Source organism: Scyliorhinus torazame, chromosome 1 (assembly GCF_047496885.1).
Source record: "Scyliorhinus torazame isolate Kashiwa2021f chromosome 1, sScyTor2.1, whole genome shotgun sequence".
Lineage (NCBI taxonomy): Eukaryota > Metazoa > Chordata > Chondrichthyes > Carcharhiniformes > Scyliorhinidae > Scyliorhinus > Scyliorhinus torazame.
The window spans coordinates 120,676,461-120,964,818 of record NC_092707.1 but is presented as its reverse complement, the minus strand read 5'-3'; the positions used below and the strand labels follow the sequence as shown (position 1 = coordinate 120,964,818).

General features: G+C 47.3%; 2 protein-coding genes across 4 annotated transcripts; one reads left to right on the top strand and one right to left on the bottom strand.

Annotated features, from left to right (window-relative positions):
• The first annotated feature begins 31,376 nt into the window (after positions 1-31,376).
• On the top strand, positions 31,377-33,337 carry LOC140411547 (G-protein coupled receptor 12-like). Its single transcript, XM_072500631.1, has 2 exons — positions 31,377-31,593; positions 31,948-33,337. The coding sequence occupies exon 2, from the start codon at positions 31,962-31,964 to the stop codon at positions 32,943-32,945; it is 984 nt and encodes a 327-aa protein (XP_072356732.1). The 5' UTR covers positions 31,377-31,593; positions 31,948-31,961; the 3' UTR covers positions 32,946-33,337.
• Positions 33,338-134,743: 101,406 nt separating this feature from the next.
• On the bottom strand, positions 134,744-271,996 carry wasf2 (WASP family member 2). Of its 3 annotated transcripts, none has more exons than XM_072500593.1 (9): positions 271,907-271,996; positions 158,220-158,385; positions 156,855-156,989; positions 155,470-155,623; positions 153,124-153,241; positions 147,487-147,617; positions 140,769-140,924; positions 138,924-139,423; positions 134,744-136,209 (listed from the first exon to the last, which is right to left on the bottom strand). In XM_072500593.1, the coding sequence occupies exons 2-9, from the start codon at positions 158,350-158,352 to the stop codon at positions 136,055-136,057; spliced, it is 1,482 nt and encodes a 493-aa protein (XP_072356694.1). In that variant the 5' UTR covers positions 158,353-158,385; positions 271,907-271,996; the 3' UTR covers positions 134,744-136,054. The 3 variants fall into 3 exon arrangements, with proteins under 3 accessions (XP_072356694.1, XP_072356687.1, XP_072356702.1); XM_072500586.1 differs by lacking the exon at positions 271,907-271,996 and adding an exon at positions 187,886-188,033; XM_072500601.1 differs by lacking the exon at positions 271,907-271,996 and adding an exon at positions 179,731-179,846.
• Between the last annotated feature and the right edge of the window lie 16,362 nt (positions 271,997-288,358).

Sequence of the window (288,358 nt, the reverse complement as noted above, 5' to 3'; positions counted from 1 at the left end):
CTAACCTAAATTTTTTTGACTATTTGGGAACTAATTAAACATAATAACTTAATTATAATTTAGAGGATATCTAAGCCAGAGATCGGAGGATATTATAGTTAGCTATCGCATTTCTATTAGAAATCTAGTGCTAGGAAACAGATAGTTGACAGTAACTTTGTAATTTAAAAAAAAAAAAGTATTTATAAAAAAAAAAGACAAATTTTAATTTTAATTAATTGACGCAATGTCAGTTAGAGGGGTGCTGTGCTCTGACTGTGAGATGTGGCAGGTCCGGGAGGCTTCCAGCGTCCTGGATGGCTTCATCTGCAGAAAGTGCACCCAACTGCAGCTCCTCACAGACCGCATGGTTCGGTTGGAGCAGCAATTGGATGCACTTAGGAGCATGCAGGTGGCGGAAAGCGTCATAGATCGCAGTTATGTAAGTGTGGTCACACCCAAGGTGCAGGCAGAGAAATGGGTGACCACCAGAAAGGGCAGGCAGTCAGTGCAGGAATCCCCTGTGGTTGTCCCCCTCTCGAACAGATATACCCCTTTGGATACTGTCGGGGGGGATAGCCTATCAGGGGAAAACAGCAGCAGCCAGAGCAGTGGCACCACGGCTGGCTCTGATGTTCAGAAGGGAGGGTCAAAGCGCAGAAGAGTAATAGTTATAGGGGACTCTATAGTCAGGGGAACAGATAGGCGCTTCTGTGGACGTGAAAGAGACTCCAGGATGGTATGTTGCCTCCCTGGTGCCAGGGTCCAGGATGTCTCCGAACGGGTAGAGGGAATCCTGAAGGGGGAGGGCAAACAGGTAGAGGTCGTTGTACATATTGGTACTAACGACATAGGCAGGAAGAGGCATGAGGTCCTGCAGCAGGAGTTCAGGGAGCTAGGCAGAAAGTTAAAAGACAGGACCTCGAGGGTTGTAATCTCGGGATTACTCCCTGTGCCACGTGCCAGTGAGGCTAGAAATAGGAAGATAGAGCAGACAAACACGTGGCTAAACAGCTGGTGTAGGAGGGAGGGTTTCGGTTATCTGGACCACTGGGAGCTCTTCCGGGGCAGGTGTGACCTGTATAAGATGGACGGGTTGCATCTAAACCGGAGAGGCATAAATATCCTGGCCGCGAGATTTGCTAGTGTCACACGGGAGGGTTTAAACTAGTATGGCAGGGGGGTGGGCACGGGAGCAATAGGTCAGAAGGTGAGAGCGTTGAGGGAGAACTAGGGAATATGGACAGTGTGGCTCTGAGGCAGAGCAGACGGGGAGAAGTTGCTGAACACAGCGGGTCTGGTGGCCTGAAGTGCATATGTTTTAATGCAAGGAGCATTACGGGTAAGGCAGATGAACTTAGAGCTTGGATTAGTACTTGGAACTATGATGTTGTTGCCATTACAGAGACCTGGTTGAGGGAAGGGCAGGATTGGCAGCTAAACGTTCCAGGATTTAGATGTTTCAGGCGGGATAGAGGGGGATGTAAAAGGGGAGGCGGAGTTGCGCTACTTGTTCAGGAGAGTATCACAGCTATACAGCGAGAGGACACCTCAGAGGGCAGTGAGGCTATATGGGTAGAGATCAGGAATAAGAAGGGTGCAGTCACAATGTTGGGGGTATACTACAGGCCTCCCAACAGCCAGCGGGAGATAGAGGAGCAGATAGGTAGACAGATTTTGGAAAAGAGTAAAAACAACAGGGTTGTGGTGATGGGAGACTTCAACTTCCCCAATATTGACTGGGACTCACTTAGTGCCAGGGGCTTAGACGGGGCAGAGTTTGTAAGGAGCATCCAGGAGGGCTTCTTAAAACAATATGTAAACAGTCCAACTAGGGAAGAGGCGGTACTGGACCTGGTATTGGGGAATGAGCCCGGCCAGGTGGTAGATGTTTCAGTAGGGGAGCATTTCGGTAACAGTGACCACAATTCAGTAAGTTTTAAAGTACTGGTGGACAAGGATAAGAGTGGTCCGAGGATGAATGTGCTAAATTGGGGGAAGGCTAATTATAACAATATTAGGCGGGAACTGAAGAACATAGATTGGGGGCGGATGTTTGAGGGCAAATCAACATCTGACATGTGGGAGGCTTTCAAGTGTCAGTTGATAGGAATACAGGACAGGCATGTTCCTGTGAGGAAGAAAGATAAATACGGCAATTTTCGGGAACCTTGGATGACGAATGATATTGTAGGCCTCGTCAAAAAGAAAAAGGAGGCATTTGTCAGGGCTAAAAGGCTGGGAACAGACGAAGCCTGTGTGGCATATAAGGAAAGTAGGAAGGAACTTAAGCAGGGAGTCAGGAGGGCTAGAAGGGGTCATGAAAAGTCATTGGCAAATAGGGTTAAGGAAAATCCCAAGGCTTTTTACACTTACATAAAAAGCAAGAGGGTAGCCAGGGAAAGGGTTGGCCCACTGAAGGATAGGCAAGGGAATCTATGTGTGGAGCCAGAGGAAATGGGCGAGGTACTAAATGAATACTTTGCATCAGTATTCACCAAAGAGAAGGAATTGGTAGATGTTGAGTCTGGAGAAGGGGGTGTAGATAGCCTGGGTCACATTGTGATCCAAAAAGACGAGGTGTTGGGTGTCTTAAAAAATATTAAGGTAGATAAGTCCCCAGGGCCGGATGGGATCTACCCCAGAATACTGAAGGAGGCTGGAGAGGAAATTGCTGAGGCCTTGACAGAAATCTTTGGATCCTCGCTGTCTTCAGGGGATGTCCCGGAGGACTGGAGAATAGCCAATGTTGTTCCTCTGTTTAAGAAGGGTGGCAGGGATAATCCCGGGAACTACAGGCCGGTGAGCCTTACTTCAGTGGTAGGGAAATTACTGGAGAGAATTCTTCGAGACAGGATCTACTCCCATTTGGAAGCAAATGGACGTATTAGTGAGAGGCAGCACGGTTTTGTGAAGGGGAGGTCGTGTCTCACTAACTTGATAGAGTTTTTCGAGGAGGTCACTAAGATGATTGATGCAGGTAGGGCAGTAGATGTTGTCTATATGGACTTCAGTAAGGCCTTTGACAAGGTCCCTCATGGTAGACTAGTACAAAAGGTGAAGTCACACGGGATCAGGGGTGAACTGGCAAGGTGGATACAGAACTGGCTAGGCCATAGAAGGCAGAGGGTAGCAATGGAGGGATGCTTTTCTAATTGGAGGGCTGTGACCAGTGGTGTTCCACAGGGATCAGTGCTGGGACCTTTGCTCTTTGTAGTATATATAAATGATTTGGAGGAAAATGTAACTGGTCTGATTAGTAAGTTTGCAGACGACACAAAGGTTGGTGGAATTGCGGATAGCGATGAGGACTGTCTGAGGATACAGCAGGATTTAGATTGTCTGGAGACTTGGGCGGAGAGATGGCAGATGGAGTTTAACCTGGACAAATGTGAGGTAATGCATTTTGGAAGGGCTAATGCAGGTAGGGAATATACAGTGAATGGTAGAACCCTCAAGAGTATTGAAAGTCAAAGAGATCTAGGAGTACAGGTCCACAGATCACTGAAAGGGGCTACACAGGTGGAGAAGGTAGTCAAGAAGGCATACGGCATGCTTGCCTTCATTGGCCGGGGCATTGAGTATAAGAATTGGCAAGTCATGTTGCAGCTGTATAGAACCTTAGTTAGGCCACACTTGGAGTATAGTGTTCAATTCTGGTCGCCACACTACCAGAAGGATGTGGAGGCTTTAGAGAGGGTGCAGAAGAGATTTACCAGAATGTTGCCTGGTATGGAGGGCATAAGCTATGAGGAGCGATTGAATAAACTCGGTTTGTTCTCACTGGAACGAAGGAGGTTGAGGGGCGACCTGATAGAGGTATACAAAATTATGAGGGGCATAGACAGAGTGGATAGTCAGAGGCTTTTCCCCAGGGTAGAGGGGTCAATTACTAGGGGGCATAGGTTTAAGGTGAGAGGGGCAAAGTTTAGAGTAGATGTACGAGGCAAGTTTTTTACGCAGAGGGTAGTGGGTGCCTGGAACTCACTACCGGAGGAGGTAGTGGAGGCAGGGACGATAGGGACATTTAAGGGGCATCTTGACAAATATATGAATAGGATGGGAATAGAAGGATACGGACCCAGGAAGTGTAGAAGATTGTAGTTTAGTCGGGCAGTATGGTCGGCACGGGCTTGGAGGGCCGAAGGGCCTGTTCCTGTGCTGTACATTTCTTTGTTCTTTGTTCTTTGTTGATGCCAATATTTGTATGGTTAAACATACAATTAAATGCTATAACACATTATTTTCCACTTAACAATAACACACATTACATACTTTACAGGATATTAAATATTATTTGTGACTGCAACTTTACAGCAAGAATTTTAATAACAAATATTAGATGGACCACCAATTAAAATGCTTTTCTGAGTCATTTCTCTTCTAGGTTGGCGAACTACAATGAGAGGGCAGTTCAATCTTCAGCTAGTAACCAGTAAGTACTAAGAGACTGAAAACAAAGCACTTGTTCTGTTCTGTTTAAACAGGAATGTAATATAAAATAATTGCATCAGAATCTTCAGGCTTTAAATGCTGGTTACAAAGTGCAAGGAGAAAATAAAGCAAATCTAGCTTGTGATATGATAGATTAAGCATAGAGAGCATAATATGGAACTTTGCAAGCAAGACAAAGGTAAGGGACGGTATTCTCCATTTTCTGGTGCGCTGCGTCTCCGCTGCCAGCAGGACCCTCCATCCCGCTAGCCTTTGGAGGTATTGTGGGATTATGAGGATTTTGGAGGAATTCGGCCAGTTCTCGGGGTATAAATTAAATATGGGGGAAGAGTGAGGTCTTTCTGATCCAGGCGAGGGGGCAGGAGAAGAGGCTGGGGGAGTTGCCATTTCAGGTGGTGGGGGGGGATTTTCGGTACTTGGGCATTCAGGTGGCGTGGGGGTGGGAGCAACTGCTCAAGCTGAATTTGGCCTGATTGGAGGAACAAACAGATCAAGGGGGATTTTGGGCGATGGGATGTGCTCTCGCTGTCACTGGCGAGATGGGTGCAGTTGGTGAAACTGGCGGTGTTGTGTTATGTACTCAGGGATAACACAGGCAGCAACTGGATGCAGCTTTAACCAAAAGATACTCCAGACCTTGAAGTTAGTTCAATCTGATTTGTTGAACCAGTAGCACAGTTAGCACAGTTCTCTGTGAGTTCGACTCTCTGCTAACCTAATTGTGGTTACTCTGTCTGACTGAACCAGACTAGCTCTTAGCCACGTGCTGGAGGTGTGATACTGTACATACACCCTGACTCACTCTGTAGATGTTCATTAGTGGAAAGAGGCAGAGTGTGAGTGCCTCGTACCTTTTATAGTGAGATACCACCCCTAAGTATTCTGCCTGCTCATTGGTCATGTCCTGTTCTCTGTGTTCATTAGCTGCCTGTCTGTGCCTGTCTGGATATCATTATCTGCATGTCTGCATATCATGACATCTCCCCTTTTTTTTAATGTTATGTTGGCGCATGGAAACGTACTTACATGTGGTGGCATATATTAACATATTTACAAGCGGTGGCATTTGTGAACGTATTTACATGTGAAGATAGCTGTCTAATGTGAGAAAACAGAACATAGCAAACAAAACAAATGTTCATAAGTCCAGTCTCTGGGGCTTGCATCTGATCCTTGTCGACCGCCGGAGAGGTGGTGGTGGGGACGACGGCGCCTTGACAGGCGGGATGGAAGCCTGACTGGTGGCCTCGTAGTTCAAGGTATCAGGAGGTGGCAAAACAATGGATGGAAACGGAGAAGAAAGCGGTTGCAGGCAGGCAACATTGCGCAGTGCCCGTCTGTTTCGTCGCACAACAGAACCATCAGCCATACGTACAACATACGAGCGGGGCGCAGCCTGTCGAACAACGACAGCGGGAGCAGACCAGCCACCATTCGGTATCTTGATCCTGACAGTGTCTGTCGGGTATAACACGGGCAAATCGGTGGCATGAGCATCATAGCCCTGCTTTTGCTGGTTTCGGAGCTGCTGCACCTTCTGCAGCACTGGGAGGTGATCCAGGTTGGGCAAGTGTGTGGTAAACCACTGTGTTCTGATATTAGAGGTTGTACGGTAGAACCTGCACTACAGGTTCACCTGTGGTCCCTGCATGCTAGCTCCGCCCAGGAGGCGGGTTATAAATATGCGCAGCCATTTTGCCAGCTGCTGTGGGAGGCCACACATCAGATACTAATAAAGTCTCAGTTTGGATTCAACTTTGTCTCCAGTCAAATTGACCGTGCCTCAATTTATTAGTATCAGATTCAGAAGATGGACCTCCGGATTAAACCAGATCGCCTGCAGCTGGATCCACATGCAAGCGACGCCAGAAAGGACTTCCAGCACTGGCTAGCTTGCTTTGAAGCATATATCAACGCGGTGCCGACCCCTGTTCCAGAAGCTCAGAAGATTCAAATATTATACTCCAGACTCAGCTCCAAAGTCTTCCCGCTGATCCAGGATGTGCCCAATTACGCTGATGCCATGACTCGACTCAGGGACAATTATGAACAGAAGACAAACACGCTCTTCGCCAGACACGTGCTCGCCATGCGTACTCAACTACCTGGTGAGTCAATCGAGGTCTTCTGGAGAGCCCTGATCCCACTGGTACGGGACTGTGGCTGCCAGGACATTACAGCTAAGGAGCACTCAGATCTCCTCATGAGGGACGCTTTTGTAACTGGGATTGGGTCTGATGTTATCAGGCAGCAGCTCCTAGATGGGCTTAGACCTCGCAGAGACTAAAACACTAGCGCTCTCCATGACGGTCGCCCTGCACAATGTCCAGTCCTATGCCCTCAACCGCACGGCCCACTCCTCCTACGCTTCATGGGCCCCACACGCAGCCGCCCCAGCGGGGGTGCTGCCTACCCAATACGCCTACACTACGCGCCAGCCAGTGATCTCCGGGGGGCTCCGATGCTATTTTTGCGGCCAGCAAAAACACCCCCGCCAACACTGCCTGGCCCGCGCTGCCCTCTGTAAGGCCTGTGGGAAGAAGGGCCACTTCGCTGTGGTGTGCCCCTGGCCCGCTCAGTGCCAGCGGTCGCCCCCCCCCCCAACCCGGTCACGGACAATGGGCGTCGCCATCCTCCTCTCCTCCCCAGGCCATGTGCGACCAATGGGCGCCGCCATCTTCTCCCCCGCACAACACGTGCGTTTCATGGGCACCACCATCTTGCTCCACCCCCGCAACGTACGTTCCATGGGCGCCGCTATTTTGTAATCCCCAGGACCTTTGGGCGCCGCCATCTTGTTCACCCCGCAGCACATGGACACCAACGGCGTTACCGGGACCTCAACTCAACGGCCACCTCACTACCCAATGATCAACGACGGCTCACCTACATGGCAATCGACCAGTCCCGACCACATAATCTGACCAACGCATCCACCAGCGTGAAAGTCAACGGCCATGTGACCTCCTGCCTACTGGACTCCGGGAGCACCGAGAGCTTTGTACACCCAAATATGGTAAGGCACTGCTCCCTTAAGGTACACCCTACCAATCAAAGTATCTCCCTGGCCTCCGGATCCCATCGCGTAGCGATCCGTGGGTACTGCACGGTCACGCTCACAGTCCAAGGCATAGAGTTCCTCGGCTTTCACCTCTACGTCCTCCCTAACCTCTGTGCTGCACTTACCCTCGGCATGGACTTCTAGTGCAACCTCCAGAGCCTGACCCTTAAATTCAGCGGACCCTTACCACCTCTCACTGTGTGCGGCCTCGCGACCCTAAAGGTCGATCCTCCTTCCCTCTTCACCAATCTAACTCCAGATTGCAAACCCGTTGCCACCAGGAGCAGACAGTACAGCACCCAGGATAAGGCCTTCATCAGGTCCGAGGTCCAGCGGTTGCTTCAGGAAGGCGTCATCGAGGCCAGCAACAGCCCCTGGAGCGCTCAAGTGGTAGTGGTTAAGTCTGGGGAGAAAAACCGAATGGTCGTGGACTAGAGCCAGACCATCAACAGGTACACGCAGCTCGACGCGTACCCCCTCCCACGCATATCTGACACGGTTAACCAGATTGCACAGTACCGGGTCTTCTCAACGGTGGACCTGGAGTCCACTTACCACCAGCTCCCCATCCGTAAATCGGACCGTCCATACACTACCTTCGAGGCAGACGGCCATTTACATCACCTCCTTCGGGTCCCCTTCGGCGTCACCTAAGGGGTTTCGGTCTTCCACAGGGAAATGGACCGAATGGTCGACCGGTATGGTTTGCGGGCCACGTTTCCGTACCTAGACAATGTGACCATCTGCGGCCATGACCAGCAGGACCACGACGCTAACCTCGCTAAATTTCTCCGCACCGCCACACTCCTCAACCTCACGTATAACAAGGAGATGTGTGTGTTCCGCACAAACCACTTAGCCATCCTCGGCTATGTTGTCCAGAACGGAGTTCTGGGGCCCGATCCCGACCACATGCGCCCCCTCATGGAGCTCCCACTGCCCCAAGGCCCTCAAACGTTGCCTGGGGTTCTTCTCATATTACGCGCAGTGGGTCCCAAACTATGTGGACAAGGCACGCCCACTCATACAGTCTACTCATTTCCCCCTGGTTGCCAAGGCCCAACAGGCTTTCGCCCGGATCAGAGCTGATATTGCCAAAGCTGGGATGCACGCTGTAGACGAAACACTTCCTTTCCAAGTAGAAAGTGACGCATTGGACGTCGTCCTTGCTACCACCCTCAACCAGGCAGGCAGGCCCGTGGCATTCTTTTCCCGCACCCACCAGGCCTCTGAAATTCGGCACTCATCCATCGAAAATGAGGCCCAGGCTATCGTTGAGGCTGTGCGACATTGGAGTCATTACCTGGCCGGCAGGAGATTCACTCTCTTCACTGACCAACGGTGGGTAGCCTTCATGTTCAACAACACACAGCGGGGCAAGATCAAAAATGATAAAATCTTGCGGTGGAGAAACGAGCTCTCCACCTATAATTACGGGATTAAGTATCGCCCTGGCAAACTGAACGAGCCCCCAGACGCCCTATCCCGAGGTACATGTGCCAGCGCACAAGTAGACCGACTCCGGACCCTGCACGACAGCCTTGGGCACCCAGAGGTCACTCGGTTGTACCATTTCATTAAGGCACAAAATTTGCCCTACTCCGTCGAGGAAGTAAGGACAATCACCAAGGACTGCCAGGTCTGTGCGGAGTACAAGCCGCAATTCTACCGGCCAGACCGCGCGCACCTGATGAAGGCCTCCTGCCCCTTTGAACGCCTCAGCATGGATTTCAAAGGCCCCCTCCCCTCCTCCGACCGACACACGTATTTCCTCAGTGTGATCGATGTCCAGCTGGCCATGCGATCCAGAAATCTCCCGGCCTCCCGCTGGCAAGAGGTCCTCCCTGATGCACGACATTCCATTTGCTCATTACTCTGCACTGCCACCAACAGTACACCACATGAACGTCTTTTTGCCTTCCCCAGGAAGTCCACATCTGGGGTATCGCTCCCAACTTGGCTTACAGCTCCGGGAACCGTGCTTCTCCATAAACATGTGCAGCTCCACAAGGCAGATCCGTTGGTGGAGAGGGTGCACTTGCTCCACGCAAATCCCCAGTACGCCGACGTGGCGTTCCCCGATGGCCGCCAGGATACCGTCTCCCTCAGGGACCTGGCACCAGCAGGTTCCACCCCCACATCTCCCCGGCACCACTCTCCCTTCCCCCGCCGCCCCCATCACCATCCGTCCTCCCCCTGCCCACCCCCGTTGATGAAGAGGATTTTGGCACGCTCCCGGAGTCAACTTCGACCACGACAGCGCCAACATCGCCGTCACCACTTCGTCCATCTCAAAGAACCATCAAGGCACCGGACCAGCTGAACCTCTGACCGGCACGCTGGATGACCAGAGACATATTTTTACTGCTCTGTAAATATTAAAATTTCTAATTGTATATAGTTATTCACCACCCCCGCCGGACTCAATTTTAACAGGGGATGAATGTGGTAAGCCACTGTGTTCTGATATTAGAGGTTGTACGGTAGAACCTGCACTACAGGTTCACCTGTGGCCCCTGCATGCTAGCTCCGCCCAGGAGGCGGGTCATAAATATGTGTGGCCTCCAGCTCGCAGCCATTTCGCCAGCTGCTGTGGGAGCATGAAATCGAGACCTGATACTAATAAAGCCTCAGTTTGGATTCAACTTCGCCTCCAGTCAAATTGATCGTGCCTCAAAGTGTATGTCTGGAAGTGTCGGCCGCAGGTCCCTGTTCATCAGGAGTTGAGCCGGCGACATGCCAGTGGTCAGTGGGGTCGCCGTGTACGCAAGCAGTGCGAGGTAGATGTCAGAAGCAGAATCGGCGACCTTGCAGATGAGCTGTTTCACAATGTGCACCCCTTTTTCAACCTTCCCATTGGACTGCGGATAGTGTGGGCTGGAAGTGACATGTTTGAAATGGTATGACTTGGCAAACATAGACCACTCGTGGCTGTTGAAGCACGGACCATTGTCACTCATGACAGTGAGTGGGATACCATGCGTGGAGAACGTCTCCTTACAGGCTTTGATGCCGGTCCGAGATGTGAGGTCTGAGAGCTTCACGACTTCAGGGTAATTGGAGAAATAGTCAATAATCAACACGTAGTCACGACCATTCACACGAAAGAGATCGATGCCAACCTTGGACCACGGGGAGGTCTCGATTTCATGCTGCTGGAGCGTCTCCTTGTTCTGCGCTGGCTGGAAGCTTTGACAGGTCGCACAGTTGAGGACCACGTTCGAGATGTCCTGGCTAATACTGGGCCAGTAGACAGCCTGCCTGGCTCTGCGTCTGCACTTCCCGACGCCCAGGTGTCCCTCATGGATTTGGCGGAGCACCAAGCTCTGGAGAATTGAGTGGAAAGAGGCAGAGTGTGAGTGCCTCGTGCCTTTTATAGTGAGATACCACCCCTGAGTGTCCTGCCTGCTCATTGGTCATGTCTTGTTCTCTGTGTTCATTAGCTGCCTGTCTGTGCCTGCCTGTATATCATTATCTGCATGTCTGCATGTCATGACAGACGGTCCTCCCCTTGTTTGTGTTCCAGAATCTCCCAATTATTATTCTTAAGGCTTTTTTAAGAGGGTGAATGTGATTATTTCAGGATTTGTTTGGGCGGATAAAGTCACGGGGGTGAAGAAGATGCTGCTGGAGCGGGGTCGGAGATTGGGCGTAGTTAGTTCATAATTATTATAAGTAGAGCCAACAATAATTAGGAATTATTATTGGGCAGCGAACATAGCTATTGTTCGATAGTGAATAGTGGGGGAGGGGTCGGTGTGGCAGCGGATGGAGGCAGCCTCTTGCAAGGATACGAGTTTGGGGGCATTGTTGATGGCATCTCTGCCATTCCCACCAGCCAGGCACCCCACAAGCCCAGTGGTGGCTGCGGCCCTTACAGTTTGGGGACAGTGCCAGCAGCATCTGGAGCTGGAGGGGACCTCGGTTTGGGCACCGATTTGTGGAAATCAGCGGTTTGTTCCGGGGTGGATGGGTGGGGGGTTTCAGGGGCGGCATCGGGCGGGGATTGAGTGGTTTGGGGATCTGTTCATTGATGGCAGCTTTCCAAGCTTGGAGGAGTTGGAGGAGGAATTTGAGCTGCCCGTCGGGAATGGGTTCCGATATTTACAGGTGAGGGACTTTGTTCGGAGGCAGGTACCGTACAGCCCTCACCTACCGCCCCAGGGACTACAGGGCAAGGTAGTGTCAAGATCAGGGGTAGAGGAGGGTAAAGTGTCAGAAATTTATAAGGAGTTGATGGATTGGGAGGGGGCACGATAGGAGTCGTGAAGTGGAAGTGGGAGGAAGAGTTGGGTAGGGAGTTGGATGCTGGGCTGTGGGAGGAGGCCCTGAGGAGGGTGAATGCATCCTCGTTGTGCGCTAGGCTTAGCCTTATCCAGTTTAAAGTGGTGCACAGGGCACATATAACTGTGGCCAGGATGAGCAGGTTTTATGAAGGAGTGGAAGACAGGTGTGGGCGGTGTGCTGGTGGGCCCGCAAATCACGTCCACATGTTTTGGGCCTGTCCGAAGCTTGGGGGATTCTGTCAGGGCTTTGTCGACATTATGTTGGAGTTCTTGAGGGTGAAGTTGGTCCCGAGTCCAGAAATGGCGATCTTCGGAGTGTCAGTAGACCCTAGAGTCCAGGGGGTGAGGGAGGCCGGTGTCTTGGCCTTTGCCTCCTTGGTAGCCTGGAGACGGGTATTGTTCGACTGGAGGGACTCAGGGCCTTCAAAACCGGGGGTGTGGGTAAGCGACCTGGCAGAGTTTCTCCAGTTAGAAAAAATAAAGTTCACCTTGAAGGATTCTGTGGGGGGGTTTCCCGGAGGTGGCAGCCGTTTATCGACTTCTTCGAGAAAAGTTACAACGTCAGCAGTGGGGAGCTAAATTGAGGAGGCGGGGTAGGGAAGTGGGGGCGGGATGGTGGGGTATTTTGCTGAGTTTGTTAATTGCAGCCCTGTTGGTATGTTTTGATTTGTGTTTATGTTTGTTGTGTGAAAATATAAATGCCTCAATAAACTATTTTTCAAAAAAAAGAATACAGGATGTATTACTGGAACAAAGCATCCAGGAACTCCCAAATGTTTATTATCTATTTACAACTACGTACAAGGATTAGATAAGCACGAGGCTCCTTCCAGAACCATCTCTCTCTGAATTCTAGCGACACATGATCTGACATCATTGATGATGTATATTAGCTATTAACATAATAGCTATTAATCCTTTATACTACACTAACAACAACTTTAATTTATATATCATCCTTATCTTAATAAAACATTCCAAGTTGTTTCACAAGGTCTATACTGGAATAACGAAAGCATAGAAGAATGTCATTCAGCTTTTGAAGATTATGCAGGTACATAATTTTATAGGGAATGACTGCTTCCTGCAGTTAGGGAGCCAGCAAAAAGGTACTATTACTTTGAAGACAGTGGGGCGACAGGAGAGAAAGTCCTCTATGCAGAGAGTTAAAAGAAGTAAAGCACAGAGGGTATTTGAAGCAGAAATTATGAGAAGAGTACAAACATTTGGATGTTCTGATTGTGGGAGATGCAAACCTAACTATTTGGCAGGTAAATGTAGAACACCTGAGCATCAAGTGAAGTTAGAAGCTTGTGTTGGTATACTTAGATACCCAATTATCTCTTGGGTATGAAGCCATTCCTGAAACATAAGCCAGTGATTTATTTCTTGCTAACTGACTGATCAATAAGCAGATATTTGGCTCAAATTCTGATTGGTTTGATGAGATCTTGCATATTATTTAGATTATGGAGGTTAGTCCAGGCCCAACACTATGGAGAAAATTAGTAAAGTGTTATTCATTAACTTGTATTGAGAATGAATGGACAAGTGTTCAGAACATTACTGTGGATGTGGCACGGTGGTGCAGTGGCTAGCACTGCTGCCTGACACGCCGAGGTCCCAGGTTCGATCCCGGCACTGGGTGGAGTTTTCACATTCACTCCATGTCTGTGTGGGTTTCACCCCCACAACCCAAAGATGTGCTGGTTAGGTGGATTGGCTACACTAAATTGCCCCTCAATTGGAAAAAAATAATTGGGTACCCTAAACTTAACAAAAAGAACATTACTGTGGAGAACGGTATAGTCTGTTTCTACCTTTAATAAAAGCAAATTACTGCGGATGCTGGCATCTGAATCCAAAGAGAAAATGCTGGAAAATCTCAGCAGGTCTGGCAGCATCTGTAGGGAGAGAAAAGGGCTAACATTTTGAGTCCAGGTGACCTTTAACAAAGGGTCATCTGGACTTGAATATTTAGCTCTTTTCTCTCCCTACAGATGCTGCCAGACCTGCTGAGGTTTTCCAGCATTTTCTCTTTGGTTCTACCTTTAATAATATTGTTCCATAGTTCACAGCAAAAAGTACAGTGTAAATGAGTATTTCTTTTTTCACATTCCAAAGCCTATAGATCGCATGAGGGCTCATGACATATCCAGTACTGAGATACAGAACTAGGCTTTTTGTTCAACACCCTGGACAGGGGCTAGTTTAGCACAGTGGGCTAAACAGCTGGCTTGTAATGCAGAACATGTAATGTTCTGCAGAACATGCAGAATGCAGAAAAATACTTTTCACTGTACCTCGGTACACGTGACAATAAACAAATCCAATCCAACAAGGCCAGCAGCATGGGTTCAATTCCCGTACCGGCCTCCCCAAACAGGCGCCGGAGTGTGGCGACTAGGGACTTTTCACAGTAACTTCATTGAAGCCTACTTGTGACAGTAAGCGATTATAGTATGACTATATTATTGGATCAATATATTGGCAGGCACTGTAAGTAAAATGTTTCACAATAGTTCAAAAGGGGAATCAGCTCACATACAAGAGAGTGGACTCTGACACTGAATTACAAAAGAAATGCCAGAGTAAAGCCCAAAAACAGCACCTTGTGCTTGTTTTGTATTTATTTTGCACCCAATTCTGTGCTGTTGAGTGGGCTAGTGTCAGCACATAGAACTGTTAAATCACCATAACGATGGTAGTGCGATTGAAAGCCAAGATTCAGAAACCTTTGGAACCTGTCAGATCTTACTTTAATTCTCACCTAATTTAACCATTTTCAAAAGTATTGCAAGGACTTAATTGGGCAAAGGAAAAATGATCATTGGTCCCATGTAACTGTGGATGCTGAAAACTACAACAAAAATAAGAAAAAAGAAGCAGAAAATACTGGAAATACTCCGCGGGTCAAGCAGCATCTGTGAAGAGAGAAACAAAGTTCACGGGCTGTATTTTTCCACCCCGCCTGCCTCAAGATCGCCACGAGGCGCAGACAATGGAGACGTCCATTGACTTCGGGCGGGATTCTCCTGTCGCCGGGCGAACGCGGCCGGAGAATCCCGTCCTATGTTTCAGATAGCCTTTCGTTTGTTCAAGAAAAGATTAAAAGACGTAAAATGTTTAAAACAAGTAGCCAGCACATGCTTGAATCTGTTCAAGCTGAGACATACTCTGGAGAGAATTTGTGCATTTATCCAATCTGAATGCTTAGCCCTAAGTATGGCCTCTTCTCGAAACACATTCTTCAATCTTGATTGGCTTCAGAAAAAAAAAACACTAAATGGTCAGTAAGGTTTAGGAGACAGCAAACGGTTAAAAATGAGAAGAAACGACAGGGTCTCTATTGATGCTATTGAATCATGGAAAATGCAGAATTAATTTGCTCCCATCAGATTTTTCTAACCTGGACATAAAATAGTCAATTTACAAAGCTTTGTACTGAAGCCTCTTTAATCATTCAGTGCTTAGCAAATCCCATATTTTATGCAAAACTGATTTAGATTCCAAAATGGCCTGCTGTCTCTGGGTTAAATTTGGCAGGATTTGATTTGGTGTGCTAAGTATTACAAAAACAATGTAATTAGAAACATTGCACGGTTGTAGCAGAGTTCTGAATAATGTGAACAAGTGCAATTCAGAGAAAATTTAAATTCTGCATTTGGATCAGCTTTTTTGGCTTGTATTGACTGTACAATCTGTATCTTTTTAATGCAGAATCAATGGAATGGAAAATACTTATTCCGAGAGGATTTCTTTTTGGAATGGAGACATTTTTGTTTTCTAAGTAATCGTATTTACATAATTCTTATTTACAGCCAATACGTCATTAAAATATTGGAGAAAATAAACTTGGTGGGGAAGCCAAAGGTTTGCAGTACGTTTAGTCCTTATTTATTTGTACCAGTGATATTAGTTAGTTTTCAGAGTAACAATGTGAACCTTTTTTTTAGGCCTCTGTTGCTTACTCTCACATTTTGGGAGACAAATGATCGGTTTTCAGCCCAATTACACAGAACTCTGGTGATCACAGACTGACATGCTCACTAAGGGTTCATCTGTGTGATCACAGAATACTATGCTGCTGAAATAGAAGACATTTAAGTTTCTATGGAGGAACCCTGTAAAATAGATATTAAGACATTCACATGAACAATCTATAGTTACTCCCAAATTCTCAGTGGTGAATACTGATCCTTCCATTAATTCATTCCTTTATGTAACAAACCATGTCATAAATTCAGTGAGATTTGGAAGAGTAATTCCCAAAGTGATCCAAAGTATAAAAAATACAAGTCCCACAGCATATTCCAAATGAAATTCGTATTCACTTTTGTAAGTAAATTCCATTGTAATTTGTGATTCCAATCTCCTGTAGCAACTGAAAATAGTACACTTAATACTGAGTGAAAGAAGTCACCACATAATTCTCAAATCTTATGATCTTAGCTTTTATCTCGCATGGAGATGGTAAACAAATTAGTCTAAATAAAAAATACTTCAGTCATACTCCATATGTAGTATATATAATGCTTTGTCTCGTGTTAGCTGTGGTTCAGTCACTAGCATTCTTACCTTTAAGTCAGAAGATTGTGGGTTTAAGTCCTGCTCCATCAACACTGCTGCCTTTTAGATGAAACATTAAGTTGAGGCTCCGTCTGCCCTCTTAGATGCACGCAAAAGATGCCATGGCACTAATTTGAAGAACAGGGGAGTTATCCCTGGTAGCCTAGAACAGTATTTATCCCTCAGTCAACATCACAAAAACAGATTGTCTGGGTCACTATTGCTGTGTGTGGGAGCTTGCTGTGTGCAAAATAGCTGACACATTTCAGAAATTGCAACAGTGACTCCACTTCAAAAGTACTTCATTAGCTGCAAAACACTTTGGAACATACTGTGGTTGTGAAAGGTGCAAAAGAATTGCAAGTCTTTCTTTTTATACAATTGGCCTCAAAATGTTTTGAGCAAAGGTCAATATTTTCCCGTGAGGAAAGGTACTGTTAAATAATTGCAGTCTGATGCACGATCAATTACAATTAAAGACGAGGTAGTAACATAACTGAAGGCTTTAATAGACTAGAACTGTTCCCCAGCAGCTTCGGTACAGAATGAGGGCTGCCGGGACGGCACCGGTTCGTATACCCCACCTGTCAGGGCGGAGCTACATACCAAACAGCCAATGGTAAACTCCTAGCTTTAACCAATGGTCTTCAGCCTCTCGGGTACTGCAATAGCTGATAATACCACATTCACCCCCTGTTAAAAAAGAGTCCGGCGGGGGTGGTAGCCAGTGGTTACAATTGCATCTAACATGGAATGATCAGATATGGAGGTACCGTGATACCTCCTTACAGGGTTGTCGAGAATATTTACAAGCGTGGAAGATATATACATTCAGTGTTCATTTACAGTTACAGTTACAGTTACACTGAAGCAATCAGTCGGTCGGGTGGCCTGGTCGTCCTCCTGGATCGTCTGAGCTTTGGTGGTGATTGGTGGCGGGAGGACTGACCCTCCTGTGAGGTGCTGTGGAGGGGGGGGGGTAATGGTTCGGGTGCGCGTGGGGTTCCGGCGGGCGCCAGGTCCCGAAGGGAGACTGTATCTTGCCGGCCATCAGGGAACGCCACGTAGGCGTACTGGGGGTTAGCATGCAGCAGGTGGACCCTCTCGACCAACGGGTCCGACTTGTGCGCCCGCACGTGATTCCGGAGCAGGATGGGTCCGGGTGTTGCTAGCCAGGTTGGGAGCGAGGTCACGGAGGAGGACTTCCTGGGGGAGACAAGGAGACGTTCATGAGGTGTCTGGGTGGTAGTTGTACAGAGCAGTGACCGGATGGCGTGGAGGGTCTCCGGGAGGACTTCTTGCCAGCGGGAGACTGGGAGATTCCTGGATCTTAGGGCCAGTAGAACGGTCTTCCAGACCGTTCCATTCTCCCTCTCTACCTGCCCATTTCCCCGGGGGTTGTAACTGGTCGTCCTGCTTGAGGCAATGCTCCTGTTGAGCAGGAATTGACGCAGTTCGTCGCTCATAATGGAGGACCCCCTATCACTGTGTATGTACGGGAGGAAACCGAACAGTGTAAAGATACCCTGGAGGGCCTTGATGACGGTGGTTGAGGTCATGTCGGGGCAGGGGATGGCGAAGGGGAACTGGGAGTACTCGTCAATCACATTCAGGAAGTACATGTTGCGGTCGGTGGAGGGGAGGGGGCCTTTGAAGTCCATGCTGAGGCGTTCAAAGGGATGGGAAGCCTTTATCAGGTGCGCCCTCTCTGGCCGGTAGAAGTGCGGTTTGCACTCCGCGCAGATTTGGCAGTCCCTGGTGGCTGTCCTGACCTCCTCGATGGAGTAGGGCAGGTTGCGGGTCTTAATGAAGTGGAAAATACGAGTGAGCCCCGGGTGGCAGAGGTCCTCGTGGAGGGCTCGGAGGCGGTCCACTTGTGTGGTGGCATATATGCCGCGGGACAGGGCATCAGGAGGATCATTTAGCTTCCTGGGACGATACAACATCTCGTAGTTGTAGGTGGAGAGTTCCATCTTCCACCGCAAGATCTTGTCGTTTTGTATCTTGCCCCGCTGTGCATTATCGAACATGAACGCCACCGAACGTTGGTCAGTGAGGAGAGTTAATCTCCTGCCGGCCAGGTAATGCCTCCAATGTCGCACAGCTTTTACTATGGCTTGTGCCTCTTTTTCGACCGAGGAATGGTGAATTTCGGAAGCATGGAGGGTACGGGAGAAGAAGGCCACGGGTCTGCCCACTTGGTTGAGGGTGGCGGCCAGAGCTACGTCGGACGCATTGCTCTCGACCTGGAAGGGGAGGGACTCGTCGATGGCGCACATCGTGGCCTTTGCAATGTCTGCTTTGATGCAGCTGAAGGCCTGGCGGGCCTCCGTCATGGGGAAGGTTGTGGACTGGATTAGGGGTCGGGCTTTGTCTGCGTAGTTAGGGACCCACTGGCTGTAATAGCTGAAAAACCCGAGGCAGCGCTTCAGGGCCTTGAGGCAGTGAGGGAGGGGGAACTCCATAAGGGGGCGCATGCGTTCAGGGTCGGGGCCTATAACTCCATTTCGCACTATGTAGCCTAGAATGGTTAGACGGTCGGTGCTAAATATGCATTTATCCTTATTATACGTTAAGTTAAGGATTTTCACAGTCTGGAGAAATTTTCGGACGTTGTTGTCGTGGTCCTGCTGGTCATGGCCGCAGATGGTGACGTTATCAAGATACGGGAACGTTGCGCGTAAGCCGTACCAGTCAACCATTCGGTCCATCTCGCGTTGGAAGACCGAGACCCCGTTAGTGACACCAAAGGGAACCCTTAAAAAATGATAGAGCCGCCCATCTGCTTCGAAAGCAGTGTATTTGCAGTCACTAGTACGGAGGGGTAGCTGATGGTAGGCGGACTTGAGATCGACCGCGGAGAAGACCTTATATTGCGCGATCCTGTTTACCAGGTCGGATATGCGGGGGAGAGGGTACGCATCCAGCTGCGTAAACCTGTTGATGGTCTGACTGTAGTCAATGACCATCCTATGTTTCTCCCCAGTCTTTACCACCACTACTTGAGCTCTCCAGGGACTGTTGCTAGCTTCAATGACCCCTTCCCTCAGTAGCCTTTGGACCTCTGACCTGATGAACGTCCGGTCCTGGGCACTGTACGTCTACTCCTGGTGGCGATGGGTTTGCAATCCAGGGTGAGGTTCGCAAACAGGGAAGGCGGGTCGACCTTAAGGGTCGCGAGACCACAGGCAGCAAGGGGGGTATAGGGCCGCCGAATTTGAAGGTCAGGCTTTGCAAGTTATATTGGAAGTCCAACCCCAGGAGTGTAGCCACGCAGAGGTGCGGCAGGACATAAAGGCGGAACTTGTTGAATTTTTTGCCTTGGACAGTGAGGTTTGCTAGGCAAAACCCCTTTATCTCCACCGAGCGTGACCCGGAGGCCAGGGAGATTCTTTGGTTTACAGGGTGGGTAACAAGTGAACAGCGCCTTACCGTGTCGGGGTGTATAAAGCTTTCCGTGCTCCCAGAGTCGATCAGGCAGGATGTCTCATGGCCGTTGATGAAGACCGTTGTCGTTGCTGTTGCGAGTGTCCGAGGTCGATTTTGGTCCAGAGTCACCGAGGCCAGATGAAGTAGTTGCGGGTTTTGATCGGGCAGCGTATAGTCGGCCGTGCTGGGGACCTGGGGCCCTATCCAAGATGGCGTCTCCCATGGGTCGTACATGGTGGTCGGGGATGGACAAAATGGCGGCGGGGATGGACAAAATGGCGGCGCCCATCCGTCCAGCGTGGTGTCCGAGGGGCAAGGTGGCCACGCCCGTGGGTCGCACGTGGTCCTAGGATAGGGGGGGTGGCGGTGAGTGCTGGCCGCCTGGGGCCCGATGGGAAGGTTGCCGCGGCGGTCCAGAGTCGCTGGAGACAGCAGCCACGGCTCGTGCCTGGCAGACCCCCACAAAATGGCCCTTCTTGCCGCACCCTTTGCAGGTGGAGGTGCGGGCCGGGCAGCGCTGGTGGGGGTGCTTCGCCTGCCCGCAGAAGAAACAGCGGGGCCCGACGGAGTTAGCGGGCCGTCTTACAGCGCAGGCCTGCGGGGACACAGGGAAGGTCTGTGGGGCTGCCGCTGCGCGATGCCACTCAGCCCAGGGGGCCGCCACGCGGTCGGGCGCATAGGACTGCGCGTTTCTGGAGACAACGTCCATGGACCCTGCCAGGGTCTGTGCCTCTCTAAGTCCCAGGGTGTCCTTTTCTAAGAGTCTTTGGTGAATCTCTGAGGAGCTCACACCTGCTATGAAGGCATCCCGGATTAGGAGTTCCGTGTGCTCGCTCCCCGAAACTTGCAGGCAGTCACAGTTTCTGCCCAGCACCAGTTGTGCACGGTAGAACTCCTCCAACGATTCCCTGAGGCTTTGCCGTCTAGTTGCAAGCAGGTGACGTGCGTAGACCTGATTTACAGGGCGGATATAATGTCCTTTTAACAGTTTGATTGCAGCATCAAAGTCCTCCGTCACCTCGATGAGGGTGAAGATTCCAGGGCTTACCCTTGAGTGCAGGAGATGCAGTTTCTGTTCTCCTGAGGGGGTGCCTCCGGCCGTCTCGAGGTAGCCTTTAAAGCACGCCAGCCAGTGTTTAAATATCGCCGCCGAGTTCTCCGCGTGGGGGCTGAGTTGTAGACACTCCGGCTTGATTCGGAGGTCCATCCTTTCAGCTTAAGTGTAGTCTATTAAATTGATGCACGATCAATTACAATTAAAGACCAGGTAGTAACATAACTGTAATGATCCACAGGAGGCAGGGGTTCCGTCACCACACCAGTATTTATTTGCAATAATTTATCTACAAGAGGAGCTCCAAACAGTGCTGCTAGCATTCCAATCAACTTAAGACTGCCTCACAAAGCCTACACAGGTGCTTATATGGGCCCCCTCAATGAGCTATCATTGAGGGAGCTCATACTCCAATTGGCCAATCAATAATGCCAATGGGAGGTCATTACACCCCCCCCCCCCCCCCCCCTCCCCAAGGTCCGAGGAATTCCTGCCAGCTGGCATTCCTCTGAGCTTCTTCCTGCTCCTCCTGTCCGGGTCTGCCACCTCTGTGTCGTCCGCCGGGTCGTTCTCTGACGTTGGGGGGGGGGGGGGGGGGGGGGGGGGGGGTGCCTTATAGGTGCCCGTCTTTTCCTTGACGACCTCCTTGGAAGTTGTACTTCCTCCTCCTCGGGAAGAGGTTTCGCGGCGGCCTCGTCGAACGTGTCCATCTCCGACTCTGACGACTGGATGACGAGGTCTGGCAAAATTGCTGGGGTGTGGGTATCTTTCCCGTCTGAGCTATCCCAGCTTGAGGCGGTCCTGCTTCGACTGCCTCCAGGTGTGTTTCTGCTGCCCTTATTTGGTCTAGGTGTTTCTTCGGCACCTTACCTCCTATCAAAACTTTATATGATATGGACCCTGTTTGGGACTCTACCGTGCCTTTGACCCACGTTGGTCCATTCCCATAATCCTTGACCCAAACCGGTGCCCCCACCTGGAAATGTCTCTGCTGCCGACTATTATCATGCCCCCTGCGTTGGACCTCCTGTTGTTTCTCCACTTTCCCCGTTAAATTTGGGAAAAGGAGACTCAGCCTCGTTCGCAGCTGCCTTCCCATTAAGAGTTCAGCTGGCGGTATGTCCGTTGTGAAATGCGGTGTGTCCTGTAATCAAACAGCCAGCGGGAGAGCGGTGTGTCCATTGACGCTGCCGGCTGCTTCTTGAGTCCGGCTTTTAGTGTCTGGACCGCTCCCTCTGCCAGGCCGTTGGACGCTGGATGGTAAGGGGCCGTTTTGATGTGGCGGACTCCGTTTCCCTTTAGGAATTTTCCAAATTACCCACTTGTGAATGCCGTTCCGTTGTCCAACACCAATACCTCCGGAAGTCCATGTGTTGCAAACGAGGCCCTGAGCTTTTCAATTGTCGATGCTGTGCTTGCCGCGTTTACCCAGTGGACGTCCAACCATTTGGAGTGGGCGTCCACTATCACCAAAAACATTGAGCCCATGAAAGGGCCGGCGTGGTCAATATGCAGGTGGGTCCACGGTCTGCCTGGCCATTCCCACGGGTGCAATGGCACAGCTGGTGGCACTCTTTGCCCCTGTTGGCACTCCTGGCACCGACGTACCAAGGCTGCTATGTCTGTGTCCAATCCTGGCCACCAAACGTAGCTTCGAGCTAGCATCTTCATTTTAGACACCCCTGGGTGTCCGTGATGTAACCCGGTTAAGATTGCCCAATGGCCCTGAGCTGGGACTATTACCCGGGCTCCCCATAATAGGATACCATCTTCTATGGTTATTTGGTCCTTTCTGCTCCAGTATGGGTGCATCTGGGGCTCCACTGGTCTCTCCAGTTCCCCTGTTAGCAGTAAATGCTTCATCTTGGCTAAAACTGGGTCTTTTTGCGTCCACAACCGAATATGTTGTGCGTCCACTGGTAGGGTGTCCAAAAAATTTAGAGTCATTACTGTCTCCTCTACTTTCGGTATTAGTGGCGGGGTGTCTGGGAGGGGAAGTCTGCTCAAAGCATCTGCATTTGCTACTCGCGTTCCCGGTCTGTGCTCCAGAACATATCTATACACCGCCAGTAGCAACGCCCAGCGTTGGATTCTAGCTGATGCAATCGGGGGTATTGACTGGTCTTCTTTTAATAACCCTAATAACAGCTTATGGTCCTTCACTATGGTGAATTTCCACCCGTACAGATACTGGTGAATTTTTTTTACTGCAAATATCACCGCCAGTCCTTCCTTCTCGATTTGGGCGTACTTTCTCTCAGCCATCGCCAAGGTCCTCGAAGCATAGGCTATTGGCCGTTCTTCCCCATTCCTTCCTCTATGGGCTAAGACGGCTCTTACCCCATAAGGTGATGCGTCACACGTGACCACCAACGCCTTCCTTGGGTCATAATGCTCTGGGACATTTTCGGATGACAGCTGTTCCTTAATGTCCCTAAATGCTCGGTTTTGGCGGGCAGACCATTTCCATTCTTGTCCCTTTTTTAGTAGCTGGTGGAGGGGTTCTAGGATGGACGCCCTATTTTCAATAAATTTGCCATAATATGTTACCAATCCTAGAAATGATCGTAGCTCCTGGACCGTGGTGGGAGCTGGGGCTTCTTTTATTGCCATTACTCGGTCTTCCAATGGGTGTAAGCCCGACTCGTCTACTTTATATCCCAGGTCACTTGTGGGGCCAGAAAAACACATTTTTCTCTTTTCAGCCGGATGCCTGCCTTTGCGAAACGCCTGAGCACTTTCTCCAGGTTCCTTAAGTGTTCCCTGTTTGTCCTACCCGTGATTAAGACATCGTCCAAATAAATCGCCACCTGCGATAGTCCCTGCAGAATATTTTCCATCGTACGCTGGAATATAGCGCAGGCTGATGACACTCCAAAGGGTAGCCTAATATAACAAAAAAGTCCCTTCGGGGTGTTGATCGTAGCGAACTTCTGGGAGTCCTTGTCCAGTTTTAACTGCAGGTAGGCGTGGCTCATGTCCAGTTGGGTGAACAAAAGCCCACCTGCCAATTTGGCATATAGGTCGTCTATTTTCGGGATTGGGTTTGTCCAGCAGTTCGTATTTGTTTACCGTCTGTTTGAAATCTCCACAGAGACGTATCGAGCCGTCTGGCTTCAAAATTGGTACCACCGGCGCTGCCCATTCCGAGAACTGTACTGGTCTGATAATGCCGTCACGCCGTAACCTTTCTATTTCAACATCTACTTTCTTCCTTAATGCAAAAGGTACCGGCCTGGCCTTACAAAATTTCGGAGGGCTTCTGGGTCCATGTGCAAAGTTGTTTTGGCGCCTATAATTTCCCCCAAACCTTCTTGGAAGACCTCCGGGTATTTTTGGAGTACTCCACTCAACTGCCCGCTTCCACTCTGGAAAATTTTCATCCAATCTAAGTTTAGGTCTTTCAGCCAGTTCCATCCGATTAAGTTCGGTCCGGAGCCCTCTACTATCGTCAATGGTAATCTGAGCAATTGTTTGTCATATTCCACGGGTACATGAGTCGTGCCTAGAACTTCCAGGGGTTCCCCCGTGTAGGTTTTAAGTTTTGTCGATGTTTTTGTTAGGGTTAGTGGCTGGAGTCCATCTTTGATTTTTTTAAATGCTGCCACTCCCATTACTGATACGGCCGCACCCATGTCTATTTCCATTATTGTCGGCCGACCGTTCACCCGTGGGGTAATCTTAATAGGTTCTGCTTTCTTCGTCGCAATATTATATAACTGTTCCCCTTCGGAGGAGGATGGGGCATCTAGGTTGTGTACTTCCCTGCGACCCCACCTGCTATTCCTCTTTTGCCACCTCCTTCTAGGGTTTCTGTCGCTGTTACCCCACTCTGTCTGGTGCCAGAAACGGTTCTTCTCTGTTGGGGGAGCCTCAGCCGGTAGATCCCTCTGTCTCCAGTTAGTCCTAGCAGTCTTGGGGGCAGTTCTGGGGTTTTCCTTTGGCCCTCTGTTCCTCAGGCTTTTCCTGAGGGTGACTATCTGGTAGCTGGACCCATTGTGGTAGTCCCTCTCCCAGGTATCTACCTCCATTGGCGTGCCCTGTAGTTCCTGCGCCCCACTTGCTGCCTTTTCTAGGGACAGTGCGAGCTGTAACGCCCGCCTGCAGTCTATTTGCGTTTCCGCCAACAGGCGCTTCTGTATTTGGAGGTCATTTATGCCACACACTAACCGGTCCCGAAGCATTTCATTTAGCGTCGGGCCGAACTCACATTTTTCCGCCAGCCTTCTGTCGGGTCAAGAAATTTGTGACTGACTCTCTGTCTTCCCGCTTCGTTGTGTAGAATCTGTACCTACGCAAAATGAGGGGTGGTTTTGGGTCATCGTGCTCTTCCACCAATTTCGTTAATTCTTGGAAAGGTATCGTGTCCGGTGTATCGGGATAAGTTAGACTACGTATAATGGCGAAGGCTGAGGGTCCGCACGGCGACAGCAGTATAACCCGTTTCCTTCCATCCTCCGTTATCTCATTGGCCTGGAAAAAATAACACATTCTCTCCACATACTGGGACCAGTCCTCAATAGTCGGGTCGAATGCATCCAACTTCCCACAAAGAGCTATTTTTGAAAGAGCAAGGCAGCTGGTCTCCGCAAGGTTCTTGGTTTACCTCGTCGCCACTGTAATGATCCACAGGAGGCAGGGGTTCCATCACCACACCAGTATTTATTTGCAATAACTTATATACAAGAGCAGCTCCAAACAGTGCTGCTAGCATTCCAGTCAACTTAAGACTGCCTCACAAAGCCTACACATGTGCTTATATGGGCCCCCTCAATGAGCTATCATTGAGGGAGCTCATACTCCATTGGCCAACCAATAATGCCAATTGGAGGTCATTACAATAACTGAAGGCTTTAATAGACTAGAACTGTTCCCCAGCAGCTTCGGTACAGAATGAGGGCTGCTGGGACGGCACCGGTTCGTATACCCCGCCTGACAGGGCGGAGCTACATACCAAACAGCAAATGGTAAACTCTTAGGTTTAACCAATGGTCTTCAGCCTCTTGGGTACTGCAATACCTGATAATACCACAGTCTTTGACGGGTCGTAAGTTAACTCATTAAGACGTAGCATTCACCATTACATTCTTTTGTTTAGAAAGGTTGCATAACAGTAATAGATACAGATGTAATGCACATACACACATACCACATTCACTTCAGAACAGAGATAAATTAAGTTATTCACAATTTCAGCTAGCAACAGAGATTGTACGGAATAGATTTATCGCAACCTCAAATATACTTTTGTTTATTGTTCCGTATATTAATTTTGTATTTCTTCCTTGTGGCTTTCAAACTATCCCTCACTCCTAACCATGCCTCCAGCCGAGCAGCTCCATTCTTTCAGCCCACAACCATGGTTAACCCTCGAGGTCCCATTCTGCCTTCCCACCATCCACTTCAGTCACACTGCTGAAACTCCCACACACAGAACCACTACTCATTATTTCAGGCTAGCAGCATTGCTATGAATCACCTGGCCTAAATGACTCTCTCTTTCAGCCCACTTCTGGAACCCACAGTGCTGGTCTTGCCAACTCTCTTTGGGTAAGGAAGCCCATTTTCAGTGTAAAGTACATGGAGATTCTGGTGGTGATGTAATTGATTGATAATTTATAATCTTTATTGTCACAAGTAGGCTTACATTAACACTGCAATGAAGTTACTGTGAAAAGTCCCTAGTCGCCACATTCCGACACCTCTTCGGGTACACAGAGGGAGAATTCAGAATGTCCAAATTACCTAAAGCACGTCTTTCGGACCTTGTGGGAGGAAACCAGAGAACCCGGAGGAAACCCACGCAAACGCGAGGAATACGTGCAGACTCCGCACAGACATTGACCCAAGCCGGGAATCGAACGTGGGAACCTGGCGCTGTGAAGCCATTGTGCTAACCACTATGCTACCATGGATGTGGGGGATGGGAGGAATTTTCAGTGTAAAGTCAATGGGGTTTCTGGAAAGGAACTGTACAATACTTTACTGTGGGACTGAGGGAAGGTGGGAGGGTGGTTGAAGAAGATTTGTTTAAAAGAGTAATTGGAGATTTCTGGTGGGAAAATTTGCATTAAAGATTTCCTGAAGAATGCAGTTACAACTGTGAGTATTTTTCTGGGTGGGGTTTTACAGAAATACTTGGAGTTTCTGATAGGGAGGAGTACTCACAGTAGAATTTACCTGCAGATGCAGGAGGATTTACCACAGGGATTATTTGTGTTGGAGTGGAGGGGATTCAATTGACAATAGAAAATAGCTGCAGGTTTCTTGCATGCACTTTTGCAATAGAGTGCACCTGGCAGTTTCTTTCAGGGGGATATTTACAACAGAGTATACTTGTAGTTCTGGCTCCGCTGGCACAGTGGTTAGCACTACAATCTCACAGCACCATGCATCGATTCAGACCTGGGATGACTGTCTTTGCGGAGTTTGCATGTTCTCCCCGTGTCTGCATGGATTTCCTCCGGGTGCTCCGGTTTCCTCCCACAATCCAAAGATGTGCAGTTTAGGTGGATTGGTCATGCTAAATTGCCTCACAGTGTCCAAAGATGTACAACTTTTATAATAATCTTTATTGTCACAAGTAGGCTTACATTAACACCAGAAATGAAGTTACTGTGAAAAGCCCCCAGTTGCCACATTCTGGCACCTGCTCGGGTTCACAGAGGGGGAATTCAGAATGCCCAAATTACCCAATAGCATGTGTTTCGGGACTTGTGGGAGGAAACCAGAGCACCCGGAGGAAACCCAAGCAGACACGGAGAGAACATGCAGACTCCGCACAGAGAGTGACCCAAGCCGGGAATCAAACCTGCACCATGTCACTGTGACACAACAGTGCTAACCACTGTGCTTAACTAGGGTTACGGGTATAGAATAGGGCAGTGGGCCTAGGTAGGCTGTTTTTTGGGAGGGTCGGTGGAGACTTAATGGGCTGAATGACCTCCTTTTGCACTGTAGGGATTCTATGCATTGGGGACAAGATTTAGAGCAGACATGAGGTGTACGTGGAAGACAAGGTTTCACTGTACAAAGTACAGAGAAGGAGAATTTTCAGGAAAGAATGCAGTGGAATGGTGGATGTACACTACAGAATGTGGAGTTATTTACAGTGGCTCAGTTAGTAGCACACACATCAGGATCAGCTGGTTGTGAGTTCAAATCCCTTTGGAGTGCAAAAAGTTTGTGGAGTACTGATGGAACTCCAAAATGTCAAAAACGAGGATTGGGTGAGATATTAAACTGGAGCCTCATCTGCCATCTCGGGTCGACATAATAGATTTTGCGGCATGAAGATGAGCAGGGGAGATATCCTGGCCAATATTTATTCCTCAATTCAATATCACACACAAAAAATATTGTCTGGTTGTCAAGGTATATTCCCTTAAAATGGAAAGATAGGGCAAATAAAACCAGAACTCACTGGATGCAAAAGGAGATATAAATTAAGATAAGGAAGAAAAAGAGTGTTTGTGACAGGTAGAAAATACAGTTGAGAACCAAGAGAAATACAGAAGCTTCAGAGGGGAGGTGAAAAGCACACTAGAGAAATGAAGAGGGATTCTGAGAAAAGAATGGGAGCCAACTTAAAGGGGAATTCCAAAGTCTTCTAATGGCAAATAAATAGTAAAAGGAGTAGTGCCGATTAGGGATCTAAAAGGGGATTTACACATGGAGACAAGGGGCATGACTGAGATATTAAATGAATGCTTTGCATCCATCTCTACCAATGAAGTAGACACTACCCAAGTCATGGTGAGGAAATTCTGTCTCTAGAAGGGTTCAAAATTAATACAGAGAAAGTGTTGATTAGTCTGTCGGGACAAAAAGTTGACAAGAACTGGATGGGATGTATCCAAGGGTATTGAAGGAAGTGAGAATGGAAATTGCAGGGGGGCTGGTCATAATCTTCCAGTCTTCTTTAAACTCAGGGGACTGGAGAATTGCAAATGTCACGCCCTTGTTCAAAAACAGTTGTAAGGATAGCCCCAGCAATTACAGACCAGTCAGTTTAACATCAATGAGGACCAGTTTCTAGAAACAATTATTCAGGATAGAATTAGTAGTCACATCGAAAATGTGAATTTATTAGGAAGAGCCAGTATGGTTTTCTAAACCTTATCTAATTTACTGGAGTTTTTTGAGGATGTAACAAAAAGGGTCAATGAGGGTAATGCTGTTGATGCGGTATACTTGGACATTCAGAAAGCATTCGATACAATGCCACAGAACAGACTTGCAAGAAAAGTTATAGCTCATGGAATAAAAAGGACGGCAGCAACATGGATAAAGATTGACTGAATAATAGGAAGCAGAGAGTAATGGTCAATGGATATTTTTTAAGGCTGGAGGAAGGTTTGTAGTGATGTTCCTCAGGGCTAGGTATTGGGACCTTTGCTCTTCATGATTTATATTAATGACCTAGTTCTTGGTCTGCAGGGAATAGTTTCCAAGTTCACAGATGATACAAAACTTGTATTGTTAACTGTAAAGTGGATTATGTAGTACTGCAAAGCACACAGACATGTTGATGAAGTGGGCAGATAAAGTTAATGTGGAGAAGTGTGATGTCATCCATTTTTGTAGGATGAACATGGAGAGACAATCGAAAATAAGGGCTAAAATTAAAGGAGTGCAGGAGCAGTGGGACCTGGGAGTAAACATGCATAGATTATCGAAGATGGTAGGACAGATGGAGAGAGCAGTTAATAAGACAGATGGTATTCTGGGCTTTATTAATAGGGGCATAGAGTACAAGAACAAGCAGGTTATACTGAACTTATACAAGACACGAGTTAGACCTTAGCTGGGATATTTTGTACAGTTTGGCCGCCATACTATAGGAATGATGTGAATGCTTTGGAGAGAATGGTTCCGGGGTGAGAAACCTTGTTTATGAGGATAGATTGGAGAGGTTGGGACTGTTCTAATAGATTCATAGAATCCCTATGGGAGGCCATTCTGCCCATCGAGTCTGCACCGACCCTTTGAAAGAACACCCTACTCAAGCCTCCGCAATCCCATAACCTCACTTAACCTGCACATCTTTAGACACTAAGGGGCAATTTAGCTTGGCCAGTCCACCTAACCTGTACATCTTTGGGCTGTGGAAGGAAACCGGAGTACCCGGAGGAAACCCACGCAGTCATGGGGAGAACGTGTACACTCCACAGTCACCCAAGGCTGGGATTGAACCTGGGTCCCTGGTGCTGTGAGGCAGCAGTGCTAACCACTGTGCCACCATGCCGCCCCGCGCCCCACTCCTTGGAGAGAAGAGAGTAGATTTGATAGAGATGATCAAAATCTTGAGTAGATCGGGAGATATGGTTCCCCCTCGTAAAAGGATCAAGAACAAGGGGGCACAGATTTAAAGTGATTTGCAAAAGAAGCAAATGTGATATAAGAAAACACTTTTTCGCACAAGGGGTGGTTGGGATCTGGAATGCATTGCCTGTGGGCATTAGATGAGTACCCGAATAAAGCCGATATGCAGGGTTACAGAGAAAAGGCTGGGGAATGGCACTCAGTCATGATGTTGGTTTGGAGAGCTGGTGCAGACAAGATGGACCAAATTGCATCCCTCTGTGCCGTAACAATCCCGTGATTCTGTGATTATCACATTGCTGTTTGTGGAGGTTGATGAGTGCAGATAACTGTCACAGTTCCTCCATTACAAAACGGCTACACTTCAAACTCTCACTGGCTGTAAAGCACTCTGGGAGAACCAATGGCCGTGAAAGGCGCCTTCTCACTGCATATTTATTTTAAAAGAACTCCTGAGGCTCCATGGCATGGGGGAATTTTTACAATATCCCAGGCTCTGCTTTTTTTTATAAAGTAATGACCGCGAAGGAAAAGCCACTTCCTTTCCGCCTCACGTGGCATGCCCTCACCTCTCCTATCCCACTCATCACCCTGCCTCCTGTGAACCACAGCGCGGGAGGTCCCCCGGAGTTCTGAACGTTTAGCTTACTACTGATGGGTATAATAATAAATCAGTCACAAAATTATAACCTCAGTTTCCGGTTCAATTACTTGAATGCCCAACTCTGATGTAAATTGCCAAAAAATAAATAAATCTCGAAATGCAAGTTTTTTTTTAAATTAGAGGAAAATGTCCTGTACTAGTCCTGTCCTCCAGCGGCAGTTTCAGGTGACGTGCCATGACTCTGCGTCTTTATAGGAAATAAAATGCTCCATGCGTGTTTTATGACACTAAGAGTTTGGTGAGGAAATCCTCCACTCATGTTATAAATCATCATCCTGTTCAGGTGGATGCATCTTACGTAAATTAAAGAAATATTCAGTGAAGATATTTAATTATTGTCCTTTCTGCAATACAGCCATTGTGAATGTGCCCTTGCTCTCGGGTGTGTGTGTGTGTTACTGGGGGCGGGAGCTGGTCACTCAACTTTTATGAATGGAGCTCATTTGCATTCGGCGCGCGTCCCCGCCAGGCTCATGACTGCGCTTCGCCTTGACGTCAGTGAGGTGTCTGCTCTGTGCATCAATCAGTGAGCAGAAGTGAGTCAGTGACTGACTCCTCCGGCGAAACGCTTCAACTCCAGCACCCTGGCACTCTGCAATCTCACTGATGCAGCAGATACCACAGCGACAGGAACCTGCAAGCAGTAGGAGCCGCTCCTCTACTCACAGCCTCGGCTCGCAGTTGTATATCAAGATATATATAATATAAATAATATACTTCTGCTTTGTCTGACAAAAACAAGAACTTGAATGTGCAGCATCTAGGCAAACAGGTAATGCTCAGATTTGCAATGACTGAAATGGGAGCAGAGAGAACAGAAGGGTTTGCAGGAGTGGGTTGATGGCGCTCGGAGAGTTTTTTTGGGTTAAAATGTTGTATCTGCTGTCGCATTTTCTAATGTAAGAGAAGTGAATGCAATTGACATGCATCTTATGTGCGGAGCGGTCATGTTAAGTAGTGATGGAAATGACAAGGTGGGCATGTTTGCATTAAATAAATGGTAAACGATTGTCGAGAAATGTTTTCAGTGTTTACATCGTATCGACTATAACTTTTAATTAGTACACTTATAGTGTCCAGAATTGTTTTTTTTTTAAACTTGTACAAACACGCTTACATGTTACAGGTAACACCAAGAACATGAATGAGAATATCTCTAAAAACTCCACTGACGATCAGTCAGGCTGGTTCGAATCCAATGAGGACAGTTCATCTCTGGATTTAGCCTTTGCAGTTCAGCAGCCCTCACTCAATCCCTGGGACATTGTGCTCTGTGTCTCCGGGACCGTCATCGCCTGTGAAAATGCCATTGTTGTCGCTATCATTTTCTACACGCCAGCTTTGAGAACGCCCATGTTTTTGCTGATAGGGAGTCTGGCCACGGCTGACCTGTTGGCGGGGTTGGGACTCATTGTCCACTTCGTGTTCCTCTATTGCATTCGATCTGAAGTAGTGGGTCTCGTCACAGTCGGACTCTTGGTTGCATCGTTTACCGCCTCGGTGAGCAGCCTGTTAGCCATCACAATCGACCGTTACCTCTCACTGTACAACGCGCTAACTTACTATTCCGAAAGGACTGTCACCCGGACCTACATCATGCTGATCCTAACCTGGACTGTTTCCATCTCCTTGGGTCTGCTTCCCGTCCTGGGTTGGAATTGTCTCAAAGACATCTCCATGTGCAGCATCGTGAAGCCGCTCACCAAGAACAACCTGATCATTCTGTCCATATCATTCTTCATGGTCTTCGGAATGATGCTGCAGCTGTACATGCAGATCTGCAAAATAGTCTGTCGCCATGCTCACCAGATCGCACTACAGCGCCACTTCCTCGCAACTTCTCACTATGTGACAACCAGGAAAGGCATCTCCACACTTGCAGTCATTCTCGGAGCCTTTGCAATCTGTTGGCTACCGTTTGCAATCTATTGTCTGATGGGAGACTACAACTACCCATCTTTATACACCTACATCACCTTCTTACCAGCCATCTACAACTCGATGATAAACCCGGTCATCTATGCTTATCGGAACCAAGATATCCAGAAAGTTCTTTGGACGGTGTGTTGCAGCTGCTTTCCCAACAGACTTTCCTTTCGGTCCAGATCTCCTAGTGATGTCTAGTTCCTTAGAATCCATTCGCTCTAGAAATCAATCGAGTCTTAACAGTGCCTGCCAGTCTCTCAGGAGCTGAAGACTTGTGAAGCGACCAAAGCTCTCCACTCAAACCATTGCACTGAAGCCAAATGGAAATCGGGAAACAAGTGATATTGAGGCTGCAAAAAGAGCCTCTTCGTGGCAAGGACCAAGAAATGAAATGCAACTTAAACACTTTGTGTACTGTACTTGGATTTGCACAATCGTTAAGAAAAAATAAAACAACTGTATAAAACGTACAAGGCACTTTGAATTTCAATCTTTACTGTAACATTGCACAGAGTTTATTTAAATAAAAATAGTCGTTTGTGAGTTTTTGTTTGAGATTTGAGATGTATTCTTGTTTACAATCACCAATAAAAAGGTCATAATTTGTGATAGAAATATTTTCCTCTTTTATTTCAACATTCTCGACAGTTTTTAAGTGTATTCCAACATTTAAACATTTACACAAATTAGCGAGCATCTCCTCAGCTCACTCTTCAAATGTTAAACGTACATTAAACATGATTTAACTGAAGCAACTTCAATAAATTGTTAATTAGAAATCATTTTTTCTTATGCAAAATATGCGGAGGTCCACACTATCTGATGAGTAGTTGCATTTTCAGCAATACTGTTGTAACGTAACGTGCATTCTTAATGAACAATTGCATAATTTGTTCAGGTAAAGGTGACGTTTGAACATCAGCAGATTTTTGACCGTGTTACAACGGGCAGGACCAGCAGAGGGAGTAACCTTCCCATCTTGTACAGATTTCATTACGCATGGATTCTGTGCACGTATTGGTGATGCAGGTTTTGGGTGAGGTTTGCATTGCAGTACACCCCCGGTCCTGATAAAACCCATCTTCTCGAAAATATACTTCTTAAATTTCACGCCTGATTCTTAAGCAGCCATCTCGTCTTGTAAATGGCACCAGTCTAAAACAAACACATTTTATAATATATGTTAGCAGCAGTCAACGTTCTCTTCTTGCTTTCTAATGAGAACATAATATTAACCTTTATTGTCACAAGTAGACTTACATTAACACTGCATTGAAGTTACTGTGAAAAGCCCTTTGTCGCCACATTCCGCGCCTGCTCGGGTGCACAGAGGGAGAATTCACAATGTCTAATTAACCCAACAGCACGTCTTTCGGGACTTGTGGGAGGAAACCCACGGAGACATGGGGAGAACGTGCAGACTCCGCACCAAGCCGGGAATTGAACCTAGGACCCTGGTGCAGTGAAGCAACAGTGCTAACCACTATGCTACCGTGCTGCCCAACAGCACGTGTACAACAGTTTTAATCAAGAACATCTGTATTCAGGTGATGGTTAAATGAGATATGTGCCAGTCCACTCCCCACATGTTGATTTATTTACAGGAAAGGAGATGGTCAGAATTAGCTGAAGTATGAGTCATTTGGAGGTCAATCTTAAGAGTGCCCTCCGGCCAAGCGACTCCTCCACTCCTCCTCCGCAGTCACTACTTCACTCTTTTCTCCACATTCACTCTTTTCTCTATTCTCTCCTTCACTTTTTCCACTCTGGCAGTCTCTCCTTCTCCACTCTCTCCTTCTCAACTCTCTCCATCTCCACTATCTCTCCCTCGGCAGTCTCTCATTCTCGACTGTCTCTCTGCAGTCTCTCCTCCACATTCTCCACAGTCAATCCTTCTCTACTCTCCTCTACTGTCTCTCAACAGTCTCTCCTTCTCCACTCTCTCCATCTCCACTATCTCTCCGTAGTTTCACATTCTTGACTCTTGTCTCTCTGCAGTGTATCCTTCTCCACGCTTGCTTTCTCCACTCCTCCACTCTGTCTGTCCGCAATCTCCCTTCTCCACTCTCGCATTCTCCACTCTCCTTCTCCACTGTCTGTCCCGTCTATCCTTCTGTACTCTCTCCTCCACTTTATATCTCCGCAGTCTCTCCTTCTCCACTCTGTATCTCCGCAGTCTCTCCTTCTCCACTCTCTCCTCCCTTTAGTTCTCCACTTTCTCCTCCAATGTGTCCCAGGATGCTGTGGGAAGCACGGGAGGATATTGCAAGGGCTCTGACCCCAAATTTTAATTCCTCTCTGACCACAGGGATGTGCCAAAGGACTGGAGAAAAGCTAATGTGGTCCCACGATTGAAGAAAGGTTGTAGAGGTAAGCCAGGGAGCTACAGACCTGTGAGTTCCATGCCAGTGGTAGGGAAACTATTGGAGAAGATTCTGAAGGAGAGAATCTATCTCCAAATGGAGAGGCAAGGTTTGATCAGGAATAGGCAACATAGCTTTGTCAAAGGGAGGTCAAGCCTAACAAATGTAATTGAATTTGTTGAGCTTTTAACCAGGTGTATAGATGAGGGTTGTGTCATTGATGTTTCAACAAAGCCTTAGACAAGGTCCAACATGGGAGACTTAGAAAGAAGGCAAATGCACCTGGGATACAAGGGAACTTGATAAGGTGGATTCAAAATTGGCTTAGCTGTAGGAGACAGAGGGTGATGACAGACGGCTGCTTTAGTGTCTGTGACGAATGTGATATAAAATAGTTACTTTAGAGATATTAGTTACTGTAATGTAAACATAGGCCGGTCTGATTCTGTTAGTTCACAGACAAAGGATTTCAGAACGCATGCAAAGCAAGGGGCAGGGGTGTCCAGATAAGGAGGAGAAAAGGATGCTGGGTAATAGGAGGCCAGAGGAAGGGATGAGAAGTGAGCCAATCAGGATGTATGGCCAGGTCAGGAGGGGTATAGGATGACCTATGGGAATCGTGTATGTGAAACTTGATGCCATTTGAATGTATTTGCAGAAATCCCTTTGTCTCCTTCTTCATTTGTTTCCCGGGGTCTAGGAGACTAGCTGTGTCCTGTGCCTGTGTGAAATGAATCAGACTTGCAAGTCAAATAAAAGAACTAATGCTATACCTGCAAATCCATCTCGACTTTTATTGAGGCCAGACTGACGGGTAAAGAAATTTATGGTTTGTCATTTGGTGCCCGAAAACTGGGATTTCTCAAGACGGTTCTGACCAACCGCGAAATCAGAATTAGACTGATTATGAACAGGGAGAGTGGGAAAACGGGCCCACAATGTACAGCTGGAAAATGACCGCGCATTGCTTTTTCCCCTCTTCTTATCGTCTGATTAGTCTGGTCACTCGCGGTTGGTATGGAAAGATCGTCTCGACGAAATCAAAGGTCAGTCTGGGGATTAGAAATGTAATTGATGGGATTTCATATTGTTGATTCGGCTTTGGGATAGGTTTTGGGTTGATGGAACATCTAAACAGAGATGATTCAATTCCATGTGTGAGTTCTGATTCGGCTTGGGTTAGGTTTTGGGTTGATGTAACATCTAAACAGAGATGATTCAATTCCATGTGTGAGTTCTGATTCGGCTTGGGTTAGGTTTTGGGTTGATGTAACATCTAAACAGAGATGATTCAATTCCATGTGTGAGTTCTGATTCGGCTTGGGTTAGGTTTTGGGTTGATGTAACATCTAAACAAAGATGATTCAATTCCATATGTGAGTGTTTTGAATAACTGATGTGACCTCAGGATGAGGGTTCAGTTCAATGAGTGTTTTTAAATCTAAAGATGGTTTAATTCCATATGTTAGTGTTTTGAATAACTGATGTGACCTCAGGATGAGGGTTCAGTTCAATGAGTGTTTTAAATCTATAGTTGATTAAGCTAAAATTGTATCCTTGGACTGAAATGGCGAGAAACGATAAATTTTAAAACAAACTGGATGCTGCATGTTAGTTAAAGCAGAAGTCTCTCAAAGGGTTAACAGCAGCCAAAGTTAAAGACTACAGACAGTGCTTCTCACACGGGCCTTGAGATAACAGCAGCAGCCTGTGGTGTAATCGGATACCTTTCTTTCGAGTCAGTGAACTCCAGCAAAGTTACGTTTTGAATTAATAAAAGGAAACCAGTGGGTTTCTCCACCTCTTTAATAAAAGTTTATTATTTTCGAAAGCAATTGATTGAAATTGCCAGAATCTTAAGTTTTACTTACTTGAAATAATGTCAATCTCATTTTATTTGTGAATTAATGGAAACTTAAAGAAACTCACTGACACCATTTTAAAAAGTGTAAATCTGGAAATGACAGCTGACTTTGCTCCGGTATAAATCACCGCAGCTAACTGTTCCCTCATTGATAGCAGTCAACATTTTGTGAATGTAAGAAAAACTTGTTGAAAGAAAATTGTTAAGATAAAGAATTAATTAAGTTGTAAAAGTTATACAAGTTTGTGTTAAGCAAATCGTAAATTTAGTTCTGAGTTGAGATCAGAGCTAAGCTTGCAGGTTGCAGTAATTCAATTTGAATTTTCAAACATTTTAAGTTTTAAAAGAACACTGTTAGAACCTTTTCAATAATTTTGCCAAGGAGCAAAAATTGCCATTGGTTATAAATAAGCAAATAAAAAATAAAAATATATTATAATAAAAAAGAAAGAGCCAAAGTATGAAAGCTAAAGAGTTAATCAGATTATGGAGACAATGGGCGAAATTCTCCCCCAACGGCGCGATGTCCGCCGACTGGCGCCAAAAACGGCGCCAATCAGATGGGCATCGCGCCGGCCCAAAGGTGCGGAATGCTCCGCATCTTTGGGGGCCGAGCCCCAACATTGAGGGGCTAGGCCGGCGCCGGAGGGATTCCGCCCTGCCAGCTGGTGGAAATGGCGTTTGTTGCCCCGCCAGCTGGCGGAAATGGCGTTTGGTGCCCCGTCAGCTGGTGCGGAAATGCGGCGCATGCGCGGGAGTGTCAGTGGCCGCCGACAGTTTCCCGCGCATGCGCAGTGAGGAGAGTCTCTTCCGCCTCCGCCATGGTGGAGGCCGTGGCGGAGGCGGAAGGGAAAGAGTGCCCCCACGGCACAGGCCCGCCCGCGGATCGGTGGGCCCCAATCGCAGGCCAGGCCACCGTGGGGGCACCCCCCGGGGACAGATCACCCCGCGCCCCCCCCAGGACCCCGGAGCCCGCCCATACCGCCTGGTCCCGCCGGTAAATACCAACTTTAATTTACGCCGACAGGACAGACAATTTCTGGGCGGGACTTCGGCCCATCCGGGCCGGAGAATTGAGCGGGGGGGGGTCCCGCCAACCGGCGTGGCCCGATTCCCGCCCCCGCCCAATCTCCGGTACCGGAGACTTCGGCGGGGGCGGGGATGGGATTCACGGCGGCCAACGGCCATTCTCCGACCCGGCGGGGGGTCGGAGAATGTCGCCCAATATTGTCAACATGAGAGGGATAAGATCATGTTATCAAGTTGGCAGAACAATGCCCTTAAAATGGGAATTCCAATTAGTGAAGCATGTAACCAAAAAACATTACAGGTCTTGAAAAAGGAGTGTGCATTCAAAAAACGCGCAAGTAAAGACAGGGAAGGCTCGGGTCAAACAAAAGATGGGCTACGTAGTTCAATGGCTGGCCTTGAATTGACAGAATATGACGAATTGGACAATTTGACCACATCGGCTAGGATTCCGACTGCACCTGTAGCACAGTCTGCACTAATTCCAGAACCACCAGAGTATAATAATTTATATCCAGTCACTGCTCCCCAGATTCATAGAACATAGAACATAGAACGATACAGCGCAGTACAGGCCCTTCGGCCCACGATGCACCGACATGGGAAGTCAAAAAACAAAAGCCATCTAACCTACACTATGCCATTATCATCCAAATGCTTATCCAATAAACTTTTAAATGCCCTCAATGTTGACGAGTTCACTACTGTTGCAGGTAGGGCATTCCACGGCCTCACCACTCTTTGCGTAAAGAACCTACCTCTGACCTCTGTCCTATATCTATTACCCCCCAGTTTAAAGCTATGCCCCCTCGTGCTAACCATTTCCATCCACAGGAGAAGACTCTCACTGTCCACCCTATCTAACCCCCTGATCATTTTGTATGCCTCTATTAAGTCTCCTCTTAACCTTCTTCTCTCTAACAAAAACAACCTCAAGTCCATCAGCCTTTCCTCATAAGATTTTCCCTCCATACCAGGTAACATCCTGGTAAATCTCCTCTGCACCCGCTCCAAACCTTCCACGTCCTTCCTATAATGCGGTGACCAGAACTGTACGCAATACTCCAAATGCGGCCGTACCATAGTTTTGTACAGCTGCAACATGACCTCATGACTCCGGAACTCAATCCCTCTACCAATAAAGGCCAACACTCCATAGGCCTTCTTCACAACCCTATCAACCTGGGTGGCAACTTTCAGGGATCTATGTACATGGACACCTAGATCCCTCTGCTCATCCACACTTCCAAGAACTTTACCATTAGCCAAATATTCCGCATTCCTGTTATTCCTTCCAAAGTGAATCACCTCACACTTCTCTACATTAAACTCCATTTGCCACCTCTCAGCCCAGCTCTGCAGTTTATCTATGTCCCTCTGTAACCTGCTACATCCTTCCGCACTGTCGTCAACACCACCGACTTTAGTGTCGTCTGCAAATTTACTCACCCCCCCTTCTGCGCCCTCCTCTAGGTCATTGATAAAAATGACAAACAGCAACGGCCCCGAACAGATCCTTGTGGTACGCCACTTGTAACTGAACTCCATTCTGAACATTTCCCATCAACCACCACCCTCTGTCTTCTTTCAGCTAGCCAATTTCTGATCCACATCTCTAAATCACCCTCAATTCCCAGCCTCCGTATTTTCTGCAATAGCCTACCGTGGGGAACCTTATCAAACGCTTTACTGAAATCCATATACACCACATCAACTGCTCTACCCTCGTCTACCTGTTAAGTCACCCTCTCAAAGAACTCGATAAGGTTTGTGAGGCATGACCTACCCTTCACAAAGCCATGCTGACTATCCCTAATCATATTATTCCTATCTAGATGATTATAAATCTTGTCTCTTATAATCCCCTCCAAGACTTTACCCACAACAGACGTGAGGCTCACCGGTCTATAGTTGCCGGGGTTGTCTCTACCCCCCTTCTTGAACAAAGGGACCACATTTGCTATCCTCCAGTCCTCTGGCACTAATCCTGTAGCCAATGATGACATAAAAATCAAAGCCAAAGGCCCAGCAATCTCTTCCCTGGCTTCCCAGAGAATCCTAGGATAAATCCCATCAGGCCCCGGGGACTTATCTATTTTCAGCCTGTCCAGAATTGCCAACACCTCTTCCCTACGTACCTCAATGCCATCTATTCTAATAGCCTGGGTCTCAGCATTCTCCTCCACAACATTCTCGTTTTCCTGAGTGAATACTGACGAAAAATATTCATTTAGTATTTCGCCTATCTCTTCAGACTCACACACAACTTCCCATCCCTGTCCTTGACTGGCCCTACTCTTACCCTAGTCATTCTTTTATTCCTGACATACCTGTAGAAAGCTTTTGGGTTTTCCTTGATCCTACCTGCCAAATACTTCTCATGTCCCCTCCTTGCTCGTCTTAGCACCCTCTTTAGATCCTTCCTCGCTATCTTGTAACTATCAAGCGCCCCAACTGAAACTTCGCACCTCATCTTCACATAGGCCTCCTTCTTCCTCTTAACAAGCGATTCCACTTCTTTGGTAAACCACGGTTCCCTCGCTCGACGCCTTCCTCCCTGCCGGACCGGTACATGCTTATCAAGAACACGCAGTAGCTGTTCCTTGAACAAGCTCCACATATCCAGTGTGCCCAACACTTGCAGCCTACTTCTCCAACCTATCCCCCCCAAGTCATGTCTAATGGCATCATAATTGCCCTTCCCCCAGCTATAACTCTTGCCCTGCGGGGTATACTTATCCCTTTCCATCACTAACGTAAACGTCACCGAATTGTGGTCACTGTCCCCAAAGTGCTCACCTACCTCCAAATCTAACACCTGGCCTGGTTCATTACACAAAACAAAATCCAATGTGGCCTCTCCTCTTGTTGGCCTGTCAACATATTGTGTCAGGAAACCCTCCTGCACACATTGTACAAAAAACGACCCATCTAATGTACTTGAACTATATCTTTTCCAGTCAATCTTTGGAAAGTTAAAGTCTCCCATAATAGCTACATGTTACTTTCGCTCTTATCCAGAACCATCTTCGCCATCCTTTCCTCTACATCCCTAGAACTATTTGGAGGCCTATAGAAAACTCCCAACAGGGTGACCTCTCCTTTCCTGTTTCTAACCTCAGCCCATACTACCTCGGAAGAAGAGGCCCCATCTAGCATCCTCTCCGCCACCGTAATACTGTTTTTGACTAGCAGCGCCACACGTCTCCCTCTTTTGCCTCCTTCTCTGAGCTTACTAAAACACCGAAACCCCGGAACCTGCAACAACCATTCCTGTCCCTGCTCTATCCATGTCTCTGAAATGGCCACAACATCCCAGGTATCAACCCATGCTGCCAGTTCCCCTACCTTATTTCGTATACTCCTGGCATTGAAGTAGACACACTTCAAACCACCTACCTGAACACTGGCCCCCTCCTGCGAAGTCAAATCTGTGCTCCTGACCTCTATACTCTCAATCTCTCATACCCTAAAACTACAAGCCAGGTTCCCATGCCCCTGCTGCATTAGTTTAAACCCCCCCAAAGAGCACTAACAAATCTCCCCCCCAGGATATTTGTGCCCCTCAGGTTCAGATGTAGACCATCTTGTCTGTAGAGGTCCCACCTTCCCCAGAAAGAGCCCCAGTTATCCAGAAATCTGAATCCCTCCCGCCTGCACCATCCCTGTAGCCAGGTGTTTAATTGCTCTCTCTCCCTATTCCTCATCTCATTATCACGTGGCACGGGCAACAACCCAGAGATAACAACTCTGTTTGTTCTCATTCTGAGCTTCCATCCTAGCTCCCTGAAAGCCTGCCTGACATCCTTGTTACCTTTCCTACCTATGTCGTTCGTGCCAATGTGGACCACGACTTGGGGCTGCTCCCCCTCCCCCTTAAGGACCCGGAAAACACGATCCGAGACATCACGTACCCTTGCACCTGGGAGGCAACATACCAAACGTGAGTCTCTCTCGCTCCCACAAAATCTCCTATCTGTGCCCCTGACTATCGAGTCCCCAATTACTAATGCTCTGCTCCTCACCCCCTTCCCTTCTGAGCAACAGGGACAGACTCCGTGCCAGAGGCCCGTACCCCATGGCTTACCCCTGGTAAGTCCCCCCCCCACAAGTATCCAAAGCGGTATACTTGTTACTCAGGGGAACGACCGCAGGGGATCCCTGCACTGATTGCTTCTTCCCAGTCCCTCTTACAGTTACCCATCTATCTCCAATCTTTGGTGTAACTAATTCCCTGAAGCTGCTATCTATGACCCCCTCTGCCTCCCGAATGATCCGAAGTTCATCCAACTCCAGCTCCAGTTCCCTAACTCGGTCTTGGAGGAGCTGGAGATGGCAGCACTTCCTGCAGGTAAAATCAGCAGGGACACTAACAGCATCCCTCACCTCAAACATCCTGCAGGAGGAACATTGCACTCCCTTCCCTGCCATCCTTCTAACATCTAACCAAGATCTGGTTAATAAATAAATAAAAAATAAATGTAAAAAAAATTATAATAATATAATATGGCACTTACCTCACACCAATGGGTCTTATTATTAGGTTAGAGGAGGAGGGTGGGTGGGAGACAGTACACGTGTAGTGTCTTGGGTTTCCTCTCCACCAGAATTTATTGGTTGGGGGGGGGGGGGGGGGCGGGGGGGCCTTCCCAGAAGTCCGCGGATTGAACTACCAGTTCCCGCCTTATATTTAAAAAAAAACAGAAACGGGACCAGGTAAGTGATTTTAAAGTAAATACTCACCTCCCAGAAGGCCCTTGCGCACCGCTCCCGCCGAAATCCAAAGGGCTGCTCCTGCAAAGGTAAGTGTTTTTAAAGTAAATACTCACCTCCCAGAAGGCCCTTGCGCACCGCTCCCGCCAAAATCCAAAATCATGCCAGCCCCTCCAGCCCCTTTGGTACCATCTTCACTTTCTGAGGGAGAAGGGGGGCTCTGTTCCACAAGCCCAATTAGCTCTAGGACCCGATCTCGGACAGCGAGAGAAGGGCCTGATCCTCTCCAGAAACAATCAAGCATACCACCTAAATCCCTTCAGACCGATAAGGGGGAACAGAAAACTCCGAGAACAAAGGTAGAAGAAAGTGATGGTTCTGAGGAGAAGGAGCTCCCTCTAGTGACAGGGAGGGACGTCGAAGTCTTAGAAGAGCCAGAGGGAATAGCTAGAGTGCCCCTGGTGAGACTCGGAGACAGTTGCCGATTCAGAAAATACCAAACCCTGACGCTGTGACGGCCGGGGCCCAGCCCACGATAGACGTTTATTTCCCATGGAGACCCAGTGAGATGATGGCTATTATGGCTACAATTCCAGACAGAAAAAAAATCTCCTGCTGCTTTTGTGGATTACCTGAGAACTACCATCTTAATTTATCAAGCTGATTCTAGGGACCTCTGGGCCCTAGTCCAGCAGGTTTTAACCCCAGCAGAGTACCGCAATCATCTTAATCACTTGAATTATGCTAGCCATGCCACACTTCAGCAAGCCCATGCGTTGGACGATGATAGACGGATACAAATCCTGAATGCGTTGAATAGCACATTTCAAAAGCCCATAAATATTTCTGCTATCTTAGACCTCAAACCTAAAAAGATTGAAGAGCCAGAGGAATTTCTGGAACGTTTTAATGAAATCTACCGTGGGTAGTCAGGCGACTTGCCATATCAAAATGGTCAGAATTCCCCTCAATATTGTGCTATGTTAATGCATTGCCTACCACCTTCCATGGCTACTGCCGTGAAATGTAATAACATGAATTGGACAGAGAACACCCCTTCCCAAATGGCCAGGGCAGTCAGATTTTATTGGAAGGAGGGTGTAGGCCAGGAAGGAGGCTCAGTTACAAAGGTTAAGACTGAGTATGTAATGAAAAAGGATGATCTGAGACCCCAACCAGCGGCAGAAACGGTAGCTTACCAGCTGGAACCCCAATATTGTGACTTTGGGTGGGTGGATCAGCGAGGGGGAGGATATCAAATCCACCCAAATGGACCCTCAGCTCCTCTTTATGGCCCACCGTATGCACCACCAACAGCTTTACAACCGCCGCCCCCTCTGAGGGGCCATTAGTCTACTGAGAGAAGAGGACAGGGCAGATATAGAGGGAACAATTCATGTTTTAATTGCGGCCGTGCAGATCACTGGCATCAGGAATGCCCCATTAAAAGACAGGCAGCAGAAGGAGACTACTCGACCCAAAGGAGGGGGTACCCACCAAGGGGAGGACAGACGAGATACACTGACTTCTCCCAGGCAAACCCTTTCCCAACACAGGATTGACTAGCTAATTTAGTCATAAGGACTCTCCAATCGGACAGGGAACCTATTATTTCTCTGCAGATCGAAGATCAATATCACTCATTTGTAATTGACACTGGAGCAGCCATGTCTTCTGTGCAATCAGAACTTCGCCTACCACTATCCGACCACACGCAGCATTTGTCGGGGTCCCAAGGACAGGTGTGTGAGTATCCTATCTCTGAACCTGTGACAGTCACTTACGAGAATAAGTCTGCAGATCATCAGTTTGTAGTGACTACTGGATTGGACTGTAACTTGTTGACCCGAAATTTACTGTGTATCTTCCAGCTACAGCTAGAGTGAAATGATTAACACTCGACTGCAGCATCACCGGGGAGATGATGTTTTGGAATATGTCAATCCACAGGTCTGGGCGGAATACCCATCACAAGTGGGAAAGACAAATGTTACACCTATTAAGGTAACAATTAAGGACCATGTAAAGCTGCCTTCCATTCGGCAATACCAGAAGCTGCCCCGTCTATAGACAAATTAATCCGAGAGCTGTTGCAACAGGGTATTTTGGTCCCTTGCCAATCAGAATGTAACACCCATACTTGCTGTGCCTAAACCAGCTAAGCCAGACCAGTACCGATTAGTACAGGATTTACATTCAATCAATGCCATCGCACAGCTGTTACATGCTCTCACTCTCCAACAGGATATTACGGTATAGCTCCCACTCGGTCATCGCACTACTGAGGCAACTGCAGACTCAGCATCTTACTGCAGCTCGTCAGAATAGGCATGAGATATACCTTTTGAACAATCCACGTCTGACATTTAAACACTGTACCACTATCAATCCAGCCTGTTTTCTTAGTGGTCCCCCTGTCCATGAAGACGCACCTGGCCACGACTGTTTAGCCTTGATTCAGGAAAGTACCACAATAAGGGACGATTTGAGTGATATTTCGTCAGAACAACCTGACATGATTATGTGTGGTCAAATATCCCACCAGGGTTTAGTTAATGACCTACTACAGGCCCTCCTTATGCCCGTGCAGATTTCCGTCATTAAATGCGCTGCCCATACAAACGGTAAGACCCCAGTTGATGTTGGTAATGAACAAGCAGATTGTGCAGCCGCACAAATTCAGCAACTGATGGTGCCTAAAATGTTAAGTCCGACTAAACGATCTACTATAAATATGTCTGCTTCTGACAAGCCAATGCCAACCATCCAAGACGTTAATAAGGTTACAGGAGGACGCTCCTGAGAGTGATAAACAAATGTGGAAACGGTTAGGTTGTACATATGATTCTGTTTCCTCTTTATGGACCACGGCAGCACATCAGACTTGTATGTCTGATGTGCTGGCTTTATGGGTCACTGAATGTGTACACTTTGCAACTCATTGTGGGGCTCGGGGGACTAGTGATTTGTTGCTGGACACTTGGTGGCACCCTAAAATGCAGGGGTTGGCTCAGAGTATCAGCACTTGGTGTTTGATTTGTCAGCAATATAACACCGGAAAAGGTATCCCTTGTGGTATGAGGCAAACCCCGTTGCCCAGTGGTCCCTTTGAGACGCTCCAAATGGATTACATTGAGTTCGAAAGATGTCAATGTTATAAATATGTTTTGGTCATTGTGGATGTGTTCAGCAGATGGGTTGAGGCGTATCCGACTATCGATAATAAAGCTGCTACTGTGGTTAAAGTTCTGATGTGGGAAATCATTCCCCGGTACAGAATACCAGCTCAGTTGAGTTCTGATAACGGGCCTCATTTTCTTGGACAGATTAACCTGCCTCCCTTCCCCAGTGCTATTTTACAGGTGTGGAGCATGATGGGGTGGCTACGCACCGTCTGTGTGATCTTCGGCCTCACCTCGCTTGGAGTGTCATCGGCGACGGACATGGAAAAGGGAAATATTATCTACATTTGTAACCAAACTACAAGGACATTTCGGCTATGCAGAGGTGATGTTCTTCGCTGCCCCCATATACGAGGACGTGGTATCGACACATGGAAGGTCATCAGGTTAACGGACAATGCAGGGCTCATGAAGCAATTGCACTGGTCCCGGCGATGGGAAGGGAACATTACATGGACATTGCCTTGTTTTTGGAGTACATGTAAATTTGATTTTGGATGTGTTAAGATTGGTGCGATAAAGGTAAAATCAGACCGTCAAGCGAGGGTAGGAAGAGGTTGTGAGAGAGAGAGGGGGACTAGAGAGAGGACGGGGCGTGTAAGGAGGGGAGTACAACTAGAACGTAGGTTATCAGGAGATACACTTAATTTAGTTAAAGGCCAAACTGAGGAAAACCCGGGTAGTATGAATCTCTTCTACCAGATTTACCACCGCTTGTATGGCCACGGACAGGTTGTCTGCTACCCGAACCCCGCAGCGGTGTCTAGGTTATTTTCTGTTTCACCGCTTTGGGGCACTCCCCAAACGGTGGTTCATTGTCAGCGTTCCGAGCCACCGCCCGAGCAAGTCACTCTTCCTTACGATCCAGGTTCAGCACCACCGGCTATTTGCCTTCCCCTTCCTCGGGATAATTCCCACTCACAGTATGATAGGCTGCAACGGTGGAGGGCGTACATACCTAGCCACTTCACTCCCAATAGGGATTCCCGGTCATACGAGAATTGTTTCAGCAGTGAAGGATGCGGCTGTTTGCTGGTAGAGGTGGAAACGAATATAACATGTCTGTTCCCCACCTGTACGGACAGGAGATGTCATATCACCCAGGCGTCTGGCCAATGCGTTTGTTAAAACACCACCTGCATTCCATTGAACGCCGGCCTCCAGCTCCTTTGTGGCTGGGCGAATGTCTCTCATATCACTGTTGGGACTAGGGCTTTCCGCATTGCTAGGTGGCCCGAATGGGCGTTTCAAAGCTGGATAAACTGGGCTACTGGGGGATCCCTGCGCAACCAATATACTGATTGTGATGCTAGCCTGCACACGGAGCAAGGATACTACTTTTTATTTAATGGCACAGCGACCAATGTTTTGTCACCCCCATTTCCCCGCCAAATTGCTATTGGGACTCTAGTCCCTACCACAGTCCCCTGCCCCTCGGCGTGGATGCTGCATACTCAGTTAACCCGCCGGGCAGTCTCAGCTGAATTCTGCGAGAACTGGAAACAACCTCAGGTTCTCGCACCCAACCGGGGCCACTTAGCCGGGTGGGGAATTCTGAGCGTCTTGTAGCTGCGGTTGTTTGCAATGCAGAACCGGTATGCTCTTGACTATCTTCTGGCCTATGAGTGTGGGGCATGCGCCATAGTACAGGGCAAGTGTATCATGGCAGTTCAAGACTTAACCGCCAACATCACTAAATTTATGGATCGCATACGGGATCACCTGGACGGAATGCAGGATCCTGGCTCTTAGGGTAACTGGGGATTTGGAGGTTGGAAGGACTGGTTGATAAATATGGCCATGTATTTAGTGGTGGCTATTGGCTGCATCTTTGTGGGCCTGGCCATCCTTAAATGTGTGATGGGTAGAATGCGGAGTGCACTGGAACAGATCAACGCCCCTAGAATCTTGGCTGGTAAAATCCACGAGAGTGCAGTGGATGAAGGGGGCTACTACAGGAATTGGAAATGCAGTGACAAATCTTTTTAGATGAGGGACCGTAGCTATGGGTTGAATAGTTCGGTTATCATGAAATGATAAAAGGAGGGAATGACGAATGTGATATAAAATAGTTACTTTAGAGATATTAGTTACTGTAATGTAAACATAGGCCGGTCTGATTCTGTTAGTTCACAGACAAAGGATTTCAGAACGCATGGCAAAGCAAGGGGCAGAGGTGTCCAGATAAGGAGGAGAAAAGGATGCTGGGTAATAGGAGGCCAGAGGAAGGGATGAGAAGTGAGCCAATCAGGATGTATGGCCAGGTCAGGAGGGGTATTGGATGACCTATGGGAATCGTGTATGTGAAACTTGATGCCATTTGAATGTATTTGCAGAAATCCCTTTGTCTCCTTCTTCATTCGTTTCCCGGGGTCTAGGAGACTAGTTGTGTCCTGTGCCTGTGTGAAATGAATCAGACTTGCAAGTCAAATAAAAGAACTAATGCTATACCTGCAAATCCATCTCGACTTTTATTGAGGCCAGACTGGCGGGTAAAGAAATTTATGGTTTGTCATCTGGAAACCAGTGTCCAGTGGCGTAACACAGGGATCTGTGCTGGGTCCCCTATTATTCGTAATTTATATAAATGACTTAGATGACTATATGGAGGCAGGGGGGATGGGTAGGATCAGTAAGTTTGCGAATGACACACAGATTGGCTGGCTGCTTAACAGTGAGGTCGAGTGTCTTAGGTTACAGGAATGTTTAGACAGATGGACAAATGGGCAGCAAAGTGGCAGATGGAATTTAACCCTGAAAAGTGTGAGGTGATACACTTTGGAAAGAGTAATGTGACAAGTAAGTATTCAATGAATGGCATGACTCTGGGGAGTCCCAAAGAACAAAGGGACCTTGGAGTGTTTGTCCATAGATCTCTGAGGCAGAAGCGGAGGTTAATATGCTGGTTAAAAAAATGGCTTATGGGACACTTGCCTTTATCAATCAAGGCATAGATTACACAATCGGCGAGGTCATTTTGGAGTTGTATAGAACTTTGGTGAGACCACAGCTGGTGTACTGTGTGCAATTCTGGTCACCACATTATAGGAAGGATATGATTGCACTGGAGGAGGTGCAGAGGAGATTCAACAGGATGTTGCCTGGGATGGAACATTTAAGTTATGAAGGGAGGTTGGATAGGCTTGGGTTGTTTTCACTGGAGCAGAGGAGACTGAGGGGCGACCTGATCAAGGTTTACAAGATTATGAGGGGCATGGACAGGGTGTTTAGAGAGCAGCTGTTCCCTTAGTTGAAAGGTCAGTTATGAGGGGACACAGGTTCAAGGTGAGAGGTTTAAAGGGGATTTGAGGAAAAACATTTTTTCCTAGTGGATGGGGACAGTCTGGAATTCACTGCCTGGAGGGTGGTAGAGGCAGGTTGCTTCACATCCTTTAAACAATACCTGGATAATCTCTAAAGTGGTGCACGTGAAACTGGACCCGGGTCCTCGGGTGGCCATATTCAGGGTGTCGGACCAGCCGGGGTTGGAAACGGGTGCAGAGGCAGATGTTGTAGCCTTCGCCTTGTTGATCGCTCGAAGGCGGATCCTAATGGGATGGAGAGCAACCCCTCCACCCTGTGCCCTGGGGTGGCAGGGGGACCTGTTGGAATTCTTAACTCTTGAGAAAGTTAAGTTTGAACTGAGGGGAAGGATGGAGGGATTCTACACTTCATGGGCATTATTCATTATGCACTTTCAAGAACTGGATAACATCAAACATTAGTTGCGGAGGGGGGGGGGCGGTGGGAGGGTTGGGGGGGGAGGGGGACTGTATGTGTTAATGGTGACTTTGGGTGATTCCTGATTCCTTTTTGTCATTTGTTTATGTTAACATGCGGGCTAATGTTTGGGGATTTGGTGGGAGGATGGGATCGTTGTTATTGATATGGGGATTGACATTATATTTGTTACTGGAGCTGGTTTAGCACAGTGGGCTAAACAGCAGGCTTACAATGCAGAACAATGCCAGCAGCGTGGGTTCAATTCCCGTACCGGCCTTCCCGAACAGGCGCCGGAATGTGGCGACTTGGGGCTTTTCACAGTAACATCATCAAAGCCTACTTTTGACAATAAGCTATTATTATTACTGCTTATTGTTTATTGTTGGTGGGTGCAAATGTGGGAGAAAATATGAAAAAGGAGGAGAATATAAATATTTTTTTTAAAAACCAATACCTGGATGACCACTTGGTGCGTCATAACATTCAAGGCTATGGGCCAAGTGCTGGCAAATGGGATGGGGTAGACAGGTTAGGTGTTTTTCATGTGTTAGTGCAGACGGGATGGGCCAAAGGGCTCCTTCTGCATTGTATTATACTATGATTGTGTCCCTCCTCAGTCAATCCTTCTGTACTCTCTCCTTCTCCACTCTATCTCTCCGCACCGTCCCCTTCTCCACTCTCTCCTCTCCATTCTCTTCTTCTCCACTCCCTCCTTCTCCACTCTGTTTCTCCGAAGTCTCTCCTTCTCCACTCTCTCCATCTCCACTCTCTTTCTCTCCACAGTCTCTCTTTCTCCACTCACGCTCAGCCAGTCACTCCCTCTCTCTCCGCAGCCTCTCCTTCTCCACGCACTCCTTTTCCACCTTCTCCTTCTCCACTCTGTTTCTCCGCAGTCTCTCCTTCTCCACTCTGTCTCTCAATTTCTCTCCTTCTGCACTCTCTCCTTCTCCACTCTCTCCTTCCCCACTCTCCCCTTCTCCACTCTGTCTCTCCATAGTCTATCCTTCTCTACTCTCAACTTCACCACTTTCTCCCTCTGCAGTCTATCCCTAAGTTAACCAGGGAGAACCAGTGGATGTTGTTTATTTAGATGGGAGAAGACTTTTGACAAGGTCTCACATAGCAGATTACTTTGTAAAGTTAAAGCACATGGGATTTGTATGTAGTTTCCTGAGATGGATAGAAAGCTGGTTAGCAGACAGGAAGGAAAGTGCTGGGCAGCACGGTGGCGCAGTGGGCTAGCCCTGCTGCCTCACGGCGCCGAGGTCCCAGGTTCGATCCCGGCTCTGGGTCACTGTCTGTGTGAAGTTTGCACATTCTCCCTGTGTTTGCGTGGGTTTCGCCCCCACAACCCAAAGATGTGCAAGGTAGGTGGATTGAATACGCTAAATTGCCCCTTAATTGGAGAAAAATGAATTGGGTATACTAAATTTATTTTTAAATAAGAAAGGAAAGTGCTGGAATAAATGGGTCTTTTTCCAATTGGTAGTCAGTAACTAGTGCAGTACCACAGGGATCTGTGCTAGGACACCAACTGTTCACATTATATGTTAATGATTTGGACAGGGAACAAAATGCGTTATCTCTAAATTTACAGATGGTACAAGGTTGGGAGGAAGGGTGAGCTGTGAGGAGGATGCAGAGATGCTTCAGTGTGATTTGGACAAGCTGGGTGAATAGGCATATGCATGGCAGATGCAATATAATGTGGATAAACGTGAGGTTGTCCACTTAGGTAGCAAAAATAGGAAGTTAGATTATTATTTGCAAAGGTGTAAATTGAGATAAGGGGATACTCAACGAGACCTTGGTGTCTTTGAGCATCAGTCGCTGAAAGTAATCACGCATGTACAGAAGGCAGTAAAGAAGGCAAATTGCTTGTTGACCTTCATAGTAAGAGAATTTGAGTATCGGAATAGGGATGTTTTACTGCAATTATATAGGGTGTTGGTGAGGCCACACCTGGAGTATTGTGTGGCATTTTGGTGTCCATATCTGAAGAAGGATGTTATGCTATATAGGGAGTTCAGCAAAGGTTTACCAAGCTGATTCCTGGGATGGCAGGATTGTCATATGAGGAGAGACTAAATTGGCCCCCCAACTGCCAGCGAGAGATAGAGTAGCAGATCGGTAGAGAGATTTTGAATAGGCGCAAAAGTAACAGGGTTGTTGTGGTAGGGGATTTTAACTTCCCCTATATTGACTGGTACTCACTTAGTGCTAGGGGCTTGGATGGGGCAGAGTTTGTAAGGTGTATCAAGGAAGGCTTCTTGATGCAATATGGAGATAGTCCAACTAGGGAAGGGGCAGTACTGGACCTGGTATTGAGGAATGAGCCTGGACAGGTGGTTGAGATTCAGTAGGGGAACATTTTGTGAGTAGTGATCACAATTCCATAAGTTTTAGGGTACTTTTGGATAGGGATGAGGGTAACCCTCGCATTAAGGTGTTAAACTGGGGAAACGCAAATTATGGTAACATTAGAAAGGAACAGGAGAATTTGGATTGGGTGGAGGGTAAATCAACATTGGACATGTGGGAGTCTTTCAAGCGACAGTTGATTAGGATTCAGGAAAGTCACGTTCCTGAGAGAACGAAGGATATGGGAAGTTTAGGGAGCCTTGAATAACGAGGAATATTGCGAACCTCGTCAAAAAGAAAAAAGAGGCTTTTGTGCGGTCCAGAAGGGTGGGAACAGCACTTAAGGAGTATAAAGAAAGTAGGAAGGTACCTAGCCGGGAAATGAGGAGGGCTAGGAGGGTCATGAAAAGTAGGATTAATGTGAATCCCAAAGCTTTTTATTCATATGTTAAAAAAAAAGAGGGTGGCCAGGGAAAGGATTGGACCACTTAAGAACAGTGGGAGGAATCTATGTGTTGAGCCAGAGGAAATGGACGAGGTACTAAATGAGTAATTTGCATCAATGTTCACCAAAGAAAAGGTCTTGGTGGAAGATAATTCTTGGGTAGGCTTTGTGGACAGTCTGGATCATGTTGACATCGCAAAGGAGGAGATATTGAGTGTTTTAAAAGGCATTAAGGTAGATACGTCTTCTGGGCCAGATGGGATTTACCCCAGAATACTGAGGGAAGCAAGGGAAGAAATTGCTGGGGTCTTAACTGACATCTTTGTATCCTCATTGGCTACAGGTGAGATCCCAGAGGACTGGAGAATAGCTAATGTGGTATCGCTGTTTAAGAAAGGTAGCAGGGATAATCCAGGAAACTATAGGCCGGTGAGCCTCACGCCGGTAGTAGGTAAATTGTTGGAGAGAATTCTCAGTTTCAGGATTTATACCCATTTGGAAACAAATAGACTCATTAGCGATAGACAGCATGTTTTCTTGAAGGGGAGGTTGTGCGCCACTAACTTGATCGAGTTTTTTGAGGAGGTGACAAAGATGATTGATGGGGGAGGGCAGTGGATGTTGTTTACATGGACTTCAATAAAGCCTTTGACAAGGTGCCTCATGGCAAACTGGTACAGCACGGTAGCAGCATGGTAGCATTGTGGATAGCACAATTGCTTCACAGCTCCAGGGTCCCAGGTTTGATTCCAGCTTGGGTCACTGTCTGTGCGCAGTCTGCACATCCTCCCCGTCTGTGCGTGGGTTTCCTCTGGGTGCTCCGGTTTCCTCCCACAGTCCAAAGGTGTGCAGGTTAGGTGGATTGGCCATGATAAATTGCCCATAGTGTCCAAAATTTCCCTTAGTGTTGGGTGGGGTTACTGGGTTATGGGGATAGGGTGGAGGTGTTGACCTTGGGTAGGGTGCTCTTTCCAAGAGCCGGTGCAGACTTGATGGGCCGAATGGCCTTCTTCTGCACTGTAAATTCTATGATAATCTATGATAATCTATGAAAAGGTGAAGTCACACGGGATCAGGTGGCAAGATGGATACAGAACTGGCTCTGTCACAGAAGGCAAAGAGTAGCAGTAGAAGCAGTAGATGTTTTTCTGAATGGAAGGTTGTGACTAGTGGTGTTCCACAGGGATCTGTGCTGATGCCTCTGTTGTTTGTAGTACACATAAATGATTTGGAAAAAAATGTAACTGGTTTGATTAGTAAGTTCGCGGATGACACCAATGTTGGTGGAGTGCCAGAATGTGCTGAGAATTGTCAGAGAATACAGCAGGACATAGACTTGGGCAGAGAAATGGCAAATGGAGTTTAATCCAGACAAATGTGAGGTAATGCATTTTTGTAGGTCTAACATAGAGGCGAAATAGATCGTAAATAGCAAAACTCTTAGGAATATAGAAAGCCAGAGAGATTTGGGCGTGCAGATCCACAGATCTTTGAAAGTGGCAACACAGGTGGACAAGGTAATCAAGAAAGCATACAGAATGTATGGCTTCATTGGACGGGGCATTGAGTATAAAAACTGGCAAATCATGCTACAGCTGTATAGAACCTTGGTAAGGCTGCACTTGGAATATTGCGCACATTTCTGGTCGCCATACTACCAGAAGGATGTGGAGGCTTTGGAGAGGGTACAGAGGAGGTTTACCAGGAAGTTGCCTAGTCTGGAAGGTGTTAGCTATGCGGAGAGGCTGAACAGACTCAGACTGTTTTTATTAGAATGACGGAGATTGACGGGTGACTTGATAGAGGTCTATAAGATTATGAGGGGCATGGAGCATAGAATCAACAATGCAGAAGGAGGCCATTCGGCCCATCGGGTCTGCACCGGCCCTTGGAAAGAGCACCATACTTAAGACCACACCTCCACCCCGTAACCCAGTAACCCCACCCAACCTTTTTTGGACACTAAGGGCAATTTATCATGACCAATCCACCTAACCTGCACATCTTTGTACTGTGGGAGGAAACCCACGCAGAATGGGGAGAAGGTGCAGACTCCACACAGACAGTGACCCAAGCCGGGAATCGAATCTGGGACCCTGGAACTGTGAAGCAACCATGCTAACCACTGTGCTACCGTGCCGAGTGGATGGGCAGGCACTCTTTTCCAGGGTGGAGGGGTCAGTCACCAGGGGGCATAGGTTTAAGGTCCGTGGGGCAAAGTTTAGAGGAAATGTGTGAGGCAGGTTTTTTACACAGAGGGTGGTGAGTGCCTGGAAGCAGATACATTAACGGTGTTCAAAAGGCATCTCAACAAATACATGGATAGGATGAGTATGAAGGCATACAGCACTAGGAAGTGCTCAGGGGTTTGGCCAAGGGTGGTTTCATGACCGGTACAGGTTTGGAGGGCCGAAGGGCCTCTTCCTGTGCTGTATTGTTCTTTGTTCTTATATTCATTGGAGTTTAGAAGAGTGGGAGGGTGTCTAATAGAAACTTACAAAATTCGAACAAGTTTAGACAGGGTCAATTCAGAAATAATCTTTAGAAGTCCAGAACTAGGGGTCATAGTTTGAGGATAAAGGGTAAACCTTTGAGGACTGAGGTGAGGAGAAATTTCTTCACACAAAGAGTGGTGAATCTATGAAATTCATTACCACAGAAAGTAGTTGAGGCCAAACCCTGTGTGATTTAAAGAAGGAATTAGATATAGCTCTTGGGGCTAAAGGGATCAAGGGATATGGGGGGGAAGGTGGGATCAGTGTATTGAACTTGATGATCAGCCATGATCATAATGAATGGCGGAGCAGACTCGAAGGGCCGAATGGCCTCCTCCTGCTTCTATTTTCTATGTATATTTCTATGTAAAAGCCTTACATCTTCTTTGATCACATTGCTTTCATTCCAGGGTTACTCTGCCTACTAGTGTAGATTGCTGAGGACTTTGCCTTTGCTGCTATTTATTCCAGAAGATTGAATGGTGAAAACTATAACACAGCATTGCAGAAAGAGGAAAATCCAACTCCTAGAAATCTTTCACAATCTTGGTAGAAATTAAATGGGATTGGGTTAATGTCATTTTTGACTCATTGCAGGCATTTAAAATTGATCCAGTAACCTTGGACTGGTTTTACCGATCGCCGCCACCGAAATCGCGTTCGGCAATGGCCGGAGAATCCTCGTTTATGCTGGAAACGGGGGCAGCGCCGTTGTTGCGATGCCCTGCCCCCTTAAAAACAGTGTACTTGGAGAGTACAACGCACACCATATTAATGGCCTCAGGACGTCACCTGAGGCTCACCCCGATGCTCCGCCCCCGATGGGCCGAGTCCCCGACGGCTTCGCTCGTGTGTGCTCACACTGTTCAGGGACCTCGCGTGGCGGCTTTGGACTGAGTCCAGCGCCGCCACAGTCGGGGGGGGGGGGGGCGTCCACTGGCAGGCGGGGCTTCGGCGGGGGCTGGGGGGGCTGGTGGGTGGTGGTCTAGGGGTGGCGAGGCTGGTTGCAGGGGAGCAGTTTTTGGCAGGCCTGATCCATGCACAGCCGGCACCATGTTGCACTGCGCAACCACCGCAGGCTGCCGCCGTATGCATGCGCGGCCACGGACCCAGCCATTCTCTGGCCGTATTCGCAGGTAAAGCGGATGGAGGGTCGATGCATAGCCACAGGATCGGAAATCCAGCCCTATGTATTTTGCACTCACCAAATCGCCATGGTTTGGGCAATTTAAATTAAAGCACTAAACACACTGTGGAATTGACACCTTTAAATTTCTTCATGTCATATATTTGACATGAGAAGCTAAGAAATAGGGCAGCCTTAGGCTATTCGGCCTGTGGAGTCTGACTCACCATTTAAGAAGATCACGGCTGATCTGTCCTCAACTCAACCTCCCTGCACTATCACCATTCTTTGATTCCCCTTTGTATCCAAAAATCTATCTATCTCTGTCTTGAACATAGCCAGTGTCTGAGCTTCCACAGTCCTCTGGAGTAGAGAATTCCAAAGATTCACAATTCTTAAGTTTCAGTAAATAAATTTTATCATCTGGCTGATCCCTTAGTTTGAAATTGTACTTCCTGGTCTAGCTCTCCAGCCAGGGGGGAAACATTCTACCCAGCATTAACCCTGTTGGACCCTTTAGAATTTTGCATGTTTCAAGAAATGGGGATGAGGGTGTAATGATATGTATATAGGTACGCCAGTGAAGGGTTAATCATTACATCTCAGTGGGCAGCACGGTAGCACAGTGGGTAGCACAGTTGCTTCACAGCTCCAGGATCCCAGGTTCGATTCCCGGCTTGAGTCACTGTCTGTGCGGAGTCTGCACATCCTCCCCGTGAGTGCGTGGGTTTCCTCCGGGTGTTCCGGTTTAATCCCACAGTCCAAAGATGTGCAGGTTAGACGGATTGGCCATGATAAATTACCCTTAGCATCCAAAAAGATTAGATGGGGTTACTGGGTTACAGCGATAGGGCGGAGGCATGGGTTTAAGTAGGGTGCTCATTCCAAGAGCCGGTGCAGACTCGATAGGCTGAATGGCCTCTTTCTGCACTGTAAATTCTAAGTTCTATGTTCTATATGTAATTCAAACACTCGGGGGCACCACCAGTTCCCAGTATAAATATCAGATCTCAGGAAATCTTGGGTAGCAGGTTAGTGGAAGTGTTGGCAGATGAGAAGTATTGATCACAGCTCAGGGAGTAGTTTAGATTAGACAGAAGTAGCATGAGTACATCATTAGTAGTCAATATTAGATTATAAGTTACTGTTTAACAGACTCAATCTTTCTTTATTAATAGTTATAGCTCTGTAGTGTGTGTGCACTCTATTTAATTTAATCGTTATTCAATAAATTAGTTTTGCTTCAACCTAAAGATTGGTGGTTTCTTTATCATCAACTCATCCAACCATTCTGGATCACAAGGCAAAGAATGACGACATATTACCACAAAGTGTAATATAACATGGTACCAGGATTGTCTACTGTAGCTAAATAGCATAGTTTAATAAGAATCTAGTACAGAAAACTAAGAAGCTATTCGAATCTCTGTGACTTCAGAACTTCGACGAATCCAGGACTGATGGACAAAACTCAAGCTCCACCTCAACTCCGGATCACTGGTAAACTTGATCTTAACTGGCGGGTGATCAAGCAGCAGTTTCAAATTTATTTAGAGGCTTCTGATTTGAATAATGCTACCGATGCTCATAAAATTGCTCATCTACTATCTATTGGCTGGTCCACATGCCATCGAAAACTGTAACTCTTGCAATATACGGAAGATCAAGATAAAACTAAGTTTGAAGTAATAATTGCAAAGTTTGATCGTCATTGCAAAATTCAAACAAATGAAACATTTGAGCATTTTATTTTGAAAAAGAGAATGCAAAACAAGGGTGTATCAATTGATTGCTTTGTTGCTAATCTTAGACTGTTAGCTCAATCTTGTAACTTCTCAGTATTGAATGATTCAATAATCAGAGACTAAATAGTCTTCAATATAATTGATGAAAAGCTCAGAGAACGGTTGCTGAGACAAAAAGATCTCACGCTTGAAAATGCGACTGAAATGTGTCATTTCCATCAGTTATTGAAATGTCAGTTCCATTAATTTTTTCTCTGTGGAAAGGACGCGAAAACTAACCATGAGGTAGAGAGTGTTAAGGCAGTGTCGCAAATGAAGAAGTTGCACATTTCGGACGGCAGCCATCTTGCACGCGCAACTCCATGAAGGTATTTTCCATGATACTGTGACAAACTCTCAAGTTTGTGAAGATTCACAGAGGACTGTAAATACTTCTACGTCACCTCCTCATGTTTTAAGAAGATCTACCAGGAGAAGAAGAAAGCCAAACAGACTAAACATGTGAATCATTATTTTTGAACTCTGTTTTCATTGTTGATTTTTTTACTACGTTACAAAGGTATATACATATCATGTATTGTAATAATATTATGCATTTTTTCCTTTGTTGTACATAGAAAAGAAATGTTAAAAAAGGTGGATGTAATGATATGTATATAGCCAATGAAGGGTTAATTATTACATCTCAGTGTAATCCAAACACGAGAGGGCACCACGAGCTCCCAGTATAAATATCAGGGGCGTCATTCTCCGACTCCCCGCCGGGTCGGAGAATGGCCGTTGGCCGCCGTGAATCCCGCCCCTGCCCGCGCCGAAGTCCCCGGTACCGTAGATTGGGCGGGGGCGGGAATCGGGCCGCGCCGGTTGGCGGGACCCCCCGTTCAATTCTCCGGCCCGGATGGGCCAAAGTCCCGCCCAGAAATTGCCTGTCCTGCCGGCTTAAATCAAACCTGGTATTTACCGGCGGGACCAGGTGGCGTGGGCGGGCTCCGGAGTCCTGGGGGGGACGTGGGGCGATCTGACCCCGGGGGGTGCCCCCACGGTGGCCTGGCCCGCGATCGGGGCCCACCGATCCGCGGGCGGGCCTGTGCTGTGGGGGCACTCTTTCCCTTCCGCCTCCGCTACGGCCTCCACCATGGCGGAGGCGAAAGAGAATCTCCCCACTGCGCATGCACGGGAAACTTTCAGCGGCCGCTGACGCTCCCGCGCATGCGCCGTGAAACTGTCAGCGGCCGCTGACGCTCCCACGCATGCGCCGCATTTCCGCGCCAGCTGGCGGGGCAACAAATGCCATTTCCGCCAGCTGGCGGGGTGGAAATCCCCCCGGCGTCGGCCTAGCCCCTCAATGTTGGGGCTAGGCCACCAAAGATGCGGAGCATTCCGCACCTTTGGGCCGGTGCGATGCCTGTCTGATTGGCGCCGTTTTTGGCGCCAGTCGGCGGACATCGTGCCGTTGGGGTAGAATCTCGCCCCAGATCTCAGGGAATCTTGGGTAGAAGTTTAGTGTAAGTGTTGGCAGATGAGAAGTATTGATCACAGCTCAGGGAGTAGTTTAGAGAGAAGTAGCACAAATACATCATTAGTTAATATTAGATTATAGGTTACTGTTTAACAGACTCAGTCTTTATTAATAGTTATAGCTCTGTAGTGTGTTCGAACTCTATTTAATTTAATCATTATTCAATCAATTAGTTTTGCTTCAATCTAAAGATTGGTGGTATCTTTATCATCAACTTATCCGACCATTCTGGATCACAAGACAAAGAATAACGACATATTATCACAAAGTGTAATATAACAGCGGGGGGGAATAAAACTAAAAAAAACTAAAGAGCAGAGGCAAGACAAAAGAGATAGGTATTATTACGGAAATGAAAAATAAACCATGACCGGAGGGGATAGAGAGTAAAAAATATAACAGTAAAGCAACAAATGAGACTAGAGATTATAGAAAGAATAAAAGGACAAAACTGAAAGCTCTGCATCTAAATGCGCGTAGCATTTGAACCAAAATAGATGAACTGTGATCGCACATAGAAATACGTAAGTACGATTTGATAGCCAATACAGACACATGGCTGTAGGATGACATGGATTGGGATTCTGAATATTGAAGAGCTCAGGATATTTAAGAAGGACAGGAAGTGAGGAAATGGTGGAATGGTGGTTCTGTTCATTAGTGCTGGTATTAGCACAATAGAGAGGGAGGACCTAAGTTCAGGAAAGCGGGATGTGAAAATGGTTTGGTTAGAGGTGAGAATTGATAAAGGCAAGAAGTAACTTGTGGGAGTCATGTATGGGCCCCGTAACAGTAACCACATGGTAGGAGGGAGCATAATGGAAGAACGAATTGGAGCTGGTCAGAAAGGCACAGTGATAATCTTGGGAGATTTTAATTTACAATTAGACTGGAAAAGCCAGATGAGCAAAGGTAGCATCGATGAGGAGTTCACAGAATGTTTTCAGGATAGTTTCTGAGAACATCACATTCCGGAACCAACCTGAGAGCAGGCTATACTACACCTGGTATTGTGTAATGAGATGGGAGTAATTAATGATCTCATAGTGAAGGTTCAGCTAAGTAGCAGCAACCATAATATGATTGAATTTTACAATCAATTTGAAGTAGAGAGAAGTGGGTTTGAGACTTTGAGGGTAATTATGAGGGCGTGTAAGTCGAGCTGGCTAAAGTGAATTGGCAAATTAGATTAAGGGATGTTGAAATATAATGGCAAACATTTAAGGGGTTGTTTTAGAATGTACAGAATAGATCCATTCCAAGGGTGAGAAAAAGTCCAAGGGATGGACCCACCATCTGTGGTTAATTGGAAAGGTTAAAGATGGATGTCAAGGTGGCACAGTGGTTAGCACTGCTGCCTCACACTGCCAAGGACCCATGTTCAATTCCAACCTTGGGTGATTGTCTGCGTAGAGTTTGTATGTTTTCACTGTGTCTGTGTGGGTTTCCTCCAGGTGCTCCGATTTCCTCCCACAGTCCAAAGATGTGCAGTTTAGGTGGATTGATTGTGCTAAATTGCCCTTAGTGTCCAAAGGTTAGGTGAGGTATGGGGATAGAGTGGGGGAGTGGGCTTGGGTGGGTTGCTCTTTCAGAGGGTCGGTGTAGACCCAACGGGCTGAATGGCCTCCTTCTGCAATGTAGGGATTCTATGATTCTATGGCGTCAAACCCAAAACATAAAGCATATAATTGTGCAAAGACGGATGGCAGGGTCTGGTGACTATGAGGGAGTAGGTCGCACATTTGGTGGCTCCCGCTCTGGTTAGACATTCGGACCTTCCCCCCCGACTTTCTTTTGCATTTTTAAGCGCTGGACTTGAAGAAACAGTGAACAAGTGTCTGGTGTATATATTGGTTTATGGAACAGAGAGCCCGAAGGGGTCGAAAAGGAAGAAACAAAAAGACAGGCTCGAGCTGGGTGTTGGCTGCAGCAGCGGACAAGATGGCCGGTGTCCAGACCCTTGGGGCTTCGGCCCAACCATCAACGGAGGAGCTGATGGAGGTCACCTGGGAAGGCTTCGCCAGACAAACGGGAATGTCTGGAGCCGATTAAGGAAACGGTGGAGGGGATGGAGCGGAGGCTAGATGCCCAGGACCGGACGCACCAGAAACTGGAGAAGGTGCTGGCTGAACAGGAGGAACACCAGACGGCGGTGGAGATGGAGGTGGGGATGCTGAGGGGCCGGCAAGAAAGGCTGCTGGAACAGGTAGAAGATTTGGAGAACAGGTCCCGTAGGCAGAACCTAAGGATTGTTGGCCTCCCGGAGGGGGCGGAGGGGACTGACCCGGGGAGTTTGTGGCGAACATGTTCCAGAAGCTGCTGGCAGATGGGGCTTTCCCCCGACCGTTGGAGGTGGATCGGGCGTACAGAGCGCTGGCGAGGAAGCCGCGGCAGGGAGACACCCCACCGGGTAATGGTGGTCAGGTTTCACAGGTACCTGGATAAGGAGCGTGTTCTCCAGTGGGCCAAGCGCACGCAGAGCTGTACGTGGGACAACAGCATTCTGCGGGTGTACCAAGATTTAAGCGTGGAGGAGGGCAGGCTTTAATCAAGTCAAGTCGATCCTGTTCAAGAAGCAGGTTAAGTGCGGACTGTTGTGTACCCGGCGCGACTTTGGGTTACGCATGAGGACCAACATCATTACTTTGAGTCACCCGAGGACGCTACGGAGTTCGCCAGGAGGAAAGGACTGGTGCCAACTTGAGAACACTCTGCTCTAAGTTTGAGAAACTGTTTTTCCTGTTCGTTTTAAATGCTGTTTGCACTGATTTACTTGTTTGTTCGTTTTCGTTCTTGGCTTTTCTCTTCGATAATTGAGTTCTGTTTAAGAAGGGAAAGTAGTTTTCAAAAATGATTTGATTTCGGTGAGTTTTCTGTATTGTGACGGGGATGGTGGTGGAGACTTTTGACTTTGTATTATTTTGAGTAGTATTACTTTGATCTGTATGACGGCGAGAGTTTGGCTTTGTTTTTCTTTATACTGACCTTGGTTGGAGTCTGTTTCTTAAAGTGAAATGAGTGGGAGGTTGTCGGGGCTGGGTTGATGAGGGCGATGGTTTCGATGGGCGGGGGGAGGGCAGGTAGGCAACAATAGGTGGGAGACATGCTGGCACCGGAGCCATGGGGCACCAGGCTAACTGGGTGAGCTAGTCTGCAGGAGCACAGTGGGAGGTTTGTATACAATCAGATTAGGGATGGGGTTAGGTTACAGAGTGTTGTTGCTAGGGGGGGAGGGGAGGGTTGTTCGGCTGACGAGGGAGGAATTTGATTTTAGAAGTGGCGAAGAGGTCGGGGATAGGCGCTGCCAGGAGGCGGGGCTACAGAGGCGCGGGGCAGGGGCTGGTGGCAGGCCCAGGAAAGGGGATGGTTGACCGGCAGGAGGGGGGGGTGCGCGGTGCCCCCCCCAACTAGGCTGGTCACGTGGAATGTTAGAGGGTTAAATGGGCCGGTGAAGAGGGCAAAAGTGTTCGCGCATCTTAGGGCTCTAAAGGCGTCGTGATAATGTTGCAGGAGACGCACTTGAAGGTAGCAGACCAGATTAGGTTGAGGTAGAGCTGGGTTAGTCAGGTATTCCACTCAGGGCGAGATACTAAGACCAGGGGGGGTCGCGATTCTGGTGAACAAGCGGGTGCAGTTTGAGGTGGGGAGTATTGTTTCGGATGGGGGAGGTCGCTACGTTATGGTTAGCGGTAAGCTGGAAGGGAGGAAGGTGGTCCTGGTCAACATATATGCGCCAAACTGGGATGATGCGGATTTCATAAAGAGTGTGCTGGGGAAGATACCCGACCTGGATTCCCACAAGCTGGTTATGGGAGGGGACTTCAATACAGTTATTGATCCAGACCTGGACCAGTCGTGTTCAAAAACGGGCAGAGTGTCAGCAATGGGAAAAGAGCTGAGGGAGTTCATGGAGCAGATGGGGGAGTCGACCCCTGGAGGTTTAGAAGGCCGACAGGGAAGGAGTTCTCCTTTTTCTCGCACGTCCATAGGGTCTACTCCCGGATCGATTTTTTTATACTGAGTAGGGATCTACTGACAGGGGTGGATGCGCAGTATTCGCCAATCGCCATTTCTGACAATGCCCCGCATTGGGTCGAGCTACAGGTGAGTGAAGAGAGCTTCCAGCGCCCGCAGTGGAGGCTGGATATGGGACTGCTGGCAGACGAAGGGGTGTGCGAGAGGGTGAGGAAGTGTATACAAAACTACCTGCAGGTCAACGATACGGGGGAAGTCTCAGCAGCGGTGGTGTGGGAGGCGCTCAAGGCAGTGGTGAGAGGGGAGCTGATTTCAATCCGGGCTCACAGGGACAAGACGGACAGGGCAGAGACGGACCGACTGTTAGCAGAGATCCTGAAGATTGACAGGAGGTATGCGGGGGCCCCGAGTGCGGAGCTCTTGAGGGAATGGAGGAGGCTGCAGGTGGAGTTTGGGTTGAGGTCCATGGATAAGGCAGTGGAGCAGCTCAGAAAGGCGAGGGCTGCGGTATATGAACACGGAGAGAAAGCCAGCAGGATGCTGGCTCAGCAGCTCAGAAAGTGGGAGGCGGCTAGGGCAATAGGTAAAGTGGTGGGTGGAGGCGGTAAATTGGTAGGGGAAGCGGCGGGTGTGAACAGGGCTTTCAGGGACTTTTATAGCAAACTCTATAGCTCGGAGCCCCCCGTGGGGCCGGAGGGGATGAGACGCTTCTTAAACGGTCTGACATTCCCCAAAGTGGGCAGGGAGCTAGTAGAAGGGCTGGGCACCCCAATCAGAGCTGAGGAGTTATTTGAGGGTTTAAAGGCCATGCAGTCAGGTAAAGACCTGGGGCCGGATGGGTACCCGGTAGAATTTTATAAAAAGTTCTCCGGGATATTGGGGCCGCTGCTGGTCAAGGTTTTTAATGAGGCAAGGGACAGAGGGGTGCTGCCCCAGACGATATCGCAGTCTACCATCTCCTTGATTTTAAAACGCGACAAGAACCCCGACTCGTGTGGGTCTTATAGGCCGATCTCCCTTCTTAAAGTGGATGTGAAACCGCTGGCAAAGCTTTTGGCCACTAGGACTGAGGATTGTGTGCCGAGTGTTATTAGGGAGGACCAAACAGGGTTCGTTAAAGGTAGGCAACTGGTGGCGAATTTAAGAAGATTGCTCAATGTGATCATGATGCCCCCAGAGGGAAAGGAGGTGGAGGTAGTGGTGGCAATGGACGCGGAGAAGGCGTTTGACCGGGTAGAGTGGGATGATGCACTATCAATTACGACGAGAGGAGAGTAGAAGTAATCGAGACTTTATTACACAGAGATGTGTGGCCTCCTACTGCAGCTTACAAAAAGGCTGCTGTTCGGAGAGCACACACATTTATACTCCGCCTCCTGGGCGGAGACAGCAGGCAGGGATCTACGCCTGTACCTGAAGTACCGGGGCCTTACCGTAATACCCATATATACAATATAATACAACAGTGGTGACTACCACATTCACCCCCTGTTAAAAATGAGTCCAGCGGGAGTGGTGGAAAACTATATACATACAGATTGGTTTTAAAATTACAGAGAAGGTTACAAATTTAGACGATTGGGCACCTTGATCGGTCATTGAGAGCGCCGCAGTGCTGGTGGCAACTCAGGCGTCGGCTTGGTCTTTGGTGACTCCGGGAGCGTGTCAAAATCCTCTTCATCCCCAGGTGGGAGCAAGGGGACGACGGATTGTCCTGGAGCGGGGGCTGCGGTGGGGTGGGCTGGGGGAGGGGAGGGTGCCGCTGGGGCAGTGGGGGGGGGGGAGGTGTGTAGGTACCCAGCTGGTGCCGTCGGGGTACGCTACGTAGGCGTACTGCGGCTTCACATGGAATAGCTGTACTCTCTCAACCAACGGGTCCGCCTTGTGGAGCCGCACGTGCTTGTGGAGGAGAATGGGTCCTGGAGCTGCCAGCCACGTTGGGAGCGAAACCCCGGAGGTGGACTTCCTGGGGAAGGCAAAGAGACGTTCATGGGGGGTTTAGTTGGTTACGGTGCACAGGAGCGACCGAATGGAGTGAAGTGCGTCGGGGAGGACCTCCTGCCAGTGGGAGGCCAGGAGATATCTGGACCATAGGGCCAGCTGGACAGCCCTCCAGACCGTCCCATTCTCCCGCTCCACCTGCCCATTTGCCCTGGGGTTATAGCTGGTCGTCCTGCTCGAGGCAATGCCTCTGTTGAGCAGGTACTGGCGCAGCTCCTCGCTCATAAATGAGGATCCCCGGTCGCTGTGGATGTAGGCGGGGAAACCGAACAGAGCGAAGATGGTGTTGAGGGCTTTGATGACGGTGGCAACGTCATATCGGGGCATGGGACGGCGAAGGGGAATCGGGAATACTCGTCAACCACATTAAGAAAGTACGTGTTGCGGTCGGTGGAGGGGAGGGGCACTTTGAAGACAACACAGAGGCGTTCAAAGGGGCGGGAGTCCTTCACCAGGCGCGCACGGTCTGGCAGGTAGAAGTGCGGTTTACACTCCGCACAGACCTGGCAGTCTCTGGTGATAGCTCTGACTTCCTCGATGGAGTAGGGCAGATTGCGGGCCTTAATGAAGTGGTAAAAGCGGATGACTCGCGGGTGACAGAGGTCGTCGTGCAATGTCTGGAGTCGGTCCACTTGTGCGCTGGCACCTGTACCTCGGGACACGGCATCGGGGGGCTCGTTGAGTTTACCGGGGCGATGCAAAATCTCGTAATTGTAGGTGGAGAGCTCGATCCTCCACCTCAAGATTTTATCGTTTTTTTATCTTACCCCGTGATGCACGATCAATGACCACTAAAACGTGGTTGTAGTCCAACTGAAGGCTTTAATTAGCTATATGTTTCCCCCAGCAGCTCAGGTACAGAATGAGGGCTGCTGGGATGGCACGGGTTCTTGTACCCGGGCGATCAGGGCGGAGGTATTATACACTCTAGCCAATAGCAAGCATACAGGTTCTACCAATGGTACTTCAGCCTCTCAGATATCGTAATACCTATAATACCACATTCACCCCCTGTTAAAAAAAAGTCCGGCGGAGGTGGTGGCCAGCAACTACAAAACATAACAACATGGTATAATTAGTTATGGAGATACCGTAATACCTCCGTACAGTGTTTAGTAACTATTTACAAGTCTGGTAGCTGCGTACATTTGGTGTTTCATATTTACAGATCACAGTTAAAATGAAGCAATCAGTCGATCGGGGGACCTGGTCGTCCTCTGTGATCGTCGGAGCCTCGGTGGTGACTCCGGTGGAGGCTCAGGCATCTGTGACTCTGGGAGCGTGGCTTCGATTTCCATGGCAGCTTCGTCACCCCTAGACGGCGCTGGTGGAGAAAACGGCTGACCTGGGGAGGGAGCAACTGGGAGGGGGGGCGTCGGTGGATGGGGGGGGCCTAGGCCAGGGTGGCGGAAGGACTGATCCTCCTGTAAGGTGCTGCGGTGGAGGGGAGGGTGGGACTGGTGGCTGGAATGTGCGTGGAGTACCGGCGGGCGCCAGGTCCTGTAGGGAGACCGTATCTTGTCGGCCGTCGGGGTACGCCACATAGGCATACTGAGCGTTAGCATGGAGCAACGGGTCCGACTTGTGCGCCCGCACGTGTTTTCTGAGCAGGATGGGTCCGGGTGCTGCCAGCCAGGTCGGGAGCGAGGTCCCAGAGGAGGATTTCCTAGAGAAGACAAGGAGACGTTCGTGAGGTGTCTGATTGGTGGTTATACAAAGTAGTGACCGGATGGAGTGGAGGGCATCCGGGAGGACTTCTTGCCAGCGGGAGACTGGGAGGCTTCTGGACCGTAGGGCCAGTAGGACGACCTTCCAGACCGTTCCGTTCTCCCTCTCTACCTGTCCGTTGCCCCGGGGGTTGTAACTGGTCGTCCTGCTCGCGGCGATGCCCCTGCTGAGCAGGAATTGATGCAATTCGACGCTCATAAAGGAGGACCCCCTATCGCTGTGTATGTAGGCGGGGAACCCGAACAGTGCAAAGATGCTATGGAGGGCCTTGATGACGGTGGAGGCGGTCATGTCAGGGCAGGGGATGGCGAATGGGAACCGGGAGTACTCGTCAATCACGTTGAGGAAGTACGTGTTGCGGTCGGTGGAGGAGAGGGGGCCTTTGAAGTCCATGCTGAGGCATTCAAAGGGACGGGAAGCCTTTATCAGGTGCGCTCTCTCTGGCCGGTAGAAGTGCGGTTTGCACTCCACGCAGATTTGGCAGTCCCTGATGGCTATCCTGACCTCCTCAATGGATTGGGCAGGTTGCGGGGTCTTGACGAAATGGAAAAAGCGAGTGACCCCCGGGTGGCAGAGGTCCTCGTGGAGGGCTCGGAGGCAGTCCACTTGTGCGGTGGCACATGTGCCGTGGGACAGGGCGTCAGGCGGCTCATTTAGCTTCCCGGGACGATACAAGATCTCATAGTTGTAGGTGGAGAGTTCGATCCTCCACAGCAAGATCTTGTCGTTTTTTATCTTGCCCCACTGTGCATTATCGAACATGAAAGCCACCGACCATTGGTCCATGAGGAGAGTGAATCGCCTGCCGGCCAGGTAATGCCTCCCATGTCGCATAGCTTCTACTATGGCCTGGGCCTCTTTTCGACTGAGGAGTGGTGGATTTCGGAAGCATGGAGGGTACGGGAGAAGAAGGCCACGGGTCTGCCCGCTTGGTTGAGGGTGGCCGCCAGAGCTACGTCGGACGCATCGCTCTCGACCTGGAAGGGGAGGGACTCGTCGATGGCATGCATTGTGACCTTTGCAATGTCTGCTTTGATGCGGCTGAAGGCCTGGCGGGCCTCTATCGACAGGGGAAAAGCTGTGGATTGGATCAGGGGACAGGCCTTGTCCGCGTAGTTTGGGACCCACTGGGCGTAGTAGCTAAAAAACCCTAGGCAGCATTTTAGGGCCTGCGAGCAGTGCGGGAGGGGGAACTCCATAAGGGGGCGCATGCGTTTAGGGTCAGGGCCTATAACTCCATTTCGCACTATGTAGCCGAGAATGGCTAGACGGTCGGTGCAAAACACGCATTTATCCTTATTGTATGTTAGGTTAAGGATTTTAGCGGTCTGGAGAAGTTTTCGGAGGTTGGTGTCGTGGTCCTGCTGGTCGTGGACACAGATGGTGACATTATCGAGATACGGGAATGTTGCCCGTAAACCGTACCGGTCAACCATTCGGTCCATTTTGCGCTGGAAGACCGAGACCCCATTAGTGACACCGAAGGGAACCCTTAAGAAGTGATAGAGCTGCCCGTCTGCCTCGAAGGCAGTGTATTTACGGTCACTAGTGCAGATGGGGAGCTGGTGGTAGGCGGACTTGAGATCCACCATGGAGAAGACCTTATAATGCGCGATCCTGTTTACCAGGTCGGATATGCGGGGGAGAGGGTACCCGTCCAGCTGCATAAACCTGTTAATGGTCTGACTGTAGTCGATGACCATCCTATGCTTCTCCCCGGTCTTTACCACCACTACTTGAGCTCTCCAGGGCTGTTACTGGCTTCAATGACCCCTTCCCTCAGTAGCCTTTGGATTCTGACCTAATAAAGATCCGGTCCTGGGCACTGTAGCATCTGTTCCTGGTGGTGACGGGTTTGCAATCCGGGTGAGGTTCGCAAACAGGGAAGGCGGGTCGACCTTAAGGGTCGCGAGGCCGCAGACAGTAAGGGGGCGTATAGGTCCGCCGAATTGGAAGGTCAGACTTTGAAGGTTGCACTGGAAGTCTAAACCCAGGAGTGTAGCCGCGCAGAGGTGGGGAAGGACGTAGAGCCGGAAATTTTTGAACTCCCTTCCCTGGACTGTGAGGTTTGCTAAACAAAACCCCTTTATCTCCACTGAGTGGGAACCGGAGGCCAGTGAGATTCTTTGATTAACAGGGCGGATGAGGAGGGAACAGCGCCTTACTGTATCGGGGTGTATGAAGCTCTCCGTGCTCCCAGAGTCAATTAAGCAGGACGTTTCGTGCCCGTTGATGAAAACGGTCGTCGTAGCGGTTGAGAGTGTTCGAGGTCGAGACTGATCCAGAGTCACCGAGGCCAATCGCAGTAGTTGGGAATTCTGTTCAGGCAGTGTGTGGTCGGCCGAGCTGGGGTCCTGGGGCTTCATCCAAGATGGCGTCTCCCATTGGTCGCACATGGCAAGGGGTGCACAAAATGGAGGCGCCAATCCCTCAAGCGTGGCATCCGTGGAACAAGATGGCGGCGCCCAGGGTCCGCATGTGGCCCTGGGATATGGGGGTGACGGCGACCGCTGGCCACACGGGGCCCGTGGAGATGTTTGTGGTGGCGGTCCGGATTCGCTGCTGGAGACCGCGGCCACCGCTCGGGCCTGACATACCCCCACGAAATGGCCCATTTTGCCGCATCCCCTGCAGGTGGATGCGTCCTTTAACCTGATGTGATTTTGTTAACAGGTGTTAAGTCTCTTGGATGTTTGAAGGAACATTTTAAGGAATTATTTACTGTTACAATATTTTCTGAGTTATCTTTGAAGATTTCGGCGGGAGAACATCTGGTGAGTCAGTTTCAGCGGGAGCAGTGCGGAAGTGGCTGCTGGGAGGTAAGTCTGTCCTTTAAAAGCACTTGTCTTTGCAGGGGCAGGCCAGTCGATTTCGGCGGGAGTGGAGCTGGTGAGTCAGTTTCAGCGGGAGCAGTGCGGAAGTGGCAGCTGGGAGGTAAGTCTGTCCTTTAAAATCACTTGTCTTTGCAGGGGCAGGCCAGTCGATTTCGGCGGGAGAACAGCTGGTGAGTCAGTTTCAGCGGGAGCAGTGCGGAAGTGGCTGCTGTGAGGTAAGTCTGTCCTTTAAAAGCACTTGTCTTTGCAGGGGCAGGCCAGTCGATTTCGGCGGGAGAACAGTTGGTGAGTCAGTTTCAGCGGGAGCAGTGCGGAAGTGGCTGCTGGGAGGTAAGTCTGTCCTTTAAAATCACTTGTCTTTGCAGGGGCAGGCCAGTCGATTTCGGCGGGAGAACAGCTGGTGAGTCAGTTTCAGCGGGAGCAGTGCGGAAGTGGCTGCTGGGAGGTAAGTCTGTCCTTTAAAAGCACTTGTCTTTGCAGGGGCAGGCCAGTCGATTTCGGCGGGAGAACAACTGGTGAGTCAGTTTCAGCGGGAGCAGTGCGGAACTGGCTGCTGGGAGGTAGGTCTGTCCTTTAAAAGCACTTGCATTTGCAGGGGCAGGCCAGTCGATTTTGGCGGGAGTGGAGCTGGCTGGTTAGTCAATTTCAGCAGGAGCTGAGAATTTTTTTTTTTTTAAATTAGTGTTTTAGGCGGGTGTCATGATATTCAAACACACACATCATGATGGACACACTAACAGGCAAATCAGAGTACACAACACCACAACCAATCACAGACAAGAACACCAACCACATAAAAAGCACGAGCACGACACCTGGAGGTCAGTAGGTCTGGGGAGAAGGAAACAAGAAAGAGCTGTTGAAACACCACAAGCAGGGAGCCCCCCACGTGCAGAGTGCAAAGACCAAGTTGTAAATAGTGAGTTTAAATAAAGAAGCGTTGTACCATATGCAACTGTGTTGGCTCTTCTGTGTGTCAGAACACCCAACACCACATGGTACAGGAGTGGATCGATACCTGCCTACCAACCTGCCATTCTGGACATGGACCACACCGGCAAACCGCAGCCGATGCAAGTCACGGGGAACCTAGGCACCAACTGGAAGCTCTACAGGCAGCGATTTGACCTGTACATCCGTGCCACCAAAAAACAGAATGTCTCGGATGATTCGAAGATTGCAATGCTCCTCTTCTACGCAGGCCCCCACCCAAACGATGTCTTTAATTCACTGGTGTTCGAGGAAGGCGAAAACCAGGCCAAATATGACACGGTCATCCTCAAAATGGACCAGCACTTTCAAACTGAAGTAAACGAAACTTTCGAAAGATACATCTTTCAGCAACGCCTGCAAGGTAAGGAGGAGCTTTTTCAACCCTTTTTGACGCACCTCCGGATTCTAGCGCAGTCCTGCGGTTACGGCACCACCACAGAGTCCATGATCAGGGACCAGATTGTTTTTGGCGTTGCCTCTAGTGGCCTACGCCAGCAGCTTCTTAAAATAAAGAGCCTCACCTTAGCGTCTGCTGTGGAAGCCTGTGTCCTCCATGAAAATGCTGCCTGCCGTTTTGCCCGATTTCAGGCGTCCGAGTTGGCACGGAGGGGGTCCCCAGCCGTCGAATCGGCAAGCCAGGCCGCCCACGACGTTGAACGCATCCAGGCCGTCGATTTCTTCCCGCCCCACGGCCCGGACGACAGCGGCCGCTTCCCGCGCTTTTCGCGGTCTCCCGCGCAGGTGCGCGCCAAGAATAACGGCCACAACGAGGGACGCACTGCGCAGGCGCGCCCACCGCAAGATCGCACTGCGCATGCGCAGTGGCGCAATGAACGTCGTGACGTCATGACGTGCAGCAAGTGTGGAGGTCTACACTTAAAAGGGCAATGTCCTGCAAAATACCGACAGTGCAACAGATGTGCCATGATAGGCCACTACGCAGCCCGCTGTCGTGCGGCTCAACCCATGGATCCGGCGCATCCTCGACAACTTCGCGCACGAGTCAGGACCGTCCAGCCCACGCATCACGACTTCCAGTTAAGTGATGCAGATGACCAGGATGACTTCCGAGTTGCCGTCATTGATGTCAACAAGGTCAATGCCATCAATCCAGACGATGAGTGGTGTGCCACCCTGACGGTCAACCGATCGCGCGTCGCCTTCCGTCTGGACACCGGCGCATCCGCCAACCTGATTGCTTACTCTGCAGTCCAGGCCATGAAGGTCAAACCACCCATCACACCATCCCGGCTTAAGATGGTTGACTATAACGGGAACGTTATCCCGTCCGTAGGATCTTGCCAGCTACAGGTGACTCACAAGAGGTACACGGCCACACTCCCCTTCGAAGTTGTGGGCTCATCAAAGGACTCGTTACTGGGCGCACAAGCGTGTAAGGTCCTTCACCTGGTACAGCGCATCATGTCTCTCTCTCCAGATGAGATATCCGACTTCCCGGATGCTGAGTTCCACGCGAATCTCCATTCCCTCCTCGCTCACAACCAGGAGGTTTTTGAAGGCATGGGGACATTGCCACACACGTACAAGATTCGACTCAGACCGGACGCCATCCCTGTCGTTCACGCACCTCGCAGGGTTCCTGCGCCTCTCAAAGACCGCCTCAAGGCACAACTGCAGATTCTTCAGGACCAAGGGGTCCTATCCAAGGTCACGGAGCCCACGCCATGGGTCAGCTCCATGGTCTGTGTAAAGAAGCCCTCTGGCGAGCTCCGTATATGTATAGATCCAAAAGATCTGAACAACAACATCATGCGGGAACACTATCCCATCCCGAAACGAGAAGACCTCACCAGCGAGATGGCGCGAGCCAACATATTCACTAAATTGGATGCGTCCAAAGGATTCTGGCAGATCAAACTGGACCCGGCCAGCCGAAGACTATGCACATTCAACACCCCTTTTGGCAGATTCTGCTACAACCGGATGCCATTCGGCATCATTTCGGCATCTGAAGTATTCCACCGCATTATGGAGCAGATGATGGAAGGCATCGAAGGGGTACGTGTATATGTGGACGATATCATCATTTGGTCCACCACTCCGCAGGAACACATGCATCGTCTTCGACGTGTCTTCACCCGCATACGGCAAAATGGCCTGCGTCTCAACCGTGCGAAGTGTGCTTTCGGCCAGACGGAGCTGAAATTCCTCGGGGACCACATCTCAAGGTCCGGGGTCCGTCCCGATGCAGACAAGGTTAGCGCCATCACAGCCATGCCACGACCGGCTGACAAGAAGGCTGTCTTAAGATTCCTGGGCATGGTCAACTTCCTTGGGAAGTTCATTCCCAACCTGGCTTCTCATACAACAAACATGCGCCATCTCGTAAAAAAATCGACGGAATTCAACTGGCACCAGTCGCATCAGCGGGAATGGGAGGAGCTCAAGCACAAACTGGTCACGGCACCAGTGCTGGCCTTCTTTGACACGACTCGCCCTACAAAGATCTCAACAGACGCCAGCCAATCTGGTATTGGAGCGGTACTCCTGCAAAAAGACAGCACGTCATCATGGGCCCCGGTTGCGTATGCCTCACGAGCCATGACCCCTACCGAACAGCGCTACGCGCAAATCGAAAAAGAATGCCTGGGCTTGTTAACTGGACTGGACAAGTTCCACGACTATGTGTATGGCCTGCCACGATTCACGGTCGAAACTGACCACCGCCCCCTGGTCAACATCATTAACAAAGACCTGAACGACATGACTCCTCGCCTCCAGCGCATCTTACTCAAACTCAGGAGGTACGATTTTGAACTGATCTACACTCCGGGGAAGGAACTCATAGTGGCGGACACTCTTTCCCGAGCAGTGAGCACACCACCAGATGCGGAGGGGTTCGTGCGTCAAATTGAGGCACACGTGACTCTGACAGCAGCAAATATGCCAGCTGATGATCCTTGTCTGGCCCACATACGCGCAGAGACGGCGACTGACCCTCTGCTGCAGCGAGTGATGCGCCACATGACGGAAGAGTGGCTAAAAGGGCAGTGCCCCCAGTTTTATAATGTGCGAGATGATCTCACCAATATAGACGGGGTCCTTATGAAATCGCATAGGATCGTCATTCCACACAGTGTGCGCCAGATGATTCTTCGTCAACTACACGAAGGCCACTTGGGCGTCGAAAAATGCAGACGAAGGGCCCGGGAGGCGGTATATTGGCCGGGTATTAATGAAGACATAGCCAACATGGTGCTCAACTGCACAACCTGTCAGAGGTTTCAGCCGGCGCAACCTCCGGAAACACTTCTACCACACGAGATGGTGACGTCCCCCTGGGCGAAGGTGGGTGTGGACCTATTTCACGCGCTCGGCAGAGATCACATTGTTATTATAGACTACTTCTCAAACTACCCGGAAGTCATGCCTCTCCATGATCTGACGTCGTCCGCAGTCATTGGGGCCTGCAAGGAAACGTTTGCTCGCCATGGCATTCCAAGGACTGTCATGTCAGACAATGGACCTTGTTTCGCCAGCCGTGAATGGTCGTCCTTTGCCGCAGCATATGGTTTCACTCATGTGACATCCAGCCCTCTGCATCCACAATCGAACGGGAAGGCTGAAAAGGGTGTCCACATCGCAAAGCGGCTCCTGTGCAAGGCGGCTGATGCCGGATCGGACTTTAACCTTGCCTTGCTGGCCTATCGATCGGCCCCGTTATCCACGGGCCTCTCGCCAGCGCAGCTACTAATGGGTCGCTCCCTCAGGACGACGGTACCTTCCGTCCTGGCACCGACAACAGACCATGAGGCGGTTCTTCGGAACATGCAACTGCAGCGTGATCGCCAGAAAGGTCGGTACGACACACGAGCGACGGACCTGCCCCCCCTGTCCTCCGGAGACAAAGTACGCGTCCATCAACCGTATGGTGGCTGGTCAGCACCGGCCGAAGTCCTCCGACAAGTGGCTCCCCGCTCGTTCCTGGTTCGCATGCCGGATGGTTCCGTGCGTCGCCGCAATCGGCGCGCCCTTCGCCGACTTCCACGCTCACAGCCACACAACACGCCAGATCCTCAACAGGCTTCCGAGGATGACTTTGTGGAGCTGCCGCACATCACGCCCTTTCCATCGCCACCCATGGCCATGCCTGCACAGCAGCCGGTGGTTCTTGATCCACCCTTAAGGCGGTCAACCCGAATTCGTCGCAAACCCATTAGAATGGACTTATAATACAGTTCATATGTTTAATAAGTTGGACAATTTTACATGATAACCTGTTGTTGTTTATCGTTCCAGATGTCGTCTGACTGGACAACTGTTCAAATTTTTTTTCTTCTTCTCTCGTTCGCATTTCTGTTATGTTATGGTACAACTGGATTCATGTGACGCACTCGACATCGCCCCATGTACATAGTTCCGTCATAGACACATGCTGCACACGACACACACACACTCTTAGATGCACTCACGTCACGATCATATTTATTACCACGTAGGCACATATCTTTGTAAAAAGGGGGGATGTCATGATATTCAAACACACACATCATGATGGACACACTAACAGGCAAATCAGAGTACACAACACCACAACCAATCACAGACAAGAACACCAACCACATAAAAAGCACGAGCACGACACCTGGAGGTCAGTAGGTCTGGGGAGAAGGAAACAAGAAAGAGCTGTTGAAACACCACAAGCAGGGAGCCCCCCACGTGCAGAGTGCAAAGACCAAGTTGTAAATAGTGAGTTTAAATAAAGAAGCGTTGTACCATATGCAACTGTGTTGGCTCTTCTGTGTGTCAGAACACCCAACACCACAGCGGGAACAGGAAGTCGACCCGCGGACGTCTGGGAAGACCCTCACCAATAAATTCTGGTGGAGAGGAAACCCGAGACACTACACGTGTAGTGTCTCCCACCTGCCCTCCTCCTCTAACCTAATAATAAAACCCATTGGTCTGAGGTAAGTACCATATTTTATTATATTATTATTATTTTTTATAAAAAATTTAATTTAGTTGTTAGCCAGATCTTGGTAGAAAGTTAGAGGAATGGCAGGGAAGGGAGTGCAATGTTCCTCCTGCAGGATGTTTGAGGTGAGGGATGCAGTTAGTGTCCCTGCTGATTTTACCTGCAGGAAGTGCTGCCATCTCCAGCTCCTCCAAGACCGAGTTAGGGGACTGGGGCTGGAGTTGGAAGAACTTTCGGATCATTCGGGAGGCAGAAGGGGTCATAGATAGCAGCTTCAGGGAATTAGTTACACCAAAGATTGGAGATAGGTGGGTAACTGTAAGAGGGACTGGGAAAAAGCAGTCAGTGCAGGGATCCCCTGCGGTCGTTCCCCTGAGAAACAAGTATACCGCTTTGGATACTTGTGGGGGGGACGGCTTACCAGGGGTAAGCCATGGGGTACGGGCCTCTGGCACGGAGTCTGTCCCTGTTGCTCAGAAGGGAAGGGGGGAGAGGAGCAGAGCATTAGTAATTGGGGACTCTATAGTCAGGGGCACAGATAGGAGAATTTGTGGGAGCGTGAGAGACTCACGTTTGGTATGTTGCCTCCCAGGTGCAAGGGTACGTGATGTCTCGGATCGTGTTTTCCGGGTCCTTAGGGGGGAGGGGGAGCAGCCCCAAGTCGTGGTCCACATTGGCACTAACGACATAGGTAGGAAAGGGGACAAGGATGTCAGGCAGGCTTTCAGGGAGCTAGGATGGAAGCTCAGAACTAGAACAAACAGAGTTGTTATCTCTGGGTTGTTGCCCGTGCCACGTGATAGTGAGATGAGGAATAGGGATGATGCAGGCGGGAGGGATTCAGATTTCTGGATAACTGGGGCTCTTTCTGGGGAAGGTGGGACCTCTACAGACAGGATGGTCTACATCTGAACATGAGGGGCACAAATATCCTGGGGGGGAGATTTGTTAGTGCTCTTTGGGGGGTTTTAAACTAATGCAGCAGGGGCATGGGAACCTGGATTGTAGTTTTAGGGTAAGGGAGAATGAGAGTATAGAGGTCAGGAGCACAGATTTGACGTCGCAGGAGGGGGCCAGTGCTCAGGTAGGTGGTTTGAAGTGTGTCTACTTCAATGCCAGGAGTATACGAAACAAGGTAGGGGAACTGGCAGCATGGGTTGGTACCTGGGACTTCGATGTTGTGGCCATTTCAGAGACATGGATAGAGCAGGGACAGGAATGGATGTTGCAGGTTCCGGGGTTTAGGTGTTTTAGTAAGCTCAGAGAAGGAGGCAAAAGAGGGGGAGGTGTGGCGCTGCTAGTCAAGAGCAGTATTACGGTGGCGGAGAGAATGCTAGATGGGGACTCTTCTTCCGAGGTAGTATGGGCTGAAGTTAGAAACAGGAAAGGAGAGGTCACCCTGTTGGGAGTTTTTTATAGGCCTCCTAATAGTTCTAGGGATGTAGAGGAAAGGATGGCGAAGATGATTCTGGATAAGAGCGAAAGTAACAGGGTAGTTATTATGGGAGACCTTAACTTTCCAAATATTGACTGGAAAAGATATAGTTCGAGTACAATAGATGGGTCGTTTTTTGTACAGTGTGTGCAGGAGGGTTTCCTGAAACAATATGTTGACAGGCCAACAAGAGGCGAGGCCACGTTGGATTTGGTTTTGGGTAATGAACCAGGCCAGGTGTTGGATTTGGAGGTAGGAGAGCACTTTGGGGACAGTGACCACAATTCGGTGACGTTTACGTTAATGATGGAAAGGGATAAGTATACACCGCAGGGCAAGAGTTATAGCTGGGGGAAGGGCAATTATGATGCCATTAGACGTGACTTGGGGGGGATAAGGTGGAGAAGTAGGCTGCAAGTGTTGGGCACACTGGATAAGTGGGGCTTGTTCAAGGATCAGCTACTGCGTGTTCTTGATAAGTATGTACCGGTCAGGCAGGGAGGAAGGCGTCGAGCGAGAGAACCGTGGTTTACCAAGGAAGTGGAATCTCTTGTTAAGAGGAAGAAGGAGGCCTATGTGAAGATGAGGTGTGAAGTTTCAGTTGGGGCGATGGATAGTTACAAGGTAGCGAGGAAGGATCTAAAGAGAGAGCTAAGACGAGCAAGGAGGGGACATGAGAAGTATTTGGCAGGAAGGATAAAGGAAAACCCAAAAGCTTTCTATAGATATGTCAGGAATAAGCGAATGACTAGGGAAAGAGTAGGACCAGTCAAGGACAGGGATGGGAAATTGTGTGTGGAGTCTGAAGAGATAGGCGAGATACTAAATGAATATTTTTCGTCAGTATTCACTCAGGAAAAAGATAATGTTGTGGAGGAGAATGCTGAGCCCCAGGCTAATAGAATAGATGGCATTGAGGTATGTAGGGAAGAGGTGTTGGCAATTCTGGACAGGCTGAAAATAGATAAGTCCCCGGGACCTGATGGGATTTATCCTAGGATTCTCTGGGAGGCCAGGGAAGAGATTGCTGGACCTTTGGCTTTGATTTTTCTGTCATCATTGGCTACAGGAATAGTGCCAGAGGACTGGAGGACAGCAAATGTGGTCCCTTTGTTCAAAAAGGGGAGCAGAGACAACCCCGGCAACTATAGACCGGTGAGCCTCACGTCTGTAGTGGGTAAAGTCTTGGAGGGGATTATAAGAGACAAGATTTATAATCATCCAGATAGGAATAATATGATCAGGGATAGTCAGCATGGCTTTGTGAAGGGTAGGTCATGCCTCACAAACCTTATTGAGTTCTTTGAGAAGGTGACTGAACAGGTAGATGAGGGTAGAGCAGTTGATGTGGTGTATATGGATTTCAGCAAAGCGTTTGATAAGGTTCCCCACGGTAGGCTATTGCAGAAAATACGGAGGCTGGGGATTGAGGGTGATTTAGAGATGTGGATCAGAAATTGGCTAGCTGAAAGAAGACAGAGGGTGGTGGTTGATGGGAAATGTTCAGAATGGAGTACAGTCACAAGTGGAGTACCACAAGGATCTGTTCTGGGGCCGTTGCTGTTTGTCATTTTTATCAATGACCTAGAGGAAGGCGCAGAAGGGTGGGTGAGTAAATTTGCAGACGATACTAAAGTCGGTGGTGTTGTCGATAGGGTGGAAGGATGTAGCAGGTTACAGAGGGATATAGATAAGCTGCAGAGCTGGGCTGAGAGGTGGCAAATGGAGTTTAATGTAGAGAAGTGTGAGGTGATTCACTTTGGAAGGAATAACAGGAATGCGGAATATTTGGCTAATGGTAAAGTTCTTGGAAGTGTGGATGAGCAGAGGGATCTAGGTGTCCATGTACATAGATCCCTGAAAGTTGCCACCCAGGTTGATAGGGTTGTGAAGAAGGCCTATGGAGTGTTGGCCTTTATTGGTAGAGGGATTGAGTTCCGGAGTCGGGAGGTCATGTTGCAGCTGTACAGAACTCTGGTACGGCCGCATTTGGAGTATTGCGTACAGTTCTGGTCACCGCATTATAGGAAGGACGTGGAGGCTTTGGAGCGGGTGCAGAGGAGATTTACCAGGATGTTGCCTGGTATGGAGGGAAAATCTTATGAGGAAAGGCTGATGGACTTGAGGTTGTTTTCGTTGGAGAGAAGAAGGTTAAGAGGAGACTTAATAGAGGCATACAAAATGATCAGGGGGTTGGATAGGGTGGACAGTGAGAGCCTTCTCCCGTGGATGGAAATGGCTGGCACGAGGGGACATAGCTTTAAACTGAGGGGTAATAGATATAGGACAGAGGTCAGAGGTAGGTTCTTTACGCAAAGAGTAGTGAGGCCGTGGAATGCCCTACCTGCTACAGTAGTGAACTCGCCAACATTGAGGGCATTTAAAAGTTTATTGGATAAACATATGGATGATAATGGCATAGTGTAGGTTAGATGGCTTTTGTTTCGGTGCAACATCGTGGGCCGAAGGGCCTGTACTGCGCTGTATTGTTCTATGTTCTATGTTCTATGAAAGGGGTGTTAAGAGATCCAATGATTATTTAAGATGTTAAGTTGAGTTCATGGAATAAACAGTGTTTTGTGCATAAAAACCCATGTGTCCATAATTGTAATCCCACACCTAGGGAAAAGGCCGTGTGCTAGGAAAAGCAACAAATCCATTATCATAGAATTTATCATAGAATTTACAGTGCAGAAGGAGGCCATTCGGCCCATTGAGTCTGCACCGGCTCGTGGAAAGAGCACCCTACCCAAGCTCAACACCTCCACCCTATCCCCATAACCCAGTAACCCCACCCAACACTAAGGGCAATTTTGGGCACTAAGGGCAATTTATCATGGCCAATCCACCTAACCTGCACATCTTTGGACTGTGGGAAGAAACCGGAGCACCCGGAGGAAACCCACGCACACACAGGGAGAAAGTGCAGACTCCGCACAGACAGTGACCCAAGCCGGAATTGAACCTGGGACCCTGGAGCTGTGAAGCAATTGTGCTATCCACAATGCTACCGTGCTGCTCCTAAAGGGAGAGGTTGGTTGAACTCCATGATATATTTTGGGGTTCTGAAAATGCCTCGCCCATAACAATTGGGGGCTCGAGGGGGATAAAAGTCTATCTATTAGATTGGCTTTTGTGAACTTAAAGACAGTGAAGGATTGTTGCTTTTCCGGTGTGGTATTTTAGTTTAAGTGGGGAGAGTGTTGTGAACAGTGGCTCTTTCAGAGGCTCAGAAGTTTTTGGGGATGGAGAATGCTACACGTAGTACCTTACGGACAGAAACGAAAAGCAGACTGTTGGATTTGGCAAGAACATTGCAGTTAACATTACCTGACAAAATGCTAAAAGATGAGGTAATTATGGCGGTGGTTAAGAATTTTAAGTTGCCTGAGATAGAGTTTGACTCATTGGAAATAGCAAAAATTCAGTTGCAAATTAAACAAATGAAACATGAGAAAGAATTAAAGCGGCTGGCATACGAGAGTGAGAGAGAGGAAAAAGAAAGAGAAAGAGAGAGAGAGGAAAAAGAAAGAGAAAAAGAGAGAGAGGAAAAAGAAAAGGAGAGAGAAGAAAGAAGAAAAGAAAGAATAGCCCTTGCAGAACAAAAAGAAAAAGAAAGGGAGATACAGATCAGGGAAAAAGATAAAGAGAGGGAGTTTGAACTTCAGAAAATGGCCATGAAACATGACAATCAGTTAAAATTAGCAGAAGTAAAGGGAAATGTACAGTTGGATGATAGTGATGAGGATAGTGAGAAAGAGCGTCATAGTTGAAGGCTTGGTGGGGATCTATATAAATATGTCCAAGCATTGCCAAGGTTTGACAAGAAGGAAGTGGAAGCCTTTTTCATTTCATTTGTGATGGTAGCTAAACAAATGAAATGGCCACAGGACATGTGGGTATTACTGATTCAAACAAAGCTGGTAGGTAGAGCTAGTGAAGTTTGCGTCACTACCGGAGGAGGTATGTGGAACGTATGAGGAGGTGAAGAAATCCATCTTAAGTGCATATGAGCTAGTGCCTGAAGCTTACAGACAAAGGTTTAGAAATTGAAGGAAAGAATTTGGTCAAACATACATGGAGTTTGAAAGGCTCTAACAGAGTAATTTTGATAGGTGGATAAGGGCTTTGAAAATAGACCAAACGTATGAAGCTCTCTGGGAAATTATACTTTTGGATGAGTTTAACAATTCAATTCCTGATGTAGTGAGAACTCGTGTGGAAGAACAAAGGGTTAAAACTGCGAGATTAGCAGCGAAAATGGCAGATGATTATGAATTAGTTCATAAATCAAAGATTGGTTTCCGACATCAGTTTCAGCCGGTGAGGGATAGAAACTGGGGACATGAGAAATACTCAAGTGGTAAAGGTAAAGGTGATCTGATGGGAGACAATAAAGAGAGTGTACCTTAGATTAAAAAAGAAATCCAGGAGGGTGGAAAAGAAATGAAAAATTTCAAATGTTTTCACTGTAATAAACTAGGCCATGTAAAGTCACAGTGTTGGTGGTTGAAGAAAAGCACTGGGAAGGCTGATGTGGTAAAACAGGATAAGACAGTGGGGTTTGTTAGAATGGTAAAGGAAAGCCCAAGGGAAGCGAAGGAGGTGCAAACGAATGTACAGCCTGTTCAAGAAGTAATTGTTAAGAAGGTGCCAGATGTCTTTAAAGAATTTACTTGTGTGGGTAAAGTTTACTCATGTGTATCAGGAGGAGCAGGTAAAGAAGTCACAATTTTAAGAGATACAGGGGCTAGTCAATCTTTAATGGTAAGAGATGAGGAATTATGTAGTTTCGGAAGAATGTTGCCAGAAAAGGTGGTGATATGTGGAATTCAGGGTGAGAGGAGTAGCGTTCCATTATATAAAGTAAGGTTGGAAAGTCCAGTGAAGAGTGGTGAAGTGGTAGTAGGAGTAATAGATAAACTATCTTGGCCAGGAATACAGTTTATCTTGGGTAATGATATAGCTGGATCACAGGTGGGAGTGATGCCTACTATGGTTGATAAGCCAGTGGAAAATCAGTCAACTGAAGTGTTGAAGGACGAATATCCTGGGATTTTTCCGGATTGTGTAGTAACAAGGTCGCAAAGTCACAGGTTAAGACAAAAGGAGAAATCAAAGAGTGAAGATGAAGTTGAAGTGCAATTATCAGAAACAATTTTTGATCAGATGGTTGAAAAAGAACAAGAACAGGTGGAGGATGAGGCAGATATTTATAGTTCAGGAAAATTGACGGAGTTACAACAGAAAGATGTAGAAATAAAACGGATATATCAGAAAGCATATACAGAAGAGGATTCTGAGAGTATACCAGAGTGTTATTACCGTAAAAATGATGTCTTGATGAGAAAATGGAGACCTGTACATATGCAGGCGGATGAAAAGTGGGCAGAAGTTCATCAAGTAGTATTGCCGGTAGGGTATAGAAAGGAGGTGTTGCGAGTTGCACATGAGGTACCAGTGGGAGGTCATTTGGGAATAAGGAAAACTCAAGTTAAAATCCAGAAACATTTTTATTGGCCTGGACTACATAAAGATGTGGTTAACTTTTGTCAATCATGTCACACATTTCAAGTGATAGGGAAACCTCAAGCAGTGATAAAACCAGCGCCCTTAATACCCATTTCAGCATTTGAGGAACCTTTTACAAGGGTCCTAATCGATTGTGTAGGACCGCTTCCTAAAACAAAAATTGGGAATCAATATCTTTTGACTGTAATGGATGTGTCTACTATGTTTCCAGAGGCCATTCCAGTACGTAATATTACAGCTAAAAGGATTGTGGAGGAGTTACTTAAATTCTTTATTAGATATGGACTACCCACAGAAACTCAATCGGATCAAGGATCAAATTTTACTTCAAAGTTATTCAAAGAAGTTATGGATAGCTTAGGAATAAAACAATTTAAATCAACTGCGTACCATCCAGAATCGCAGGGAGCGTTAGAAAGGTGGCATCAGACATTAAAGACAATGTTGAGGGCGTATTGTCAAGATTATCCAGAGGATTGGGATAAAGGAATTCCATTCGTATTGTTTGCAATTCGGGATGCACCTAATGAGTCTACCAAATTTAGTCCTTTTGAACTAATTTTTGGTCATGAGGTAAGAGGACCACTTAAATTGATTAAGGAAAAATTGGTGGGTGAGAAATCGGAAATTACACTCTTGGATTACGTGTCAAATTTTAGGGAACGATTAAATAGAGCAGGTGAATTGGCTAGACAACATTTGAAAGTTGCACAAAATGTGATGAAACGGGTATCGGACAAGAAATCCAAAGTTCGTAGTTTTGCCAGTGGGGATAAAGTTTTAGTGTTGTTACCAGTGGTAGGGGAGCGTTTAAAAAATAGGTTTTGTGGACCGTATCAGACTGAAAGGAAATTAAGTGAGGTGAATTATGTGGTAAAAACACCAGATAGAAGGAAGACTCACCGAGTGTGTCAAGTGAATATGCTTAAAAGGTACTTTGAAAGGGAAGGAGAGAAAAAGGAGGTTTTAATGATTCTAACTCAAAGTGACGAACCAAATCCAGATGACTGTGAATTTGATATACCTCAAATTAAATTGGAAAATGAGGATGTTCTTAAAAATTGGGATGAATTGTTAAGTTACCTTCCAGAGGAAAAACAAACTGACCTGAAAGAGTCATTGATATCACATGGGCAAGTTTGTAGAGATAAATTGTGAAGTACTAAAATGGTTATACATGGTGTAGATGTGGGAAATGCGGTTCCTATCAAACAACATCCATATCGACTTAATCCTTTAAAATTGGCACAGGTTAACAGAGAGATTGAGAGTATGCTTAAAAATGGCATAATTGAAGTGGGTTGCAGCCAATGGAGCTCACCCATAGTGATGGTACCTAGACCAGATGGTACCCAACGGTTGTGTGTGGACTATAGAAAGGTGAATGCAGTTACAAGAACGGACTCTTATCCTGTCCCACCATGGAAGGATTGCATGGAGAAAGTGGGACAATCTGCTTTTATTTCCAACTTCCAGACATGGAAAGAACATTTAAAACATCGTATGGAGTTCTTCGATCAACTTCAGGTGGCGGCTTTGGTGATGAACCTAGCCGAAAGTGAATTTGGAGAAGCCCGAATCACTTTCCTTGAGGAGTTTCCAATACCCTAAAGACAAAGGGAAATAATGTGATTTCTTAGCATGAGTGGATTTGATCGAACAGTTGTGCAAAGGTTTTGTGGCGTGATTACTCCACTGATGGAATTGCTGAAGAAACAGAAAACATTTCAATGGACAGCGGACTTCCAACAGGCATTTGACTGCCTGAAAGCTGTGATCACCAATGCTCCTGTATTGGAGAATTGCAAGGGACTCTGTGGTCAGATTGAACTAAAGTATCTGATTCTAAAGAGAATTGCCGAGGAGTAGAGGAATGGATGGATCGTGCAGAGACTTTGTTCAAAGAGACTGTCAATCGAGAAGGATTTCGGTTGGAGGAAGAAGAACGAAGAAAAATGGACTATATTATTATACCTGCTTGCATGTGTTGTTTTTTTTTTAAAACAAAAAGGTATATTTACTGTGTACATTTCTTAGTGGATGGTGCAAAAGTGAAAAATGAAACCATCTTGAAGTTGATGGTTTATTTTTTTTTCTTGAGGAGAGGTGTCATGTGAGGGTACCTTTAAGACATGGATGTTTAAGCAATGTACCTTTAAGGAAACAGTGATGTCAGAGAGTGGGTGGAGTTGAGGTCAGGTCAGCCATTTTGTAGTTTAGTTTTGCAGTTGGAAAAAGCAGTTTGTGTGTGTCTGTGTGTTTCCAGAGAGCTGCAGGAAGAAAGCAAGGTGCTGGAGCTGAAGTCAACCAAGCTAATATATCTCTGCCATTCTACAGAAAATATATATATCCTTTAACCTGATGTGATTTTGTTTAAAGGTGTTAAGTCTCTTGGATGTTTGAAGGAACATTTTAAGGAATTATTTACTGTTGCAATATTTTCTGAGTTATCTTTGAAGTAAAGGGTGTTAAGAGATCCAATGTTTATTAAAGATGTTAAGTTGAGTTCATGGAATAAACAGTGTTTTGTGCTTAAAAACCCACGTGTCCATAATTGTAATCCCACACCTAGGGAAAAAGCCGTGTGCTAGGAAAAGCAACAAATCTAATAAAGGGAGAGGTTGGTTAAACTCCATGATACATTTTGGGGTTCTGAAAACACCTCGCCCATAACAGTAGGCAGGAGTGTGGAAGTGAGTGTCGTGTTGGGTGTTCTGATGTACAAACGATCCAACACGGCTGGAGATGGTGTAACTCAATTTTATTAACTACTCAATTGTAACAACACACTGCTAACTTGGGTACGTGCATTACCAGCTAATCTGTGGACCCTGTCCTATCACTATCTGGGTGAGGTACTCAGCACATGGTGAATGTCGGAGTGGCAGGCTCTGAGCTCAGTGCTCTGAGCTGGCTGCTGTTGGAATGAGCGGGAACTGTAGTGTCCCCTGTTTTTATAGTGCATGTGCTCTCACTGGTGATTGGCTGCGATGTTGTGTGTGTGCTGGTTGGTCCTACTGCATGTCCATCAGTGTGTGTGTGATTGCACCATGATATGCTGATCTAAATATCATGACAGTGAGGTTACAATCAGATCAGCCTGATCTTATTGGATGGTGGAGCAGGCTCGAGGGACCAAGTGGCCTACTCCTGCTCCTAATTCATATGTTTTTATGTCCTAAAGAAAGCAAGTCTGGAGAATCAATAATGGAAAACAGGTAAATGCCAAATGAATTGAACTGGTATTTTTTTTATCTATCTTCACTATAGAGGATACAAATAAAACCCCAGGAGCAGCTATAAACCAGGAAATAGAAGGGAGGGAGGAACCCGGGGAAATTACAGTCACCAGAGAAGTGTTGCTGAATAAAGTGTTGGAGTGGGCTGACAAGAGACAGGGTCCTGATGGGCTTCATCCTATTGTTTTAAAGAAGTGTCTAGTGAGGTAGTTGGTGCATTGGTTTTCATTTTCCAAAACTTCCTAGATTTGGGGATGATGCCATTAGATTGGAAGTTAGCAAATATAACTTTATTCAAAAAGAGAGGGAGACAGAAAGCAAGAAACTACAAGGCAGTTAGCTTAACATCTGTTGTAGGGAAAGCATTAGAAGCTATCATTAAATAAGTTATAGCAGGGCACTTAGATAGCCTCAAGGTAATCGGGCAGAGTCATCATTGCTTTATGAAGGGAAATTATATTTCGACAACTTATTGGAATTCTTTGAGGAAGTAGCTTGGCTGTGGATAAAGGGGAACCATTGGAAGTAAGGCCAGCAACGAGGGTTCAATTCCCGTACTGGCCTCCCCGAACATGCGCCGGAATGTGGCGACTAGGGGCTTTTCACAGTACCTTCATTGAAGCCTACTTGTGACAATAAGCAATTATTATTATATTATTATTTGAATTTCCAGAAGGCAGTTGTTAAAGTGCCACATAAGGTTATTGTAGAAAATGAAAGCTCCTGTTATAGTGGCTAACATATTGGCATGGGTATAAGATTGACAGCACGGCAGCATAGTGGATAGCACAGTTGCTTCACAGCTCCAGGATCCCAGGTTCGATTCCCGGCTTGGGTCACTGTCTGCACGTTCTCCCCGTGTGTGCGTGGGTTTCCTCCGGGTGCTCCGGTTTCCTCCCACAGTCCAAATATGTGCAGGTTAGGTGGATTGGCCATGCTAAATTGGCCTTAGTGTCCAAAATTGCCCTTAGTGTTGGGTGGGGTTACTCGGTTATGAGGATAGGGAGGAGGTGTGGGCTTGGGTAGGGTGCTCTTTCCAAGAGCCGGTGCAGACTCGATGGGCTGCATGGCCTCTTCCTGCACTGTAAATTCTATGATTCTCTGATTCTATGACTGGCTAAGAGGAAACAGAGAGTAGGCATAAATGGGTCTTTTTCAGGTTGGCAAGATGTGACGAGAGGTGTGCACAGGGATCAGTGCGAGGACCTCAACAGTTTACAATTTATATAAATGACTTGGATGAAGAGATGGTTGTCAAATTTGCTGGTGACACAAAGGTAAGCAGGATAGTAAGTTCTGAAGAGGACATAAGAAGGATACAAAAACATTTGGATAGGTTAGGTGACTGGACAAAGATCTGGCAAATGGACCATAATGTTGGAAAATGTGAAATTGTCCATTTTGGCAGGAAGAATAAAAAAGAAGCTAAATAATGAGAGATTGCCACGCTCTGAGGGGTAGAGGGATCTGGGTGTCCTCGTACATGACTCATAAAAGGCTGGTATACAGGTACAGCAAATAATTTGGAAAACTAATAGAATGTTATAGTTTATTGTGCAGAGAATTAATTTCAAAAAGTAGAGAGGTTATGCTTCCATTGTACTAGGCACTAGTGAGACCACAGGTGGGTTTCTCCGTTAGCCGACGCCAAAATTGGGAAAGGCGATTGGGCGGACAATCGGTCTTGACTCCAAAATCATGCCTGGCACCGGGTTCATGTCAAATCGCAATTCTCCAGTGCCTTGACAGTGGCATCAATGCATTTCATTCCAAATATACAGTAAACGCTGTTCGCATATCATTAGCGGGCCCGACCCAGTATTCTCCGGGACCTCCACGATCCTCTCCGGAGGGAAATCCCAACGGCAAGGTTCGCTTGTCCTTTTAAAATTGGGAAACGAACGCCGTGGCTGATGAAGGAGAGAGAGTGGGTTCGAGAAGCATCCAACATTGCTATAGTGTGCTAACATTTGTGCCGCTGGCCAGGGCCTGGGGGACGGCCAGGTCGATGGACCATGGGGTCAGGGTGAATGGGCATGGAACACCATTGCCACAGCCTGCGAGGCAGCCATGTGGCTGTGCACACTGTTGACTGCCCACTGTGAACTTAGTGCCATGTGTTGTCTGGGTATCCCCCAGACCACCCCCCTAGATATCCTCCAGCACCAGCCGACCCATCAACAGGATGGGCATGCTCTAGCGCAACCAGTGCCATCCTGTTGGCTGGGATGAGTGTATGTGGGGAGTGGAGTGTTACTGTGCGGCTGGATCTTGTCAGTGTGTCAATCCCGACCCCGGCGAATCGGACACCGTTTTTCATTGGAATTGATTGTATTCCAAGTGGCACCGGTGGGGAGTTGGCTCCTGGGTGACAGGGGTTATCTGCTGTGGTTGGAGCTGATTACACCTATCTGGAGACCACAGACTGAAGCAGAGACATGCAACAATGACACCCATGCAGTGACCAGGTCCCTGATCGAGCACTGCTTCAGCCTTCTGAAGATGTGGTTCAGGTGCCTGGACCTCTCTGGAGAGGCCCTCCAGTATGATGCTGAGACGGTCGCCCACATTGTGGCAGCCTGCTGCGTCCTCCACAACATCATGCAGCAGAGGGGTGACATGCTGGAGGAGGAAGAACACCACGCCTCATCCGACAAGGAGGATGCGGGAGGTGGGGAGAATGGGCAGGACATGTGACCCAGGCAGCCACGGGAGGCTGCATGACGTGCGCGCAAGGGCCAACGGGCACGTGATGCTCTGATCGCCTCCAGGTTCACCAACTGGGGGGTGGGACTGGCCAGGGGCAAGGACACCATATCCCAACCAACCAGCCCCCCCCTCCCTTCACTCCCCCCCCATCCCGGCTGACCCCCCCCCGCCCCCCCCCCCCCCCCCCCCCCCCCCCACCTGCAACTCCCTTCATGTTATATACCCGCCTCCCTACAGGCATGCCGGCCCTGGATTGACAGTCTGGTCAGTGGGATGGAGGATGATGACAACTCACACTGCAATGAACTCTAGTGCACTGCATCATGCGACAACGTATGACTCCTGCCCATGGTAGCACTTTCCACCGTCCACCTGGATGATCCCTGCATGCGAGCTAGCCATTCCATCACATGGGCCCATCGGATCCCTGGGGTGATGGTGGTGGACACGGTCTGGGGGAGCCCATACCATCCACAACATCCGCCCCTTCCTCCACCCCCCCCAGCACCCTCTCTCTGGCCATCCCAGACCAGCCTACCCCTCACACCCATCTGACAGAGCACCGAGGCAGGTTGTTACAGTGGTAACAGTTGTTTAATGTGACAATGTATATACAGATTTGTGCACTAGCCCCTTTAACTAAACTGTGCCCTGCACCTGTGCCAACTTCACTGGTGTCTAACTTTCTGGCCTTACGGGCCCGAATGCCATGTCTAGCAGGGTCCCCAGTGGTACAGCAAGAGTGGAGGTGGCCTGCTGTGATTCCTGCCTGCGACCTGGGTACGCTTTGGCAGCCGTCTCCTGGGGCGATCGGGCATGGATGGGCCTGGCTGCAGCTGGGGTGTCCCAGGTGGTGTGGTGTGACCCTGTTCTGCCCGCTGTCCATTTGATGCGCCAGGGATTGGAGGGTGGGGTGGGGGAGTCCGAGGTGCTGCAGTGTTCCGTCACCTCCCCTGTGGGAGTCACCGGCACAGGCCCCATCACCTCCTCCTCCCGAGGGGTGCCAAAGGCCCCCAGGCAGCTCCATGGGTTGGGGGTGTGAGCAGAGCTAACCCGGAGGCTCCCGCCACCTGGCGCTGCCAGTCCTGGAGGCCCGCTCTGGTCTCGACCAGGGTCTGCACGATTGTGGCCATGGAACACAGGGAGTGGACTGTCTGTGCCTGGGACTGCGCCACATCACATTGCGACTGTGCCATCACCCTGTGTGTCTGTGCCACATCAGCCAGTGATTGTGCCATCTCCTTCTAGGACTGGGCCACGTCGGCCAGTGCCTGGGCAATGCCGCTGGCATTCCCTGCCATGGTCTTCTGTGACTGGGCCACGCAGAGGAGCACTGTTGCAATGTCCAGGTGGCTCTGGCACATGGTCGTCTGTGAGGCGGCAACCTGCACAGAATGCCCCAGGCTTGGTCATGCTGATCCACAGATAAAACCATCGCCCCCAATGCCTCCACTGCCAACGTCACCCGTGCGGTGTTGGCCTTGGTGGTATGCATTTTCGGCACCACCTCCTGCTGCTGCACACATTTGGACTCCTCCAACTGCACCTGCAGGTGCTGGATGCTCGCCGACATCCCCTCGTGTAGTTCCTGGCTCTGAGACTGCATCTCCATGATTGATGGGACTGTCCGTTCCAGAAGGCCGAAGCCCATCTGGACGGCAGCTAGTTCCTGGAGTCGGCCTACCCTCCAACCGTCCGCCCCCTTAGATGTTCCTACTGTACCAGATCAGCTGTGTGATGTGCTCCAGAGAATGTCCCAGGAGCCTCTTCACTGAAGTGCCCAACCGAGGTGAGTGTCGCTGGGATGGTGGAGGATGTTGTGATGGAAAGTCAGTGTCATCTTCCAACTCGAGTTCCGGGATCTCCTGAACCTCGGTTGGAGGCCTGGGATCCGAGCTGCTCTCCTCGTCACTGTTCGGCTCATAGAACATAGAACATAGAACATTACAGCGCAGTACAGGCCCTTCGGCCCTCGATGCTGCGTCGACCTGTGAAACCACTCTAAAGCCCATCTACACTATTCCCTTACTGTTGACCATTTGAATGCCCTTAGTGTTGGCGAGTCCACTACTGTTGCAGGCAGGGCATTCCACGCCCTTACTACTCTCTGGGTAAAGAACCTACCTCTGACATCTGTCCTATATCTATCTCCCCTCAATTTAAAGCTATGTCCCCTCGTGCTAGACATCACCATCCGAGGAAGAAGGCTCTCACTGTCCACCCTATCTAATCCTCTGATCATCTTGTATGCCTCAATTAAGTCACCTCTTAACCTTCTTCTCTCTAACGAAAACAGCCTCAAGTCCCTCAGCCTTTCCTCATAAGATCTTCCCTCCATACCAGGCAACATTCTGGTAAATCTCCTCTGCACCCTTTCCAATGCTTCCACATCCTTCCTATAATGCGGCGACCAGAATTGCATGCAATACTCCAAATGCGGCCGCACCAGAGGTTTGTACAGCTGCAACATGACCTCATGGCTCCGAAACTCAATCCCTCTACCAATAAAAGCTAACACACTGTACGCCTTCTTAACAACCTGGGTGGCAACTTTCAGGGATCTATGTACATGGACACCGAGATCTCTCTGCTCATCCATACTGCCAAGAATCTTACCATTAGCCCAGTACTTCCTGTTATTCCTTCCAAAATGAATCACCTCACACTTTTCTGCATTAAACTCCATTTGCCACCTCTCAGCCCAGTGCTGCAGCTTATCTATGTCCCTCTGTAACTTGTAACATCCTTCTGCACTGTCCACAACTCCACCGACTTGAGTGTCATCTGCAAATTTACTCACCCATCCTTCTACACCCTCCTCCAGGTCATTTATAAAAATGACAAACAGCGGTGGCCCCAAAACAGACCCTTGTGGTACACCACTAGTAACTGGACTCCAGTCTGAACATTTCCCATCAACCACCACCCTTTGGCTTCTTCTAGCTAGCCAATTTCTGATCCAAACTGCTAAATGACCCTGAATCCCATGCCTCCGTATTTTCTGCAGTAGCCTACCGTGGGGAACCTTATCAAACGCTTTACAGAAATCCATATACACCACATCAACTGTATATTGCTTTACCCTCATCCACCTGTTTGGTCACCTTCTCAAAGAACTCAATAAGGTTTGTGAGGCACGACCTACCCTTCACAAAACCGTGTTGACTATCTCTAATCAAATTATTCCTTTCCAGATGATTATACATCCTATCTCTTATAAACCTTTCCAAGATTTTGCCCACAACAGAAGTAAGGCTCACTGGTCTATAGTTACCGGGGTTGTCTCTACTCCCCTTCTTGAACAAGGGGACAACTTTTGCTATCCTCCAGTCTTCTGGCACTATTCCTGTAGACAAAGATGACTTAAAGATCAAAGCCAGAGGCTCAGCAATTTCCTCCCTAGCTTCGCAGAGAATCCTAAGATAAATCCCATCTGACCCAGGGGACTTATCTATTTTAACACTTTCCAGAATTGCTAACAACTCCTCCTTATGAACCTCAAGCCCTTCTAGTCTAGTAGCCTGAATCTCAGTATTCACCTCAACATCATTGTCTTTTTCCTGTGTGAAAACTGACGGAAAATATTCATTTAGCACCTCTCCTATCTCCTCGGACTCCAAGCACAACTTCCTGCAACTGTCCTTGACTGGCCCTACTCTTACCCTAGTCATTCGTTTATTCCTGACATAGCTATAGAAAGCTTTAGGGTTATCCTTGATCCTACCTGCCAAAGACTTCTCATGTCCCCTCCTGGCTCTTCTTAGCTCTCTCTTTAGGTCCTTCCTAGCTAACTTGTAATTCTCGAGCGCCCTAACTGAACCTTCATGTCTCATCTTTACATAAGCTTCCTTCTTCCTCTTGACAAGTGTTTCGACTGCTTTAGTAAACCAGGGTTCCCTTGCTTGGCCACTTCCTCCCTGCCAGACAGGTACATACGTATCAAGGACATGCAGTAGCTGTTCCTTGAACAAGCTCCACATTTCCATTGTGCCCATCCCCTGCAGTTTTCCTCTCCATCCGATGCATCCTAAGTCTTGCCTCATCACATCATAATTGCCTTTCCCCCAGATATAACTCTTGCCCTGCGGTATATACCTATCCCTTTCCATCACTAAAGTAAACGCAATGGAATTGTGGTCACTATCACCAAAGTGCTCACCTACCTCCAAATCTAACACCTGTCCTGGTTCATTACCCAGTACCAAATCCAATATGGCCTCGCTCCTCGTTGGCCTATCTACATACTGTGTCAGGAAACCCTCCTGCACACATTGGACATAAACAGACCCATCTAAAGTACTCGAACTATAGCGTTTCCAGTCAATATTTGGAAAGTTAAAGTCCCCCGTAACAACTACCCTGTTGCTTTCACTCCTATCCAGAATCATCTTTGCAATCCTTTCCTCTACATCTCTGGAACTTTTCGGAGGCCTATAGAAAACCCCTAACACGGTGACCTCTCCTTTCCTGTTTCTAACCTCAGCCCATACTATCTCAGTAGACGAGTCCTCATCAAACGTCCTTTCTGCCACCGTAATACTGTCCTTGACTAACAATGCCACCCTTCCCCCTCTTTTGCCACCTTCCCTGAGCTTACTGAAAGATCTAAACCCCGGCACCTGCAACAACCATTCCTGTCCCTGCTCTATCCATGTCTCCGAAATGTCCACAACATCGAAGTCCCAGGTACCAACCCATGCTGCAAGTTCACCCACCTTATTCCGGATGCTCCTGGCATTGAAGAAGACACACTTTAAACCACCTTCCTGCCTGCCGGTACACTCCTGCAACTTTGAAACCTTACTCATGACCTCACTACTCTCAACCTCCTGTATACTGGAGCTACAATTCCGGTTCCCAAGCCCCTGCTGAACTAGTTTAAACCCTCCCGAAGAGCATTAGCAAATTTCCCCCCCAGGATATTGGTACCCCTCTGGTCCAGGTGTAGACCATCCCGTTTGTAGAGGTCCCACCGACCCCAGAATGAGCCACAATTATCCAGAAATCTGAAACCCTCCCTCCTGCACCATCCCTGTAGCTACGTGTTCAACTCCTCTCTCTCCCTATTCCTCATCTCGCTATCACGTGGCGCGGGTAACAACCCAGAGATAATAACTCTGTTTGTCCTAGATCTAGGTTTCCACCCAAACTCCCTGAATTCCTGCCTTACATCCCCTTTTCCTACCTATGTCGTTAGTACCAATGTGGACCACGACTTGGGGCTGCTCCCCCTCCCCCTTAAGGATCCCGAAAACATGATCCGAGACATCACGCACCCTGGCACCTGGGAGGCAACACACCAATCGCGAGTCTCTCACGTTCCCACAGAATGTCCTATCTATCCCCCTAACTATGGAGTCTCCATTGACTAATGCTCTACTCCTCGCCCCCCCCCCCTTCCCTTCTGAGCAACAGGGACAGACTCCGTGCCAGAGACTTGTACCCCATGGCTTACCCCTGGTAAGTCGCCCCCCCCAACAGTATCCAAAGCGATATACTTGTTACTAAGGGGAACGACCACAGGGGATCCCTGTACTGACTGCTTCCTCCCAGCCCCTCTCACCGTCACCCATCTATCTTTATTCTTCGGAGTAACTACATCCCTCAAGCTTCTATCTATGACCACCTCTGCCTCCTGAATGATCCGAAGTTCATCCAGCTCCAGCTCCAGTTCCCTAACGCGGTTTCTGAGGAGCTGGAGATGGGTACACTTCCCACAGATGAAATCAATAGGGACACTGACGGCGTCCCTCACCTCAAACATTCTGCAGGAGGAACATTGCACTACCTTCCCTGCCATCCCCTCTAGATAAAAAAAGAAAAAGAAAGAAAGAGCTTACCTGTTATTCACTCCCCTTCTCAGCAAGCACTCACTCAGCAACATCTCTGCCCTGCACGATAACACCAGCCAATGAACTTATTGTTTTGCTGTGATGTCACCCCTGATGCACAATCAATACTCTTGAGACCACAAGGAGTCATATCGATTCAGCTTTAATCAGATGGAACTGTACCCAGCAGCGATGTTACAGAAGTGGAGGCTGCTGTATACCCCGCCTCTCAGGGCAGGGCTATGTACATTACCCAATAGTAGACCCCGCGGTCTAGCCAATGGTCATTCCTCTCTCAGGTACTGCAATACCTGGTATTACCACATTCACGCCCTGTTAAAAAAAGAGCCAGCGGGGTGATGGTCAGTGTTACTGTCGCCTTTTCATGGTAGGACCAGGTATTGCAGGTACCATGCTGTCGAGGGTTGCGGAGAAAGTTCTTGTGTTGTTTATTTTCTTCATGGTGCTGCAATCAGAAGATCGGGCGGCCTGGTCGTCCTACTGGAGCGCCTAAGTTTCGGCAGCAATCCTGGTGAGGGCCCCGGCGGTAGTGACTCCGGGAACGTGGTGTCTTCCTCCCAGGCAGTTTCGTCACCCCTAGGCGGCGCTGTAGGGTCAAAAAATGGGCAGGAGGAAGGGGTGCCTGTAGGGGGCGTCGGTGCCTGCTCGGCTCTGGGTCGGGGTTCTGGCGGCAGTACTGACCCTCCGGTCAGGTGCGGTGGGGGGAGGGGGGGGCAGTGGCTCGGGCGCGCGTGGGGCTCCGACGGGCAGCAGGTCCCGAAGGGAGACCGTATCTTGCCGTCCGTCGGGGAACGCTACGTAGGCGTACTGGGGGTTGGCATGCAGCAGGTGGACCCTTTCGACCAGCAGGTCCAACTTGTGCGCCCTCGCATGTTTCCGCAGCAGGACGGGTCCGGGTGTCGCTAGCCAGGTTGGGAGCGAGGTCCCCGAGGAGGACTTCCTGGGGAAAACAAGAAGACGTTCATGAGGTGTCTGGTTCGTGGTAGTATACAGCAGTGACCGAATGGAGTGAAGGGCCACTGGGAGGACTTCTTGCCAGCGGGAGACTGGGAGATTCCTGGACCAAAGGGTCAGCAGGACGGTCTTCCAGACCGTTCCGTTCTCCCTTTCTACCTGCCCATTTCCCTGGGGGTTGTAGCTGCTCGAGGCGATGCCTTTGCTAAGCAGGAACTGGCGCAGCTCGTCGCTCATAAAGGAGGACCCCCTATCACTGTGGATGTATGCGGGGAAACCGAACAGTGTAAAAATACTTTGGAGGGCCTTGATGACGGTGGTTGTGGTCATGTCTGAGCAGGGGATGGCGAATGGGAACCGGGAGTACTCATCAATCACGTTCAGAAAATACGTGTTGCGGTCGGTGGAGGGGAGGGGGCCTTTGAAGTCCATGCTGAGGCGTTCAAAGGGACAGGAAGCCTTTATCAGATGCGCCCTCTCTGGTCGGTAGAAGTGCGGTTTGCACTCCGCGCAAATTCGGCAGTCCCTGGTGACTGTCCTGACCTCCTCGATGGAGTACGGCAGGTTTCGGAACTTAACGAAATGGAAGAACCGGGTGACTCCCGGGTGGCAGAGGTTCTCGTGGAGGGCTCGGAGGCGGTCTACATGTGCGGTGGCACAAGTGCCGCAAGATAGGGCATCGGGAGGCTCGTTCAGCTTCCCGGGACGATACAAGATCTCGTAATTGAAGGTGGCGAGTTCGATCCTCCACCGCAAGATCTTGTTGTTTTTTATCTTGCCCCGCTGTGCATTATCGAACATGAAGACCACCGACCGTTGGTCCGTGAGAGAGTGAATCTCCTGCCGGCCAGGTAATGCCTCCAGTGCCACACAGCTTCCACTATGGCCTGTGCCTCCTTTTCGACCAAGGAGTGGCGAATGTCGGAGGCATGGAGAGTGCGGGAGAAGAAAGCCACGGGCCTGCCCGCTTGGTTGAGGGTGGCGGCCAGAGCTACGTCAGACGCACCGTTCTCGACCTGGAAGGGGAGGGACTCGTCAATGGCGCGCATCGTGGCTTTTGCGATTTCTGCTTTGATGCGGCAGAAGGTCTGGCGGGCCTCCGTCGACAGGGGGAAGGTTGTGGATTGGATCAGGGGTCGAGCCTTGTCGGCGTAATTAGGGACCCATTGTGCATAGTAGCTAAAGAAGCCGAGGCAGCGCTTTAGGGCCTTGGGGCAGTGAGGAAGTGGGAACTCCATGAGGGGGCGCATGCGTTCAGGGTCGGGGCCTATGACTCCATTTCGCACTACGTAGCCTAGGATGGCTAGACGGTTGGTGCTAAACACGCACTTCTCCTTATTATAGGTCAGATTTAGGAGGTGCGCGGTCTGGAGAAATTTACGGAGGTTGATGTCGTGGTCCTGCTGGTCATGGCCGCAGATGGTGAGGTTGTCAAGATACGGGAACGTTGCGTGTAAGCCGTACCGGTCAACCATTCGGTCCATCTCACGCTGGAAGACCGAGACCCCGTTTCTGACACCGAAGGGAACTCTTAAAAAGTGATAGAGCCGCCCATCTGCCTCGAAGGCAGTGTACTGGCGGTCACTATTATGGAGGGGTAGCTGGTGGTAGGCAGACTTGAGATCCACCGTGGAGAAAGCCTTGTATTGCGTAATCCTGTTTACCAGGTCAGCAAAAGGGGGGAGAGGGTACGCATCCAGCTGCGTAAACCTGTTGATGGTCTGGCTATAGTCGATGACCATCCTATGTTTCTCCCCGGTCTTTACCACCACTACTTGAGCCCTCCAGCGGCTGTTGCTCGCTTCGATGACCCCTTCCTTCAGCAGCCTTTGGACCTCGGACCTGATGAAGGTCCGGTCCTGGGCGCTGTACCGTCTGCTCCTGGTGGCGACGGGTTTGCAATCCGGGGTGAGGTTTGCAAACAGGGAAGGCTGGTCGACCTTAAGGGTCACGAGGCCGCAAACAGTAAGGGGGGGTATAGGGCCGCCAAATTTAAAAGTAAGGCTTTGTAGGTGGCACTGGAAATCCAGTCCCAGAAGGGTGGCTGCGCAGAGCTGCGGCAGCACGTATAGGCGGAAATTGCGGAATTCCCTGCCTTGGACGGTGAGGTTCGCGAGGCAGAACCCCTTTATCTCCACTGCGTGTGACCCGGAGGCCAGGGAGATCCTTTGTTTGGTGGGATAGGTGACCAGGGAACAGCGCCTTACCGTGTCACGTGGACGAAGCTCTCCGTGCTCCCGGAGTCGATGAGGCATGACGTCACGTGGCCGTTGATGGCGATCGTCGTGGTGGCCTTTGCTAACATTCGGGGCCGACTCTGGTCCAAGGTAATGGAGGTCAGCTGCAGCAAGGAGTTTAGATCGTGCAGCGCATCGTCAGCCGTGTTGGGGGCTTGAGGCCCCATCCAAGATGGCGCCGGCCATGGATTGCACATGGAGTCTGGGGACTCCGAAGATGGCGGCGGGGAGGAACAAAATGGCGGCAGGGAGGGATCAAATGGCGGCGCACTCTGCTCCAGGGTGGCGGAGGGCAGCTGCAACAAGGGGTTTTGGTCGGGTAGTGCGTAGCCAGCCGTGCTGGGGGCTTGAGGCCCCATCCAAGATGGCGCCGGCCATGGATCGCACATGGAGTTCGGGGACGGAGACCCCGACGATTGGACCGGCGAGGGACAAAATGGCTGCGCACACTCATAGAATCATAGAATTTACAGTGCAGAAGGAGGCCATTTGGCCCATCGAGTCAGCACCGGCTCTTGGAAAGAGCACCCCACCCAAGCCCATACCCCCACCCTATCCCCATAACCCAGTAACCCCACCCAACACTAAGGGCAATTTTGGACACTAAGGGCAATTTAGAATGGCCAATCCACCTAACCCGCACATCTTTGGACTGTGGGAGGAAACCGGAGCACCCGGAGGAAATCCACGCACACACGGGGAGGACGTGCAGACTCCGCACAGACAGCGACCCAAGCCGGGAATCGAACCTGGGACCCTGGAGCTGTGAAGCAATTGTGCTAACCACTATGCTACCGTGCTGCCCACTCCTCCAGCATGGTTGCCGGGGGCAGAATGGCTGTCGCGGCGGGGTGCCACGCAGCCCAGGGGACGCGGTGCGCGCGGGGGCGTACGCAAGGGCGTTCTTGTACGCCACGTCCATGGACCCAGCCAGGGCCCGGTCCTCAGTGAGGCCCAGCGTGTCCATTTCGAGTAGCCTTCGGCGATTGTCGGGGGAGACCATACCTGCCACGAAAGCGTCTCGAATTAAAAGTTTGTGTGCTCGTTCCCCGTCACTGCTGGGCAGCCACAGTCTTGGCCCAGCACTATCAGTGCCCGGTAGAAATCTTCGAGTGTCTTATCTGGGCTCTGCCGTCTCGTTGCCAGCAGGTGACGGGCGTAGACCTGGTTCAGTGGACGAATGTAATGTCCTTCCAGCAGTTTCATGGCTTTATCATAGTTCGCCGCCCCTTCGATCAGGGGGTAGATCGCCGGGCTGACCCGCGAGCGTAGGAGGTGTATCTCCTGCCTTTACGTGGGGGTGTCGGCAGCAGCATCGAGGAAGCTCCGGAAGCATGCCAGCCGATGCTTAAAAATCGCGGCAGAGTTTTCTGCGTGAAGGCTGAGCTGAAGGCACGCCGGCCTGATGCGGAGGTTCATCCTTCAAAGTACTTATCTGATTAAATTGATGCACAATCAATACTCTTGAGACCACGAGGAGTCATATCGATTCAGCTTTAATCAGATAGAACTGTACCCAGCAGCGATGTTACAGAAGTGGAGGCTGCTGGGACGGCATCGGTTCTTATACCCCGCCTCTCAGGGCGGGGCTATGTTCATTACCCAATGGTAGACCCCGCGGTCTAGCCAATGGTCATTCCTCTCTCAGGTACTGCAATACCTGGTATTACCACAACTCCTAAATTGATTTTTAATTTCAGCCTGCTGTCCAGAGGTGTCCCTCTCAGCTCCGGCTCTTTTTAAATCTCCACGACTCGCAGCTCCCGCGCTTTTTCAATCTCCGCTCCTACTCTCAGCTCCTGCTCTTTTTAAATCTCTGCGACTCGCAGCTCCCGCGCTTTTTAAATCTCTGCTCCGACTCGCAGCTCCTGCTCTTTTTAAATCTCCGCGACTCGCAGCTCCCGCGCTTTTTAAATCTCCGCTCCGACTCTCAGCTCCTGCTCTTTTTAAATTTCCGCGACTCGCAGCTTCCGCGCTTTTTAAATCTCCGCTCCGACTCTCAGCTCCTGCTCTTTTTAAATCTCCGCTCCGACTCTCAGCTCCCGCTCTTTTCAAATCTCCGCTCCGACTCGCAGCTCCTGCTCTTTTTAAATCTCTGCTCCGACTCTCAGCTCTCGCTCTTTTCAAATCTCCGCTCCAACTCGCAGCTCCCGCTCTTTACAAATCTCCGCTCCGACTCGCAGCTCCCGCTCTTTTCAAATCTCTGCTCCGACTCTCAGCTCTCGCTCTTTTCAAATCTCCGCTCCGACTCGCAGCTCTCGCTCTTTTCAAATCTCCGCTCCGACTCTGAGCTCCCGCTGTTTTCAAATCTCCGCTCCGACTCGCAGCTCCTGCTCTTTTCAAATCTCCGCTCCGACTCTCAGCTCTCGCTCTTTTCAAATCTCCGCTCCGACTCTCAGCTCTCGCTCTTTTCAAATCTCCGCTCCGACTCGCAGCTCTCGCTCTTTTCAAATCTCCGCTCCGACTCTCAGCCCTCGCTCTTTTCAAATCTCTGCTCCGACTCACAGCTCTCGCTCTTTTCAAATCTCCGCTCCGACTCTCAGCTCCCGCTCTTTTCAAATCTCCGCTCCGACTCTCAGCTCTCGCTCTTTTTAAATCTCCGCTCCGACTCGCAGCTCTCGCTCTTTTCAAATCTCCGCTCCGACTCTCAGCTCTCGCTCTTTTCAAATCTCCGCTCCGACTCTCAGCTCCCGCTCTTTTTAAATCTCTGCTCCGACTCTCAGCTCTCGCTCTTTTTAAATATCCTCTCCGACTCTCAGCTCCCGCTCTTTTCAAATCTCCGCTCCGACTCGCAGCTCCTGCTCTTTTTAAATCTCTACTCCGACTCTCAGTTCTCGCTCTTTTTAAATCTCCGCTCCGGCTCTCAGCTCCTGTTCTTTTTAAATCTCTGTGACTCTCAGCTCCAGCGCTTTTTAAATCTCCGCCCCGACGCACAGCTCCTGCTCTTTTTAAATCTCCGTGACTCTCAGCTCCCGCTCTTTTCAAATCTCCGCTCCGGCTCTGTGCTCCCGCTCTTTTCAAATCTCCGCTCCGACTCGCAGCTCCTGCTCTTTTGAAATCTCCGTGACTCTCAGCTCCCGCTCTTTTCAAATCTCCGCTCCGACTCGCAGCTCCTGCTCTTTTGAAATCTCCGTGACTCTCAGCTCCCGCTCTTTTCAAATCTCCGCTCCGACTCGCAGCTCCCGTTCTTTTCAAATCTCCGTTCCGACTCTCAGCTCCCGCTCTTTTCAAATCTCCGCTCCGACTCGCAGCTCCTGCGCTTTTTAAATCTCCGCTCCGACTCTGAGCTCCCGCTCTTTTCAAATCTCCGCTCCGACTCGCAGCTCCCGCTCTTTTCAAATCTCCGCTCCGACTCGCAGCTCTCGCTCTTTTTAAATCTCCGCTCCGACTCGCAGCTCTCGCTCTTTTCAAATCTCCGCTCCGACTCGCAGCTCCTGCTCTTTTCAAATTTCCGCTCCGACTCTCAGCTCCCGCTCTTTTTAAATCTCTGCTCCGACTCGCAGCTCCCGTGCTTTTTAAATCTCCGCTCTGACTCTTGGCTAACGCTCTTTTCAAATCTCCGCTCCGACTCTCAGCTCCCATGCTTTTTAAATCTCTGCTCCGACTCTCGGCTCCTGCTCTTTTTAAATCTCCGCTCCGACTCGCAGCTCCCGTTCTTTTCAAATCTCCGCTCCGACTCGCAGCTCCCGCTCTTTTCAAATCTCCGCTCCGACTCGCAGCTCCTGCTCTTTTCAAATCTCCGCTCCGACTCTCAGCTCCCGTTCTTTTTAAATCTCCGCTCTGACTCGCAGCTCCGGCTCTTTTTAAATCTCCGCTCCGACTCGCAGCTCCCGTTCTTTTTAAATCTCCGCTCCGACTCGCAGCTCACGCTCTTTTTAAATCTCCGCTCCGACTCGCAGCTCTCGCTCTTTTCAAATCTCCGCTCCGACTCGCAGCTCCTGCTCTTTTCAAATTTCCGCTCCGACTCTCAGCTCCCGCTCTTTTTAAATCTCCGCTCCGACTCGCAGCTCCGGCTCTTTTTAAATCTCCGCTCCGACTCGCAGCTCCCGTTCTTTTTAAATCTCCGTTCCGACGCGCAGCTCCCGCTCTTTTTAAATCTCCGCTCCGACTCACAGCTCCTGCTCTTTTTAAATCTCCGCTCCGACTCGCAGCTCCCGTGCTTTTTAAATCTCCGCTCTGACTCTCGGCTAACGCTCTTTTCAAATCTCCGCTCCGACTCTCAGCTCCCATGCTTTTTAAATCTCTGCTCCGACTCTCGGCTCCCGCTCTTTTTAAATCTCCGCTCCGACTCGCAGCTCCCGTTCTTTTCAAATCTCCGCTCCGACTCTCAGCTCCCGCTCTTTTCAAATCTCCGCTCCGACTCGCAGCTCCTGCTCTTTTCAAATCTCCGCTCCGACTCGCAGCTCCCGTTCTTTTTAAATCTCCGCTCCGACTCGCAGCTCCCGCTCTTTTTAAATCTCCGCTCCGACTCACAGCTCCTGCTCTTTTTAAATCTCCGCTCCGACTCGCAGCTCCCGTGCTTTTTAAATCTCCACTCCGACTCTCGGCTCCTGCTCTTTTTAAATCTCCGCTCCGACTCGCAGCTCCCGTGCTTTTTAAATCTCCGCTCCGACTCTCGGCTCCCGCTCTTTTTAAATCTCCGCTCCGACTCGCAGCTCCCGTGCTTTTTAAATCTCTGCTCCGACTCGCAGCTCCCGTGCTTTTTAAATCTCCGCTCCGACTCTCGGCTCTCGCTCTTTTCAAACCTCCGCTCAGACTCTCAGCTCCCGCGCTTTTTAAATCTCCGCTCCAACTCGCAGCTCCCGTTCTTTTCAAATCTCCGCTCCGACTCTCAGCTCCCGCTCTTTTCAAATCTCCGCTCCAACTCGCAGCTCCCGCTCTTTTCAAATCTCTGCTCCGACTCTCAGCTCCCGTGCTTTTTAAATCTCCGCTCCGACTCTCGGCTCCCGCTCTTTTTAAATCTCCGCTCCGACTCGCAGCTCCCGTGCTTTTTAAATCTCCGCTCCGACTCGCAGCTCCCGTGCTTTTCAAATCTCCGCTCCGACTCTTGGCTCCCGCTCTTTTTAAATCTCCGCTCCGACTCTCGGCTCCCGCTCTTTTTAAATCTCCGCTCCGGCTCGCAGCTCCCGTGCTTTATAAATCTCCGCTCCGACTCTCGGCTCTCGCTCTTTTCAAATCTCCGCTCCAACTCTCGGCTCCCGCTCTTTTTAAATCTCCGCTCCGACTCGCAGCTCCCGTTCTTTTTAAATCTCCGCTCCGACTCTCGGCTCCTGCGCTTTTTAAATCTCCGCTCCGACTCGCAGCTCCCGCTCTTTTCAAATCTCCGCTCCGACTCGCAGCTCCCGCTCTTTTCAAATCTCCGCTCCGACTCTCAGCTCCCGCTCTTTTCAAATCTCCGCTCCGACTCTCAGCTCCCATGCTTTTTAAACCTCCGCTCCGACTCGCAACTCCCGCTCTTTTCAAATCTCCGCTCCGACTCTCAGCTCTCGCTCTTTTTAAATCTCCGCTCCGACTCGCAGCTCTCGCTCTTTTCAAATCTCCGCTCCGACTCTCAGCTCTCGCTCTTTTCAAATATCCGCTCCGACTCTCAGCTCCCGCTCTTTTTAAATCTCTGCTCCGACTCTCAGCTCTCGCTCTTTTTAAATATCCACTCCGACTCTCAGCTCCCGCTCTTTTCAAATCTCCGCTCCGCCTCGCAGCTCCTGCTCTTTTTAAATCTCTACTCCGACTCTCAGTTCTCGCTCTTTTTAAATCTCCGCTCCGGCTCTCAGCTCCTGCTCTTTTTAAATCTCTGTGACTCTCAGCTCCAGCGCTTTTTAAATCTCCGCCCCGACGCACAGCTCCTGCTCTTTTTAAATCTCCGTGACTCTCAGCTCCCGCTCTTTTCAAATCTCCGCTCCGGCTCTGTGCTCCCGCTCTTTTCAAATCTCCGCTCCGACTCGCAGATCCTGCTCTTTTGAAATCTCCGTGACTCTCAGGTCCCGCTCTTTTCAAATCTCCGCTCCGACTCGCAGCTCCTGCTCTTTTGAAATCTCCGTGACTCTCAGCTCCCGCTCTTTTCAAATCTCCGCTCCGACTCGCAGCTCCCGTTCTTTTCAAATCTCCGCTCCGACTCTCAGCTCCCGCTCTTTTCAAATCTCCGCTCCGACTCGCAGCTCCTGCGCTTTTTAAATCTCCGCTCCGACTCTGAGCTCCCGCTCTTTTCAAATCTCCGCTCCGACTCGCAGCTCCCGCTCTTTTCAAATCTCCGCTCCGACTCGCAGCTCTCGCTCTTTTTAAATCTCCGCTCCGACTCGCAGCTCTCGCTCTTTTCAAATCTCTGCTCCGACTCGCAGCTCCTGCTCTTTTCAAATATCCGCTCCGACTCTCAGCTCCCGCTCTTTTTAAATCTCCGCTCCGACTCGCAGCTCCGGCTCTTTTTAAATCTCCGCTCCGACTCGCAGCTCCCGTTCTTTTTAAATCTCCGCTCCGACTCGCAGCTCCCGCTCTTTTTAAATCTCCGCTCCGACTCACAGCTCCTGCTCTTTTTAAATCTCCGCTCCGACTCGCAGCTCCCGTGCTTTTTAAATCTCCGCTCTGACTCTCGGCTAACGCTCTTTTCAAATCTCCGCTCCGACTCTCAGCTCCCATGCTTTTTAAATCTCTGCTCCGACTCTCGGCTCCCGCTCTTTTTAAATCTCCGCTCCGACTCGCAGCTCCCGTTCTTTTCAAATCTCCGCTCCGACTCTCAGCTCCCGCTCTTTTCAAATCTCCGCTCCGACTCGCAGCTCCTGCTCATTTCAAATCTCCGCTCCGACTCTCAGCTCCCGCTCTTTTTAAATCTCCGCTCCGACTCGCAGCTCCCGTGCTTTTTAAATCTCCGCTCCGACTCGCAGCTCCCGTGCTTTTCAAATCTCCGCTCCGACTCTTGGCTCCCGCTCTTTTTAAATCTCCGCTCCGACTCTCGGCTCCCGCTCTTTTCAAATCTCCGCTCCGACTCGCAGCTCCCGTGCTTTTTAAATCTCCGCTCCGACTCGCAGCTCCTGCGCTTTTTAAATCTCCGCTCCGACTCTCAGCTCCCGCTCTTTTTAAATCTCCGCTCCGACTCGCAGCTCCGGCTCTTTTTAAATCTCCGCTCCGACTCGCAGCTCCCGTTCTTTTTAAATCTCCGTTCCGACGCGCAGCTCCCGCTCTTTTTAAATCTCCGCTCCGACTCACAGCTCCTGCTCTTTTTAAATCTCCGCTCCGACTCGCAGCTCCCGTGCTTTTTAAATCTCCGCTCTGACTCTCGGCTAACGCTCTTTTCAAATCTCCGCTCCGACTCTCAGCTCCCATGCTTTTTAAATCTCTGCTCCGACTCTCGGCTCCCGCTCTTTTTAAATCTCCGCTCCGACTCGCAGCTCCCGTTCTTTTCAAATCTCCGCTCCGACTCTCAGCTCCCGCTCTTTTCAAATCTCCGCTCCGACTCGCAGCTCCTGCTCTTTTCAAATCTCCGCTCCGACTCGCAGCTCCCGTTCTTTTTAAATCTCCGCTCCGACTCGCAGCTCCCGCTCTTTTTAAATCTCCGCTCCGACTCACAGCTCCTGCTCTTTTTAAATCTCCGCTCCGACTCGCAGCTCCCGTGCTTTTTAAATCTCCACTCCGACTCTCGGCTCCTGCTCTTTTTAAATCTCCGCTCCGACTCGCAGCTCCCGTGCTTTTTAAATCTCCGCTCCGACTCTCGGCTCCCGCTCTTTTTAAATCTCCGCTCCGACTCGCAGCTCCCGTGCTTTTTAAATCTCTGCTCCGACTCGCAGCTCCCGTGCTTTTTAAATCTCCGCTCCGACTCTCGGCTCTCGCTCTTTTCAAACCTCCGCTCAGACTCTCAGCTCCCGCGCTTTTTAAATCTCCGCTCCAACTCGCAGCTCCCGTTCTTTTCAAATCTCCGCTCCGACTCTCAGCTCCCGCTCTTTTCAAATCTCCGCTCCAACTCGCAGCTCCCGCTCTTTTCAAATCTCTGCTCCGACTCTCAGCTCCCGTGCTTTTTAAATCTCCGCTCCGACTCTCGGCTCCCGCTCTTTTTAAATCTCCGCTCCGACTCGCAGCTCCCGTGCTTTTTAAATCTCCGCTCCGACTCGCAGCTCCCGTGCTTTTCAAATCTCCGCTCCGACTCTTGGCTCCCGCTCTTTTTAAATCTCCGCTCCGACTCTCGGCTCCCGCTCTTTTTAAATCTCCGCTCCGGCTCGCAGCTCCCGTGCTTTATAAATCTCCGCTCCGACTCTCGGCTCTCGCTCTTTTCAAATCTCCGCTCCAACTCTCGGCTCCCGCTCTTTTTAAATCTCCGCTCCGACTCGCAGCTCCCGTTCTTTTTAAATCTCCGCTCCGACTCTCGGCTCCTGCGCTTTTTAAATCTCCGCTCCGACTCGCAGCTCCCGCTCTTTTCAAATCTCCGCTCCGACTCGCAGCTCCCGCTCTTTTCAAATCTCCGCTCCGACTCTCAGCTCCCGCTCTTTTCAAATCTCCGCTCCGACTCTCAGCTCCCATGCTTTTTAAACCTCCGCTCCGACTCGCAACTCCCGCTCTTTTCAAATCTCCGCTCCGACTCTCAGCTCTCGCTCTTTTTAAATCTCCGCTCCGACTCGCAGCTCTCGCTCTTTTCAAATCTCCGCTCCGACTCTCAGCTCTCGCTCTTTTCAAATATCCGCTCCGACTCTCAGCTCCCGCTCTTTTTAAATCTCTGCTCCGACTCTCAGCTCTCGCTCTTTTTAAATATCCACTCCGACTCTCAGCTCCCGCTCTTTTCAAATCTCCGCTCCGCCTCGCAGCTCCTGCTCTTTTTAAATCTCTACTCCGACTCTCAGTTCTCGCTCTTTTTAAATCTCCGCTCCGGCTCTCAGCTCCTGCTCTTTTTAAATCTCTGTGACTCTCAGCTCCAGCGCTTTTTAAATCTCCGCCCCGACGCACAGCTCCTGCTCTTTTTAAATCTCCGTGACTCTCAGCTCCCGCTCTTTTCAAATCTCCGCTCCGGCTCTGTGCTCCCGCTCTTTTCAAATCTCCGCTCCGACTCGCAGATCCTGCTCTTTTGAAATCTCCGTGACTCTCAGGTCCCGCTCTTTTCAAATCTCCGCTCCGACTCGCAGCTCCTGCTCTTTTGAAATCTCCGTGACTCTCAGCTCCCGCTCTTTTCAAATCTCCGCTCCGACTCGCAGCTCCCGTTCTTTTCAAATCTCCGCTCCGACTCTCAGCTCCCGCTCTTTTCAAATCTCCGCTCCGACTCGCAGCTCCTGCGCTTTTTAAATCTCCGCTCCGACTCTGAGCTCCCGCTCTTTTCAAATCTCCGCTCCGACTCGCAGCTCCCGCTCTTTTCAAATCTCCGCTCCGACTCGCAGCTCTCGCTCTTTTTAAATCTCCGCTCCGACTCGCAGCTCTCGCTCTTTTCAAATCTCTGCTCCGACTCGCAGCTCCTGCTCTTTTCAAATATCCGCTCCGACTCTCAGCTCCCGCTCTTTTTAAATCTCCGCTCCGACTCGCAGCTCCGGCTCTTTTTAAATCTCCGCTCCGACTCGCAGCTCCCGTTCTTTTTAAATCTCCGCTCCGACTCGCAGCTCCCGCTCTTTTTAAATCTCCGCTCCGACTCACAGCTCCTGCTCTTTTTAAATCTCCGCTCCGACTCGCAGCTCCCGTGCTTTTTAAATCTCCGCTCTGACTCTCGGCTAACGCTCTTTTCAAATCTCCGCTCCGACTCTCAGCTCCCATGCTTTTTAAATCTCTGCTCCGACTCTCGGCTCCCGCTCTTTTTAAATCTCCGCTCCGACTCGCAGCTCCCGTTCTTTTCAAATCTCCGCTCCGACTCTCAGCTCCCGCTCTTTTCAAATCTCCGCTCCGACTCGCAGCTCCTGCTCATTTCAAATCTCCGCTCCGACTCTCAGCTCCCGCTCTTTTTAAATCTCCGCTCCGACTCGCAGCTCCCGTGCTTTTTAAATCTCCGCTCCGACTCGCAGCTCCCGTGCTTTTCAAATCTCCGCTCCGACTCTTGGCTCCCGCTCTTTTTAAATCTCCGCTCCGACTCTCGGCTCCCGCTCTTTTCAAATCTCCGCTCCGACTCGCAGCTCCCGTGCTTTTTAAATCTCCGCTCCGACTCGCAGCTCCTGCGCTTTTTAAATCTCCGCTCCGACTCTGAGCTCCCGCTCTTTTCAAATCTCCGCTCCGACTCGCAGCTCCCGCTCTTTTCAAATCTCCGCTCCGACTCGCAGCTCTCGCTCTTTTTAAATCTCCGCTCCGACTCGCAGCTCTCGCTCTTTTCAAATCTCCGCTCCGACTCGCAGCTCCTGCTCTTTTCAAATTTCCGCTCCGACTCTCAGCTCCCGCTCTTTTTAAATCTCTGCTCCGACTCGCAGCTCCCGTGCTTTTTAAATCTCCGCTCTGACTCTTGGCTAACGCTCTTTTCAAATCTCCGCTCCGACTCTCAGCTCCCATGCTTTTTAAATCTCTGCTCCGACTCTCGGCTCCTGCTCTTTTTAAATCTCCGCTCCGACTCGCAGCTCCCGTTCTTTTCAAATCTCCGCTCCGACTCGCAGCTCCCGCTCTTTTCAAATCTCCGCTCCGACTCGCAGCTCCTGCTCTTTTCAAATCTCCGCTCCGACTCTCAGCTCCCGTTCTTTTTAAATCTCCGCTCTGACTCGCAGCTCCGGCTCTTTTTAAATCTCCGCTCCGACTCGCAGCTCCCGTTCTTTTTAAATCTCCGCTCCGACTCGCAGCTCACGCTCTTTTTAAATCTCCGCTCCGACTCGCAGCTCTCGCTCTTTTCAAATCTCCGCTCCGACTCGCAGCTCCTGCTCTTTTCAAATTTCCGCTCCGACTCTCAGCTCCCGCTCTTTTTAAATCTCCGCTCCGACTCGCAGCTCCGGCTCTTTTTAAATCTCCGCTCCGACTCGCAGCTCCCGTTCTTTTTAAATCTCCGCTCCGACGCGCAGCTCCCGCTCTTTTTAAATCTCCGCTCCGACTCACAGCTCCTGCTCTTTTTAAATCTCCGCTCCGACTCGCAGCTCCCGTGCTTTTTAAATCTCCGCTCTGACTCTCGGCTAACGCTCTTTTCAAATCTCCGCTCCGACTCTCAGCTCCCATGCTTTTTAAATCTCTGCTCCGACTCTCGGCTCCCGCTCTTTTTAAATCTCCGCTCCGACTCGCAGCTCCCGTTCTTTTCAAATCTCCGCTCCGACTCTCAGCTCCCGCTCTTTTCAAATCTCCGCTCCGACTCGCAGCTCCTGCTCTTTTCAAATCTCCGCTCCGACTCGCAGCTCCCGTTCTTTTTAAATCTCCGCTCCGACTCGCAGCTCCCGCTCTTTTTAAATCTCCGCTCCGACTCACAGCTCCTGCTCTTTTTAAATCTCCGCTCCGACTCGCAGCTCCCGTGCTTTTTAAATCTCCACTCCGACTCTCGGCTCCTGCTCTTTTTAAATCTCCGCTCCGACTCGCAGCTCCCGTGCTTTTTAAATCTCTGCTCCGACTCGCAGCTCCCGTGCTTTTTAAATCTCCGCTCCGACTCTCGGCTCTCGCTCTTTTCAAACCTCCGCTCAGACTCTCAGCTCCCGCGCTTTTTAAATCTCCGCTCCAACTCGCAGCTCCCGTTCTTTTCAAATCTCCGCTCCGACTCTCAGCTCCCGCTCTTTTCAAATCTCCGCTCCAACTCGCAGCTCCCGCTCTTTTCAAATCTCTGCTCCGACTCTCAGCTCCCGTGCTTTTTAAATCTCCGCTCCGACTCTCGGCTCCCGCTCTTTTTAAATCTCCGCTCCGACTCGCAGCTCCCGTGCTTTTTAAATCTCCGCTCCGACTCGCAGCTCCCGTGCTTTTCAAATCTCCGCTCCGACTCTTGGCTCCCGCTCTTTTTAAATCTCCGCTCCGACTCTCGGCTCCCGCTCTTTTTAAATCTCCGCTCCGGCTCGCAGCTCCCGTGCTTTATAAATCTCCGCTCCGACTCTCGGCTCTCGCTCTTTTCAAATCTCCGCTCCAACTCTCGGCTCCCGCTCTTTTTAAATCTCCGCTCCGACTCGCAGCTCCCGTTCTTTTTAAATCTCCGCTCCGACTCTCGGCTCCTGCGCTTTTTAAATCTCCGCTCCGACTCGCAGCTCCCGCTCTTTTCAAATCTCCGCTCCGACTCGCAGCTCCCGCTCTTTTCAAATCTCCGCTCCGACTCTCAGCTCCCGCTCTTTTCAAATCTCCGCTCCGACTCTCAGCTCCCATGCTTTTTAAACCTCCGCTCCGACTCGCAACTCCCGCTCTTTTCAAATCTCCGCTCCGACTCTCAGCTCTCGCTCTTTTTAAATCTCCGCTCCGACTCGCAGCTCTCGCTCTTTTCAAATCTCCGCTCCGACTCTCAGCTCTCGCTCTTTTCAAATATCCGCTCCGACTCTCAGCTCCCGCTCTTTTTAAATCTCTGCTCCGACTCTCAGCTCTCGCTCTTTTTAAATATCCACTCCGACTCTCAGCTCCCGCTCTTTTCAAATCTCCGCTCCGCCTCGCAGCTCCTGCTCTTTTTAAATCTCTACTCCGACTCTCAGTTCTCGCTCTTTTTAAATCTCCGCTCCGGCTCTCAGCTCCTGCTCTTTTTAAATCTCTGTGACTCTCAGCTCCAGCGCTTTTTAAATCTCCGCCCCGACGCACAGCTCCTGCTCTTTTTAAATCTCCGTGACTCTCAGCTCCCGCTCTTTTCAAATCTCCGCTCCGGCTCTGTGCTCCCGCTCTTTTCAAATCTCCGCTCCGACTCGCAGATCCTGCTCTTTTGAAATCTCCGTGACTCTCAGGTCCCGCTCTTTTCAAATCTCCGCTCCGACTCGCAGCTCCTGCTCTTTTGAAATCTCCGTGACTCTCAGCTCCCGCTCTTTTCAAATCTCCGCTCCGACTCGCAGCTCCCGTTCTTTTCAAATCTCCGCTCCGACTCTCAGCTCCCGCTCTTTTCAAATCTCCGCTCCGACTCGCAGCTCCTGCGCTTTTTAAATCTCCGCTCCGACTCTGAGCTCCCGCTCTTTTCAAATCTCCGCTCCGACTCGCAGCTCCCGCTCTTTTCAAATCTCCGCTCCGACTCGCAGCTCTCGCTCTTTTTAAATCTCCGCTCCGACTCGCAGCTCTCGCTCTTTTCAAATCTCTGCTCCGACTCGCAGCTCCTGCTCTTTTCAAATATCCGCTCCGACTCTCAGCTCCCGCTCTTTTTAAATCTCCGCTCCGACTCGCAGCTCCGGCTCTTTTTAAATCTCCGCTCCGACTCGCAGCTCCCGTTCTTTTTAAATCTCCGCTCCGACTCGCAGCTCCCGCTCTTTTTAAATCTCCGCTCCGACTCACAGCTCCTGCTCTTTTTAAATCTCCGCTCCGACTCGCAGCTCCCGTGCTTTTTAAATCTCCGCTCTGACTCTCGGCTAACGCTCTTTTCAAATCTCCGCTCCGACTCTCAGCTCCCATGCTTTTTAAATCTCTGCTCCGACTCTCGGCTCCCGCTCTTTTTAAATCTCCGCTCCGACTCGCAGCTCCCGTTCTTTTCAAATCTCCGCTCCGACTCTCAGCTCCCGCTCTTTTCAAATCTCCGCTCCGACTCGCAGCTCCTGCTCATTTCAAATCTCCGCTCCGACTCTCAGCTCCCGCTCTTTTTAAATCTCCGCTCCGACTCGCAGCTCCCGTGCTTTTTAAATCTCCGCTCCGACTCGCAGCTCCCGTGCTTTTCAAATCTCCGCTCCGACTCTTGGCTCCCGCTCTTTTTAAATCTCCGCTCCGACTCTCGGCTCCCGCTCTTTTCAAATCTCCGCTCCGACTCGCAGCTCCCGTGCTTTTTAAATCTCCGCTCCGACTCTCGGCTCTCGCTCTTTTCAAATCTCCGCTCCAACTCTCGGCTCCCGCTCTTTTTAAATCTCCGCTCCGACTCTCGGCTCCCGCTCTTTTTCTATCTCCGCTCCGACTCGCAGCTCCCGTTCTTTTCAAATCTCCGCTCCGACTCTCGGCTCCTGCGCTTTTTAAATCTCCGCTCCGACTCTGAGCTCCCGCTCTTTTCAAATCTCCGCTCTGACTCGCAGCTCCCGCTCTTTTCAAATCTCCGCTCCGACTCTCAGCTCCCGCTCTTTTTAAATCTCCGCTCCGACTCGCAGCTCCGGCTCTTTTTAAATCTCCGATCCGACTCGCAGCTCCCGTTCTTTTTAAATCTCCGATCCGACTCGCAGCTCCCGCTCTTTTTAAATCTCCGCTCCGACTCACAGCTCCTGCTCTTTTTAAATCTCCGCTCCGACTCGCAGCTCCCGTGCTTTTTAAATCTCCGCTCCGACTCTCGGCTAACGCTCTTTTCAAATCTCCGCTCCGACTCTCAGCTCCCATGCTTTTTAAATCTCCGCTCCGACTCTCGGCTCCCGCTCTTTTTAAATCTCCGCTCCAACTCGCAGCTCCCGTTCTTTTCAAATCTCCGCTCCGACTCTCAGCTCCCGCTCTTTTCAAATCTCCGCTCCGACTCGCAGCTCCTGCTCTTTTCAAATCTCCGCTCCGACTCTCAGCTCCCGTTCTTTTTAAATCTCCACGACTCGCAGCTCCCGTTCTTTTTAAATCTCCGCTCCGACTCGCAGCTCCCGCTCTTTTTAAATCTCCGCTCCGACTTACAGCTCCTGCTCTTTTTAAATCTCCGCTCCGACTCGCAGCTCCCGTGCTTTTTAAATCTCCGCTCCGACTCTCGGCTCCCGCTCTTTTTAAATCTCCGCTCCGACTCGCAGCTCCCGTGCTTTTTAAATCTCCGCTCCGACTCGCAGCTCCCGTGCTTTTTAAATCTCCGCTCCGACTCTCGGCTCTCGCTCTTTTCAAACCTCCGCTCAGACTCTCAGCTCCCGCGCTTTTTAAATCTCCGCTCCAACTCGCAGCTCCCGTTCTTTTCAAATCTCCGCTCCGACTCTCAGCTCCCGCTCTTTTCAAATCTCCGCTCCAACTCGCAGCTCCTGCTCTTTTCAAATCTCCGCTCCGACTCTCAGCTCCCGTGCTTTTTAAATCTCCGCTCCGACTCTCGGCTCCCGCTCTTTTTAAATCTCCGCTCCGACTCGCAGCTCCCGTGCTTTTTAAATCTCCGCTCCGACTCGCAGCTCCCGCTCTTTTCAAATCTCCGCTCCGACTCTCAGCTCCCGCTCTTTTCAAATCTCCGCTCCGACTCGCAGCTCTCGCTCTTTTTAAATCTCCGCTCCGACTCGCAGCTCTCGCTCTTTTCAAATCTCCGCTCCGACTCACAGCTCCTGCTCTTTTCAAATTTCCGCTCCGACTCTCAGCTCCCGCTCTTTTTAAATCTCCGCTCCGACTCGCAGCTCCGGCTCTTTTTAAATCTCCGATCCGACTCGCAGCTCCCGTTCTTTTTAAATCTCCGATCCGACTCGCAGCTCCCGCTCTTTTTAAATCTCCGCTCCGACTCACAGCTCCTGCTCTTTTTAAATCTCCGCTCTGACTCGCAGCTCCCGTGCTTTTTAAATCTCCGCTCCAACTCTCGGCTAACGCTCTTTTCAAATCTCCGCTCCGACTCTCAGCTCCCATGCTTTTTAAATCTCCGCTCCGCCTCTCGGCTCCCGCTCTTTTTAAATCTCCGCTCCAACTCGCAGCTCCCGTTCTTTTCAAATCTCCGCTCCGACTCTCAGCTCCCGCTCTTTTCAAATCTCCGCTCCGACTCGCAGCTCCTGCTCTTTTCAAATCTCCGCTCCGACTCTCAGCTCCCGTTCTTTTTAAATCTCCACGACTCGCAGCTCCCGTTCTTTTTAAATCTCCGCTCCGACTCGCAGCTCCCGCTCTTTTTAAATCTCCGCTCCGACTTACAGCTCCTGCTCTTTTTAAATCTCCGCTCCGACTCGCAGCTCCCGTGCTTTTTAAATCTCCGCTCCGACTCTCGGCTCCCGCTCTTTTTAAATCCCCGCTCCGACTCGCAGCTCCCGTGCTTTTTAAATCTCCGCTCCGACTCGCAGCTCCCGTGCTTTTTAAATCTCCGCTCCGACTCTCGGCTCTCGCTCTTTTCAAACCTCCACTCAGACTCTCAGCTCCCGCGCTTTTTAAATCTCCGCTCCAACTCGCAGCTCCCGTTCTTTTCAAATCTCCGCTCCGACTCTCAGCTCCCGCTCTTTTCAAATCTCCGCTCCAACTCGCAGCTCCTGCTCTTTTCAAATCTCCGCTCCGACTCTCAGCTCCCGTGCTTTTTAAATCTCCGCTCCGACTCTCGGCTCCCGCTCTTTTTAAATCTCCGCTCCGACTCGCAGCTCCCGTGCTTTTTAAATCTCCGCTCCGACTCGCAGCTCCCGTGCTTTTCAACTCTCCGCTCCGACTCTTGGCTCCCGCTCTTTTTAAATCTCCGCTCCGACTCTCGGCTCCCGCTCTTTTTAAATCTCCGCTCCGACTCGCAGCTCCCGTGCTTTTTAAATCTCCGCTCCGACTCTCGGCTCTCGCTCTTTTCAAATCTCCGCTCCGACTCTCGGCTCCCGCTCTTTTTAAATCTCCGCTCCGACTCGCAGCTCCCGTTCTTTTTAAATCTCCGCTCCGACTCTCGGCTCCCGCTCTTTTTAAATCTCCGCTCCGACTCTCGGCTCCCGCTCTTTCAAATCTCCGCTCCGACTCGCAGCTCCCGCGCTTTTTAAATCTCATGGGGCGGCTCTAATCCTAATTCTGTTCGCAAAGCACGTCAAGGCATCAATTTAACCCCAATTCTTTACACCAGTAAATAAAAAATGTTTGGTGCATGCCAAGAATTTTAAAATCTTATATTAAAGTTGTTTTATTCAGAATATTTATTGCATTCAACTGATCAAGCGTGAAGTGAGAGAAGTCAAATAGAAACTCACTGACAGGTTTGCATTCTCTGCCTCTCCAGCCATGTGTTTCTCGACGGCACACCATTGCTGGCAGTGGGATTCTCCATTCCCGCCACTGGTCAATGGGATTTCCGATTGTAGCCAACCCACGCCGCCGGGAAACCCGGGGGTGGGGGGTGCGCTGCTGGCGGAATGGGGAATCCCGTCGGTAGAGAATTCATATTGTTGCTGCTTGAGAAGGTGGGAATAAGTGAACAGGGCTCACTCCACATTTTTAAGCATTTGACAATATCTAACCAGGGGCTATGGGCTGGATTCTCCATTCCAGAGGCTAAGTGCTGACGCCAATGGAGGATCCGTGGTGTTTCACATTGGGAAGATCGGCACAAAACCCTCACCGATTCTGGTACCAGTGAAGGACTAGCACCGGCACCGCGTGAAACACCCGTGGAACGTGCGCAAAATGGTCAGAGAATCGCTGGGTCCTGTGCTGCACAGGCGCAGGGTTGACCAGCTGCTGCCGTGCACGCGTACACCCCCCACACACACACCATTCACACCGGAGAAAATGGTGTGAATCTTTCCAGCCGTGCTGAATCGCATACCCGCCCACCCCCACCCCACAGCCCACTTCCTGACCACCCCTCACCCCTCAAACCGACGCCTGCCCCAATTCCAGTCTTGGAAGCCATTCTCTGCCTGATTACCGTTCCCGATTTCGGGGTCAGACTACGGAGAATCCCGCCCTTTGTCTTCAATCTTCAAGGAACAGATAAGCAAGTGCATGGCTTACTTTTAAATTGTATTCTCGTAGTCAATTGCACAGCTATTTTAAACTACCTCTGTTTCCTCACTCTTACCTGGAGAAAGTGAACAGGTGACCTGTTTCCAAACCTCATAGCTGCCCTGAAATAAGATGGCGTAAGATGTATGACACAATAGTTGCCTGGATTGTTTCCACATAGATAAGTTCGCCAATTTTATACACTTCATGACCCTGAAAGCCTGACTATAGTGCATATAATATACTGTACATATCTCAACTGCAATTTGATTATTGCTGTACTGAAAACAATTCAAGTAAGGTTGACGAGGGGAACCTGGAATATCCTAAAATAAATGAAGGGAATTAAAATTATATATACCTTCTTCAGTTCAGGAGATAACTAAAAATAGCTTTCATGTAATATCTTTCAGGTAAATGTCCCAAGGCATTTTATGGAGATTAGTGATGATCAAATAGGAATTTTGGAAGATTATAGCATCTACCAAGGTGTTACCCAGGCAATGGTGGCAGAGGAGTAAATTGGCACTAAAAGGAAATGTTAGACAAGGCGCTGGGACCAGAGGAGATGAATCCAACGATATTGAAGGAAGTGAGAGTGGAATTTGCCGGGACCATAAACTTCCAGTCTTCCATGGACTCAAGGAAGGTGCCGGAGGACTGGAGAATTGAAGACATTACACCCTTGTTCAAAGAAGATTGTCGGGATAAGGCCATCAATTACAGACCAGTCAGTTTAACATCAGTGGTGGGACATTTCCAGAAACAATTATCCAGGATAGAATGAGTAGTGACATGGAAAATGTGGGTTGATTAGGAAGAGCCAACATAGATTTCTAAATGGGAAATCATGTTTAAGTAACTCGCTTGAGTTTTTTGAGGAGATGATAGAAGGGGTCAATGAGGGTAATGCTGTTGATGTGGTGTACATAGACTTTCAAAAGATATTTGATACAGTTCTGCACAAGAGACTTGTGAAAAAAATTATAGTTCATGGAATAAAAGGGACAGTAGCAACATTGATACAAAATTGGCTGAATAATAGGAAGCAGAATAATGGTCAATGGATATTTTATGGGCTGGAGGAAGGTTTGTGGTGGAGTTTCCCAAGGGTTGGTATTGGGACCCTTGCTTCTCCTGATATATATTAATGATCTTGACCGTCGTGTGCAGGAGGCAGCAAGTTTGCGGATGACACTAAACTTGGAAGTATTCTAAACTGTGAGCTGGACAGTGTAGAACTTCAAAAGGACATAGACAAGTTGATGCAGATATATGGCAGATGAAGTTCAATGAGAAGAAGTGTAAGGTGAGGCAGTTTGGTAAGAAGAACATGAACAGACAACATAAAATAAGGGGTACATTCCTTAAAGTGGTGCAGGAACTGTTAAATATGTAGTTGAATGCAATGTCTCTTTAAAAGGCAAGTCACGTGACAGGCCGTGATATCATAGCAACTTCATGGGCTTTTCTTGGTCTAGTACCAGCCTTTGTACAGTGAGCATTCATCTAATAAATCTCTGTTGATTATTGCAATCAACCCATGTGCAAATGCAATCCTATTCTTTTATGCTGTTAGTACAAAGATGAAACAGTACAAAAAGAAAACTGGCGATGAGGGACAGATCAGAAAAAAATTATTTTAAGAAAGAAAAAAAGTTGGTCGAATTTGAGGCAGATCAAGAGGAGGTCAGAAATCATACCAGTAAGGTTTTGAGGGCAAATTCAACGGAAGGGCCCATAACAAATGTAAACCGGCACTTCAAGGAATTCGGGCTGCAGAGCTCACCACATGCAGTACAGTAAGACACAGAGGCAGAGAACAAAAGATTCTCATATTGCAAGCTGTTACAATTAGCAATTCAGCTTTATTTAATGAGACCGGTGATTTAAAGGAAATTAGGAGAGTATTCTGATATCATTGAAAAATGGCATGAAATTTTGCTGTGATGGGCTAATTTGAGAACTGGAAATCGTACTCAGAATGAATCCTCTATTATATTCCAGCCAATAAGATTTTGGAAGATATTCCTAAATACAATTGGAAGCAAAACTTTTAACTTGTGAAGAAGTTTTGTTCAGCCTGAGGAATCTGGTGCTAAGAAGTATCAATAATTGATAAACTATTAGAAGACAATAATTTACCAAAGTCATTAATTATCAGGGAGAGGTTTGGGAATCAGTTAGATAGGGAACATATTACACAATTCATTGCAAACTGCAAACGCCTTGCAGAATTTGGCGAATTTGGCGACTTGTTAGACAATACAATTAGAGATCGTTTGGCTTGTGGTTTGAGAAATAAAGACATTCAGAGAAGCTTATTATTCAAATGAAAACAGCACTATATACTGCCATCTCAATGGAGTTTGCCGCTAAGGAGACTTTTCAGCTTGGAGCAGGCACAAGGATTCATAAACTGGCTGCTGCCCAGAGGAAATCTACCCAGCAACAGGCGTGTCATCGCTGTGCAAAAAATAGGCCATTCACAGGCTGATTGTTGGAGCAATGACAGTAATTGTAAAAACTGTGGCAGAACTAGTCACACAGCACGAACTTGATTGAATAAAATAGCTTCTCCAGAGAAGGACACTCAGAGGAAGACACAGGACTCATTTAAAGGAGGAAACAAAACAAATTCAAGTAAGAAAATTCACAATGGGTAAGAAAAGAATAACACCCACGGTGAAGCTAAAGCACTTCATTCTGATGAAGAACTGAAGCTGAATGTACTCTCAGTCCAGGGCGAGTCACGCTGTGTGTGAGTAAATCCAAAACTGAATGGACAACCTATCAAAATGGAGGTCAATATGGGGGCTGCCATCCCCCTAATTCGTGAGACCATCAATAAACAGAAACTGAATCACCTGCCTTTGAAACCACATATGTCATGCTGAGGACCTATACTGAGAAAATAGTGCCTCTCAGAGGTTAAATTGCAGTCAAGGTAGAAATAAGTGGATAAACTGCAGAGTTACCACTTCATGTGGTCCGAGGAAGTTTTCCAGCTCTCTTTGGCCACTCTTAGTTGATTCAAAGTCAGACTTACAGATCATCATAGCAAAATACAGCAGTGTTTTTAAGCCACACTGGGGACCATGAAAAGAATACACGTGTCCCTGAAGATCAAGGAAAATAGCCAGCCAAAATGTCTCTCAAGGCTAGAGAAGTATGTTATATATCCAAAGGTAGAATCTGAACTACTGAGATTGTGGAAACACGAGTCTTAGAAGCCATCACTTGTGACTGGGCAACATCTATTGTATCTGTCATGAAACAGGATAATTCATATCTGTGAAGATTTTAAAACAACAATTAATGGGCTACCGTTGATTGAAAAATTGTTCACAGGCCTAGCAGGAGGACAGAAGTTCAGCAAGATTGATCGATCGCAGGCCTACCTGCAAATGAATGTTGCAGCTGAATCTCAACACCTGATCACCATCATCACACACAAAGGCCGATTCCACTATAGAAGATTACCTTAACGTTGCATGAGCTTTATTTCAGCGGCCCATGGACCAGATCCTTAGTGGTCTACAAGGGGTACAATGTTACCCAGCACGGATGAACAAGAACATTTACAAATCTTAGAAGCCACACTGAACCACCTTCAGATGCATGGTCTTCGTTTCAGGAAAGATAAATGTTCTTTCTTTCAGACATCCATGCAATATTTAGGATTGTAATCAATAGTAAGGGTCTACACAAGACACCTAAGAAGTTGGAAGCTATTATGGAGCCTCCACGATCAACAAATTAAACTCAACTAAGTTAATTTCTAGGGTAAATCAACTATTATGGAAAATTCATCAAAAATTTGGAGACCCTACTGAAACCGTTACATACCTTGTGTACTAAACAAGCAAGGGACTAGACATCAGAATGCAAAAAAGCATATCAATCCGCTATAGAAGCACTGAAGAATTCAGAAGTATTGGTACATTTCAACCCAAAGCTACCATTACAACTTGCCTGTGATGCTTCGCCGTACAGTGTCGGAGTGGTGGTGTCACATTGACTACCTTCAGGGAAGAAAGACCAATCGCTTTTGCATCATGTACGTTTACAAGTGCAGAGTCCAACTATGCTCTGTTGGAGAAGGAGGCACTAAGTATTATTTTTGGTGTCCGGACATTTCACCAATACCTGTATGGTCATCACGTACATTGCTGACGGACCACAGACTCTTAACAACTAGTTTTGAGCCGCACAAAGGTGTCCCTTTCTTGGCTGCAAGTAGATTCCAACGATGGTAGTAAATTTTATCTGCACATTCCGTCAGTCAGAGAGCCATGCCAGTGCTGATGCATTATCACGTTGCCTTTGCCTGCTGGCCAGATATCACTCAGCCGTGATAATATTTTTTATTGTGCACAGAGAGACCATTCCAGTAACTGCAGCTTAAGTCCAAAGACAAGTCAGAAATAATCCCATGATGGGGAAGGTACTGGAAGTGATATTAAAGGGGAAGATGGCAGGGAAACATTCTGAATTTAAGCTGTACATTTCTAGGCATCTCAAATTAACAGCAAAGGGTGGATTTCTGTTGTGGGGGATTGGAATAATTAATCCTCCACATTTGCGACAAAGAGTATTGGAACAATTACATGAAAATCACCTAGGTATAGTTTGAATGAAGAACTAGTATGAAGCTACTTTCGGTGGACAGGAATTTATGGCCAGATAGAAGAAAAAGCAGGACTCTGCCAGTCATCTGTGTGGATAAGGAATACACTGCTGCTGTCCCCATTGCATCCATGGGAGTGGCCTAAAATGCCATGGCAACATCTACACATTGACTTTGCTGGTCTATTCAAGGGGCACATGTTCATGGTCACTGTAGATGCACATTCAAAGTGGCCTGAGGTGGTCCAAATGAAGTCAACAATTGCAGAACAAACCATTGAGAAACTCAACGAGATTCGGAAAACCAGAACAAATCGTGTGTGACAATCAGCCATAGTTTATAGCCCAAAACTTCGAAGGCTACTTAAAGATGAGGGTGTCCAACATATAAAATCAGAACCTTACCCCCTCATCCATGAATGGTTCAGCTGAAAGGTTTATCTGGTCCTTGAAGCAGCATTGAGAACTTCCAAGAGCCAAGGTTCACTACATCGCCATGTTTACACATTTTTAGCAACATATCAAAATATGGCATGTGTGACTATACACGGCTTTGCTATTGAGGAAAAGCAACCTGAAGACTACCTTTGATTTACTCTTGCCAGAGGAGACATCTGACATAGTAGAGTGAATCCAACAGTCACAGATCTTGAGACGAGAAAGTAACTCAAGGAAGCACGTGTTTCAGCAAGGAGAATAAGCGTGCAGCTACACCCTTAGTGAGTAGTGGGTTCCTGCCACTGTACTGGCTCAGCGGGCCCAGGGCGGGATTCTGTGGGAATTGGCGGGGCGGGTATCTCCGGCGCGAAGGAGTGGCGTGAACCACTCCGGCGTCAGGCCGCCCCAAAGGTGCAGAATCCTCCGCACCTTCAGGAGCTAGGCCGGCGCCGGAGGGCCTCCACCGGCCGGCGCGAGTTGGCGCAGGCACGGGAGCGGCAGCATGTGCTGGCGTCACCCCAGCGCATGCGCAGAGGGCTTAGTCTCTGCACCGGCAATGGCGGACCGGTACATCCGCCGGTGCGGAGGAATAGAGTGCATAGGCCCGCCCGCGGATTGGTGGGCCCCGATCACGGGCCAGGCGACCGTGGGGGCGCCTCCCGGTGCCAGATCCCCCTGCGCCCCCTCGAGGACCCCGGAGGCAGCCCGCGCAGCCAGGTCCCGCCGGTAAGTACCTACTCTAATTTACGCCGGCAGGACTGGCCGAAAATGGGCGGCCACTCGGCCCATCGCGGGCCAGAGAATCGGCGGGGGGGGGGGGGGCGCGCTGCTAGCGGCCGCCGACCGGCGCGGCGCGATTCCCGCCCCCACCAAATCGCCGGCAGCGGAACATTCGGCAGCCGGTGGGGGTGGGATTCACGCCGCCCCTTGGCGATTCTCCAATCCGGCAGGGGGTCGGAGAATCCCACCCCTAATCTCCTACACGGTCCAAATGACAGGCGTACTCGTGTGGAGACGCCATGCCTATCAATTGTCAACACGAGTTAGTGTGCCACTGCGTGAACTACCTCCGGATGTAACGGTCTCTGTTCCATCTGATTGTGTGACTTCTAGTCCATGCACAGAACCAGAGATTGTACCAGATGTACCTGCTACCATTAGTCTTCCCTCAGAAAAAAGAGACTGTGAAGCCTTCCAGTGTAGAGACATCTACTGGAGAACCTGAAATTGCATCTCAGGTTGAGAATGACAAAGTCCCGGAAGTGCGCAGGCAACCAGTGAGAAATAGACACCCATCTGATCGTCTATCCTATTGATTGTGTTATTATCATGTAATAATTTAGTGCCTGCACTTGTGTATATATGTAAATGATTATGTTAAAATACTGTTTATTAGTTGTATAGGACCTTAAAAGTGAAGGGGGAGGGATGTTATATATGTGGGTTGTTATAGCTGTGTGCAATGTCTTTTTACGAGCCAAGTCACGTGACAGACCATGACATCATTGGCTACTTTCCAGACTTTTGCCCTTAGTCCCAGCCCTTGTACAGTGGAGATACATCTAATAAACCTCTGTTGATTACTGCATTTAAATCATGTTCAACTGCAAGCCTATTATTTTATGCTGTTAGTACAAAGATACCACAGGAAGAGAGGGTCCTGGGTTTATATGTGCATAGGTCATTGAAGGTGGCAGGACAGGTGGAGAGAGCAGTTGATAAAGAATAAAGTGTTCTGTGCTTTATTAATAGGGGCATAGAGTACAAGAGCAAGGAGGTTATGCTGATCATATACAAGATAGTTAGAACTCAGCTGGATTATTGTGTACAGTTCTGGGTGCCACACTATAAGAAGAATGTGAATGCATTGGAGAGCGTGCAGAAGAGGTTTGCAAGAATGGTTCCAGGGATGAGAACCTTCAATTATGAGGATAGATTGGAGAGGTTGGGACTGTTCTCCTTGGAGAGAAAGCAGCTAAGAGGAGATTTGATAGAGATGCGCAAAATCATAAGGGGCTGGATGGAGTAGGTCAGGATAAATTGTTCCCACTCGAAAAATGACCAAGAACAAGAGGGCACAGATTTAAAGAAGCAACATGTGATGTGAGAAAAAACTTTTTCACACGAGTGACTTGGGTCTGGAATGCATGACCTGGAAGTGTGGAGGAAGCAAGTTCAATCAAGACCTTCAAGAGGGCATTCGATGATTATTTGAATAGAAACAATGTGCAGGGGAATGGGGAAAGGGCAGGAGAATGGCACTAAGTTATGATGCCGGTTTGGAGAGCTTGTTCAGACACAAGGGGCTGAATAGCCTCCCTCTCAGCTGTAAAAATTCTATGATTCTGTGAAGTTAAAACCAGAAGTTTAGAAAAAGTATTTGCAAGTGGCCTTATTGCCGACTCCCATAACCATCAATTCACTTGTCAATCAACAATCTGTCCAACTCTGCCTTGAATGGGCAGCACGGTCGCACAGTGATTAGCACAGTTGCTTCACAGCTCCAGGGTCCCAGGTTCGATTACTGACTTGGGCCACTGTCTGTGCGGAGTCTGCACGTTCTCCCCGTGTCTGCGTGGGTTTCCTCCGGGTGCTCCGGTTTCCTCCCAGAGTCCAAAGACGTGCAGGTTAGGGAGATTGGCCATGCTAAATTGCCCTTAGTGACCAAAAGAAAGGTTAGGTGGGGTTACTGGGTTACGGGGATTGTGTGGGCTTGGGTAGGATGCTCTTTCCAAAGGCCAGTGCAGACTTGATGGGCCGAATGGCCTCCTTCTGCACTGTAAATTCTGTAAATTCTCTGAATACATTCAGTGACTCAGTCTGCACTGTGCTCGGTGGAAGAGGATTCCAAAGACAAACAGTCCTCGAAGAAAATTCTCATCATCTCAGTCTTAAATGGAGGATCCTGAATTTGAAATTCTGCCCCCTCGTTCTGGACTCTCCTTCTTAGCATCCACCTTGTCAGGCACCCTTGGAATCTTATGTTCCCATAAGATTGCCTGATTCTTCTAAATCCCATGAATATAGACCCAGTCTGCCCAAACACTCCTCATAAGACAACCAATTCATCTGAGGACACAGCCTACTGAACTTTCTCTGAACTGCCTCCAATGCAAGTATATCACTCCTTATGGAGACCAAAACTGTACACAATACTTCAGATGTGGTCTCTGAATGTCCTGTACAGTTATAGCAAAACTTCCCCCTGTTTCAAAATGTAGTGGCACAGCTACTTTCATTGGGTTATCAAGTTAAACAATTTTATGCTCCACCACTGCCCTCCAGAGGCCAAAGGCACAATTACAGGGTAAGACATGATGTGGAGATGCCGGCGTTGGACTGGGGTGAGCACAGTACGAAGTCTTACAACACCAGGTTAAAGTCCAACAGGTTTGTTTCGATGTCACTAGCTTTCGGAGCGCTGCTCCTTCCTCAGGTGAATGAAGAGGTCTGTTCCAGAAACACATATATAGACAAATTCAAAGATGCCAAACAATGCTAGGAATGCGAGCATTAGCAGGTGATTAAATCTTTACAGATCCAGAGATGGGGTAACCCCAGGTTAAAGAGGTGTGAATTGTCTCAAGCCAGGACAGTTGGTAGGATTTCGCAGGCCAGATGGTGGGGGATGAATGTAATGTGACATGAATCCCAGGTCCCGGTTGAGGCCGCACTCATGTGTGCAGAACTTGGCTATAAGTTTCTGCTCGGCGATTCTGCGTTGTCGCGGGTCCTGAAGGCCGCCTTGGAGAACGCTTACCCGGAGATCAGAGGCTGAATGCCCTTGACTGCTGAAGTGTTCCCCGACTGGAAGGGAACATTCCTGCCTGGTGATTGTTGCGCGATGTCCGTTCATTCGTTGTCGCAGCGTCTGCATGGTCTCGCCAATGTACCACGCTTCGGTGTACCACATCCTTTCCTGCAGCGTATGAGATAGACAACGTTGGCCGAGTCGCACGAGTATGTACCGCGTACCTGGTTGGTGGTGTTCTCACGTGTAATAGTGGTATACATGTCAATGATCTGGCACGTCTTGCAGAGATTACCATGACAGGGTTGTGTGGTGTCGTGGTCACTGTTCTGAAGACTGGGTAGTTTGCTGCAAACAATGGTTCGTTTGAGGTTGCGCGGTTGTTTGAAGGCAAGTAGTGGGGGTGTGGGGATGACCTTGGCAAGATGTTCATCGTCATCAATGACGTGTTGAAGGCTGTGAAGAAGATGACGTAGTTTCTCCGCTCCGGGGAAGTACTGGACGACGAAGGGTATTCTGTCGGTTGTGTCCCATGTTTGTCTTCTGAGGAGGGAGGTCCGGTTTTTCGCTGTGGCGCGTTGGAACTGTCGATCGATGAGTCGAGTGCCATATCCCGTTCGTACGAGGGCATCTTTCAACGTCTGTAGATGTCTGTTACGCTCCTCCTCGTCTGAGCAGATCCTGTGTATACGGAGCGCTTGTCCATAGGGGATGGCTTCTTTAATGTGTTTAGGGTGGAAGCTGGAGAAGTGGAGCATCATGAGGTTATCCGTGGGTTTGCGGTAAAGTGAAGTGCTGAGGTGACTGTCCTTGATGGAGACGAGTGTGTCCAAGAATGCAACTGATTTTGGAGAGTAGTCCATGGTGAGTCTGATGGTTGGATGGAACTTATTAATGTCATGGTGTAGTCGTTTCAGTGATTCTTCGCCGTGGGTCCAAAGGAAAAAAATGTCATCGATGTATCTGGTGTATAACATCGGTTGAAGGTCCTGTGCGGTGAGTAGGTCCTGTTCAAACTTGTGCATGAAGATGTTGGCGTATTGGGGTGCGAATTTGGTCCCCATGGCTGTTCCGTGCGTCTGAATGAAGAACTTGTTGTCGAAGGTGAAGACGTTGTGATGCAGAATGTATCTGGATCCAGGGTAAGACAACATGACACTGCACAAGCTAAATTGTTAAGCCACTTGGTACCAGAATAATTTGTTGCAATGCAGAATAATTAAAGGCCTAGATGGTTAATTATTAAGTTAATGAAATAGATGCAATGAATTTAACAACAGAAAATACAGCATTTCAATGGAAACAATAAAATGATTGGGTCTGAACTTCTATTTAGCTTCAGAAAATTAAAATCATTGATTAATAATAATAATAATCTTTATTGTCACAAGTGGGCTTACATTAACACTGCAATGAAGTTACTGTGAAAAGCCACTAGTCGACGCATTCCGGCACCTGTTTGGGTACACAGAGGGAGAATTCAGAATGCCCAAATTGCCTAACAGCATGTCTTTCAGGACTTGTGGGAGGAAACCGGACACCCGGAGGAAACCCACACAGACACGGGGAGAACATGCAGACTCCGCACAGACAGTGACCCAAGCCGGGAATCGAACCTGGAACTGTGAAGCAACAGCATTTCAGACGTAATTCATGCCCATGATTAACTTGAGCAAGATGAGCATACAAAGGGCACCTTTTCAAATCTGCACACTCAAATTGTTCAATAATATTTTGGTGTTTTAGGCGAGTCATGTGTTTTTTGAGGTGCAGCAGTGGAGTTGCAGTTGGAGCAAACCCTTAATTCAGTGTTTTTCAAAATTTTTTCTTTCGGCGACCCACTTTTATCAACCGGTCGACCTTTGTGACCTACACCAGCCGAACTTCGCAATCCACACCGACCGACCTTCGCGAACCACGCTGGCTGACTTTGGCGACCCACGCCACCCGAACTTCGCGACACAGCATTTCTTCTTACATTTAATATGACAGGTGAGCCTGCTTGTTCCTTACGATCTCACATGCTTTGTCATTCAATGTTACATTTCTGCTAAGAACTTCAGCTGATGATTTAAGTTCTCACTGCATCCTTTGAATAAAATCAAGAGGTTTGTCCTTTTTAAGTTTTGAGGGTTTTAAACTTTCATTTGCCAGTTCTTCCTTGCACATACCACACATGGGCTTTGCATCCTGATTTGCATTGGCACAATTAATAAAGCAATAATTCAAGAAATCATCTTTATATGTTCCCGATTTCAGCTTCTTCTTAATGGATTGTTCTCCAGAGGCCCTGGCGCTCACACCAGCACTGCTTTGTCTTGCCGTGGACTCTCCTCAGCAGCTCTCTGCAGCAGATTCAGTTGTGAGATACTGACTTCTTTGCCTCTGGCCCTCTCTTCCTTACTACAAAACAATCTATCTTCATTTCTTCACACAGTTCTGTTGCTTGTTCGCTGGCAGCTACAAAATGGAGGACTCTCTCCTTCTTGATTTTGTGCCCAAAGCACAAACCACGTGACATCAGTGTACATGCCGGGCACATGACCTGCTCTCTGCTGCTGCTTCTTGCGGGAAGACTTTGCTATTTTAAAATGGCGCTGACATCAGGAGGAGGCAGTCTGCCCTGCTGGACCCCAGGCTTGGGCACTGCTGGATCCGCCTGAGGGGGCACGCATGCACCGGGTGGCCAGCATTCTCAACCTAAAAGCCGGACGCGGCCTTTGGACGCCTGTCCTGCGGTTGGGAAAGTCGTGAACGATTGCTCTGCTACCCTCCTGACACCCGGCCGCGGGGTCACGGCCCTGAGGTTGTAAAACCCTGCATTAATTGATATCGAGTACAAGACATGATTAAATTTGGTTTCCTTCATAGCAACAAGGATTCAGAAAATATGTCAATGAACTATAGGTGTTATATTGTGGAGGTTTCTGCCAAGCAACTGGGTGAGATTGACTATTGCATCTCAAGCAAGCATCTTGCAGTGGAGGTTAGTGTTTAACAGGTCAATATCAATGTTGCCAAGAGTTTTGAGTCTCCAAAAAGGATTCCCGCTTTCTTTCAACGCTGCTTGCCAGACACTGCTAGCTACTGTAGCTCCAAGTATTAGTGCATTACTTAACAGTTAATCTTCCAATGATCTTACTTCTCCAAATACCCCAGCTAACAAAAAAGTTCTCTGGTCAACTTTTATTTTTACTTCAACTGATTCAATCAGATTATTCTGGAATATGCTAAACCATCAGCCAGCAGTTATCATTTATATCTTTTTTTTATCAAACAATTTTATTGAGGTATTTTTGGCATTGTAAACAGTAACAATATACATTAGTGTGCAAATATCAATTACAAAAACATAGTGCAAATAACAGTTCCTCTTTCGTAAATAGACAAATAGACTCGCCTATTCTTCCCCCCTACTCTACACTATTCTACGCCCCCCCCCCCCGCACTGACAGTTAGTTCCCCGCGAAGAAGTCGATGAATGGTTGCCACCTCCGGGCGAACCCCGATAGTGATCCTCCTAAGGCAAACTTGATTTTTTTTTCCAAGCCGAGAAAACTTGCCATGGCCAACAGCCATACTTCGGTCTTTGGGGGCTTTGAGTCCCCCCAGGCCAACAGTATTCGTTGCCAGGCTACCAGGGAAGCAAAGGTCACAATGTCGGCCTCTATCCCCTCCTGGACTCCCGGGTCCTCCGACACCCCAAACATCTCCACGTCTGGACTCATCGCCACCCTTGTTTACAGTACCCGGGACATGATGTCTGCAAATACCTGCCAGCACCCCCTGAGTTTTGGGCACACCCAGAACATGTGGACATGGTTCGCTGGTCCTCCCGCACATCTAGCACACTTGTCCTCCAGCCCAAAGAATTTACTCATCCGGGCCACCGTCATGTGGGCCCGGTGAACTACCTTGAACTGAATCAGGCCGAGCCTGGCACATGTTGCGGTTGCATTTACCCTCCTCAGAGAGTCTGCCCATACGCCTCCCTCCAACTCCCCACCAAGCTCCTCCTCCCACTTGAGTTTCAGTTCCTGTGTCCTCCGCTCCCATAAGCTCCTTATAAGTATCCGAGACTCCCCCCTCTCCCCAGGAAACTACCGTCCTGGATCCCCCTTGGTGGAAGGCATGGAAAGGACGGGACCTGTCTACGTACGAAATCCCGCACCTGCAAGTACCGAAAGTAATTCCCCCTACCAGCCCGAACATCTCCTCCAGCGCCCTCATGCTCGCGAAGCTCCCTTCCATGAACAAGTCGCCCATCCTTCCCACCCCCGCCACGCTCGAAACCCGCCATCCATCTCCCCAGAACAAATCGGTGGTTGCCGCATATTGGGGACGAGATCGACGCTCCCACTTCCCCTGCATGCTTCCTCCATTGGCCCCAAATCCGCAGATCCGCCACCACTATAGGGCTGGTGGAGTACCTGGCCGGCGGGAGCGGCAGAGGAGCCGTGGCCAGGGCTGCCAAGCTGGTGCCCCTGCACGAAGGTGCCTCCACCCGTTCCCAAACCGACCCCGTACACACCATCCATTTCCTTATCATGGCTATGTTAGCTGCCCAGTAGTAGTTGCTGAGGTTCGGCAATGCCAGTCCCCCCTCGCTACGGTTCCGTTCCAGCATCCCTCTCTTTACCTACGGGGACTTCCCCACCCAAACAAATCCCAGGATGATTTTATTGATCCTTTTAAAGAAGGACCGCGGAATGAAAATATGATATAGCAGTCTAACCCAGTCCACAAAGCCTTCCCCAAACCCAAACCGTCCCAGCACCTCCCATAAATAGTCCCACTCCACCCGGTCAAAAGCCTTTTCAGCATCCATTGCCACCACTACCTCCATCTCTCTGCCCTCCGGGGGGCATCAGAATCACATTGAGTAGCCTTCTTAGGTTGGCTACCAGCTGCCTGCCCTTTACAAACCCCGTTTGGCCCTCCACAATCACGTCCGGTACACAGTCTTCGATTCTGGATGCCAGGATCTTGGCCAGTAGTTTAGCGTCAACATTAATCAAGGAGATTGGCCTGTAGGACCCACAGGCTTCCGGATCTTTATCCCGTTTTAATATCAGCGAGATGGTGGCTTGCGACATCGTCGGGGGTAACACCCCCTTGTCCCTTGCCTCATTAAACACCCTAACCAGCACCAGCCCCACTATCACCGAGAACTTTTTGTAGAACTCCACTGGATACCCGTCCGGCCCTGGGGCTTTACCCGACCGCATGGCCTTCAGGCCCCCTATTACTTTTTCAGCCCTAATCAGGGCCTCCAGCCTCTCTACCATCCCCCTGCCCACCTTTGGGAAGGTCGGCCCATCTAGGAAGCGCCTCATCCCCTCCGGCCCCGAGGTATACAGCTTGCTGTAAAAGTCCCTGAATACCCTGTTCAACCCTGCCGGGTCTCCAACCCGGTTCCCTGCCCCGTCCACTACCGACCCCATTTCCCTGGCCGCCTCCCTCTTCCCTAAGTTGCTGTGCCAGCATTATGCTGGCTTTCTCCCCATACTCTTACACTGCGCCCCTTGCCTTTCTGAGCTGCTCTATGGCCTTCCCAATGGATAGCGCCCCCAGCTCCGCCTGCAGTCTCCGTCGGTCCCTAAGTTGCTCTGCCTCGGGGACTCCGCATATTCATTCCCTGTCCATCCGTTTCATCTCCTGAACCAATCTGTCCATCTCTGCCCTGTCCCTATGGGCTCGGATTAAGATCAGTTCCCCTCTCACCACCGTCTTCAGCGCGTCCCAGGGCACCGCTGCGGAGACTTCCCCTGTATCCCCCCGTTGACCTGGAGGTAGTTCTGCATGCCTTTCCCCACTCTCTCTCACACACCCTCATCTGCCAACAATCCCACCTCTAACCTCCATTGTGGGCACTGGTAACTTTTTTTGCAGACCTGCAGGTCAACCCAATGTGGAGCATGGTCCGAAATAGTGATCGCCGAGTATTCTGTATCCCTCACCCCCTCCAAAAAGTCCCTACTCATAATAAAGAAGCCATTTGTGATGAAGAACACCCCCACAACATTTCAGAGGCTCACAGAGTGATTTGAGGATGGAGTAGCTTTGCCGTATACATCGATGATGGAGTGGTGTTCAGCTAGAGTTGGGAAGAACATCTACACCACCTAAAGGAACTGTTTGACAGCGTCAAAGATGCCAGTCTTGTGATGAATCTAGCAAAATGCAAATTCTTTTGCCCACATTTAATACCTTGGACACATAGTGGGACATGGTCAAATGACCCCAGAAGATGCAAAAATACAGGCCATGTGGGAGTTCCCGGAATCTACCGCCAGAAGAGAGAAAAATGTTAAGATTCCTGGGAATGAGCGAACCCTATCGCAAGTTTGCGCCAAATTTTAGTAGAGTGATAGCTTCACTCAGAGCTCTTAAAGAACAAGCATTTTAACTGGTGCCAACTAAAAACTGTTGACAAACCCAATGACAGCAGCACCCAATTACAAGCAGTTTAAATTGGCGGTGGATGTGAGCGACATTGCTGTAGGAGTCTCGTCACTGCAAGGCGACAAACTTGGCCAAGAGAAGGGGGTGAGATATTTCTCAAGGAAATCAAAACCACCTGCAAAAGTATTTGACAATTGAAAAAGAGGGCGCGATCCAACGGCCACGCTGCACCTGAAAAGCAGCTCGTCTGGGCGCAGCGTGGCCCTCAAAAGCCAGGAGACCCTTCTTCCAGGTTCTATCTGGCTCGCAAGATGGATCCTCCCATATTGTGTTTGGGCTTGGGGGGAGGTGGGGGGGGGGGGGGGGAGAAGAGAGATTGTTTTGCGGGGCCTCGGCGATCGGGACGAATTCAATATGGCGTCCTGATCTCTCACTACAATGGGGAGTTGTGCAAGCACAGCTCCTCCCTGTGCAAAACAGAGCTATGTGAGGCCTTGGCCGCGCTTTCCGTTTGGGCCCTTATTCAACGTGAGTCGCATTGAACTGTCACGTGTTTCTCAGCACAGTGTGTCGGGAAACACATGGCTAAATGCGCTCGCTAGGGGACTTTATTCCCTTTTGGGAGAATTGCGCTCAGATTTCAAGCCTGGTACTGGCAATATAACATTGAGTTTTATGTTGCCAGCAAACAAGCAGAGACAATTATATATGTGGACCACAACCCTTGGAAATTGAGTTTGGAACTCCTGGTTATTCCGATGGAATTTGCTATTGCAACCATTTAACTTTAATATCTTTACGCGGCCAGGAAAGAGAGTTTGCAGATGCTTTATCCCAAATATAAAAGAAACATTTGAGAACAGTGGGTGTAAATTCTCTGGGACATCTATGGAAATGTGTTAGCGGAAGAAATTGTGATGTGTCAGGATTGGTATAATAAAGATGTCTCAAGTATTGTAATAGCACAGGTCAAGGGCAAACCAGAAGGCATGGGGTTAAATATATACCAAGGGAAAACCAGCAAGCAAGGGGTTAAAGTCACCCACATTGGAAATGATTTAATCATCTCAAGAGCATTTGAATATGGAAAAAGGAAACACAGGAGGCTCCAGTAAGTTTAAGGGATCCATTGTCCAACACATTCGCACCTCTTCTCGACGTTAAATATGTTAAGCACAAACCCATGAGATTGTAAGGAAACATTATATTCTTTAATCATTTTCCCATTACAGGAACCAGAAAATATGCATAATTACTTTGTATTGTTCCGAATGATTCAGTGATGTCAATACCTGCTTGTGACTCCGAAGAACTTTAAATATATATGCATGTAATTCGGAGGACAGGCAGAGCTGACTTTTGCGAGCTACAGGATAGTCGCACAATCTATCTCTCCTGTGTGCACATAGTTTTTCCGAATTAAACGTTTTACCAACATCACGCAGTTGAGAATAGACTTTGAAGTTTTTCTTCCATCCAACAAAATGTATGCTTTGGAATTTTCTGATGTTTAATAAGATAGAACTAATAAGGATTGAGAAATGAAACATCTTTCAAATTAAGATGTTTCATTTTTAAGGGGGGGGGGGGGGGTGAGAAAGAGAATGTATCATGGATCTGCCCAGTAACAGCAGTAAAATAAATTTAAGAAGGCATAGGATACCATCTGCCCAGCGTCAGGGCGAAATCTGCCTAGCGACAGTGGTAGCCAGCATTCAAAAGACATGCTGAGATGCAACTTTTCCAGTAACAGAAAATAGTAGGCATCTGCACACAACCAGGTGTAAATCACCATATTACTAGAAATAGCTTACATAAATGATTGAGAGATCAGTGGAGGTAAACACATGCTAATTGCTAGAGTCAAGGAACTGGAGGCAGAAAGCTAAATACACGGAATGAAGAATCAAAGAGGAACATGGTATAATTGTCAGCACCCTCAGAAGCAGACAGGTCAATTTTCATCTAACAGCCTGAGACACCAGTTTACAAGAGACGGTCAGTTTTACATTACGTCTTAGAGCCAAGGCCTTGCAGAAACCTTTTGTAAAGGCAATTTAGATCTTTGCTGGATTAGGAAATGACATTTCCCAGACTTGCTTATCAGCCCTTATTGTATGGTAACTGTAAGCAGAATTTGACATACTTAATTTGGATGTTGTTTGGGGCAAGGGTACGTCCTACGTTCAGGGATCTTGATATATTTTGGTATTAAGGGTACTTTCTACATAAACTGTGTATGTGTTTAGGGATTCATATTCTTAATTGTCCAAGAGTATTGTAGCGCTGTTTGTGTGTAGTTGTCTTTCTTTTAATTTGATAGTCTTTAATAATTGTTACACGGTGACTGGGCTGGTTATTCTCATTGGGGTTTTACGTGACTTCTCTCAATTCCAAAATCAAAACTATACACCCGCACCAGTTATCCAAGTTGGGAAACCCTCGCAGATAACATCAGCGGGATTCATGACACACACCCCATACCTCCCTCATATTTTCACTTCAGTACATTGTGGTCCATCTCACTTTAGTAATGTCTATGGTGTTCTCCCAGATTATTAGCTTCATTTAAACCATTTCAATAACCCCATTTTTTTAAAAATAAAAGAACATGCTGTACATAACCAACTTTCATGGCCACAGGATGTTTCAAAGTGCTTGTCAACTAACAAAGTACTTTTCAGAGGTAGCTATTGTTGTAATGTAAGCAAATGCAACAGGCCATTTCTGTACAAGGTTCCACAAGCAACAATGGGGTATGTGATCAGGTAATCTGCTCTTTAGATGTATTGGTTCAGGTAAAAAATCTTCTGCCACGACAATGGGAGTGCTATCTTGCTACTCTTCAAATAACAGCAGTAAAAATTCTCCCAAATATTTTAAAGTGTGGTTTCCAGCAGGAATCAAGTGCGACTCCTGCCGGATGGATCAGCACGATTCAGATCAGAATCTGGCGATTTGCGCCGTGGGACCCGAAGAACAGATCACGCATCCCTAAAGGTTGCCGCAATCTCAGAATTAACACTACAGCCCGCCCCTGCTCCCCAAATCACTGGCAAGGCACGGCCCCAAATGCTGTCAAAAAGCTTAAGTGAGGGACACCGCACTATGGGTTTGCCAAAGGCCCCCCCACCCCCTTGGCACTAACAGGTTGGCATTGTTCCCTGCCACGAGCAACCTGGCACTATCAGGTTGGCATTGTCAGGGCAGAACTCAGACATTGCACCTGTTTTTTCTAGGACCTCAGAACAGAGGAAACGCGAAGAAAAACTGGGTTAGAAACAACACCTGCGCAAGAGGAAATATTTCAAGATAAGGGACCATGAAGAGCTATAAAAGTCCTCCTTTGAAATAACTTGGACGTGGTAATAAATGGTGAAATTGAATGTAAACAATGTAGTTCCAAATATTTCCAACACATCAAAGGGAAGACTTTTACCTTCTTCTGACAGATCATTTAACTTGACATGCTGACCATTTAATTATTTTCAAAGTTACCGAGGGAAGAGTTGCCACACGACTCCCATCCCAGAGAAGACCTCATTTCGAATTCCCCCCCCCCCCCCCCCCCCCAAAACCGGCACCTCCCCTGAAGGACCCCCCTCAGCACCCTGGAGGGAAACAGAGAGAGCCAACTTATCACCCCACCCCCACGCGGGACTTCCAGCTTTTGGGGGGGGGGGGGGGGGCGATGAGAAAGAGAACCGAAACATCCCGGGAGGCTGCTGCATTCCAATTCAATTTCATGAATGAAATTGAAATGGATGCTAACGTGTTTTGATCGAGGAGAACCAAATCTCGCCGGGGTGGCCACCCCAGCGAATTGCCCCCTGTATTTCTGACAGTGCAGCACTCCCTCGGTAATGTACGGGGGTGTCAGGCTATATTTTGCTTTACAGAGGAACAAAATGCAATATACCCCCATCACTTAAATTACCTTTTGGCTTCCTTTCTACTTTGGAAATTGATGGACATTTCACTTTTCCTACTTTATTACACATCAGTTCAGAGAACTTACAATACTCGTCACCATCAATATTTGCCATGTTGAGCTGAACTTCAAACTAATTAATGAAGATGTTTTGGATAAATCCTACATTTTTCACAATTCACATTTGACATGCTCAATGCAACTTCAGTTTACCAAAATTTCGAAGGCAGATTTCTAAAGCGATGGTGTGGTCATGACTTAAGTGAAAGGAGGAAAATTTTAAAATGCATATTAAAAGAAATCAGGCCCAATTAAGTACAAGTTTTCGTAATCATTTATTTTATCAATCTTCAGGAGGTCCATAACAAATTCTGCACATGATCTTTAGTTACATATAATTCTAATTAAATACATTCTTGTGAGCATCCCTGCTATAGTTTTAAGTCTTGGTAAGTTCTATTGAAATTACTTGGGAGTAACTCCAGATAAATGCCCACGCCAGGGAGAGAAGAGCAGAGGGGAGGAAATTAATTAACCCAGCTGCCCGATTTTGATGCTGTATAATTACAAAATCTACCTGAAAGCACTAAGAAAATAATCTGTTCAATTTAGATCAAGATTTTGAACACTTAGTTTTATTGTACATAACATTCCATAATGTTATTTTTGATTAGCACTAAATTTGCATAGTTTTGTCAGTGAAGCTCTCTCCTCACATCCATGATTGCATAAGCAAGATGTAGGAACACTTACAAATGATGTAAACAAAGCAAAGATTAAATTACAGTTCCCTCATAAGTTTAGAGTCATTTTATTTGGTCTGTCATTAAATGCTTCCTTACAGACAATTACCTGTGTATACTTGTAGGCAATTAATACAGGAAGTTGGTACTTGTAGGAACATGTCGCCATACTGAAAAAGAAACTGTTAGGGCCTGAAGATTCCTACAAAAGACATTTTACACATGTTCCCTTTAAAACGTTTTCAATAAAGCACTTTGGTGACATTGCTAATTACAAAAAAGACATGTTGGTATGATTTAAATCAATAGGAACATTTTAAAGAATTTATTTAAACCCAATATACACTCAAATGTGAACATGGACTCTAAACTATATCTGCGTATATATTTTCATATAGCTGATGTATAAGATTATAGAATTCCATCATTCTAACTACAGTATTTGATTAAAAGGCAGAATACCATTAATTTATATAGAAGAAAATATTGGCGGATAAATATAATTTCATTGTTGGATGATCATGTGCACTGCAATTAAAGTCTGAAACAACACAGCAAGATATTTTCATTTTAGGAATCCAGTGGTTTTTAGCACATTTATCCGCCTTGTTAAAATGTTTGAGTACATGCAGTGCATATGGTGAATCCTGAAAGGACAAGTTTTATTGCTTTGTAAATGTGGCACTTCACATATGATAAGCCCTCCATAATAATGCCAAGTGTTTTCTTGTCTGACATGCACCTTCCCAACAGATTCACAGCCTGTGCAAATAATACATTAGAGTACTACATCTATGTGTGAAGACATTGTTGGAAAAGATTTGGCTTTTCAAACAGAAGAATATTGGCAGTTGGTGATTTGTGTCAACATAGCCCAGCTTAATCAGACCATTCCTCATCATCAAACTCTGATTCTTCAGAATCACTATATTCAACCGCGATACGTCTGGACAAGATCGTTGCCACATCATTTCCAACCCGGTCCCGCTTTTCCTCTTGTTCTCGTTGTTCTTCAACTTTACGAAGCTGGAAGCCTAGTGAACAAACAAAAAGGATTTGAAATGCCAGGTTCACATCAAAAATAGGTAATCTGGCCTAGTCCAGGTTGCAGCTTTAGATCAAATTTAATGCAACAGCATTTTAATGCTGGAGACTGACAAGATATTAGCATCCTAAAATTAAACTGGGGACATATTATGCCGGCATCTCTGTAATCCAATTTCATTCTATTCTCAATAAAACAAAAGAAGCCACCATCTAGCAATGACAATAAACATGGGATGAGGTGTTACATGCTGGCAGCAACCCCTCCACCGTAATTTACTCGACGTTAGCCTCCTAATTTGTCACCTCTTGTGTTCCTGTCCTAAGGAATAGTAGGCAGGCTCCTTATGTTGCCATTTCAATGAGGGAGCACCAAGAGAAGTGGGCACTGCTGAGGCAGGTCAGAAACCACAAAAGGATCTCAACGTAGAAGGACCCTCGGGGGTATGTCTTTATGTTAAAATACAAGGGGCAAAACCATTATGCCCAAGGATGAGGTTTCCTCTGAGGTAGAAACATAGGAACAGGAGTATGCCATTTGGCTGGTCAAGCCTGCTCTGCCATTAAATTAGATCATCGTTGATTATCTACCTCAGTGTGGGGAAAGTGGCACTATCTCCATATCGCTTGATTTTATTAGTATCTAGAAATCTATCGATCTCGGTCTTGAACATGCTCAATGATTAAGCATCCAGAGTCCTCCAAGGTAGAGAATTCCAAAGATTTAACCCTCTCAGTGAAGAAATTCCTCCTTATCCAAGTCCTAAATGGTCTACCCTTTATCCTGAGATACGTCCCCTGCTTTTAGTATCACCAAAATACTCAGTTTTTCAAACCTTATATCCAATTTTACCATTCTTTTCTAAATGCCCAGTTATCATATCCTTTATAATAGATTCTAACATTTTCTCCACTACTAATATGGTCTGTAGTTCTCAGTCTTCCTCCCTTCTTAAACAGTGGGGCTACATTTGCTACTTTCCAATCTGCAGGAACCTTTCAAGAATTTTGAAAGACAACCACCAATGCATCCACTATGTCTCTAGTCGTCTCATTCAACACTCTGGGATAAAGCTCATTTGGTCCAGGCAATTTGTCGACCTTCAACTTAATTGACTTTAAATACTACCTCTTTATTAACACTAATTTATTTTAGTTCCTAAGTTTCACAAATCCCTTGGCTACTGAGTATTCCTCAGAGATTTCCTGCACCTTCTTCCATGAAGGCAAAGTAACTGTTAAATTTCTCCACCATTTCCCTATTCACCATTAAAAATTCTCCTGTCCCCACCTGTAATGCATCCAACATTTATTCCAGCTAATCTGTTCTTTTGGACATACCTAAAGAAGCTTTTACAGTCTGCCTTTATGTTCCTCACTAGTTTGCATTCATAATCACTTTTTCTTTTCTTGGTTCGTAAGTTTGCAGATGACACAAGATTGGTGGCATAGTGGATAGTGAAGGTGGTTATATAAGATTGCAACAGGATCTTGACCAATTGGGCCAGTGGGCCGATGAATAGCAGGTGGAGTTTAATTTGGATAAATGTGAGGTGATGCATTTTGGCAGATCAAATCAGGGCAGGACCTACTGAGTTAATGGTAGGGAGTTGGGGAGAGCTACAGACCAAGAGAGATCTAGGGGTACAGGTTCATAGGCTCCTTGAAGGTGGAGTCGCAGGTGGACAGGGTGGTGAGGAAGGCATTCAGCATGCTAGGTTTTATTGGTCAGAATATGGAATACAGGAGTTGGGACGTCTTGTTGAAGTTCTACAAGACATTAGTAAGACCACACATGGAATACAGTGTTCAGTTCTGGTCCCCCTATTATAGGAAGGATATTGTTAAACTAGAAAGAAAGCAGAAGAGATTTATGAGGATGCTACCAGGACTTGATGGTCTGAGTTATAAGGAGAGGCTGGGACTTTTTACCCTGGAGCGTAGGAGGCTTAGGGGTGATCTTATAGAGGTCTATAAAATAATGAGGGGCATAGGTGAGGTAGATAGTCAACATCTTTTCCCAAAGGTAGAGGAATCTAGAACCAGAGGGCATAGGTTTAAGGTGAGGGGAGAGATACAAAAGAGACCAGAGGGGAAATTTCTTCACACATCTTCCTGATATGTATAGTACAATTAAACCCCTTAATTATTCAGTAAGCACTGAAGATTTTCCCTTTGAATAAAACTGCAACTGAAAATGTAACACATCTAGTTTTCTTTTACTTCATTTTAAATAATAGTTATTATTCATAAAGTTCCCTTCTTCACTATTTATTATTCTGCTACTGAATTACTGTGGATTTGATCAGCATTGTATACTAAAGGTATTATTCAATGTCAAATTGATTCCAAAGATAAATTAGTTATCAGATGCGATATGCTTACTTTCAACTGACTAGGTTAAAACCAAAGTATTTGCAGAACTCTCAAAATGTCCCCTTATATGAAACATTATTAAAAAGCAATCTGTAAACCAAAGTTATATATCAATCAATAATTTTTTCAGCTATATTGGTGTTCAAGATGTAACAGTAATCTGAACAGTCATGCACTAGTTGCCAGGAGAAAGCAATGAACCTCAGCAAGAAATAGCCTTCAATGCAAGCACATTTTAACACCAACTTTATTTAACTGGACAAAAACCTAATTGTATCCATTTGACATTCCCTCTGTACAACAAACCAAAGTACAAAACCAGCTTTACCTTGTCGAATAGCTGACAGCAAGTCAGTCCTAGCATCACTCACTGGTGGCACAGAGGCTTTGGGTTTTGGCTCCGAAGTTGGAGGTGGTGGCACTGGGGCACTGTTAAAGGATAATGGCGGTGGGCCTGGAGGTGGTGGGGGAGGAGGGGGAGGGGGTGGTGGAGGGCCATTTCCTCCTCCAGAGGATAGGAATGGCTGGACAGGAGCAGCAGGGAACTGATCAGTTGGAGGAGGAGGAGGAGGAACTGATGGAGCATCAATCCCATGGAAATTTTGATTAAACTGCATTGGAGGCATTGAGGGAGGGGGTGGAGGTGGAGCAACAGGAGGTGCATGTCCCTCAGCTCCCATGAATGGTGGTGGTGGAGGAGGAGCTGGTGGTGGAGCAGGTCCAATTCCCATTGGTGGGCCAGGAGGTGGTGCTGGAGGAGGAATAGTCGGGCTGCCAAGACTAATCCTTTTATGGGTTGAAGAATCCTTTGGCACATCCATGGCATAACTGCAAGAAAAGTAAAAACAATTAGCACAAAATTGCAATTCCCATGCACATAAAGTCCTCATTTCAAGTTGTGTTTGCATTTCTGAAAATCATGACCAAGTGAAACACTGGTTCAGATAGGAATCAATGTTAAAATAGTGAGGTTCTGGTGGACATTCCTCATCAAATACTGTAAGGAGGCGCGCAGCGGCGAGAGGGGCCACCTGTCTGCGAGTTTGGGGGAAAGAGACCGCAAGTCAGTGAGTGGCTCCAAAATTGCACCGATTGACTCATGGGGAGGAACCACGTTAAAATTAATCTTCTGCCACTTAACGAGATTACAAGCCACAATAATTTACTGATGTCAAAGCAAAACATCAAATGGGTGTAACCAAACAAGAGGTACTAATTTAACCATTTGCTGTAGTGCACAATGGGAACATTTATGCTACATTCACAGAATTCTACTTTTCTGCAACTGTATTACACTTTTCCAGAGTGTAAAAACTCATTAACTCAATTACAAATGTTTAAAATTGTCTGGTTTCTGTGGAAACTCCACTGAAGTCACAAAGTTTAAGTCACAATAGCATTGCTTTATTTTGCCCAGGTAGCATTAAAACAGAATGTTGTTTTGCTACAAGGATAGTCTCTTCATAAGATTTACTGGTAGTTGGAGTACAGAAATAGTATAATAAATTGCATTTAGATAAACCATAGTGATCAAATCTTTCACAGCCTAAACGCATGCTCCAGAGATCCTGGTTTAGCACACAATCCTGTGTTTAAGTTTCTATGTACAAGGAACGTGGTAGAGGTTCAAGGTAGCAAGCTGTGAATCTGCACAATTTTTCTTTTTAAAATACAGAAAATGCTGGAAATACTCAGCATATCGGGCAGAATCTGTGGACAAAGGAATTTAGCACTTCAGATTGATGACCAGGTTCTAAATAAAGATCACTGATCTGAAATGTTAATTCCGTTTCCCTCTTCTCAGCAGGGATTCTTTCAGTGGCCACGCAGCAACACAAAGGTCCACAGGCAGGTTGGGCACAAGTCATTCCCTTCAAATTTGAAGTGTTCACTCACTTCAATAAGTTGCCTGCTCACTCCATAAAAATCAATTGATCAGGTGCACTGAACTCCTACTGAAGTTAAACTCTACACTCTGTGCCTTTTACAATATATTGGGCTATCACTGCTCAAACTGGCTTTTGAACAGTCAGTGAGTGAAGGATTTAATTATTGTACAACTTCATTGAGGTTTTTTTCCATGAATTAAAAATTAGTCATATTACTCAATGTCAAAAAGTTTCCAAAGATCTATTAACAATATGTTTATTCATATACTTTTAATTTAACTTACTCAAAATCAGGTGGTGGTGGTGGTAAATCAGCCCCTGGGGATGCTGGAGGAGGCGGAATGACTGAATCACGATATGTTCCATGAGTTCTATAAACAAGATCTTCATTTCCGTCAGAACCTATGGTTCCATTAGGATAGATCTCATGGTTATTGGATCTGTAAAATAAACAATTATCTGTAAAACTGGCAATCCAAATATCAGCGTTCAGGATATTTTAATTTTGTTCAAGGTATACAGACATCACAATAAATAATTCACATACTTTTGCACTATATCTGGCGAGCTGGATGCGCAGTGACGAGCTGGTGGCAAGTAGAAATAATTCTGCGGTTATTAATTGTTCGTACAAGGATTTTGGGTCAGAAACGTACATTTCGTTGCTTTTTCATAAATGTTTTTGGACCTAATACTTGTTATTTGCGTGCTTGTCTTTTGTATTTTTTGTTACTACATATAAGGGATCATGTTTCGACTTCCGGTTGCGGCTATGCCTAGGTAGGTCGCACGTTCGGCAGCTCCCGCCGAGAACTGACTTTTGGGCTCTCTAGAGGAGCTCCAACGGCAATTGTTCGACGGCTTCCAGTGTGGGAAGGTGACAGCAAGGTCCCCCCCGGCAGTATATGGATTAGACCAGGAGTGGAGCGGTGAAAAAAGTGATCTTGGAGCAGCGAAAAGTGAGAGGGAGGAAAAACAAGATGGCAGCGGGTGGAGACCAAGCAGCATGGGCGCAGTGGTCACAGGAGCAGCAGGGGTTTCTTAGACGCTGCTTTGAGGAGCTGAAGACCGAAATGCTGGCATCAATGAAGGCGGCGATTGAGAAGCTAGTGGTGACCCAGAAGGCCCAAGGGGCGGCGATTCGAGAGGTGCGGCAAAAAGCCTCGGAGAACGAGGACGAGATCGTGGGCCTGACGAATGTGATAGAAAATAATTGTTTTAGAGATATTAGTTACTGTAATGTAGAGATAGGCCAGTCTCATTCTGGTGAGTTCACAGACAAAGGATTTCAGAACGCATGGCAAAGTAAGGAGGAGGTGTGTCCAGCTACGGAGGGGGAAAGGATGCTGGGTAATAGGGGGCCAGAGGGAGGGATTGGAAGTGAGCCAATTAGGATGTATGGCCAGGTCAGGAGGGGTATAGGATGACCTATGGGAATCGTGTATGTGAAACTTGATGCCATTTGAATGTATCAGTAGAGATTCCTTTGTCCTACAGACTCACTCGATTCCGGGGGTGCAGAAAGCAGGATGTGTTCTGTACCACCGTGAATCGAGACAGACTTGCAAGTCAAATAAAATAACTAATGCTATACCTTCAAATCAGTCTCGACTTTTATTGAGGCCAGACTGACGGGTAAAGAAAATTATGTTTTGTCAGGCCTGGCGGTGAAGGTGGAGGCGCAGCACAAGAGATGGGCGGAAAGATTGGAGGACCTGGAGAATAGGTCGAGGAGGAAGAATCATCGGATTCTGGGTCTCCCTGAGGGAGTGGAGGGGCCCCGATGTCGGGGCATATGTGAGCACGATACTCAATTCGCTGATGGGAGCGGGAGCCTTCCCGAGGCCTCTGGAGCTAGATGAGGCTCACCGGGTCCTAGCAAGGAGACCCAAGTCCAACGAGCTGCCAAGGGCTGTAGTGGTGAGGTTTCACCGCTTTATGGAAAGAGAGTGTGTCCTGAGATGGGCCAAGAAAGAGCGGAGCAGTAGGAGGGAGAATATGGAGATCCGAATCTACCAGGACTGGAGTGCAGAGGTGGCTAAGAAAAGAGCTGGTTTTAATTGGGCCAAGGAGGTGCTCCATCGAAAGGGGGTGAAGTTCGGTATGCCGCAGCCAGCGCGACTGTGGGTCATGTTCCAGGATCGACACCACTACTTCGAAACGCCTGAGGAGGCATGGAGCTTCATACGGACTGAAAGGTTGGACTCAGATTGAGGGTTTGTTGTGGGGGGGGGGGGGGGGGGGGGGGGGATGTTTGCTGAGTTTGGGGAATGTTCTTTTTGTTAGGGTGCTGGGTGGGGATGGGTGAAGGGACTTGATGGGAAGACTGTAGGAGAGTGTGTGCGTCGGTGCTGGAGGGGCAGACCCCCACGAGGGAAGAGGGGGAGTGGAGGCCCGGGGAGGGGAATTGGGGTAAGGCCGCAAAAGGAGCTGCGCCAGAGGGGGCGGCTCAGGAAAGCGCGGGCTTTTTCCCGCGTTAGAGAAGGACGGGGGGGGGGGGGGGGGGGGGGGGAGGAATGGGTGGTGCTGGAGGGGGGCGCACACTGACTGCCAGGGAGTGGGAGGGGGGACTCTCACACTGGAGGGGGTCGATGGAATGGCGGGAGGGGCCAGGGTCAGCAGGAGTCAGCTGACTTACGGGAGTGTTATGGGGGAGCAAAAGGGCTCGATGTGGATCTAGCGGGGGGGGGGGGGGGGGGGGGGGGGGGCACAGAGGGTTGCTACTGCATTGGCCAAAGGGGAGCTGGAAGTAGGAGAGGTGGTTGGGGCAGGGATCCACCGACTGGGGGACTGGAGAGCGCGGGAGGCGCGTGACTGGCCTAGAAAAGGAGATGGCTAGTCGGGGGGGGGGGGGGGGGGGGGGGGGGGAGGGGGGGGGGAGTAGCCCCCCAATCCGGCTGATAACTTGGAATCGGAGGGGCCTGAGCGGGCCGGTCAAGAGGGCTCAGGTGTTCGCGCACATAAAGGAACTGAAGGCAGACATGGTTATGCTTCAGGAAACGCATTTGAAGGTGGCAGATCAGGTTAGGCTGAGAAAGGGATGGGTTGGACAGGTGTTCCATTCAGGACTGGATGCAAAGAACAGAGGGGTTGCAATACTAGTGGGGAAGCGGGTGTCGTTTGAGGCAATGAATATTGTCGTGGATAGTGGAGGTCGATATGTGATGGTGAGCGGTAGGCTGCAGGGGGTGCGGGTGGTACTGGTAAATGTACATGCTCTGAATTGGGATGATGTCGGATTTATGAAGCGCATGCTGGGTCGGATTCCAGACCTGGAGGTAGGAAGCTTGATAATGGGGGGGGATTTCAACACGGTGCTGGACCCAGCATTGGATCGCTCTAGGTCCAGGATGGGTAAGAGGCCGGTTGCGGCCAAGGTGCTTAGGGGATTTATGGACCAGATGGGAGGAGTGGACCCATGGAGGTTTGTCAGGCCCCAGGCCAGGGAATTTACATTCTTTTCCCACGTCCATAGAGCCTACTCCCGGATGGATTTTTTTTGTTCTGAGCAGGGCGCTAATCCCGAAAGTGGAGGGAACGGAGTACTCGGCCATAGCCATCTCGGACCACGCCCCGCACTGGGTGGAGCTGGAGGAGGAGATGGACCAGCGCCCGTTGTGGCGCCTGGATGTGGGACTGTTGGCGGATGAGGTGGTGTGTGGGCGGGTGCGGGGGTGCATTGAAAGATATTTGGAGGCCAACGACAATGGGGAGGTGCAGGTGGGGGTAGTCTGGGAGGCGCTGAAGGTGGTGGTTAGGGGAGAGCTAATCTCCATTAGGGCCCACAGGGAGAAGAGAGAGGGGAGGGAGAGGGGAGAGGTTGGTGGGGGAGATTTTAAGGGTGGATAGGAGATATGCAGAGGCCCCCGAGGAGGGGCTACTCAGGGTGCGACGGAATCTCCAGACGGAGTTCGACCTGTTGACCACGGGGGAAGCAGAGGCACAGTGGAGGAAAGCGCAGGGGGCGATGTACGAGTATGGGGAGAAGGCGAGTCGGATGCTGGCACACCAGCTTCGTAAGAGGGAGGCAGCGAGGGAGATAGGTGGAATTAAGGATAGAGGGGGGAATACAGTGCGGAGTGCGGTGAGAATAAATGAGGTATTTTGGGACTTTTATGGGGATTTGTACCGATCTGAGCCCCCAGCGGGGGAAGAGGGGATGCGACGATTCTTGGATCAGCTGAGGTTCCCGAGGGTGGAGGATCAGGAGGTGGCTGGTTTAGGGGCACCAATAGGGCTGGAGGAGCTGGTTAAAGGATTGGGGAGCATGCAGGCGGGGAAGGCCCCGGGGCCGGATAGGTTCCCGGTCGAGTTTTATAGGAAGTACACGGATCTGCTAGGCCCGTTGCTAGTGAGGACTTTTAATAAGGCAGGGGGGGGGGGGGGGCCTGGACTCCGACAATGTACGGGGCGCTGATCTCTCTGATCCTGAAGCGGGACAAGGACCCACTGCAGTGTGGGTCGTGTAGACCGATCTCGCTCCTTAATGTGGATGCTAAGTTGCTGGCAAAAGTGCTGGCTACGAGAATCGAGGAGTGTGTCCCGGGGGTAATTCATGACGACCAGACAGGGTTCGTAAAGGGCAGGCAGCTAAATACGTGCGGAGGCTCCTCAACGTGATTATGATGCCCTCGGTGGAAGCGGAGGTCGTGGCAGCTATGGACGCGGAGAAGGCTTTCGACCGGGTGGAGTGGGAGTATCTTTGGGAAGTATCGGTACAAATCCCCTTCTGCACTGTAAATTCTATGATTCTATCAGTGTTGCGGAAGTTTGGGTTCGGGGAGGGGTTTATCGGCTGGGTCAGATTGTTATATAGAGCCCCGGAGGCAAGCGTGGCTACGAATCGGCGGAGGTCGGAGTACTTTCGGCTGTACCGAGGGACGAGGCAGGGGTGGCCCCTGTCCCCCTTGCTGTTTACAGTGGCAATTGAGCCCTTGGCCATGGCACTAAGGGAGTCCAGGAAATGGAGGGGACTGGTCCGTGGGGGAGAGGAACATCGGGTGTCGCTATATGCGGACGACCTGTTGCTGTATGTGGCAGACCCAGTGGAGGGGATGGCGGAGGTCATGCGGATCCTAAGGGAGTTTGGGGACTTCTCGGGGTACAAGTTGAATGTAGGGAAAAGTGAGCTCTTTGTGGTGCATCCAGGGGACCAGAGAAGGGGGATAGACAACCTGCCACTGAAAAGGGTGGAAAGGAACTTTTGGTACTTAGGGATCCAGGTGGCTGGGAGTTTGGGGGCCCTGCACAAACTCAATTTGACGCGGTTGGTGGAGGATTTTAAAAGATGGGGTGTGCTGCCACTCTCGCTGGCGGGCAGGGTGCAGTCGGTTAAAATGGTGGTCCTCCCGACGTTTCTATTTGTGTTCCAGTGCCTTCCCATTATGATTCCCAAGGCCTTTTTCAAACGGGTAAGCAGGAGCATCATGGGTTTCGTGTGGGCAAATAAGATCCCGAGAGTAAAGAGGGCGTTCTGGAGCGGGGTAGGGACAGGGGGGGGGGGGCTGGCTCTGCCGAATTTGTGCGGATACTATTGGGCAGCCAATGTGGCGATGATCCGTAAGTGGGTAATGGAGGGAGAGGGGGCAGCCTGAAAGAGGTTGGAGATGGCGTCCTGTGCGGGCACGAGCCTGAGGGCGCTGGTGACGGCACCACTGCCGCTCTCGCCGACAAGGTACACCACGAGTCCGGTGGTGGCGGCAACGCTGAAGATCTGGGGGCAGTGGAGGCGACACAGGGGCGAGGTGGGAGCCTTGGTTGGGTCCCCGATTCGGGAGAATCATCGGTTCGTCCCAGGAAGGATGGATGAGGGATTTCGGAGCTGGCATCGGGCAGGGATTAGGAGAATAGGGGACCTGTTCATAGATGGGACGTTTGCAAGCCTAGGGGCGCTGGAGGAGAAGTTTGGGTTACCCCCGGGGAATGCTTTTAGGTATATGCAAGTGAGGGCGTTTATGAGACGGCAGGGGAGGGAATTCCCACTGCTCCCGGCACAGGGGACCCAGGACAGGGTGATTTTGGGTGTATGGGTTGGAGAGGGCAGGGTCGCGGCGACGCAGTGGAGGAGCTAAAGGGCAAGTGGGAGGAGGAGCTTGGGGAGGAGAGAGATGAGGGTCTGTGGGCTGATGCCCTGAGTAGGGTTAATTCTTCCTCCTCTTGCGCCAGGCTCAGCCTAATACAATTCAAGGTTGTTCACAGAGCGCATATGACAGGGGCGAGGATGAGTAGGATCTTTGGGGTGGAGGACAGGTGTGGGAGGTGCTCGGGGAGTCCGGCAAATCAAGTCCATATGTTCTGGTCGTGCCCGGCACTGGAGGGGTTTTGGTGGGGTCTTGCGAGGGCTATGTCCAAGGTGGTGAACGTCCAGGTCAAGCCAAGCTGGGGGTTGGCATTATTTGGGGTAACGGACGAGCCAGGAGTGCAGGAGGCGAAAGAGGCCGGTATCCTGGCCTTTGCGTCCCTGGTAGCCCGGCGGAGGATCTTGTTATTATGGAAGGACGCGAAGCCCCCCAGTGTGGAAGCCTGGCTAAATAACATGGCAGAGTTCATTAAGCTGGAGAGGATAAAGTTTGCCTTACGAGGGTCTGTGCAGGGGTTCTTCAGGCGATGGCAACTGTTCCTAGACTATCTCGCAGAGCGTTAGAAGGTCAGCAGCAGCAGGTGGGGGGGGGGGGGGGGGGGCTTCCCTACGAGTACCTTTAAATGTCATGTCATGTACATGGGGAAACCCAATGTAAATGTTTTGTACAATGTACAATGTTTAATTGTTGTGTTTGCGTTTCTTTTATCTTCTGTTATGGGGGGGGGGGGGGGGGGGGGGGCCTGTCAAAAATTGTTGGAAAACTTGAATAAACATATTTTAAAAAAAATAAGGGATGATGTTTCATTTGGGTGCAAAATTACCCCACTTCAGTATTGTGCCTGTGTGCAATACTCAAGTTCTGTACGAACTACTACTTATATTTTTTATTAATATTAGATTATAAATATGGCAAAACTTACACGGCTTCTTCTGCCACAGATTTAGCTTCCACAAATTCCTTGCCCATTTTCAACCTCTCCCATTCTTCTTTCCGAGTTCTTATTTTCCGTGGATTGAGATTTCCTCTGTTTGAAACATCCCTTTTTTCTTTCTAGATAAAGTCAGAATAGCAATTGGCACATTTCATTGTGTTTTGTAAGACTTGTGATTTGAAACAAAATAGAAAAACTAAAGTACATTCATATCACAGTTCTGATGAAAGTTTGTTGAACCAAAACACCAATTGTTTTTCTCTCCATAGATTCTTCTTGACCTCAGTAAAGCATTACGCTTTTATTTTACATTGCAATTTACAAGTGAACAAGCAGTATACTTATTATGCAGTAATAAATAATGCATACAGAAAAAGCTGTTTGAACTCAGCAGGTCTCTGGTAACATCTGTGGAGAGTCAATACGATTCTTCTAGACTTCTGTATATGTTTCAAAAAGTTAACTGTTTCTCTCTCCACAGATGCTGCCAGATCTGCTGAGTTTCAGACGTTTTCTGTTTCATAGAATCATAGAATTTACAGAGCAGTAGGAGGCCATTTGGCCCATTGAGTCTGCAACAGCCCTTGGAAAGAGCACCCCATTTAAGCCCGCACCTCTACCCTATCTCTGTAACCCCACCTAACCTTTTGGACACCAAGGACAATTTAGCATGGCCAATCCACCTAACCTGCACATCTTTGGACTGTGGGAGGAAACCAGAGCACTCGGAGGAAACCCACACAGCCATGGGGAGATAAAGTGCAAACTCTCCACATAGTCATTTAAGGCCGGAATTGAAGCTGGGTCTCTGGAACGGTGAGGCAGCAGCGCTAACCATGATGCCACCCTGCCGTTTCTATTTCAGATTTCCATATGTGAAGAGTATTTTGTTTTTACTTATTACACAATACTTTTCGGGAGTATATTTATCAAAAATACCTATTATCCCACATTAGCTGTGAAAAATTAGACTCAAGTAGGAGTCTCTCCAAGCCTGTTCCGCCATTCACCAAGATCATGGCTGATGTATGACCCAACTCCCGATTTGCCCCATATCCATTAGACTGTTGGATTATAAAAATCAATCTCACATCTGAAATTTACAATAGTTCTACCATCAATTGCCATTTGTGAAAGAATTCCAAACTTCTAACATCCTTTGTAAAGTGTCTCGTGCTGAAAGTCCAAAAAAAAGCCTGATTTATGTCCCCATGTCCCAGATTCCTAACCAGCAGAAATAATTTATCTTTACCTGCACTTTGATCCCATTAAATTTCCCTTTTAACTGTCTAAATTCCAGGGAATACAACTTTAGGTTACACAATCTCTTCACAATTTAACCCTCAAAGTACAGCCATCATTCCAGTAAACCTACGCTGCACTCACTCCAAAGCCTTCTATCCTTTTCAAGGTGATGCCCAAAAAGTATGATCTAGACCAGTGGTTTTCAACTCAACTGGTGTGCCACAAGAACCGTGCATGTGTGCCGATGCCTGCTGTGTGCAGGTTCCGCTCAGCCCATCCTGACATACATGCCATATATGGAGAGCAGGAAGCCCATGTTGGAGCAGCTCCAGCCTACCTGAGGAACAGCTCAGGCAGTCTGGGCCATTTCCCTCCATCAGGTCCCGCTAATAAATTCCAAATGTGTCTTCCGAATTTGTATGTCCAGTTCCTGCCATTTATCAACACTGGAATTTCTCCTCCCTTTCACCAGTGCTGGGCTGAGAAAGAAAACTATTGCAAGTTCCTGGTTCTGATACCTGTGCAGTGCTTCTTCTGCAAAGCACAAATGTGTGAAATTCGTATACGAACATCGACACACCCCAGCACTGAGAAGATTATGCTGTAGGACCCCGACTGGGTTATTACTTTCCTGCACTTTCGTGGAACGTGTGAAGAATTCGGTTCTCCCAATCCGGTCCAGGTTTCCCCATTCATATAAATTTTGTTCCCTTCTCTGGAAAGTTGGGGCCCTTTCCCAATTTAGCCCTGCACTGTAGAATTTTGCCAAACTAGTTTCTAATTTACGGAAAGTCGATAATTTGTTTAGCACTTTCAATACCAGTTTTGATGAAAGGTTAGCACCCCAAAATATTTACTCTACTGTTTCTCCATCCACAGATGATGCTCACCCTATTGGAATCTGCAGCATTGACAGGTCTTGTTTTTAAGTCAAAGTACAGTTTTTCCTCAAACTATTTTGCAAGAATGCTAATGGGTTTATTTCCTTGGACTGGAGTTTCAGAAGAGAATGTTTTGTATCTATGCATTAAGAATAGTTTTAATTCCTCATAGTTCTTCATTTGTCCGTGAATATTTCTCTGACCGAAGGCTACCCACTTAACAGTGCAGGCTCTGGGTGGGAAAGATTGGGGAATAGACCGCTCACAGCATTTCCTTCATTTACGAACCTTCATATTGTGAAATACAGACTTTAAAAAGTGAAAACAATTGAAACCTTTAATGGAAAACATTTCTAAATGGTGTACTTATGGAATAAAAATATTGGATTTCACATGCAAATAGTGATAATGCTTCCACTGGAAACTGCATTAAACGGTGCCTTGACATGCTTTTGAATTTTTGGAGATAACAGGTATTTGCTTAAGGGCAGCTCAGTTGGAGAAAATCACAGGTGTGCCTCAGGATTTTAGTATAAAGGTGTGCCGTGATAGATAAAAGGTTGGGAACCACCGGGCTAGACGAGGCTTTGTACAACTGAAACATGACTTTTGCCGCCTTTTATTCTCGTCCTCCAGATCTAAAGTATTTCATTAGCCTTTTTGATTATTTTCTGTTTTAGTTATGTATTTGAATCAAACTTCTCCCCAAGTTCTAGCTTTCCACTATTTAAGAAGGCCCCTGTTGTACCCTTTACAGGTCAAAAATAGATGACCTCACATTTGACTACATTGAAATCCATTCAGTCTTGACCAGTTACTCGATCAGCATCACTTTATAATGTTTCACTTCCATTTATTAATGTTCTCAATATTCTTGGGACAAGATGTATAGAACTGAAGTGACCATTGTACATTCTGTACACCAGTTTGATAAACAATTTACAAATTGAATTATTCATTAATTGTCAAATGTTCTCATTTCACATTGATTGGAGGGATCAACGTACTCATGATTAAACAGACCTTTAAACTTTACAGCACAATTTTCCAACATGAGAAGGCTGGTATGTTTCCATGTGATTGTTACTAATTAAAAGCCATGGTGTTTCCAGGGTCTCTGGTAACTTTCTACTGACTTCAATAATTTTGGTCGATACTTAAATTAACTGGACCAGCAGAAAACTAGTGGAAGGCCTTTTTTTAAGCTACATTTATTCTACATTGTTACTGGATCTCATTGCAAAGTACTTCATTCAGTATTTCTTTCTGATACCAAAACAGCCAGTTAATAAATTAACCTTCATGTAATTAATCAGTTGGTGCGAATCTGAAATGTTGACATCCAGAGCTTTGCCTTTTAAGGTTCCTATGCTCCAGGAATGTCAATAATGTAAGCCACAGAATTAATCCTTCAATGCATCCTAGAAAACTTCAAATGACTTAAACAAGGGTCGGCACGACAAATAAGGTACCCTAAATCGATAAGCTATAATGAGCTGATAGATGAAATGGGAACATAGGCTCAAAATGGCAGGTGATATTTTTTATAGTTGTTCATGAAATGTGGGCGTCGCTTGCGAGGCCACCATTTATTGTCCATTTCCAGTTGCCCTTGAGAAGATGATGGTGTGCTGCCTTCTTAAAACTCTGCAGTCCATGTGTTGTAGGAAAACTCAAGTGCTGTTCGGAAGTGTGTTCCAGAATTTTGACACAGCGATGTAAAAGAATGGTGATTTAGTTCCCAGTCAGAATGGTGTGAGACTTGGGAGGGGAACCTGCAGATGGGGTGGTGTTCCCATGCACCTGTTTCCCTAGTCCTCCTCGATGGTACAGAACACAGGTTTAGAAAATGCTGTCGAAAGAGCCTTGGCGAGTTGCTAGTGCATCTTGCACATGTATATACTATGTCGATGGTGGAGAGAGAAAATCTTTCTTTTGGTGGATGGGATGCCAACCAAGTGGGCCACTTTATCCTGGACGTGAAGGTGCTCGAGTTTTGTTGGAGCTGCACTCATCCAGGCAAGTGGACAGTATTCAATCACACTCCCGACTTGTGCTTTGTAGATGGTGGACAGGTTTTGGGGAATCAGGAGCAGAGTTACCCTCGGCAGAATTCTCAGCCTCTATCCTGCTCTTGTAGCCACACGGGAGAAAGTGCAAACTCCACACAGAGTGACCCAGCAGCATGAATAGCATCCTTCTGCACTGTAAATTCTATGTCAGTGTTGTATCTGTAGTGGAGCAGCTTGGCTAAGGGTACAGCTAGTTCTGGAACACAAGTCTTGTACCATTGCCAGAATGTTGTCAGGGCCGTTGCAATATCCAGGGCCTTCAACCGTTTCTTGATATCGCGTGGAGCAAAGCAAAGTAGCTGAGGACTGGCAGCTATGATGCTGGGCACCTCGGGAATAAGTCAAAATTGATCATCCACTCAGCAGATTAGGCTGGAGATGTCTTCAAATGCTTCAGCCTAGTCTTTTGCACTGCTGCTCTGAGCTTCCCCATTGGGCAATTTGTAGATTCTCCTCCTCCAATTAGATGCTTAATTGGGTACCACCTTTCATGACTGGATGTGGCAAGACTGAAGACCTTAGATCTAATATTGAAATGAAGACATTTTCTAAGAGGTAGAAGATAACGTAAAGATAGAGGATGCTACATGAAGGAGGGAGCTTTTCTTCCTCATTCAGCTTTTCCTTTCCCTTTAACCTAATCGGGCTCCATTCACTTACTAGTTCATCTTTTACAACTTTCTTACAGACCTTTGACTTCAAAAGTAAATTATTCCAGGTAACTTTGTCCAATCGCTAATATGTTTACACTGGCAGACAGCGTCAACAGATCATTTCTCGCAGGCAGCGCGGTGGCGCAGTGGGTTAGCACTGCAGCCTCACGGCGCCGAGGTCCCAGGTTCGATCCAGGCTCTGGATCACTGTCTGTGTGGAATTTGCACATTCTCCCATTGTTTGCGTGGGTTTCGCCCCCACAACCCAAACGATTTGCAGGGTAGGTGGATTGGCCATGCTAAATTGCCCCTTAATTGGGAAAAATGAAATGGGTACTCTTAAATTTATTTAAAAAAACATCATTCCTCCATAGCCAATTACCTGCCATTTAGAGGCTCACAACATAATCGCTTGCACTCTGGATTTTAGGCAATAGTGCAGTTTGTCTACAGCCACTGTCCGATGCCAAGATTCTGTATAGTCAGAAGTTTATGCACACAAAATAGAAGGCATGTTGACATCGTTCTGGTATTAGGTTTTTATCTTTAAGTCACTGCAGTTGCCTGGAACAATTCCTCTTGCACCTGTCATGCTGGTATAAATTCAGCAGTTTAGACTGCAAAGTTCCTGTCATTTTTAATTGATAGTACCCGCGTGCTACAGTAAAACACACAAGGAAATGCAATTCATAAATTAAGAGAATCACACTCTGTACAATTTCAGTTTTGAACTGCTCATTCACCATTATTTGAGACTAAAATATAAAACAGTACCCTGTGTTTCCTTTTCTCTTTCATTATCTCCTTGGTGTCTTGCAGCATTTGCTCTTTCCAGAGATCAAAGAAATAGGAAGGGTCAGTGTAAAACTTAAGGCTGTCTTTTCCATCATCTCTGTAACAGAAGGAAATCACCATCAACACATGTTGAAAAACTACAAGGATTCTGATAGAAGGGTAACTTTTAAGATCCAGCAGCTAATGGCAATGATGAACTATTTACCAAAATAAATCTGATAGTGACAGTTTCTATTAATGCCTGTGGCCAGGTCTCACAACTATTTCATTTCCCTAACTTTGTTGGTCGCAGCTTGCCCATCAGTCAAAAGGTTTTAAACAGGAATTCCACTTCAACAGATGATTGAAGGTCTGCTGTATTCTCAGAGCGCAGAACGGCACAGTAGCACAGTGGTTAGCACTGTTGCTTCACAGCTCCAGGGTCCCAGGTTCGATTCCCCGATTGGGTCACTGTCTGTGCAGAGTCTGCACGTTCTCCCTGTGTCTGTGTGAGTTTCCTCCGGGTGTTCCGGTTTCCTCACACAAATCCTGAAAGACATGCTGTTAGGTAATTTGGAAATTCGGAATTCTCCCTCCGTGTACCTGAACAGGCGCCGGAATGTGGCGACTAGGGGCTTTTCACAGTAACTTCATTGCAATGTTAATGTAACACTAGTTGTGACAATAAAGATTATTAAGCTGCTAGATGCAATTTTTTTGGATAGTACTTTGAACTCAAACTATCTGCCTGTTTTGGTCATTAAAAAAAACTAAACAATTGAAAGGCATGCAAGGACTTCTGCCAGTGTTCCGGGTAACACTGATCGTCAGCCTTCACCACCAAAAGAACTGTTTAACTGACTATTCAAATCATTTTCTAATTTTGACAACTTGCTGTGCACAAATTAATTGCCACATTTACCTACAGAACAACGGATTCATCCGAATACAAAGAACTTGTGTAGAAGATCGTAGTTTAGTCGGGCAGCATGGTCGGCACGGGCTTGGAGGGCCGAAGGGCCTGTTCCTGTGCTGTACATTTCTTTGTTCTTTTTGTTCTAACTATGGGATATTTTGAGGACAAAATAAGGTGTTCCAGAATCACCAACATATTCTGGTCCATGGCAATATATATTATTTGTAGAACATAGAATCCCTACAGCGCAGGAGGCCATTTGGCCATCGAGTCTGCACTGGCCCTCCGAAAGAGCACCCTACCTAGGCAACTCCATCATTGTAACCCCACCTATCCTGCACATCTTTGGGCTGTGGGAAGAAACCGGAGCACCCGAAGGAAACCCATGCAGACACGGGGAGAACGTACAAATTTCACGGACAGTGACCCAAGATTGGAATTGAACCCGGGTCCCTGGCACTGTGAGGCAGCAGTGCTAGTGTTGCGCTTCCTTTAGTTACTGTAAAGAGGCGATTGTTTAACAGATAGTTCCTAAAGCGGATATATATATATTATATATATATATATATATATATAATATATATAAAATGAAGATTAAATTAGTGGATCACTGAAATTGAAACATCAGGGGTCAATATTTGTCTGTCTGAGGACTGAAAGAACAACTGCTTGAGTAACTTCCAAAAAGGGCCAAGACGGCTGGCAGTTGACAAAATTAAATTATTAATAATAATAATAATCACTTATTGTCACAAGTAGGCTTCAAAGAAGTTACTGTGAAAAGCCCCTAGTCGCCACATTCCGGTGCCTGTTCGGGGAGGCTGATACGGGAATTGAACAGTTTCCAATATAGAAGTTTCAGACAACAGATGTAAATAATTGAGCTTTGACAAAGTCATCGGACTCGAAACGTTAGAGGTCTTTTCTCTCCCTACAGTTGCTGCCAGACCTGCTGAGATTTTCCAGCATTTTCTCTCTTTTGTTTTAGATTCCAGCACCCGCAGTAATTTGCTTTTATTAGTTGAAAATAATTGCTTCTCAATTAATAGAATTGGGGCTTTAAGTTAGTACTTCAGGTTATATGCCACCCAACTTATTTGATAATATGATGCACAAAATCTTTATGATTATTTAAAAGGCTGAAAATTCAAAATCCTGTGATGTATTCTAGTCAGGCAGGATTTCACCAAGCTGGTCACCATTCTGTCCATTACAAGGATTATATAATGTGCATTTTAAGAATTGGACAACCATTTCTCTTCCCATCATTGAAAACATGCAATGTCGCTTGCTAGAACACTAGTAATGTTCATTTTACACAAATAGGGACAAATTCAAAAATATTAAACTTCTTGTACTTTCTAAATTACAAGCAAAAAAAGTTTCAAATGCATTCTTATTTATATCACATGATAGTTAGCATCTCATACCTGTAAGGAGTTAGAATATGAAGGGGTGGTGGCTTGTCACATGTATTGTATGTATCATCAATAGGAACTGGCAGAGATGATCGACAAAACAACTGTTGATCCTGATTTGTGCAGCTTTTGAAAGCTTTCCTCAAGTTGATCGTTTGCAATGAAACTGAAAATAAATAGATTTGCTTAAAGCTTCAAGCATGCTCATGCTAGTTTTTCACTAACTTGCCCATGTGGCCATTCTACATTTACATGTCTAACTGGCAAGGTTCTTTAACCTATTCAAGGGGTATCATGGGTAAGCACACCCCACACAACCACCTCTCCCCCCCCCCACCAAATCCACCATTATCACGTTCTTTAATTTCTTTAGCCGAGGAATATCGACGAATTGCAATACCCCACCATCTCAGCTGACATCAGCTTAGTACAGTTTAAGAAACCTGGACTCGAGGTGCATGAATATACCAGTGAATTTACACGTTGATTAGGGGAAATCATTTTAATATCTTCTCCCAGTCCGATTAAATCATTTTATCTTTTTTATTTATGCTCATTCTGTTCTTTTTATTTTCCAGTGTTCAAGATGACAGACGTACAAGAAAGATTACATACTGTAAATTCTGTTTTTCAGAAATGTTCTTTTGCCTCAGCTGGAATTTCACTCCTTCCATTGTAAACATAGGAGATGCAAGAGTTGTCCTTTCACTTCCTCCGATTAGGGATCAACCGATTAGGGCTCCAATCACTATTTTTGGACGAGGCAGCAATTTACTTGCACCTCTTCCAAGCTGTGTATGGAGTATTCATTACATTTAATGCAATGTCCTCTCCATGAGAACCAAATGCAGATTTGGAGACCATTTTACTACACCGCTCCATTCTGTTGGCAAGTGTAACGCTGAGCTTTCATTTTCGTGCTGCATTAATTCTGTCTCATTTCCACTTTCCTGTCCATGATATACTGTACTGATCCAATGAAACTCAACAAACTCAAGGAACAGAATTTCATTGTTCCAGTAGGCGCGCTGCAGTCTTCTGGACAGCGCTTTTTTGTTTTAAATTTGGGCTGTGCCTAGCCAGAGAAGGCTCAATATTGACCGTGGGTGCCTGAAGGCATTGCTCTACTGACCAGCATTAACCTGTTTTAAGTGCAAAATTCAATAACCAAAATTTAAAAAACACTAGCCAGCAAAGTGATGAAGCTCTGCAGGTCTGGCGGTGGAACGGGGAAACAGCTTTTAGGCGTTTCTATATTAAGACCCGAACAGAACTAAAAGCACAGAATGATGAGGTTTGCATTACCACTAGATGTTTTATATGAACTTGACAGTACAAGAAAGCAACTTCACATGGTCTCTAAATGAACATGAATAGCACCACCAGGTCATTCTTACCATCTTCTACTTTGGGATCAAGTTGCGTTACTTTAAGCTGCAAACGGTCAATTCGCTCTCCAAGGTTATTTACTCTAACAGCAAAATTGCCTGCTTCCCTAAATAGCTCGCCAAAGATATCCTCGGCATATTTACCTGATAACAATTAAAGACAACAGATTAACAGCCAAGAATTATAACATTTTCTCACTTAAAAATGCTGAGATCGAAATTCTGCAACGTTATTGGGTTTCTTCAGTTATTTGCTCACAAGCAAACACAGTGCAGCATCTTCTGGACTACATGCTGTCCAGTCAACAGGTAAATAAAACTTGCAAAAAGCGGATTAAAGACGTCAACATAAATGCATTAAGTGTTCTGAATGAAAAATGTGAATTGAGATTCAAATTACTGGGAAGGGCAAGGGGTGGAAATTATATCAGAAAAGGAGACAAGGATAGACTAATAGCATTAACAGCAATATAGATTAGGCAAGAGTTTAATTGTGCTCTCTGGTTATAAGATATTCAGAAGGATGAAGAATAATGAAAAAGGGAGTTAGTATTCAAAGGTTCCATTACAGCGTAAACAGTGCAACTAAAATAAAAGTTTGAATTTAAGGATTTAAAAGTAAAATATTGATACAAGCTAGTCTCATACTTGTCGAAATTTCATTTTTGAACAGTACACCAATCTATTTTTTAAAAAGATGTTATAAATAGTTTAAACATTCCCTAAATTAATGTACAGAAACAAAAATAACCTATATTTACATTTGTTTCCATTTATGAGGCAGACAGCAGATTGCAAAGTGCCCATTCGAGACACTTCCTTCATTCTGGAGCTCCAAGAGAACAGATGTTGCACTATTTCCTATGATACATTTCTCTTTATTTGAAAATGCATTTTTGATGAGTAAGATGACCCAAATATACTATGACACGGGCACTATCAGCAAAAGAGAGCCTCTGGATAGTCAGTGGCAAAGAGAGCAAACCCCATCACATAAATCAAAAGCTATGCAGAGACAAATAAGAGGTACACAAGCTCAACCGGAGCCCCTTCATTGTTGCACAGTGCACACGGGGTTTTCAGAAGGCTAAATAAAACTTGGCCTTTCGATGACAGACAATTGAATTTAGCAAGTGAGTGAGTTCTGTGGAACTCACTCAATTTCATTGAGATTTTTATCAAATGGTGAGTAGAATAGCAAAGAAAAAGGAGTTAAAAATAGACATGTGTTTAAACTTTGAACGTTGTTTATTTTTGTTTCAAGAACAATCTTGAGATGAAGAGAGACTAAGCAATTTTTGAAAGGTGTGTGTCAGGAAAATGAGCTCTCTTTTTAAAAATTAACAAATGAGACAAACAGACTATGATACTTACTCAAGCTGCCAAGCTGCCGGATGACATTTGCAAGTGTAATATTTGTTACACATTCCAATTCACTTTGAACACTTTTAGGCAGAGGCTGGCGGCATAGATACCTCGGTTCAATGTTCCTCGTCACTAAAGGCATTGTAGTTCAGAAGCTAATGCAAGATAAAAAGACCTGGAAATACAAATCTTAAAATTAAAATGTGAAAATCCCGAGTGTAGTACTGGTTAATAGTCATGGAAGGAAGCATGGAAGCTTCAGCCATGATTAAGGAACGGATTACTACAAAACATGGTCAGTCTGTTAAAATAAAGATTTCAAATTCTTTATACAACCAAAAAACTCCACACCTGGTCTCCATTCCAACTGTATTCCCAGAAAATAAAATACTTTTGATAAAACCACATCCCCATTATAGATTTCAGAAGTTAAAATTATCCTACTCAGTGTTACTATGCAAAACCGTTAACTTGGCTTCTTTTAAGATAAACTATGGAAGCAAAATGAGAACATTATATATTTGAGGAAGTAATGGGAAGTTCTGAAATGGTTCCTTTCACATTTGCTTTTCAAAATTTCCCCTGCCCAATGTTTAGCCAACTATCTGGTCTACCAAAAACCTCTTGCATATCACCAATTTGTTTAAGAAATCTACCAATATTAAAGCCAGTGTGTTCAAATTTGTAGCTGTTCAGCCCATCTCTTCTTGGCATGCTACAGAAAAAACCAATCGCTTGCTACTGAACCTAATACAGGTTTACCATATAAAAGGAATCGATGATGATGGTCTACTACAGGCATTGTCAAACTCAGGGGCCACCCACGGGCGGGTGTCAGGAGGGTCGCGGAGCAGTCCGTCGCGGCGCTCCAGATCGTGCAAATCTGCGCGCAACAGCCGGCTATTAATAACGCCGGCTGCAAGCGGCCTTCAAAATGGCCGCAAACATGGAAAAAAAATGTGGTTGCACTGCGCATGCGTGCCAGATTATCGGCGCGCATGCGCAGTGCGGCCGCTTTTTTTTTTTATAAACGGTCGCAGATTTTTGTTTTACAAGTTCGGGTGGGTTTTATTCATTTAATTTTTTTTTTCATTTATTTTATTCATTTAAAATTTAAAAAAAAATTTTTTTACAAGTTCGGGGGGGTTTTATTTGATAAAATTTTACAGGAAAAAATGCAGAACTTTGAACAGATGGAGACTGCATACTTTCCGACACCGGAAGGCTTCACCTTCATCCAACAGGTTCCATTGGAGGAGTGGGTACGAGGGCCAAAGGGACCCAAAACCATTTCCTCCATTTTTGTCAGCAGCAAACAAGGCAAGGGAAAATGATGGGTCGCCAGGTCAGCTGGCGTGGGTCGCAAAGGTCGGCCGGTTGGTAAAAATGGGTCCCCGGAAAAAAAGTTTGAAGAACACTGGTCTACTACACATGCCAGAACTCAATCTCTGCAAAAGTGAGTTGTAGCTGTTCTGTCAAAGTGAACAATTGAGGTAACAATACAATTAACGCTTGGTGTTCAAGCCAGGAATTGGAGCACTGGAGAGCTGCAAACTTATATTCTGCATCAAAAAATGTAACCTCTGTGGAACTCACTCTACAGTGATGCTGTCAGTTAGACATCTAACATTTGTACATAGTCTACAATTTGTTGAACCAGCGTTGTTTCATTGAGTTTGCATTAAACGTGAAAGGTCCTTCCATGCACTGAGGTCATGTCATGAAGGATTTGATCCATTATAGATGCCTCTTGTTTGCAACTAATATTTAAATCTAAGGCACTAAACTGTTTGCAAGAAATACGAAGCACTACAATTTGTTGATCTTGGTCAGAGTAAACGGGATCCGCACATTGCAATTTATTATTATTTTTTATTTGTTCACAGAACGTGTGCGCTGCTGACTAGGCTGGCAATTATTACCCATCCTTAGTTGCCCTTGGGAAGGTGGTGGTGGTGGTGGTGGTGATCAGCCTTCCTAAACCGCTGCAGTCCCCGAAGGATGGTACACCACAGTGCTGATAAAGAGGGAATTCTAAGAATTTGATCCAGTGACAGAGAAGAACAGCAAGATACAAATCAAGGTGGTGAGTGACTTGGAGAGGAACTTCCAGGTGGTGGTGTTCCCCAGGTATCTGCTGCCCTTGCCCTTCCAGATGGTAGTAGTCATGGGTCTGGAAGTTGCTGAGCAAGGAGCCTTGGTGAGTTCCTGCAGTGCATCTTGTAGATGGTACACACGGCTGCCACTATTCATCGGTGGTGGAGGGATTGAGTGTTTATGGAAGGGGGAGCAATCAAGTGGGTTGCTTTGATTTGGATGGTGTCATACTTCTTCAGTGTTGTTGATGGTGCACTCATCCAGGCAAGGGAAGTATTCCATCACACTCCTGATTTGTGTCTTGTAGATGGTGGACAGGTTTTGGAGAATCAGGTGGCGAGTTTCTCGCCATAGGTTTCCTAGCCTCCGACCTGCTCTTGTAACCACAACGTTTATATGACTAAAGGTAACCCCCAGGATATTGATAATGGGGCATACAGACATGGTAATACCATTGAACGTCAAGGGATAATGATAGATCCTCTCATCAGTCATTGCCTGGCACTTGTGCAGCACAAATGTAACTTGCCACTTGTCAGCCCAAGCCTGGATATTGTCTAGGTCTTGCTGCATTGGGACATGGACTGCTTCAGGATTGGGCATTCTGAAGAAAATTCAGGCAACAGCAATTGTGTAAATTGAAATCGATCATTAAAACATGCTAACTTCAATTTAGAACATTCAACTGCTCCTTCAAACTGCAATAACAAATAGTTGCTACATAGATAGTAGTGACTGTTCCCCAAGTGACAATAATTCAAAGAATGTGTAGCAGATATTTTACCATAATTATCATTCAAGATTAATATTTTAATTTTAAATCAAAATCAGAGTATTCTGGATAATGACATTTAAAAAAACAAAACTTACCAGTCACATCCTCAAAAATAATCTGATAGATCTTGAAATAATTATTCTCGAAATAATTATTCTCAGGGTTAAATGAGTACTAATAAATTCACTGACGCAACTGTAAATCTTTAAATTGGTCTCCACAGTTTAATCAGACGGTAAAGTGATCAGAACACTACGACCTATTATAGTTCAACAAATTGTCCAACTTACTGGTTCTGTAAAATATGGTGGGATAGCAAACTTGTGCCAAAACTTTCAGTTCAATGACTGGAGAATTTTTATTGGAAACAATGCAGCTCTTCTTAAACATTATGTTGACACAGCTTCAGGCTGACTAGCAGAAGGCAGTCAAGCTCATCCCAGATAAGCACCAATCTCAGAAGGGCAGGTCTGCATTCCAAATACAATTCTAAAAATACTTGTTACTTCATCAACTTGAATTTACAGGAAAAGCATGCATATACACTATAATAGATATCAGACCTTACAGGCATATTATTTAAAAAACTAATTAAAAAAATATAAAACGCAGAGTCTAGATTTTCACCGTCAGTGGTACATCTTTGTAAAAAGGTTAGAAACCAAATAATTTAGGTTCAATTGACAGAATATGATTTCCAATGCTGATTCACAGCACAGGTTTTAAATTGTGTTCAGTGATACTTGCCATTTAATAAATGAACTGACCCGTACTGGAGGAACTTAAACAACTTAAATATTTCAAATAACTAAACAGGATTCCAGCCAACTCAGTACCATTTGTTGCCTGGAATATTGTTCCAATATAAAGTACTCCTTCAACCAAAAATCAGGTAATGATCATATTTCACAATGCAATGATGATTGTTCTTGTGAAGTTGTGCTAATGAACACAAAAGTATCCCCAGTTGTTTCTTCAGAAGCAACTTTTATAATGTAAGTGAGCTCTCTTGAAAACAGGTGCACAACGAGGGTGCACATTACATTCAACAGTGGTTAGCACTGCTGCCTCACAGCTCCAGGGTTCAATTCTGGCCTTGGGTGACTGCGGAATTTGCACTTTGACCCAGTGTCTGCATGGGTTTCCTCTGGGTGCTCCGATTTCCTCCCACAAAGATGTGGTTAGGTGGATTGGTCATGCTAAATTGCCCCTTAATGTCCAAAGGTTAGATGGGGTTACTGGGATAGGGTGGAGACATGGGCTTAAGCAGTATGCTCTTTCCAAGGGCCGTTGCAGACTTGATGGGCTGAATGGCCTCCTTCCGCACTGTAAATTCTATGATTCAACAATGACAGAGAAAACCCAGTATAGAAAATATATGATTCACTATAATGCTGAGATTTTACGAATAAAATCATTTTTAAACACGCGTAAAATGTTTCAGGTACAAGAAACAAAAGGTTTTGATGGCCGGAAATGCACCACATGTCTTGAAATGACCTTGCAGCTCACAAAAAATGCTCCAAAAGATAATTACAACAACATGCATTTGTATTGCGACAGAAGTGAAGTCAGATAAAAATGTCAGAGGAGTATAGAACCTTGGTAAGGCACACTTGGAATATTGCGCACAATTCTGGTCGCCACACTACCAGAATGATGGAGGCTTTGGAGAGGGTGCAGAAAAAGTTTACCCAGATGTTGCCTGATTTGGAGGGTGTAAACTATGTGGAGAGGCTGAATAAACTCGGATTGTTTTCATTAGAAAGACTGAGGTTGAGGGGAGGCCTGATAGAGGTCTACAAAGTTATGAGGGGCATGGATAGAGTGAATGGGCAGGCACTCTTTCCCAGGGTGGAGGGATCAGTCACCAGGGGGCATAGGTTTCAGGTCCGTGGGGCAAAGTTTAGAGGAGATGTGCGAGCCAAGTTTTTTTATGCAGAGGGTGGCGAGGGCCTGGAACGCGTTGCCAGGGGAGGTTGTGGAAGCAGATACATTAACGGTGTTCAAAAGGCTTCTTGACAGACACATGGATAGGATGGGTATAGAGGGATATGGCACAAGGAAGTGCTGATGGTTTTGGCCATGGGTGGGATCATGACCGGTACAGGCTTGGAGGGCCAAACGGCCTGTTCCTGTGCTGTATTGTTCTTTGAGTTGGAGGACAGGTGGCCAAAAGTTTGGTCAAAGAGTTGGGTTTTAGCTTGAGAAGCAGATATTTAGGGCACAGAATTTTCCAGAACAGGATGGCTGAAGGCAAAGCCACTAGTTAGGGGAAGGGGTTGTTTAAGTAGTCAGAGTTAGCAGTACTAAGATTATGAGGTGGCTGGAGGGAGGGATGAACAATAAGATTTGCAAACTTGAAGTGCCAAAGAACCAGAAGCCAATATTAGTCGGAGGCACAGGAGTGATGCATGACCTCCTGCTGGTTAGGGCCAGGTGTCAGAGATTTGTGTACATGGAAAGTAGAGAATGGGAAGCCAGCAGAGCATTTGAATGGTCAAATTCAGCAGCCATAAAAGCATGAATGGGGGATTTAGCTGATGGGCCGAGTGTAAGTTCATAGAATCCCTATAGTGCAGAAGGAGGCTTTTCGGCCCCATCAAGTCTGCACCTACCTTCCAAAAGAGCACGCTACCCATGCCCAATCCCCCACCCTATCCCCACAACCCCAACCAATGTTTGGACACTTAAGGGACAATTTAGTTTGGCAAATCCACCTAACCTGCACATCTTTGGACTGTGGGAGGAAACCGGTGCACATAAAGAAAACCCACGCAGATACGGGGAGAAAGCACAAACTGCACAAAGTCACCAAAGGTCGGAATCGACCCTGGGTTCCTGGCACTATGAGGTAGCAGTACTAACCACTGTGCCACCATGCCGCACAAAGGTGGCTGAGGCAAAAGACTTGATTAACATGTCTTAGTTGATTGTTTCCAAATTTATGTGACATTAACTACATCCATAAATTAAACAAATTAACAGGAATTGAGGAGTTTGTTGTAACTAACTCAACTGTTTACACTTCTGATAGCACCAGTTATTACCGAATGAAATATCATTTAGTCATCATGTGGAGGTTACACCACTACACAGTAAATTAACATTTTGCAACTAGGGTGGATGGATCACAGTGAAAGAAAGGCGATATTGTTCCAAGTGGTATTGTTCCAAGTGAAGATGGTGAGTTGCTTGTGACCCTGTCACATGACAGTTGCAAAACTGGTTTATTGATTTTCCTTTGGTGACATGAGCAGGGTAGATTTATCAAAGATACCAGACTTAATTTAATGAATGTATTCAATCCTATGGGATGGGATTATACTGTTGCCAAGGTGCTGGCGAAAGACCTATTTTTCTTTCGTCACTGTGCAACACGTTAGCAATTTAGCCAACAAAAATCTACCATTCACAAAACTTAAAATTCCAATTGACGCAGAATCTACAGCCTTGAAAGATGTAGAGTTTATCTTCACTGAATAATTTAAAGGATTGAATTATTAAATCTGTTTGTAGAAACTGGGTTTATGTTCCTTTTGAGTTTAGAATGTTGAGGGGTAATTTAATTCGGAAGTATTTAAGATATTAACAGGAAAAAACAGGGTAGATAGATAAACTGTTTCCACTGGTTGGAGATTCTAAAACTAGGGGGCATAGTCTAAAAATTAGGGCAGATTCAAATAAACCATTTCCTCTGACAAAGGAATGCAGAACATGAAAACGTAATCTTAAAAATTAGAGCTGGAGTTTTTACTGCAGAATGGTAGATTCACCTTCTGACTTTTGTTTTCTAGTATTCTTGAGCTAAGGGTACATCCTATTATCCGTTCAAGATAACTTTTGTATCAGTGTACATGGTCACCTAAATGACTGGAAGCTACTAAAACAACATCTTCTCTGGCTGGGGAGGGCTCAGCATTCATTCCACTCAAAACCGAATTTCCAACTCTCATTGTTTGTCTGAAACAAAAACTGCAATCCAGTTAAAGTACAAGTGCATAATCATTGCTACTCTATTATGAGACCCAAGGACGGGGTGGGTGACCAGCCAGTGGTCCTAGTACACATTGGTACAAACGACACAGATTTTAAAAAGAGACGAGATTCTAAAAGCAGAATATAGAAAGTTAGGAAAAAAGTTGAGAAGTCGGACATCAAAACGTAGTGATCTCAGGATTACTACCAATGCCACGTGGCAGCACGGTAGTACAGTGGTAGCAATGTTGCTTCACAGCTCCAGGGTCCCAGGTTCGATTCCCGTCTTGGGTCACTGTTTGTGTAGAGTTTGTACGTTCTCCCAGTGTCTGCGTGGCTTTCTTCCGGGTGCTCCAGTTTCCTCCCACAAGTCCCGAAAATCATGCTACTAGGTAATTTGGACATTCTGAATTCTCCCTCCGTGTACCTGAACAGGCTCCGGAATGTGGCGACTAGGGGCTTTTCACTTTCAATGTAACTTCATTGCAGTGTTAATGTAAGCCTACTTGTGACAATAAAGATTATTAGTAGTAGTGAGAGTAGAAATAGCAGGATACATCAGATGAATACATGGCTGAAGAAATGGTGTGAGGGTTTCAGATTCCTGGGGCATTGGGACCGGTTCGGGGGAGGTGGGATCTGTACAAACTGGACAGGTTACGCCTGGGCAGGACCTTGCCCAGAGGGGTACTTGCTAGAGTAGTTGGAGGGGGTTTAAACTAATATGGCCAGTGAATGGAAACCTATGTGAGGATTCAGAGCATGGGGTATCAAGAACAAGAGAAAAAGACAGCAACAAAAATAATGGATAGCCAGAGAAATCAAGGGCCAGAATCAGACAAGGACACAATAAAACAAATAGTAGGGACGGGACGAGGAACATTAAAAGGACTAGCCTAAGGTTGTGTACCTGAATACTTGGAGCATTCAAAATAAAATGGATGAATTTGTTGCGCAGATAGATGCAAAGAGGTAAGATATAGACGTAGACAAGATTCTAAGGTGACCAAGGATGGGAACTAAACATTGAAGGCTATTCAGTTTTTAGGAAGTATAGACAGTAAAGAAAAGGTGGTCGAGTTGCATTGATCAAAGAAGATATTGATACAATATTGAAGAAAGATATTTGCACAAGACGATGCGGAATCTATATGGGTTGAGTTAAGAAACACCAAGGGGGAAAATTGGGATTTCGCAAACGGACATATTTCAATATTTACAGGTGGTTCGGGAAGATTTTTCCATCTTTTCCAATGATGACCCCCTTCCTCCTTGTTGAAGAGAGTTCTGTCATTGGTGGGGATGAAGGAGGGGTACACATCCAGGGTTTATGGGAGGCTTATAGCAGAGGAGATGTCATCCTTGGTTAGGATCAAAGTCATGTGGGAAGAAGAGCTGGAGGACGGGTGTGGTGTGAGATTCTGCGAAGAGTGAACACAACATCATGTGCAAGGTTAGGGCTGATACAGTTGAAGGTGATGCATAGGGCCCATTTGACCAAATCCAGGATCGGTAGGTTCGTTTGTGGGAGTGAAGGATGACTGTGGACGGTGTAGAAGAGGCCCTGCAAATCATGTACCTGTGTTCTGGGCATGTCCAAAGTTCGTTGGGATCTGAGTCTCCTTGTTCAGCACCATGTCATCAATTCTACAAACTGAGCTGAAACCCTTTCAAAAGTGGCCATATTTGGGGGTTTTGGACATGCAGATAGGGGCAGAGGCCAATGTTCTGGCCTTTGCCTCACTGATTGCTTGTGGGCGGGTACTGATGGGGTGGAGATCTGCCTCTCCATCCAGTGTCTCTTACGGCTGTGGGACATTATGGAATGTTTTATCTTGAAAAGTTAAGTACACCACGAGGGCAACAATTGAGGGGTTTTACCGGAGATGGCAGACGTTAATTTTGTATTTTAAAGGTTTTTTGTTGGGGGGGGGGGGGGGGGGGGGCACAGTTCTTGCTGTTATTGTTTGCATTAGGTATAATATTGGAAAAACTGAATAAAAATGTTTTAAAAAGGAATACCAAGGGGCAAAAAAACATTCATTGGGGTGGTATACAGACTATCAAACTGTAGTGGTAATGTTGGGAATAGCATTAGACAGGAAATCAGAGATGCTTGTGATAAGAGATGCATCTGTGCTCATGGGTGACTTTAATCTGCATCTAGATTGGGCGAGTAAAATTTGTCACAGTACAATAAAGGAGGAATTTCTGAAGTGTGTACGGGTTTTCTGGACCAGTATGTTGAGGAACCAACAAGGGAACAGGCCATCTTGGACTGGATAACGGTGGCAGAGGTCATGTCAGGGCACGCGGTGGCAAAAGGGAATCTTGAGTATTCGTCAACAATGTTGAGGAAGTACACGTTACGGTCAGTGGAGGGGAGGGGCCCTTTGGAGTCGATGCAGAGGCGCTCAAAGGGGCGAGAGGCCTTTACCAGGTGCGCCCTGTCTGGCCGACAGAAGTGCGGTTTGCACTCCACGCAGACCTGACAGTCCCTGGTCACGGTCCTGACCTCCTCGATGGAGAAGGTTGCGAGCCTTGATAAAGTGAAAAAAACAGGTGACCCCTGGGTGGCAGAGGTCATTGTGGAGGGCCCGAAGTCAGTCTACTTCTGCGTTGGCACATGTACCGCAGGATAGGGCATCTGGGGGCTCATTGAGCTTCCAAGGTCGATACAAGATATCGTAGTTGTAGGTGGAGAGCTCGATCTTACCCCACTGTGTATTGTCTCGTCCACAGCGTGCATCACGGCTTTGTCAATATCTGCCTTGATGCGGTTGAATACCAGGCGGGCCTCAGCCGTCAGGGGAAAAATGGTGGATTTAATGAGTGGACGAGCCTTATCCGCATTATTGGGGACCCACTGGGCATAGTAAGAGAAGAACCCCAGGCATCTCTTCAGGGCCTTGGAGCAGTGGGGGAGGGGGGAGGGGGGAGTTCCAGGAAGGGGCGCACGGTAGCATGGTGGTTAGCACAATTGCTTCACAGCTCCAGGGTCCCAGGTTCGATTCCCGGCTTGGTTCACTGTCTGTGCGGAGTCTGCACGTTCTCCCAGTGTGTGCGTGGGATTCCTCCGGGTGCTCCGGTTTCCTCCCACAGTCCAAAGATGTGCAGGTTAGGTGGATTGGCCATGCTAAATTGCCCGTAAGTGTTCAAAATTGCCCTTAGTGTTGGGTGGGGTTAGTGGGTTATGGGGATAGGGTGGAGGTGTTGACCTTGGGTAGGCTGCTCTTTCAAAGAGCCTGTGCAGACTCAATGGGCCGAATGGCCTCCTTCTGCACTGTAAATTCTATGAAATCTATGGATGTTGTGCAATGAGAAAGGATTAGTTGGGAATCTAGTTGGGAGCGAACCCTTGGGGATGAGTGACCATAATATGTGATAAAGTTATCAATGTGGATAGTGAGGTAGTTGATTGAGACCAGGGTTCTGAATCTCAATAAAGGCAACTATAATGATATGAGGCATGAGTTGGCTATGATGGACTGGGAAACATTACTGAAAGAAAGCACAGCGGGAAGGCAATGGCACACATTCAGGGAATGAACAGATCAACTCCACAAGTTGTTTAGGTGCAAGAGTAGAAGGGAAACTGTGACCAAACCGTGGCTTACAAAGTAAATTAGAGATAGTATTAGATTCAAAGAGGCATACAAATTAGCAAGAAAAAGCAATAGACCCGAGGATTGGGAACAGTTTAAAATTCAAAGGTGACCCAAGGGATTAAGGGGGAAAATATAATGTGAAAGTAAGCTAACGGGCAGCATAAAAACTGACTGTAAAAGTTTCTATAGGTATGTAAAATGAACAAGGTTTATAAAAACCAATGTAAGCCCCTTACAGTCAGAAACAGGGGAATTCATAAGAGGAACAAAGAAATGGCTGAGGAACTAAATTTGTACTATGCTTCTGTCTTCACAAAGGAAGACATGAATAATGTACCACAAGTTCTGCGAAACACAAGTTTCAGTGAAGAGCTGAAGGAAATTAGTATTAATAAAGAATAGTTTTGGGGATGTTAATGGGATTGAAGGCAGATAAACCTCCAGGGTTTGATACCCTTCATCCCAGGGTACTTAAGGGGCCCTAGAAATATTAGATCCATTGGTGGTCATTTTCCAAACTTCTTTGGACTCTGAAATGGTTCCTACTGATTGGAGGGCAACTAACATAATCCGACTATTCAAAAAAGGGAGGCACAAAGAAAATAGGGAACTATAGACCAGTGAGCCTAACGTCGGTAGTAGGGAAGTTGCTAGAGTCTATTATCAAGGATTTCATAGCACAGCATTTGGAAAGCACTGGTATAATCAGACAAAGCCAGCATGGATTTACAAAAAGGGGAATCATGCTTGACAAATCTACTAGAATTCTTTGAAGATATAACTAGTCGAGTTAACCAGGGAGAACCAGTGGATGTGGTTTATTTAGATTTTCAGAAGGTTTTCTACAGTCTCACATAGCAGATTACTTTTGTACAGTTAAAGAGCATGGTTAGCAGATAGGAAGCAATAAGTTGGAGTAAATGGGTCTTTCTCCAATTGGCGCAGTGGCTAATGGGGTACAACAGTGATCCATGCTAGGACCTCAACTATTCACATTATATATTATTGATTTGGATGAGGGAACTAAATGTATCACCTCCAAATTTGCAGCTGATACAAAGTTGGATGGGAGGGTGAGCTGCGAGGAGGATGCATGGATGATTCAGCGAGGTTTGGACAGGCTGAGTCAGTGGGCACATGCATGGCAGATGCAGTACAATGTGGATAAATATGAGGTCATCCAGTTCGGTAACAAAAGTAGGAAGGCAGATTATTATTTCAGTGCGTGTAAATTGAGAGAGGTGGATACTCAGTGAGACCTTGGTGTCCTCGTGCATCAATTACCGAAAGTAAGTGTGCAGGTACAGCAGGCATTGAAGAAGGCAAATGGTATGTTGGCATACATAGCGAGAGGATTTGAATATAGGAATAGGGATATTTTATTGCAATTGTATAGGGCACTGAAGAGGCCACACCTGGAATATTGTGTGCAGTTTTGGTGTCCTCGTCTGTGGAAGGATGTTCTCGCTGTGGAGGGAGTGCAGCGAAGGTTCACCAGTCTGATTCCTGGGATGGCAGGACTGTCACATGAGGAGAGACTAAGTTGGTTAGGATTATATTCACTGGAGTTTAGAAGAGTGAGAGGGGAATCTCATAGAAACTTACAAAATTCTAACAGGATTAGACAGGGTAGATTCGGAAAGAATGTTCCCAATGGTAGGGAAGTCCAGAGCTAGGGATCATGGTTTGAGGATAAGGGGCAAACCTTTTAGGACTGAGACGAGGAAACATTTCTTCACCCAAGAGTGGTGAATCTGTGGAATTCACTACCACAAAAGTAGGCAAGGTGAAAATATTGTGTAACTTCAAGGAGTTCTATATAACTCTTGGGGCTAAAGGGATCAAGGGATTTGGGAGGAAGGCTGGATCAGGGTATTGAACTTGATGATCAGCTATGATCATAATGAATGGCAGAACAGGTTTGAAGGGCCGATTGGCCTCCTCCTGTTTCTATGTACAAGGAGTACTTCAAAATATATCCCTCAATATGAATAGGGACAATTCTGCAGCATTGGTAGGCACTGCGAGAGCCATGCATTATATATGACAGCATGAAATAATCAAGGGCGGCATTAGCAATGAGTAAAGACAGTCTGGCAGCTCCCATCTAAGAAGTACTTGACATATATTGAACAGCTCCCAATAACCTGCAACTGAGGGCTTTGATTTAAATTTGAACAGTAATATTTTAATATACAATCCGGTTTCTTTTTGTTAAAAAAAACAATTTGTTAGTAGCTGTCAGGAGGTAGGTTGCCATGGCTTTGTGATTTATTGTCAGACAGGTGGAGATAGGAAGTTTTCACCCAGCCCTTTCCTCTATAGGCCAGCTAAGACTGAAAACCATGCCTCCCCACCTAAATTATCACAAAAAAGCATTCACCTCAAAGACAAATCAAAGGCAATTAAAATTATCACTTAGTCCAGGGCACGATGCAGGTCAGTGACGATGTATGGCTCTGAAAGCTGGACCATTTAGAAAAGTGATGATGCTCAAATAAGAGACTTTGAAGTGAAAGGACTCCAACAGATATCGTGCGTCACGGAGAGCCAAGTAAACAAATGAGTGGGTGCTTGAGAAATCTGGTGGTAAGAGGAACTCGTTTGAGGCAGTGATATTTAAGGAAGTTCTCATTCAACAGTAGGGGAGTTTTTGGAAGAATTAATGCAAGGATAAACACCTTGAAACCCCAAGTGGCATGGATGGATATCAGAATGTGGACTGGCCTTTCTATGGGCAGGGAGGACAGCAGAGAAAATAGCCTGACACATCACTAAGTTACATTGATGTTGGGAGTCCACTGCCATTTTCTCAGGGCAGTGAGCAATGGGAAACAAATGCCAGTTTTGCCTATGACACTCTCTTAGCATGGGCCATCTTCCCCTACAGCATACCCTGGAGAATGCAGCCATATTCCATCCTGTGCACATGACCAAGCTAGCAAATCCTTATTTGCTTGATTAGCGCTAGCATGCTTGGCACATCTATCCTATATGATTTTCTTTATCTAGTTTTCATGGGTTGTGGGCATCACTGGCAAGGTCAGCATTTGTTGCCCATTCTACCTGCCCCTGAAATGAATAGCTTGCTAGGCCATTTCACAGAGAATTTTGTCAATCACATTGCTGTGGGTCTGGAGTCATATGTAGGCAAAACCAGGTAAGAACGGCAGATTTCTTTCTCCAAAGGACATTAGTGAACCAGGTGGGGGTTTCCACTAACCAATGATAGTTCCATGGTTACCATCATTGAGAATAGCTTTATATTTATTTATTAATTTACTTACTTGGTAATTGAATTCAAATTCCACCAGCTATTATGGTGGGATCTGAACCATGTCCCCAGGGCATTAGCCCAGGCCCCTGGATTACCAACTCAGTGACATCACCACTACACCACCATTTTCCAGAGAGCAATGGTCAAAGTCCCTATCATTGACTAAAATTAGGCCCATGCCAAGGATGTGTCAGACAATGGAGATGGAAGCTATTAAAGTGAAGGTTGGTCAGGCTTGCTGTCACATAGCAAAGGATACAATCCTTATACACAAGTATCTTGGTCTTGTAGATCACTTTGTTGTCTTTCCATGCCTGTTAATTAGTCAGCCAAAGTTGGTGGCCGGCCGCCTTTCCAACTTGTTTGCTGAACTCTTTGTCAAGAGACTGGTTATCTAATGAACCAAGGCCCAAGGACATATGAACCAGCAGATCTCTCTGAAAGGCATAGGGCTGCAAGTGACCTTGGATTAAGCACAAATGATCTCCACCAGTGGATGATTTTACAATTAATACACTCAAATGATGCACCGAAGTATCATATAGCAAGCAATTGTGCTAAAATAATTTGAAGAGCTGCATTTGTTTGCACAGTCCACGAGTTTCTGTAAAAATCATGGAATCTTAGCATAGTGGTTAGCACCACGGCTTCACAGCGCCAGGGTCCCAAGTTCGATTCCCGGCTTGGGTCACTGTCTGGGCAGAGTCTGCACGTTCTCCCCACTTGCCTGCATGGGTTTACCGGCGGGGCTCCGGTTTCCTCCCACAAGTCCCGAAAGATGTGCTATTAGGTAATTTAGACATTCTGAATTCTCCCTCGGTGTACCCGGACAGGGGCCAGAAATTGGCGACTAGATGCTTTTCACAGTGACTTCATTGCAGTGTTAATGTAAGCCTACTTGCGACAATAAAGATTATTAAATTAAATAATTATTAAATCTTTTGATTCAAGATTGGTTAACAATCAATTTAAACACTGATAAATATCATCAATGGCTCCATGCAAAACAAGCTTGACAAGTTGAGACCATGAAAAATTAAGCTAATGTGATTTAGATTTGTTCCCCTAACAATGTGTCAAAAATAGCTACACAGTGGTTGCTCACCAGTTGCATGACACGGGTGCTATTTCCTACAGACATCTGCAAACTGAAGTTTCCTTAATATCAGCTACTTCACAATGTGTCTGCTGTGCAGCTTTTCAGAGACCTTTCCCCCTTTCCCCCCCCCCCCCCAAAAAAACCTATAAAACCTGCTTACGAAACTATAAGCACCAAAATGAATTTGAAAGTAAACCATTTTAGGAGATCTGTCTAAACTGCTTGTGTTTCAATGATTAGTTTACAGTTTAATACGAATCATTGGTTATAAAGTGTTTTCATCTCCCCTGCTCCCTCTAACTTGTACATAGCTGATAACTGATGTGGAAAAGACTTCTTCCCCCTCCCCCATATGCTTCTAATCTCAAACCACAAGCACACTTCCTGTTGGATGATTTCAGTCAGTTTTATTATTTGCCCCACCCATTGACAATGGCTGTACTGCAGCATATTTGCGTCACTGTTCAGCAACTTAGCAATACCACTTGTTTTCAAGCAGCAGTATTGTTTTTGCTTGGAAATATAATTAATAAATAGCCAAAACATTCTGTGGAGAAAGGAATATTCAAACTAGCGGAGTGGTACAATGGGCTGGATTTTTGTCCTCAAGGTGGGAAAAATCCCGGCTCGGCTGCCCGTCTCAAGAGAAAGTGCCCATAAGGACATAATTTTCAGTGTAGACTCAGTGGCAAGGTGGGTGCAAGATGCCTTTGGTCAGCCAGCCCTGGAAAATGTATGGAGGGAGTCACAGGGGCTGCTGGGTGCAGACGCAAAGGCACACAGCTCTCCCAACCAGCTCACACCCACACCCGTCCCCCCAAAACACACTCGCAATGCCACATCCATCAAGCCCCACCCATCCCTCATCACTACTCATAACGTTCTCCCATGCTAAGCTATGCCCCCAACATCTTCCCAGCACCCAGCGCAAATCCGATGGTCTCTCATGACTCCAAACCAAGCTATGGCATTTCCATCCTATTCACCCATGATACGCTGTATAGAAGCCTGGCCCTATTGAGACAGGGGAATGTGTTTTAAAAGAAAAGCTTTAAAAGCAATCATTCATTGATAACTTTCAACTCTTTAAAAAAAGGCATCTCTTTGCCAGTTAATCGGGTTGTGGCAATCATCCAGACTCTAATGTATCAATAGCTGAAACGGCAAACACTTGAAACCTGTTTTGTAAATAAACATTGATCTATGCTGTCAATTTCACAGATATCCAAAGTTGTGAATAAAGGAATATTTTAATAATAATCTTTGTCGTCACAAGTAGGCTTACTTTAATACTGCAATGAAGTTACTGTGAAAAGCCCCAAGTCGCCACGTTCCGGCGCCTGTTCGGGTGTGCAGACTGCGCACAGACAGTGACCCAAGCCGAGAATCGAACCTGGGACCCTGGCACTGTGAGGCAGCAATGCTAACCACTGTGCTACCATGCCACCCTCCCTGAGGTTCAGGTGTTTCGGCAGGCCAAGGGCCCAGAAATCTATTAGCCTGTTGAAACACTGAGCCACAGGGAAAAGCATTGCTTAATTGACAGTTTCGCAGTCGGGTTTCGCGGGCCGCAGGCCGGAGAATCGCCAGAGACACCGAAAATGGCGATTCTCCGGCACCCCCGCTATTCTGAGGACCAGATGGGCCGAGCGGCCAGGCCAAAACGGCGGGTTCCCCCCGGCGCCATCCACACCTGGTCGCTGCAGTCGTGAGCGGTGCGTGAACGCTGGGGGGGGCGGCCTGTGGGGGGAATCCTGCACCGTGCTTTACCTGAAATGTGGGGTGGCCCGCGATCGGTGCCCTCCGATCGTCGGGCCGTCCTCTCTGAAGGAGGACCTCCTTCCTTCCGCGGCCCCACAAGATCCGTCCCCCATCTTCTTGCGGGGCGGACTTAGAGAGGACGGCAACCATGCATGCGCGGGTTGGCACTGGCCAAACTGCGCATGAGGGGGTGACGCCCGTTATGCGGTGCTGGCCACGGCATCTATGCGGTGCCGCTTTTACGCGGGCGACAAGGCCTGGCACATGTAGATGACGCGGCCCCGATCCTGGCCCATTGTCAGGGCCTGAATCGGTCGGGACCAGGGCAGTTCCGCGCCGTCGTGAACCTCGATGGCGTTCACGACGGCGCTGCCACTTCAGCGTGGGAGTGGAAAATCGCGCCCCATAGTGTGCCGCTGTTTCGACTTCTTCACTTTCAAAAACCCAGAGGACACCAGTGATGCACTGGAGGCGATGAATGGAAAATCACTCAACGGGCTGCAGATCCAGGTGGACCACACCTGGAAGGCAGCAGCTATGGCTCTTGATGTTGGATTCTTGGGGGGTGGCTATTTCCATGGCGAGGGAGGCAGCAATTACAGAGTATGCTGCTCCTACAACAAGTGACACTCAGTCTGGGTCTTGTTCGGAGGTCCAGCCTCCTCCCTTTCAGTTACAGGTACTTTCTTTTTTGTTTAAGGGACAGGTGGAGATCAGTTAATTTCCCAGCCTCGTGTTTCCCAAGCTGGATTATAATTGGCCAATTTGTCCCCGTCCATGTACCAGAGTGAGAGGCCGGCGGCTGTTGATCCACCCAGGGTGAATAATAGTGATTTTAAGTAAAATCCTTTTTTACGGAATTAACTCGGCCCCAACCCAGTCCGTAAAAATGGGATTTGCCTGTACAATGGCAGCCAAATCAGTCAGGAGAAAAGGGAAGAGCGTTTGGAAGCCCTCCTGGATGCAAGGCTAAGTGATGTAAAGTCCCATGGCAGCTGACAAGCAATGTCAAGGCAGTAGAATATCTTTGTGCCCAACGCCCTTGTTCATCTAGGTGGTTGAAGCCATAGATTTGGAAGATGCTGTTGAGTAAGCCCTGGCAAGTTGCTCCAGTGTTGATACTGCTGCCACTATGTGCCAGATGTTCAAGCGAGTGAATATTTAAGGTAGTGGAGGGGGTGCCAATCAAATGGGCTGCTTTGGCCTGGATGGTGTTGTAGCCAGTTAAAATGGCTAACTCCCGATTAGAATGGCCAGACGCCGATTTAAAATGGCGAACGGAAGAGGCTGATGGGAAAATCAGCCAACAGGACTCAAACAGGCAGCTGCAGACAAAACTGTGTTTTCGCCTCTGGGGAGGCCAGACAGAATCGATACCTGCAGCCATCAACATAACAACACACCGGCCATCTGAATATAAATTAACAAACCCCGGGAACAATGTGCAACAAATTAGACACACAAAGCCAACCCAGACTTTTCGGCGCCAGCAGGAGCCTACACAAAAGAGAGGTGAATGACCACCCCAAAACCGCCCATCGATCAAGGAATCGCTCCAGCATTGGAGAATATCAAACCAAGTGATTGGGACGAAGTCCAATCACTTGGAACCAGGTACAGGGACCGCCCCGAAAGGCAGGAAGCCCCTGGGGACTACAAGAATAGAGTCCAAGTTCAAATCGACCCTTCTTCTCCTCTCTCCACCCTTCGAGACCCTTCTGCTGACCTTTGTTCTTTCAGGAAGTGTAGAAGATTGTAGCTTAGTCGGGCAGTATGGTCGGCACGGGCTTGGAGGGCCGAAGGGCCTGTTCCTGTGCTGTACATTTCTTTGTTCTTTGTTCTTTGTTCTACAACAGCCGTGAGAACCGTATGTCTTACTCCAACACTCGCTACGAGATAGGCACTCCTGACTATCGACCTGTATCCGCTTTGAATCCCGCAGGCTCAGAACCCATACGAAAGGCCATTAGTTTCCCTGGCCTCGTGGGCCATTTCCAAAGGTAAGTATTGGCCTGTTAGTTGTAGGAAGTAGCTTAGAAGTAGAATTAATGTATAAGTATTGATTACTGTATATAATAAATGTGCGTTGATTTAACTCTTACTAAGCGGTGCGTTGGATTATTGATCATTACTCGGACTTGAACCACGTGGCGGTATCAGAAAGATACCTGGCGACTCAAAAGCAAAGGTGATAGAACAAGAGCAATTAAACTAAGGCTAAAACGAGCAACAGTGTCCAGCTTCTCAAGTGGAGTGTATTTCATCACATTCTGGACTTTTACCTTGTAATTGGTGGACAGGCTTTGGGGAGTTAGGAGCTGTGCTTGTAGCCACACTATTTATATGGCTACTTGAGTTAAGTTTCTGGTAACTTTTCTGGTGAAGGATTCAGTGATGGTAATGCCAATCCATTAAAAGTCAAGGAGAGATGGTTAAATTCGCTCTCGTTGGAGATGGACATTGCCTGGCATTTGTGTGGCACAAATATTTCTTACAGTTATCAGCACAAGGCTGAACGTTGTTCAGGTCTTGCTCCAGGAAATCAGGGACTGCTTCATTACCTTAGTTACAAAGGGAACTAAACACTGCAAACATCATTGAACATTCCACCTCCGATCTGATAGAGGAAAGGTTATTGATGTGAAGATGGTTGGGCCTAGGTTACTACCACGTGGAAATCCTGCACCCATGCCCTGGGACTCCAGGTTTCCACCAGGTGCTTCGGTTTCATCCCACAGTCCAAAGATGTGCAGGTTAGGAGGATTGGCCATGCTAAATTGCCCCCTAGGGTGGGTTGCAGGAATAGGACAGGCGATTGGGCCGACGTAGGGTGGTTTTTCAAAGGGTTGGTGCACTTGATGGGCCGAATGGCCTCCTTCTGCACTATAGGGATTGTATGACTGAGATGACGGACCTTCAATAAACAATCTTCCTTCGTGCTAAGTATGACTCCTACCAGTGGAGAATTTTTCTCCAAATTCCCATTGACTCCAATTTGACTCTGGCTCCCTGATATGTTACAATCTAAGGATTATATTCCTGCTTACCTAGTCAACAGAAAAGTGGAATCACATCACAGAGAACCCATGATCTGTTTTCAGGGTACTAAACCCAAGTTATCTAGCAAAATAACCCAAAACACATGGCAACTATCTTGCTCGTCACAATTTAAAACATAGAAAAAAATAAGATCAAAACCTAGCTTGTAATGCACTCTAGTGAACCTTCCTATTGGAGAACAGCAATTACTGTAAATTAATTTTTACATGTGAAGAACAGTGAAGACAGGGCATCGCAGTGGTGCAGTGGTTAGCACTGCTGCCTACAGCGCTGAGGGCCCAGGTTCGAATTCGGCCCCTGGTCACTGTCCATGTGGAGTCTGCACATTCTCCCCGTGACTGTGCGTGTTTCACCCCCACAACCCAAAGATGTGCAGGTTGGTGGACTGGCCACGCTAAATTGCCGCTTCAATTGGAAAAAAAGTGAAGAAAAAAGAAAATCTGATTTCTTCAACTGTCTATCCCATTTCTCACTAGCTTGCAGAGGAATATTTTATACATCTGGAGTCAAGTCTTCTTTAGGATAGTAAGTGCTCGGCCAAATGTTTTACAAGATGGTAATTTTCTGTCACAGGTCAATGATGATAGATGATTTTTTTTTATAATCACCGTAATTAATTAGATTAATGATATAACTTCTCAATTTATGAAAAAAGCAGTTTGTTGGAGCTGTACATCAAATGCACAATACAGACTACAGGGAGGATGAGAACGACCAAGAAAAAGGCTGAAATAAAAGATGAGCCTTAGTTCCTGTTCTAATTGCAGTCAAAAGTCACACCAGAGAACAGTCCAGCATGAGTCACAGGACTGTCAGCAGTTCTACTAAAACAATTTTTAAACTTACTGAGAAGTTCCACAATTTTTAAAGAGAGAGTAAAATTTGTTACACACTGAAAAAACATCATGCCAAAGGCTGTTCCCCTAAAGAGACCAGACGTCTTACCCTCACAAATAAATAAACGAGGAAAAACGTGTGTCTCGACCTTATACGTTGTAATCAGGATACACATCATTTAACCCAAACAGTAAATGCACAGTGTTTATCCTTCACATAAACAGTAGATCTAATTACATTTACCCACTCCGTACCTTGCTCTCTACCAACCCTTCAATCTAACCTAGAATGCAAGATAGCTCAACCACACCCAGCTAAACATTTCAGGAAAACAGTTGGGTCAACTTAAATAGTGATTGCTTGGGATGATAAGAGCGTAAAATGACTTTCCATGTTAGGTACATTTATCAGTGAAATCCACCGTTTGCAAGGTTTTTGAAGGCTATCGTTCATCACAAAAGCATATTCCCTTAAATCAGACATCATTCATAGCAAAGCACAAGTAAGGATATACAACTATTCATAATGTAATCTCTAGGTCCAAACAATATTTTCATGGCACGAGTCGAAATGCCTGACAGGATTCCAGTGCTGTAATTTGCCAAGGCATAATAGTTACTTTTTGCATTCAGACAGCAAATTCAGTTTCACACAATAGTCCACACATATATAAGTAAAATCATTTAACATTTCACATTGCTGCAACACAATTTATACAACAAAGTTAATATTTACAATAATAAGGCATTATTGAAATTTTAAATATAGCTGATCTTTGCTAGCTTAATTGAAGACAGTTCTCTTTAATCTATATTACTAACTTTCCAACACCATCTATAACTCCTGAAATTTTTTTTTTAAGCTAACTTCACAGCTGGTTAAAAAAGCGAAAAAAGAATGATTCCGCAAGCCCAAAGAAGACACAGAGAATTCTTGCTGGGGCAGGTAAAAGTTCTATCCATCCCACTGAAAAAGCCTAACATGAAGGCAGCAGGGTCAGCAGAATTATAACACTCCAGGTTTCCTACCTCCTTTTCTCCAAGCAACCTGGATTGAAAGGTGACACGACAGTGGTCACACTTCAAAAGTATTCCATTAGCTGTAAAGCACTACCGAGATGGTTGTGAAAGTTCTACAAAAATGCAAATCTTTCTTTATTCCATTCTCGTGTTCTTCAGTTGAGAGTGAGCGGAGTATGTGTCTTGGCAGACTACAACAAATTGCAATGGATGGCAATGATATTTTGCCTTTTACTGCTTCCTTTAACCCATTACTAGCAAACATGGTCATGTTCTAGTGCTAACAAAGCGCTCGGGATCACCCCTCCAGTGTGATTAAATATATACTGGTGTGAAATCCCTTAACTCAGGATCAGTTTGACCCTGCGGTGTTAATCACATGAGCAAACGCCACCACACAGCAGAACCTTAAGTCAACAGAAGCCAAATCAGAAATAACCTGCATAAGATTAAAAATTCAATGCCAGATTTTAGGGCAAGATTAAATACTTTCTTAACCATCGAACTGAGATAAAATTCCAGCAAGAAATCAGAGGAATATTCTATCCTTAGTGAGGATAACAATCCAAAGGCTCAATAAGTTAATGCCACCTTAAGACAATGTATTTTTAAATTTCAGATCTAAATTTGACATAGGTGCATAACCCAACCTAGCCTTGTCAAAGCAACAAAAGCATGATTTAACATGCAACTTTGTGTGGAAGCAATTGTCATCTTTCAATTGGAGATCTGAATCCTCCCACATCCTACATATTCACATCTCCACAGCAATTTAATTATCCAGAATGAAAATAGGAAACATAATGTATGACCAGGAAAGAGCTTAGACCTGAAGGATCTATTAACTCAATTGTTAATCTATTTTTTCGCACGTTACCGATCTGCAGTATATTCTCAGGATTTCAGTTTTCCACCATTTGCAGGTTATTTTAAAAATCTAAAATTTAGGTCAAATAGGTTAAATATAATTTTTGAGATTAAAAAAAGCTTATTTTAAAAATAAAAACACCGACTACTCAAACGTCAGATTCAAACGTATTCCCTCGACATTCATTGCTCACATAAGCAATGACTTGTGGGAAGACAAGAATAGTTAAGTACACACACAAGTTTGACTCAATGATTGGAATGGCAGCGCATACATTCAACAAATGATTTATGAGATTCCAATTTCACAGCAGTACACCAGGTTCCAATTTGACTAACAAGTGTTTTTTTAAAAAGGAAAGTATAATGGGGAAGTGAAATATCCGTATCTGAGAGCAGGTTGCTATACTTCTTTTTAAATACACTTAAAAGCCAGAGCAACATAATACATTTACTTAAGAAAACGTGCAATAGTTAAACTACTCAGTTCACAAGTTGTTTATTTCAAATAGTCCGATAATTCAAATTTGAGGACTAAGGTATGAAAATCTAGATGATGCCCTCAAAACAAGGAATGGGGATGATCAATTCATCACAATCCGGAACCAAGTATTTCCCCTTCCTCAAAATGAAAGTTTAAATGGCCACAGCAGTTGATCATGATAAGTCTTGCCTTAAACTGAAACATTTGACAAAATTGTTTTCCATCTCCGAACATGAAGTAGTTGATAAAATACATAAAACAAAATCAAGTATTGCTGCAGAAACACTTTAACACCCAAACAAACTGGCCCACCTTTCAATATGACAAGTTAAACATTGCAAAGCCCTTCTTTGGCTCAATATATCTTGGGCCGGTTAGCTCAGTTGCCTAGATGGTTCATGCATGGTACAGAATGATGCCAACAGCATGGGTACAATCCTCAAACTAGCTGTGGTAATGAAGGCCTGCCACCAGACCTGCCCTATAACCAATTTGTTTTCTCTAATGGACAGGGACACCTTGGTCCATCATGGGCTAATTAGCAACATCGGTCAATCGTAAATTTCTAAACAGTCTTTTATAGGAGGCAACTTGCAAACATCTATAAAGGCAGCATCAAGTATTACAAAATTGAGCAGCAAGTAGGAATCTCTCTTTCCCAGTTGCTGCATGTTTGTACTATTTTGTGTTTGTACAGTATTAGGAAAACAAAGTTAGTTTAAAGGAATTTATATTTGTATTGGTAAACATTAGAAAAAAGGCAGTTTTAATTGGGTTTAATTTAATGTTTCTGTGCCTGGCAGGGTAAAACATAGTTCAGATTCATGCTGGACAAAGGTGTTTGTCTGTGTGGGAGTTGGTTTCAATTCCAACTCTGACCAACTATTGTGCTTAGAGAGGGCTATGGCATGAAGAGCAAATAAACCAAAAGTGATTGCAGTTGAAAATAGGTAGTGAGAGAGCAGGCCGCTCTCATGGCTATGCTGAAGCAGTTGGTTTAGAAGGCTATAGAGGAAACATCTCTCTAAACTGTGCCTCAAGAAAAACCATACTCTGGAGTCATAGTTAAGAAAACAAGTGCAAAGCTCTGACGAGCAATTAGTTAAGGGAACTAGAGAAATGAAGAGAAGTTACAAGAAGTCATAGGTTAAAGATACTAGAACAGAGCACTGTTCAGTAAAGACAAATGGAACGGAGAAGCGGAGATGCCAGAACGATATCTGAAGTGATTTAAAGGCTTGTGGGATTTTACCACAGCCTGTGGAACATGAGTTGAAATAAGTGTGGAAATCGGTGAGGCGATTTTGGAGTTTGTGGAAAAGTTGTTCAGACAAAGGAAAACTAAAAGGCGATGTCAAATCCTGGACCAGATGTGTTTTAAGTGCAGTGGAAGCTTTGTTTAAAAGTGTTATTTGGAAAATCAGGTCTGGATTTTGGTGAAACCGCGAAGGGAAAGCATTATTATGAGAGAAAATTTTAAAGCGTGATTTTGGGAGTGGAGTTTGGAAGCTCTCATATGACAATCATCTGGGGGGATTCTGAAGAGAAACCCACAGGCACTATATTGGGTACAAGCGGGGTGCATGTATTTGACCACACTCATTTTGTGTGCTTAAAAAGGACTGTGTTAATGAGACCATTGTAGATTAAATGTACTTTGTAATCCATGCAAATCCTAAAAGCTATGATCAATTCTTCAGATAAGGAGGAGGTAAAGGCGTATTGTATCATTGATCCTATTTTTTTCATGTTTAATAAATATCTTTTTCTTGTTGTTAAAAGTAATTAGCGGTTCTGTTACTCTGCTCCTGCATGTTTTATTAAAAAAGTGAAAGTCACTCTTTCCCATCCAGTTGTATCAACTGGGATCATAACAAAAGTGGGGGTTCATCCAGGATTTCAAAACGTGGAGAAAGGGCTATTGAATGCTGATGAATGTGGATTAGTAATCATTTGTTGCGATATTTTGAAACATGGAAATTAAGTTACTGTATGTTGGATTGTAAAATGTGTTCTGATATTTATTGTTTTCAGAGGGAATTGGAAATGGAGAAGTTAGTAATGGCAGAAAGAGAAGAGAGAGAGAATTTCAACTGAAAATGATGCCAGTTAAAGCAGAGACACTGGAGCAAGTTGAGGAAGGAAGTAGTTCTAGACATATAGGGGAAAGTTTAACTTTATACAAGCACTTCCAAAATTGAGGAAAAGGATGCAAAAGCATTATTTCTTTTGAAAAGGTCGCGAAACAGATGAATTGGCCAAAATAAATTAGAACATGACTTTTACAAAGTAGAGCATAGGTACAACGGTAAGGTGTATAAATCATTGTCGGAAGTGGTATCTGTAGATTGTGATGTAGTTGGGAAAGCCATCCTTCATGCGTAGGAGTTGGTTCCTGAGGCATACAGGCAGAAATTTTGAATGCAAGAAAATAGCCTGGACAAACTCATTGAATTCAAGAGGGTAAAGCAACATAATTTTGACCATTGGCCGTTGGATTCAGGAGTTAAAGATAGTGCGAACATACAAAGCCCATAGCGAGGTCATTCATTTAGAAGAATTCGAAGATTCACTTCCTTTGGTTATTAGGATGCATGTTGAGGAACAAAAGGTTTAAAAACTGCTAAACAGACAGCAGATTTAGCAGATGATTACAAAGTGGTCCATAGAGCCAAACCGGAACAAATGGTTAAAACTGCTAGAGACAGACAGTAGTTAGCTGAGGATTACAAAGTGGTCCATAGTGCCAAACATTTTTCCATCATCCTTTTAAACATAAGGATAGAAGGTGGGAAGTAGAAAAGCAAACAAATAGTCCAGGAAGAGATGGAACAGTTAGAAAAGATCAGGAAATTTCACCTCCGATCAGAAAGGAATTTGCCGAGGGTGGAAGTGACATTTGGAGGCCGAAGTGTTGCCATTATAATAAAATCAGACACATTAGGGTAGATTGTTGGAAATTAAATTGAAGATCAGTTGCAGTAGTCAGAATGGAAGAATCTGAAAAGGAAACGTCTGTTAAATCTGTAGCATTGGTGCAGGTGAATCACACTCTTTCAGAGGATAGGTCTCAAAATAGTTCAGACAATTATTTGAGTACTGTGAATGAAATCAAGCTATTGGAGCTTCTAGATGTTTTGTTTTAAAGGGAGAAATATTTGCTTATTCATCTAACAAAATAAGCAAACAAACTAACATTTTGAGAGATACTGGAGAAGATCAAACATTGATGGTAGCTGATGATAAAACATCCTGGAATACAAGTTGTATAAAAGAAAAAGTATTACTAAGAAATATGAATGGAAGGGATGAACCTGTTTCTTTGTGTAAAGTTAATTTAAGGAGTAATTTTGTGAATTGAATTGTTACATTGAAACAGCTAAAGATTTTGACAAGCAAAGAGATGTTAACACACAAAAATGACATTGTGTCGGTGTTAAAATTAAATACAAATTTACCACATATGAATTTGGAAAGTGGGCTCGGGAGTGGAACTAGGCCTACAAGTGACGAAAAAGACAATTAACAATTGCACTGTAGACTTTGGAGTTCAAAACTGGAAATCAGAAGAAAAGGAAACACAAGAATTGACTTATGTCAATGGTACCATGTAGTTTCAAATGATGCTGCTGAAGTTAATGTCCTTGTTTTTCTTAAATCATTGTAATTATATGACATTTAAGGGATTTATATTTGTAATGGTAAATATTAGAAATAAGGTATTGTTTTAATTGGGTTTATTTTAATGTTTCTGCGTCAGGAAGGATAAAACTTATTAGTTAGATTCATGCTGGACAAAGGTGTTTAGATGTGTGGGGGTTGGTTTCAATTCCAATTGTGATTCTATTGTGCTTAAGAGGGCTATGGCATGAAGAGTAAACAAACCAATAGCGATTGCAGTTGAAAACAGCTAGTGAGAGAACAGGGAGCTCTCACAGCTCTGCTAGAAGAAGTTAGCTTAGACGGTGAGATAGCTTTGCTATCAGAAGAACCATACCATGGAATCAAGGTTACATTTTTCAAAATCTTTATTAGTGTCAAGTAGGCTTACATTAACACTGCAATGAAGTTACTGTGAAAATCCCCTAGTCCCCACACTACGGCACCTGTTCGGGTACATGGAGGGAGAATTCAGAATGTCCAATTCACCTTACAAGCATGTCTTTCAGGACTTGTGGGAGGAAACCGGAGCACCCGGAGGAAACCCGCAGACACAGGGAGAACGTGCAGACTCCGCAAAGTCAGTGAACCAAGCGGGAATCGAACCTGGGACACTGGCACTGTGAAGTAACAATGCTACCACTGTGCTACCATGCCACATGAAAACAAGTGCAGACATCTGAAGAGCAGGTACTTAAGGGAAATAGAGAAATGACAAGAAGTTTCTGAGTAGTCTGAGGTGAAAGGTGCTAGAACTGTTGAATAAAGAGACAGAACTGAGAAGGCTGAAATGCCAGAAAGATATCTGAAGTGATTTTCAAGCTTGGTAGGTTTTACAGCCTGTGGAACACCAGTTGAAAAAAGTGTGAAGATCAGTGGCTGGATTTCAGAGTTTGTGTGAAAGCAGTTAAGACAAAGCAAACCCTGGTAATTATAAGCCGGTTAGTCTTACTTCGGTGGTCGGTAAGTTAATGGAAAGGGTCCTGAGGGATAGGATTAATGACCATTTGGAAAGATGCGGCTTAATCCGGAATAGTCAACACGGATTCATGAAGGGCAAGTCTTGCCTCACAAATTTGATTGAATTATTTGAGGAGGTAACTAAGTGTGTAGATAAAGGTAGAGCAGTTGATGTCGTATACATGGATTTCAGTAAGGCGTTTGATAAGGTTCCCCATGGTCGGCTCATGAAGAAAGTAAGGAGGTGTGGGATAGAGGGAAATTTGGCCAACTGGATAAGTAACTGGCTATCACATAGAAGACAGAGGGTGGTGGTGGATGGAAAATGTTCAGACTGGAGACCAATTACCAGTGGTTACCACAGGGATCAGTGCTGGGTCCTCTGCTATTGGTGATTTATATAAATGACTTGGAGGAGGGGGCTGAAGGGTGGGTCAGTAAATTTGCTGATGACATCAAGATTGGTGGAGTGTGGATGAGGTGGAGGGCTGTTCTCGGCTGCAAAGAGACATTGATAGGATGCAGAGCTGGGCCGAAAAATGGCAGATGGAGTTTAACCCTGATAAGTGCGAGGTGATTAATTTGGTAGGGCAAATTTGAATGCGGATCACAGGGTCAACAGCAGGGTTCTGAGGAATGGGGAGGAACAGAGAGATCTTGGGGTTCATGTCCACAGATCTCTGAAGGTTGCCACTCAAGTGGATAGAGCCATGAAGAAGGCCTATAGTGTGTAAGCGTTTATTAACAGGGGGCTTGAGTTTAAGAGCCGTGGGGTTATGCTGCAACTGTACAGGACCCTGGTGAGACCACATTTGGAGTATTGTGTGCAGTTCTGGTCACCTCATTATAGGAAGGATATGGAAGCATTGGAAAGGGTGCAAAGGAGATTTACCAGGATGCTGCCAGGATTGGAGGGTGGGTCTTATGAGGAAAGGTTGAGGGAGCTAGGGCTTTTCTCATTGGAGCAAAGGAGGATGAGAGGCAACTTAATAGAGGTTTATAAGATGATGAGGGGGATAGAGTGAACGTTCAGAGACTATTTCCTCAGGTGAATGTAGCTGTTACAAGGGGGCATAACTATAAGGTTTGGGGTGGGAGATATAGGAGGGATGTCCGAGGTAGGTTCTTTACACAGAGAGTGGTTAGGGTGTGGAATGGACTGCCTGCTGTGATAGTGGAGTCGAACACTTTAGGAACTTTCAAGCGGTTGTTGGATAGGCACATGGAGCACACCAGAATGGCAGGGAGGGGGATAGCTTGATCTTGGTTTCGGACAAAGCTCAACACAACATCGAGGGCCGAAGGGCCTGTTCTCTGCTGTACTGTTCCATGTTCTAAGGGGATGTTGTGAAATCCTGGACTGGATTCACTGTCAAAAGTGAAGAGGAAGCTTTGTTTAAAAGTGTCATTTGTAAAACATGGGACCGAATTTCAGAATGCAAACCGTAAAAGGAAAGCATTATTGTAAGAGAGGATTTTAAAGCTTGTTTCTGGGAGTGGAGTTTGGAAGCTCTCATATGATAATCATCTGGGCAGGCAGGGAAGAGGAGAAAACCATTGACACTAACTTGGGTACAGAGCAGAGTGCGTATACTTGACCCCAGTCATCTTGTGTGCTTAAAAGAGATTGTGTTAATGAGACCATTGTAGTTTAAGATGTTCTTTGTAATCTGTGTTAATCCTAAAACCTGTGTGTAATTCTTATGATGGGGGGGGGGGGGGGGGCACGGGTGGAAGTAAAGAAATATGGTATCATAACCCAGTTTTTTCATGTTTAATAAATATCTGGCATGAACAAGATGGGTTAAATAACCTCCTTCTGTGCTGTAATTTTTATGAGTTAGTTCTATGATCTTTTTCTTGTTGTTAAAACTAATAAGCAGTCAGGTGACTCTGTTCCTCCATGTTTTAGTTTTTGTAAAGTTAGTCTTTTGAGCAAGGATTCCATTCTGGGATCTTCCTACCCAGGTATTACATCAACTGGGATCGTTAAAAGCAAGGATATTGACTGAGGCCAGCCAGCGTCTGTCCCACAGAGTGAGACTTGCTCCCTGCATTCAGAGACTCCCAAGGTGCTCGCTATTTGGCAGGAAGAGAGGCCCGGCTCCAGCCTCACAACCTGGCAGCGTCCCCGTCCCCGTCCCGTCCCGTCCTTTCCACCCGCACCAAAAATACCCCTGCCCCCGCACCGACCTGAAACAGCAAACACCTCACTCAACCCGACTGCCAGGATCAGCCGCTTCCAAACTCGCCCTCAAATCGCCGAGCTCCAGCCCTCAGTCTCGCCGCCACCGCCCGACATAGCAACGCCTAAGCCCGCCCCGATATGGTGATCAGCGGGAGACTTCCGGCACTCGGCCCGACCCTGTAGTCTGATTGGTTAGAGGTTATGTCAATCTGTTCGACGTCGGTTCCGCACTGAGCAGTGACGTAATGCCTGATCTGACACGCCGGAAAAACCATTTCAGATTAGGGGGAAAGGAAGGGGGGGTGGAGAGGGATTAAAACCGAAAGGGTTAGAAAACAGAAACTGTTCAATTTTAATTCATGTCAGCTGTTTTCTCTGATTATAAATAATGGAATCATTTTAAGACTGCAATTATTGTAATATATTAACTGTTTACCTGCTTAATTATTATTGATAATTTAAAACACCCCTCTGGAATATTGGTGCTGTCCCAAAATTGGGCATTCCAAAACTGACAAGTTTATGCAGAGGTTGAAAGCTCAGCAATTCACAGCAGTATTTAGTAATGGGACATTCACACCATTGTTTTGAGCACCTGCAGACATTTTACAGGCATTGGGCAATCTGGGTTATTTTGCAATATGATCTGTTGGATTTGAATCATGGAATCACATAATTCCTACAGTGCAGAAGGAGGCCATTCGGCCCATTGAGTCTGCACTGACCCTCTGAAAGAGCACCCTATCTAGGTCCACTACCTTGCTCTATCCCGGTAACCCCACCTAACCTGCACATCTTGAACACTAAAGGGCAATTTATAATGACCAATCCACCTAACATGCACATAAATCTTTGGACTGTGGAAGGAAACCGGATCACCCGGAGGAAACTCACGCAGACATCGGGAGAAAGTGCAAACGCCACACAGTCACCCAAGGTTGGAAATGAACCTGGGTCCCTGGCACTGTGAGGAAGCAGTGCTAACCACTGTGCCACCGTGCTGTCCTGTTGCAATCATTGCCCTTTTCTAAAAAAAATAGACATTTTATGTTTGTAAGATTTCAGTCCTACCTTAAATATAGTAAAGATTTTACAAAATCCCAGAATGGTTACAACACAGAAGGAAGTTGCAGCACCTTCACCCCATCATGTTTGTGCTGGCTTTCCGATGGAGCAATTCATCTGATGTCACTCCCCTGCACATTCTTTTCTGTTAATAATCCAATTCCTTTTTAAATGTCTTGATTGAATCTGCCTCCACCACACTCTCAGACAGCACATTCCAGATCCTAACCACTCGCTGTGCAAATCTGCCTACACCACACTCTCAGGCAGTGCATTCCAGATCCTAACCACTCCCTGTATGAATCTGCTTCCACCACACTCAGGAAGAGCATTCCAGATCCTAACCACTCGCTCCGTAAACAGGTTTTTCATGTCACCATTGCTTCATGTAAGATTTCTGTCCTACCTTAAAAGAAATACAGTAAAGATTTTACAAAATCACAGAATGATTGCAACACAGAAGGAAGTTAAATCTGTGCCTTCTTCTCAATCTTTCCACCAATGGGACAAAGGTTTCCCTACCTACTCTGTCCAGACCCTCATAATTTTTTTAATCAAATGTCTTCTTGTTTTGTAATCGGTGTTGAGACAGAAGTTTGGGGGATTGTCTATTTTCCCAAAGAATGCTGCTCAAGTCTGCAGTTTCTCAAAATCATTCCCCTTTATTTAGAGTAAACATTTACACTATTGGTACTCTTCATGAGGAAGGGGCTTCTCCTCTTTCCAGATCTCCCTTCCTTCTCTGTTATGGGACCTGACATTATTATATAAGCATCATGCATGCTTCTGCTGTTGAGCCTTTACATCTCACCCAAATCTGTATCTCATTCATATTTACACCCTCCTACACCTCTCCCATTGTCTCAGACTTCACAGGCTTAATCATTGAGGTGACCAAACTCCCTGATCTCGTTCTGATCTTTTAAGGTTGACGATATTTCATACTCTCCCTTCTGTCGGTGTAAGTGTTTGTCTCCTGGATAACTGTAGAGCTTGTAGTAAGTCTTTCCTCTTCATTAAGATCTGAGTATTAAATCCAAATTTCTATTGGTTTTCTCTCAAAGAATATTAAGGCACTGTGATTTCTCCTTGATCTGTCTCAATCCTGTACAATCTTGGTTTTGAATGGCGTGATGCAACGGCCTCACTGAGCCCGAAAAGCAGCTCACCGTGGCACAGTGTGGCCATTGAAAGCCGGGAGACCCAGCTCCCGGGATCTACCCAGCTCGCAACGTCTCGCGAGATTCGACGTAATCTTACGAGACGTTGCAATGTGAATCCTGCCCTTTTGAGCAAATGTGCATATTAGAGCGAGGCTTAATGTGCAGATTCCCGAGACCTGAGGCTTGGGAATTCAATCCCTTCGCCTCAGAGACCTCGGACAAGTGCTGTTCAGCACTGGTCCCCACAAACAGAAACCAGGCAGAACAGCACTCATGGAAGGCGGCCCAGGGGATCGGAGGCCCCCAGCTGCATGCCGTTTGGGCAGGATGATGCCTTGGCATTGCTAGTGCCAGCCTGGCACACTGGCAGTGCCACCTGGGTTCCAGACTGGCACTGCCAAGGTTCCTAGGTGGCACTGCCAGCTGCCATGGTATCAGGTTGGCACTGCCATAGTGCATTCAGGCTGGGGGCGAGGTCAGGGATTGTTTCGGGGGCCTTGGAGATCAGGACACTATTTAAAAATTACATCCCAATCTCTCACTACAATGGGGAGTTCTGACGAGCAGAGCTCCCCCCTGAGGAAGGAGCAGCGCTCCGAAAGCTAGTGACATCGAAACAAACCTGTTGAACTTTAACCTGGTGTTGTAAGACTTCTTACTGTACAGAATGGCTGTGCATTCCCCGTTCAGGCGCCTTATTCAACGCAAGTCGCAACTAAACACACTCGCTAGGGGACTTTGTTCCTTTTTGGAGAATCGTGCCGGGAGACCTTTCAATGACTGTACCTTCCTTCAGTTGATCTTGAACCCAAACTCTCTCCCCAGGCCTCAGCACTGGGAACACATGAGCTCGATGCCAGTGATTAAAGTTCCAAGACTAGTTGGTTCTCTGTTCTTCCTCACTTTATGTTCTGTGTTGTGGCTGTGGTGAAGATGCACACAAAACATCTAGTTCTTTACCAGTAAGATAGTTTATTGACAAAATTAACACGTGGAAAGATAACTAATAAACTATAACACAAACGGTAACGTTGAATGAATTCTTTTGGAGCTCCTTCCAATGCAACTGTCCTTTGATATGACTTACTACCAACTGCCGGATCTCTGGAGTCACATGGTGGATCACTATCGCCACCTGCTGGTTGGAAGTCATATAGATAACTATATACATTACTGTGCACATGCATATCACCACACCTCATGCTGTGTTTCCTTTCTCGTGGCCATTCGTGATGATGTTGGATTTGAGTGTTTGTTCTTGCTGCTTATGGCATAAATAGAACAGTTAGAAATAATTTCTTCTATTAAGCAAGTAATGCCTGGCCACCAGGTTGTTTGCTGTGCCCTTGCACAGCATTGTGCTATTCCTGATGACCATGGTGAAGTCTTTGAAGAATACCAACCTAAAGTTCTCTCGTATGACTACTGATTCGTTGAGGGTGGCATGGTAGCACAGTGGTTAGCTCTGTTGCTTCATAGTGCCAAGGACCCGGGTTTGATTTCCACTTGGGTCCCTGTCTGTGTGGAGTCTGCACGTTCTCCCCGTGTCTGCATGGATTTCCACCGGGTGCTCTGGTTTCCTCCCACAAGTCCGGAAGGCGTGCTGTTAGGTGAATTAGACATTCTGAATTCTCCCTCAGTGTACCCAATCAGGCGCCAGAGTGTGGAGACTAGGGGATTTTCACAGTACCTTCATTGCAGTGGAACGTAAGCCTACTTGTGACAATAAGAAAGATTATTATTAAGATTAGTATGTAATCAATAACTGTGAGGTCCTTGCCCTGTTCAAAGTACTCCCGTATCGGATTAGTGAGAATATAGTCAGGCCATCCTTCCAGACAGCGCTCTCAGAATTGGAGACATTCTTCATCTCGTTGCTCGGCTTCGCAATTCCTTTCATGTTCAGAAGGGTGACTCGTAGCTTAAGGTTTGTTTCAATTTTGTAATGCAATCCCATAACACAGTCTAAAACATTTTTCCATGTCAACGTTGCTGCCAATGCTTCTTTTTCTGTATTGGCATATCGGTGTCCTGTTTCTGGTAGTGACCTTGAGGCATAGTTGACAGGTCTATGCTTGCCATCTCTCTGCACTTGAAATAAAACTATTCCCAGACCTGTAGACAATGCATTTGTTGCTATTATGGTCAGCAATTCTGAGTTGTAATGTGCCAAAATGTCAGAAGAGATTAGTACAGTGGTTAGCACAGTTGCTTCACAGCTCTGTCATGATATCCATATTAACATATCATGGTGCAATCACACACACACACTGATGGACAGATAGGCAGAGCAATCAACACACACACAACATCACAGCCAATCACCAGTGAGAGCACACGCACTATAAAACAGGGAACACCACAGTTCCCGCTCATTCTACCAAGAGATAGCTCAGAGCACAGAGCTCACAGCGTGCCACTCAGACATACACCATGTGCTGAGTGCCTCTCTCAGATAGTGCGAGGGCTGGGTCCACAGGTTAACTGGTGAAGTACGAACCACAGCCAGAAGGTAACAGTTGTTATTGTACAGAATAATAAAACAGAGTTGTACCATCTACAACCGTGTTGGTTCGTTTGTGTATTGGAACACCCAACACGACATACCAGGACTGGAAACTCGCCAGCGACTGTGAGACCTACCTGCACCTCTTCAGAGATCCGCCATCCTGCGCCATGGACACCATCAGCCCGCCGCAGCCGCTCCAAATTGCTGGAAATCTCGGCGTCAACTGGAAGCTGTTTAAACAGCGCTTCCAGCTCTTCTTAGAAGCCACAGACAGGGAGAATGCATCGGACACCAGGAAGATCGCCCTCCTCCTCTCCACGGCGGGGCAACACGCCATCCACATCTACAACTCCCTTGCATTCGCGGAAGGCGAGAACAAGACGAAGTACAAGACGGTCCTTACTAAAATTTGAGGAACACTTCAGCGTGGAAGTTAATGAGAGCTTCGAGAGGTACCTCTTCCAGCAGCGCCTGCAGGGTAAGGATGAGCCTTTTCAATCTTTTTTGACACACCTATGTATCCTCGCGCAGTCCTGCGGCTATGAGGCCACCTCCGATTCCATGATTCGGGATCAGATAGTTTTTGGGGTCACCACGGACATCCTACGCCAGCAGCTCCTCAGAATAAAGCGCCTCACCCTAGCCACCACCATCGAAACCTGCAACCTCCTCGAAAACGCGACCAGCCGGTACTCCCAATTCCAGGCGGCCGAATCAGCACGGCAGGGGTCCTACGAGGCCGAGCGGGTCCAGTCGATCGAGTTCCTCCCGGCCCGCGGCCCGGACGAGGGAGGCCATTTCGCGCGCTTTCCGAGGCCTCCCGCGCCTGGATGCGGCAAAAGAGGGGACGTCGACGCAGAGGGACGTGATGCGCCGGCGCGCTCTACGCAGGACCGCACTGCGCATGCGCCGTGGCGCAACGAATACCATGACGTCGCGACGTGCGGCAACTGTGGATCCGCACACTTAAAGCGGTAATGTCCAGCCAAAACTCAACAATGCCTCCGCTGTGGCAAGATGGGCCACTATGCTGCCTGCTGTCGAGCAGCTCAACCTGCCAACGCTCCGCAATTCCGCCAGCCTCGCAGAGACGTGCAGGCCATTCAGCCTCCATACACCGAGTCATACCCTGACGATATACAGACCGGTGATACCGACGACCAGGAACCCTTCCGCGTTGCGGTAATAGACAGAAATCGGATGTCCCCAAGTAGGACCCACCAGCCGATGCCAGTGCACAGCGTTAATCTGGGCGATGAATGGTGTGCCACCCTAACGGTCAACCGATCACCAATCACATTCCGCTTAGACACTGGTGCCTCCGCCAATCTCATTGCATGGTCAGCCTTCCACACCTTGAAGGTCAAACCACCGATTCGGCCATCCCGCTGTCAGTTGGTCGATTACAACGGTAATGTTATCCCCGCCATGGGGTCCTGCCAGCTCGAGGTTGCACACAATTCATACACAGCCACACTGTCTTTTGAGATAGTTGGATCCTCGAAGGACTCTCTGTTAGGCGCATAGGCGTGCAAGATCCTCCACCTCGTTCAGCGGGTACACACTTTGTCTCCAGAAGGAACGTCCGATTTCCCGGATGCAGACTTTAGGGCGCAGCTCCACTCGTTCCTCGCCCACAACCAGGAGGTTTTCGAGGGCATGGGCACACTGCCCTACACTTACAGAATACGGCTCAAACCGGACGCCACACCGGTCATTCACGCACCTCGTAGAGTCCCAGCACCACTCAGGGACCGCCTCAAGCAGCAGCTGCAGGATCTCCAGGACCAAGGAGTGCTTTCTCGGGTCACGGAGCCTACGCCATGAGTCAGCTCCATGGTGTGCGTAAAAAAGCCCTCTGGCGAGCTCCGTATCTGCATCGACCCGAAAGACCTGAACAATAACATCATGAGGGAACACTACCCCATACCCAAACGGGAAGAAATCACGAGCGAAATGGCCCGGGCTAATATTTTTACAAAGCTTGATGCCTCAAAGGGCTTTTGGCAGATTCAACTGGATCAGTCAAGCAGGAAGCTGTGCACTTTCAACACTCCCTTTGGCAGATAATGCTACAATAGGATGCCGTTTGGCATCATCTCGGCATCCGAGGTGTTTCATCGAATCATGGAACAGATGATGGAGGGCATCGAGGGGGTGCGCGTCTATGTTGATGACGTCATCATCTGGTCCACCACACCACAGGAGCACATCAGTCATCTCCAGCGTGTCTTTGCTCGGATACGAGATCACGGCCTGCGCCTCAACCGAGCCAAGTGTTCTTTTGGCCAAACTGAGCTAAAGTTTCTGGGGGACCACATATCCCGGTCAGGGGTGCGTCCGGATGCCGACAAAGTGGCAGCTATTGCAGCCGTGCCGCAGCCGGCAGACAAGAAGGCAGTGCTACGCTTTCTCGGGATGGTCAACTTCCTGGGGAAGTTTATTCCCAACCTTGCCTCGCACACAACAGCTCTTCGTCACCTGGTAAAGAAGACTACAGAGTTCCAGTGGCTGCCCGCACACCAGAAGGAATGGGAGGAGCTCAAGATCAAGCTCACCACCGCCCCGGTGTTGGCGTTCTTCGACACTACTCGAGACACAAAGATCTCGACTGATGCCAGCCAGTCCGGCATTGGGGCGGTACTCCTGCAATGGGACGACACTGCATCATGGGCCCCGGTCGCCTATGCCTCGCGGGCCATGACCCTCACAGAACAGCGCTATGCGCAGATTGAAAAGGAGTGCCTGGGTTTGTTAACCGGCATAGATAAATTCCATGACTATGTGTATGGTCTTCCGCAGTTCACCGTGGAGACCGACCATCGCGCCCTGGTCGGCATCATACAAAAGGACCTCAATGAGATGATCCCTCGCCTCCAGCGCATTCTGCTCAAGCTCCGGTGGTACGACTTCCAACTTGTCTCCACACCTCATCATCGCGTATGCCCTGTCCAGAGCAGTGAGCCTGAATCGGGGGGGTTCGTTTGTCAGGTCAACGCACAAGTAGCCTTCACATCGGCTAATCTGCCGGCTACTGATGCAAGTCTGGCCCACATTCGCCGTGAGACTGGGGCTGACCCCCTTCTACAATGTGTGATGCGCCACCAAGGGTGGCTCAAGGGGCAGTGCCCACAATTCTACAATGTCCAGGACGACTTGGCCGTCATTGATGGTGTCCTCCTAAAGCTGGACCGGATTGTGATCCCATGCAGCATGCACCGGCTTGTCCTCAAACAATTGCACAAAGGCCATCTCGGGGTTGAAAAGTGCAGGCGGAGGGCCCGAGAAGCTGTGTACTGGCCGGGCATCAGCGACGACATCGCCAACATGGTGCTCAACTGCCCCACCTGCCAAAGGTTTCAGCCGGCGCAACCCCCGAGACACTTCAGCCCCATGAGTTGGTAACGTCCCCCTGGGCGAAGGTGGGTGTGGACCTTTTTCATGCGCTCAGCAGGGTCTACGTCATTATAATTGACTATTTTTCCAATTATCCTGACGAATGTGATATAAAATAGTTACTTTAGAGATACTAGTTAATGTAATGTAGAAATAAGCCACTTTGATTCTTTTAGTTAGGGACAAAGGAATTTGGGACCGCATGGAAAAAGCAGGAAGAGGTGTGTCTATAAGAGTGAGGATGCATTGATAGGGGCCAGAGAAAGGGATTGGAAGTGAGCCAATCAGAATAGATTAAACAGGTCAGGAGGGACCTAGGCTGACCTATGTCCGTCGAGTATGTGAAACTTGATACCATTTGAACTGATTTTGCAGAGATCCCTTTGTCTGGTAGTTCAGTCGTTTTCTGGAGTGTAAGAGGCAGGACGTCCTGTTACATTCTGTAAGATGATTAAGCTTGCAAGCTAAATAAATAACTTCTGTTTACGTGCAAATCCGTCTCAACTTTTATTGAGGCCAGACTGACAGAGAAAGAAGATAGGAGATCAACATTTGGTGCCGAAACCCGGGATTTCTCTGGGCGATCCTGTTCCAACTGCGAAATCAGAATTAGACTGATTATGAACAGGAGGACGGGAACAAAGGGCCCTCAATGTAGAAATGGAAAACGACCAGCATTGATTGTTCCCCTCTTCTTATCGTCTGATTAGTCTGGTCACTCGCGGTTGGCACAGAAAGACCGCCTCGACGAAATCACAGGTCAGTCTGGGGATTAGCACTTTAATTGATGGGATTTCATATTGTTGTTTCGGCTTGGGTTAGGGTTTTGGGCTGATGGGACTTTAAATAATAAAGGTTCAGTCTATTATCGGGGTTCAGAGGCTGATGTGACTTTAAATAATAAAGGTTCAGTCTATTATCGGGGTTCAGAGGCTGATGTGACTTTAAATAATAAAGGTTCGGTCTATTATCGGGGTTCAGAGGCTGATGTGACTTTAAATAATAAAGGTTCAGTCTATTATCGGGGTTCAGAGGCTGATGTGACTTAAATAATAAAGGTTCAGTCTATTATTAGGGTTCAGAGGCTGATGGGACTTTAAATAATAAAGGTTCAGTCTATTATATGGGTTCAGGGGCTGATGGGACTTCAATAGATGGGGGTTCAGTCCAGTATAACTGTTTTTAAATCTGAAGATGGTTCAACTCTATGTGTGAGTGTTTTAAATATATAGTTGATTAAGCTAAAATTGTCTCCTTGGACTGTAAAGTTCCGAGGTCTAGTTGAGATTGTGAGGTTGAAGCAGAAGTCTCTCAAAGGGTTAACAGCAGCAGGCGGAGTTGAAAACAGACAGTGCTTCTCACTCAGGCCTTGAGATAACAGCCTGCAGTGTAATCGGATACCTTTCCTTTGAGTCAGTGAACACCAGCAAAGTTACGTTTTGAATTAATTAAAGGAAACCAGTGGGTTTCTCTACCTCTTTGATAAAAGTTATTATTTTCGAAAGCAATTGATTGAAATTGCCAGAATCTTAAATTTTACTTACTTGAAATAAGGTTTATCTCATTTTATCTGGAGATTAATAGAAACTTAAAGAAGATCATGGACACCATATTAAAAAGTGTCAATCTGAAGATGATAATTGATTTTGCTAATACTTATGATAGTTGATTTTGCTAATACTTATGTGTATGTAACAGAAAAAAAACTTGTTAAAAGAAAAAATTGTTAAGATAAAGAAATAATTAAGTTGTAAATGTTATACAAGTTTGTGTTAAGCAAATTGTAAATTTAGTTCTGAGTTGAGATCAGAGCTAAGCTTGCAAGTTGCAGTAATTCAATTTGAATTTTCAAACATTTTTAAGTTTAAAAAAAAAGAGAGCAAATAGAGAAAAGAAGGACACAGATCTTGAATGCGTTGAATAGCACATTTCAAAGGCCCATAAATCTTTCTGTTATCTTAGACCTAAAACCTAGGAAGATTGATTAGCCATAGGAATGTCTGGGGCGTTTTAATGAAATCTACCGGGGGCAGTCAGGCGATTTGCTGTATCAAAATGGTCAGAATTCCCCTCAATACTGTGCTATGTTAATGCATTGCCTACCACCTTCTGTGGTTACTGCTGTGAAATGTAATAACATGAATTGGACAGAGAACGACCCTTCCCAGATGGCAAGGGCAGTCAGATTTTACTGGAAGGAGGGTGTAGGCCCAGAAGGAGGCTCAGTTACAAAGGTTAAGACTGAGTATGTAATGAAAAAGGATGATCTGCGACCCCAACAAGGGGCAGAAATGGTAGTTTACCAGCAGGAGCCCCAATATAGTGACTTTGGGTGGGTGGATCAGCGAAGAGGGGGATACCAAACCCACCCAAAAGGACCCTCACCCCATTTTTATGGTCCACTGAATGAATCAACAGCTCTACAACCGCAGCCCCCTCTGAGGGGCCATTGGTCTACTGGAAGACGAGGCCGGGGCAGATATAGAGGGAACAATGGATGTTTTAATTGCGGCCGTGTAGATCACTGGCAACAGGAATGCCCCTTTAAAAGACAGACAGTAGAAGGAGATTATCCGACCCAAAGGAGAGGGTACCCACCAAGGGGAGGACAGATGAGATACACTGACTTCTCCCAGGAAAACCCTTTCCCAACACAGGATTGACTAGCTAATTTAGCCATAAGGACTCTCCAATCCGACAGGGAACCTATTATCTCTCTGCAGATAGGAGATCAACATCACTCATTTGTCATCGACACAGGGGCAGCGATGTCTTCTGTGCAATCAACACTTAAATTACCAATATCCGACCACACGCAGCAATTATCAGGGTTCCAAGGACAGGTGTGTGAGTATCCTATTTCTGAACCTGTGACAGTCACTTACGAGAATACGTCTGCAGAACATCAGTTTGTAGTGACTACTGGATTGGACTGTAACTTGTTGGCCCGAGATTTACTGTGTATCTTCCAGCTACAGCTAGAATGCGGAGATGAGGGGGTAACGGTTACATCATGGAGGATGAGACAACAGTGCTATATTTCTATCACCCCCCAGTGGTGGACGTTAGACATTGAACAGCCACTATCACTGCATCACGTTACCCTGGCCTATGACAGAACTGGACGAAACAGGGAGTTGGAGGACAAATACTGGCCATTACTTGAGACCGAATGGCCAGTCAAGGTTACAGCCACAGTCACGGGAAAAGAAGGTACAGCCTGATGTTAGAAGGTACAGCCGATTTTGTTACAATATCACCACATTTATGGCCACAGTCAGCTTCGGTAAGCCCTCATATTACACGTCAGGTCCATGACCAGTACCATGCCAGGGATATGGGGCGAATGGTCAGCATCTTACCGCAGCTCGTCAGAATAGGTATGAGATATACCTTTTGAACAATCCACGTCTGACATTTAAATACTGTACCACTATCAATCCAGCCTGTTTTCTTAGTGGTCCCCCTGTCCATGAAGACGCACCTGGCCACGACTGTTTAGCCTTGATTCAGGAAACTACCACAATAAGGGGCGATTTGAGTGACATTTCGTCAGAACAACCTGACATGATTATGTGTGGTCAAATATCCCACCGGGGTTTAGTTAATGACCTACTGCAGGCCCTCCTTCTGCCAGCGCAGATTTCCGTTATTAAATGTGCTGCCCACACGAATGGTACAACCCCAGTTGACGTTGGTAATGAACGAGCAGATTGTGCAGCGCGAACAGCCGCACAAATTCAGCAAGTGATGGTGCCTAAAATGTTAAGTCAGACTAAACGATCTACTATGAATGTGTCTGCTTCTGACAAGCCAATGCCAACCATCCAAGACGTCATAAGGTTACAGGAGGACGCTCCTGAGAGTGATAAACAAATGTGGAAACGGTTAGGTTGTACATATGATTCTGTTTCCTCTTTATGGACCACGCCTGCACATCAGACTTGTATGTCTGATGTACTGGCTTTATGGGTCATCGAATGTGTACACTTTGCAACTCATTGTGGGGCTCGGGGGACTAGTGATTTGTTGCTGGACACTTGGTGGCACCCTAAAATGCAGGGGTTGGCCCAAAGTATCAGTAATTGGTGTTTGATTTGTCAGCAATATAACACCGGAAAAGGTATCCCTTGTGGGAAGGGGCAAACCCCGTTGCCCAGTGGTCCCTTTGAGACGCTCCAAATGGATTACATTGAGTTGGAAAGGTGTCAATGTTATAAATATGTTTTGGTCATTGTGGATGTGTTCAGCAGATGGGTTGAGGCGTATCCGACTATCTATAGTAAAGCTGCTACTGTGGTTAAAGTCTTGATGAGGGAAATCATTCCCCGGTACGGTATACCAGCTCAGTTAAGTTCTGATAATGGGCCTCATTTTATTGGACAAATTAACAAGGAGTTTTGCTCCCAGTTGGGCATACGCCAGCAGTTACACTGTGCTTACAGACCACAGGCAGCCGGGGTGGTTGAAAGACACAATCAGACCCTCAAAACTAAATTGGCTAAATTAAGAGCAGACACGGGACTGACATGGCTTAAGTTGCTCCCCGTTGCCCTCTTCCAGCTGCGGGTTACACCTGCGGGACCGGCCCGGCTCTCTCCCGCCGAGATTCTCTATGGCAGGCCTCTTAGAACTCCCTGGAGCCTGCAGGTTCCCAGACGGGTTCAGTTTCATCAGATGACTGAGGAAATGACCACCTATGTTCTAGCCCTTACGCAAGTGCTCAAGGAACTCCATGGCCAAGTCCGCGCGGCTCACGAGCCATTGCCCAGTACCTAGCTCACTTTCAGTCCAGCCCGGTAGTTATGTAATGGTCAAAAATTGGACTAGGAAGGGGTCGGAGCCGCGATAGGACGGGCCCTTCCAAGTTCTCCTTGCCACCCCCACAGCAGTTAAAGTGGAGGGGCGAAGTGCTTGGGTCCACCTACATCACTGTAAATTGAGCCCATCTCCACTACTGTAAAAGGTCGGATACTAACCTGCCTCCCTTCTCCAGTGCTATTTTACAGGTGTGGAGCATGATGGAGTGGCTACGCATCGTCTGTCTGATATTTGGCCTCACTTCGCTTGGCGTGTTATTGGCGATGGACATGGAAAAGGGGAATATTATGTATCTGTGTAGCCCCAACCAATCTACAAGGATACATCACCTATGCACAGGTGATGTTCTTCACTGCCCCCATCTACGAGGACATGGTATCGACTCATGGAAGGTCATCAAAGTTAAGGAGAATGCGGGAGTCATGAAGCAGCTGCACCGGTCCCGGCGATGGGAAGGGAACATTATATGGACATTGCCTTGTTTTTGGAATACATGTAAATTTGATTTTGGATGTGTTAAAAGTGGTACAATAAAGGTAACATCAAGCTGTCAGAAGAGTGTAGGAAGAGACCATGAGAAAGAGAAAGGGACTAGAGAGAGGACGGGGAGTGTGAGAAGGGAAGTACAGCTAGAACGTAGGTTACCGGGAGATACACTTAAGTTAATTAAAGGCCAAACTGAGGAAAACCCGGGTAGTATGAATCTCTTCTACCAGATTTACCACCGTCTGTATGGCCAGGGACAGGTTGTCTGCTACCCAAACCCCGCAGCGGTGTCTCGGTTATTTTCTGTTTCACCGCTTTGGGGCACTCCCCAAACGGTGGTTCATTGTCAGCGTTCCGAGCCATTGCCCGAGCACGTCACTCTTCCTTACGATCCGGATTCAGCACCACCGGCTATTTGCCTTCCCCTCCCTCGGGATAATTCCCATTCACAGTACGATAGGCTGCGACGGTGGAGGGCGTACATACCTAGCCACTTCACTCCCAATAGGGGTTCCCGGTCGTACGAGAATTGCTTCAGCAGTGAAGGATATGGCTGTTTGCTGGTAGAGATGGACACAAATATAACATGTCTGTTTCCCACCTGTACGGACAGGAGGTGCCATATCACCCAGGCGTCTGGCCAATGCGTTTGTTATAGCACCACTTGCGTTCCATTGAACGCTGGCCTCCAGCTCCTTTGTGGCTGGGCGAATGTCTCTCATATCACTGTTGGGAATAGGGCTTTCTGCATTGCTGGGCGGCCCGAATGGGCATTTCAAAATTGGATAAACTGGGCTACTGGGAGGTCCTTACGCAACCGGTATGCTCTTGACTATCTTCTGGCCCGTGAGGGTGGGGTATGCGCCATAGTACAGGGCAAGTGTATTATGGGGATTCAGGACTTGACTGCTAACATTCCTAAATTTATGGATCGCATACGGGATCACTTGGACGGGATGCAGGATCCTGACTCTTGGGGTAACTGGGGATTTGGAGGATGGAAGGACTGGTTGATAAATATGGCCATGTATCTAGTGGTAGCTATCGGCTGCATCTTTCTGGGCCTGGCCATCCTTAAATGTGTGATGGGTAAAATGCGGGGTGCACTGGATCAGATCACCGCCCCAATCACCGAGAAAAAAAATTTAACTGTTAAAATCCATGAGGGTGAAGCAGATGAAGGGGGGCTAAGACAGGAATTGGAAATGCAGCGACGAATCTTTTTAGATGAGGAACCGTAGCTATAGATTGGATAGTTCGGTTATCATGGAATGATAAAAGGAGGGAATGACGAATGTGATATAAAATAGTTACTTTAGAGATACTAGTTAATGTAATGTAGAAATAAGCCACTTTGATTCTTTTAGTTAGGGACAAAGGAATTTGGGACCGCATGGAAAAAGCAGGAAGAGGTGTGTCTATAAGAGTGAGGATGCATTGATAGGGGCCAGAGAAAGGGATTGGAAGTGAGCCAATCAGAATAGATTAAACAGGTCAGGAGGGACCTAGGCTGACCTATGTCCGTCGAGTATGTGAAACTTGATACCATTTGAACTGATTTTGCAGAGATCCCTTTGTCTGGTAGTTCAGTCGTTTTCTGGAGTGTAAGAGGCAGGACGTCCTGTTACATTCTGTAAGATGATTAAGCTTGCAAGCTAAATAAATAACTTCTGTTTACGTGCAAATCCGTCTCAACTTTTATTGAGGCCAGACTGACAGAGAAAGAAGATAGGAGATCAACAATCCGGAGGTCATACGCCTGCACGATTTGACATCGTCCGCTGTAATCAGAGCATGTAAAGAAACCTTCGCTCACCATGGCATTCCGCTCACCGTCATGTCTGACAACGGGCCCTGTTTTGCGAGCCAAGAACGGTCTTCTTTTGCCGCTTCATACGGCTTCATACACGTGACGTCCAGCCCTTTGCAACCCCAGTCGAATGGCAAGGCGGAAAAGGGCGTCCATATTGTGAAGCGGCTCCTCTGCAAGGCTGCTGATGCCGGATCTGACTTCTGTTAGCCCTGCTGGCCTATCGCTCGGCCCCACTGTCCACAGGCCTCTCACCAGCCCAGCTGTTGATGGGTCGCACCCTCAGGACCACTGTGCCGTCCATTCATGTTCCTAAACCCGACCATGCTCCAGTACTGCAATGGATGCGACAGCAACGTGCTCAGCAGAAGGTGGCACATGACACTCGGGCAACTGATCTTCCTGCCCTGGCGCCTGGAGAGAACGTTCGCATACACCTACCGGAGGGTGGCTGGTCGGCAACTGCCGAGGTTCTCCGTGGCGTGGCTCCCCGCTCGTTCCTGCTTCGTATGCCTGATGGCTCCATTCGCCGGCGTAATCGGCGGGCCCTTCAGCTGCTTTCGCACTCGCTATGTGATCATGCACCGGTGCCATGCCCTCCTGATGTCGATTTTGCGTGGAGCTTCCTGCCACTCTGCCTATTCCTCTATCGTCTGTGGCCAGTCCCATTCCTCAGCCCCTGGATCCTCACCCACCCTTGAGGCGGTTAACCCAAATTTGTCGCCCACCTACTAGACTGGACTTATGAGCCTGTTTGCACATTGGACTCACTGAATTGTTGTGCAATAATGTTAACGTGTTTCTTTATTGTCGTTCCAGGAGTTCTCTTTCGATGTTTGATGATTGCACTTGTTTTGTTTGTAGCACAACCTCGTTGCTCTGTTGCACCTGGCACCTTCTTATGTATATAGTTTAGCCTCATGTACATGTTGTAAATATTGCACACACATACTCAGCCTCACTCAGTACACACTAATATTTATTACCATGTAGGCACATATCCTTGTGAAAAGGGGGATGTTATGATATCCATATTAACATATGGTGCAATCACACACACACACTGATGGACAGATAGGCGGAGCAATCAACACACACACAGCATCACAGCCAATCACCAGTGAGAGCACACGCACTATAAAACAGGGAACACCACAGTTCCCGCTCATTCTACCAGGAGATAGCTCAGAGTACAGAGCTCACAGCGTGCCACTCAGACATACACTATGTGCTGAGTGCCTCTCTAAGATAGGGCTAGGGCTGGGTCCACAGGTTAACTGGTGAAGTACGAACCACAGCCAGAAGTTAACAGTTGTTATTGTACAGAATAATAAAACAGAGTTGTACCATCTACAACCGTGTTGGTTCGTTTGTGTATCGGAACACCCAACACGACAAGCTCCAGGGTCCCAAGTTCGGTTCCCGGCTTGGGTCACTGTCTGTGCGGAGTTTGCACTCTCTCCCCGTGTCTGCGTGGGTTTCCTTCGGGTGCTCTGGTTTCCTCCCACAGTCCAAAGATGTGCATGTTAGGTGGATTCGGCATGCTAAATTGCCCTTAGTGTCTTAAAAGGTTAGCTGGGGTTACTAGGTTACGGGGATAGGGTGGAGGTGTGGCCTTAGGCGTTGGGCTCTTTCCAAGGGCTGATGCAGACTTGATGGGCCGAATGGCCTTCTTCTGCACTGTGTAACCCAGTAACCCCACCTAACCTTTGGATACAAAGGAGCAATTTAGTATGGCCAATCCACCTAACCTGCAAAATTTTGGACTGTGGGAGGAAACCGGAGCACCCTGAAGAAACCCACGCAGACACAGGGAGAATGTGCAAACTCCACACAGTCACCCGAGGCTGGAATTGAACCCGGATCCCTGGAGCTGTGAGGCACCAGTGCTAACCACTATGCCATCGTGCCACCCTAAAACAATAATGATCAAATGGTGTTATAAATAAGTCAGCAATCTGGATTCATTGTCCAGAGGCAATTACCAAAATCCACTGTTTACATCCAATTTCATAAATAAAGTATTCTTGATTAGTTTGGCCATCGGGTGGGCGGATCTCACATTCCACTGATTTGTTTAGTTGGGTTAAATCCATACAGATTCTTATAGAGGCGACTTTGGCGCCATAACCATTCCTGAGCACCATTCTGTTGGCATGGTGACCGGTGAGATAACCCGTTGCTGTACACCGTCTGAATTTCACCCGTGACTTTGTCCATGAGTGGGTCAGGGACTTACCTCGGTGTAAAGAGGCAAATTGGTTTAGCATCAGCTCATAGGGTGATAAGGTACTTAAATGATTTTGGAAATTCATTTTGAAATGTACTGCTGTAGTTCTCATCAGCAGCTTCATCCACTGTATGGTCTCATTTCACTTTTAGGCATTGGCCGGGTCTCCGGCCTCCTAGTTGCACATTTCTTTGTGGCGGGAGGCAGTACGCTATTTGCTGATAGTGGAATTCTCTGCTCCTTCCACTGTCAATGGGAATTCCCATGGAAGCCACCCCAAGCCTCCAGCAAACCTACGGGCAGGGGTGCCCTGCCAGTGGGACCAGAGAATCCTGCTGCCAGTGAATGGCTTTGATTTTGAATGACATGGAGACGTTTGAGGCTTCCTTTATCTTTATATTCCAACTTTGCTTAAGTATGTGGATTCTCAAAACCATTACTCTCTACGGAAATATTTATACATTTGGACTGCTACATGAAGCTGGATCTTATCCTCCTTCCAGATCGCTCTTACTTCTCAATCACGTGATCTGGCATCATTATTACGTCAGCAATACGTATGCTACTGATGTTAACCCTTTACTGTACACTTCTCCCAACACAGAAGGAGTTTATTAATTCCATCATGACATGCCAACCAAAATCCTACACTCCAGCTCTTGGTCCAGAGTCTTGTAGATTATCACACTTCATGTGCCTATCCAAGTCATAGAGTCATTACAGGACAGAAGCAGCCCATTTAGCCCATCAAGTCTATGGCAGCTCTCTGCAACATAATCCAGTCAATCACATCCACTCTGCTTTAAATTAATATCCTACAAAATATTGGAGAAATGTAAGGTATAAAAATCCGACCAATTCCCAAGACCTGATGGCCTGCATCATGCGGGTTCTAAAGGAGGTGCTGCAGAGATAGTAGGTGTGCTGGCTGTAGTTTTCCAAAGTTCCTTAGATTCAGGAATGGTTCCACTAGTTTAGAAGTTGGCAAATGTTACACTGCTTTTCATGAAATGGGGGAGAGAGAAAGCAGGGAACTGCACATCAGTTAGCCCAACATCAGTTTTTGGGAAAATGCTGAAATCTCTTATAAAGGAAATCTTAACAATCACCTGAGAAAAGCATTATGATTAGGACAATTCAACATGGTTTTACTAAATGGAAATCCCGTTGACAAATTTCTTTGAGTTTTTGTGTATGTAAACAGTAGTGTAGATAAAGGGGAACCAGTAGATGTAGTACACCTGGATTTCCAAAAGGCATTCAATAAGGTGCTATGTTAAGAGGCAGAATAAGAGCTCATGGAGTTGGGGTAATAGTTAGCATGGAAAGAGCATTGGCTAACGAATAATAAACAGAGCATCGGCATAAACAGAACTCTTTCAAGTTGGCAGGCAGTGAATAGTGAAGTGCCGCAAGGATAAGTGCTGGGGCCTCGATGATTAACAGTCGGAATTATTGACTTTGATCAAGAGCATAGGGTAATGTACCTAAATTTGTTAATGATACAAAGCTTGGTGGAAAGGTAAGCTGTGGAGAGGATACAGAGAGGCTGCAAAGAGAGATGGGTGGGATTTTCTGGCCCTTCCCACCAGTGGGATCGGAAGATCCTGCTGAAGGAGACCCCCCACCCCTCCCCAGTGGAAGGTTTCCCGGTGGCAGGACGAGTGAGCCATGCAAAATGCTGAAGACGTCGACAGGATGAGAAAATCCTGCCGCCAACCAATTGCGGACTGCCTCTTACTGCGGGGAGCTGGAAAATCCGGCCCAAAAACAGTTGAGGTGAGTGGATGATAAAATGGCAGATGGAGTAAAATATACAGTGAATTGTGAAGTTCTTTGCTTTGGTTGTTAGAATGAAAAAACAGAATATTTTTTAAAAGGTAAGAAACTTGTATATGCTGATGTTGAAAGAGACTTGAGTGTGTTTGTACAAGGAGTGCCGGAAATTAGAGTGCAAGAATAAACAAGTCTTTTGGAGAGACCACATCTGAAATATTGTGGGCAATTTTGTTATCCACATGTAAGAAAGGACATATTTGTATATGGGGTGGTACAGCGGAGGTTCCTGGGACAAGGGAGTTGTCCTATGATGAAAAGCTAAGTACATTGGGCTCTTATTCTCTGGGATTTAGAAGAATGAGAGGCAATTCATTGAAACCTACAAAATTCCAAAGAGGCTTGTCAGAGTAGATGCTGAGTGATTGTTTCCGCTGGTCAGGGAATCAAAAACATGGGAGCCCAATCTCAGGATAAGGGACCAATCATTTGGGACTGACACAAGGAGAAATTTCTTCACTCAGAGGGCTGTGAATCTTAGGAATTCTTTACCCCATGGAATTGTGGATGCTCCACCATTGAATACATTTAAGGCCAAGACAGACAGACGTTTGGTCAGTCAGGAAATTAGGAGATATGAGGAGCGGGAGAGAAAAAGGAGTTGAAGCCCAAGGCCACGCTGAATAAGAATATAAGAACTAGGAGCAGGAGTCGGCAATTCAGCCCCTCGAGCCCACTCCGCCATTCAGTACGATCATGGCTCACCTCCTCTCGGCCACAACTCCACTTTCCTGCCCGATTTCCATAACCCTTCAACCCATTACTAATTAAAAATCTGTCTATCTCCTCCTTAAATGTACTCAATGTTCCAGTATCCACCACACTCTGGGCTAGTGAATTTCACAGATTCACAGCCCTTTGAGAGAAGTAATTTCTCCTCATCTCCGTTTCAAATCTGCTACCCATTATCCTAAAACTATGACCTGCCGTGCAAGATTGCCCCACAAGAGGAAGCATCCACTCGAAGTCTACTTTGTCAATACCTTTTATCATCTTATATACCTCAATTCAATCTCTTCTTCTAAACTCAAGAGAACATAGGCCTAAACTGCTTAATCTCTCTTCATAAAACATCCCTCATCTCTGGAACAAATCTAGTGAGCCTCCTCTGAAGTGTGCCTAATGCAACTACATCCCTCCTCAACTAATGGAACCAAAACTGCAGGTGCGGTCTCATCAATGCCTATATAGTTGCAGCAACACCTCCCTACTTTTATACTCTATTCCTTTAGCTATAAAGGCCAAAATTCCATTTGCCTTCCTCATTATCTGCTGTACTTGCGTGTTAGTTTTCCGAGATTCATGCACGAGGACACCCAAATCCCTCTGCACCGAAGCACTTTGAAGTTTCTCTCCATTCAGTAAATAAGTTGCCTTCCCATTTTTCCAACCAAAATGGTTAACCTCACGCATACCCACATTAAACTCCAGCTGCCAAATTTTGGCCGACTCATCTAACCTATTTATTTCCATTTGTAAATTTCTTATTTCCGCATTGCAACTTACTATCCCACCAATTTTAGTGTCATCTGCAAATTTGGCTATAGTGCCTTCTATCCCTGCATCTAAGTCATTAATATAGATTGTAAATAGTTGGGGCCAGATGACCAAACCCTGTTACATCTTGTCTACCAGAAAAATATGCATTTCTCCGGATTCTGCTTTCTGTTGGTAGCCAGTCTTCTATCCAAGGTAATAAATTACTCCTAATCTCATGTGATCTTTGTCATGATATTCAGGTGAACATCACAGCACACACACATAATGATGGACAGATCAACGGACCAATCAACACACAAAACACGACAGCCAATCACGGACAAGAGCATACTCAGTACAAAGCATGGAACACGACACTTCCTGGGCACTCGAGCAGGAGAGTGCTCAGGGCACAGACCTCATTGCCAGCCACCCAGAGGTTCACCATGTGCTGAATACCAGAGTTTAATATGTTAATAGTTCATTGAAATAAAACTGGGTTGTACCATTCGCAACCTTGTTGGTTCGTCTGTGTATCAGAGTACCCAACACTTCAATCTTAACTTGTGCATTAACCTTTTTTGCATCACCTTATCAAATGGCTTCTGAAAGTCTAAATATACTACACTACAGGATGTCCATTATCCACTTGATTTGTTACATCTTCAAAGAATGGCAGAGCAGGCTCGATGGGCCAAGTGGTCTGATCCTTCTCCTATTTTTTATGTTCTTATGTTCTTATCCCTTTCGCCCTACTAGTCTATTTCCCTAAGTGCCTCTCCAATTTCTCTTCCGATCATCTCTTCTACCTCTCACGTAGGCAACAAATTCCAGGTCATGAACACTTTGAGCGTGATCTAACGGCCAGGTCGTGCTGGGCGCGAATCTGAGCAACCCGGTTAGACCGCGGGAGAGTCATAAATCGGGAACGACCGGGGAAGGAAAGGGGAGTGGCCACCATCGGTGGAGGGTCGTCCCTGGGCTGAGAGGCTCAGTGCACGCAGGTCCGACAAGCCACCCACCAGAACGTGTATACCCATAATGGGGGCAACTCCAGTTGCTGCCTGTCCCTCCCACCAAACACCCCCAGGACAGAGCACTGTCCGTGGTAATATGGTGAAGGTCACTTTAACCCCCACTGACCATGGCCGCACTGCTGAAGGCTATCACTAATAAGGAATTGGAAATGTTTGTAATGTGAGAACTTTACAGTTCCCAAGTAGATTCCTGTGGGTAGACGTTCCACGTCGCAGGCAGGTGTTACTGTTTAGCAACCCAACCAGACTGTGAGGCCTGGAAACGTTGCCTGAACACTGAAAGCTTCAACACTGCAGGGCAGCCAGCGGACAATCAAATACCCAAGAGCTGGGTTTCAAGTGACCAGAGGGTGGGTACGTGGATCGGGGGGGGGGGGGGGGGGTGGGGGGGGGGAGTCACGCGGTACCTGAGCCTGGTCCTAGTACTGCTCCTGGTGGGGGTCTGGGGTCCGGTGCCTAGGGGCCCCTGCTGTGCCCAGGGGCCCTGCTGTGGCTGGGTCCCCCAGCACAATCTGCTCCTTAGATGGCACCCTGAGAGGTAGTAAGAAGTCTTACAACACCAGGTCGAAGTCCAACAGATTTGTTTCGAATCACTAGCTTTCGGAGCACAGCTCCTTCCTCAGGTGAATGAAGAGGTGAGTTCCAGAAACATATATGTAGACAGAGTTAATGATGCAAGACGATACTTTGAATGTGACTTTGCAGGTAATTAAGTCTTTACAGGTCCAGACGGAGCAACTGGAGAGAGGGATAATCACAGGTTAAAGAGGTGTGAATTGTCTCAAGCCAGGACCGTTGGTAGGATTACGCAAGCCCAGGCGAGATGGCGGGGGGTGGGGGGGGGGGGGGGTGGGTGAGTGTAATGCAACATGAATCCAAGGTCCCAGTTGAGGCCGTACTCATTTGTGCGGGAAATGGCTCTAAGTTTCTGCTCGGCGATTCTGCATTGTCGCGCGTCCTGAACGCCGCCTTGGAGAACGCTTACCTGAAGATCAGAGGCTGAATGCCCTTGACTGCTGAAGTGTTCCCCAACTGGAAGGGAACATTCCTGCCTGGTGATTGACGGCGATTTCTGTTCATCCGTTGTTGCAGCGTCTGCATGGTCTCGCCAATGTTCCACGCATCGGGACATCCTTTCCTGCAGCGTATGAGGTAGACAACGTTGGCCGAGTCGCATGAGTATGCACCACGTACCTGGTGGGTGGTGTTCTCACGTGTAATAGTGGCACCCATGTCGATGATCTGGCACGTCGTGCAGAGATTGCCAAGGCAGGGTTGTGTGGTGTCGTGGTCGATGTTCTGAACCCTCTGTATACACAGGATCTGCTCAGACGAGGAGGAGCATAACAGACATCTACAGACGCTGAAAGATGTCCTCGTACGAACGGGATATGGTACTTGACTCATCGATCGACAGTTCCAATATGCCACAGCAAAAAATCGCACTGACCTCCTCAGAAGACAAACACGGGACACAACCGACAGAGTGTCCTTCGTCGTCCAGTACTTTCACGGAGCAGAGAAGCTACAACATCTTCTTCACAGCTTTCAACACGTCATCGATGAAGACAAACATCTTGCCAAGGTCATCCCCACACCCCCACTACTTGCCTTCAAACAATCGCGCAATCTCAAACAGATCATTGTTTGCAGCAAACTACCCAGCCTTCAGAACAGCGACCACAACACCACACAACCGAAAGCTAGTGATTCGTAACAAACCTGTTGGACTTTAATCTGGTGTTGTAAGACTTCTTACTGTGCTCACCCCTGTCCAACACCGGCATCACATCACTCTGAGAGATGCCAGGAATGTAAGGGTGGAGAAGGCTTGGTGCATTAGAGGGTACTAGGGTGGAGGAGCTGCACCAGGAGGGGCTGGAGGACAAGCCCAGGGAGGATCCACGGGAGAAGCCAGAGGATGGAGTACAGGAGGTGGCCGCGAGGGTCTGGCATGCCCGGAGGGCCAGGAAGCCCCTTATCCACACCTGCTTCTCATAGGATGTGGCTTTGTCCTCCATCTCACTCCATCTCCTGATCCCACCCATCGTCCCCTCCACCGTCCCCCCCCCCCCCCCCACCTGGGCCGGGATTCTCCCCTACACGGTGGGGCGGGGGGTCCCGATGGGATGGAGTGGCGGGAACCACTCCGGTGTCGGGCCGCCCCAAAGGTGCAGATTTCTCTGCACCTTAAGGGGCCAAGCCCTCACCTTGAGGGGCTAGGCCCGCGCCAGAGTGGTTGGCATGCCGCCGGCCAGCGGGAAGGGCCTTTGGCGCCGCGCCAGCCGGGGCCGAAGGGAATCCGCCAGCCGGCAGAAGTCCGCTCATGCACGGGAGCGTCAACTGCTGCTGACGTCATCCCCGCGCATGCGCGGGGGGGGTGGGGTCACTTCCGAATCGGCCATCGGTGGGCCCCAATCGCAGGCCAGGCCACCGTGGGGGCACCCCCGGGGCTAGATCGCCCTGTGCCACCCCAGGACCCCAGAGCCCGCCCGCGCCACCAGTCCCGCTGGTAAGGTAGGTGGTTTTACAGCAGCGGGACTTCGGCCCATCGCGGGCCGGAGAATCGCCGGGGGGGGGGGGTGCCGCCGACCGTCGTGGCGTGATTCCCGCCCCCGCCGAATTTTCGGTGCCGGAGGATTCGGCGGCCGGCAGGGGCGGGATTCACGCTGTCCCCCCGGCGATTCTCCGACCCGGCAGGGGGTCGGAGAATCCCGCCCCTGATCCGCCGCTCCCTACCCCCTCCCCAAGATTCACATCAGAAGTGGAGGCAACCTGCTGCTTACTGCACTCTGTGGCCTTTGATGTCCCTGGCGGTCATCCCCTGGAGTGCCTTAGGCTGGTGTGCCACAACTGACTTGTCGGTGGCACATGCCTCGCCATGCCACCCTGTTCCACCCATTGACCCCATGACGCACTGTTGTCAGGAAGTGGGGGGATTCCGGAGAACCTGTGACTGCCGTTGTCTCTCTGCAGGGAAGTTCCAGGTTAGCCTCCAGTGCTCCCTCCTTCCAGTCGGTGCTCTTGAGGCCCTGGGGGTCACCTCGGGATGGAGGGGCAGCTGGGTTGAGCTCCAGAAGCCCCTGCGACATCTGGATCTGCCAGCCCTGGCATCTCCCCAATGTCTGAACCATGGTGCCTGTGGTGATCTCTGTATATGTTAATACATGATTAGTTTTTTTTTTAATAAATATTTTATTGAAAATTTTTGGTCAACCAACACAGTACATTGTGCATCCTTTACACAACATTATAACAACACAGATAACAATGACCTATTTTATATAAACAAAAAACAAAAAATAAATAAATATTAAATAACAAAACTGAAAACTAGCCCTAATTGGCAACTGCCTTGTCACAAGCTACACCCCCCCCCCGCCCCCCCCCCCCCCCCCCCATCCCCCCCCCCCCCCAAATCCTGGGCTGCTGCTGCTGCCTTCTTTTTTCCCCCATCTATCTATCCGCAAGATATTCGACGAACGGTTGCCACCGCCTGGTGAACCCTTGAGCCGACCCCTTAGGACGAACTTAATCCGCTCTAGCTTTATGAACCCCGCCATGTCATTTATCCAGGTCTCCACCCCCGGGGGCTTGGCTTCTTTCCACATTAACAATATCCTGCGCCGGGCTACTAGGGACGCAAAGGCCAAAACATCGGCCTCTCTCGCCTCCTGCACTCCCGGCTCTTGTGCAACCCCAAATATAGCCAACCCCCAGCTTGGTTCGACCCGGACTCCTACTACTTTTGAAAGCACCTTTGTCACCCCCATCCAAAACCCCTGTAGTGCCGGGCATGACCAAAACATATGGGTATGATTCGCTGGGCTTCTCGAGCACCTCGCACACCTATCCTCCACCCCAAAAAATTTACTGAGCCGTGTTCCAGTCATATGTGCCCTGTGTAATACCTTAAACTGAATCAGGCTTAGCCTGGCACACGAGGACGACGAGTTTACCCTGCTTAGGGCATCTGCCCACAGCCCCTCCTCGATCTCCTCCCCTAGCTCTTCTTCCCATTTCCCTTTTAGTTCATCCACCATAGTCTCCCCTTCGTCCCTCATTTCCCTATATATATCTGACACCTTACCATCCCCCACCCATTTCTTTGAGATCACTCTGTCCTGCACCTCTTGCGTCGGGAGCTGCGGAAATTCCCTCACCTGTTGCCTCGCAAAAGCCCTCAATTGCATATACCTGAATGCATTCCCTTGGGGCAACCCATATTTCTCGGTCAGCGCTCCCAGACTTGCGAACTTCCCATCCACAAATAGATCTTTCAGTTGCGTTATTCCTGCTCTTTGCCACATTCCATATCCCCCATCCATTCCCCCCGGGGCAAACCTATGGTTGTTTCTTATCGGGGACCCCCCCAATGCTCCAGTCTTTCCCCTATGTCGTCTCCACTGTCCCCAAATCTTCAATGTAGCTACCACCACCGGGCTTGTGGTGTAGTTCCTCGGTGAGAACGGCAATGGGGCTGTCACCATAGCCTGCAGGCTAGTCCCCCTACAGGACGCCCTCTCTAATCTCTTCCACGCCGCTCCCTCCTCCTCTCCCATCCACTTACTCACCATTGAAATATTAGCGGCCCAATAGTACTCACTTAGGCTCGGTAGTGCCAGCCCCCCCCTATCCCTACTACGCTGTAAGAATCCCTTCCTCACTCTCGGAGTCTTCCCGGCCCAAACAAAACCCATGATACTCTTTTCTATCCTTTTAAAAAAAGCCTTCGTGACCACCACCGGGAGGCACTGAAACACAAAGAGGAATCTCGGGAGGACCACCATCTTAACCGCCTGTACCCTCCCTGCCATTGACAGGGCTACCATATCCCATCTCTTGAAATCTTCCTCCATCTGTTCCACCAACCGCGTTAAATTTAGCCTGTGCAATGTGCCCCAGTTCTTAGCTATCTGGATCCCCAGGTAACGAAAGTCTCTTGTTACCTTCCTCAACGGTAGGTCCTCTATTTCTCTACTCTGCTCCCCTGGATGCACCACAAACAGCTCACTCTTCCCCATGTTCAATTTATACCCTGAAAAATCCCCAAACTCCCCAAGTATCCGCATTATTTCTGGCATCCCCTCCGCCGGATCCGCCACATATAGTAGCAAATCATCCGCATACAAAGATACCCGGTGTTCTTCTCCTCCCCTAAGTACTCCCCTCCATCTCTTGGAACCCCTCAGCGCTATCGCCAGTGGCTCAATCGCCAGTGCAAACAGTAATGGGGACAGAGGACATCCCTGCCTTGTCCCTCTATGGAGCCGAAAATATGCCGATCCCCGTCCATTCGTGACCACACTCGCCACTGGGGCCCTATACAATAGCTGCACCCATCTAACATACCCCTCTCCAAAACCAAATCTCCTCAACACCTCCCACAAATAATCCCATTCCACTCTATCAAATGCTTTCTCGGCGTCCATCGCCACTACTATCTCCGTTTCACCCTCTGGTGGGGCCATCATCATTACCCCTAACAGCCTCCGTATATTCGTGTTCAGCTGTCTCCCCTTCACAAACCCAGTTTGGTCCTCGTGAACCACCCCCGGGACACATTCCTCTATTCTCATTGCCATTACCTTGGCCAGGACCTTGGCATCCACATTTAGGAGGGAAATTGGTCTGTAGGACCGCATTGTAGCGGGTCCTTTTCCTTCTTTAAGAGAAGCGATATCGTTGCTTCAGACATAGTCGGGGGCAGTTGTCCCCTTTCCTTTGCCTCGTTAAAGGTCCTCGTCAGTACCGGGGCGAGCAAGTCCAAATATTTTCTGTAGAATTCAACTGGGAATCCGTCCGGTCCCGGGGCCTTTCCCGTCTGCATGTTCCTAATTCCTTTCACCACTTCTTCTACCTCGATCTGTGCTCCCAGTCCCACCCTTTCCTGCTCTTTCACCTTGGGAATTTCCAGCCGATCCAAAAAGTCCATCATTCTCTCCCTCCCATCCGGGGGTTGAGCTTCATATAATTTTTTATAAAATGTCCTGAACACTTCATTCACTCTCTCCGCTCCCCGCTCCATCTCTCCTTCCTCGTCCCTCACTCCCCCTATTTCCCTCGCTGCTCCCCTTTTCCTCAATTGGTGTGCCAGCAATCTGCTCGCCTTCTCCCCATATTCATACTGTACACCCTGCGCCTTCCTCCATTGTGCCTCTGCAGTGCCTGTAGTCAGCAAGTCAAATTCCACATGCAGCCTTTGCCTTTCCCTGTACAATCCCTCCTCCGGTGTTTCCGCATATTGTCTGTCCACCCTCAAAAGTTCTTGCAGCAACCGCTCCCGTTCCTTACTCTCCTGCTTCCCTTTATGTGCCCTTATTGATATCAGCTCCCCCCTAACCACCGCCTTCAACGCCTCCCAGACCACTCCCACCTGGACCTCCCCATTGTCATTGAGTTCCAAGTACTTTTCAATACATCCCCTCACCCTTAGACACACCCCCTCATCCGCCATTAGTCCCATGTCCATTCTCCAGGGTGGGCGCCCTCCTGTTTCCTCCCCTATCTCCAAGTCCACCCAATGTGGGGCATGATCCGAAATGGCTATAGCCGTATATTCCATTCCCCTCACCTTCGGGATCAATGCCCTACCCAGCACAAAAAAGTCTAAGCGCGAATAGACTTTATGGACATAGGAGAAAAACGAGAACTCCTTACTCCTAGGTCTACTGAATCTCCACGGGTCCACACCTCCCATCTGCTCCATAAAATCCTTAAGCACCTTGGCTGCTGCCGGCCTCCTACCAGTCCTGGACTTCGACCTATCCAGCCCTGGTTCCAACACCGTGTTAAAGTCTCCCCCCATTATCAGCTTTCCCGTCTCTAGGTCCGGAATGCGTCCTAGCATTCGCCTCATAAAATTGGCATCATCCCAGTTCGGGGCATACACGTTTACCAAAACCACCATCTCTCCCCGTAGTTTGCCACTCACCATCACGTATCTGCCCCCGTTATCCGCCACTATAGTCTTTGCCTCAAACATTACCCGCTTCCCCACTAATATAGCCACCCCCCTGTTTTTCGCATCCAGCCCCGAATGGAACACCTGCCCCACCCATCCTTTGCGCAGCCTAACCTGGTCTATCAGTTTCAGGTGCGTTTCCGGTAACATAACCACATCTGCTTTAAGTTTCTTAAGGTGTGCGAGTACCCGTGCCCTCTTTATCGGCCCGTTGAGCCCTCTCACGTTCCACGTGATCAGCCGAGTTGGGGGGCTTCCCACCCCCCCCCCTTGCCGATTAGCCATCATCTTTTTCCAGCTTCTCACCCAGTTCCCACGCAGCTGTATCTCCCCCAGGCGGTGCCCCCCCGCCCCTCCTCTCCCGTACCCACTCCCCCCTTTCCCCAGCAGCAGCAACCCAGTAATTCCCCCCTCCCACCCCCCCCGCTAGACCCCCCGCTAGCGTAATTACTCCCCCCATGTTGCTCCCAGAAGTCAGCAAACTCTGGCTGACCTCGGCTTCCCCCCGTGACCACGGCTCGCACCGTGCGACGCCCCCTCCTTCCTGCTTCTCTATTCCCGCCATAATTATCATAGCGCGGGAACCAAGCCCGCGCTTCTCCCTTGGCCCCGCCCCCCATGGCCAACGCCCCATCTCCTCTCCCTCCCCACCTCCCCCCATCACCACCTGTGGGAGAGAGAAAAGTTACCATACCGCAGGATTAGAACATAAAACCCCTCTTCGCCCCCCACATTCGCCCCACCACTTTGTCCAAACGTTCTTTTTAATAGTCCACTCATTCCAGTTTTTCTTCTACAATAAAAGTCCACGCTTCATCCGCCGTCTTAAAGTAGTGGTGCCTCCCTTGATATGTGACCCACAGTCTTGCCGGTTGCAGCATTCCAAATTTTATCTTCCTTTTATGAAGCACCGCCTTGGCCCGATTAAAGCTCGCCCTCCTTCTCGCCACCTCCGCACTCCAGTCTTGATAAACGCGGATCACCGCGTTCTCCCATTTACTGCACCGAGTTTTCTTCGCCCATCTAAGGACCATTTCTCTATCCTTAAAACGGAGGAATCTCACCACTATGGCTCTGGGAGTTTCTCCTGCTCTCGATCCTCGCACCATAACTCGGTACGCTCCCTCCACCTCCAACGGACCCGTCGGGGCCTCCGCTCCCATTAACGAGTGCAGCATCGTGCTCACATATGCCCCGACGTCCGCCCCCTCCACACCTTCAGGAAGACCAAGAATCCTCAGGTTGTTCCTCCTTGCGTTGTTTTCCAGTGCCTCCAACCTCTCCACACATCGTTTCTGATGTGCCTCCTGTATCTCCGTCTTCACCACCAGGCCCTGTATATCGTCCTCATTCTCGGCTGCCTTCGCCTTCACGACCCGAAGCTCCTGCTCCTGGGTCTTTTGTTCCTCCTTTAGCCCTTCGATCGCCTGTAGTATCGGGGCCAACAGCTCTTTCTTCATTTCCTTTTTTATCTCCTCCACGCAGCATTTCAAGAACTCTTGTTGTTCAGGGCCCCATATGAAACTGCCACCTTCCGACGCCATCTTGGTTTTTGCTTGCCTTCCTTGCCGCTGTTCCAAAGGATCCGCTGCAATCCGGCCACTTTCCTCTCCTTTTTCCATCCGTGCCCAGGGGGAATTCCCTTCTGGTTTACCGCACGATGTTTTTAGCCGTTAAAATTGCCGTTGGGGCTCCTATCAAGAGCCCAAAAGTCCGTTCCACCGGGAGCTGCCGAAACGTGCGACTCAGCTGGTCATCGCCGCACCCGGAAGCCAATGCATGATTAGTTAATGTGCAGTCAGTACAGTCAGATGAGCACTAGATGGCAACACTAACAGGAACTATATAAGGTGTTTCCCGCTCTTTCTTAGTGTTAGTGTGTGTGTATTTCAGCTAGAGGTTAGACGTGACCAGTTCAGAGTGCAGTGCATTATATTAATTGTTAATTTAATCTAATCTTAGTTAATTCCATTACTAGTCAAAGTATTAAAGTAAAAGAACTCACAAGTATATTATTTTGTTACTCAATAAATTATTTGTCATCAACTGGAAGACTTTGACTATTTATCATCAAGTTAAATACAACTCGACTAGATAAATGAGCAATATATATATTACATCTCTGTAATATAACACTAATCAGAAATGCCTCCAAGAATGGGGCAGCATGGTGGCGCAGTGGTTTGCACTGCTGCCTCACAGCGCCAGGGATCCGGGTTAAATTCCTGCCTTGGGTGATTGTCTGTGTAGAGTTTGCACTTTCCATCTGTGTCTGAGTGGGCTTCCTCCGGGTGCTCCGGTTTCCTTCCTCCCACAGTCCAAAGATGCGCACGTTAGGTGGACTGGTCATGCGAGATTGCCCCTTAGTGCCCAAAAGGTTAGGCGGGGTTACTGTGTTAGTGGGAAAGGATGGGGGCGTGTGCCTAGGTAGGGTGCTCTTTCACATGGTGAGTGCAGACTCAATAGCCCGAATGGCCTCCTTCTCCATTGTAGTGCAGAAGGAGGCCATTCAGCCCATCGGGTCTGCACCGGCACTTGGAAAGAAAACCCCACGTAAGCCCAGGCTTCCACCCCATCCCAGTAGCCAGACCTTACTAAGGGACAATTTAGCACGGCCAATCAGCTAACCTGCACATCTTTGGACTGTGGAAGGAAATCGGAGCACCCGGAGGAACACCCACGCAGACAGTTACCCAAGGCTGGAATTGAACCCGGGCCCTTGGCACTGTGAGGCAGCAGTGCAAACCACTGTGCCACCGTGCCGCCCATAACTTGGGTTGATGCTTTCAACCTCTGGAATGAATTGGATATAACTTGTAGCTTCCCAGTATCAGCAGGAAGCCATGGCCTGCCGATACTGAGAGAGAAAAATGTGCCCTTACTTGTGCTTAGAAAGCCTGGTGAACGTTCTGTCATAATATCCACTCATGTATATAATGAGATGCAGACAGGCAGTGATTGACACATAGAATGGCCAGTAAGCATACAACACAGCACAGCCAATCACCAGACAGGACACTACCACTATAAAGCCAGAGGGCACTAGGTTTCCCGCGCTCTTGGGACCCAGCTACTGAGACAGTCAGAGTCCACGAGCTAGCAAACACAAACACCATGCGGTAGCTATTAAGTCTGGTCCTGCTACTACAAGGTCACTAGTCAGACCAGTATAGTGTCTACCCACAGCTGAATATGTACAGCAGTTCATCTAGGTGAATAAAACAGTGTTGGATCTTCTCCTGTGTTGGACGTCTGTTTCTAACTTCCCTGCATCGAATGTAGTCCACATCGAACCAACCTGCCTCACACATCACTTTCTGACTCCAGTGGCAGCCTTGGGCTTACGGCAGGACATTCTGTGCCGGTCTCGGCTTGGCGCAGTTCGTATGTAGCCATGCCCCTTTGTGATGCAGCAGCTACGGGAATGCACGTTCAGGTCAGGTGCTAAACTGCAGATTTGTATTGAAGGCACCAAGCAACAGATTTTACAGCTGTTTTAAAGGTATTTTTAAGTTTTACACAGTTTTGTTATGCTCTTTCTTTTACACAGGCAATGCTATAGTTGTTGGTTCTTTTAAAGTAATTTTAAATTTTATTTTTTATGATCAAAAGTGATTATTATTAAATACTTTTCAATGAATATATGTTTTGTTGTTTGTTTTAAATCTGCGAAACTATTTAAATCCGAACTACATTATAACTTTACGTGTGGCATGCTTAAAAGTGTTTGTATGTTTTAATTTAATTTATGGCAACTAAAAATTTAGTTGGGAAGAAGAGAAGTTAGAACTTCTCGGACCATGAACAATGGAGATTCTTGAAGCAAGACAAAATGTAAATAACACCGTCTCCTTACAGACCTGCAGAAGGGGTCATATGATGTTACAAGATGGTTATGACTTGGTCATGAGGGTCGGATACTCCATTGCCCCATACGCTGGTGGCTGGATTCTCACTTCTACCTGCTTGCCAATGGGATTTCGCATTAAAGCCACCCCAAGCCACCAGGAAACATGCGGACAGGGGTACTCTGCCAGCTGAAAAAGTGAATCCCACCGGCTGGAGAATTCCGGCCAACATCCCACAAGTTTCAAATATTGGGCAGGATTCTCTGGTGTCAGGATTGTCTGGCCTTACCGGCAAAGCACCCCTGCCCGTAGATTTCCCGGCGGCGTGGGGTGGCTTCAAAGAGAAATCCCATTGACAAACTATGGGAAGAGAGAATCCCACCTCCAGCAAACAGCATACCAAAATTCTCTGTCCTTACTAGCAGAAGTAGTGGAGTGGACGCGCAGCAGACAATCCAGGCCAAGATTTAAGAAGTGCCCCCCAGGGCTTTTTACTTTTAGCTGTCACTGTCCTTGTAACATCTGATTTTTTTTGACCCGTGTTTATCATTATTATATTTCTGTCTTGTTTATTTAATTTATCTTATTCATTTATAATCATCACATAATTAAATGTGGTGTTTTGATGTTTCAGTAAGACATTGACATTTGGTGTCTCAGTAAGAATTTGTAAGGTTTAAGGAAAACATTTATTAACAAAATTAATGTTATAAATGCGAAACTTTGGTAACATTTTAACATTTAAATTAACGTTTAACATTAGAAGCTACTGTATGCCATTTTGTTTAAAAGCTCCCTCAACTTTTCCAAATTTTTTGAAATAAAATATATCTTTTCACTTTAACACAACGATCAATAAAATAGATAATTTTACGTGAACACAATAATTCCGTTGTATTTCTGTAAATCGGGGTGGGAGGGGGAAGGAGGGAGGGGATGTGGGGGAGAAGGGCGGGATCAATGTCCAAATGGAGCAGATGCCAGGTGAACCCAAACTGCTGGAGGATTCTGAAATTCAATTGTAATCATAAGACTCAGGATCCGACTAAATACGAGACTACGCCAGATACAAGTGTGTTCAAACAAGAGTCACCAGTTTATTGAGTTATCAAACTGACAACAGAAATGACACTTAACCAGATAGTAGATGCAGCCGCTTCACAGTGGGATATTGAATCTCAGTCAGTTGGGGTGCTCTTCCTCTCTCCAAAATTCTTCTTTCTTCTAACTACTACCTTCATTCTGCTTCTGGTATCACTGAAAAGCAGACCTTATTACCCTTTCTAAATTACAGCCACAGCCTGACCAGTGGTAACCCTATTGGTCCATGTAGTATATGATTGGATTCTGGTTGGATAGGTGAGGCATGTACAGTGCATGGTCATCTCCTAATGTCGATTCTTCTGGGACAGAAAGCACGATTAGCCCATTGTTGCATACTTTGCGTATGTCGTGTGAATTAAATCAGATGCTTATAGTGTCTGTAAGTGTTGTTACTTCGATCAGATTTCAAATGTCTCTGCATTTTGGATGATCTCCTGGTTGATATATTTTACTGTGGCTATTTTACTTTCAGAACAGTTGCAAAGCTATTTATAATTAGTACTATAATTATACTTAAAAATCTAGACAAAGTGTGGGTAACATAAATGGATCACAATCATGAGTATTTAAAAGGTGTGCTGGATAAAATATTTTCACACATTCAGTTATGGTTGGTACAGTCACAGTGATTAAAGTCAAAAGGATTAGATAGTTCCAAAACTAACCATCCACTAACAGATGTTAAACCTCATAAAAAAATATATGTAGATCCTTGATTCTGTATTATAACTAAGCCAAACTGCTAACCTCTACACTGCCCTGACATCACCTCGAGCCTGGGCTTGCACACCTGCACCAAGAGGTATGTCTGCATCAGGCTCCATATTACCCTCCTCCAGATCATCCACTTCTGGTGGCAAATCATCTTCTGGGTGAATGCTCAGTCCATGGTGAAGGAAAGGTTGTGCAAAACAACACACTACAACTGTCGTGAATTTTATCTTCACTGTTGTGGCTGTGTGGCAGTTAGTGTTCAGCTTCAGATCTTGCTTCAACATTTCACAACATTTCACAAAGACCTCTTATTACTTCGTTGCTGAGACACAGTCTCCTGGTACACATCTCCTCTGACATCATTTCATATGATGTCCTTTGCCTGTACACTCTTAGGGGTAGGTAATTGATTCACATCCTCACCAGTCAGACATGTAGCTTGACTCCAGATTTTGAATCTGCAGTGGATTCTGCAATGCCTGTCAGAGCGATAATTCACATTTGCTTACAGGAAGCTTACATATGTTAAACTTTGTGAAAGCATTTGAAGTAATCATTGAAGCCTGTGAGGATTAACCTTACATCAGGGAGATTCTTAAATAACGCAACTTAAAATACATTGCAAAATCAGTGAGGAGGACAGGCGTGCTAACATTAGTGTCCTTGAAGGAGTCAAGAGCACCAGTATCGAGGTCATGATCACCTGAAACCCATTCCGCTGGGCCGACCATGTGCTTAGGATGTTAGAGACTGTGGTGGTATGTATTAGGGGTCATGTGGGACCTGTGAAGCCGAGATGCTATTGGCTGACAGATCCCGGGTCCTGGTTGGATCTGCCGACTTCTGGCTCCGCCCTGAAGGCGGAGTATAAGAACCCGAGCTTCTCCCCGCAGCTTCATTCTGTTGCTGAGCTGCTGGGGACAAGCATCGCTTAATAAAGCCTGGATCGACTTCATCACTTCTCGTCTCTCGTAAGTCATTGTGCGCTACAGAGACCCAACTGCCAAAGTAAATCTTCTTCTCCCAGCCCAAGAAAGGATTGCAAACTAAGAGAAGGACATAGAAAGTGCCTCAAACACACTCTGAAGACTTACCTCAAGAAATGCAACATCGACATCAACATCTGGGAGACCCTTGCTCAGAAGAGACCTACTTGGAGAAACCTCCCGATTGAAGGGACACAATTCTTCGAGGATACCTGACGGCAAGAGGAGGCCCGGAAAAGGAGCCTGAGAAAGGAATACCTGCAATCTCGGGTGCGATTTAACAGGAAAAAAGCGAATGACATGAAGATTAGCAGAGTTGCTGATAGTGCCGAGGATTGTCAGAGGATACAACAGGATAGAGATAGATTGGAAACTTGGGCACAGAAATGGCAGATGGAGTTTAATCCAGACAAATGCAAGGTGATGCATTTTGGAGGATCAAATCTAAGAATGAATTATACTGTAAATGACAGAACCCTCACGAACATTAACATACAGAGGGATCTGGGCGTGCAGGTCCACAGTTCCCTAAAAGTGACAACACAGGTGGCCAAGGTGATTGAGAAGCGAATGTCATGCTTACCTTCATCAGCTGGGGCATTGAGTACAGGAGTTGGGAAATCATATTGCAGCTATATAAAACCTTGGTTAAACCACATAATAATAATAATCATCTTTATTGTCACAAGTAGGCTTACATTAACACTGCAATGAAGTTACTGTGAAAATCCCCTAGTAGCCACATTCCGACACCTGTTCGGGTACACAGAGGGAGAATTCAGCATGTCCAAATTACCTAATAGCACGTCTTTCGGGACTTGTGGGAAGAAAACGGAGCACCCGGAGGAAACCCACGCAGACACGGGGAGAACGTGCAGACTCCGCACAGACAGTGACCCAAGCCTGGAATTGAACCTGAGACCCTGGTGCTGTGAAGCAAAAGTGCTAGCCACTATGCTACCGTGCTGCATTTGGAGTATTGCGTGCAGTTTTGGTCACCACATTATCAGAAGGACATGGAAGCTTTGGAGAGAGTGCAAAGAAGGTTCACCAGGATGTTGCATGGTCTCGAGGGTTTTGGCTATGAGAAGAGGTTGAACAAACTAGGATTTGTTGTGTCCTGTGATGTAACCGTCATAATGATGTACACAGAACATATAGTTGATTAACTATAGAGATGACATATTAAAAACACATGGAAAAGATAACTAAGGAACTACATTACAGATGATGGCTACTGAATTCAGTGAATTCTCCTGGAGCTCCTGGAGCTACTCTAAGTGCGACTATCTTGTACGTCTTACTACCAACTGGTGGGTGACTTGAGTCACGTGATAGATCTCTATTGCCACCAGCTGGTTGGAGGTTGTATTACCGTGCACAGGCATATCACCACATCCCCCTTCCTCTGGAACTGTTAACATTTGTATTCAAATATAACTGTTTTACAAAACATGATCTGCATTGTCAGTTTACACATGTCATATCTCCAGATGCACCTGTGCTTCACACAACGTGATATGCCTGATGAATGTGTCTCTGGTGCACAGCTTATTGAACAGTCACAACGACATCGCCCCGTTGGTCTTCTGAACTTTTATCAACTGCCCAATGTCGTTTTAACTTCCAGAAGCCCTGTTTTCTTGCTGGTCTCTTTTTAGCGCGATGCTTCTTGCTGCATCATCGTATGCTTTCTGGCCTGTCGGCCACATTGCAGATGCCTTCTTCTTTAGTACTGCAGGTGCGACCCACGGTATCCTCCACTTCCCTTCTCTTCTTTTTCTTTTTTGCTTTGGTCTGTGCCATGGGACTATTTGCTTGTGGATCGTCTGCTGTGCAGGCTGACCCTGGCTCTTCCTCCATCATAACTATTACAGAGCCTTAGCAGGACCGATGAGTTTTGGTTGATCATGGTTGTGTCCACATGCTGGGTTGATTGCCCATCACCTGGTGAAACATCCAGCGTCGGCATACTTTTGGATGACTGTGTGGTCGCAGTCAAGTCTGCAACTTCAGGAACAGTCTGCAAAGCTTCGCACTCTGGTGTCTGGGTTGGATCAATGTCCCCAACGTTGGGTGCTGTTCCGTCATTTTGTTTTTGAGCCCCAACTGGTGGCTCACCCTCACTTGATATGAAGATGTATGGGTCGTCTTTTGCTGAAGAGCTGATTAGTGGCTCATCTGATAGGATGATATATGTTTAGTCTGTCATTGTAGAACTGCACACAGATGTATCCATCTGCCTTTCTAGCACGTCTCTCAATGGAGTGGCCTCAAGTATTGGGGAGTCCGCTGCAGGAACCATTTCATGTGCAGGAGATGATTCATCAGTTTTACCAGAATGGGAATATTTCTTCAGTTATCTGTCTGATCGGCATAGGCTTGGAGGGCCAAAGGGCCTGATCCTGTGCTGTACTTTTCTTTGTTCTTTGAAAAAAAACAGAATCCCATTTTGGACGCGTTAAGTGGGGTGTTTCTCAGCACCTGCAGAGTTGAGAACGGCCCCACTATCAAACTGGACTCTGTTTTTTTGGCCACGGCGAGGAACGCCCCACCGAGCCTGCACTTACCTTCATCTTGTCAGTGCGGGAAGAGATCAGGGTGCCATATTTAAATGACACCCCAATCTCTGGACCCCCCACCACAGCCTCCGGAACCCTCAACACACCAACTTACTTGTTACGGTGTCTGCGAGTCCCATTCCCCCCCCCCCCCCTCCCCCCCCCCCCACTCCCCACCACCACGTCACTCCACCTCATAAGGGCACAGCACCCCTCCAGGCCTGATCCCTGGCAGTGCCAACCGAGGACCTGGGCACCTTGGCATTGCCACCCTGGCAATATGGCGAGGTCTCCCAGGTGAGCCTAACTGCTCACTTAAATATGGAAATCTGCATCCTGCCCAGTAAAGGCAAGATTCAGATCGAGACATCCCGAGCATCACAAAGTTATTACAAGGTAGAGTTCAGTTATGACTTACTGCCCCTTCTTGATAAAGGCTGCAAACCAAATTCTATTCACCGCAACAGCGATGTGTATTTTTGTAGCCCCTTTAAATCAATTAATTATTCCAAGGTGTTTAAGAAAAGTCATCCTTGTGCTAAAATAACACAACAGCTAAATCACATACCTAGTAATTATTACATTCCATTTTAAATAGCTGTTCTTTGGCAATAGATTCATTACAGTGTGCAAGTTGAGTCACTAAGGCATTAATCTCGATCGTTTGAAACTCCATTTCAAAGCCACCAACGCTACTGCTTTACCTGGCTCTCTGAGGCTGAACCAAATTATGAACAACTTCTAGAGCTTAAGATGTAGAAGCAAAAGTAGGCTATACAGCCCATCTGAATGCTCCACCATTCAATGAGATCATGGCTGATCTGATTTGATATTCCTCAACTCCACTTTCCCACTTTATTCTCATAACCTTCGATTTCCTTACTGATTAACAATCTGTCCATCTCAGCCTTGAACACACTTAATGACCCAGTCGCCACAGCCCTCTGCGGTAAAGAATTCCATAGATTCCCTACCCTCAGAGAAGAAATTCTTCCTGAAGCTTGGCCTTGAAATGAGCTTCTGATCGGAGGAGGCAGGGCGCCATGGACAACCTGTTGGATCTTTCAGACCCGCCGAAGTCTACAGTGTTTCAGTGTTTTGCATGACTCCTCTGCCTCATCGCCAGGGAACCTGCCGCGGGGAGTCATCTTCAGGTGGGACAGGAAGATCCTGCCCGCAGTGCTAGCTCTTTCTTTCTCTTTTTAAGAAGAAATCCAAGGCATTACACCAGCCAGTGTGATGTAGGAGCGGTTTCAAGACCTGTGTATTGAGTCAGCTTCCACGTGGGGTTATTCACCCCAGTTGGACGCGATCCAATCCCTGAAGCTGCTACATTTAAACTTATCCAATAGAATTGCAAGCAGTGTTTAAACTTCACCCAATAGAATTGCAAGCAGTTTTAAACTTCACCCAATAGAATTGCAAGCAGCGCAATGATTGATCCTCATCCTGACAGCTATGCTTACTAGTAATTTGCTGTGCATTCATTGTCTGTGAAAAGCGGAACAGCAAAACCAGCATCCTGCATTTGTTTCACAAAGACAAGATATCAGAAGTGATGTCCTTCTGGACAAGTTAGCTATCCTAAATCCCATTCGATTACTTATTACTGCTATGCCCTAAAAATACATGTTTAATGACTAATAATGATTACTCAGTCCTAAAATTCATCTCAATGCTTAATAAAGTAGCTGATGTAAAACTACTGGGGCGTCATTCTCTGACCCCCCACCGGGTCGGAGAATGGCCGTTGGCCGCCGTGAATCCCGCCCCCGCCCCCGCCGAAGTCTCCGGTACCGGAGATTGGGCAGGGGCGGGAATCGGGCCGCGCCGGTTGGCGGGACCCCCCGCTGGATTCTCCGGCCCGGATGGGCCGAAGTCCCGCCCAGAAATTGCCTGTCCCGCCGACGTAAATCAAACCTGGTATTTACCGGCGGGACCAGGTGGCGTGGGCGGGCTCCGGGGTCCTGGGGGGGGGCACGGGGCGATCTGACCCCGGGGGGTGCCCCCACGGTGGCCTGGCCCGCGATCGGGGCCCACCGATCCGCGGGCGGGCCTGTGCCGTGGGGGCACTCTTTCCCTTCCGCCTCCGCTACGGCCTCCACCATGGCGGAGGCGGAAGAGACTCTCCCCACTGCGCATGCGCGGGAAACTGACAGCGGCCGCTGACGCTCCCGTGCATGCGCCGGGAAACTGACAGCGGCCGCTGACGCTCCCGCGCATGCGCCGCATTTCCGCGCCAGCTGGCGGGGCAACAAACGCCATTTCCGCCAGCTGGCGGGGCGGAAATCCCTCCGGCGTCGGCCTAGCCCCTCAATGTTGGGGCTAGGCCGCCAAAGATGCGGAGCATTCCGCACCTTTGGGCCGGCGCGATGCCCGTCTGATTGGCGCCGTCTTTGGCGCCAGTCGGCGGACATCCCGCCGTTGGGGGAGAATTTCGCCCCTGTAGTGGCATGCTAACTATTCAGTTTTAAGAGGTATCATCGCTGAACCCCCCCTTCACAGTACAGTGAAACTGAAACTAATGATTAATATTCCATATTGCGCATCACATATCGCTGTGACAACATCCTAACTCACACCAAGTCCCATTCACCCATCACCCCTCTGTGCTCGCTGACCTACACTGCTTCCCAGTTAAGCAACAACTCAATTTTAAAATTCTCAAGCTACGTGGGCGGGATTCTCCAATAATTGAGCTATGTCCCCTCACCCGATCTCGGGTTTGACGCCCATTCTCCGCCCCCAAGCTGATCGTGATTTCGGCTCGGAGAATCCCGCCCAGGGTCTTTGTAATCTCCTCCAGCTCTACTGCTACCAGCACTGGAACCTTTGGCAGCCTCACATCGTCTTTGCAAATAAAACTTATTGTTCTGGTATATCCAACAGTTCATAAACATGCATCAATTCTCAAAAAAATAGATTCTTTTTAACTGTTGTTGAAAACCTAACAGTTTTCAATTTCGTATGTTGATATCAATGTGTAGAATTTCTGTGAAAGTTCATCCCTCCCAGGTGAGGCACAACAGACAAGTATAGGTGGTACCAGGTTGATTATAATATATTCTTTATTACCTTCTTGCATGTGAATGATAGTTTAATCCTGTCAAGTCTCATGCATAAGGTGTAGAGCACCAAGATTAGGGATGGGCAAGAGGCCAAAAGGAGTAGATCTTGGAATGTTGTAGGGATGGAGGAGATTGCAGGTTTAGGAAGTAGTGAGGCCATGGAGCAACTTATAAAGGGTGAGAATTTTAAAATCGAGATGTTGCCTGATTAGGGGCGGGATTCTCTGGCCTCCTCGCAGCGTGTTTTTTGCCAGCGGTACATAGACCACTGTTGGCCGGTGGCCGCCGCTAGCAATCGGATTTCCCGTTCAATGTACCTCACGTCGCTCGGAAACACACGGCGTGGGTGCATCTTCTGCTGAACAAGAGTTCCTGCTGGCGTGAAGAGCAGAAAGATCTTGCCCTAGGAGTCAACATAAATCAGTGAGCGGATAATGGCTGAACTAAACTTGGTGAGTGAGGACATGGCAGTCGCGTTCTGGATTATTTCACATTTATGGAGGGTGGAAGGTGGGAGACTGGTCAGGAGAGCAGTGGATTGGGTATCAGCAGCAGATGAGCTGAGGCAGAGACAGAGACAAACAATTATTCTGAAGGTGGAAGTGGAAGGGTGGCGTGGATATGTATTTGGAAACTCATTTAAGGATCAAATAAGGGAGAGGTGGTGAAATAGTGGTAACGTGGTGGGGCTAGTAAACCAGAGGCCCAGGCTAATGCCCTGGGGAAATGGGTTCAAATGCCATCACGGAAGCTGGTGGAATTCAATTGATAACATTTGGAATTAAAAACTTGTCTCAGTAATGGTGACCATAAAACTATCATCGATTGCCATAAAAACATATCTGGTTCACTAATGCCCTTTAGGGAAGGAACTCTGCCGTCCTTACCCGGTCTGGCCTACATGTAACTCCAGACCCACATAATGTGGGTGACTCGTAACTGCGCTCTGAAATAGCATAGCAAGTCACTCAGTTTCAGGGCAATTAGGAATGGGAAACAAATGCTGACCATGCTATCAATGCATAAATCCCGCAAAAGATTAAGTTAAAAAAATTGTGAACAGTCTGGTTCACCCTCAAACAGGATCCAGGGAGGGATGGAATCAGTCACTGGAGAACAAAGTTTGTGCAGGGACCAAAAACAAATGGCTATTATATCATTCAACTGCAAAGTCGTACTCCAATAAATGTCTTTACTATACCTATTGATTCAATATTGTCACACTCGATTGCATTTCCTCATACTGAGATGTACAAGCATATTAATATAAATTCTTTAGTTCTGACGTAAAATCTATCCTGACACTTTGCAATGTTGGGAAAATTGATGGAATTTACTTCAGAACCAGTGTCTTTATTTACATCTTAAATCCATATTTCTTAACATAACGTGACAACCCAATAGACTTAAATAAGTGAGCACGTGGTACTCAATGGGTAAGAAATTGAACAGAGTGAATGGATGGTTGAACTGCAACGATCAGTTTTCCACTTGGTCAAAGTCGAAAATTACCCTCAAAAGTCTTTTTGTCATTACCTCTGAAAACATCTTGTTACGACATGGGCTGTCAAGCTTTCACAACTTTCTGCATATAATGTGCTCTAGAGATTACAATCACTGGATATGATGCTGAGAAAAATGTGACAACAAATTGAACAATTTAACATGATTTGCTTCCTCCTGCCAGTTAATAATAAAAGTTGTGATGTCCTTGTAAATCCAGTGTAGTGTGCAGCCACTTAAAACATTAAAGAAGTGAACCTATGAGACTTCCGGGTGCGGCTATGCAGAGCTAGGTCGCATATTCGGCAGCTCCTGCTTGGAACGGACTTTTGGGCTCTTTTACAGGGCCCCCACGGCATTTGTTTGACATTTCCCGGTGTGGGAAGAAGGCTGCAATATTCCCCTGACAGTGTCCCCCAGGAAGGGTATGTCTCTGGGTTGCCAGACACGGCAGAAACAGTAAAAGGTTTGGCTGCAACTGCAGGATAAACAGGGCCTCTGCCAGCATGCAGGCGGGGGAAGGGCAAGCTTAAAGCTGCAAGCTGACCTGAGGGCCTGTATCAAAGGTGAATTCTAGCAGCAGAGGGAACAACTGTGAAAAGACCTCATCAAGGCCACTGAAGGGACTTCCGGTTGCGGTGATGCCTAGCTAGCTGCACGCTTCGGCGGCTCCAGCTCCGACGGACCTTCGGGCTCTTTTAAGAGCCCCAACGGGGAATTTTTCGACGACGCAACCCGGTGTGGGGTGTGTGAGAAGGGAGTCCCCCCCAAACGAAGGAGGAAAAAACCGGCGGCGGCGGCTGCAGCACGAGGAATCGTCGACCAAAGGGTCAGAAAGAGAGAAGTACAAGATGGCGGCGGAGAAAGCGCAGGCGACAGGGGGGCCTGAGCAGGATGAAATTGTGAGACGGTGCGTGGAGCTGCTGAAGAGGGAGGTGCTGACCCCGTTGCTACAGGCAATTGAGGGGCTCAAGGAGACATTAAAGACCCAGGAGAGAGAGCTCCGCGTGGTGGAGCAGAAGGTGACAGATATTGAGGACGAGATCCTGGGCCTGGCGGTTAAGACACAGACGCACGAGGCACTTCATAAAAAGTGTACTGAAAGGATCGAAGCCCTAGAAAATGGAGCGCGAAGGAAGAACCTTCGGATACTGGGTCTCCCTGAGGGTGTGGAAGGAGTGGACTGTGGAGCGTACGCAAGTACGATGCTGAGCTCACTGATGGGTGCTGAGGGACTGATGCTGCAGGAAATGTTATTGTTAATGTTATGGTTGAAGTTAATTGAGAAGTAAATTGGGAAGGGGGGAGACATTGGGGAAATGTGGGCGCCGGTGAGGGGGGAAAGACGGGACATAGTTGGAGAATGGGGAAGGGAGGGGGAGGGGAAAGGGAGCTGCGCCATAAGAGGCGGGTCAGGTAAAGGGATGTTCCCGCGCCAGAAAGAATAAGGCGGGAAGACAGGCGCAAGGCGGATGGGAGTTCCCCACACAGGGGGGGTCGAGGAGTGAGCAGGAGTAGCCGGGGTCAGTTGAAGTCAGCTGACTTACGGAAGTAATATGGGGGGAGCAATCATGCTAGAAAGAGATCTAGCGGGGAGGGGGGGAGGGAGGGGGAGGGTGGGGGACAACTGGGTTGCTGCTGCGGAAATCCAAAAGGAAATGGCTAAAGAGTGGGTGGACGGGGATGGTGTGCGACGCTGGGGGAGCGAGCGGGAGCGCGGAGGCGGGATATGGGACTGGCCTAGAGAAGGTAATGGCTAGTCGACACGGGAGGGGGGCAGGTAGCCCCCTAGTGAGGTTGATCACGTGGAACGTGAGAGGCCTGAACGGACCGATAAAAAGGGCCAGAGTGCTCGCGCATTTGAAAGGACTAAGGGCAGACGTGGTTATGCTCCAAGAGACGCACCTAAAGGTGGCGGACCAAGTTAGGCTAAGGAAAGGATGGGTGGGGCAGGTGTTCCACTCAGGACTGGACGCAAAGAATAGAGGGGTGGCCATTTTGGTGGGGAAACGGGTAGCATTTGAAGCAAAGAACATCGTAGCAGATAGCGGAGGTAGATATGTAATGGTGAGTGGCAGGCTGGAGGGAATGGAGGTCGTGTTGGTTAATGTGTATGCCCCAAACTGGGACGATGTGGGATTTATGAGACGGATGCTGGGGCGTATATCGGACCTGGAGTAGGAAACTTGATTTTAGGAGGGGACTTTAATACGGTGCTGGACCCGGGGCTAGATAGATCCAGCTCAAGGACCGGAAGAAGGCCGGCAGCGGCCAAGGTACTTAAGGAGTTTATGGACCAAATGGGGGGAGTGGATCCATGGCGATTTCTTAGACCTAGGGCTAGGGAGTTTTCCTTCTTCTCCCATGTCCATAAAGTGTACTCCCGGATAGATTTTTTTGTTTTGGGAAGGTCGTTGATCTCTAGGGTGGAAGAAGCTGAGTACTCAGCCATAGCGGTTTCGGATCATGCCCCACATTGGGTGGACCTGGAATTAGGAGAGGAAAGGGAGCAGAGAACATTCTGGCGATTAGATGTGGGACTGATGGCGGATGAGGGAGTGTGTGCAAGAGTGCGGGGGTGTATTGAGAGATACCTGGAGGTCAATGGCGACGGCGAGGTCCCTGTGGGAGTGGTATGGGAAGCACTAAAAGCGGTGGTCAGAGGAGAGCTGATCTCCATTGGGGCTCACAAAAGGAAAACAGAGGCCAAGGAAAGGGAAAGATTACTGGGGGAGATTTTAAGGGTGGATAGGGAATTTGCAGAGACCCCGGAGGAGGAATTGTACAGGGAGAGGAGACGACTCCAGACGGAATTTGACCTTCTGACCACCAGAAAGGCGGAGGTACTGTGGAGGAAGGCACAGGGGAGGAGGTATGAATATGGGGAAAAGGCTAGTCGCCTGTTGGCTCATCAATTGCGAAAGAGGGCAGCAGCGAGGGAGATAGGAGGAATTAGAGACGAAAGGGGAGACACGGTGCGAAGGGCAGGAAAGATAAATGAGGTGTTCAAGACCTTCTATGAGGAACTGTATAGGTCTCAACCCCCAGAGGGAGAGGAGGGGATGCGGCAGTTCCTGGACCAATTGAGGTTCCCGAAAGTGGAGGAGCGGGGGGTGGTAGGCCTGGGGGCACCGATTGGGGTGGACGAGGTTATTAAGGGACTGGGAAGCATGCAAGCAGGGAAGGCCCCAGGACCAGGCGGGTTCCCGGTGGAGTATTACAGAAAATATGTGGACTTGTTGGCCCCGTTGATGGCGAGGACGTTCAATGAGGCCAGGAAAGGGGGGACTCTACCCCCGACGATGTCGGAGGCGACGATATCGTTAATTTTGAAGAGGGATAAAGATCCGTTGCAGTGCGGGTCCTATAGACCCATTTCATTATTGAACGTGGACGCCAAATTGTTGGCAAAGGTACTGGCATCGAGGATAGAGGACTGTGTCCCGGGGGTGGTGCACGAAGACCAGACAGGGTTCGTAAAAGGGAGACAACTGAATGTTAACGTGCGACGACTATTCGGGGTGATAATGATACCCCCAGTGGAGGGGGAGGCAGAGATAGTGGCGGCAATGGACGCTGAGAAGGCATTTGATAGGGTGGAGTGGGAGTATTTATGGGAAGTGTTAAGGAGGTTTGGATTTGGGAACAGGTTTATTAGCTGGGTTAGACTTCTTTATGGGGCTCCAACGGCAAGCGTAGTTACAGGTCGACATAGATCGGAGTATTTCCGACTATATAGGGGAACAAGACAGGGATGCCCGCTGTCTCCATTGTTGTTCGCGTTGGCAATTGAACCTCTGGCCATGGCGTTGAGAGACTCCAGGAAATGGAGAGGGGTGATTAGAGGGGGAGAAGAGCACCGAGTCTCGTTATACGCGGATGACCTATTGTTATACGTGTCGGATCCAGCGGGGGGGATGATAGAGGTAATGCGAATTTTGAGGGGGTTCGGGGATTTCTCGGGGTATAGGCTAAACATGGGGAAGAGTGAATTATTTGTGATACATCCAGGGGACCAGAGTAGAGAGATAGAAGGCTTGCCTCGAAGGAAAGTGGAAAGAAACTTCCGATACCTGGGGATTCAGATCGCTAGGAGCTGGGGAACCTTGCACAGACTTAATCTGACACAGTTGGTAGAACAAATGGAGGAGGATTTCAAGAGGTGGGACATGCAGCCTCTATCGCTGGCGGGCAGGGTGCAAGCAATTAAGATGATGGTCCTCCCGAGGTTCTTATTTGTATTTCAATGTCTCCCTATACTAATCACCAAGACCTTTTTTAATAAAATAAACAGGAGCATCACGAGCTTCGTGTGGGCAGGGAAAGTTCCGAGAGTAAGGAGGGGGTTCCTTCAGCGTAGTAGGGACAGAGGAGGATTGGCACTACCGAACTTGGGCGATTACTATTGGGCCGCCAATGTGGCAATGATACATAAATGGATGATGGAGGGTGAGGGAGCGGCGTGGAAAAGACTGGAGAGAAAGTCCTGTAAAGGGACGAGTTTAGAGGCGCTGGTAACGGCGCCGCTACCGATCTCACCTAAAAATTTTACCACGAACCCGGTGGTGGTGGCAACATTGAATATCTGGGGACAGTGGAGGCGACAGAGAGGGGTGCGGGGAGCCCTGGTGGGGTCCCCAATCAGGAACAACCATAGGTTCGCCCCAGGAAGAATGGATGGAGGATTTCAGAGCTAGTACCAGTTGGGAATTAGGAGAGTGGGAGATTTATTTATAGATAGGACTTTTGCGAGCTTGGGAGCATTGGAGGAAAAGTATAACTTGCCCCGGGGAAATTTCTTGAGATATATGCAGGTGAGGGTGTTTACTAGACAACAGGTGAGGGAATTTCCATTGCTCCCGACACAGGGGATACAGGACAGGGTGCTTTCAGGGGTGTGGGTCGGAGAGGGCAAGGTGTCAGAGATTTATCGAGAGATGAGGGAAGAGGGGGAGGAGTCGGTGGGCGAACTAAAAGGAAAGTGGGAAGAAGAACTAGGGGAGGAGATAGAGGAGGGTATGTGGGCTGATGCCCTAAGCAGGGTAAATTCCTCTTCCTCATGCGCCAGGCTTAGCCTGATTCAATTTAAGGTGCTAAATAGAGCACACATAACGGGAGCAAGATTGAGCAGGTTCTATGGAGTGGAGGACAAATGTGGGAGGTGTGGCGGGAGCCCTGCAAACCACGCACATATGTTTTGGGCGTGCCCGGCACTGGAAGGGTATTGGAAGGGAGTGACGGGAGTGATTTCGTGGGTGGTGAAGGCCCGGGTCAAACCAGGCTGGGGGTTAGCTTTATTTGGAGTTGCGGAAGAGCCGGGAGTGCAGGAGGCGAAAGAGGCCGACGTTATGGCCTTTGCGTCCCTAGTAGCCCGGCGCAGGATCCTACTCATGTGGAAGGAGGCGAAACCCCCCGGACTGGAGGCCTGGGTAAATGATATGGCGGGGTTCATTAAACTGGAACAGATAAAGGTTGCCCTGAGAGGATCGGCTCAAGGGTTCACCAGGCGGTGGCAGCCATTTCTCGACTACCTAGGGGAACGTTAGAGGGAAGTCAGATGACCAGCAGCAGCAACCCAGGGGGAAGGGGGGGGGGGGAGGGGGGGAGGGGGGGGGGGGGTTTAGTTTAGTTTAGGTCAAAGATAAAGGGGTTTTGTTACTTGTGTATTGTTAAAAATTTCTGCATTGTTATTGTTGCGTTTGCTTTGTAAGAGGGGAAAAATTGTTGTTTGGGAAAAAAATTTCAATAAAACATATTAAAAAAAAAGAAGTGAACCTACAATTGAGTATCACTGCTGGTTTTTAAGGTCCCTATAAGTTCTGTGGTAAACACCACGAGTAACACGTTGCATGTATTACGGCACTGCTACTCTATTACAGGTACAACAGTAAATCCCAGCCTGCTGGCTCCTCCCAGCAGACAGCGTATAAAAGTGTATGCTCTCCTGCGCTGCTCCCATTCTGGTTCCAGCTGCAGGAGGCACAACATCTTGTACAATAAAGCCTCGATTGTTTCACCAATCACGTCTTGTGGTAATTGACGGTACATCAATTTATTGCACAAGATTTTAAAAGATGAACATCTTAATCAAGCCTGATCGCCTGGAGCTGAGCCCTCACGCAGCCTACGACCACTGGCTAGCCTGCTTTGAAGGCTACCTCAGAGCAGCCACTGAAGAACTCTCGGACCCACAGAAGCTCCAAGTCCTCTACTCACGGGTGAGCCCTGAAATTTTTCCCCTCATCCGGGATGCGCCCACCTATACAGAAGCGATGACGCTACTAAAGGGACATTACATTAAGTCGGTGAATCAAGTGTATGCCAGGCACCTCCTGGCCACGAGACGACAACTCCCGGGGGAGACTCTGGACGATTTCTTGCGGGCCCTACAGATTCTTAGTAGGAACTGTGACTGCCAGGCAATTTCGGCAGTCCAACACACCGAACTATTAATCAGAGACGCTTACGTCATGGGCATGAAGTCTACGTACGTTCGCCAGCGACTATTGGAAGGGGTACGCTCAATCTTGCGGAGACTAGGAAGTTTGCTAATTCACTAGAAGTGGTTTCCCGTAATCTGAAGGCCTACACCCCGACCGCGCAGCACCCTCGTGGGCATCGTGGGCCCCACCAGCTGCCGACTCGAGATCACCGCAAGCCTGCACCGCGCAGCAGCCAGCCAACTCCGGGGGGCCCAAGTGTTATTTTTGCGGCCAGAACAAACATCCCAGGCAGCGCTGCACGTCGCGGAGCGCGACCTGCAATGGGTGCGGGAAGAAGGGCCACTTTGTTTACGTTTGCCAGGCCTGGTCGGTCGCCGGTATTTCCAGGCCCGGCATTGCTACACCCCCCACGTGTGATCCAGGGGCGTCGCCATCTTCTTCACCACAAGTCACGTGTGGCCCGCGGGTGCCACCATCTTCCCCCACAAGCCACGTACGACCCGTGAGCGCCACCATCTTTGATGTCACCGACCAAGTGCGCCCCATGGGCGCCGCCATCTTCAGTGCCATTTGGACCGCGCCTCAGGACCCCTGCTCGTCTGGCCGTTCGCTGCCCGCTGATACCTCCGCCACCGCTGATCAGCCCGGGACCTCCCAACATCTTCCGCAGCTCGCCTCCATCACCCTGGATCAGTCTCGGCCCCGCAACCTCGCGACCGCTACGACGACGGTGAAGATCAACGGGCACGAGACGACCTGCATCTTTGACTCCGGGAACACTGAGAGTTTCATCCACCCTGCTATGGTAAGGCGCTGCTCCCTCCCGGTACTCCCCGTCTCACAGAAAATCTCCCTGGCCTCCGGATCCCATTCCATAGAAATCCGGGGGTACTGTGTCGCGACCCTCAGCGTTCAGGGTGTAGAGTTCAGCAACTTCAAGCTCTACGTCCTCCCCCACCTCTGCGCTGCCCTGCTACTAGGCCTTGATTTCCAATGCCACCTCTAAAGCCGTACTTTGAAATTTGGCGGACCCCTGCCCCCCTTCACCGTCTGCGGCCTCACGACCCTTAAGGTCGATCCACCTTCACTGTTTGCAAATCTCACCCCGGACTGCAAGCCCGTCGCCACTAGGAGCAGACGGTACAGTGCGCAGGACAGGACCTTTATCAAGTCGGAGGTCCAACGGCTTCTGCGGGAGGGGATCATTGAGGCCAGTAACAGCTGCTGGAGAGCTCTAGTGGTGGTAGTGATGACTGGGGAGACACAGGATGGTCATTGACTACAGTCAGGCCATCAACCTGTACATGCAGCTCGACTCGTACCCCCTCCCACGTATATCTGACATGGTCAATCAGATTGCGCAGTATCGAGTATTCTCCACAGTAGACTTGAAGTCCACCTACCACCAGCTCCCCATCCGCCCGGAGGACCACCAATACACTGCGTTCGAAGCAGATGGCCGCCTCTACCATTTCCTCAGAGTTCCCTTCGGCATCACCAATGGGGTCTTGGCCTTCCAGCGAGAGATGGACTGAATGGTTGACCAGTACGGGCTGCGGGCCACCTTCCCGTACCTAGATAACGTCACCACCTGCGGCCACGATCATCAGGACCACGACGCAAACCTCCAAAAATTCCTCCATACCGCCAAACTCCTTAACCTCACTTACAATAAGGAGAAATGCGTGTTCCGCACCAACCACTTAGCCATCCTTGGCTATGTAGTGGAAAATGGAGTCCTGGGGCCCGACCCCGACCGCATGTGCCCCCTCCTGGAACTCCCTCTCCCCCACTGCCCCAAGGCCCTGAAACGATGCCTGGGGGTTTTCTCGTATTATGCCCAGTAGGTCCCTAATTATGCAGACAAGGCCCGCCCACTCATTAAGTCTGCAGTTCTTCCCCTGATGGCTGAGGCCCAACAGGCCTTCAACCACATCAAGGCGGACATCGCCAAGGCCACGATGCACGCAGTTGACGAGACCCTCCCCTTTCAGGTGGAGAGCGATGCATCAGACGTAGCTCTGGCCGCCACCCTCAACCAGGCGGGCAGACCTGTGGCTTTTTTTTCCCGCACCCTCCATGCCTCCGAAATTCGGCACTCCTCTGTCGAAAAGGAGGCCCAAGCCATTGTGGAAGCTGTGCAACATTGGAGGCACTACCTGGCCGGCAGAAGATTCACTCTCCTCACTGACCAACGATCGGTTGCCTTCATGTTTAATAATACGCAGCGGGGCAAGATCAAAAATGACAAGATCATGAGGTGGAGGATCGAGCTCTCCACCTATAACTATGAGATCTTGTATCGCCCAGGGAAGCTCAGTGAGCCCCCTGATGCCCTATCCCACGGTACATGTGCCAGCGCACAAGTGGACCGACTTTGGGCTCTCCACAATTACCTCTGCCACCCGGGGGTCACCCGGTCCTTCCATTTTGTCAAGGCCCGCAACCTGCCCTACTCCATTGAGGAGGTCAGGACCGTAACCAGAGACTGCCAAGTCTGCGCAGAGTGAAAGCGGCACTTCTACCGGCCAGATAGAGCGCACCAGGTGAAGGCCTCCCGCCCCTTTGAGCGCCTCAGCATGGACTTCAAAGGGCCCCTCCCCTCCACCGACCGCAACATGTACTTCCGCAACGTAATTGATGAGTACTCCCGATTCCCTTTCGCCATCCCATATCTCGACATGACTTCTGCCACGGTCATCAAAGCCCTGCACAGCATCTTCACTCTGTTCGGTTTCCCCCCCTACATCCACAGCGATCGGGGATCCGCCTTCATGAGTGACGAGCTGCGTCAGTTCCTGCTCAGCAAGGGCATCGCCTCGAGCAGGACAACCAGCTACAACCCCCGGGGAAAAGGGCAGGTGGAGAGGGAGAATGGTACGGTCTGGAAGGCCGTCCTGCTGGTCCTTCGGTCTAGATATCTCCCAGTCTCCCGCTGCCAGGAGGTCCTCCCCAACGAGCTCCACTCTATCCGGTCACTCCTGTGCACCGCTACTAATGAAACCCCTCATGAGCGTGTGTTTGCCTTCCCTAGGAATCCACCTCCAGGGTCTCGCTCCCAACATGGCTGACAGTTCCTGGACTCGTCCTCCTCCGGAAGCATGTGCGGAGCCATAAATTGGATCCCTTGGTTGAGAACGTCCACCTCCTCCATGCAAACCCGCAGTACGCCTACGTGGCACATCCCGACGGGCGACAGGACACAGTCTCCCTCCGCTGGGTCTCCACCCACAACCCCCGACCTGATACCGCTCCTACACCCCCCCCGGTTGCCTCATTCACCCCTGCGCCACCCACCCTCCCACCAGCGAACTTCACCGCAGCCCCCACTCCAGCAGGATCCGTCCCCTCACTGGATCCACTAAGGGGTGATGAAGAAGAGGACAACACGCTCCCGGAGTCGCAGGTGACCACATCGGCGCCCACATCACCACCAGGACTGAGGCGATCGCAGCGGAGGGTCAGAGCCCCCGACAGACTCAAACTGTAATGTTTTTCTTCACCCCCGCCGGACTCTTTTTTTAGACAGGGGGTGAATGTGGTAAACACCACTTGTAACTCATTGCATGTATTATGGTATTGCTACTCTATTACAGGTACAACAGTAAATCCCAGCCTGCTGGCTCCTCCCAGCAGGCAGCGTATAAAAGTGTCTGCTCTCCTGCGCTGCTTCCATTCTGGTTCCAGCTGCAGGAGGCACAACATCTTGTGCAATAAAGCCTCGATTGTTTCACCATTCTCGTCTTGTGGTAATTGACGGTACATCAAGTTCCCAAAGTGGTACACATACTTCTGACTGTAAAGACAAACAATAGGTATCCTTTACCCATACCTGAAGCAGGTATTTAGGCCTTTGCTTACACAAATTAACAGCCTTATGACTGCCTCAAATTCCACTGTAACATGAGACAGGCAGCACCATCATGAGCTGTACAAAGAGCCCTACACATTGCCTGCAGAAAGATGGTAAATGACTTACCTGTAAGCATCCTCTTGAACGTGGCTGTTCTCAGAAGATTCACCACCTCTAATCTCTCCTCTCCTCTCCCCTGAGATCTCCAATCTTCAGGCTCCATATCCCAGCCACGAACTGCTCCACCTGCAAGGCCTGTGCACGACCCGCTGAGGCCCAAAAGAGGATGTTCACATTTTTCTAGGCCATGTTCTTACAAGACAGCGAGGATAAGTTTTTTCCAAATATAAATGTTTGTCACCTTAACTTTGAGCTCATTTACCAACAGCTGATCGCATTATTGCTGTTGATCTCAAAGAATAAGCCAGTAGTAATAATCTCCTTAGTTACTTTCTCAAGACTGTCTTTCTTTAGGATGTTGTAATCAGCATTACAGATTGGTCCTCAGGTTGTCAAATAGTAAAAAATTTAAATTTGGAAAATAAATCATATGGTATCCTGCAGAACTTTCTGTTTTTGTCAATATGGGATATAAAATGAATTTTCCAAGAAGCATTTATAATAATTTGACCACCAAAATCCAAAGGGATCATTTATTAATAAGTGTAAATAGTGCCAAAACAACTTGGGCATTGACATGTTATGCAAGAGACCTTGGGCGGGATTCTCTGTCCCGCCACCTCCCTTTTTCCGTCGTGGCGTACCCCCGCCGGCAGCGGGATTCTCTGTTCCGGCAGCCAACAATGGGGTTTCCCATTGTAGCACAATCAATCACTCACGAGACGAGATGAGATGGAGTCAATCGATGGCTTTATTACGCAGACTTGTTCCCCAGCAGCACAGTTACAGAATGCGGCTGCTGGGAGAACCCGGGCTCTTATACTCCGCCTTACTGGGTGGAGCCAGTAGGCGGCTGATCCAATCAGGACCCGGCGTCTATCCACCAATAGCCTCTCAGAATCACAGGGTACCGTAATACCCCTAATGCATACCACCACATTCACCCCTTGTTAAAAAAGAACCCGGCGGGGGTAGTGGGCCGTATGGTGGTAGAGGTTTACAGAGTCGGTACCTGGGATGCCACTAACACAGCAGCTATGCTCCGATATCAAACTACCAGAACTATTTACAATGCCGTTTTTACTGGGCAACTGAATTACTTACAGAGGCATTTATTGCTTTGTTATAAAGATTCGATGAGTCGAATGGGTGCCCTGGTCCTCCTCCCCGATCATCTCAGCCCCGGTGGTGATGCAGGCGCTGGCTCGGGCACCGTCGTCTCTGGAAGCGTGGCGATGTCTCTTCCTGCTTCACTACCCCTAGGCGGCGCCGGGGGAAGGACCAATCCACCCGGGTAGGGGGCGGCTGTGGGGTGCGCCGGTGGGAGGGAGGGGGTGATTGGTGTTGGGGTGGTGTGTGGAGTTCCGGCGGGCACCAGGTCCCGCAGGGAGACCGTGTCCTGTTGGCCGTTTGGGTATGCCACATAGGTGTACTGAGGGTTCGCGTGGAGGAGATGAACCCTCTCGACCAACGGGCCCGATTTGTGCGCCCGTACATGTTTTCGGAGCAGGATGTGTCCCGGGGCTGCCAGCCAGGTCGGGAGTGACGTTCCAGAGAAGGACTTCCTAGGGAAGACAAGGAGGCGTTCGTGGGGTGTTTGATTTGTCGTGGTACAAAGCAGCGACCGGATGGAGTGGATGGCGTCCGGGAGGACTTCCTGCCAGTGGGAGACTGGGAGATTTCTGGACCGTAGGGCCAGCAGGACGGTCTTCCAGACCGTTCCGTTCTCCCTCTCTACCTGACCGTTTCCCCGGGGGTTGTGACTGGTCATCCTGCTAGAGGCAATACCTTTGCTGAGCAAGAATTGACGCAGTTCGTCGCTCATGAAGGAGGACCCCCTATCGCTATGTATGTAGGCGGGGAAACCGAACAGTGTAAAGATGGTGCAGAGGGCTTTAATGATCATGGCCACGGTCATGTCGGGGCAGGGGATGGCGAATGGGAAACGGGAGTACTCGTCAACCACTGTTATTGAAAATATGGAAAGATGTGTCATTTGAAACATGGAAGTCTGGCAATATCTGGTCTGAGAGAAACATGAGAGGATACAGGGAAAGATCCCACAAAGGGTTAACAGCATATTCCAGGAGAGGATTGTAAAATGCAGATATCCTTGGTCAAACAGGCTTAGCAAACAAGACAAACAGGCTTTTGAATGAAGCCAAAAACAATGGCTCACACGTTCATTGAAAGTAAATATCTTAGTTAGCAGCTGGAAAAAAGGATGAGGTTCAGTTGAATTCTAGGTGTGAAAATTTGCTAAACCAGGTAAATTAAAGAAAACTGGAGACTATCAGTCGATGAGAAACATAATTCAAAGCCAAAATCAAAGTCAAAATTATGAGCTGAGGACACAATTGGAAAATAAAACTATAGAAATGATAGGAATTAAAGGTAACACCTCTTGAAGTCAAAGCATTTTGAACATCACAAAGGAAACAATGTAATCAGATCTTTGAGATGAAGTCATGTCAAAATGAGTACTTAGTTGGATTAGAATGTTTAGATCAAAGATACTTTTTACAATCAAAGTGAAAAATGTTACTTCACAATAAAGTCATAAAAACTAGATAACTGTTAGAAAAATATATAAACCTAGAGACCAGAGCAGGAACGAGAACCAGGGGCAGGATCCTCTGCAATCGGCACGATGTCCGCCGACCGGCGCGGCGCGATTCCTGCCCCCGCCGAATGTCTGGTGGCGGAGAATTCGGGACACGGCGGGGGCGGGATTCACACTGGCGGGGGATCGGAGAATCGCGCCCCAGAACTCAGAGGGAGAGAGAGAGAAGCAGAGAAGGAACAAGAGAAGCAAGCAGAGTCAGATTACAGTCAGATCGGTCATGGGAAAGATAAGACATAGCAGCCGAGCTAAAATAGCTAATACATCTAAGGAAGACTAGAATTTAAAGAGTCAGCTCAGAGATAGCCAGCAGAGTCAGCTGTCACAGCTCGGTACATGGGAAGGATGTACCGAGTCAACCAGCAAATACATTTAAAGAAGACCAGATTTTTAAAAGAAGATTGATTGTCAAGGTGGGCCTGAAGGTCCCTTCAACCAACCAGAAGGATCCAGAAGCAAGATCTTTAACTTTTCTGTAAAGACAGCGATTGCATCTTTTAAAAGAAAAAAAATTATAATAAAATAACTTAATTTAACCTGAAATAGTGGTTATTCCAAAGTCTACTTTACTTACTTAGCAATGCGGACCCAGGATCGATGCTACTAAGTGGTAAGTAGATGAAATCTTCGGTGAAGGTATGGGTTATACCGGGGGATAACTTGAAAACATAGTTTGACCTGAATAGCACCCACTGAAGCTTGCCTCGGAGTCGGGGAGTGAGAATCCCTGATCACCATTTAGAATTACGGCCCTTTTTGGAAACGGGGAAATCTAAGAATAGTGGTGAGTTTTCAAAAACACCACGTTCAGGAAGTACGTGTTGCGGTCGGTGGAGGGGAGGGGCCCTTTGAAGTCCAGACTGAGGCGCTCAAATGGACCGGAAGCCTTTATCAGGTGCGCTCTATCTGGCCTGTAGAAGTGCGGTTTGCACTCTGCGCAGATTTGGCAGTTCCTGGTGGCTGTTCTGACCTCCTTGATGGAGTAGGGCAGGTTGCAGGTCTTAACGAAGTGATAGAACAGAGTGACTCCCGGGTGGCAGAGGTCCTCGTGGAGGGTTCGGAGATGGTCCACTTGTGCGTTGGCACATGTGCCGCGGGATAGGGCATCGGAAGGCTCGTTCAGCTTTCCGGGACGATACAAGATCTCATAGTTATAGGTGGAGAGTTTGATCCTCCACCTTGTCGTTCTTGATCTTGCCCCGCTGTGTATTGTCGAACATGAAGGCAACCGACCGTTGGTCAGTGAGGAGAGTGAATCTCCTGCCGGCCAGGTAATGCCTCCAATGTCGCACAGCTTCCACTATGGCCTGGGCCTCCTTTTCCACTGAGGAGTGGCGGATTTCTGAAGTGTGGAGGATGCATAAGAAAAAGGCCACGGGTCTGCCCGCTTGGTTGAGGGTGGCGGCCAGAGCTACGTCGGACGCGTCGCTCTTGACTTGGAAGGGGAGGGATTCTTCGATCGCGTGCATCATGGCCTTTGCAATATCCGCTTTGATGCGGCTGAAGGCCTGGCAGGCCTCAGTCGACAGGGGAAAGACAGTGGACTGAATTAACGGACGGACCTTGTCCTCGTAGTTGGGGACCCACTGGGCGTAGTATGAGAAGAACCCCAGGCAGCGTTTGAGGGCCTTTGGGCAGTGGGGAAGGCGGAGCTCCATGAGGGGGCGCATGCGGTCAGGAGTGGGCCCCAGAACTCTGTTCTGGACCACATAGCGAAGTATGGCTAAGCGGGTCGTTCTAAACACGCACTTCTCCTTGTTGTACATGAGGTTGAGGAGAGTGGCGGTGTGGAGAAATTTGGCATGGTTGGCATCGTGGTCCTGCTGGTCATGGCCGCAGGTGGTGACGTTGTCTAGGTACGGGAAGCTGGCTCGCAAAATATACCAGTCGACCATTCAGTCCATCTCCCTTCGGAAGTCCGAGACCCCGTTAGTGACGCCGAAGGGAACCCTGAGGAAGTGATAGAGACGACCATCCGCCTCGAAGGCAGTGTATGGACGGTCCGATTTACGAATGGGGAGCTGGTGGTAGGCGGATTTGAGGTCCATCATTGAGAAGACGCGGTACTGTGCAATCTGATTGACCATATCAGATATGCGTGGGAGGGGATACGCGTCGAGCTGCATGTACCGATTGATGGTCTGGCTGTAGTCCACGACCATTCTGTGTTTCTTCCCAGTTTTAATGACTACCACTTGGGCTCTCCAGGGGCTGTTGCTGGCCTCGATGATGCCTTCCCGAAGCAGCCGCTGGACCTCGGACCGGATGAAGGTCCTGTCCTGGGTGCTGTACCGTCTGCTCCTGGTGGTGACGGGTTTGCAATCCGGGATTAGATTTGCAAAGAGAGAACATAGAACATAGAACATAGAACAATACAGCGCAGTACAGGCCCTTCGGCCCACGATGTTGCACCGAAACAAAAGCCATCTAACCTACACTATGCCATTATCATCCATATGTTTATCCAATAAACTTTTAAATGCCCTCAATGTTGGCGAGTTCACTACTGTAGCAGGTAGGGCATTCCACGGCCTCACTACTCTTTGCGTAAAGAACCTACCTCTGACCTCTGTCCTATATCTATTACCCCTCAGTTTAAAGTTATGTCCCCTCGTGCCAGCCATATCCATCCGCGGGAGAAGGCTCTCACTGTCCACCCTATCCAACCCCCTGATCATTTTGTATGCCTCTATTAAGTCTCCTCTTAACCTTCTTCTCTCCAACGAAAACAACCTCAAGTCCGTCAGCCTTTCCTCATAAGATTTTCCCTCCATACCAGGCAACATCCTGGTAAATCTCCTCTGCACCCGCTCCAAAGCCTCCACGTCCTTCCTATAATGCGGTGACCAGAACTGTACGCAATACTCCAAATGCGGCCGTACCAGAGTTCTGTACAGCTGCAACATGACCTCCCGACTCCGGAACTCAATCCCTCTACCAATAAAGGACAACACTCCATAGGCCTTCTTCACAACCCTATCAACCTGGGTGGCAACTTTCAGGGATCTATGTACATGGACACCTAGATCCCTCTGCTCATCCACACTTTCAAGAACTTTACCATTAGCCAAATATTCCGCATTCCTGTTATTCCTTCCAAAGTGAATCACCTCACACTTCTCTACATTAAACTCCATTTGCCACCTCTCAGCCCAGCTCTGCAGCTTATCTATATCCCTCTGTAACCTGCTACATCCTTCCACACTATCGACAACACCACCGACTTTAGTATCGTCTGCAAATTTACTCACCCACCCTTCTGCGCCTTCCTCTAGGTCATTGATAAAAATGACAAACAGCAACGGCCCCAGAACAGATCCTTGTGGTACTCCACTTGTGACTGTACTCCATTCTGAACATTTCCCATCAACCACCACCCTCTGTCTTCTTTCAGCTAGCCAATTTCTGATCCACATCTCTAAATCACCCTCAATCCCCAGCCTCCGTATTTTTTGCAATAGCCTACCGTGGGGAACCTTATCAAACGCTTTGCTGAAATCCATATACACCACATCAACTGCTCTACCCTCGTCTACCTGTTCAGTCACCTTCTCAAAGAACTCAATAAGGTTTGTGAGGCATGACCTACCCTTCACAAAGCCATGCTGACTATCCCTGATCATATTATTCCTATCTAGATGATTATAAATCTTGTCCCTTATAATCCCCTCCAAGACTTTACCCACTACAGACGTGAGGCTCACCGGTCTATAGTTGCCGGGGTTGTCTCTGCTCCCCTTTTTGAACAAAGGGACCACATTTGCTGTCCTCCAGTCCTCTGGCACTATTCCTGTAGCCAATGATGACATAAAAATCAAAGCCAAAGGTCCAGCAATCTCTTCCCTGGCCTCCCATAGAATCCTAGGATAAATCCCATCAGGTCCCGGGGACTTATCTATTTTCAGCCTGTCCAGAATTGCCAACACCTCTTCCCTACGTACCTCAATGCCATCTATTCTATTAGCCTGGGGCTCAGCATTCTCCTCCACAACATTATCTTTTTCCTGAGTGAATACTGACGAAAAATATTCATTTAGTATCTCGCCTATCTCTTCAGACTCCACACACAATTTCCCATCCCTGTCCTTGACTGGTCCTACTCTTTCCCTAGATCCCTAGAAGGCGGATCGACCTTTAGGGTTGCGAGGCCGCACACAGTGAGGGGTGGTAGGGGACCGCCGAATTTGAGGGTTAGGCTCTGGAGATTGTACTGGAAGTCCAGGCCTAGTAGTAGAGCAGCGCAAAGGTTAGGGAGGACGTAGAGGCGGAAGCCGCTGAATTCTACGCCCTGGACCGTGAGTGTGACCGTACAGTACTCCCGGATCACGACGGAATGGGATCCGGAGGCCAGGGAGTTTCTTTGGTTGGCGGGGAGCAGCGCCTTACCGTATCCGGGTATATGAAGCTTTTGGTGCTCCTGGAGTCCAGCAGGCAAGAGGTCACGTGGCCATTGATTTTCACGCTGGTCGATGCAGTGGCCATGTTGTGCGGACGAGACTGGTCGATCGTCACTGAGGTAAGTCGTGGTCGGTCGTCGCTGGCGTCGGATAATGGGGAGCCTGGGGGGCCCAGGTCCTGGAATGCTGTCCGTGTCCATGCATCGTGGGGGAGACAAGATGGCAGCGCCGAAAGATCCTGCGGGGGTCAAATGAGAAATTACCTCATGGGCCGCACATTGCGGGGGTTGGACAAGATGGCAGCGCCGAAAGATCCTGCGGGGGTCAAATGAGAAATTACCCCATGGGCCGCACGTGGACTGAGGGGGGAAGATGGCGGCGCCCATTGTGCGTAGACTAGGGGGGTGGGGGCGATAGTGGTGACTGCGCGGGCCTGGCACACAGCGGCAAAGTGGCCCTTTTTGCCGCAAGCCTTGCTAAGGGCTGCGCGGGCCGGGCAACGTTGGCGAGGGTGTTTCTGCTGGCCACAGAAGTAACATCGGGGACCCCCGGGGTGCGCGGGCTGGCATGTGGCGCAGGCGAACTGGCTGGGTAAGGGCCCCGCTGGGGCAGCCGTCTGTGGGGTCCACGATGCGTAAGAGGGGTGGGCTGCGCGGCTGGGGGGGTAGGCCTGACTGTTGCGCGAGGCAATCATCATAGAGAGCGCTACCTTCTTTGTCTCAGCTAGATCGAGCATGGCCCCTTCTAACAGTATTTGGCGTATGAGGTCCGGCCCAAGCCCCGTAACGAATGCGTCCCGCATAAGGAGGTTTGAATGTTCAGTGGCCGTAACGGCCTGACAGTCACAGTCCCGGACGAGTGGGATTAGGGCCCGCCAGAAGTCTTCTATGGACTCACCAGGGAGTTGAGAGCGAGTGGCGAGTGCATGCCTGGCGAAGAGCGTGTTCGTCTTCTGTGCGTAGTTTTCTTTGAGAAGCACCTTGGCGTTGGCATAGTTCGGGGCGTCCTGGATCAGTGGAAACACGTTGGAGATCAACCTTGAGTACAGGATCTGTATCTTCTGAGCCTCCGGAACAGGGGTGGTCGCTGAGTTGATATACGCCTCGAAGCAAGCTAGCCAGTGATTAAAGTCCTTTTTGGCGTCGCTTGATTGCGGATCCAGCTGCAGGCGATCTGGTTTGATTCGGAGGTCCACCTTTTAGAAAATCTTAGAGCAATAAATTGATGCACGATCAATTGAACAAAGACTAGAGTTGGATGCAACTGAGGCTTTATTGCTCTAAGAAGTGTGGTCTCCCACAGCAGCTGGTGAAATGGCTGCTGAATGGAGGGCATGCATATTTATACTGCGTCTACTGGGCGGAGCCAGCAGGCAGGGACTACCGGTGAACCAGTAGTGCAGGTCCTACCTTACATCACCTAAAATAGATGCAACAGTGGTTTACCACACTGGTACTACCAGGCTGGCAGTGCCAATGTGACCAATGTCAGGTTTCCTGTGTCAGGGGTCGGGCCTGGGGGGGAGAGGGGCGCTCTTGAGGACCCCCAAGGAGTTAAATTGGATGAAGTAGTACGGTGTGGAGGCCACGGGGGGGTGCTGAGGGGGGAGTCAAAAGATCAGAGCTGCCTTTAGAAATGGTGCCCCGACCCACAAGTAGTCTGCGGGCGCCGAGAAGCACCCCGCTAAAGGCACTGTTCAGCAGATATTAACTCAAGTCTGATGAATCGCGCCCTATATCTACAGGTTCCTCTTTATCCTCCCTGTTTGTTACATCCTTAAAGAACTCTAATGTTTGTGAAACCGGATTTCTCTTTCAGAAAACCATGCTGACTCTGTTTGATTGTATTACGATTTAACAAATGCTCTCCTGCTGCCTCCTTAATAATAGATCCCAGCATTTTCCCAATGACAAATGGAATTCGAACTGGCCTACAGTTTTTGACATTCAATTCTGACCCCTCAGGACTGATCAAAAAGCTTCCCTGAGACCACAGGGAACTTTCACCTCTACTCATCTATAATTCATACACTGGGTTAAAATTCTGGAATTCTCTCCCTAACAGAACAGAACCATGTACTTATACCACACGGACTGCAAATGTTCAAGATGGCGACTCACAACTACCTTCCAAAGGGCATTTAAGAATGTGTAACAAGTATAGGCCTCGCCAATGATGCTCACATCTTAAGAATTAATTTTTAAAAACCTCTCAAAATACACCTCACAGTTGAATGTTTGAATGACATGCTAGCCAGTGTTACAAGTTCTTCATAGTGTAATGTCTTTATTCAACTGAATATAAGATGGCTGCCTGCAGGGAGTCCATCATGGCAGAGATCACATGACTATAGCAAACCAGATAGGACATGTTACACAGTTGCATTTCAAAACCCAAACATCCCTCTTTTCATAAACAAATAAAAGAACAAGCATCATCCTATTCCTAATGAATTAAATACAAATTTATATTCATTATCATGTGTAATTGTGAGTTACCCAAGTTACCCATTATACCAAATTGAGAGTTGAACGTTTGTACCCTGACTGACTCTCCAAAGCTCAACTCTGGTAATGGTTTAGCAGTCTTGCCAAAATGAAATTTGGCTTCCTGTCATTTCACCTTGATTCTTTTTACTTGTGTCTGTTACTACTGCTGGTTTTAGTTGCTATTGGAAGAGGAGTTTGTGAGTGGCGTGACATTACTGCCTTCCATGCTTTCGGTCAGCCTATTTCCCTACTTGAGGATTGCCTTATGTATATCTGTGCTAGATTTGCTCAATTCCTTGATGATTTCTTTGGCAATTTTCACTGCCGCCTCAGTTTTTCCATTCAACTGGGGATAGGATTATGTATAGTGTTGAATAACCCAACCCTTTGTTGAACTCAGCTGAACTCAGGGCTATTATCACTCATCATAATGTCTGGAATGTTGTAACGACTGAAGTGTGCTTCCAAGCATTCTTCTACAAGCCTACTGACATCATTAAACTCAGCTGGTCGACCTCTCAATAGTCAGAATATTGGCCTACAGTGACAAGATAATCTGTTCCTGCTTTCGTGAAGAGGTCTTTCCCAGCCTCCTCCATTGTCTGTCTGGGGATGTGTCATCAATGGCTCTCTGGCTTGTTTAGGTTGGTACTCATTACAGGAGAGGCATTGGCATAGTGGTATTTTCATTAGACGAGTAATCCAGAGACCAAGGGCAACGGGACCCGGGTTCAAATCCCAGCAAGACAGATGGTGAAATTTGCATTCAATAAAAATCTGTAATTAGATGACTATGAAACCATTGTCGATTGTTGAAAAATCCCATCTGGTTCATTAATGTCCTTTAGGGAAGGAAATCTGTTGTCCTTACCTGGACTGGCCTACATGTGATCCACAGCAATGTGGTTGACTTGGAAAATGCATCTGAAATACACTCAGTTCAAGAACAATTAAGGATGAGCAATAAATCCCAGCCAGCGATGCCCACATCTCCTGAACGAATTTTTAAAAAATTACAATCCACATTGGCTGTTATTAATTTAATCTTTGATTTAATTACTTATGTTTGGCCAGTAGAGCACTTTCTTTGCCTTCCTCAGAATCAATTCTTGATGGTTTGCATGGGATGTGCTGCATCTCTCCTGTCATCTCCTTAGGGACGGTGACCCTGTATCCTTTGTACAAGATGCCACCTTGGACTGTCACTTCATCTGAGTGTGCCCAATGTGCTCTTCTGACCACAGGTGTGTTCTTGATGTTCTCAGACTATCCTTTCATCACTACTTCTTGCAGCATTTAGAGAGTTGCATCTTGTTGGATAGTTTGCTTGAATTGAGCAAAGCACTTTTCTTCCAGATTCAGGGTACAATTCAATGTAAAAATGTCAAAGTGTCATTTTGGGCGTGTTGGGCAGGGTATTTTGTGACAGCTTCAATGTTGAGATGGAGACCACTATTCAACAGCAGCTAGCCGTTCTTTTTAGCCTTTGGGAAGGCCATGCTTTGAAATTTGTAGGGCAATGGGGAGCTGAACATGCCAGTAGGAATGGCTCCTCACACATCAGGATTCCATTTTGAAAGATTGCCTCAATCTCTAAGTGAAATTGAGGGTCTTCGACCCCTCCCCCTTTCAGGACCTCCCCCATCACCCCTTAAACTTTCTGCGGCCCCTTAATATCCCCCCCCCCCCATCCCCCGTTTCATGGGCATGAGCCCTCTCAGGCCCAGACCCAAACATGATGGCACTGCCAGCCACTGCCAGGATGCCCAGCTGGCACTACCATGTGCCTGGGTGCCAGCAGGAGTGCCAATGCACTACCCTCCCCTGTCCCTGACCACCTAAATGGCTTTCAGGACCCCCTGAGTTACCATCATGCCTGGTCCATGACTTGTGGAAACAAGTACTAATTGGTGCCTGGTTGAGGCCCCGCACACGTGGCCATTGACTCCCGAGAGCCGGGTGAATGCGATGTCATGTCATCCATGAATATTGACCCCAGTGAGGGCGAGGTCCAGAAGGCCATTTGGACCTCTCCCGCTATTCACCTGCACGCGGCTCCAAGCTGGGCGTGACACAAAGTTTGATCATGCCCTCAATGTCTCTGCGGGATTGACGATTTCCAGATCATGGCAAACTGCTGCTTCACATTGAATCTGGAAGATTTCACATTCTGTTGTAGTCTCCTCAACATCCTTCATGGAGAGTGTTGCTTTTAACAGCAGGTCGGTGATATACATCTGTTTCCTTTGCTTGTATATCACATTCAGATAATATCTCTGTGAACAAAGTGGCATTCTTTGTAGATGCTTTGGAGCAGATAGTAACGGTTTGAGAAAAATGCATTAAAGTGACTTGGGGTTGGACTTCACAGTTATTCTGTCTCTCCCAAGCAGGTACTGATATAAATGCTCACAAGCAAAAACAATAGCCAGGCACTCTTTCTCATAACTGAGCATAGTGCCCTTCAGTTTGCGTTTTTGTCCTGGATGCCAATGCAACTGGTTGTCCTTCATGGCTCAGGTCGCTGGCATCACTGTAAAGTGGCTTCATAATTGATGTCATTGTACTTCAGCACTGGCACTGTCGTCATTCATTGTTGAGTTTTAGTGAAATCTGCTTCTTGTTCTGTACCCCCATACCACTGCACCTCCTTGGCAGTGTGCTTGTGTAATGGTTCACACTTCAATGACAAATTTGGTAAAGACTTTGCTAAATAGTTCACAAATCCACAAATCAATGCACTGTTTTCACATCTGTTAGTTGCTGCATTGCTGCTACACCTCTCACCTTGTCAGGATCGGGGCAAAGACCTTTTGCTGTCAGTACTGACCTATGTACATGACTTTAGGCATTTTCAATTGCTATTTTTTCCTCATTCAACTTCAGGTTAATCTGGCAAGCTCTTTCTGGCAGTCGTTCCAATTCTGATCACTGTCAGCTATGGTTTCTTTTAATGTGTCTCCACATCCCACAGATTAATAGATCATCTATTATGGCTTCCACTCCGGCAATATCACTGACTATCTCATACTGCACGATGACACTCTTCTGGAGCTGTAGAAATGCCAAACGTCATCCACAACCATCTGTATCACCCAAAAGGTGTCCAGAATGTAGTTAGAAAGCTGCTGCTTTCATCCAGCTTCACTTGTCAGTAATCATCCTTCACATATATGGTAGGAAAGATCTTTGCCTTGGCAAATTGTGGGGAGGCGATGGTGTAGTGTTCTTGTCATGGCGCTAGTACGCCAGAAGCCCAGGGTAATGCTATTAATGTTAGCTCTGTTTCTCTCTCCACAGATGCTGTCAGACCTGCTGAGATTTTCCAGCATTATTTATTTTTGTTTCAGGTACCATCATCTACAGTAATTTGCTTTTACCTTAGTGTTTAATCCACTACCACCTTTCTTCCAGGAATGCCTACCTTGAAGAAGTACTGCTCTTCTCTCCACCAGGATTTCTTTTTCTCCCTGTCCACTTTCTGGCTATCCATTTCCCTTCTAGTGGCTGGCCAGGCGTTTACCAAAACTTGCTTTCACAGCCACATTTCCTACTTAGCCATGATCATCACCATTTACATTCCCTTTGTCTGGTTGTCCACAACATCTTTGTCAATCTCTCCCTAGACTCCACCTATCGCTGGCCTTCTATCCAGCCCTTACTGTTCGACCCATCCTCCCCACTACAGTATAAATCTCATCCTTTTTCCAGCTCTCTCTAGCTCTGAGGAAGAGTCATCCAGACTTAAAACATTAGCTCTGTTCTCTCTCCACAGATGCTGTCAGACCTGCTGATATTTTCCAGCATTTTCTGTTTTTGTCATGCTCTGGGGACCTGGGTTTGAATTCTATCTTGGCAGATGGTGAAATTGAAATTCAGTAAAAAATCTGGCCCATGACACCATTGTCATAACAACGCATCTGGTTCACAAATGTCTTTTAGGGAAGGAAATCTAGCATCTTTAACTGGTCTGGCTTGCACATGACTCCAGATCCAGAGAAATGTGGGTGAATAGAGGTAAGCAGTAAATGCTGACCCAGTCAGTGACACATAGTGAGATCTCTTCAGCACAGTATTTCAATCCTTTGGGCCTAAGCCGCTATCCTGGTTATTTCCTGCTACCCAGTCTGCAGTAGTTGTCACTTTCTTGATTACTCCATTCTTTTCCAGCTCTTCTATCTTGTTTTTTTAGCTTGACTTGAGGGGAAGGGGAACTCTTTTCCGCGGATACTGAATTGGTCACATCTACTTCAAGATGATATCCTCCAGGTCGACATCCAAGCCCTGTGAACACATCCACTCATACAGGATCTATTCAGCAGTCAGTGGTTTTACAACACTGTGCCATGTTATAAATCTCTGTTAGCATGTTCAGGTTCAACAGTCCAAGCTTTAGGCTTGCTCAAGCTGAAATGAATGGCTGTTGCGAATCATCCATGATCTGGAATTCCAGATCTTCCTTCTTGTGATTACATTGTGCTCTCAGACTCGTCTCGGCATGAGTATTGTGTCATCATAGTGCCACAACCTTATTTACGAGGGCTTCATTATTGGATTACCATGTTGAACCACTTTATGCAGGTCTCTGAAGGTCATGATATTGCAAATACCTATCTGACACTTCTTGTTCACTTAATGCTCATCTTCTGTGGTCATCATTCCAACCGTTGCAAAGAATTTATCACCTGTAGACTTGATGTAACCAACCTTCATCAGGCTCTTCTGCTGATATCTCTCCAGTGGCCAGTGTTCTGCTTCTTTTTGACGAAACACCTTTGTGAAATGATTCAGCTTCCTGCAATGAAAACCCTGCTTTCCCCACACTGGACAATCCTTTCCCTTTGCATGATGTCCTCCACAGTATTGCTTACCTCTACATCCATCACTTTCCCACAATTGTTCCGCTCTTTCAATTTGGAATGTCTCTCACCTGAGTTTACCTCCATGGTAGCAGCGAAACAACCAGGAAAGCTGTTCTGCCTTATAACATCTGACTGATGTTCTACAGCCTCTGCATTTCTGCACAGACCTATCAGCCTCTGCATTTCTGCACAGACCTATCGCTTTCTTGAGAGTAGGTTGCTCCTCCCTCAGTAGACTTGCCCTCACTGCAGGATCTCTTATGTCAAAGACTCTTGTAGTTTGGCATTTCATTGCTGTGGAAGGGATATCCTATGAATATTTGTGCTCTCTCTTTCGATGGAGAAGCAGGTAGAGCAAGAACATGGCATTGCCAGCATGGCATGTGTCTTGGTGGTACAGGGTGCCATTGACTGGGTTTGGATTTGATTTATTATTACGTGTATCAAGGTACAGTGAAAAGTATTGTTCTGCGTACAGTCCAAACAGGTCGTTCCATACATGAAAAAACAGAGGACATGCATAAATACACCATATAGGCGACAAGACGGTGGCACAGTGGTTAGCACTGCTGCCTTACGTCGCTGAGGACCAGGGTTTGATCTCAGCCCCGGGTCACTATCTGTGTGGAGTTTGCACATTATCCTCGTGTCTGCAAGGGTCGGTCTCACCCCCACAATCCAAAATTACATGCGAGTTAGGTGGATTGGCCACGCCAAATTGCCCCTCAATAAGGAAAAAAAGGAATTGGGTACTCTAAATTTATACAAAATAAATAAATACACAATTTCAATACATAGGCACAGACATCAGGTGAGCATACAAAGTGTCGTACTACTCAGTAGAGAAGATGTGTGAGGAGATCAGTTCAGTTCTTAAGAGGATCATTCAGAAATCTGGTAACAGCGAGGAAGAAGCTGTTTTTCAACCTGTTAGTGCGTGTTCTCAGACTTTTGTATCTCCTACCCTATGGAAGAATTGGAACATAGAATAACCCAGGTGGGAGGGATCTTTGATTATGCTGCCCACTTTCCCCAGGCAGCGGGAGGTGCAGACAGAGTGAATGGATGGGAGGCAGGTTCACGTGATGGACTGGGCTGTGTTTATGACTGCATGCATGATGTATGTTGAAATTTCATAGGATTGTCATTGCAAGTGGAAAATATGTCAGTTCTGCCGCATATCTCCTTTCATTTCAACATGAGCTGGGAGTGAAAAATGAATAACCATTTTTTGTCTCACTTAGTGTTTTACTTGAAGCTTTCAGTTCACTTTTCCTTGTCTGTGTTTTTTATGTTCTTCAGCAGCATTTAGCAGGTTGGAACATTTCAGTGCTCCTCTTTTAGCAGCTATCGCTTTTCTAACAGCTTTACAGAACTTCATCTCAGTTCCACTCCTGACATCATGTTATAAGCTCAAAGACTACAATATTTCTCATGTAATGTCTTTATTGAACTGAATGTAAGTTGGATGCCTGCTGGGAGACCCTCATAGTCTGATCACATGACAGTGGCAAGCCAGACAGGATATGTAGTAGTGATTGCATTTCTTTTGTGAGGGCCACGAAGAGTACAACATGAGTTTGTGAGTGAAACAAAACTTAATTTTATTTACACTAATATTTACACAGCACCAGTAGTTCATTTCTCTCTATCCGGTGCCTAACTGGCAAGCTCTATTTATGCAACAGAAAAGGTTAACAATTGCCCTGCCCCCTTATTGGGGGAGCTCACATTCCCCATTCTCTGGATGGCTGCAGGTTGTGGCTTCTGTGTGCTTCTGCTTTCAGCAGCAAACTGCTCGCAGGCTTTGTTTCTGTTTTCTGTTTGTTGCCCTTTCTGCTTCTGTGAGCTGGAGTGAGGCTAGGCAATGAGGAGGTATTGGCTGGCCTGCTATCGAACCAAAGAAGGGATAAGTATGCTTTCTCTGAGCCAGAGGAGGAAGGAGAGTGTCTTGGACAATACTGTTGCTACCTGGAGGCTGTGGGTCTGCTTGCTGTTGCTCCTCTACTTCACCTGATGCCGGTGTTTGTCTATTTACATTGTGTACCTTGTGTTGCCCTATTATGTATTTTCTTTTTATCATATTTTCATGTACTTAATGGTCTGTTTGAGCTTCTCGCAGAAAAATACTTTTCACTCTACCTTGGTACACGTGACAATAAACAAATCCCATCCCTGCTTCTTTGACCTGGAGTAAGGCCAAGCAATGAGGAGGTATTGGCTGGCCTGATACCGAACCGAAGAAGGGATAGGTATGCTTTCTCAGAGCCAGAGGAGGAGGTGGAGGATAGTACCTTGGACGACACTGTTGTTACCTGGAGGCTGTGGTTCTGCTTGCTGTTGCCCCTTCTGCTTCTTTGACCTGGAGTGAGGCAAGGGAAGGTTTTGGCTGGCCTGTTACTGGACTGAAGACAGGGGAGGGATTCATTCTCGCCCCTTCTGTTTTGTATTTATGTGGTTTCAGGTAATGATTGTTTCTGTCTTGAAAGTCTGCTGCTGGAACTGCCAGAGGGGGCAAGAGAGGAGGTATGCCGTGAGTACTACTGCAACTGCCTGGGTCCATATATATTCTCTTTGCTGCCCCTTCTGCTTCTTTGACCTAGAGTGAGGCAAGGGGAAGGCTGGCCTACTACCTGGTTGAAGACTACGGAGGGTCTGCTCTTGCAGTTTGCTGGTACTTTTGTTGTAGTATTGACTACTTATTGACTTTTGCCTGTTCCATGTTTGGAAGAGTAAGTTGTTTGCTACTGCCTCCTTTATTCCTTTGGGCCGGACCTTGGACTAGGTGCTGTCAGGGGATCAGATGCCAGTACTGCAGGTGAGGAGGGGTGGCGGCCTGATTCTACTGAACAACTTGAAGGCTGTGTTGAGATACCTTGTGGACTAATGATGACTTTATTTTGCTGGTGACTATTTATTGCTTCCAGTTTGGAAGCTGTGTAAAATACTGATGCTTTTTCTATTATTGTCTGGTTATATTTTGTGTATAGAAGTTGTATGCTTGTTATTGCAATGTTCTTTACCATTTACTGCCGAGAGGCTGTGGGCTTGCCTGATGCAGCTCCTCTGGCTTCTGATTGCCTGGAGTTTCTGGAATCATTTCCAGTGCTGGAGAGAGGGAGTTGCTGCTCTCTCTCGCTCTCTCTTCTGCCATGCTTTGTATCGGTGTGACTTTTCCGGTGTACTGGCTTAAAGACTTTCCGCTGATGCGCGTCTACTGCTGGGGATATGGGAAGGTGGGAGAGTTTTTGTATTGCCAGTTGTGTGTTGCTTGATGTCTGGAGGCCATGAGCTGGATTCTCCGATTCTGAGACTAAGTGCTGACGCCGGCGTGGGAACAGTGGTGTTTTATTACCGAAGAAATGGCACGAAACAGCCACTGATCCTCCATCTGTTGGGGGGCTAGCAGGCACGCAGCGCAAAGCCCTCGGCTATAGCTGTGGATACAGCCGGAGAATTGCCGGGTCCGTGGCTGCGCATGCGCACGGCGGCGACCCGCAGCGGCAGCACCGTGCAACATGGCGCTGGCAGCGCGCGGACCCAGCCTACCAAATAGTGCCTCCCTTTGGCCAGGCTTGCCATCACCGGACCAACCTCCACCAGTGCCCCCTGCCCCCACCAAAGCCCCCCTGCCCGCACGGATCAGCTTGCCCCTGACTGTGGCGGCGCTGGACTTAGACCGACGCCGTCAGGAACTCGGCCCATCGGGGGGAGGGCCTCGGCTAACGTCATGAGGCCGTCCTGACGATTTGGAGGGGGAGGAGCATCGCAAATGCGGCACTGCCCCTGATAGCGGCACCAACGGGGATTCGCAGCTGATCGATGAACACGATTTTGGCGTCAGAGACCAGAGAATCCTGCGCCTGTGTTTGTCAGCTGTTGCCCCTTTTGTCTGCGGCCTGGCTCCCAGAATGGGGTTATCGCTTGATTAATTCTTGATTAATAAGAGGGTCAAGGGTTATGGTGAGAAGACAGGAGAATGGGGATAAGAAACATATCAGCCATGATTGAATTGTGGAGCAGACACGATGGACTGAATGACCTAATTCTGTTCCTATGTCTTATGGTCTTGCTCTTCCGCCATTCCCTGCGGCCGGGTGCTGCAGGAGGGGGAGGGAATGGCGGGTTGACTTGAATGCTGGTATCCTTATTGTGTAGCCAATTGTCCACTGTTGCTATTTGGAGTCCATGTGCTTATCATCTACAGCCCCTTTATCCACATCACGAGGCATTCTGGCTGTCGGGAAGCCTGCGGGAGGCCTTTCTGGGCATCTGGCCACTTCATGCTTCCGTTCGAGTGTAATGCGGCCTGTAGTTTGGGCCCAATATCTCAATCTTTCTCCTGCTCATCAACCTAAATTCACAGCTTTGCATGGTATATACCTAGTGTATACCAGGCATTAACCTTACCCAAATCAATAAATAAATAATAACAATAAATTTATCTATCTGAAATAGAACTCTGTGTTCCTCTGATATTGGCTTCATATACACACCCTGCAATTTGTTGTCCTCCCTACAGTTCTCCAAGTCATATACTATCAACATCTTGTGGGTTACCATTAACCAGAAACTGAACTGGACTAGCCATATAAATACTGTGGCTACAAGAGTAGGTCAGAGGCTCCCAGAATGGGAGTAACGGCGAGTAACTCACATCCTGACTGCCTAAACCCTGACCACCACCTACAAAACACAAGTCAGGAGTGTAACAGAATACTTTCCACTTGCCTGAATGAGTGCAGCTCCAACATGCCAGCCATGATTGAATGGTGGAGCAGGCACGATGGACTGAATGACCTAATTCTGTTCTTAGGTCTTATGGAAGACTCAAGAAGCCTGACACCATCCAGGGCAAAGCAACCTGCTTGCTTGGCACCCCTTTCACAAACATTCAAGCCCTCCATCACCCACACAGTAGCATCCGTGTGTACCATCTACAAGAATGCACTGCAGTAACTCACCACGGCTCCTTAGGCAGCTCCTTCCAATAAGGAGCAACTCTAATCTATAAGGACAAGAGCAACAGATACCTGGGAACCACACCACCTGAAGGCTCCCCTTCAAGTCACTCAGCGTCCTGACTTGGAAATACATTGCCGTTCCTTCACTGTCGCTGGGTCAAAATCCGAGAACTCCCTCCCTAACAGCACTGTTGGTGTACCTACACCACATGGACTGCAGTGGTTCAAGAAGGCAGCTCACCACCACCTTCTGAAGGTAAATTAGGGATGAGCAACAAATTCTGGCCTAGCTAGCGAAACCCACATCCCGTAAAACTGAATTATACAAAAACCTCCGGAATTACTTAAATCTTTTTGCTTCTCCACTTTCCTCTTCTCTCCTTGACCAAGTGATTGGTCAACCCTCTCAGTAACCCCTTCTTTGATTGGATATTTATTTTTGTCTAATTCTGCCCCACAAAGCACCCTGGAATAATTCCTATTAAAAATACACAACATGAATGCAAGTTGCTGTTGTAAATGACATCTTCCAGATGCATACCCATCTCCCCAGTACATTTAGATCTGCCTGTAATTTATTTTTTTCATCTCAGATTTTTGTATCAGTCATGAACAATAAATTATTTGGAACAACGTGTCTGCCTGGAATTTATCTTATTTCTCCCATTATCTGAATAGCAGTCTTCCTGATATAGTAGGTAACTCAAGGGGAAGAGGGCAGTGCATTCAAAAGGTAGGCTATGAGATCACAAGCTAGAGTTCCTGCTCATCAATGGCAGTAGTATCAGTGCAAACTAGATGGCTGGTACCAGCTGATCCAGTGCATAAGGTTAGGGAATGTTAAACTTAAGTGAATTATGGTGTAGCACCATGACATCTCTAGAGGGGAAGTGTGTCATGTGATCCAGTCTCAGTTTTACTTTGACCTGTAAGCAGAACACAGCACATACTTTCAGCTAACGGTCCACGATTTTTTGGATGTCATTTCAGGATACATGTGAGAAGTGGAACATTGGCCACACTACTTTTTCTCCTCCTTACCCTGGATCTAATGGCCGAACTGGATGAATGATTCCACAGTGAAATTCATAATTCTTAAATGCAGACAGACGTAGCAAGATCTACATGTTGCATTGTTACAGCTACGAGTGACACATTTAATTGCAACTGTTCCATCACTGACAGAGCTGTGTTTGACCAGTGCATACCAATTTATCTAACACTTATCCATCTTACTTTCTCAGAAATTAGACAGCAACATTTAAAATTGCAAGTGAAGATGACCAAAGTGCACAATAAAAATGCAGGTACAGAATTGCCAGGTTGGGAAAACAAGTCTGCATTCAGGATCCCACAGAGGGTACACAACAATTAGCCGAGATGACAAGGACTTTTCCAGAAACAAAGTTCTATGAATTAATTACACACTAAAGCACAACCGGAAAGCACAATTGAGAAGAAATAAAACCTATTCTAATTCTCAAACACTGTGCAATTCTATTGCATTGAGGACAAGACCCCAAATGCAATCAGGAACAACATCCAAGAATGACAATCCCACAGATCACCATCAGCAATTAAAGAAATATGCAGACTAGGTTACCGTAACAAAATCTGGGCATATCGGCAGATTACCACTACGCTCCAGAAAGTGATATTGTTGTGTAATGATGTTTGTTCTGTGATGAATGTAAGAAATTGGTATATGGTTACAACCCCCTGGGCTACTGTGCAGTCAGTTCCAGCCCCACTTGGCCCAGAGTCACAGCACAATTGAAATTAACTATTAATTCTTTGAAAGTACCGGAATTCTTTGTTCTTTGGCTGCCCAATACCCAATGACTACAGACATCAGGGGTGGGATTGTCCAACCTCCCGCCGGGCCGGAGAATCCCCGGGGGGGCGGCGCGAATCCCACCCCACCACCCCAACACCGGCTGCCGTATTCTCCGGCGCTGTTTTTCGGGCGGGGGCAGGACTCACGCCACGCCACGCCGGTAGGGGGCCGTTGGCAGCAGACCCCCTGGCGATTTTCCGGGCCCCGATGGGCTGAGCATCCGTCCGTTTTTGGCCAGTCCCACTGGCATGGGTTACACATGGTCCCACACGGCTGGACCTGGCAGGTAAGTCAGCGTGGGCAGTCCTCGGGGGGGGCGCGGGGGATCCGGCCCTGGGAGGGGGCCTCCACAGTAGCCTGGCGTGCAATCGGGGCCCACCGATCTGCAGGCGGGCCTGCTCCGTGGGGGCACTCCTTCCCTCCACGCTGGCCCCTGTAGGGCTCCGCCATGACCGGCGCAGAGAAGAGAACCCCCTGCGCATGTGCCAAAACACGACGGCCGGTCTGCGCATGTGCGGAATCACACCGGCGGTCCCACGCATGCGTGAGATCACGACGGTCGTTCCGCGCATGAGCAAACACGTGCAGTCCCTTCGGCACCGGCTGGAGCGGCGCCAACCCCTCCGGCGATCCCTCCCGAGACAGGTGAGAATTCCTCACCCCGGGGGCCCGTTGGCGCCGGAGTCGTTGGCGCCGGTTTTCCCGCCGGCGTGGGGACTTAGTCCCCGGAAGAGAGAATCCCGGACTTGGTTTCGTAAATTTTTTCAAAAATTCCAATTAAGGGGCAATTTAGCGAGGTCAATCCACCTACCCCGCACATCTTTGGCTTGTGGGGGTGAGACCCATGCAGAGACGGGGAGAATGTGCAAACTCCACACAGACAGTGACCTGGGACCAGGATTGAACACAGGTCCTCGGAGCCGTGAGGCAGCAGTGCTAACCACTGCGCCATCTTGCTACCCCGATGTTTTGTAAATTTAAACACATTTTTTATTAATAACAATAACTGTAATTCAATAGGCAGCAAATACAACTGGTTAACCATTATCTAATTCCTAACCCCCTTCTTTAACTCATCCCATCCTCTACACACACACAGAAGACGGACAAATACAGAGGGGGAAGAGGGGTGTAAAAAAGAATAAATGAAAAGTAAAAGGATAAAAGTCTCTGTTTCAGATGGACATCTTCTAGTTCGATTCTTTTCAGTCGAGGCCTTAAGTTGGATGCTCTTGCTTTCAGCCTGTAATGATTTTCACTGAGAATTCATCACAATCTCAAGACGTCTCTGCAGTCTCAGAAAAAAGCACTCAGGAAATCTTTTTTGGAGAAAGAAAGCGAGAGAGAGAGAGAGAGAATGACTCATGGCTTCTCTCAGCGTCCAGGTTCTCTGAAAACCCCCACCTGGCTGAACCCAATAACCGCCTGACACCGGGCAGAATATGGGCTGGGATTCTCCCAGAATCGGCGAGGCGGCCGTACCGGCGCCAAAGAGCGGCGTGAACCACTCCGGCGTCGGGCCGCCCAGAAGTTGCGTAATCCTCCGCACTACCAGGGGCTAGGTCGGCGCTGGACGGGTTGGCGCCACGCCAACTGCCGCCGAAAGGCCTCCGCCGGCCAGCACGAGTTGACGCATGCGCAGGGGCTTTCTTCACCGCGCCGGCCATGGCGGAGCCTTACAGAGGCCGACGCGGAGGGAAAGAGTGCCCCCACGGCACAGGCCCGCCCGCAGATCGGTGGGCCCCGATCGAGGGCCAGGCCACCGTGGGGCCCCCCCCCCCAGGGCCGGATCCCCCCGCTCCCCCCGAGGACCCTGCTAACTGCCCTCCAAGCCAGATCCCGCCGGTATGGACCATGTCCAATCCACGCCGGCGGAACTGGCCGAAAACAGGCGGCCGCTCAGCCATCGGGGCCCGGAGAATTACCGGGGGGAGCGCTGCCAACGGCCCCTGATCGGCGCGGCGCGATCCCTGCCCCTGCCCATAAAACGGTGCTGGGGAATTCGGCAGCTGCCGTCGGAGCGGCGGGGCGGGATTCATGCCCCCCCCCGGCGATTCTCCGTCCCGGAGGGGGGTCGGAGATCCTGCCCACGGTCTTTGGCCAATCCATTGGCCATCAGCTGACCAATTGAATCAAATCCCTCCAATCTCTCGGTGCCAGAAAGTCTGAGTTCTGTTGTTCAAAATCTAAATCTTCATAGCATAGTGTACTATTTTGCACTTTTGAGTTCCTCACTTCCTCTGCGCAACTTAAAGGTAAATGTAGCATATGAGGAAACCCGGAGTTGAAGCAATATGTTATCTGAAGAGTCGAACTATCGTATAGGCTTGTTGTCTCCACTGGGGACCGAGGGTCACCATTCCGCCATTGTTAAGGGAACATGTCCTAAACAAACTTCATGAAGGTCATAGAAAATTACTGCTGATGCTGGAATCTGAAACAAAAACAGAGAATAGTGGACAATCTCAGCTCCCTTCGGATCCCTTCTCTCGCCACAGATCTGTCAGACCTGCTGAGATTGTCCAGTATTTTCTGTTTTGTTTCATGAAGGTCATTGTGAGGTGATAAGAATGAAGGAGATATCCAGAAACTATTTTTGGTGGCCAGGGCACGATAGCAAAATCGAGGAGAAGGCGGACATGTGTTCGGCTCATGCAAGGATTCAAAACCTGCCGCCACTAGTGCCATTATATCCATGTGAATGGCAGAAGGGTCATCGAAGGATGAATGTTTTTCATTGTTGTAGGTGCACACTCAAAATTGCCTGAAGTTGACATTATGAAGACTATGTCCTCGGAGAGGATAATGGAAAGACTGGGTGACATTTGTGCAAAATTTAGTTACCCTGAACAGCTTATTCGTGAAAATGGGCCACAATTCGCAAATTATCTAAAGGAGAATGGACTCCAACACATCTGATTTGCTCCTTATCACCCTGCCAGAAATGGGCTGGCTGAAATGTTTGTTCAGACAATGAAGCATTCATTGAAGGTAACTCATGAGTAAGGATCATTGCAAAATGACTGAACCAATTTGTGATGACATACAAAAATACAATGCATTCAACAACCCAATGTTTTCCGGCATTACTCATGGTAAAATGTCAGTTATGCACATTGTTTGATCTGCTGAAGCCCCCGAAGGCAGGAGACATTGTTTTGTTTTTATAAATTTAGAGTACCCAAGTATGTTTTGTTGTTTTTCCAATTAAGGGGCAATTTAGCATGGCCAATCCACCTAACCTACACATCTTTGGGTTGTGGGGTGAAACCCACGCAGACATGGAGAGAATCTGTAAACTCCACACGGACAGTGACCCAGGCCCGGGATTCGAACCCGGGTCCTCAGCGCTGCAGTCCCAGTGCGATCCACTGTGCCACATGCCGCCCTAATAAGAGAGATTGTTGAGAGGAAACAGGAAAGTCAGGTTTTGGGACATGAGAACAGGGATAAATGCGGTGTTTTTCATAAAGGTCAAGAAGTATTGGGAAGGAACTATACCAACAATGAGAAGTGGACACCCTCCATTGTCTTAGCACAGACAGGACCAGCCTCCTACACTATTCAAACTCAGGACAATGTTGTGTGGAGAAGACCACTGACCAACGCTTAGCAGTTAGAACTAGTTTGCCAGAGACAGAATCAACTGAGAGTCTGCAACAAACTGTGCCAAGTGAAGGCCTGTACATCCCTGAGAACCTGATAATATCGGAAACAACTGTGGAAGACAGTATCTCAGTTGAGGACACTTCAATACCGAGTCAACCTCCAAATCCTATGTCGACTCCAATTGAGGCAGTAGCGGACGATGTCCAAACTACACCAAAAACACCAGAGGTTACAGTCAACACAAAAAAGCAGACAACTGAGGTTCGGCAATAACCACACAGGAATCTATGATCTCCAAACGTCTAACTTATTGACTGTTGTGTTTGTTAATTGTTCTTATTGTAAATTTTTATTGTTAACCTTACAATGTTTTCCGGCATTACTCATGGTAAAATGTCAGTTATGCACATTGTTTGATCTGCTGAAGCCCCCGAAGGCAGGAGACATTGTTTTGTTTTTACACCCATTGGTGTAAGGTAAGTGCCATATTATATTATTATATTATTAGTATTGTGCAGGTCAAGGATCGGAGGTGGAGGAGCAGTCTCTGTCAGCGAGAGAACCTGAGAACATCTCAGACACTCAGAAGGTAAGAAGGTAAGTAAGTGATTTTTACTTTTATACCTTTTTTCAAATTGTGTGTGTCTGGGGGAAACTGAAGTGACATCACAGAAAAGCTGTGGCCAGAGTGGCTGGTTGGGATTCTAACCTAAATTTAAAAAAAATTTGAGTATTTGGGAACTAATTAAACATAATAACTTAATTATAATTTAGAGGATATCTAAGCCAGAGATCGGAGAGTATTATAGTTAGCTATCGCATTTCTATTAGAAATCTAGTGCTAGGAAACAGGTAGTTGACAGTAACTTTGCAATTTAAAAAAAAAGTATTTAAAAAAAAAAAGACAAATTTTAATTTTAATTAATTGACGCAATGTCAGTTAGAGGGGTGCTGTGCTCTGACTGTGAGATGTGGCAGGTCCGGGAGGCTTCCAGCGTCCCGGATGGCTTCATCTGCAGAAAGTGCACCCAACTGCAGCTCCTCACAGACCGCATGGTTCGGTTGGAGCAGCAATTGGATGCACTTAGGAGCATGCAGGTGGCGGAAAGCGTCATAGATCGCAGTTATGTAAATGTGGTCACACCCAAGGTGCAGGCAGAGAAATGGGTGACCACCAGAAAGGGCAGGCAGTCAGTGCAGGAATCCCCTGTGGTTGTACCCCTCTCGAACAGATATACCCCTTTGGATACTGTCGGGGGGGATAGCCTATCAGGGGAAAACAGCAGCAGCCAGAGCAGTGGCACCACGGCTGGCTCTGATGTTCAGAAGGGAGGGTCAAAGCGCAGAAGAGTAATAGTGATAGGGGACTCTATAGTCAGGGGCACAGATAGGCGCTTCTGTGGATGTGAAAGAGACTCCAGGATGGTATGTTGCCTCCCTGGTGCCAGGGTCCAGGATGTCTCCGAACAGGTAGAGGGAATCCTGAAGGGGGAGGGCAAACAGGCAGAGGTCGTTGTACATATTGGTACTAACGACATAGGCAGGAAGGGGCATGAGGTCCTGCAGCAGGAGTTCAGGGAGCTAGGCAGAAAGTTAAAAGACAGGACCTCGAGGGTTGTAATCTCGGGATTACTCCCTGTGCCACGTGCCAGTGAGGCTAGAAATAGGAAGATAGAGCAGACAAACACGTGGCTAAACAGCTGGTGTAGGAGGGAGGGTTTCCGTTATCTGGACCACTGGGAGCTCTTCCGGGGCAGGTGTGACCTGTATAAGATGGACGGGTTGCATCTAAACCGGAGAGGCATAAATATCCTGGCCGCGAGGTTTGCTAGTGTCACACGGGAGGGTTTAAACTAGTATGGCAGGGGGGTGGGCACGGGAGCAATAGGTCAGAAGGTGAGAGCATTGAGGGAGAACTAGGGAATAGGGACAGTGTGGCTCTGAGGCAGAGCAGACGGGGAGAAGTTGCTGAACACAGTGGGTCTGGTGGCCTGAAGTGCATATGTTTTAATGCAAGGAGCATTACGGGTAAGGCAGATGAACTTAGAGCTTGGATTACTACTTGGAACTATGATGTTGTTGCCATTACAGAGACCTGGTTGAGGGAAGGGCAGGATTGGCAGCTAAACGTTCCAGGATTTAGATGTTTCAGGCAGGATAGAGGGGGATGTAAAAGGGGAGGCGGAGTTGCGCTACTTGTTCGGGAGAATATCACAGCTATACTGCAAGAGGACACCTCAGAGGGCAGTGAGGCTATATGGGTAGAGATCAGGAATAAGAAGGGTGCAGTCACAATGTTGGGGGTATACTACAGGCCTCCCAACAGCCAGCGGGAGATAGAGGAGCAGATAGGTAGACAGATTTTGGAAAAGAGTAAAAACAACAGGGTTGTGGTGATGGGAGACTTCAACTTCCCCAATATTGATTGGGACTCACTTAGTGCCAGGGGCTTAGACGGGGCGGAGTTTGTAAGGAGCATCCAGGAGGGCTTCTTAAAACAATATGTAAACAGTCCAACTAGGGAAGGGGCGGTACTGGACCTGGTATTGGGGAATGAGCCCGGCCAGGTGGTAGATGTTTCAGTCGGGGAGCATTTCGGTAACAGTGACCACAATTCAGTAAGTTTTAAAGTACTGGTGGACAAGGATAAGAGGGGTCCGAGGATGAATGTGCTAAATTGGGGGAAGGCTAATTATAACAATATTAGGCGGGAACTGAAGAACATAGATTGGGGGCGGATGTTTGAGGGCAAATCAACATCTGACATGTGGGAGGCTTTCAAGTGTCAGTTGAAAGGAATACAGGACAGGCATGTTCCTGTGAGGAAGAAAGATAAATACGGCAATTTTCGGGAACCTTGGATGACGAGTGATATTGTAGGCCTCGTCAAAAAGAAAAAGGAGGCATTTGTCAGGGCAAAAAGGTTGGGAACAGACGAAGCCTGTGTGGCATATAAGGAAAGTAGGAAGGAACTTAAGCAAGGAGTCAGGAGGGCTAGAAGGGGTCATGAAAAGTCATTGGCAAATAGGGTTAAGGAAAATCCCAAGGCTTTTTACACGTACATAAAAAGCAAGAGGGTAGCCAGGGAAAGGGTTGGCCCACTGAAGGATAGGCAAGGGAATCTATGTGTGGAGCCAGAGGAAATGGGCGAGGTACTAAATGAATACTTTGCATCAGTATTCACCAAAGAGAAGGAATTGGTAGATGTTGAGTCTGGAGAAGGGGGTGTAGATAGCCTGGGTCACATTGTGATCCAAAAAGACGAGGTGTTGGGTGTCTTAAAAAATATTAAGGTAGATAAGTCCCCAGGGCCTGATGGGATCTACCCCAGAATACTGAAGGAGGCTGGAGAGGAAATTGCTGAGGCCTTGACAGAAATCTTTGGATCCTCGCTGTCTTCAGGGGGTGTCCCTGAGGACTGGAGAATAGCCAATGTTGTTCCTCTGTTTAAGAAGGGTAGCAAGGATAATCCAGGGAACTACAGGCCGGTGAGCCTTACTTCAGTGGTAGGGAAATTACTGGAGAGAATTCTTCGAGACAGGATCTACTCCCATTTGGAAGCAAATGGACGTATTAGTGAGAGGCAGCACGGTTTTGTGAAGGGGAGGTCGTGTCTCACTAACTTGATAGAGTTTTTCGAGGAGGTCACTAAGATGATTGATGCAGGTAGGGCAGTAGATGTTGTCTATATGGACTTCAGTAAGGCCTTTGACAAGGTCCCTCATGGTAGACTAGTACAAAAGGTGAAATCACACGGGATCAGGGGTGAACTGGCAAGGTGGATACAGAACTGGCTAGGCCATAGAAGGCAGAGGGTAGCAATGGAGGGATGCTTTTCTAATTGGAGGGCTGTGACCAGTGGTGTTCCACAGGGATCAGTGCTGGGACCTTTGCTCTTTGTAGTATATATAAATGATTTGGAGGAAAATGTAACTGGTCTGATTAGTAAGTTTGCAGACGACACAAAGGTTGGTGGAATTGCGGATAGCGATGAGGACTGTCTGAGGATACAGCAGGATTTAGATTGTCTGGAGACTTGGGCGGAGAGATGGCAGATGGAGTTTAATCCGGACAAATGTGAGGTAATGCATTTTGGAAGGGCTAATGCAGGTAGGGAATATACTGTGAATGGTAGAACCCTCAAGAGTATTGAAAGTCAAAGAGATCTAGGAGTACAGGTCCACAGGTCATTGAAAGGGGCAACACAGGTGGAGAAGGTAGTCAAGAAGGCATACGGCATGCTTGCCTTCATTGGCCGGGGCATTGAGTATAAGAATTGGCAAGTCATGTTGCAGCTGTATAGAACCTTAGTTAGGCCACACTTGGAGTATAGTGTTCAATTCTGGTCGCCACACTACCAGAAGGATGTGGAGGCTTTAGAGAGGGTGCAGAAGAGATTTACCAGAATGTTGCCTGGTATGGAGGGCATAAGCTATGAGGAGCGATTGAATAAACTCGGTTTGTTCTCACTGGAACGAAGGAGGTTGAGGGGCGACTTGATAGAGGTATACAAAATTATGAGGGGCATAGACAGAGTGGATAGTCAGAGGCTTTTCCCCAGGGTAGAGGGGTCAATTACTAGGGGGCATAGGTTTAAGGTGAGAGGGGCAAGGTTTAGAGTAGATGTACGAGGCAAGTTTTTTACGCAGAGGGTAGTGGGTGCCTGGAACTCACTACCGGAGGAGGTAGTGGAAGCAGGGACGATAGGGACATTCAAGGGGCATCTTGACAAATATATGAATAGGATGGGAATAGAAGGATACGGACCCAGGAAGTGTAGAAGATTGTAGTTTAGTCGGGCAGTATGGTCGGCACGGGCTTGGAGGGCCGAAGGGCCTGTTCCTGTGCTGTACATTTCTTTGTTCTTTGTTCTTTGTATTGTGTTTCATTGCAAAAACCTCTAAAGTAAAGGGGGAGGAAAGTGTTGTGTATTCATGTTTGTTCCTAGTTGGAACAAGGTCACTTTAAGAGTTTGATCACGGGACATACTGATGATGTCAACAGCAGGTTGAGCAGGCTAACATTTAGTCTATTCTAGCAGCCTGTGTGAACTTATGAATATACATCAGTGAAACTACTAAATGGTCTGGTATCATTTTGTAAAGTCATTTACAGAGCTATTACATCAGGTTGCTCACTGATGGAGGACTGGGCGCTCTGATCATTATTGCTTAGGATTGCTGATAAAACCATTTGTAGCTGTATTAATAAAACTGCATCAAGTTATCATTTCTCATACAGTAAGAGGTATCTTGTCTGGAAAGAAAAAGCAAGAAATAATTGCATTCTACTCCACTGCCCAATTGCACTGGTTCATGGAAGATTTTACATATGATTATGCCCAAAGAGATAATTCTGCCCCCTGTAGATTCCATGAATGTTATTGAATTCGCGGCTGAAATGGAAAAAGCAATGCTGAGAAAAGGAGACATAACAGCACTGGGTAAGAAGTCTGAAAATCATCTGTCAGAAGAAAACAGTGATGGAAATGTCCTGAAAAACTGAGAGAAGGTATATAAATGCACATTCTTTTTTTCTCTTATTAACTGTAAACTGCAAACTCGGAAACTCTTGAGAGAATAGGATTAGATGGCTGTTGGTTCTTCAGGGCGGAATGGCCTTCCAACCATCACTGTTTTTAGCTAACATATGATGATTGATCCCTTAGTGAGGTACTGTAGAGGGAGAGTGGCGGACTGATTGGTATCAATGGTGTTTACTCCAGCAGGAGAGAAAACATGGCAAGAGAACGCCAAGTTGTGAATAATAGATATTTTCAGTAAAACAAAATGTTCCTCAGAGATGCTCAGCAGAGGGCCCCTGTAATACTCCAGTTAGCCAGTAGAGGTCAGCTGTGGCTCACTCTTTTTCATTTAACTGTGGTATGTGAGCTGTGTGGTTTCAATCAGGCTAGCCCTGCCTCCATTCTGAACTTTACGACCGAGAATTCAGTTCAAATGCCACATTAGAGCACAAGAAACATGACGGCCACCTACTGAAAAAGCAGGTCTTACGTGGAATCAACAGGGGAAAGTGCTTTGTGCTTTCGTGAAAATAATCAAATTGTACACAGCAACATGAATTCAAGGGACTAACGGGCCAGACACACACTGTCTGATCAACAAATTACATTTTTTAGAGATTATTTCCTCAGGTTAATACACTCAGCAACAGAGGTTTCAGGCCCGTCTACCGTGACATGATACACAGTATGAAATAATGATTCTGTGCACATAATTCAGGTCCTACCTTTTCCTTGCTCCAGAGCTGGGGGTTTTGTCATTAGAGATTCTTATTCCAGTTCTCCTGACCTCAGCAGTGAAGGGTCAGCTGTCTGCATGCATTGATCTCCCTCTCTGTGCAGTGAGAAAGGAAAAACTCAATTGTAACTCAGAGCTTAACTCTTGCCATTACACACCGTGACTGAAATAATGGAATGAATCACTTCAAGTTCCCCAAACGTAATCGGGAATTTTCATCGGTCAAGCTGCCAATTTTTAAAAAATGGATAGTACAACCTCAGGTAGAAAGAGTAATGAAACCAGTGAAGGTTATTAGGAGAAGCTGGCATGTCACATCAATATTCGAGACATGATGTGGATAAAAATGTTTTCTTTATAACAGTTTGATAAATAAACTAATGGCCTAACAATAATTTAGTCCAGAACCAAGAGGCCGTGTCTCAGGGTAAGGGTCTGCTATTTGTTGCTGCGATGAGAAATTTCTTCACTCAAAGGATTGTGAAGTTTAGGAAGTTTCCATCCAGTGCATGCTCAGTTTTTAAATACATTGAAGAAAGCGATCTGCAGACTATTGGGAACTAAAGGGAATCGAGGGATATAGGGGTTGGGTGGGATAGTGACATTGAAGTTTAGCCCAGAATGAAGGAGCTGGTTTGAGTCACCTAATCCAGCTCTGATTTCTTCTCTTTAAATATTCTTATTTGTGGCTCTACTGTCACCGTCCCCATTCAGAGTGTGGTCTGAAAGGGGACTTACCATCCTGTTCTAACTTGTTTTTGTGAAGCCTTAACACATTCCATCTTTTAATTCATGATAGTGTCCATCTGAACTGATGCTGTGGCTCAGAAATGGTGTCAAGTGATTTGGATGAAGTTGCCAGAAAACCATTTTTCAGGCTTCCCTCGCTGTTGGGCAGTGCGCTGCTGGTGCTGGGCGTTTGGAGATTATTTGGAGACAAAGGTGGTTTAGAAGTGTCAGCAACTTATTCAATTCCTGCATCACAAAATTTTAATTTATGTGGGAACTCTCTCTGCTGGTGAATTGCATAACTTCAAGATCAACTATAAAGACTTATCTATCCATAGCACCCTTAATGATCACAGGGCATCCCAAAGTGCCTTACAGCCAATGAAGTATTCATTGAAGTGCAATGTAGGAAATGTAGCACCACTTTCAGACAGCAAGACCCCGCAAACAACAATGTCATTTGGTAGTACAGTGCTTACTTTACAGGGGAGGCAGTGGCATAATGGTATTGTCACTGGACTAGTAATGCAGGGACCAGGTTCAAATCCAACCCCATGGTGGTGAAACTTGAATTCAATAAATACAACCTTGAATTAAAAGTCTAATGATGACCATGAAGCCATTGTTGATTGTTGTAAAAACCCATCTGGTTCACAAATGTTCTTTAGGGAAGGAAATCTACTCTCCTTGCCTGGTCTGACTCCAGACCCATAGTAATAGTAATGTGGTTGACTCTTAAATGCCCTCAGGAATGGGCAATAAATATTGGCCCAGGCAGCGATGCCCATATCTCATGAATGAATTAAAAAAACTTGAGCATTGCTGCAAAAATAAATGTTGCCAAAAATGTTCATCTTGCACTCACCAGGTATTTTTGCAATTGTCCTGCTGAGTGCAAGGCAAAAAACTTCAACAAAATGTCTTCCTTCAGCAAAAAATGGCAATATGATAATGACAAAATAATATGTCTTTGAGATTTTGGCTGAGGGTTAAACATTGGCCAGGGCACTGGGGATACCTTCCTTGCTCTTCTTTGAAATAGTGCCAGCCATCTGAGAGGGTAGGTGGGGCCTTCGCGTAATGTTTTGTCTGAAAATGACACCTTTGACAGTACAGCATTTGTTCAGTGCTGTGGATTGTCAGCTTTGATATTTGTGTTCAAGTCCAGTGGGACCTGCTTCTGTTTCAGGGGTGAGAGTGCTACCCACTGACATAGCAATATATGGTGTATAAAAGATATGACTGACATGAAAGGAATTCAGGGTTAACGCCAAAGTGATGACAAACAATCTGCAGCTGTCAACTTATTTTCATTATCATTCTGCAAAAACTGATTATTATTTTTAATATTTCTGTGGTATACTATTGGTATTCTGTAAAGTGGGGGCTGTTTGTATGTGTGTATGACAAGTTTAATTAAGCTGGGGACTGACATCAAAGGGACTGGGTGTGAAAGGCAGGCATTTGAAGAGAACTGGGCCAAGTAAACACAACAGGAGTAGAAATTTGCAACAGGTGATAAGTGAGAATTTGGATTTTTAGCTGTTATTCAGTTTATATTGATGCTGTAGTGAAATGATAGCACAATGAAATATTTAAGAGCAATATTTAATGTGTATTTAATATAGGGTTTTTCAAGGGACAAAAACTGTCCGAAAGGTACCAACAGATTAAAGACATACCTTCAGCAAGAGAAGCATTATCCCTAAAGTATATATTTTCTTTTTCAGTAGGTATATGACCTCTGTTGAGGTATAGCTCTACAGGAAAGCTACTTCACCCAAATAGTGTTTCTTCACACATTGATTTAGACAACAAGGACTTGAGTTGGAAATTTCCCCACTCAACAGACCTGCCTGACAATATCGCAGTCTTTGTTCTGCGGAGGCAGATGTACAGTAAAATCAGGCCCATCAGCTCTGGAAGCACATCACAGACAACCGTGGAGTGTCCAAGTTCTAGGGTAGGCTGGTTAGAAGGCCAGTCTCATTCCCTGGGACTTCATCCTAGTTGTTATATAAGATCTTAGGCTATCTACCTCCTAATCCTCACCTCCTCACCCACCCCAACATCCACAAACCTTATACCCTCCAGGTTAAATCATATCCTCTCACCCCATATGCGATGGCCCTCAATACGCCATGCCAACTCACCTGAAGCCCATCCTGGTGTGAAGAAAATATTATTTTTAAATATTTATGTGGTCTATTATGTTATTCTGTAAAGCAGGATTGTGGGGGCTGTTTGTACATGTGTATGACTAATTTAATTAACCCGTGGACTGAGTGTCGACAAAGAACATCAAAGAAGCTGGATGTGAATGGCAGGCATTTGGCATGAATAGGGCCAAGTAAACACAACATGAGTAGAGATTTGCATTAGGTGATAAGGATTTGGATTTTTAGCTATTGAATTTCAGCAGGAGAGATAAGAAGGAGCTTAAAATTGGGAAGCGGTCACAAATAACGAAGGCAGGGTTATTAAATTTTATGTTGACTGAAAGTCATGGCCAAAATTAGAACGTAAAAGGTTTTTATACATATCAAAGAAGTACATATCAAAGAAGGATAAAGACAATGGGAAAGATGAATGAAGAGAAGAAAAACATATTTAAAGAGAAGTTGGAAGTTGTGATAGATTTGACCATATGAGGGCTCTTGGAGAGAGTGCTCCCTGCTGAGACAGGACTGTGAGGAAATGAAGTGAGCAGCCTTCAGCCACACCAGAGAAGTGTCTGGTTGTTCCAGAAAATAGGGTTTTGGTTTAAAAGTCAGAGAAACCTTGTGGGATACCTCTTCTACAGCGATAATGGATTGTGGCTTGTGGTAATATTACTGGAAATTTATAGATTAAATATCTCTAAGAACTTTTGTTTAAAGTGGTGTTTATTGTGAGCCAAACTAAATAAGAATCTTTGGGGGAGATGTTCTGTAAGACTAATTTTAATTGTGTAAATATAATCATGTGTGATTAAGTTTTCTTTTCTTTCGTTAATAAATGTTTATATTTTAATATTTAAAATCTCGAAAAGTGTGACTGGAATTTATGGCTCTTGACTGATTCTCTGGCTTCTGTGCACATTCCTCAAGGTAAAATCCAAATTGAAAAAAGTTGTGATCGCTTATCAAGTTTCCATTTTGGGGATTTGGCTCGAATGGCACTTACCACCTTCTGGATCATAACACTGAGCAAACCTAAAATGCCATGTGGAGATGAAAAAAGCATGGGCGGGATTCTCCGTCCTGCTGCACCAGTTTTCTGGTGTGGCCGCCCCCGCCGGCAGCGGGATTCTCTGTCCTGCCAGCCGGCCAATGGGGCTTCCAAACTCAGCACTGAGTTCAAATGGTCCTGCTGATTTTGGGTTCCCCTTCATGTGTAAATCATACCCCACTCCCTGGCCATGTTGGCAAAATTGGATCTGCCGAAAAAGGGAGAAAGGCATCTGTGTCCCGCCCACCATTTTTGAAGATCTATGAGCCTTTACGAATATGCGAAAATTGGGGCCAAAGTGTTAACACCTACTCCTCATCCTGTCCATACATGAACACTTTTCATCAGAGGTCAGTGACTCTAATCAAAAGCAAGAACTCTGACCTGATTTTTTTTCTCCTTCACTAATGTTGGGCTGTTGTTGTCAACTGTACCACCAGTCTGGCTGAAGTCAGGTAATGCATCACAGGTCAGGGGTGAAGCTGCCTACCGCATCATATTGTGTATTTTGGCTGGAGAAACTATGATCAAATGTGATTTTCCTATCAGTGGCAGGAAGACAAAGATTACTGATGAAAAATCGATGTCAAAACTGCCCTGATGTTGCAGAGCATACCTTAAAAATATTACTATTTTTTGAAGGGCAGTATAGAAGCACATGATGGACCTTTTGTTGCAGTTTAAATAAAATCATAGGAAATAGGAACAGCATTCACCATTTGGTCCATTGAGTCTGCTCCACCATTCAATAAGATCATGGCTGATCCAATTATTACCTTAACTCCACTTTGCAGCCTGCACCCGTCCCCGCCCAGCACCTGCCCCTTGCAACTCTATCCCCCGCAAGCTCTTGACTCCCGCGTCAATCAAAAATCTGTCTAACCCAGCCTTGAGTATATTCAGTGACCCAGCTCCGGCTGCTCACTTGGGGGAGAGAATCCTCTGAGAGAGGCAATTCCTCCTCAGCCCTGCATGAAATGGTGACCTCTCATTTTGAAACTGTGCCTCCCCCCCCCCCCCCCAATTCTAGATTCCTCACAAGGGAGAACATTCTCTAAGTGTCTACCTTGTCAAGTACTCTCAGAATCCTATATCTTTCAATAAAATCACCTCTCGTTCTTCTAAACTCAAAGAGGTATAGGCCCAACTTGCTCAACCTTAGGTGGATTGGCCATTCTGAATTGCCCTTAGTGTCCAAAAAGGTTAGATGGGGTTACTGGATTACGGGGATAGAGTGAAGGTGTGGGCTTAGATAGGGTGATCTTTCCATGAGCCTGTGCAAACTCGATGGGCCAAATGGCCTCCTTCTGCACTGTAAATTCTATAATGTATGATCTATGAACCTTTCCGAAAGCAACCCCTTCATCCCAGGAACCAGCCTTATGAACCTACTCTGAACTGATCTAATGCAGTATATCCTTCCTCAGCTAAGGAGATCGAAACTGAACACACTACTCTAGGTGCAATCTCACCAACATCCTGTACAGTTGTAGCAGTACTTCCCTATGTACATACTCCTAGCCCCCTTCCAATAAAGGCCAACATCTTAGTGTATATTTGTGTCCTTAATATTTTATTTCCAAGTGTATGTTTATGCTCTTCCTTGATCTGAACCATAAACCTGGCGATGTTTCTGTGCAGATGTGTGAGACTCCCCCCGTGCCTAAATAACTGTGTGAAATGGGAGCTGACTTTTCCAAAATCTGTTTACCTGCTCCCTCCAGTTTTAATTAGAAAAGAAGAAAAATTATCCATCAGCTAGTGTTATTCAGATGAGCAAATATTTTGTTGGCAAACATTTGAATTCCAGTTGGACTCCACTCACAGGTCCAAAATTCACCCAATCATCAGGAAGCAAAAAGCTCATGTCTTCCCATTCTGTCACAGCCTGTTTGAGACATAGCATTAATCAATGAGCAATAGTGCTTGCAAACTGAGTTTGTGTCCTTTTACTCCAGCTCAATAATTACACAATTTAATTGGTACGCCCATTTATTTTTTGTATGTTCAAATCAAATTGTGAATATCTTTCTTGGGTTGGCTGGGACCCAGCCTATCTATTAGTTATATTTTTCTGTTGGTCCTCATGAAGAAGCTCATTTTTAGTTTCCTCTTGGATCACCCAATATTCCCCAAGAGAATTAATTCCCAGGGAGCTGCCTGTGCCAGTCTTGATGCGAAAAATCAAATGTATAAAAAAGTTATATGTGGCTAATTTAACCTTTGTTTTCCCAAACCTCCACAGTTTGAAAAATCTGTCTCCCTATCGACATCTTCTTCTGACTGTTCAGCTATGATCAGATATTCAGAGTGCAGGGAAATCACATTTTGCATTTTCAACAGCTTACTATTATGTGGCCCAATCTCCCATTGTCAGATAAAGGAATTTTCCAGTTTTACAAAAAGTACCTGCAAGATCATTCTCCTTCATTTACAGATAAAATATGTGCCGTGATGTCCTGATGTAGCCTTCCTTCCACAGGGGCCAATTTATTATGAATGAAGTATTGAAGTTATTGCTGTTTAATCCAAGGGGAGAAACTTTGACTGCAACAGATAAAATCTGCTAACAGCAAACAGTGCGCTTTGGTGCAGTCATGAAGCGTGACAGCTTTTAAGTACATGCTGTTCCGCGGCCGGCTGTTCCAGGGATAGTGTCTGTCCAATAAACTCACCCTCTTCCAACCAAACATTGCTCTTTAACAAACCAAATTAACAGAGGAATATTCCCTCAGGCTCCTGAGCATCCAAAGACTTAAAGCAAGGCCGTCTGTTGTACTGAAAGACCTTACCTTTTGATGCCCAAGCTGTTTCGTTCATGGTGCCAGCTTCTTAGTGGTGCTGTGGTATCTCTGAGCTGCCAGGCTACAACTGGGATTGTGCCAATCTGGAAACAACCTATGATGCCACAGCTGCTGTCCCTTCTGCATTGAGCTTTTGGAGCAAAATCCCGTACCTAGCATTCCATCTTCAGCATTCTCGAATCAATCATTGCAATCAATCAACTTCTTCTTGTTCAACACTGACTGAGAATGTGGGATAAAATAAAAGAGAAATGATAAATACATTAATTTAAAATCATAGGCAAAAGATAACGTGAAGAATATGTATTGCTGTATAAAACTAATCAGTGCAGTTAAACTCTGAAGCCTGCTTCACAAGATAACAGAATTGAAATAATTTCTTCATTAGTACTGATTTCAAAATTCAATCAGATGATTTTTATTTTTTTCCTCGAATTTTTTAAAAGATTTTTCTTTTTCTGTCTGTTTCTTTTGAGAAGAGCTGAGTGGATCAAGGTAGATCAATTAACATGCGCAGCTGAAATAGATAGATTGTGAAATATTTTGAATTCAGGAAGGGCTCTGCAGTGATCCTAAATTCAGCTCCCGTTCAGGGTCAGGCTCCAAGCCAGCTCCCCTGTTGGTGGCACCAGCACATACTGTTTAACTACAAGGTATACATTGGGAGAAGGTAACTTATGCAAAATAAACCACCCCACGGAGATGACAGTCCAATAGCCATAAAATGAGTAATTTATTCAATTTTTGCTTCCACGATGAATATCCACAATGTGAAATATTAATCAATTTTAGACTTAAATTATTCACCCACTTTTTTCTGTAAGTTTAAAATTTTAAATAACTCCCCCATTTTTTACCTAGTTGTGGAAAAATAATGAATCAAATGCGATAATTCACATTAAATGTAAAATGATCAAAAATAACATGTTTGCTCCAGTGGGCTAGAGAGCTGGTTTGTGATGCAGAACAAGGCCAGCAGCGCGGGTTCAATTCCCGTACCAGCTGAGAATTCTGAATTCTGCCTCTGTGTACCCGAACAGGTGCCGGGATGTGGCGACTGGGGGCTTTTCACAGTAACTTCATTGCAGTGTTGATGTAAGCCTACTTGTGACAATAAAAAAAAAGAAGATTAAATGAAAGGAAACACAGTAGGACTGACATCTTCACCCTTTCAAAGCAGCCTTTTAAATCTGAAAGTAGATAATTTTACATATTGCAATGCTGCCTCCAAATGTTAACTCTTTACCGCTTATCAAAGAAAGTATAAACAAGGGAAGAAACTCTTGATGCATAATTTTGCCATTCACCATAAAGCAGAAAAGCACAATTTAAACAGTAAAGATATACTTAGTGACGTAAACAGTGTCCTGCACATTCCAATATTTAGGTTTAAATCAAAGCTGAAAGTTTCTTCCTAGGAAAGTAAAACACAGAGCTTAGCAATTATTCAGGTCACTTGCCCATTAGTTGCAGATATTCTGAGCATTTTGACATTTCGTAACCCTTGCATCACCAGACTATGGTGATGAGTCAGTATTTATTACCAGTGACAGCATTTGAATAACCCAGAAAGGCGAAGTTTGTTCATCAGTTAAGCCCAAGATTGGATCACTGCCGATAATTCCCAGATGATATTGTTGATGTTATATGGTGAATAAAGAATTTTAAGTTCATCACACTATCAGCAGTAAAGCCATTTAAATACGACAATCTTACAGATACAGTAATCAGCCAATGTAATTCCAAAAAACGGACAAAGAGAGGAGCGAGAACGCAAATATCTCTAGTCCTTCAGTTTAATGCAGTCCAAACATAATAGGCAAACACATAATAATAATTATTATTATTGTCACAAGTAGGCTTACATTTCAATGAAGTTACTGTGAAAAGCTCCTAGCCACCACATCCCGGCGCCTGTTCAGGTACACAGAGGGAGAATTCAGAATGTCCAAATTACCGAACAGCACGTCTTTCGGGACCAGTGAGAGGAAACTGGAACACCCGGAGGAAACCCACGCAAACACAGGGAGAAATGTGCAGACTCCATGCAGATAGTAACCCAAACCAGGGATTCGAACATGGGACCCCGGTGCTGTGAAACCACAGTGCTAACCACTGTGCTACCGTGCTGCCCATGGGGTAAAGGGTAAATATAATTTGTCGCAGTTGAGAAAAACCATTCAATCATTTTATGACAAAACATATTTTAAAAAGATGGAACATCTATTTGCTCTTATTGCCATTCTCATCCAAGCTCATTCTTTTAACAAAAGGTTGATGTTCCAATATCGTGCTTTACTACATTTTCTTTAAAACAGCTGAGAAATAGGTTTTCATATATATCAGTTCAAAATTATAGAAGAATCAGGTAGTAAACTTAATTCCAATGAGAAGCTCTAGCCTAGATCAATATGTCAATAGCTTATACAAAAACAAAAATAAAAATTCAACCTTGTCCTAAATAATTTTGTGAACTGCACATCTGTTATAAAACTTCTGAAGATAATTCTTCACAAAGATGCGTTTAAAATAAAAGTAACTTAAAGAAAGCAGTAACTTTCCTTCTTTAGTATTTCCGACATATTTTAACACCATAAATTAAGATTTAAGTGTTAAAAATATGAATCCTAACCCACATCCTCCTCTAACTCATCCCTTCCAGCGAGATGAGAGATTCCAAGGAGGTGGGTCATCACTTTAAATATTATAATGAAGCTACAAGGCTAATTTTTAGTCACTATTTTGAGCTTAGATGTAAATGATTGGATTGTCCAAACCTCAGGAATCCCAGCAGCTAAACTCAGGCAAGGACAATCACGTTTAGAAGGTAAGCATTTTTCCACCAACTGCTGGTTCTAGTAATCCTGCCTGGGGAACCTCCATGACAGGACACCACCCCATCCTGCTGATTGTTCCATGAGCCTTCGATTCAATCCCCTCCCAGATCCCATATCATCCTTCTACACATTTGACCACCTGCCCAGGCCTCCGACCGCCCCTCATAAGCTCCCAATTTGCCTATCTGTCTCTGATACTGTCTCATACCAAAGCTCAAACACAGCCTTCCTGGGGTTCACATAACTGGCAATCTAGGACTCTGAGTTCAATACCCTCAGGACCTCTTCCATCTCAGGATCTGCACAAGAGATCATTAATGTCATGTTACAGCATGTTATAAAATTTATGTCAATACTTTATGGGCTGCATTGCCCATTTCTGAGACTGTTGACACCAACTGAGAATCCCTTCCTATGCTTTTAAGAAGCACAAAAGGTAACAAAGATTATAGCTTCCAAAGGATCACCTGACTGTTTTGTGGATTGAAACCTCTCCAATCTCAGCCATCTTCTAAGCAGTCCAAGGTAATAAAGTAATAAACAGCAGCATTGCCTTGACAGTAGGAGAAGGACCCTGCCCAATCCGTTCCAAATTCAAATTCACCTGAGAAGCAACCTCCTAGACATTCAACCATAACAGGCTTTGCAGCTTATTGAACATCCACTGCTTTACAAAACATTCATTTCAACCAAAGAATCAATTCATCTAAGAAACTACAGGCCTGCCACAAAAGAGATTGAGACAATCGTAAACTATAATTGTATTATCTTCCCCTCATCTGTATCTTGCCTTTGTGTGAGTGACAGTATGGCTGAATCTAGTGAATGAAACATTGTGTTTTCTATTTTTTTTAAATGTATTTTATTACAAACATGCATCAAAACAGGTTACAGCAAATAAACACCCTGGGAAACATACTTCCCAACAATCAATTTTACAGTCTGTACAGATCTTTCCCCTTTTCCCCCTTGCCGCCGTGCAATCAGAGAGGCGAATGCCATGACATCGGTCTCCCTCCTCTCCATGAGCTCCGGCTTCTCTGAAACCCCAAGTATCGCCACCAAATGGTTCGTGTCCACCTCCTCCTCCTCTATCCTGGCTATGACCACGAACCTGCCCAGAATCTTCCCCATTTTTCGCAACCCCAAAACATGCGTGCGTGATTCGCTGGCCCCCGCCCACACCTCTCACACTCATCTGCTACCCCCAAAAGAACCCACTCATTCTCACCCGAATCATATGCACCCTGTGTACCACCTTAAACTGCATTAGGCATTGTGTTTTATACACCTGGGGCGAATATGTGATAATAAATAACTTTGCTTATTTTTAATTTCACATAAAGCTTGCTGTTGGAATAGTTTAAATTGTGGTGGCCACTCTGTGGGTATGAAAACGCACACCCCTCACATGCAAAACATACTGATCACAGAAGGTAAGAAAACACACAAACTTTGGCCATGACATTAGGAAAAGTGAAACAGCATGAAATTGGAGATAGTCGTGACATTGGTTGGTAATTACTTGGAGGAACAGAGTAGATAAAAAAGGATAATTTCCTCATTGGAAGCATATGTCAAGTGATGTTCCCAAGGATTCTTGTTAGGTCTTCAGCATATTCATCAATGACTTGGATGAAGAAACATCTTAATTTGCAGATGACACGACCTTATGAGGCACAGTACTGTAAATTGTGCAGAAGTTAAAGAGTTTCAAAAGCAGACTTTGAACAAGAAGGTCCTTGCACGATCCGTCCATTTCTCTACGCCTCGGAATTTCTCTTTAAAGTCAGATACTTTAGTTCAATCTGATCACAGAGTCCCTTGTAATTCTCCAACACAGGAGCATTGGTTATCACAGCTTTCAGGCAGTCAAATGCCTGTTGAAAGTCCATTGTCCATTGAAATTTTTGACGTTTCTTCAGTAAGTCCATCAGTGGAGCAATCACACTATAAAACCTTTGCATAAATTTTTGATCAAATCCACTCATGCCAAGAAATCACATTATTTCTCTTTGTCTCGAGGTTATTGAAAACTCCTCAATAACTGTTGGTTTCACATCCCGTGTGACCATTCGAACCTGTCCGATTGTATGGCCAAGGAAAGTGACTTTGGCTTTTCCAAATTCACTTTTGGCTAGGTTTATCACCAAGCACGCCTCCTAAAGTCGATCGAATTACTCCATCAGATGTTTCAAATGTTCTGTGCATGTCTGGCTGAAAATGACCAGATCGTCGGTGTATACCGCACAATTGGGTAATTCTGAAACAACTTTGTTAGTTAACCGTTGAAATGTGGCTGGTGCGTTTTCCATGCCAAATGGCATAACTTTGAATTGGTATATACCATCTAGAGTCACAAAGGCTGAAATCTCCTTCACCCTTTCGGATAAAGTAACCTTTAAGTAAATCCAATTTGGAAATAAAAGCTGATTGTCCCACTTTCTCAATGCAATCCTCCAAACGTGGGATAGGATAAGAGTCCGTTCTTGTAATTGCATTAACCTTTATATAGTCCACACACAACTGTTAGGTTTTGGGACCATTACTATGGGTGAGCTCCATTGGCTGCAACCCACTTCAATTATGCCATTTTTAAGCATACTCTCAATCTCATTGTTAACCTGTGCAAATTTTAAAGGGTTAAGTCTATATGGATGTTGTTTGATTGGAACAGCATTTCCCACATCAACATCACGTATAGCCATTTTAGTACTTCCCAATTTATCTCTACAAACTTGCCCATGTGATATCAATAACTCTTTCAGGTCAGTTTGTTTTTCCTCTGTAAGATAACTCAACAATTTATCCCAATTTTTAAGAACATCCACATTTTCTAATTTAATTTGAAGTATGTCAAATTCACAGTCAGCTGGATTTGGTTCGTCACTTTGAGTTAGAATCATTAAAACCGCCTCCTTTTTCTCTCCTTCCCTTTCAAAGTATCTTTTAAGCATATTCACATGACACACGGTGAGTTTTCCTTCAATCTGGTGTTTTTACCACATAATTCACCTCACTTAATTTCCTTTCAATCTGATAAGATCCACAAAACCTTGTTTTTAAAGGTTCACCTACCACTGGTAACAACACTAAAACTTTATCTCCACTGGCAAAACTACGAACTTTGGATTTCTTGTCCGCTATCCATTTCATCACATTTTGTGCAACTTTTAAATGTTGTCTAGCCAATTCACCTGCCCTATTTAATCGTTCCCTAAAATTTGACATGTAATCCACTAATGTAATTTCCAATTTCTCACTCACCAATTTTTCATTAATCAATATAAGTGGTCCTCTTACTTCATGACCAAAAATTAGTTCAAAAGGACTAAATTTGGTTGACTCATTAGGTGCATCCCTAATTGCAAACAATACGAATGGAATTCCTTTATCCCAATCCTCTGGATAATCCTGACAATAAGCCCTCAACATTGTCTTTAATGTCTGATGCCACCTTTCTAACGCTACCTGCAATTCTGGATGTTTTAAATTGACGCAGTTGATTTAAATTGTTTTATTCCTAAGCTATCCATAACTTCTTTGAATAACCTTGAAGTAAAATTTGATCCTTGATCCGATTGTATTTCTGTGGGTAGTCCATATCTAGTAAAAATTTAAGTAACTCCTCCACAATCTTTTTAGCTGTAATATTACGCACTGGAATGGCCTCTGGAAACCTAGTAGACACATCCATTATAGTCAAAAGATATTGATTCGCACTTTTTGTTTTAGGAAGCGGTCCTACACAATCGATTGGGACCCTTGTAAAAGGTTCCTCAAATGCTGGAATGGGTATTAAGGGCACTGGTTTTATCACGGCTTCAGGTTTCCCTATCACTTGACATGTGTGACATGATTGAAAAAATTTAGCTACATCTTTATGTAGTCCAGGCCAATAAAAATGTTTCTGGATTTTAGCTTGAATTTTCCTTATCCCCAAATGACCTCCCACTGGTACCTCATGTGCAACTTGCAACACCTCCTTTCTATACCCTACCGGCAATATTACTTGATGAACCTCTGCCCACTTTTCATCCGCCTGCATATGTGAAGGTCTCCATTTTCTCATCAAGACATTACTTTTACGGTAATAACACTCTGGTATACACGCAGATTCCTCTTCCGTATATGCTTTCTGATATATCCGTTTTATTTCTATATCTTTTTGTTGTAACACTGCCAATTTTCCTGAACTAAAAATAACCGCCTCATCCTCCACCTGTTCTTGTTCTTTTCCAACCATCTGATTCAAAAATCGTTTCTGATAATTGCACTTCACCTTTACCTTCACTCTCTGATTTCTCCTCTTGTCTTAACCTGTGACTTTGTGACCTTGTCACTACACAATCCGGAAAAATCCCAGGATATTCATCCTTCAATACTTCAGTTGTCAGATTTTCCACTGGCTTATCAACCACAGTAGGCATCACTCCCACCTGCGATCCAGCTATATCATTACCCAAGATAAACTGTATTCCTGGACAAGATAGTTTCTCTATTACTCCTACTTCCACTTCACCACTCTTCACTGGACTTTCCAATCTTACCTTATATAATTGAACACTACTCTTCTCTCCCTGAATTCCACATATTACCACCTTTTCTGGCATCATTCTTCCTAAACTACATACTCCTCATCTCTTACCACTAAAGATTGACTAGCTCCAGTATCTCTTAAAATTGTGACTTCATTACCTGCTCCTCCTGATACACATGAGTAAACTTTACCCACACAAGTAACTTCTTTAAAGAGATCTGGCACCTTCTTATCAATCACCCCTTGATCAGGCTGTGCAATCTTTTGCACCTCCTTTGCTTCACTTGGGCTTTCCTTTACCACTTTAACACACCCCACTGTCTTATCCTGTTTTACCACATCAGCCTTCCCAGTGCTTTTCTTCAACCACCAACACTGTGACTTTACATGGCCTAGTTTATTACAGTGAAAACATTTGAAACTTTTCATTTCTTTTCCACCCTCCTGGATTTCTTTTTTAATCTGAGGTACACTCTCCTTATTATCTCCCATCAGATCACCTTTGCCTCTACCACTTGAGTATTTCTCATGTCCCCAGTTTCTATCCCTCACAGGCTGAAACTAATGTCGGAAACCAAGCTTTGATTTATGAACTAATTCATAATCATCTGCCATTTCTGCTGCTAATCTCGCAGTTTTAACCCTCTGTTCTTCCACATGAGTTCTCACTACATCAGGAATTGAATTTTTAAACTCATCCAAAAGCATTATTTCTCTGAGAGCTTCTTACGTTTGGTCTATTGTCAAAGCCCTTATCCACCTATCCAAATTACTCTGTTTGATCCTTTCAAACTCCATTTATGTTTGACCAAATTCTTTCCTTAAATTTCTGAACCTTTGTCTGTAGGCTTCCGTCACTAGTTCATATGCACCTAAGAAGGATTTTTTTCACCTCCTCATACGTCCCAGATACCTCCTCTGATAGTGATGCAAACATTTCACTAGCCCTACCTACCAGCTTTGTTTGAATCAGTAATACCCACATGTCCTGTGGCCATTTCATTTGTTTAGCTACCTTCGCAAATGAAATGAAAAAGGCTTCTACCTCCTTCTCGTCAAACCTTGGCAATGCTTGGACATATTTAAATAGATCCCCACCAAGCCTTTGACTTTGATGCTCTTTCTCACTATCCTCATCAGTATCATCCAACTGTACATTTCCCTTTACGTCTACCAATTTTAACTGACTGTCATGTTTCATGGCCATTTTCTGAAGTTCAAACTCTCTCTCTTTATCTTTTTCCCTGATCTGTATCTCCCTTTCTCTTTCTTTTTGTTCTGCATTCTTTCTGTTTTCCTTTCTTCTCTCTCTCTTTCCTCTCTCTCTCCTTCTCTTTCTTTTCCTCTCTCTCGCTTTCTCTTTCTTTTTTCTCTCTCTCTCTTTCGTATTCAAGCTGCTTTAATTCTTTCTCATGTTCCATTTGTTTAATTTGCAACAGAATTTTTGCTATTTCCAATGAGTCAAACTGTATGTCAGGCAGCTTTAAATGCTTAGCCACTGCCATAATGACCTCATCTTTTCGCATTTTGTCAGGTAATGTTAACTGCAATATTTTTTGCCAAATCTAACAGTCTGCTTTTAGCCTCTGTCCGTAAGGAACTGCGTGTGACCGTCTCCACCGCCAAAACGTCAGAGCCTCTGAAAGAGCCATTGCCCACAACACACTTAAACCAAAATACCACACCTGAAAAGCAACCATAATATGCACACCCCTCATTGTCCTTAAGTTCACTAAGAACAAAGAACAAAGAACCCAATCCAATAGATAGACTTTTATCCCCTCAAGCCCCAAATTTGTTATGGGCCAGGGTTTAGAGAACCCCAAAGTGTATCATGGAGTTCACCTGACCCACAACTTTTAATAGATTGTGGTATGGGGAGCACACGGCCCACTGTACAGGTGTGGTACAGCAGAAATGGAAAAGTATTTTTTAAAGCAAAACAATGTTTATTCTATGAACTCCAGTTAACCTTTTTAAAACATACAGTGAACATCTTAACAACCATTAATTCAAATACAACCCCCAAAGACTACAACACTAAGTAAACCTTTAAGCTTTCCTTTTTAACATCCATACGACTTAAAAACAAAACCTTTATCAGAAGCACATCAGGTTAAAGTCACTACTGTTATTAGTTTTAAATCACCAGGATCGATTTACAGCCTTTAGATCACAGAGAGAGATTCATACACCTTTTGGCTGTGACTGCAACTATCCAGCTCTGAAACGAAACTAGAACACATCCTGCAACAAACAGCCTAAAACGAAAGTAAAAAGCTGACAGACAGCCCAGTTCCACCCACTCTCTGACATCACTG

Bases quoted from the DNA above. Each gene is read 5' to 3' on its own strand.
- LOC140411547 (XM_072500631.1), top strand. From the start codon at position 31,962: ATGAATGAGAATATCTCTAAAAACTCCACTGACGATCAGTCAGGCTGG.
- wasf2 (XM_072500593.1), bottom strand. From the start codon at position 158,352: ATGCCTTTAGTGACGAGGAACATTGAACCGAGGTATCTATGCCGCCAG. The intron at 147,618-153,123 runs GTACTGTTTTAT...GACTTTATCTAG, and splicing joins AAGAGAAAAGGAAACACAGG to AAAGAAAAAAGGGATGTTTC. The intron at 140,925-147,486 runs GTAAGTTTTGCC...TTTATTTTACAG, and splicing joins TCTGTGGCAGAAGAAGCCGT to ATCCAATAACCATGAGATCT.